The following is a 216,296-nucleotide window of genomic DNA, read 5'->3' as shown; positions in this document are numbered from 1 at the left end:
GAACAAAATAAAAGAACGTAACTACTGAAGAATGTTTATCAATAGATTCAGAAGATTTTACTTCACTTTAGAATTATGTATACATTTTTTTTTTCATATATATTTTCATTCAAAATTCTGGAGGGGGCCTGGAAGACTCTGGGGGAGGGGGCCTGGCCCCCTTGGCCCCCCCTGTTCCTACGTCAATGAGCACAGTATGGTCGAAAGTAAAATGCCAAACTTGTCAAATCAAGAATGTTGCTAGTTATAAATAATGCAACTCTGGTTAAATAAACCGAATATATTTTCTTGTGTAGTGATGTTGACTATGTCTTGGTAGAGTTAACAGATTAATGTAGTCGGTTGAAAATCGTTGGTGCAGTTCTCAATTTTACCATAGATTTAGTAAAATTCATAAAATTGATTTCAGTGTAGTTAACGCTCATGTTCAAAAGTAGTATACGTACTTCATGTTCCAAAGGTTTTTTATTCATACCAAAAGTGTAATCAACTCTGTGGATTTTTTTGAGTAGATACTACAAGTAGTATAGTTAAGCGCTGTTCAACAAGCCTATCTTTAAAAGTAAAGTCACCGAAAGATAAAAAAATGATAAGAAAATTACCATTACTTGAGAAAACTGGAAATCCTCAAAAATAATATAGCAGTCAATCATGACCATTTTGTTTCATTTTTTGAATATTCTTTAACATCTGCATCAGTATACAGTTTTCTCCGTTTGGTGCATCGTATTGGTCACACAATCCGCGGATTCGATCAACTGCATCATCGCACATCAATCAATATCATAAAAGTCGTGGGTAATGCAATGCTCGCGAGAGCCAAGCAAAGCAAAACCATTCCGCGAGACCGCCACGAACAGAGCCCGAACGCCCGATCATGTTTTCGCTTACCCCAACGCGAGGCCCGGCTTCGTCAGTGGATCTCCAACATTCGTGGTGATCAGTTCGGACTCGGTTTTACGTAGAAGTCGTCGTTGTCGTTTTCAGCCGCGTTTTTGAGCGCTTGCATCGCTCCTGGCGATTTGAAACTGGTGTGAGCATATTTGAATACCTGGGGAGTCTTCCTGGTTGAAGAAACGGGTTGACAGTGTATTGGTGTGCGTGACGGAGCATAATCGGGCAGCATAAAAGGGAGGGAGGAGGGCGGACTCTTTGGGCTCTCGGAACATTGTGACCTTCCGTGCTTGTGATGGGATGGTTTGGGGACGGACGGTGGGTCACAGAAACTGGTTTCTAACGAGAGCTGGTTTCGAAGATTATGTTGATGGTTTCGGCTGGAACACCTTAGGAATTCCTTGATGATCAAGCTTTCTCTGAGAGCTTTAGGATTTTGTTTAACATAATTTCATTATAGTCAAATTAGTGAGATAGCTTTTGAATATACTGGTTTAGAAAAAAAAACTTGACTTGAGCAAACAACATTTTCAAAATTGTTGTTATTTTTGAAAATATTGGATCCTGTTTGCCTTCATCCTGTCATCATCTTAAATTTCTAAGTTTTCATTACCTAAAAATTTGAGATGGGTTCTGACTTGTTTGAGAGTGAAAAGCGCGTGGTTCTTCGCCTGAACCATTTTCAAAATCTGTAATTTCTCAACCAATCGGATCCTATTATCGTCCGTTCCTCGGTTGTCGAACGAAGTCAATCCTCGATCGACGCGCTCTCCGTCCCAAGATTGCAAAATGCAGTGATGCGATAAAGGTGGAAAATATGTAACATGTGGAACGGTGGAAAGCTCCCTTGGGCAAATGCAATGAAGAAACGTGGAAAATGATATATGTTTTGTGTGTTATAAATTGTAAATAAAATTGTTGTGCGTTTTACTCTTCGACCATAACTAAAAGAGGAAAAAAAAAACAAGGCAGAAACGCGTAACGAACCGTGCTTGTGTTCGGATTATGCGGTGTGTGGTACAGAAGAGATCGCTCGTTCGTTCGGCTTTGGTGCACGTGGGTGAAATGCAACTTGGAAAAGATTGAAACGCACGTGATTTACGATATTGTGGTAACGATCGATGTGGGCGTGTAGCAATTGTATCGAAGAAAGAAGACGCGCGTGTGTTGTGCCGGAATGTCCATAGGAGATTTCCGTTGCCACAGAGAATTGTCATAAATTTCCATATTTACCTTACACTTATAGGTGGTGAAAGAAGTACTGTGAAGCTGAAAGTTTGTTTTAGGTGCGTGTAGAAGTGAAGAGACGGAAAACGGAGGGTTGGAACTAGTTGATTGGCAGTGCTTGAACAACTACTGAAATTGTTTGCACGGAAAGGAGCTTTGACGCTGAACAACACACGTAAATAAGCCGTAAGCAATAGTAACCGACTGAAGGATTACGGTGAATTGCTAATTAAAAAGGTAAGTTTAAGGGTTTGATTTATAGTTTAATTATGTTAAGATTAAACGGGGCAATATCGTTAACAGGATTCTGCATTGTAAATGTAGTGCCTTTTTTGTATATTACTATTTGTTGCCATTCATTGAGTTAGTCCATGTTTTTCAAAGATTTTATTTTTCTTTCTTAATTAGTATCATTTCAATCATTGCATTCATTTCGTATATTTAGGTGTTCTGATTCAGGCAACACTGTCATGGTGATTTGGTAAAACTAAATTAAGCTTCTATTAACAACATATTACATTTCATTTGCCGTAGCAGTTCAGAATTTTTACAGGTGGGTTGATTTCACCTGCTCATAAGATAATAAAAGAAACAAAAAAACATAAATCGTTGCAAACTAAGATTGCAACGATTTTAGTCTAAAATTTTGTTCGACGTTTGTTCCAATGTATGAACATTGGATATTCTATGTAGCCCATTAGTACCATAACATGGAGGGAGATTCAGTATAATTTTCAAAATTTTATATTGAAACATCTTCAGAGCTTTCTTCCTGGTATCACAACAACCAGTCCATATTAGTACAGCATACAACATAGCCGTCTTGAAAATTTGTTTGAAGGTCAAACGCTTGTTGTTAAGGCAAGGTTTTACTTTCCACAAGTGTCGGATTGTTTCGCGGTCTTCGGCAATATTCTTCATCGTTAAAATACCTATCTATGTTCAGAGATTTTATAGAGGACAATGGGCGACCTCTAGCGATTTTTCGTTGTAAAAGTAAGTTTTCCCATAGTAAATCCCATACAAACTTTGAACGGCTGGCGCTAAAATATAGTTTCTCCGATCGAGCTGAAATTTTGCACAGTTGTTATGGGACCTAAATGCAATCCAAAAAGTGGACTAGAGCGAGAATCTAAATTTTGTACCACACTAGTGCATATATTATGTGATGAATAATAACATACAATTCAAGTGTATAAATATTCCACCGAACTAACCTGTGATCTTATGCGACTTAACTTATGATAACAAATGTCGATTTGACAGCTGCTACGGATTGATTCGAACTTTGTACGAGTGTACGGGACGAAACAAAATGTACAAATGAACTCAGAAGAGAAGTGTTTTATGCGAGGAAGCTCATCAATCTGACGAGTTTATCAACGGTGTTTTGCGAGTTTGATGTAATTAGTATGAATAAACGAGTTGTAACATGAACTTTCATGCAATTTCTGGTTGTCTGGGTACTTAACTTCATCTGATCAATTTATTTCTGTTCCAGTTGCATGGACATGACCAGCATAAATCAGGACTATTGGAAGCTGATATGACTCATTTTACAGATACATTTCTGTACAAGTTTTGAGGTCACCTCCTAAAAACATACAAAAGTTTTGTCCATTTCATTGTGAAAAAATAAACATCTAGTTCCAGTTCTATACAACACATTACAAAAGTAATGAGTTTATTTTATTTTGTATGTTTTTCGATAGTTTTTCAATACTTTTTTAACCAAATTTTCCTTGAAGTCGTGACATTTTTCTATTATTACACTGAATAAGAACATGACATATTTTCAGAGCCGTAGCGTTGTTTCATGGCGCCCTTGGTGAACCTCTATTTCTGCACCCCCGGCAAATTTATGTTAAGTAAGGTACAGTGGGGGAAGTGTATCAGTGGGGTAAGTGGATCATTTGTCAATATAAAACCTAAACACTTGGATATGTTGAATGTTTTCGCACCATTGCTTCGTTTTAGGTTATATTCTTACGCCCACACTGATACTATTGCAAAACTGGTACTACACGTACACTAACACAAGCAAACTTGTTCGCTGTAAAAAGTAATTAATTTGAAAATTGTTTTCCATCAATCAAAAATCCATTGTATCTCTGTCTAAAATCAAATTCTATTATTTCTTTCGACACATGGTGAGCATTTCAGTTCTAATTGAATGAATCACAATGAAAAATATGTCATTTTTATGAATAAATACAAATATATTGGACATGGTACACTTACCCCTACTTTTTAGTGGGGTGGGGTAAGTGGATCAAGCATAATTATCATTTATTGGCAGACTGCTTAGAAGAATTTTAATAAGCTTCAATACCCGCAAATGTTGTTTTCCTTTATTTTGTTCCATTCCCAGCTTGAATTTGTTAAATTGGCCATAGAAAATTTGAATTAACCCACCTAAAAGTTTTTTTAACCTTTCTGGTATAAAAAAAAATATAAAAAGAATAATAATTTCAAAATTCACACGAAACTTTTCGTGGTTTATCTAAGCTGAGTTGTAAAAGAGCAAAATATACTAATTTTCCAATCGAAAGCATAGTCTCATACATGATTTGACCATATAAATTGTTCTAGACAGATGATACACATATATTCATAAATAAAACAGAAGGATTTCAGTTTGTTATTCAAAAGTGTCTGTAACTAATATTTTTAAACCAAGAGTGCTTTTCGAAAATATCGTTAGGAATAATCCTACAATACTTCTGTATAACTTATGCGTATAAATGGATGAGTTTTCTCCAAACTTTTCTTTGTTTTTTTTTTGTTCTAATTAGTATGAACTAGTATATACATACTTTTTATTATATTTTGATTAAATAAAGATACTTTTTAATTTTAAAGTAATAAAATGTAACATTACTAGCACTACTAACAAGTGCGAGGGTAATATCATTCTTAATAAACATAATCATACTACATTTGTTTCGAGAACAGATTTTTTTAATGGTGATCCACTTACCCCACCATGGTGCAGCAAGTGGATCATTTGGCGCAAATTTTTAAGTCTCTCATTCTCAAAACATAACAATCAGAAAAATCAAAATAAATGACGATTTGAAGTATAATAGTCCCTTATTTGTTATCCACAGAAAAAAGTTTGAGTTAAACTATTCACGTTAGCTGTACATAACAATGAAGTTAACTATTGATTTTTCTGTATCCACTTACCCCACGGTACCTTATACCAAAACATTCCAAAGGATTTTATCAATTCTATGACCACCTCATTAAAAAAATCTTCATACAAATCTTCAATAGTGTTACGATAAGCTTAAGAATTATCTTGAAATTGGAAAACATTAAACTATTGTCTACGTTTCTGCACGAGGCTTACGAAAGCTGTCTCAGCATTATTGGATATTGGATTTCGCTAAAGATATTTATGAAAAAAAAATACTATGACAAGGAACAAATCTCCTTGTTTGGAGTACCTATTTCAATCATCCCTAAGGAAACATTTCAAAATATTATTGAATAGTTTAATTTTGCGAAGCTTTTTAAGACTGTTCTTCCAATATAAAAAAAAATAAATTACCGTTTCGCCTCGAATTCCGAACATGACTCATATTCCTAACAGTGGCGATTTCAAAGGTTAGAATTAGTATTTTCACCTTGATTTGCACTGATCGATATCTTGCATCTTCAAAAACTGTATCAAGGATTCCAGAATCATGGTTAAGATTTTTTTAAATATCTGTGCTGTATTATATGCGTATACCAACCATAATTTTCAAAGAATCCTGTTCAATTTTCTGTTACTATAAAACCAGTGATAATCCTGTTCAAGATCCTGTAAATAGGCCAGGGGGAGTGGTTCACCTAGAGTGAATTTATGTCAAAGAAAAAGTAGATTTTGTATGAGAATTGACAGAAAAATGAATGACAAGTTCATCCACTTCTCCTGGCCTAATGTTGCTGAACAGCGATCGGAAACGCGAGGCACGATGAATTTTCGTAGGCATCAAAACAGAATTTGCGAATAAACACGAACAACCGTTCGGGCCCTTCATTCGTTCGTGTTTCATTTTCGGATCGCTGTTTCTCCCGACGCTATCATCGGGTGATTTTCCATCGCTAGGTAATGTGAACAATACGATCCACGCTGCCTGATCTTCGCGAAGAACAGGAAAATATTCACTTAGATCATCTTCATGCAGGCTCGCAACAAGCTGGTGCGCCATAGGCTAGGGGAAGTAGTTCACCTAGCATGAATGAGGGATGAACTTATCGCTGAGGAAAAGTAGATTTTGTATGAAATTTGACAAGTACCGTTTTGATTCATATTACGGACACTTAAGGCCTTAAGACACTTAAGGGAAGTATAACACAGCATAGAGCATACATAATAAATAATTCTGTATAATTCCTCAACGTTATCGAGCGCAGGAAACCTTTATCTTTCGAATGGTGGGTAAAGAATACGCTTCCGCTACTTGAATAATTTAAAATAAATCGAAATGTATGGCCTTTTGATGATTCTTATTCCGGACGCTTCCTCACTTTTGCCTCATATTCCGGACACATTGATTAGAATTCCGGACAGCTCATGAAAATCATGGTTAGAAAGGTCAAATCATCAATTGAAATCGTTAAACCACTAAAGAGACGTCTATGGCAGTTGGGCATTATAATTTTGCATAGATATTTATGGAAATAGCTTATTGAAACGAGCCTCGAAAAAGTGAACTTTTGAACGGCAAAAATTGAAACGTTTCGTGTGAAATGTTTCCCATACAAAGTAGAGTGTCCGGAATAAGAAGCTGTCCGTGATGCATTTGAACGCGTTCAGTTTGCGTTCCAGTTCAGTTTATTGAACGGGGGATCAAGTAGGCTTGCTCATTGTTCAGTTCAAAAATTTGAACCCTCGAGAGCAGAAAAGTGAACGCAGATTGTTTTGACACATTTCACGCCATCTCACCATGCTAATGTTGATTTTAAGGTGCTTAAAGTAAGAAAAAAAACACATTGATTTATGATAAAATTGAATGTATTATCAATTCAAGAAATGTTTCCCAGGTAAAACATTCAATTCATGCTTCAATTATAGTTGTAATGATTTGCGATCTAAACGGGCCGTTCGAGAGCAGCGGCATGCTCTGGCTCGAGAGTTCAAAGTTTACTGCGTTCTCGTGCAAAAATTGAACTTGCTCCGTTCATTTTTGGCTCGCGTTCAGTTCAAAATTCATCATTGCTGTCCGTAATATGAATCAAAACGGTATTTGAATGACAGATTCATCCTTGTTGATCCACTTCTCCTAGCTTATGAAAGGCGTGTTTATCATGCGCGTGGTTTATTGATTTATTAATTCGAAAAAGAAAATTGATTCGCATGTACCTACTTTGGTTTATTTAAACGGTAGAAAACCTGCAATCGAAATCTTCCAGACCTCTCATGTTTTTTCAATAGTGTTTGGGTAAATTTAATTAAACTTAACAACAAAATAACAAAAGCATTTTTTGTTGTAATAGTTATTAAAAGTGTCAAAATCAGTACATTTTGCGATTCGTATACCGTTTTGATTCATATTACGGACAGCTTCAAATTCCGGACACTCTACTTTGTATGGGAAACATTTCACACGAAATGTTTCAATTTTCGCTGTTCAAAAGTTCTCACTTACAAGGCTCGTTTTAACAAGCATTTTCCATAGATATCCATGAAAATTTCTAATACCCAACTTCCTTAGGCGTCTATCTAGTGGATTAACGATTTCATTTGATGATTTGACTTTTCTATCCATGATTTGTTTCACCTGTCCGGAATTGAAATCGTAGTGTCCGGAATATGAGGCAAAAGTAGGGAAGCGTCCGGAATAAGAATCATGTAAGTTCCACACATTTCTATTTGTTTAAAATTATTCATGTTTCGGAATCAAAATCTTCACTCACCATTCGAAAGTTAAGGGGCTTGAAGGTTCGATAACGCGGAGGAATCATACTTAGTGATTTATTTTACATGCTTTTTTGTGAGTTATGCTTCACTGAGGCCTTAAGCGTCCGTAATATGAATCAAAACGGTACATGCCATCGATTTTATGTTGCAATTGTACCTAAACATTACCAGAAAATTGTTGCGCAATTAGCTCAATGGCGGTCGCTCTCCAAGCCATAGCCAGCAGCACCCAGCCACGCTCGTGCTGTGCACTTCGAGCGTGGTTTTGTTGGTCGGCATGTACTCAGTACACCATGCAACCAGCAGAGTGTTTGCTTGACTTTACGAGAAGAAGCAACCTTGCAATGAATCACGAGAATGAACAGCGCGTGGATAAATGAATCCTACGAGTGGGAAGGCTTCGCGAGCCACTTATCGGTGTGTTCATTTTGGTTCTTCGGCGTTGCATCCGTTCGCTTTTTTCGATGCTCTTCGTAACGCAAAAATGAAAAATGAATTTTGGCGAATATTGGATCGCGAAGATGCGTCGATCACCGTTCGCGAAGAAGATCCATCGCAACCCTGCTTGTAATAATACTAGTCAAGGTCTCGAGACAGTCATATTTTTGGTAAGGATTATTTTAGAGTATTGCTAAAGAATTTATAACAACTATACTGTGAATCTGCCCAGTATTATATTTAAACCGTATCCAAGATGGTATTGAATTAACATTCATGAATGCAAGAAAATGTTTATCGGAATTTTGTTGGAACATACTAACACTGGGCCAGGCCAATTACCACACAAAACCTTCAGCGCTCTAGGAGTGCATTTTTTCGGGTTGGTGTCAAAGGAGACCTATCTTGAATTTATGTGTTCTTTAATTTGATGGTAAAAGTTAGTTAGGAATTTCGCCGTATAGGTGGCGCTGTGATGCAAGCTTTTTTATTTCGCATCCTAGAGCTTTTCAGTCTTCGGAAAAGTTTTAGAACGTGTAAAAATACGACAAGTTGTGGAAATCACCAATGTTCTAGGACTTCAAATAACAAAATGATGGTAAAAAAACTGTAAACCACAAAAATTTTACTTTTTTTCATACTTTTCAACTCAAAATCGCAAAATGCTTTTTTTTAAACACCATGCGTCGCTTTAGTTTGATAACATGCATGTACTGTATGAATAAAAATCTTGTTTTTATTAAAATATTTTAACTTTTAGACAAATTATTGCAACAATATCATCAAATGTCAAAGTTTGCCGGATGTACATTTTGATATATTTGAGATATTTGAATTCAAAATAGTGGTCTTTTTTCATATATATATATAAATATTCTATTAGTTCAATCTATTCTATTTAAATCTAAAAGATGATTATTTTGAATTTTCGTATCGTAGATATATGACATAACAAGTATAAAAAATGTGAAATTTAAGTGATTTACACATTTTTTATCATAACTTTGTTATTTGAAGTCCTAGAACTTTGATGTGTTTGACAATTTGTCGTAATTTTACCCGTTCTACAATTTTACCGAAGACGAGAAAGCTCTTAGACACGTAATAAAAAGTTTGTATCGCAGCGTCACCTATGCGGCGAAATTCCCAACTAACTTTTATCGTCAAATTAAGGAACAAATAAATCCAAGATAAGTCTCCTTTGACACCAACCCAAAAAATGCACTCCTTAAGTGCTAGAAGTTTTGTCTGGCTAAATTCTGCTCCTGGCCCAGTGTGCAATGGAACTCAATTATGTTGTGTCACGTCAAACATACAAAGTGAACAAAGTAAACAAAGAAAACAAAGTAAACAGTTATCTATGAAAATCCATTCAAAGACTAAGGTGGTATCTATTTATAACGTAACGCTAAAACTGGCAATTTTTGACCCCTTCCCCCGTTCGTAACGATTTTTGTATAAAAAAAAATAAATTTTTGTATGAGCCGTAACGCTTGAGCCTACTCCCCCCTCCCCCTAAAGCGTTACGTAATTTGTGGATGACGCCTAATGGAAAATATTTCGTCCAAGAATATATCCAAGGATAGCTTATAGAATCCACAGGGAGTTCTTCCAAAGATTATGTGATGTTCCTCTTAAGTGTCTACCAATAACTTTTTGAAGGATTGCTCCAGAACGTCAGTCAGAAAACCTTCCAGGATGTACTGAATCCTCACAAAATTACCGTTGGATTTGTTTTAGGAATTACCCCAATGGGTTAAAACATTCTTAAATAATTATTCCAGAAATGTTTGTACAAAAACCCTCTTTTACGAATACTTTGTAGAAATTTTCAACTGTAAAATAATTCTAATGATTTCTTCAGAAATCAGGTCAAATATTTTACTAAGGACTCGTGCCAATATTCAGATACCTTTTTCACGTGGTTAATCAAATACGCCATGATTTACTCTACACAATTCTTCAAAAATAGTTCTACAAATAACTCGATAAGTTCAAGTGAGAATATCTCTAAGGCTATCCTCGAGTACTACTCTAATAATTTCTAAGTCAATATCCTAAAAACTTCATTAATTCACGTAGAGTATTTTAAAGGGAATTTTCCAAGGTTTACATACACGGTCTTTTCCAAGATGTTTACACGGATTCCTCAGATTCTCGGATTCTTCCAAGTTTCACTTCAGAAAGTCTTACGATTTTTTCAAAACTTAAATCAACTAGAAAAATTCTTGGCCGATGTCTTGGAAAAAATCCTTGAACAACAGACAAGTATCTCGGAAGAAATGTCTATTGGATTGCCTTGTGAAATTATGCAGTAATTTTTAAAGGGTTTCCGAAGGAATCTCTCACAGAATCCCTGGAGTTATTATTAGAAGGATCTGTGAAAAACTCCCAGATATATTCTCATTTTTTTACGGAAACTTTTTCAAGAAATTCAGCAAGTATTAGCTACATAGCGTAGGAATTGTTGATACAATAAGTCCATAACTAAATCCTTTGTACAATTAGTCTTATACCATCGATGGCTGCCTTGTTCTCGTTTGATACCAAATTAAGAGATTTGGGACTAACCCCCTGGCCCTGACTCGTAAACAAGATTGACGCATCCTCCAACAATCAAGAGCTGTTCTGACTACGTCCTTGCGAAAACTGTATGGATTGGGAAAAATGTTTAGTTGGAACCTTTCAGTCATCCTACGGTTTGCCGCTGATGCTGTGTACGTTAAGCAAGGGTTTTCACCACTGTTGTTCAAAACACAACTGCACTACTTCCGAAGTGTTGAGAGAGCTGCAGAGAGGTCTACGTCCTCTTATAGATTGCACTGGAAGATGCATGTTGTTCGGAGAAAGATTATTGTAGTATGATACGTTTGGTCATCGTTCAGGCTATTTAATGAAAACTGGGAACTCATGATCTTTTGCTTACAAATCCTGCAAAAAAAAAATCAAGGAGATTCAATCGAACTTTATTAACGAATCCCTGTTGAATCTTTTCAACTAATCTCTAGACGATTTCCAGAAAAAATCACAGAAATCAGTGGAGGAATTCATAAAGAACCTGCTTGAATATCTTCTGAAGGAAATAATAGTCTAGAATTCATGAAAAAAAAAATCGAAATAAAAACCTGGAAGGAATTCTATCGTTGGGTTAATTTTTGAAGTGAACATCACTGGAGTAAGTTTTGTAGGAATTTCTAAAGAAATCGCTTTAATCTGGAAGAATTATTCTAAGAACTCCTTAACAAATGGCACGAGGCATTCCCAAAGAATTTTCTAGAGTAGTCCATGGAGGATATTTATTGAAGCCCTTGAGAAGTTGGAGTTCCTTGATCCTCCAGTATTATTTTTTTAGATAATTCATCAGGAATCCTTTCACGAACAGCTGAATGGAACTGAGAGCATGCCTGAACAGACGAAGGAAACAAGACTATAGGCTATTCTCTTGTATGATATTTTATTATCACCAGTTGTTATAAAACATGTACTGCTAGTAGTAAATATAACGAAAATTATTACTTAATTTGCACCAAGAATAGAATTCTATTATAATTATAACAAAATGGTTACATGTATTTTAAGGATGTTACAAAATAACTAAATTATTTCAAATTATGCTACTGTTCATAGCTTCGGATGTAGTTTACAACAAACTCAAAAATGTTTTGTCAAAAATGCAACAAATGCTGTTATCAATCTGTTACAAAATATGTAAAAATTTAAGAACAAATCTATCTTGATAACAAAAAAAAAAACATTTTTTTTTTTAAATTATTTTAACTGGTGTTCTTAGAAATGTGTAATCATTTCAGGGGCCGTTCATAAACCACGTGGTCATTCAGGGGAGTACGGGGAAGTCTGGCCAAAGACTACGGTTCGTACAAATTTTAAAATTTTTGAATTGGCGAAAAAAAGAGGAAAGAAGAGGATTTGAAAATAACAAAAAAGACAAAAAATGATCACGTGGGTTTTGGACAACTTCTTATGTGATTTTGGTCAAGTAGGGAGTTAATATTCAAGTTTTGAAATAAATTTAATCTTCTTGTTATTTGGTATGTCGATTTTTTTTTAATTTCAAAATGTTGTGAAAGTCATTGAAAACATTCTTTGTCCAACCTGTTAGCGAAAAATAAAATCATTTCTATCACCAAGCTACGAAAAAATGATAAATATTCCAAAGCGCACCCCGTCTAAACGTACGGTAAGTTGATTCGAGGATTATCAATTGATCTTGAATTAGACAGCCAATAAGGTTAGTATTGGTGTTTAAAGGGTTAATCACTCCTTCACCTCTTTCAAAATCAGTCCAAAGAAGCTTGTTATCGGGACTGCATCAATTGAATGACGGTTCTGTTTGTAGAACGTATTTTTGAATTTCTGCACATATCACAGTCTTTATGAACTTCTTGAACAAAACTAGTCCAGATCGAATAGTGAGAAAATCGAACATGACCAAGATAACTGTTTTGTAATAATCAGAGCACGAGTAATCATGTAGTTTTGCTTCGAATGTGAAAAATTTCAAAACATTAATTTTCCGACTAGAGGCTTGTAACAAAAATAAAATAAAATTTTATCAGAATATGATATGCATATCATATTGTGATATAATTTTATTAGGCTTCGTTATCCACAGAACAAATTTAAACAAAAATATTACATAGTGTGTTTTATTTCCCTTCAAGATATATTTTGTTCATTTTTAACAACTTTCTAACAAAATTAAATAGATACTTACGCATTTCAATAATATACAATATTATCGTATATCGAACAGTATTATAATTTTGATACTTTGTATCAAAGATTATAACTTAGTTTGATATTTTTTTGATATAATTAAAACACATTTTTTTATGCTTATGTTACTATTGAAACACTTTTTGTTATAATTTTAGTTATTTTAACAACATCCTGCATCAAGTTTATAACAATCTATGATCGAAAAAACCTTATAACATAATAACATGTGCTGATATAATTTTGTTATGTACCCTTAGTCGGGTTGCGATCGTCGTAACCACGAATTCCCAAGTTTGAGCCAATGCAACTACTAATCGGTTCTATTTCCCATATTTAGTCACCAATTAGATAATTTAGCGAAGTGCACCAAACCTCTCGCCGTTTCTTAATTAGAAAATTGAGCATTTTTCCTCCCCCTGTGTGCTAACCTAAGCAGCCCCCTGATGGCACGCAACAAATTAGGTCCATACGCCCCATACAATTTTGCCTAAGCATCATCGTCGCCAGAGCCGATGCCTAAGTCGTGTCTTACTGTCCGTCCAACGAGGGGGTTCATAAAAGGAAATCGATTTTTAATTGCGTCGTTTGGTACCATAGTAGACCCTCGCCGGCGCTCTAGCGTGGCATCAAACGGAAAGCGCGCTCGCACGTGGTTCCTAATTAAGACCCTCGCGAGTGCGACTTGTTACATTATTACCTCCCTAGGTCGGAGACTCGGACAATTCAAAACAACAAAACATTGTACAGTTTTCGCTTTCGCTGCGCATTTCGCACATACGCCAACCTTTTTGGAAGTTGTTTTTTTTTTTTCTCGGAAAGTTACGGATTGCAGGTGCGCTGAAAAGGTATAAAGTCCTGTAGAAATGGTTTCAATCATCAGCAACCATCAAAAATTAAAAACACGTTTTTTTTGTTCAAATTTCAATCAATCCTTATGAAAATCTATAATCGTTAATTCATCGTATATCACACAGCAAATTCAATGCAATGATAGATTTTCTTGAGCATTGCTTCGATTTTGAGCAAATATGATATGATGACAATGCAGCCCTAGTAGCACACATGTTATAATTGAGGCAGAATAACTCTTATATAACCTGATCTGGTCATATAAGAGTTATTCTGTCTCTATTATAACATGTGTGCTACTCGGGAGTTCAAGGTGCTCACTATGCCCCACCTAAATTTATGACAATAGGTTGAAAAACAAAAGGTAGAAAACAAAAAGTCGAAAAATCAAAAGTCGAAGAGCAAGAAAATAACGAACATATATTCTTAAATATAAAAAAAATCCCATCTGAGCAATTCTCGCTGAAATCAGGCCGCCATCGGCACCCATCGTTAGAATTCCAATTTTATGTCACTGATCGCAAGTTTTCGATAAAACTTAAGGGTGGTCCTTTCTGTTTTCTCAAATTGGTGGAACCCTCGTACGCCAGCTAGCTGAACAGTTTGCGAAAAAGCCCATTTTTTGATAAATCTTTGGTATTTCTTCACGGGATATGTCTCATATTTCGCTTGGAACACATAGCAAACTTAGTGGCATCGTATAGAGAAAGGATATAGCTTTCATTTAAGGCGCGGTAAATGGCTGGGCATGGCGTACCATTGGTACCTCGCGTACCTGCAGGAATAAAATAGACCCCTTTGTGCGGTCCTTAGCCTCTTGCCCAGCAACTCCTATCCCTACCTCCTCGTGGTACTGGCCGGGGTACGAGTAACCTTGGGGAAGATCGGGTAACCAACCCCCGGTGGGAACTTTGGTCGTATGCTGACAGGGAAGGGGGGGTTTGCTTTTGCAAACCTGGAGCGTCTGTACTCCACGTTAAGAGCGGCTCACAACAGCGTCTGTTCCCCATGTCAGGGGCGGCTGATCATCGTCCGAGTGCCAGAGAAGGACTCTAAGCTAAACTGCGCACTATGGCCCTCCGAACATTTAGGGGGAATGGTCCTCCGGAAATCTAGGGGGTTGGTGTCAGGCCCTGCGAGCCAGCCGTAAAAACACATCAGCACAGGAACGTCAACGAGAGAATACGGACCGGAACAATCGGCAAAGACCACAGCGACGAAAATGGACTAGCGATTGGAAACTCGGTACGTGGAACTGCAAATCTCTCAACTTCATTGGAAGTACTCGCATACTCTCCGATGTACTGAAGACCCGCGGTTTTGACATCGTAGCGCTGCAGGAGGTGTGTTGGACAGGAGCATTGGTGCGAACGTTTAGAGGTAATCATACCATCTACCAGAGCTGCGGCAACACACGCGAGCTGGGAACAGCTTTTATAGTGATGGGTGACATGCAAAGGCGCGTGATCGGGTGGTGGCCGATCAATGAACGAATGTGCAAGTTAAGAATCAAAGGCCGATTCTTTAACTTCAGCATAATCAACGTGCATAGCCCACACTCCGGAAGCACTGATGATGACAAGGACGCATTTTACGCGCAGCTCGAACGCGAGTACGACCGCTGCCCAAGCCACGACGTCAAGATCATCATAGGAGATTTGAATGCTCAGGTTGGCCAGGAGGAGGAGTTCAGACCGACGATTGGAAAGTTCAGCGCCCACCGGCTGACGAACGAGAACGGCCTACGACTGATAGATTTTGCCGCCTCCAAGAACATGGCCATTCGTAGCACCTATTTCCAGCACAGCCTCCCGTATCGGTACACCTGGAGATCACCTCAGCAGACAGAATCGCAAATCGACCACGTTTTGATCGATGGACGGCACTTCTCCGACATAACCGACGTCAGAACCTATCGTGGCGCCAACATTGACTCCGACCACTACCTGGTGATGGTGAAACTGCGCCCAAAACTATCCGTCATCAACAATGTACGGTACCGACGCCCGCCCCGGTACAATCTCGAGCGGCTGAAACAACCGGATGTCGCCAATGCGTACGCGCAGCATCTTGAGGCAGCGTTGCCGGATGAGGGCGAGCTCGATAGGGCCCCTCTTGAGGACTGCTGGAGGACAGTCAAAGCAGCCATTAACGACGCTGCCGAAAGCGTTGTCGGATATGTGGAACGGAGCTCAAGAAACGATTGGTTCGACGAGGAGTGCCAAGAGGTTTTAGAGGAGAAGAATGCAGCGCGGGCTGCAATGCTGCAGCATGGTACGCGGCAAAACGTGGAACGATACAGACTGAAGCGGAAACAGCAAACCCGCCTATTCCGGGACAAAAAGCGCCGCCTGGAAGAGGTGGAATGCCAAGAGATGGAGTTGCTGTACCGTTCTCAAGAAACGCGGAAGTTCTATCAGAAGCTCAACACATCCCGCAAAGGCTTCGTGCCGCGAGCTGAGATGTGCCGGGATAAGGATGGGAGCATCTTGACGGACGGACGCGAGGTGATCGAAAGGTGGAAGCAGCACTACGATGAACACTTGAATGGCGCAGAGAACACAGGCACAGAAGGTCAGGACAGCGAAGGCGATGGCTACGTCAGCACAGCGGACAGCGGAAATCAACCAGCTCCCACGATGGGGGAAGTTAAGGATGCCATTCAACAGCTCAAGAACAACAAAGCCGCTGGCAAGGATGGTATCGGAGCCGAACTCATCAAGATGGGCCCGGACAGGTTGGCCGCTTGTCTGCATCGGCTGATAGTCAGAATCTGGGAAACGGAACAGCTACCGGAGGAGTGGAAGCAAGGCGTTATATGCCCTATCTACAAAAAGGGCGACAAACTGGAGTGTGAAAATTATCGTGCAATCACCATCCTAAACGCCGCCTATAAAGTGCTATCCCAGATTCTCTTCCGTCGTCTATCACCTATAGCAAACGAGTTCGTGGGAAGTTATCAAGCAGGTTTCATCGACGGCCGCTCGACAACGGACCAGATCTTTTCCGTGCGGCAAATCCTCCAGAAATGCCGTGAGTACCAGGTCCCTACGCACCATTTATTCATCGATTTCAAGGCGGCATACGATAGTATCGACCGCATAGAGCTATGGAAAATCATGGACGAGAACAGCTTTCCCGGGAAGCTCACAAGATTGATCAGAGCAACGATGGACGGTGTGCAAAACTGCGTGAAGATCTCGGGCGAACACTCCAGTTCGTTCGAGTCTCGGCGGGGACTACGACAGGGCGACGGACTTTCGTGCCTGTTGTTCAATATTGCGCTTGAAGGTGTCATGCGGAGAGCCGGACTTAACAGTCGAGGCACGATTTTCACGAGATCCGGACAATTTGTTTGCTTCGCGGACGACATGGATATTATTGGGAGAAAATTTGAAACGGTGGCAGATTTGTTCACCCGCCTGAAACGCGAAGCAACAAGAGTCGGGCTAATGGTGAATGCGTCGAAAACAAAGTACATGCTGGTTGGCGGAACTGAGCGCGACAGGACCCGCCTAGGAAGCAGTGTTACGATAGACGGGGATACCTTCGAGGTGGTGGACGAGTTCGTCTACCTCGGATCCTTGTTGACGGCTGACAACAATGTTAGTCGGGAAATACGAAGGCGCATCATCAGCGGAAGTCGTGCCTACTATGGGCTCCAGAAGAAACTGCGGTCAAGAAAGATTCACCCCCGCACCAAATGCACGATGTACAAAACGCTCATAAGACCGGTAGTCCTCTATGGGCATGAGGCGTGGACTATGCTCGAGGAGGACTTGCAAGCTCTTGGGGTTTTCGAACGCCGAGTGCTAAGGACGATCTTCGGCGGCGTGCAGGAGAACGGCGTGTGGCGGCGAAGGATGAACCACGAGCTCGCTCAACTCTACGGCGAACCCAGTATCGTGAAGGTAGCTAAAGCTGGAAGGATACGCTGGGCAGGGCATGTTGCAAGAATGCCGGACAACAACCCTGTAAAGATGGTGTTCGCCACGAATCCGGTCGGAACAAGAAGGCGTGGGGCGCAGCGAGCTAGGTGGATTGATCAGGTACACCAGGACCTGGAGAGCGTGGGTCACAGTCGAGGATGGAGAGAAGCGGCCATGAACCGAGGGAATTGGCGAAATATTGTTGGCGAGGCTTTATCAAGATAATTGATGTAAAGCCAAATAAGTAAGTAAGCTTTCATTTAAACTTGAAAAAAAATTTTTGAGTGCTAACAAGGTGAAAATTAATTCTACTACTTAAAACCAAGATGGCGTCAAAATCCAAGATGGCCGCCAGATTTTTTCACTCAAATTAATCCTCCTATTCTTCATCTGTCTCAAATAATACACCAACGATTGAAAACTTGTTTCTTTGTTGTACAAAATATTATGTTTGCATTGATTGCACTCGCCATATACGTCAAAATAGTAGAACATGATTTAGAAAATCGTTCATATCATAGAGTAAATACCTTTGCTCACCTTGTTTTTGTAGCCTATCTTACGCAATTTTTCCTCAGCTTTCTGATGGTGATATCAGAATTCAAAACTAGCGGTGCGCTAATGGTGAAAAATCGATTTTTCTAACAAAATTCAAGATGGCCAAAAATTTTTCAAGATTAAAAGAAAGCTATATCCTTCCTTTATACAATGCCACTAAGTTTGCTATGTGTTCCAAGCGAAATATGAGACATATCCCGTGAAGAAATACCCAAGATTTATCAAAAAATGGGCTCTTTCGCAAACTGTTCAGCTAGCTGGCGTACGAGGGGTCCACCAATTTGAGAAAATAGAAAGGACCACCCTTAAGTTTTATCGAAAACTAGCGATCAGTGACATAAAATTGGAATTCTAACGATGGGTGCCGATGGCGGCCTGGTTTCAGCGAAAATTGCTCATCTAGCAAATCATTTTCGACCTTATGCCCTTACATCGTCTTGTCTTTCGTCTTTTTGTCCACCGCCTACCCCTAGAGAGCTTAGAGGTCATCAACGGATTCTAACATCCATGTATTTAAATTTTCCCGTAGCATGTATGCCAGCATTTAAAATAGGTACCAATAAGAGGACTAATCTCATTATTAGGTGAATAGATTTCAACTATTTGCGCCAGTTGACTGCGGTTCGTTTGCTTGCCTTACCATGTTTGAACAACGCCATCAGCTCTTTTTGGCAGACGACGACGTTGTCTTTCTGGCAAGGCGTACACAGAGCAAGTACTTTTTATATTTGAGCTTGGCGGCGGTGGTGGTCGGAGTCAGCCACTTACCCGAATAATTGCTTTACTTTGGCAGAGCATTTTGCTTCAATTGTAAACCGAATGTTTGTAAACAGCTGTTGGCAAGCGTAGGCTTGCGGCTTTCGCTAAACGAATCAACGAATTTAATGATCGAGACCTAATAACGCCGTAGTAAAAGACGGGAAGCAGAAAATCGCTTCCGAAAACGGTCTTGAGCTCGTAATGTATGTTTTTGTGTATGGTTGCCGTGGCGCGATCAAATGGGAATCCCTGCGTTTGTTTTTATTCGAAGGTGAATTTAAGTGCGATGTACTGTTGCTTTCATGTGTTAGATCACTTTTGAGTGTAAACGCGCAATACCTGTTGAGTAATTTTAATTGGATATATAGTAATGGATGTTATACATATATGGATTTTTCTTCGTATTTGTCTTTCCTTATTCATATGTTTGAATAGACAGTTTGATATTTGCTGTGCATAGATATTTTTTTAAATACAAGACCAGTATTTGAGCTATGTATTCATAACCGGATGGTTGTATAAATTCTAAGGGAATATTTTGCTCTGGTTCTTTTTTGCATACAGCAGACATATCGTACTCCGATAAGCGCAAAACTCGTCATTAGCTCAAGATATTTTTGTTGTATCAATACGGTTGTGCTACTTTTCCCCGAACGCCAGTTTCCCGAATGTCAGTTCCTCGAATATCCCGTTTCCCCGAATAGCCCACTTCCCCGAAATTTTTTTGGCATTCATAACTGTTTTAACTTTATACATTTCATGGTGGTGAACGAACTGGTCATCTAATATGCACCCTTCTTTATTTGATTGGTGGTTCTTTCGAGTTCAACCGTCCTCATCATTTTTTCCAACATGTGTATAGCCAAGAATAACAAAATACCTCCTTCTTTTGTTTGCTTATCGTTCTTTCTGGTTTACCATCCAGTCTCTGAAGACTTTTATAGCACCTATTTAAACTACACCACTTTTAGGGGAAACGGGTCATTCGGGGAACTGGCATTCGGGGAACCGACATTCGGGAAAAGTAGCACAATCAGATTTTTTGAGTAGACAAGATCTTACAGCCACTGTAAGAGGTCTAAAGTTTCATCATATCTTCAGATATAAATTTGAATTCAAGATTTCTTTTAATATAAATTAAAATTCAACTATTCCCGTTAGAAATTTCTCAAAGAGCTCCTCCAGAGCTCCATTGATTTTTGACGAACTTGAGATAAACCGAATCTGATGAATACTATGCAATAGTTTTTAGAACATGATTCCATACTCATCAGATTAATCCAACAGTGAACAAACTATTTCAAAAGTAAAACTATTGATAAACGCCATTTTCGTTAAAAAATAGTCTATCAAAGTCATGGGAAAGAAAGGGTTAACTAATGAATTTTGGTTTAATGAATTGATGAACACTTTGTTCAATTTTGTATACAAAAAATTCTCTACATGGATTTCTACTTCTACCAGATTTATTCGGTTCACATTTACAAGAACTTTGGAATTACTTAGGATCCTTCATAAATTACGTAGCATTTTAGGGGGAGGGGGAGTATTCAATCCTGAGATGAAACATGCATTAGGTATGGAAAAACATGCTACGATGGAGGAGGGGGTGATAAAAATTGGCTTAAAAATGCTACGTTATTTATGGACAGTCCGTCACCAGACTTTTGGATCGAATTTCTTTCGGTCTTTAAACAGTTTTCCTTTTGAACCTACACTCCGTAGCACAATAATCCTAAAAGATCGACGCCACTAGCCACACGGCTACGAAGTTCAAACTTCTATAAAATTTTAATCCCAGAACTCCAACAGATTATTTTTGAGATTTCTGTGAGATTATTTTCCATCTACTATTGAGATTTTGCCAAACTATTGTGGATTGTTTCTGGAATTTGTCCAAGAGTTCTTTCAAGCATTGAGCATGAGCATGAGCATAAATGACCGTACAATTCGTAGTTGCTACTCCGTGATTGACCAGAACAATCGAAGTTGCACAGGGATTTAGTGAATGGGGCTTGGGATTAGCTTACCATTCATCAATGTGCACAAATCGAGAGCTCAAACTTAAGAAGTCAATAACGGCGCCGGCCACGTCCTTACGGTCATCGGGGAAGGGAAGGAATGTTAGTTAGACAACCATTGGTTTTAGAGACCGAAGAATCTTCTGCATCTCCATAGTTGTCATGGAAAGGATATTGGGTTAGTGGGATAAGGTAAGGATCTGGGAGTCATCTTTAGTTGATGATGCGATCCTTGATATATTCACGCCTGACCGGATTCGCGATATTATTCGATAAATGAATTGTATGCCGAACAAATGTCCATCGTTCGCCCTCGCAAGAGCAAGCACCGCGACCAAAGGATCAAACACTACTAACACTAATCACGTGATCCGCGACTCTTATATACTATCGTGTCGCGCGAGCGACGCGCAACACGATTGATCCTGTCCACATCACCCGCCCCCGCAGGAGCAAGCAACGCGACCAAAGGATCAAACACTACTCTTGTCCAAGAGTTCTTTCAAGCATTTTCTATGAATTCAATATTTCCATACAAATATCTTAAGGAATGTCGTCAAAGATTTTTTCTAGGGATACCTCCAAATGTTTCTTCTTGGAGCTTTCCCAGAGCTTATCCAGAGGTTTTTTCAGGAATTCACATTATTGAACAAAGTAAAAGATGAATTGAACATATATCATACATGGCATGAATCTCGATTATTAACTAACTTCGAATGAGGTCCCCCCCCTCAGCAATAGGTTTTGGTCATAACTTTTATGTTTGCAGAAAATATTAGGAAATATTGAAATCAATCATTATAACCGGAATAATTACAGTGCGGAGCAGTTTTTGTCTCAAGAACCGCTATTTACTTAATTTAGGGTTGCCATAGAACGTTGAGTTTTCGAGATAATGGCTATTAAAAATGCAAAATTTCACGGTTTCAGCTAACAAAGAGGAATTTTCAGGTTTGTTTCTGGATGTTCATACCATTTTTTTGGAATATTTTGTATTTTTTCATATCTTTGAAATCAAAATGATCATTATTCTGGCTATGAATTGGTTTGATAAAAATACGCATATCAGAAAGGATTTTTTTTACCTTCGATGCATTTTTGTATTTTCAAATTTAACCATTTTATATTTTTCCCCAATCAATCCAACGCCCAAGGAAAGCCTGATGGTATAGAATATACTCCAGAACTGCTTTTTCTGTTATTTACACAAAAAAAATGCTTCAGATTTTTTTTTAATCCTACTCATTTTTGGAAGCAGCGTAAAAACTATTTTTTTTATTATCAACATAGCTTCAAGTATATTTAAAAAATGGACACGGATAAACCAAAAGTAAAATAAGAAAAATCATCCAAAATTGAATAATTTTAAACAAAAAATATTGCCCAAAACGTGTCCAGTTCGATAAAAATTGCAGAAAATAGAAATTTGGATATTATAGGGCTAAGTAAATTTTAAATTATTTGCAAGCTGTCATTAAACATTTTATTTGATAAAATTTAATCTATATATTTGTTACAAAATTTCATGACTCTCATACAAGATGTTTAACATTTCTTTATGTCTTCAATAAAGTTGTTAGATGTTTCAAAAACACGTGATTTTGCTGAACATCACAATCCTCTTCTTCTTAAACCAAAAAAGTTATCGACCAATTTCGGTTACAAAAGGCTTACTTGTGTAAAAAGGCATGACAAGACTCTTATAGACAAATGATTTTATCACCTATTGGTAGGGAAGATATGGTGTTTTCATAATGTGTAAGAGTTGTCTGTGGCATTTTGCACCGAAAGCAGGTATTTGGGCCTAATCTACCCCATGAAAAAGAGTAATATTCGAATAACTTTGTTTTTTCAAAAGATAGCGTGATGACATGTTGAGTATGAGAGTGGGCATGAGCATAGATGACCGTATAATTCGTAGTTGCTACTCCGTGATTGACCAGAACAATCGAAGTTGCACAGAGATTTAATGAATGGGGCTTGTGATTAGCATTCTTCAATGTGCACAAATCGAGAGGTTAAATTTTAAAAGTCAATAACGGCGTCGACCACGTCCTTACGGTCATCGGGAAAGGGAAGGAATGTTAGTTAGACAACCGTTGTTATTAGAGACCGAGAATACCTCTGCATCTGCACAGTTGGAGCAAGCGTCAAGGTCTAAGATTCAAAAGATAGCGTGATGCCATGTTCAGCAAAAACAGGAGATTTTTTGTGACAAACAACCCAAAAAAAATGTTAAAAATCTTGGAAAAAAGTTATGATAAAAAATTTGATTTTAGGGGCCACTCACATGCAAAAGGCATATATCTCAAAAAGTATAAGAGATAGAAAAATTGTGTCTTTGAAAAAGTTGTTTCGAATTACCACTTCTACAACTTTCCCGAAGACATCATATAGTCGGCGTTAAGTCAGAGTGGACCAATTGACATTTTTCATATTTTGAGAAAAATGTGATTAAAGTCTAATGCTCTGCAATTTTTGAAGTCGTATAAATTTTGGTTCAATATTTCTACACATCTTTGTGTTACTTTCAACCAATATAATGTGAAGTGATAATCATGAAAAATCATAATCCAAACCTCTGATAGAACGATTTTCTGATGGACTATGTGTACTTGGTTCACTCTTACTGAACTAAAGACCACCGTTCAGTGAGTTGGTTCACTCTAACTGAACAATTTCTAGGAAAATAACAATCATTTAATGCTTGCATGGTCATACTGGGTGCATATCTCTAAGATAAGCAGATTATCAAGACCCTTCGACACCAGTATTGTATTCCATATCGTCAATACCGAAATCAATGTCATTACGATAGCTTGAAAATTAAGGTTTTGCAGGGATATGGTATTGAAGGCCAGAAATATTCAAATATGTGTTCAGGCAGAGTGGACCAAGTGAAAATCTAGAGTATCGACCAAAATATACTGGTCCAATAAGCTGGTTCTAGCACATTCCATTCATACATACACCATAGAACTACCATAGGACTCTGAAATTGAATTAAAAAAAAATGCAATAATCAATTAGGTCAATTCTGTTCAACACTTGGTCCACTCTGTCTGCACAGAAATTATTGCAATTTTCGACCACACATCCAAATATGGTAAATGGTCAAAAATCAAAATCAAATGCATCGAATTAAGTAATATATTTAAATTTCTATTGATGAATAAGTAGAAGAATCATTCGATGTCGAAAAATCTGACAAATCTCTTGAAATTTTTTTCACTTGGTCCACTCTGACTGCTCACCTTTATCGATTTTTATTGATCATCCAAAGTAAATTTGTTACATATCTCTCGCAGTTTACAACTTTCATCAAATCTGATGAAAGTGAAACGGAGGTAAGATAATTTCGCATCTAATGAGAGAATAATCCTATTTTTCCAAGTTTTGTACTTGGTCCCCTCTGACTTAACGCCGACCATATGTCTCTTTTAATGTTATGAAAAAATAGTTTTTATATCTGCTAGGTGGATTGATCACAAAACTTTTTAATCAAAATATACGCTTTCATATACCAAGCAACTTCTTAAAACAAACTATATCGCTAAAATCAACGGTTTGGGTGCTATTCAAAGCACGAAAATCGACAAAATTGAACACAGTGCATTCGATATTCCATTTATGTTTATTTATTTTATTTACTTGTTCAAATCAATATACCTAGCACGACGAAAATTCATTTTAAAGAGGCCCAAGGATTGACCCGACTAGAGGTACATAACAAAAATGAAATATTTTTTTATCAGAATATGGTATGCATATAATATTACGATATAATTTTGTTAGACACCGTTATCCACAGAAAATATTGAAACAAAATAACATCATATTGTGTTATATTTATTTTTAACAATTTTATAATAAACTTAAATACACATCTGTGCATTTTAATCAACTTGAGTTTTTGAATCGAGCGAAATATATACGTTATGAACTTAATTTAATGATTGACTAATTGCAAGTGATTAAAAAGTCGCGACTTTAAATTGCTTGTTTTACATCAAAACATACATTTTTCTGTCTATTGCACCCAATATTAAGTTTTATTAGAATTTTTATATATGTAATTGATAAAAAACTGGTTATAACCATATATGTTTCTGTCTATTGCTCGGAATATCACGTACTGTTATCAAAAAGCTCGTTACTTAATGAGTTACCACGTATATTATACAGTATTACAATTTTTATAATTTGTATCAAACATTATAATTGGACTTGATATGTTTTTGATAGATTAAAAACGCATTTTGTTATATTTATGTTACAATTCATAGAACTGTTTGTTATAAATTTAGTTATTTTAACAACATCCTGCATCAAAATTGTAACAATCTATGTTCGATAAAATCTTCATATCATAATAACATAAGCTGATATAATTGTGTTATGTACCCATAGTCGGGGAGCCTTGTGGTACTCCAGACAAAATAGAATTGGTCTTGAAAAATGCTCCGCCAGCAAAAACTGATTGACTGCGATTTGATAAATAGGACTGCATAAGATATAATGCTGGTCTAGAGAATAAAAAAAAATACTTTTTTCAGAAGCTAGGTATGTGAAACACTATCGAATGCTTGCACATTATGATGCTGCCTACCAGCAAGCAACTAAATTAAATCACAAACTCGCCGATTGGATATCAATGATTCCACAGCTCCATTAAAAAATCAATTTTCACTTTGACCGCAACAACAACCTAAGCCATCGAACGACCGCGCAAAACCAATCAGCTGACGGCGAGCAGCGGTGCATCAGGTAAGGTGGAAGATGACCCAGATTGATTCACCTTGCGGTTGCTCGATAAACTTTGCTTCGGTTCGGAATTGACTAACCAATCGAACGACCACGCGGCCACCCGCTGTACTTCTCCGACCACAGAGACCGAGGTGACGAAACCGACCCCCGGTGCCGTGTGTCGAACTCCAAAGTCGTAATCAAATTGCTTCGATCGAAAATCGATATTTTGCGCTCCGTGCCATCACCGCACAGTTTGAACGAAGATGCTGCTGGCCGTCAAACACCAACGGAGCAGTGCTTTCTTGGGTATCGGTAACAAAACAAAAAGCTAATGCAAAATGCCATTCGATGAGGTCCAGTAGATTTCAGTCAGATGAGAAGCGAACGTTCTCTAAGCTTGGTATTTACATAAACATATCTACTCGGAGGGGGCCTTCCTTAGCCAAGTGGTTAGAGTCCGCGGCTACAAAGCAAAGCCATGCTGAAGGTGTCTGGGTTCAATTCCCGGTCGGTCCATGTTCTTTTCGTAATGGAAATTTCCTTGACTTCCCTGGGCATAGAGTATCATCGTACCTGCCACACGATATATGAATGCGAAAATGGCAACTTTGGCATAGAAAGCTCTTAGTTAATAACTGTGGAAGTGCTCATAAGAACACTAACCTGAGACGCAGGCTCTGTCCCAGTGGGGACGTTAATGCCAAGAAGAAGAAGAATCTACTCGGAGGAAATTGCGTAATCAAGTCTAAAGTCTGATAAACTTTTGATCCGTCTAAAGAACGTGAGTTGAAGGTCATTTCAACGTATCCACTATCCCGCTATGAAAAATGTACGGCAGGATCTGCAAAACGACAAAACAAACCGTTTACCTGAATTCAAAATAAAAAAAAATGAAAAAAAGCATTTTATTATCTAATGTTTAAAATAATACTTATAAAGGAAATCAAAACTTGTCTAAACTTCAATTCAAATATATGACATGAGTTTAACATCTGCGATATACGTGCTCTCAATGGTGCAACTCTGATCAACAAATCACGAAAAAGTACTTCAAGTGGAAAAATTAAAAACATTATGCTAATTGGACGAACATTTTCTTGCGAAAAAATGGTGATCTGTTTCAGCTCTTATTCTCACTCACAATTTGGAATAACACCCCAACCAAATATTGAAAGACTTCAACGTCATGCATGACAGAAACCCGCCAAAGCGTCGAACGGGATAGAAAGGAAAAGTTCATAACCATCCCCATCGAATGCATCATATCTTATTTTCCCCCTGCAAGAAAAAAAATCCTTTTGCTAACCATTTCGCAAGAGAAGCACATATGAGTAGCTTCGTGTCACGGTTGCGCGATTCCATTCCCCATCACTTTCGATCTTAGCCATCTTTCTCCGGTCTGGTCTTTCCATAAGCATCCACATCAAACCTCTAAGAGGCGCCTTATGATTTCGGCGGGAGGACTACGCGGGCGTAACGAAGTTCATTTTCTACTCGCTTTACTTCGCTTTCGCATCAGTCAGTGCAGTGCAGTGCAATGCAAGATTGTTGAAGAAATCATCTGAGGAGAACGTGTGGCAACAACTTTTCTTTAATATTCAAATAACCGAGCCAATTCACGGATTACACGGTCTGCAGCGCGCGGTGGTAACAGTCAATCAAGTGAGGGGGAAGATGAGATTTATCGTTTTAGAGGCTTACACAATCAAATGGAGCATTGGTGGAAGTTTGATTATGAATCAATCGTTCTGGTTTGATTGTTTTATCGCTAGGAATGTTGGGGAGGAGAGGCATGCAAGGCTATCGACCTCTAAACATTTGTACTGATAAGTTGAGTTTTGGAAGCATTAGGAGGAATCATCTATTTTTGCATGTATGGAGATAGACTATCCAAACTTTTTTGCAATCTGCTACACTGAAACAAGCGTTGTATTAATGAGAACCATGAACAAGTTTTTAAATTTACTATTCCAATCACGATTAAGCTATCAAGAACGTTTTTTTTTGCGTTTTGGTCCATCTGAATCCAACCGCATCGATAGCCGAGCGGTAAGCGTTCGCGCTTGACAAGCGCAAGATCCTCGGTTCAATTCTGGCTTGCTGCAAGTTTTTAACCATGAAATAGTAATTTTTACTGTCAAAATGGTACCATGGTCAAATTGAATGCTCGAAATATTTGAAATAACTGCTAATTTAGTCTGCACAAATCAAGTGGCGTTATGTATTTAATTTAACCCTCTAATATAGTATTTTCAACTGCAACGCTGTTCTCAGTGTACAGATGACGCGTAGGCTTCGTCCTTTGTTGGAGAGGCCTGTGTCATTCACAAACAAAGAATTTTGACATTTCTGAGATAACTCAGGTACCGTAACTTCGGGTGAAATTGATCATTTTTCACGGTTTTTCTAATCTGTTTTCTATAATGTTAACAATGCCAAACCACTAAATGCAGGAAAACAAGTACGAAGGTGAGTCTCATCGACTTATGTACCGAAATTTTCTAACAAATGTCATTTTAGTGTTAACAAATATCTCTAAAATAAAAAATCAGAAGAGATCATTTCGGGGTGAAATTGATCACTTGTCAATGCCATTATTGTTAGTTTTCAAAACAAAGCTACATGATAAATTTGAGCTCCCTGAATCCGAATGTGCTTGTCAAATTCTTAACAATGCAATATTTATATAAATAACGAATATTTAAATTTTAAGAATAGCGCGGAAAACGCCTAAATGTATGCAATTTTCTAAGGAATTCAATGATATCTAGCAAATTTCAATTATTTCAACCATATGAGCTAATTGGTACGAGTTTTGGTGATGAAATCTGGTTTAGGGTTATATCTCAAGGATCCTCACAAACTTTCAGGTTTATACCATGTTCAAATCCATGCTTATGAGCAGAAGTTCATAGGTGTTTGTCAATACTGCACCGTGTGTGATTTTGAAATTTTACATTATTTTCATAGTAATAAACATTCTTTAACGCAAAAAACTTCACTACACACAATTCGACAATAGTTACGACAAGCAACGTTCATTTACTGCAGCTTACATTGATATTTGTGCTCCATTGCGAATAAATAAAATCGTGTGATACGATGATCAATTTCACCCTTCTGATCAATTACACCCGATTTTACGGTAATTCAAATGTGAAAATATTGTATAATATTGGTCCCAAATCGCTGCCTTGAGGAATACCAGCTCTTGCAGGAAGTCTTTCAGTCTTGGAGTTCTGATAATTAACCTGAAGTGTACGATTTGACAGATAATTTTGGAAAATTGAAGTTTTTTAATTATAATTTTAAGAGTTGATGAGTGGTCGAATGTCCATGTCGGAATCATTGGCAAAAATTGAATTAATTTTCGTTGATGTGAACCATCGGTTTGTTCAAAATGAACTTTTCAAAAAGTTCACTGATGGAGGTAAGCAAGCTGATTGAGCGGTAGCTGGAAGCTTCAGCAGGATTTTTGTCAGAAAAATATACCAACTGAAACCATTTGTTAAATACATTAACCTAAAATGATAAGTTACTCTCTGGAAGTTTCTTGATGATGATGTAGGGATGTCCATCATCGCCAGGGGCTTTCATATTTTTGAATTGTTTAATAATAGTTCTCACTTCTTCCAAATCAGTCTCCCAGGAATTTTCAAAACAGTCTCTTGATTGAGAATGTTTTCGAAGTCATGAGTTACTTGATTTTCAATTGGACTTGTAAGTCCCAAATTAAAATTGTGCGCATTTTCAAACTGCATAGCAAGTTTTTGAACTTTTTTGCAATTAGTTAGCAATAATTTACTTTCTTCTTTCGAGGCCGGAATTGTCGTCTGAGATATTTTCAAGATTTTTGATAGTTTCCAAAAGGGCTTTGAGCTAGGGTTCAAGTGAGCAGTTTTATACCATTTTTTAATTTCTTTTTGCATATCATTTTTTTTTTAATTTCTTTTTGCAGATCCTGCCATATAATTTACATAGCAGGATCGCGAGTGTGTTGAAATTGCCTTCATTCCATGTTTTTAAGACGGATCAAGAGTTTAAGATCATCGTCTATAATAACGGATTCGAATTTTACTTCACATTCTAGTATTGAAATGCACCTTACTTCAACAATAGAATTAGTCAAAGCTTCGAGATCATTGTCAATATCAAGTTTTGTTTGCAAAAAAATGCTAACATCAAGATTACTAAAGATGTATGTTTCATATGTATTCCAGTCGGCTCAAAAATAATTGAAAGTGAAAATCAGCGTGAGTAACCAATTGGATACAAAGGTGACTAGAACCGGTTAAGACCAAATCATTCGTTGAAGACTTTCTAGAAGAGGAAAAACAAGTAGGACTATCAGGGTATTGCATTGAGAAATATCCTTTGGGATTGCTATGCGAATTATTTCATGAACGATGTTTTGCATCAAAGTCACCAATGACAATTTATTTTGAATAATTACCGCAAGTCGGTTTGAAGCAAATTGGGTAACTTGTTGTCTAATGCATTAAGAAGGCAAACTGGCAAGCTGTGTTTCAACACAAACACAGTTTGAAGCAAATTAACTTGTTGCCCAGTACACTGAAAAGGTAAATATCCTTAGAAATTCATCAAATTTTACGTAAATAATACACAATCCTAAACTTTGAGGAATTCAGCAGGGTTCATTTGAATAGAATCGAATATATTTCAAGTTCTATGTGAACTTTTTAACCTAAGCACATTGTTGCTACTAGCACTGCTCATGCTACTTGATGAATGTGTGCGACAGGGAAATGTGTCAAGCGAAAAAAAAACATAAAATATCAGCTCAAAGCTGTCTTGCACCCAGACCAACGGATTTTGTGATATGGAAAACAGAATTCGACAGCAAGCCGTTAAAAATCCATTTCTTCGCCGTTACACACCAACATATAAGGGAACTATGTTAAAGTTTCAAGGCATCCAGAAGTTTGATAAAAATGTTTACGTTTATTTACATAAATTAGATCATAAGTTGGATGAATCAATTGAGTTTCCTCACCTATAAATCTACTGTCTGAGATTATACTCTATCATTCCGTCTCATACAGTTTCATCTCATATATACATATTCAAAAAATAATTCGATTACGGTAACGTTTTAACAGCACTGGAAAAAGGTCATCGAAATTTCAAGTTTCATTTTAGTTTTGTTTTGTGAAAAACTAATATTCTTTAATTTTGAAATATCCCCTCTTTTGGGTTTTTTTTCTATTAAAATTTAGATTGTATTTTTTTAAGCATCCCTTTATGGCTTATATAAGGTTTTGCTGTCATAAAAATTTTGATATTTTAGCCCCAAACTTGTCCAGAAAGTAATTTTTTATCTTATTATAACTAATTATGGATAAATCATCTGACAGAGGAATGTTTAGCAAAATTTTAGCCATACATTCTTTGAAGGAACCTGAAAAAAAAACCTTGTGGGAGCTCTTGGAGACATTCTACGTAACCTTACGTACCTGTGTAGTATTTTCTGAAGAAGAAGAAGAAATGTAAGAAGCTTCAGAGAATTTTGCTTAGGACACTCGGGATGAATTCCTAAAAACATCCTTGCAAAAATATCCGACGAAATGGTCGATGGAGTTCCCTAAGAAATTCAAGATGAGCTGTAAACAATTATAGCTGGAATAAATTAATTTCTTCTGGACCAGAAGAAACTTGTGAGTATACATTGAAGAACCTTTGGGTAAATTACAGAAAGAAATACATGGAAAACTTTTTGTGGACATTCCTGGAAGTATTACTAAAGGAGTCTTGGGATGGATATTATGTATAAAGGGCTTTGTGGTGAACTGTTGAAGGAATGCATTGAAATGTTTATGAAAAACTCTTGTAAGAATTGCTGGATTGATTTGTTTTTGTCAAATTTCTGTTGAAATTCAGTAGCACTTGTACGATTTCTTATAGAGTCGCTTGGAGAAATCGTTTAAGAAAAACTTAAAAGCATTATTGACGCATTTCGCGCCAGTTCGAACAGATGTTGGCAGCACCCTTTCAAATTTCAATGAAACTTTCGAGATGTGTAGACCTTGACTAAGTCAGCTACTACTTAGTTTTTCCAAAATTTATCTGGACTATCATTTGATAAGGGCCAAACTTTTATAACCAATTTGTTTTAATAACGTAATCGAAAAATGACAACTCATACAAAAAGTGTTGTATGGATGACTTGTAGATAATTGTCCAAATTTTTGAATAACAATACTAAAAAAATCTCTTTTGTGACCTACACTGCAAAAAAAGGATTTTTAAAATATGATGTCGATTAAAAACAAATAGATATTTTTATTTTAATGAAGTTTTGTCTTGAGATAGAGTATTATGTTTACTACCATCAGTTTTTTGAGATTTTTGAGAAAAAAACATTTCTAACAAAAACTTTTTTTTCTATTTTTTTAGCGTGTCATTTTATAACAAAACTAAACAAGTCAAAGTCACAATTATCTCAAAATTCATTGAAGCTCATTAAGTGAGTTAATTTGGCCTATTCAGTTTACTTTGAATAATCGAGAATTCCATATGAAAATGGTATCATATGTGGCCCACACTGAAAAATAAATGATATTTAAAATTTGATTTTAAATTGGGAAGTTTTTTTTTCTTAAAAAAATAATTTATATTTATTGCATTTGGCAGCTCGGAAAACAATTGGGCGTAGTTTGGATCATTGGAAGAATTAATGTGAAGTAATCCGTGAACCCGCTCAAAGAGTGCTTTGTGAAGACTCAAGCAGTCCGATTCATTTTCGCGCGTTCGGAGTGTTTTTCGGTGGCTTCGTTCGTTTGCAAAGTGCTTTGCAAAGACCCAAGCTGTCCGATTCATTTTTTGCGCGCTGGAAGTGTTTTTGTTTTTCAGTTAGCACTTCATTCCTGCTTATACGTGTTGACGCTGCGATTGTAACTGTTCAGTCGAGGATGGATTACCAATTGGTGAGCTCGTTTCATGCTTGTAATAACACATTTGTATCATAACATGTATTTTTTTATGAATTTGTTGAACAAACTATGAATAGTTCGTCACTTTAAGCGTTGACATAAGCGCTTATTTATGTTTTATAAAATTTCGAGATTCAAACCTTTGAATAGTTCGATGTTTAAGATGTCGACGCATTGATAGATAATTTTTTAAACAGAGGTTACATGAATCGCATCACTTACCAAGGTGAATCCTGATCATGTAGCTTTGAAGCCCTACCACTAACAAAACTCCTTCCCGTGGCAACCATGAAGATGCAGAGGTATACTCGGTCTTTAGTAACAATGGATGTCACACTAACATTCCTTCCCTTCCCCGATGACCGTAAGGACGTGGCCGGCGCCGTTATTGACATTACTAATTTCGAGGTCCTCGAAAATGTACATTGAAGATGATATGCTACTCCCAAGCTACATCTGTTGATTCCCTGTACAATTTCGATGATTCTTGTCAATCACGGAGTAGCAACTACGAATTGTACGGTCATCAATGCTCATGCTCATGCTCAGTAATCCATGAACCCGCTCAAACGCTTTGCGGTTATTTTAAGCAAATTTTACCAGGGGTGACAAGGGCGTTTTTTTCAGTTTGGAAAATAAATCACTGCGACCAATGTTTGATCTAATGTAGTATATCTCGTGTCTTTTGTTTAGTGCATGTCGTGTTACATTATGAATATTGAGAAGTGATAAAGTATTAGGTTTTCTTACAGTTGTAAGTTAGGTGGGTATAATAAAAAACTTAATAATATCGGTTTAAAAATCCTTACTTCGCATGAAAAAACTGAGAGACAGCTGGAAAACGATCATAAAAGTAAGTATGATTGGCAATAGATTAGGAGGAACTTTGCAGAAAACGGATGCAGGAACGTTAATTTTGCGACTGGTGACGATGGTAGAAGGGCAGGAGGTACTGCTCTTTCCGGCTACTGTTCGTCTGGTTCAAAAAAGTTTTTGTCACAATTAAAAACGAATGTAACTATTTGTTGGTTCAACGTTCTGTCTTAGTCCAAGCAAATAAACTCTATAAATTTTTGAACGAATTTGAGCGCATTGATCCGTATTACTCGTCATCAAATTAGGTTCCGAACAGTAGTTGCATTTCGAAATTTCAAAACCACATGATTTTCATTCGATTGCAAAACAAATACAAATGTTCAACTGGAATCACTTTTATGCTCGTGGAAAACTATCCAGACCTTATGTTAGAACATGAATACAGTAATGTCCCGATTTTGTCAGCCCCATGCTGCATTAAGAGTTGACAAAATCGGGAAAGAGCTAAAATCGGGAAAAAAATTCGACTGGTTTCAAGTTTTATTTTAACTATAGGACTTAGTATTATGATTTTGTTAATATAAACATTGTTATTTTTACTTCCATTTTCTATGCACAGTAATCCAAGGTAACATTGATAAGTTTCTTGGATAATTATTAAGAATTTAAAATTTCAAAAATTCGGTCTTCAGATGATTGTATAGATGTGCCCAAGGTCATAACTGACTTTATGAACCCAATACAGTAAGAACCCGATTTTGTCAGCCCCTCGGTGAATTTTGGCTACGTCCATGCGTGCATGACATCAACATCATCGTCAATTTGAATGTAAACGTGGTAAAACATGACGATAACAATTTTTTGACAAATTTTAAATAGGCTGACAAAATCGGGTCAAAAAGCTGACAAAATCGGGGGTAGACAAAATCGGGGGCAGACAAAATCGGGGGCTGACAAAATCGGGTCAGTACTGTATTGCCAGTATATACGTGTTTAGTATAATTAAAATAAATATAAATTTTAGGGTGACAGAATCGGGCAAAAAGGATGCTAAAATTGGGGGTAGACTAAATCGGGTCAAAAAGAGTGCTTAAAAAGGGGGTAGATAAAATCGGAGGTAGACAAAATCGGGGGGCTGACAAAATCGGGTCATAACTGTATTTCGTTTGAAATATTTCTCCACACATTTCTTGACTTCAGATCGTATAATATAACAATCTTTCAAAAACCAAACTTCTGTTGATTGTTTTCTGGTCTAAATGATTCATTATTACAAATCCACATTTTCGAAATGCTTGGTGGATTGAAGAAAGTTAAAAAGCACAAAATATAGTGCAAATCTAGTGAATTTCTCCCACGCATCGTACAACCGGCCGTCGTTGTATTATGTACATCGCAGTTTGTATTAGCCTGTCAGTCAAAAAGGTGTCGCAACGCAAGTACACCGTGTCTCAAATCCAACCTTTGTACTCAATATCCAGTCACAATATATAGGGTTACTTGTTGTATTTCAACAATTTCATTTTTTTCTTAGCTTTTAGAAAAACTATCACTTTTCTACAAGCTAAGATTATTAACTCATTGCACGTGTTGTAAAGCGGGTCAAATTGTAAGTGAAATTATGGAAAAAAATGTACTCATGTGGGATTCAAATCCACTATGGTTATATGGAAGACAAGTGCTTTACTAATTAAGATACTGAGTCATTGAGCAATTGTTAAAAAATAGCAGTTATATCCTTTTACTAATTTCTGGTGAATCGACCAACAAAAACCCTCTGTGCGAGGAGACCAGAACTGCCGAAAATAGTACAAGTACCCCCATAATTCGATCACAACGCTTTTTTGTTCTCTCGTGACTGATCAACCAATTTTTCGAGTGCTTGGAACTCTTTTAATAAGCAAAAAGCGGTTCACCTACCTTTCTGTTTTGGACCTGTCAGCCGTTTCCTTCGGCTTGACTTGACAGCCATCCACTTCACACGATCCGGTGCAGCGCTGCACGAGACCGAGCTGGATTGGATATGTTAAAAAATAAACTTGTCCTACCGCAGGGCAAGAGGAAAAGGTCGACTGCTTGTCTGCTGCACGACGAGTCCCACCAAAATCTAACGCACAATCGCGCAATTGATCCGGCTCATTGCGGCATTCTTTGATTGAGAAGCTTATTTGAGAAATAAGTTTCTCACAATTGAAGGACACCCAGTCAATGTGTGTGCTGTGTAGTCTTCTCGATCGATCAATGCCTGGTCGTCGTTGTGGTGTATTTAAGAAGATTTTCGTTGTGTTTTGGTTGGTTGGTTTGCGTACACAGCAATGCACGTTTTGCGTTCATCAAAACGGACAGCATTGGTGGAATTCGGTGAAATCGGCCGGAGAATTCTCATCACTTTAAATTGTTTGTGAAAGTAGGCAGACTGTGTAGTCACTGGAGCCGTAAAATTGACACTGTTGACATCCTTTTCAACTGTTTTGGAGATCTTCAGTAATATTTGAATCGAAACAAACGTAATTATCGCCAAAAATACCAAATAGTTCCATAAATATAGGCAGGACTGTATTTGACATACATATAACAGTTACTACTGAAACTTATTTTAAATTTTTGTTAATGGTAATGATCGACTGGATGCGGCATGTGGTGGAGTTACTATCATCATTCATAGGCGTACAAAACATCAACTTTTTTCATCATTTGAAACCAAAGTTTTCAAATAATACACCAGTCTTCAGCTTTGTCAAAATAGTTTAAGAAAGTAATGGTGCATACACCACAAATCGATCACAAACACTTCCAAACCCATACCCTTGTTTCCCTGTTAGTTCAACACGTCCCACTAATAAAATGTCGAATTTTAGAAAACAATGTCCCCCAAACGACTTTGTCACTTTCCGTTTGTCTGAATTCAAATTTCCCAGGTAAGACGTGACCGCAAACATCAGCGCACAAGCGCAAATCGCGCAACTCAAGGCGTAGCGCACAACCAATTTGCATATGTAGGATGATGACAAGACTGCACCGGGGGCGAAATGATCTTTTACAGCCTGCTGCGCGGTTCAAATCTGGCACAAACCGAATGTGCTAAAACAAACAATCCCATCATCCACCGACGGCTGTTGACTTTAAACTAGGGTGGGTCAAAGAACAAAAGAGCTCGATAATCTCAGCTCCTATATCTTTCTTTCAATATCATTGATGAAAATAGTTTTCTGTGTAATTATCAACCGTTTTGATGATGATTTAGGGACAATGATGATATGCATAAGAAAAAAAAACTGACAAAACATGTCTACAATTTTCACATAAAACTTTCCTTAGTCCCTAACAAAAAGTTACAAATTGTGACGAAAATTCAAACAGCTCGCAAAAATCAGTTTGTTGACCGAATTCAGTTCTGTTAGGCTTAAATGAAAGGCACACATGTCTAGTTTCAAAAACCCTCTAGGAAAACCGGATTTGGTCACTGTGACCACCGTGAACCTGTTACATTTAAAAAAAGTCCCTTTAGAGACCCTTACTTTGCCAACCCGTAGTTTCGTAACTAAACAAGTAATCTGAAGCGTCCTCATATTGTTGAATAGGTATTCTCGTGGAATATGTTACAGATTCTCAAATCACTTAGTTATTCATACCCGGTTCCAGAAACCCGGAACATCCGATAAGTAAGTTTCCATCGCAGTTTTGTATATATGATTCACATCGGTACTATTTAGTTGATGAATATTTTTACATAAAATTTCACTATAATGAGGAACCAGTTACCAACACACATCCCTGAAAATTACGGTCCAGTATGGTCCATGCGGAATCGGTTCTAGGAGTCCCGGAAGGTGGCCAATCTGGACAATTCGATGAAATTACTCGTATTTATGCCCCAAAACCAAATGAATTGTGTCCAATTCTTTACGATTTTTTTTTATGTTTGGATGTATTTTGCCACAAGGATGAATGGATGGCTATCCTGGTCGTTTTGAAGCACCGGAATGGCCACCGGGCAACCTGTAATATGGGACCACTATGTTTTAGCAACAAAAATAGGCATGCGGCGGCTCAATCTTCATGGCTTTGAATCCCTGTAAGTCTTCTAGTTCCATTACAGATAAATTACCATTTTGATTCTTCTTTACTACCAAAATAACCCAGGAAAGGCCTTCGGAGATACCCGTATTGTACGGTATTTTAGTTTTTGTACCAAAACTAGGCTTTGTTTTTCAGAAAAAAAAGTCCTTCGCATTTCCCTGGAGACGTTCTTGGAAGAATTTCTGAAAAAAAAATCAAGGGTCACTTGAGAAAAAATTTTGGAGCAACTGCTGAAGTTATATTTTGAAAAAATACCTGAATGTTATCTTATATACGTCCTGATTGACAATTTTAAAGGTAATTCCTAGAAATTTCTGGAGAATTTACTAATTAAATTTTAGAAAACGTTTAGACCGGGAATCTTGGAAGATGTTCCAGGGAAATCAATGCATGACTCACTGCATAAAATATTAGAGAAGTTAAGATTTTCTTGAAAAAATTCTCAAATAATTTTTGAAGGAATTCAGATAATTTCTGAAATAATATTTGAAGAAATTCCATTTCTCTGGTTATCCTTGGGAGGATCGTGAAGTATCCTAATCAAAATTTTTGGAGAGTACCCCTAGGAAAATTGATGGAGAAAAAAATCCTTGGGAAATAATCACTAAATGAACCCCTTTAGAGATTTCCGGAGTAATATCTGATCATTCGGAAAAATATCTAAATGAATTTCTGATGAAATTCTTAGAGAAGATCATGGAAACCCCCATACAGTAATAATTATCGTAATGTTACCAAGAATTCTAAAAAAGTCTTAGATTTTAGAGGAATGTCTGCTCTGATGCTATTAAAAATCAAACTCTTATATCTCCTATTGAGTTTCGTTTCAGTTGGTTCGTGTTTAATCCCTTTTCGGCCTGTTGTTGGTTCCTTCCTGGTCTCTGTTTGCTGGCAAGATGTCTTCAATTTTATTATTGAATGGAATAACGAGCTACACAGTTAAAATATGTTGTAAATTTCAGTTTATTTTCATGTACATATATGTAGCATCAAAATAAACTGAAATGTCAACGGCAAATAGCTTATTTTTCAATCGAATACCCTTTAATTTTCACGATCATTTAACATTCAAGCATATTTTGTTGAAAATTAAACATGATGCTGTAAAATAGATGAATTTGGTGTTTACTTTTACTATCTTTTTCTGTTTACGCTACATTGAAATTTAAGTATTTTTGTGTCTAGCCTTCAAAGAATTATGTTATTTTTTCTGTTCTGAAAGTATCGCTTCGAAACAGTAGAATTTCCACATCTCAACTCAACTCATAACCTACCAGAATTTTACTTAAACAACTTTGCGTTTGAGCCCCTCAAATATAGTAACTTTAAATTCCAGTCCAAGGTTAAGTTTCTATGTTTCACTGTACACAAAATATTTCAAACGGCCTCTAAAACATCTTTTCCATCCATCCATTCCATCCAAGAGACTACAGAGAAACATTCATAGACTTTTAGGCGGCTACTCCTAACGTTCTTCAGAATTTTCTTTCTCGAATTCAAAGGTTGCATTTCCACTGGACTTACTCTGTTTTTTTGTTTTCCCAGGAAATAATCCAGGATTTTCTCTAGTGGTTTTCCTACAGATTTTTACACCGATTTCTCCAATTTTACTCTTGGAAATTCCTCTGAATTATTCCAGAGTTCTTGACAATTTTTATTTAGAGAGCTCTCCAGGAAACCCTAGAATACTTTTCTAGGAGCTCCAACGCCGAACTTTCCGCCAATTCTTCCAACCATTTGAACTGATTGAGGTATCTATAGACAAATTTCATATCAAAATCTCAAAGAAAATCTAATCTTCAGTTTTTTTATAGATATTTCTGATATTATCTTCGGAGGAAATCCTATTGGCATCTCTGGAGTAATTTTGGGGTTATCCTTAGAAAAATTACAGGATGAATTACTGAAGGCATAATGAACAGAATTTTTGAAGAAATTTCCTAAGAAGTCCGAAACAGTATCACTATATGAAATCCTTAAATTATTTTCGGAGTTATATCCGAAGAATATTTTGACAAAAACCTAATATAATTTCTAAGAATTTTTTTTTTGAAGATTATGATAAAAATGCATACAGTAATAAGAGCAGTAATACTAGTCGTAACGCCATGAGAAATTCTCATAAAGCCTTGGAAATATCTTTGGAGAAGGATCGACCGTGATTGTTTTTATATTATTTGTTATGGCTCTATCGGTCATGCGACTCAAAGGTGAAGGGAGTCTGTAGAAGATGTTTACAAATAATGAAATGAATCAATTTTCACCACCTAATTTAATGCAATTTTGTCGCTTACTTGTGACGCCTATCCACCTATTCATTGAATAATTGGTAAAAAATCTTCTACAGACTTCCTTCACCCTGGTGACGCATGACCGATATAGCCATAACAAATAGAACTTTGAAATATATTTATTGGCTTATTTCAGGGATTCTTATCAAATGGAAGATCATTATTAGCATGTCAAATATTTTTCTCACGATTTTGAAAGTTATAAGTGTTATTTTTTGTATCATGAAAATATAATTCATATATTTTTGAACTCAAAGACCTGGTCTTAGGATAACTTCAGTGATTTTTTGTTCTGAAAAATCATAAGAGTCATAATTTTAAGTGTTGATCTTTTTAGATTTTCCATTACATCGTTTATATCTGTTTGTACATAACTCTATCCGGGACAAATTCAGGAATATAATTACTAAGATCAAATGGACACCCTACAACTCTCTTCAGGAACATTCTTCTCTACGATTTGAAGAAAGAACTTAGGCAAAGAGATGATAATTTTTACTTACATTAAAGTACTACCTGTTTTGAACACTTTTCAAAATTTCTTTATATTGATTTCTATATAGGCCGTTATTGGACCATCTCTAAATCATTACTGAAATGACAAAAAAATTTACAGAAATTTATTTTCGTCAATAAGATTGTAGAAAAATTTTGGAAGATGGCATTTTCAACTTTTTTTTTAAATTTCTTCATTAGTATCATTTCAAACATTACATTCATTTCTTATATCTAGGTGTTCTGTGTTAGACAACACTTTAAGATTTGATTAACATTTTGTTAACAACATATTGCATTTCATTTGCCGTAGCAGTTACGAATTTTTACAGCTGAGTTGATTCCACCTGCTTATAAAAGGAGAAAAAAAAACGCTTTCAATTTACTTAACCTAACTTAACCTAAATATATAACACATAAATCGTGGCAATAGACGATTTTTGCCTGAAATTATTAATTATTTTATTTGACTTTTTTCGAATGTTTCAACATTGGATATTCTATGTAACTCATTGGTACTATACCAGGGAGGAAGCCTCAAAATCATTTTCAAAATTGTATTTTGAATTTTCTGCAGAGCTTTCTTCCTAGTTTTACAACAGCTAGTCCATATTGGTACAGCATACAACATGGCTGGCCTGAAAATTTGTTTGAATATCAAAAGCTTGTTCTTAAGACAAAGTTTCGATTTTCTGTTAAAAACTGGATACAAACATTTTATATTTTTTATATAGTTTTTGAAAGTTAAATTCTTATCTAGCATGAGCCCTTGATACTTAACTTCATCTGACCAATTTATAGGAACCCCGCTCATCGTGAAACCATGTCTACTTGAAGGTTTCAAATAAAGAGCTATTGGTTTATGTAGGAATATTATTAGTTGACTTTTAGAAGAATTAGGAGAAATCTTCCATTTTTGCAAGTATGAAGAAAAAATATCCAAACTTTTTTGCAATCTAGTACAGATGACACGCACACTTCGAAAAAATCATGTAATTTTGTGTCATAGAAGACCGACATATTAAAGCGAGCAAAGTGACACAAAATTACGTTCGATTTTATTTTTCACTCGTGGTTTTGTGAGCCTTAATAGTAATTTTACAGCTGTCAATGTTATGTGCTGTAAATTCTAAATATGACGTAATTAGTAATTGCATATCAACATAACCTCCAAGGAATTCCTCACATGTTTCTTTAGGACACTGGTTATAAGTAATAGAAACACTGTTGTTATGCTTACATTTTACATCTTATTTTATTCTTGGCAACAATATTTTACAATTCATAATAACTCATATTCACTGGTTGGTTGCTGTTCCGCTGGGTGCAACAGGAACGTTTTTCATGATACTGATGCTAACAGTTTTTCTACGCAAACACGGCCGCAATAATATATAAACAGACGTCATTTAACACTATTGCTTTAGAACTTTGAAAAAGAGTTTACTTGCACTGAATTGTACACCATGTCGAGGATTTTACACCAAAAATTACTTTGCCTCCTTTATTTTGTTTGGTTTCGTTGGCCTTTGACGTTTCACCAACTTGCTACGATGGATTGTGTCATCGTTAGAGTAATTTTAAGTCATTATGTTGTAAAATCAAGCCAAGTGACAAAATACTGCAGATCATGTCTCAAAACGAAACTGAATTTACATGTTTTTATGTTTACGTCATCTTTGATTTAATAATGATTCGAATTTCAATTTGATTCATGATCAATTACGTCAATATCGACGATTGCGTCATCTTCAAAATTAATATTTTGTTAGTGTGGGTGCTTTGGCGGAGAGGCCTGTGTCATCCGCAAACAAAGATTTTTGACATTCTTGAGGTAACTCAGGTAAGTCAGATGTGAAAATATTGTATAATATTGGTCCCAAATTGCTGCCTTGAGGAACATCAGCTCTTACAGGAAGTCTTTCAGATTTGGAGTTCTGATAGTTAACCTGAAGTGTACGATTTGACAGATAACTTTGAATTATTCTAACAATGTAGGTCGGAAACTTAAAGTTTTTTAATTTTGCTATCAAGCCTTCATGCCAAACACTGTCGAATTCTTTAATTATGTCTAGAAGAGCAAGACCAGTAGAATATCCTTCAGATTTATTGGAACGGATCAAATTTGTTACACGTAAAAGTTGATGAGTGGTCGAATGTCCATGGCGGAATCCAAACTGTTCATTGCCAAAAATTGAATTCTGTTCAAAATAACCTTTTCAAAAAGTTTACTGATGGAGGAAAGCAAACTAATTGGATGATAGCTAGAAGCTTCTGCAGGATTTTTGTCTGGTTTAAAAATTGGTACAGCCTTAGAATTTTTCCATTTGTCAGGAAAGTATGCCAACTGAAAACATTCGTTAAATATCTGGAGGGGTTCGACTGTAACACTATCTCGTTCGGATTTAACGGCTACGCAGTCTATTCGGAAAAAAAAAACGAGGTTTATTACTTGCCCAACGTTTCGACACGGGGTTGGTGTCTTCTTCAGGGAGAAACGTGTCGAAACGTTGGGCAAGTAATAAACCTCGTTTGATTCCCGAAAAGACTGCGTAGCCGTTAAATCCGAATTTGTTAAATATATCAACTAAGACTGATAAGCTGCTTTCTGGAAGTTTCTTGTTGAGGATGTAGAAAATTTCATCATCGCCAGGAGCTTTCATATTTTTGGTATTTTTTTAATAATAGTTCTCACTTCTTCCAAATCATTCTCCCAGGCATTTTCGAAAACGTTCTTTCGATTGTGAATATTTTCGAAGTCCTGAGTAACTTGATTTTCCATTGAACTAGTTCGTCCTAAATGTGAAGCTCAGAATCGATGTTGGCAAGCGGGAGCTCCACTAAAAACCTTTCATTCCATTCTGACGTTACTATAGGAGTGAGGCGTCAAAGTTGTGCCATGCCTACTAGATCGTTTGATGTTCAATCCGCTGCTACATTCTCGGATATCTTTCAACAGGCTTTTGATTGTCAGCCATCATAACAGGGTTGGAAGACAAGATCTATGACAATGTTCATTCAGTACCACACATCCTCCCTCTTCTCAAGAAAAAAAAAAAGTTTTAAGTGATGAGTTTTCACATCGTTTTCGTCATCACGAAAGCTTTTAGGAATTCAGGATATATCTTTCACATCGCTAAGAACTTCCCCGATGTATACTGTCTCATATCTCAACTGTTCACTTGTACATGCGACTTGGAAACATTATTCCGCTGTAGGATACGGTGTTGAACTTATTGATCGGTTGAATGTCGTTCCATTCATTAGAAACGGCAAGCTAATTCTATGCAATGACATCTCTAAGACGAACTAATTTTGGACAAAATATTGCTATTAATAAACTGACATATACATGTTGAACAGAGTAGCATCAGCGTTTGACTCTCATCTTGTTGTACATTCAAACCACCGTACTTTCACGGAAATACTCACTCGAAGACTTGTTTGGCTGTTGTTACTTGTTTTGATATAACATACCTTGATCTACTAAGTTACTAGACATCATTGGGCTTACATTCTATAGATATATTTTCGACCGCCAGTCGCGCATGCATGTGAGCATCACTTTTATTAGGAACCAATTTGTGACCACTAGTCGCGATAGCAAGTGTACACCACCATTGCTTAGAACAAATATACGACCACCAGTCGAGCTTACAACATCAATAATACTTGCTAAGAACAAGCATACGACCACCAGTCGAGTTAACAACATTAATAGCAGTTACTAAGAACAAGTATGCGACCACCAGTCGAGGTAGCAAGTGTACACCACCATTGCTTAGAACAAATATACGACCACCAGTCGAGCTTACAACATCAATAATACTTGCTAAGAACAAACATACGACCACCAGTCGAGTTAACAACATTAATAACAGTTCCTAAGAACAAGTATGCGACCACCAGTCGAGGTAGCAAGTGTACACCACCATTGCTTAGAACAAATATACGACCACTAGTCGAGCTAACAACATCAATTATAATAATTGCTAGGAACAAGTATACGACCACCAGTCGCGGTAGCAAGTACACACCACTATTGCTAGGAACAAGTATGCGACCACCAGTCGAGTTAACAACATTAATAGCAGTTACTAAGAACAAGCATGCGACCACCAGTCGCGGTAGCAAGTGTACACCACAATTGCTTAGAACAAATATACGACCACCAGTCGAGCTTACAACATCAATAATACTTGCTAAGAACCTAAGAACAAGTATACGACCACCAGTCGAGTTAACAACATTAATAGCAGTTACTAAGAACAAGCATGCGACCACCAGTCGCGGTAGCAAGTGTACACCACAATTGCTTAGAACAAATATACGACCACCGGTCGAGTTAACAACATCAATAGCAGTTATAAAGAACAAATACGCGACCACCAGTCGCGGTAGCAAGTGTACACCACAATGGAACAAGTATGCGACCACCAGTCGAGTTAACAACATCAATAGCACTTCATAGAAACAACCATGTGACCACCAGTCGCGGAGGCAAGTGTACACCACCATTGCTTAGCACAAATATGCGACCACCAGTCGCGCTAGCAATATCAATAACATTGATTGATAGGAACAAGTTTGCGACCAACAGTCGCGTTAAGGACATATTTTGCAACCATTTGTCGCGTTAGACATTACTTTTATATTTCAACCACCAGTCGCTTTTAGGGACATTTTTTTTTTATTGCAAACTCCAATCGCGGCAAGAATGTTTATTTTTATTGCAACCACCTGTCACGTTAAGGACATTTATTTTTTTGCATTGCAAACACCAGTTGTGTTAAGGACATTTTTACCATTGCAACTAACAGTCGCGTTAAGGACATTTTTTTGCATTCATACATGTTTTTAACATGGCATTTATTTAGAAATAATAATGAATTGAGCAAATATGAATAGTTTGGATCTCACCGATTATCGACACAAAATTCACAAAAAATTACCGATTCAGTATGCTTCACACTTAACTCGTAAACATTACTGGATACACAATGTACTGAAGCAAATAGGAAAGAAAACAATCATGTGCACTATTGGGCAAATTTGACCAAAACATCGATAATACTGAATCGATTCAAATTCGATACGTCGAATCGTTTCGTTTATTCAATCGAATCCTTTGTATCCATTTTTTTAAAATCGATTCAATTTTTCCAATCGTAAGCAAATTTACAAAAACAACGGCTCAAATTAAGACCAAATCCCTTGAATTAGGATCTCATGTAGTGCCAACATAAAAAAATCGATTAATTGGAACGAAAAATCTACTTTTGGAACATCAATTCAAAATCGCCCATGGCTAGGAAAATTTGCACACACTAACATTCATTTTTCACTCTATCTTACTTGATTAAAACTATTTTATTTTCATTTGAAAGCAGGAGAGATAAAATATAGAAATGTGCGTATTATCACAGAAGAAACGATAAAATGATCACATACAAACAAAGCAAAATTTTATTATTGTTTATATAGAAATTTGCAGAGTTGATAAATGTTACGGGCGTTTTTTTTGTACGATTGATATAACTAAATGATAAGTTATACAATTTGATTAACATTCAAGAAAACCACTAATAGAACTTTAACACTTCACTTCTCTTTTGCATTATTATACAAATTATTCTTATTATACATATTATTATACATTTTGCACGGATATGTTCAACTGACTTCTGCAAAAAAATAGTTCAGTTCCTAACGTTATTCTTCTTCCGTTCAACTTATGCAGAAAATAGGTCCTTGATAAAAGCAGAATGCGCACTTCATAACTTAGATGAATCAGCTCGAAATAACATAATCTTTGAATCGGATAAAACATATGAAACACTTTCTCCATTTTTTTTACATTCAAATATTTTCATCGAAGTAATCTTTTTGAATTCAAAAGCAAAACAAAATATTCACTTCAAAGCCTGCATCGCGCAACTCAAATAGTTGAGATGATGCTGGTGTTCAATAAGAACAACAACAAGCACAGAGAGAAACATTGCTGTTTCAACGAGTAGTGAAGCGGCTAATACATATTCATGTCATATTTCCTCTTCAATCAGTTTTCTCTTGTTCATAGAAAAATACCACATTGCTGTTTACTTACAGATATATGTCTTTTTTTTATCAGATTCAAACTTCACTCCACAATCACTCTCATATTTTCACACGCGGTTTAAGAAGCACTCGACACAAACACATTTTCTAGTGGACACTCCCGCTTGTTAACGAATCCAGGCACTCCAGGAACACGAAATATTATTTAAAACTCCTGGCAGGATCGCCAAATGTGAAGCTCAGAATCGATGTTGGCAAGCGGGAGCTCCACTAAAAACCTTTCATTCCATTCTGACGTTACTATTCGTGATCAAACGTCAACATCCCACCGCAAAATCGCTAGTGTTTGGAGGTGATTTTAACCTCCAACTTGCCAAATAACCTCCAAATCATCACCTCCAAGTTAGTTCTAATAGCCTCCGTTATATGAAATATGGTGGCGCGTCGATCGTCGCAAGTTTATCGTTAAACAGTCAATAGGAGTGAGGCGTCAAAGTTGTGCCATGCCTACTAGATCGTTTGATGTTCAATCCGCTGCTACATTCTCGGATATCTTTCAACAGGCTTTTGATTGTCAGCCATCATAACAGGGTTGGAAGACAAGATCTATGACAATGTTCATTCAGTACCACACACTAAATTAAAATTGTGCGCACTTTCAAACTGCATAGCGAGTTTTTGAGCTTTTTCGCGAATTTTCAACCTGTTTTTCTTATTTTAACCGCCCTAATGATGTACTCAGAAGGGAATCCTACCTGCCTGCCGCCACGAGTAGCTTTCTCGCTGATTCCCGATCAACCACACCGACGCGACCGCCAATGGATACCGGAGACAAGATCGCTGAACGGTAGAACAAGCACTTGCGGACATTTCGGATCCAACAAACAAGTGCGGTAGTTAGCACATGATGACTTCAGAGGAAACGTAGTTGGTTCGAGGAGAGGCATGCCTTTGAATGTGTGTCACCACCGCCACGAATGAATGATCTTTGTCACTATCGACTACCAACGCAATACAGTAAGGTGGGGCAAATTCTTTTTTATGGCTGTTTAGGTACTATATTACAATCAACCCTGTTATGGGCAAATTTTTGATCATTAGCAAAATAAAACTAATATATTCAAGGTTCACTGTAAAGTATTTATTTCCATTCAACTGTTATAGTTTTCGAGAAATATTAATTATTCCACTAGGGTCGAACGTTTGCCCCACCTCACTCTATAGTTTCCCGCGCGAAGGCAATCGAGGATCGGTTGTCAGATTTGATCGGGTGCGAAAGAGAGTTAATGTCGTTGTCTCTGAAAAGGGAAACTATGTCAATGGCCTCTGCGCGGTAGTAGGTTGGTATTCCGAGTGGAATTGTGGTAAGTTGCGAACTACCTACAGACGATTGCCAACTTGGACATGGGCGGTTTGTTTGATGTAGATCGGCAATCATTCGCAAGATGCAATTGTTGTTCATTGCATTTTCAAGTCAGGTTAGATCTAGGTTTTGACATCAGGTGTAGACTTGAGTGTAAAAATGGACGGAGTCAGAGGTTATTGAAGATTTTTTTTGTAGCTTTTCAACCATCCCACTAACGAGATTCCTTATGAAAACTATGTAGATGCAGAAGTGATCTCGGTCTACTAAGTAGCAACGGACGTCACACTAACATTCCTTCCCTTCCTCGATGACCGTAAGGACGTGGTCGGCGCTGTGATTGACAATACTAACTATGGTATGTATGTATGTATGTATGTAGCCACCATCCTTGCTTGAGTCTTGCTCTGCTTGTGGTTCCACTCAACAGTAAGGTCAAATTTCATTACCGATCTGAATTCAACATACCATTGTATGAAGGGCCAAAAGGGGGGTGGCGGACCCGTAAGCAGAGACACTTACGCGAAACCCGCGGGAAGCAGAGAATCTCCTTCCAACAGTATGATCCAACAGATTGAATATTGAAATATGCAGTACTTGTCGAGCTTTCCACGGGATGGTTTGTTAGAAGAAGGGCGCGTCAAATCTTTTACAACTGTTGGAGAGAAAAGTATTAGCCGCGAACGATTAACATTTTTCCTCCTGACTCCGATTGGCACTCCACTTCATTGTCCAGTTGTAATTTCAATGATGCCCTGATGCTCCCTCCCTTCCCAATATTTGTTTCATATAAAACAATATGATATAAAATAATGAAGAATATAGAATAATAAATTATATAAAATAATATAATAAAATGTAATACAATACAGTCAGCTCTCCTTTAACCTATAATTACTGAACTTAGGAAGGTATCGATTTATTAGGAGTTGCAAGCATTGATTGCAGCAAGATTGATTCGCCAATTTCATTAAGTTTAGGGATATCGATAAAGGAGAGTTGATTGTACTATAATATGATATAACACAGCACAATATACTCTAACACAATATAATATGGTATATCACAATAAATTGTAGCATTAATCAATGTGTTAAATTGTAGAAAATCCAGTATCATGGGTGTCCATCCAGCTAGCGTCCTGCGGTTGAATGTTTATTATAGATTATTTTTTCAAATTTAACATGGTGCATTTTGTACATACCGTAAAACGGGATGAATAGAAAAAGTGAGGCGAATAGAAACAAAGCGGCTTACAGTGAGAGATGCGACTATTATATAATGATAAACTTATTTAATAGTTTTATTTTTTTTCTTCACAAAATAAAAACTTTTTTATATTTCATTAAGATGCACTTTACTGAACAGTGTTTCTATTCGCCCCATTATGGGGTGAATAGAAACATACACCATTTTCATAAATCTTTGCATGATATAATTTTTATTATTTTAACAGCAATTGCGATCTCAGCCAAGGAAGATGCGACCAATATTTGAGATTAATAAAATTGGGTTTTATCCACACGGTTTAACTTGTTCATATTCGAACATGTCGGAGAGTGTTTCTATTTCGCCCCATTTTACGGTACTTTCAAAAAAGAAGCTATGGTCTTCGTTTGGTATCCTATTCGTCCATGTTCCACCTATCCTGAAGAAAGATTTATTATAAGTGATAAATTATTCATTATAAATGTATAATTTCAATAAAGTCACGAACGATAAACATTTTTACCCCTAACCCCGATTGGCACTCCACTCCTTTGTGCGGTGGTAACGGATGCTTCCTCCTTTCCCATTACATGGTTCATATACATAATATAATATAGTATAATATAAAACAATGTAATATAATAAAGAATAATATAATATAAAGCAACATAATATAATGTAATATAACACAATACAGTCAACTCTCCCTTGACGGACATCAAGAGTTTCATAGAGCTATGAGGTATTAAGATTTTGACCCTAGGCTAGTTTAGTCTTATATCCATACCTTCGAAAGAAAAGTTTAGGTTGGCTATCATGTTCATCGTTGTTTCACCTATCCTGAAGCGAAATATATTATAAGTTATATAATTAATCATTATTTATGCGTCATCCAATGAAGTAAATAGAATTTCAATCATCATCTCTGAACAATATCCTCGATGTAAGAGGTCCTATTCACCAATATCAGGGGTGGGTGGGTTTCCTTCAGATGTTACAGCTCATACAAAATTCATAGAACACTGAAACAAAAAACATTACAAGGGAATGGGTTGTGCCGAAAGTGGTGGACTTCTGGAATTAAATTGTTTATTTCAATTTCATCATACTGCCCATAAAGGAATAACTGTCCCACATACAAAAGAAGGCTTTGAGAAAATCGCACAGTTTGTCTTTTCATACAAATGTTCATTTAACACAACCAGGTTTTGCAGTTCCTATTTGGGTTGCTAAGTTCATCTATAGACTATTTTTTAAATGGGCTACAACAACTTAGTAAATTCCCACAACATTTTAAAAGAAAGTATGTAAATTATTATATGCATAGTAAATTATATAGTAAAACATGATGTTACGATGAAAAAAGGTGTTGGTTCTAAAATCCATATGGGACAATTATGCCTTTAAGGGTAAATATCTTATTAAATTGTTTGCGAATGTTGGTTCAGTGATTTTAGATCTGCGTATTAGCGCATCGCATAGTTGCTCATGCATTCTATTGGAGATCTACTATCTGGAATTTAAAAACAAAATGTTTTTATGGTATATAATAAGTATTCAACAACAGATTTTAATTTCTAAGTGCTACCAATTTTGAAATGTGTCTAAATTTGCAAGCGTGTCAAAATTGAGAAAGCCATCTAGTGGTGATTAGCTAAATAGAACGTTACCATTATGAAGAGCTTTTCTACTCTGAAATATCTCCACTTAGAGCTTGAGCTGTGAAATGATGCTTTTAGCTCATCACATACTAGTATTGGTATGGCTAAAAAAATATATATTGGAAATCAAATCTACATGAATCACTAACACAAACGACATGTAACGATCTCACCATTCACTGCCAAATCCAAACTACATGGGCATCATGGTCATGTATTCAGTTCCGACTGTGAAGAAGTAGTTGAAATTCCAGCAAAGCACTGCACCATATGCACACAAACACACACCCATCGCCGCATCTCACTTTTTCTCAACATTTTGCTTTTCATTTATGTTTGATTTAACTTATTACTTCTCGGTTTCACACTTAGATCTTCTTCAAAATAATTAGAGTGTCCATTTCCCGGCCATTTTGCTTGTCCCGGGATTCGGGACAAAAATCTATGCTTGTCCCGGGAAATCCCGGGATCCCGGGATTTATCAAATTTTCAATAAAACTAGCATTTCGGTTGAAATGGGAGTACAAATTTAGCAATACAATTTATTTTCAACAAAACAAACACATAATGAAACTTCTCAAAATAATATGATGATTATAGAAAATCACATTTCAGATAAGTCTTTCTTATTCTGATGAATTACGGGTTTGTACGGGTTTGCAATGGATTATTTTTTAAATTCTCTATAACACTTATGAATGGAATTATGATAAAAACTTAACTCATAGTTTTAAAGCAATTTGCTTCAAACATTTGAAAAGTCTTAAAAACTTTAGAATAAAAGAAACGAGTTAAGATCATTGAAGGTATTGTTGGTTATGCTAAAAGTAAATTACTGAAAATTATTGACTGAAGTTTACTGCCGTGAATCGCAAGTAAGTCCCATCTGCTTTTTTTTTGAATATTTGTATTAAAAACGAGATTGAAAACTTCTCAGTCAATTTTCTCAATGCCTACTTTCAACATATGGTACTGACTTGCGATTTGCGGCAGTTTAGGTGTACTTTCAAATTTGTTATCTCAGCATAAGCTTATAATAACGGCTTATGTTGATAAGAAAAGCATTAAAACTTTGCACGTAGACAAATAAAAACATGTGTTTCTCACTTGGTAAATTGTTCTTTTCGTGAAAAATAATTACTCGTCTATTCTCTTTTTCATTATGCTTTTCTGCTGTAACCCCTCTACCGGCAGCTTCAATTTTTACCGCTCAACAAATATTCAAATCGCTATAACTTTTTTGTTTCTCGATATTTTTGCATCATTTTTTCACAAGATCTCAAAAAACAATTCTAGTTTAAGACTCTGTGTCGATATTACTCATTGGTTACCTAGTTTTGAAAATATTCAGATATTCCTTGGGGGACCGACATTCTCCATATAAAATGTCTTTGGCGGCCATTTTATTTTTGGTCAATCTATCAAAAAAAATAAAATGTGTACTATACAAAGCCAAGTAATAAGGAACTACTCTGAAAAAATCATATAAATCGGTTCAGTATTCTTAAAGAAATTTGAAAATTACGATATGAGGTTTTTTGAAGTTTTCAAGGGGTTCATTTGTCCATCGTGGTATCCGAAACATAAACGCTCATTACTCAAAGACGGCTGCACCAAATTGCGTCATTTTTTTCACAACATACTCGCATTAATGTATCATTCCGTGGAGTGAATATCCGAATACGATAAAAATTCTGTAGCCTGAGATATTTACGTGGGTTATGGCTACGCGTCGTTCCCTTCAAGGAATTTTGGAATATCTACGGATCCATATGACCAATTATCAATACCGACACATATTCTTAAACTAGAAGAGTTTTTTGAGGGCTTGCGAAAAAATGGAGCAAAAATATCAAGAAACAAAAAAGTTATCGCGATTTGAATATGTTTTCAGCGGTGAAAAATAAAGCTGCCGGTAGAGGGGTTAAGCCTGATTTGCTACTGAAAAGGAATCGCAAAAGAAATATCTTGCTGATTCCTTGCAGAAATTTTCTACAGCGACTCCCATTTGAACTGACATTTCTTTTCAACTGCGTTCTGCAATTAGAAAAAGCGCATTCTTGATCGATTCCTTGCGGAAATTTCACATGCATCAAGATAGGCCGAGAAATTACTTGTCAGCAGCGAATCAAGCTTTATCAAATATAGTTAATAGGGTAAAAGCACCGGTTTTGGCCAGCCTAAGAAAAAATGTCAATACAAATTAAATGGGAAGCCGTATTTATACTACAAATATGTCAAATGCAAGATTTCAATCCATATTATGGGTGTAAAATATCAAAACTGAGCTAAAATCATTTTTTCGCTTTGAAAATCCCGTTGGTCAATATAAGCCAACGGAACCAGTTTCGGCCAGAGATTTAACTTCGGTTCCTAATTTGGCCAATCGCATTGATTTCTCATGAGAGTGGCCAAATTAGGAGTGCCCTGGCTAAATTAGGTGTATGGGAGTTAAAATTACAAGGAAAATGAATTGTTTTTCTTATGTTTTGAATTGATTTGGACGAGTAAATGAATGTAGCTCTATCATGTGAATGTGATCTACTGAAAACAAAAGGTTTCATGCTGTTTGGCTATGTAAAACGGTGGATAATCCACTATGGCTACAACTGGCGTATGGCCAAAACCGGTGCTTCTACCCTAGTGAGGAAAAATGTCATTGTTTTTTTTTTAAATTAGTGGTTTTCATCAAATTCTTCGTACATTTCGGGAATCCCGGGATTCCCGGGATGTCAGAAATAAAATCCCGGGAAACAGGAAATCCCGAGATTTGTCAAATCCCGGGATTTTTTGTCCCGGGATGTCCCGGGATGGACACTCTAAAAATAATTTTGAACTATTTACGGCATTGCTATATATTAAACTAAGCATATAAATATTCGGTCCACGACCGATTGACAATACTAACTATGGTGTCCTCAAAATTGTCATACAAGCTACTTCTGTTGATTCCCTGTGCATCACGTCCAGTCAATTACGGAGTAGCAACTACGATTTATACGATCATCAATGCTTATGCTTATGCCTATACGATAGACTACAGTGAATTGATCACGTACATTGCATATCGTAAGAAGGAATTCATCATATATCGCCTAAAAAAAGAAACAAGTAGATATTGGGTAACTTCATATAAGATACACATTGATCAATGATCATATGCATTTGAACAGGATCATAGAGCGTGAAAATGTGAGAAACATTCTCAAATAAAGCCCTCGAGTCCTACAAAGATCATGCTCTAGTCTACACACTCCGAAAAAATCATGTGATTTTACGTCTTTTGGATGCACATAAAAGAAGCGAACCAAATGACGTGAATTTGTGTCTCATTTTAAATAAGATGGTGTCTGATTCGGCAAATGTCGATCATAGCGGCATCGTTTTCATGTCCTTCATCATGTAAATTTATAATTTTCTTTCAATACATCTTTCAGAGCCCATTTTTACGTCATTTTATCATTTACATTAAGTGTCATTCAGTCATAATCTGAATTACGTCTGGAGTGATTTTCATTATTTTTAAGGGTGTACACAATGCTTGATTTCAGTGTTAAGCAGTATAAATTATGAGGTAAAACCTATTCAATTTTGAACTTTAACTGTCTGGACAGACACAAACTTCATGAGACACTGAGGATAACTCACACTGGTAATAACATTTTCATAAGTATCCCTTCACATACATTGCCCCCATTGCACAAGTCGAATGAATCACACTATACTGCACAAAGGAATGTCATACTGTCACGGTTCGAGCTTTCAAATGCATCATTCCTTCTATGGCCAAGATCTACCATGCACATCAAAGTTGCTGAGGGAGAAAGAGCTATGACACACTGAAATGCAAGCAAAGTCCCTTACAAGTCGATGGCATGCATTATTCAATTCGTCATCAAACGTCAACATCCCACCGCAAAATCGCTAGTGTTTGGAGGGGATTTTAACCTCCAAATTGCCAAATAACCTCCGAAGCATCACCTCCAAGTTAGTTCTAATACCCTCCGTTATATGAAATATGCTGGCGCGTCGATCGTCGCAAGTTTATCGTTAAACAGTCAATAGCCCATAGAAAAAAAAATAACCACCAACAACAAATGCATTCGTCCCAAATGGCAAAACCGCTTGTGTGGCGTTTGGCGACGGTTAGTGACTGATGCTTTCTCGAAGCCAGCCAGGTATCAAACTGCCCATAAAAGCTTAAGTGTCCCATATGGATTTTCGAACATACACCTTTTTTCATTGCAACCTTCATGGTTTAATTTATGCTTTACAATACATAAATCATTACCACATTTTATTTGAAAATGTTGTGCAAAAATATAAAGTCTATATGAATTTTCAACCCAAATAGCAACTGCTGGACAATCTGTGCAGCAGGGGGGTAAATCAACATGGTTTGCATTGCAGAAATATTCAAGAAAATTATGAGAATTTGTATGAGAATACAAAATTCAAACTTTGAGCGCTGTTTTCCCAATGCCTTCTTTTTCCATATGAGACAGTTATGCTTTTATGGGCAGCCAAGACCAAGCACGGTGCACTGCACTTCAGTTGTCACGAAGTGTTTGCCTTTGTTGCTGAACCTTCGGACCCACGATTGGCACCACAAAGACGTCGAACTGTTGCAACATGATCTAGATCTGGGCTAGCGCGGGTGCACCAATAATGGTTTTGCTGTAGATCTAATTGATACCTGTGTTTTTATTTGCCCCTTGTGGACGTTGTTCGCGTAATTGTGCCGGAATGCTTTGTCGATTTACGTTACGCTGATCGAGTATAAATCTGCAAGATCATGTATAGAGCGATTCTAGCTCAAAACGTAAAATCCAATATTTTGTACAATTATCAGAAGTAATCCGATATGTCATTGTGAATTAAACATTTGTTTAAAGCAGAGAATGTCGCTTCCTTTTAAATTTCTTTATTAGTATCATTTCAAATATTACATTCATTTCTTATATCTAGCCGTTGTGTATTAGACAACACTATGATCCTAATTTGGTAAAACCAAATTAACCTTTCATTAACATTTTGTTAACAGCATATTATATTTCATTTGCTTTAATTTAATGCAACCTAATATATTATCTGCAAGTTACGGTTAGAGGTAGGATACAAATTATTATAACAAAATTGAAAAGAAATATTTCGTAGAATGTTATATTAATATTAGATATTTCAACATTTTTTATGTTGGCCAGTGCCCCAGACAACCAAAATGTACGCATAACGAAATCACCTGGAGGCTTTGTATGTGCAAAATTTCACTTATAAGATGTCGCGAAAAGGCCTTCTACGTACAAAAGTGGAGGCGATATGCGTGCATATATTATAAAAGAGTGTTTAAATTTTCTCCCGAACTAACCTGTTATCTTATGAGACATAACTTATGATAACAAATGTTGATTTGACAGCTGCTACGGATTGATGCGACTTACTTTGTACGAGTGTACGGGACGAAACAAAGTGTACAAACGAACTCAGAAAAAAAGTGTTTTATGCGAGGAAACTCATCACTTTGACGAGTTTATCCACGGTGTTTTGCGGGTTTGATGTAATAAGTATGAATAAACGAGTTATAACGTGAACATTCATGCAATTTCTGGTTGCCTGGGGCGGGATATTACTTGAAATTTTAAAATCTTAAATAGCATAAAACGGCTATGGTAAACTAAAGGTTAGATTTCAGCTTTCCCAAGAAAACATATAGAAAATTGAAAGGTTTGGTTCTGAGAAAATTAGCTTTATATTTTACTTTTATACTATGTTTTCTTAGTTTTTTTTCTCATAGCCCATGTTATTTCCTGAAACTTCATAGAAATTTTCATTTCAATGAAATTCACTGATTTTGAGTTATAAATTTTCACATTATACAAAAACACATTATTTGACAACCAAGTCTAAGAATATATGCAGAATTTTGATGGGAAATTTCACATTGGCTACTAATACATGCACAAACTTCAATTTGGATTGGAAAAAATATGATCCGAAATGTTAATATTTGCGTTTTGAGTTGGAAAAGCCCTTATATGTAATCAATTTACCCGGGGCCTGGCCACTGCAAGATCCCTTCATCTTTGCAACATGACCAACGAGAATGCGCTCCATGGGAAATATGATCTCCCATTTGTTCCACGCCACCATGTGGATGGATAAATTTCCACTCGATTTGCGCAAGCTCAAATCCATGAGAACCGCACCACGGCATAGGTTTGATGGCAATTAACCAACAACGGTAATGGACATCCACACGTCCCCTTGAGTTCATCGCAAAATGCCAAAAGTTGTGCTCATGTGCTGCTACATCTGACGATCTTCGAGGCTTAGACGAAGATGCGCGGAATCTCCAGTACAAATGAAAAACTAAAAAGCCAACCAAGTGATGCGCAGCTGCAATGACCGCACGGGCAAAAATGTCGTCAAACAGGTTTCCCAATATCATCATCTGAATGGCGTTTTGGATGCCACAGATGAGCGGAGCGGAGAAGGTAGTCAAGTTGTTGTGGAGCCGACAGATTGCTTGGCAGTGCCTGTGTTTGATGGAGACTCGGTGCTATCCACTACTGGAACTAGGCATTTGTACGGTTGAATGAACATTAAAATTCACCAGCAAATATCTTGCAAAGCTTGACCAATTTGAATTGTAAATTTGGGCACACGAAGATTATTTTGATCTTATTTTTTTCAAAGTTTAGGAGTTGAAAATAGTCATTTGATATATAGCCTTGAATTTCGATGTTAGGTATCTTCATACGTGTTTTTGATTTGCTTAAATGCGATTGTTCTGAATTAGGATAATTTATTTACATTCATTCATACACATCTGGGTAAATGCATATAAACAGAAAGAAGCTTTGAAGCCAAAGTAGGATGATGTGCTAGTACCCATCGTATTAAGCATTGATCAGTGAGAACTGCAATTTCCCCAGTATTGCAGTGAATGATGCTGATACAAACCGATGCCAAACGATTCTTCCACAACACGGCTTTAACATTTTTGATAAATCTTGATCTCTGTTTGGAAATAATGCAAAGATAATACATCTTGCCGTATTCTCGATCAGCCGTATCGTTTTCATTTCTGTCGCAATCAGTTTCCAGATTCGTCTCACAAATTACGGCTCACTGTGATATAGTGAGTGATCAAAACACAACATCATATCAACGCTGATCAATGAGCATCTCCTTCCATTCTTTCATCATGATGGGATATACTAATTTCCTTTAAAATTCATTGTTCGTCATCAAAATTCAGCCCAAACTTTTTTTTTTCCAAGGCACTCCGTGCTCGTGGCCACCACTGTGCCGGACTCAGTTGATCTTGTAGCTTCTTTACCGATACAGATCTATTTTCAACTTATCTATATTTACATCTAGTTTCACTCTCTCCTACTCTTTTACTCTCACACCGAGCAGGTAGGAGAGAGCTCTGCTGTTAGTGAGGCTAGTTGCCTGTGAAGAGGGTCAGTTTGTCTCAGTCACCATCTGATACTGGACGGAGGATGGATGTGCTCCCTAAAGCACGGTCCTCCGTGAGGCGTCTTCTGGTGGCTGGACGGGTTTTCTGTGGAGGGGCTGGGAATCGAACCCATGACCTTCCGCTTATGAAGCGAAAGCGTAACCTCAAGGCTACAGACCCCCCTCAGCCCAAACTTATAAACACAATTCCTTTCGACCGAACAATGATGGCATTTGCTCACAGTGAAGCGAAAACAAAACAATCAAAGGAACCGTATTTTTACGTCGAGCATCTCGCACACATTGATGCGCAGAAGCTTTTTTTTGCTCAGTACGACGGATTGAACTTTGTTTACATTCTCAATTTTACGCAGTTGTTGAAGAAATTTCATGAAATTTCGTGAATTATAGAACTTTTACGGCGAGTGATTGGAATGAAATCCTTCAGTGAAGAAGTACACTTATTGCATTTTGGTGTACAAGTGTACAAACCATAACAGTTTTCACAAAGTTACACTTAGAAAATGAACCTATGTTGCAGGTAAGTTGGAATATTCACCGTAGTGGAACATTTTAAGTTTAATACGACGAATAATAGCGCATACGACGAAGTAGAACTAAACCCTATGCACCCTCTTTAAGAATCGATAAAATTCCAAAAAAATGATAATAAGTGAAATCTTATAATTGATAAACACACTTACAATAAACTTTGATTTACACGTTACGAAAACTTAGGTTCAGCAATGTAAATCCATTTCTAATGTATTATTCAATTATGAAATCCACAAACAAATCTATTATATCCAACATTTCTAGTAAAATGCTTGATATTGAACGCGAAATGTCTTCTCTTAAGAATGTTTCAAGCGAAACGGCTCGGTGAAGAGAGAATCGATGAAGAGAAATTAATCATGCGACTTACACCCTTATTCTAGCACACGCTTGAAAAATGCACATAAAATGACTGAGCCGTGTGCATTATTTTTAACAGAATATTCAGCGTTTATTCATGTAAACCGAGCATTTTCGTTTGAAATTTCACTTTCAAGATGCAAGTAAGCATGCAATGTTGGCGAATGTTGGATGCAAGATCATAGATTCGCTGAGCAGAATCGCAATAGAGAATCAAAAGAGGAGATTGGAGTACTTTCAACCCTTAAAAGCCCGAAGCGAACCTTTAATTTTTAAATGGCCACAGTTCGGCGACTAGTAGATCAATAAATTTGAAATAAATTTTGTACCTAAATGCGGTTAGTTTGTCTTACAGTACATTGGTGAGACATCCCGCCTGACACCACCACTTTTTCTAGATTACGGGAAATTGTGGACATCAGGGGTCCAAAATTGGCCTTGAACGGATATCTCAACATCCAAATGAGCTAGAACCAACCTTCTTCGGAAAAGTTATTCAGCAGATCAAGAACTATCTAGCGATAAAATATCGGATTGAGAATTCATCCGCTTGGTGACGCTTGTGACAAATTTTATTCAGACACCTGTATCTCAAGATCCTTATCAGCTAGAAGATTGGTGTCTTCGACAAAGGTGTTCAGCAGATCAAGAGCTATCTGGTGGTGAAGAGTTTGGTTAGAAATTCATCTGCTAGGCGTCGCTTGTATAAAAATGTTCAATATTTTCTATCTTAAAATCTTTATAAGCTAGGAGAATGGTGTCAAATCTGGTGGGCAATGTTAAGATTTTTATGGAAATTGTAGTGACTTCTGTAGTAATCAAGGGACCAAGGAGAAGGTAGAGTCTAATATCCCAAAGATATCCATTAGAATCCACTAGATTTCTACCGATATTCAAATGGTAGACTCTTGAATATTCCCTCTGATTCTCAAAGGAGAGGAATATCAACGTAGTTCTGAATATTTTTACAATAATTTACAGGAATCTGGAACCCCACCGAAATCTCATAGAATCCTAAATAAATATCAACAACTCTGAACGAAGTTCCAAAGATTCCTACAGGATTCCAAGAGAATTAGAAATTCCAAGGATTCCCACTTAAATTCCAGAATAGCTATCGAAATACACGAAGTCCTTGAAACAAAACCCTCAAAATGTGTATCAGTAGAGTAAGGTGGGGCAAAAGTTCGACCTTAGTGGTGTAATCGAAGTTTTCAGAAAAACAGTAGCTGTTGAAACAAAAGAAATACCATACAGTGAACCTTCAACATATTGGCTATAATTTTGCTGAACAAACTTGTGTCAAAATATTTACCCATTTCTGGTTATAACAATTTCAAAATTGATTGTCTTAAACGAACTTTTGCCCCACCGGTGGGGCAAGAGTTCGAATCTAGTGTGGGGCAAAAGTTACCTGGCCAAATCACAAAATATCGATACTTTTATGACAGGCATACTTTATATTAGCCATAAACTTGTGTTTGCTGAAAAATACACACTAAATTTTCATCAATAAATTGCCCAAAACCGGGTTAATTATAATATACCCAAAAATAGCAGTTTTTCACTAAACTAAGTGAAAATGTAAAATTTTTGTGACATTTATCGCACGATAAGGCAAATTCAGAAAAATTTGAAGATAATATGTGGATTTTAAGCAATTTGCACTTATTTCCATTAGTTTTTACATGGGTCGAACTTTTGCCCCACTATGGGCTAAAAATTGTTTCCAAGCATTTATGCGAAAACTAATACACCTCAAAGCATCCTTATGATGGGCCTAGAAACGCCCGTATATAAAATATTGAAAAAGATTTCATCTACAATTGGTTTCATGCAACGAAAGTTTGACCAAATATTACAATATTCACGTCGAAAAACAACAAATAGTCATAACTTTTTCAAATCTCAATCGATATTTATGATATTTGGAGTGAAAGTCTCTTACTTGAATAGTATTCGAACCACCATGACATTTATAAGTTTTGTTTTGAATTGAGCTAGAAATCTTAAAAAGAAACTCTTACCCCACTCGAACTTTTGCCCCACTTTACTCTATCATAGAATTCCTACTGGAATTCTTGAATACCAAAGGCAATCTCATAATCTAAAATGTCAGAATTCTCATGTTAAATTCAAAATTCTCACTTTATAGACCTAAGCAAATTCTTCATTGTAGTCCGTCAATTTTCCTAAATTAAAAATACTTTGAAAACGGAATCGGTATTGGCGATTAGTCATTTTTAGTAAACACCGCATTTTATTTGCTTACCGTATGCAGAGCTCATGTGAGACATAAATCTTGGTTGTGTCATCCATATTCAAGAGGATCTATCTTTCGAAAAGTTGAAAAATTTATTTATGAACAAAACTCATGTTTTACACGAATAAACTTTATTTCAAATTATTATAGATTTACAATCACTTGTTGATATGGATATCTTTATTGAAGAAAGTAGTGCATTTCAGGACAGGAAAGCTCAGAAAAATGTATGACTATTTTATAGGTATCATGAACCTGAATAAAATTACATGAAATATAATCTGAAAGTTGCAAAATTATCATAACAATTGTATATGAAGTGAAGTAAACGGGCATGAAAGGCATATTTCGTAGAAAATTAGTTTGTTTGATACCTTTATTGAATCCTATAGATTTCATAGCTTTGAAGCCGTTTTTGTCACTTCCAGCCATTTCCTTCTAAACCTAACCCCGCCCCCATTACATTGTAGTGTTCAAAACGGTCATCCCTTGATTTTCGATCTTCGGGAAAATGTTGGTTGAGTTTACTTAAAAATACTTTAATAAACGAGATTTGTACAATAGTTTAAGGATTCATTTGAAACAACCTCCAATGAATTCCATGTGGCTTTGAGACATATATATTAATAACTTTACTTTTGATAATGCTACGTCCTTCAATTCATGACCTTCGCGACAATGTTACGTCAACAAACTCGGTCTGCCAGCTCCAGCCTCCAGTTTGTCTATCAGGAAGTATGGGACCTTCCAAGATACTGCCCAAGCAGCACAGTTTGTTTCAACTCAAGAATAAAATTATCTCTTGAAACTAATCAGAGTTGTCAACTGTTGAAATGCCTTACAATTGCACTGAATAGCAATGCAAAAAGCGCAAGAGGCGGAGTCTGTTTGCAACGATTGTGCTACTTTTCCCCGAATGTCGTTTCCCCGAATGTCGGTTCCCCGAACGCCAGTTCCCCGAATAACCCTTTTCCCCGAATGCCATTTCCCCGAATGACCCAGTTCCCCGAAAAGTGGTACTGTTCGAATAGGAGCTCTAATAGTTTTTAGTAGCAAGATGGTGAACTAGAAAGAACGATAGGCAATCGAAAGAAGGAGGTATTTGGTCTTTCTCGACTATACACATGTTGCCAAAAATGCTGAGGACGGTAAAACTCCTAAGAACCGCCAATCAAATAAAGAAGGGTGCATATCAGATGACCAGTACGTTCACTTGCCTGAAATGTAAAAAGTTATGACAATTATGATTGCCAAAAACTGATCGGGGAAGTGGGTTATTCGGGGAAACGGGATATTCGGGGAACTGGCATTCGGGGAACTGGCGTTCGGGGAAACGACATTCGGGGAACCGACATTCGGGGAAAAGTAGCACAACCGTTTGCAACATATTTAAGTTATATCGAAATTGCTTATTTGTTGCAAAATTATTAAAGGAAAAAAATGAAAACAAAAATATGGACGAGAATCGAACTTCCGACCTCAAGATCACCACCAGCTCTTAAAACAATTACTTCGCCAATGCACTATTAAAGCGACCAAATTGCCCATCAATCAAAGTTTGAAGCATATAACTTTACTGCATCCTTCGAAATTCAAGTCCATTACTGGCAAAATTAGGCCACCCCTGAAACAATCTAAACTTTTCGCAAAAACTTCCGCGCAACACATGAGAAACACGCTTCAAACAAACAAACTGTTGTTAGACCATGTTTTCGTTGTTAGATGACTCGTTAGGTGCAACTCAACCATATTGCAACTGGATTGAAACAATCAAACTTCTAGCTGTCATACACGTAGTTTAGTGCAATTTTCTCGCAACTGCGATAAAACTTCTTGAGTTGTGGGTATGGGAACGAAAATTGAATGCAAGTTGCGGATGCTTTAAATGAAGGTAATTTGAAACAACATCTAAACCGGCATTTTAGGAGAAGTTTTAAGAGTTTGTTTGGAAGTTACTGAAAACATTTTGATAAACTTGACTTCATTGTTATTTGCAAAGCACATTTGCAGCAAATCTTGTCGGCAGCGGCAATGAAACTTTATGAGCCTTGATAATGACATGCAACCGATCTAGAACCAGGTAAGTTACTGATGCTTTTATTGATACACGATTGCGACCATTTTTGAAAAGCATCTCCCTTGAAGATGTTTCGCGTGTTACTTGGGTGCTCCATTTGGTCAAACCACCTGGCTCGTTGCGCTCCTCTTCGTCTTGTACCGGCCGGATTCAAGGTGAATACCATTTTTGCGGGATTGTTGTCCGGCTACCCATCGTACCCTTCCAGCTTTGGTGACTTTCTGGAGGTGAAGTTTACCAGACCGCAAGGTCTTGTGGAGTCCGTAGTAAGCACGACCTCCGGCAATGATACGTCTTCGAATTTCTCTGCTACAGTTGTTATCCGACGTTATCAATGATCCGAGGTAGACAAATTCGTCCACCACCTCGAACTCATCTCCGTCGATCATCACAAGTCTGTCAATGCGCGCTCTGTCGCGCTGGGTTCCTCCAGCCAGCAGATATGTCATCTTCGACGTATTTACCTTCAATCCAACCCGCTCGTCTTATCAGCACCTTCTAGCGCAATATTGAACAGGAGGCAGGAAAGACCATCGCCTTGTCGAAATCCTTTGCGTGTTTCAAATGGGTCCGATAAAGCACCTGTTCTGGCAGCACGGACGATGACAACCGGAGCGGTGTGCAGAATCCGACAGCACAATAGATCGAGAACTATCTAGAGAATCAGAATTATATGAAGTGGGTGAAACGTGCACCACATTGTTGAGCCCTATGAATTTACGATTTATTTCTATGCATATTATCGAGTGAAGCGATTCTTATTATCAAAATACTTCATTTTTGGTATGAATTAGGTCGATTATGTGATTCAATGCACAATTAAATTATCATTATTCTACTAGCGCAGGTATATCTACCATTAGAATCTTGGCTTTATTTGGTAGGGTTCTGAACCGATAAGCGAGACCAAATGTATGGATTATGGTACAATTTTCTGAAAAGAAGTCTAATAAACAATTATCTTTTTCAGTTTTGAGCTGCGCAAATTGAAACGCTGCTGCGAGATTTCTTTTACCTATCATCCAACAGCACCCGTTATCTTCACACGGCACTGTACACTATCCATCGTTGCCTTGATCAGTCTGATTTCCCGACAAAACCATTCTCGTCCATAACTTTCCATAGCACTTCGCGATCGATGGTAACATAGGCCACTTTGAAATCGATGATTAGGTGGTGCGTAGGGAATTGATATTCGCGACACTTTTGGAGGATCTGCTATAACATAAAGATTTGGTCTGTTGTCGATCGCCCGTCCTCAAAACCGGCTTGATGACTTTCCACAAATCTGCTTGCTAGCGACGATAGACGGCGGAAGATGATCTTGGAAAGCACTTTATAGGTTGTGTTAAGAATGGTGATCGCAAGATAGTTCTCACTTTCTAACTTGTCATCCTTTTTATATATTGGGTACATAACCCCCTCCTTCAAACTCCTCCGGTAGCTGCTCTGTATCCCAGATCTTGGCTATCAATCTGTACAGACAAGTGGCCAACCTGTCCGAGCCCATTATAATAAGTTCCGCTCCGATACCATCCTTCCTAGCTGCTTTGTTGTTTTGAGCTGTTTGATAGCATCCTTAACTCCACCTATTGTAGGAGTTGGCACGTCTCCCTCATCCGCCGTATTGTTGAAGCCATTCCTCCTGCTGCACTGATCTTCCTCCTCCGCGCCATTCAGGTGTTAATCGTAGTGCTGCTTCCACTTTTCAATTACTTCACGTTCGTTCGTCAAGATACCCCAATCCATATCCCGTCACATTTCGACTCGCGGCACAAAGCTTTTGCGGGATGTAATGAGTTTTTTGTAGAAATTTAGGAGTGGCAGGGGCATGGCAGTGAGGATCAATTCAACGGTAGAAATGTCTACGACAGTTCAATAGAAAATGAGAGCCAAACGATTCCCATTTTCGGGAATCGCTAGAGTAGCTCCTATACTTGTATAACAAAACCCAAAAACTCGAAGGTTCAACGATTTGATTTTAAACCATCTGAAGCTATGAAACACACTAATTGAACTTTAATACTGCTTCACTTTTGCAAACGAAAAAAAACATACTAAAAACCACAAGTAAGGCGAGCAAATACCATTAAACTTCAATTGCTTTTCTCGACAGATAGACCTATTTCTTCTGCGACTTATAATCTTCTTCAGTGTGATTCTTTACTTGGTATTGAGTTTTACCTAGCGATCCTGTATCTTATAAAGAATCACTAGCTTTATACTAACACAGGTAGCAATTATTCCTTCCATCTACTGTGGACGAAAAAGTCTGATAGTTTGCCATACATCAAACTTGAACACAGCCCTTTTTCATTTTCCTCGTTTGTGAAACAAAGAGCAACCTTCGGCCTCTAAAATCGACGTCCATGGAGAATTACATGGCAACATTTTCCCTACCCCAACAATCTGTCATATTGTATCCAATCATCAGCAAACCTTGCCTCCACAAGGCAATCAATAATGGGCAAAGGGTTTCCATATCTCGAAACCCTGCATCCATTACCGGTCCGGTCCATTGAGCGATTTCTGCACCGTGAAGCAATTGAAGCGCAACATGATCTTGGATCCGATCGACTCGACTTTGTAATGAGTTTCTGGGCAGATCTCCAGCTCCTCCGAGACGGCGAATTGGTCTGGCTTTATTAAATTTTCAAAGACCATTCGTCGAACAGGAAATCCTCGTTTCAATGGTGGTCAGGTGAAAACTTACTTTTTGCCGCAGCTTAACATCGAACGTATCAATTAAATGCTGTGGCAAATGAATGGAGAAGTACGAACTGAATCATTGCTATGCGGTTTGTCCATAGGTATCCATCACCCAGTCAGACGGCACTCGGTTTGAGCAGCGAAATGTGTAGCGTCAAAAAGGAAATCCGTTCCACACAGGTGCCCATCTAACCGGGGGCGTGCGTGAGCTTTCTCGTCGTCGTCGTAGGTAGTTCATGTCTAACCATTTGCCCGTTCGGTTTGTAATTACAATTCACAACTCTGTTTACTGAATGTTACTACAGATACCGTTGGGAGTTGTTTCAAGCTTTTGCTAGGAAGGCTGTAGTGGAGCTCCCTTGAATCTGGTAAACACCTTGAGGCGATGGTCAAGATGCACGGGTTGAGAATTTTCTCCATTTTCCATATATTTTGTTAACATCTAAACAGATAACAATGAAACAACAATTGCACGCCACAATGCCCAGTTCGTAGTCGCATCTATTCAACCTCGGTTTCAATCCACGATCCCCAAATCATTCTGTTTTTTAATTCCATATTAGTATAATTCCAAACATTACATTAATTTCTTATATCTAAGTGTTCCGTGTTAGAAAACATTTTGTTAACAACATATTACATTTAATTTGCCGTAACTGTTCAGAATTTGTACAGGTGAGTTGATTTCACCTGTTTATAAGAAAGAAAAAAACGCTTGCAATCAGCTTAACCTAAATATATAACGCATTAATCGTGGCAATAGAAGATTGAACGATTATTGTCTAGAATTATTAATAATTTTATTCGACATTTGTTCCAATGTTTCAACATTGGATATTCTATATAACTAATTAGTACTATACCAGTGGATACAAATAACAGACACTGAAGAAGACTTCAAGTGGTAGCCAAATACGCGTATCTGTCAAAGATAAGCATTTAGGGCGGAGTTAAAAGGTACAAGGTACTTCAATCTACTTTCAAGAGATATTTAAAATTATGCCTTAAGTCCATTGTCACCCCCAAAGTCGGTAGCTAATATTTCAAGGTTGTAAATCCTTTGTTCAAAACATTAAACCAACTTCAAAAACCTTTCTTTCCCCTTTCTACGACCACTGCCATCGATTAAGAAAATTAATTCAACCGTAGAAATTTAATCTCGTAAAACACTTTCATTAGAGAAATTGGGCCGATCATGCTCTCTCTCTCGACTCAAAAGAAAACATGTTCTGTTCTCCATCCGGCTACTAATTAACCACTTTGTAGAGATCGATACAGAAAGAGCGCAGTCAGCTGAATCCCTTGGCACCGCCCCAAACACGTGGTTAACAAATCTGTTTCCGATCAATGCTCAACGCTGAACAACGAGCTCTTCGAAATGACGGGTTTGGATTTCTACATACACACGTTCGGTGTCTATGCTATTGGTTAGTCAGTGTCTATAATTATCATTCCGTAGCATTCGTTTGCTTTCCAACTTGTTTGCACGAGGATTGCCCATCCCAGCGGACAAATGGGCAGTCGTATGGGGGATATAATCAAGTATTTACGACTTTCGTGATGATGCACACCGGCAAGTGACAGTTGCGATACTATTGTGTGTAGTGGAGGCACATTTTCGGACAAATATTTTCACGCAAGCTTGCAGCAACGATTACCCGGGCGACTGCCTGAAAAGAGGGCGTTTCGTGACTTGGTCGTTTCCGGCAAGGTCTTATTATGGTGTTTCTTGAAGGTTCGTGATCGTGACGACCACTTGTTTGAAGTGCACTTAACGAGGCACTATTTTTAGGTGATTATTAAATTTGATAATAGGTTATTTCACTGTGAAATTCTCTTTCTTTCATTTTTGGAGTAAATATAAAAATAACTGCACCAATAGCTACTTAATTCGCTAGGTTTTAGTTCTGTTATACTCTTGATTAAAAACGCCAGTTTCAAGATAATTTGCACGTATACAAAAAATCATGTCCGCGAACCTATTTCATTAATCAATTTTCTCTTTTTAATTACAGGTAAAAATGGTGTAAAATAATACTAAGGACGTACCCCAAACAAAGTAAGAGTACCATTTTGAAACACTTTAAAAATACTTATCCGCTTTTTTAAAAAGCCTGACATGTGCTTTTACATAATCCAATTGTCACACTGTTCACTCACTGGTCTTTCTTATTCTTGGCATTGCGTCCCCACTATGACGGAGCCTGCATCTCAGCTTAGTGTTCTCATGAACACATCCACCATGGATTTACGTCCAAGGAGGCAAGTACTTTTATGAGTTTATGCAAAAACGATCATTATACACAACATCTGCAAGCTTTTTGGATGAAACGTTAAATTATACAGGACACTCATCCTTCTTTTTCATTCACCGTTAGAAAAATGTAGTTAAACACATATCCGGGTTCAATTTGTTTTCTAACCCGACCAGTGGATAACAACAGAGTTGTAATAGATTTTGTTACTCAGTTATTTTTTCTAACAAAATATGTTATAATTTTGGCTGGTCAGTAGTTAAAATAACAAAAATGATACCACAATTTCCTCTACACTAAACAAATTGAAAACAAAATTGGTTATAATTTAAACAAAAATGTAACTCATCATGGTTGGACCCAAACAAAAATAGAACTCATTTTGTTATTCCCATAACTAAATTATAACAAAATTTGTTATAAGCAATTGATTTCAAACATTTTATAACAAATTCTGTTATAATTATGTTTTTAACAGGGCAGGCAATCGTCAGATTCGGGAAAAAGTGCCGCGATCGGTTAGTTCTGTTTGATCTTTCGACCTTGACACTTGCTTTTCCCGGGGCAAGCGACGAGAGCAGGATCAAACATGTCGCGCGTCGGTCTCGTAAGTGAAAAAGTGGCGTGATCGGTGAGTTCGGTTGAAGAAAGTGAAAAAGTGCCGCGATCGGTTAGTTCTGTTTGATCTTTCGACCTTGACACTTGCTTTTGCCGGGGCAAGCGACGAGGGCAAGATCAAACATGTCGCGCGTCGGTCTCGTAAGTGAAAAAGTGGCGTGATCGGTGAGTTCGGTTGAAGAAAGTGAAAAAGTGCTGCGATCGGTTAGTTCTGTTTGATCTTTCGACCTTGACACTTGCTTTTGCCGGGGCGAGCGACGAGGGCAGGATCAAACATGTCGCGCGTCGGTCTCGTAAGTGAAAAAGTGGCGTGATCGGTGAGTTCGGTTGAAGAAAGTGAAAAAGTGCCGCGATCGGTTAGTTCTGTTTGATCTTTCGACCTTGACACTTGCTTTTCCCGGGGCAAGCGACGAGGGCAGGATCAAACATGTCGCGCGTCGGTCTCGTAAGTGAAAAAGTGGCGTGATCGGTGAGTTCGGTTGAAGAAAGTGAAAAAGTGCCGCGATCGGTTAGTTCTGTTTGATCTTTCGACCTTGACACTTGCTTTTGCCGGGGCGAGCGACGAGGGCAGGATCAAACATGTCGCGCGTCGGTCTCGTAAGTGAAAAAGTGCCGCGATCGGTTAGTTCTGTTTGATCTTTCGACCTTGACACTTGCTTTTCCCGGGGCAAGCGACGAGGGCAGGATCAAACATGTCGCGCGTCGGTCTCGTAAGTGAAAAAGTGGCGTGATCGGTGAGTTCGGTTGGAGTAACTGAAAAAGTGCCGCGATCGGTTAGTTCTGTTTGATCCTTCGACCTTGACGCTTGCTCCTGGGCAGTGCGTCAAGAAAGCCCGAACAGTTTTTTTTTTATTCTTTTTGGGTCGCGCGCTTATTTTTTTTCCTGAGTGCTTTTTTATAGCCGAGCAAACGAGTGAAGCCGAAAGTGGATTGTGGCTGCTCAGTCAAGGATAACGGATCAATTGGTGAGCTCGTTTCATGCTACTATTTCTAATCTATAAAATATATGATTTATCAACAAACTATGGATGGTTCGTCACTGTGAGTGTCGACACAAACTCTGATTCATGATTTATTTATGTTTAACATTTTTTTTTTCAGAACACCTTTTATATACCTTTATTTTTGTAATTAAAAAAAACTTTGAATGGTTCGACACTACAAGTGTAGACTTGCGAAAGGTTCACTTTATTCAACAAACTTTGGATGGTTCGCCACTGTAAGTGTCGGCATAATAATAAGAGTGTTCTATGATGTCCCAACCAATCGAGTTTTTTGTTTCTTTTCAAATGAGTAAAATATAATAACACATGCTTTCGTCCTGACAGCTGTAGGAATGTTACATTTAGGTATTTGTTCAACAAACTTTGAATGGTTCGTCACCTCAAGTGTCGGCATTATTTTCCTCTACATAGAAATTGTTCATATCAAATGAAAATATTATATTTACGTATAAGTATGTATATATCTCACAAATCATTGTTTATCATGGTCTAATCGCTTATCAAAGTGAATCCTATGACCCAACGATCCTCCCCATTAACAAACATCCCTCCCAGTAGCCTTTGTGGAGATGCAGAGGCAAACACGGTCTCCAAAAAGCAAAGGTTACACACTAACATTCCTTCCCCCAATCCCACCTGACTGCAAGGACGTGGCCGGCGCCGTTATTGACCCTGTATAAATAGAGGCACTGAATTATGCACACTGAAGAAGATTATGGCCAATCCCAGCCGAACTTCTAGTTGATTCTTTGTGCATTTTCACTGACTTCGGTCAATCACGGAATAGCAACCATTGATATGTGTAGTCAGTCTAAGCTAAGCTAAGCTAAGGGCAGGCAATCGTCAGATTCGTCACAGTGCGATGACGAAATAAAAAAAGACATCGTCATCCAGTATAATAACTCTGGCAAGCCGTCGTCTCTTCATCGACGAAAGAATGCACGACTAACTTCAATCCAAAATCGTCAGCGAGCAAATTTTTCTTCATCCCGCTTGTCACCCTTACTCACAAGAAGAAGGCGTTTACTGTATATTCGCTTGCTTCGCACCAACCAACGAATGCCATCACATAATTGCTTGTATTGGCCAATGAACCCGCTTCCCTCATGATTCCAAAACAGCTCTGTTGGTTGGCGCGTGGTGTTGACGATTCAGAGATCGTTTGTTCGATTCGAGTCGTGTTTTGGTATTTTGTTTTTTGTTTTATTTTTTCCAAAAACGCTCTCAATCTGTCGAAGACACGATTCATAATTTTAGTCGGCTCAGTGCTCCCGAACGAAGATTCGCCCGTAACGAAGGAATCGTATTTGTTCGTCATGACGCCGAGCCTCTGCGCCGGATCTTTGTGGCAAATCGTCATCCGACGCTGGTTGAGTGACGATGACTATGCATCTTTTAGTTTCGTCGTCGACTTTTTCCATTTGACGGTGACGATTGTCTAGCCTGGTTTTTAATTTAAACAAGTTTGAAACAGCCTCTGTTATTAAAACTGATTTTGTTTTAATTATGGTATAAACTCTACCATCAACTAAAAGTGCTTCTAACAAAATTGAAATTTGAAATTTGTAATTTGTAACTAATATTGATATAACTGTGCTACAATTAGTTGTAATCCACTGATCGGGAGGTGACATATTCATTAACGGTTTCGAAAATCCAATTTCTACAATATTAAGATAAATTCTACCAACATTTCTTCCAAAACTATCTCCCGAACTTTTGCAGACATTACCACATTAGTTTTTTGAAGTTTCTCTGAGCAATCCGTCAGCAATTTTCCAAGAAAATTTCTCAGCATTTGATTTCAATTTTCCTCTGAATAAATTCATAATAATTATTCTAACATTCATTTCGAAGATTCCTCCGTAGACTACTACAATTCTCAAGATTTCTCAAGTAGTTGTTTCAGGATTCCTCTTAGTATTTTTAAAAGAGTTCAATTTCTCAACAGATTCCTTCAAATATTTTCACTCTTTGTTGTCCAGGAATAACACTCAGAATGCCTCGTTAGAGAAACAACAAAGTAGACTGGAGTACCTTGTACCTTTTAATTCCACACTGATCCACTATTTTGTACGTTCCAATCTACTTTTTTGTTTCTTTATTGAGATTCTGCTCAGACGATATAAAAAAAAAAAAAATTTCGTTTCTTGGAATGTCGCTAAGATATTTCTTTCTACATAATTTTTCCCAAAAATTCCTGAAAATTCTATTCAGATGTTTATTTTTAGGATTTTCACAAATTCTCTAAAGAAGTCCTCCTAGGAATTATCCCGAATATCTCTTTAGAGATTTATGACATCCAGGAAATAATGTCTTGATTAGTATTCTTTGGTTTCTGCAGATTATATTTGTTAGTGTCCTTAGAAATATTGATAAATGGATTTTAAATATAAAATAAGACCCAAAGGAAGTATTGAATGAAGTTCTGACAAACCTTTTATCCTATGATTTGTTCCTTATGTATACTTGACTATTCCTAAACAATTTCATAACATCTGAAGAATTTTGCAAATTTCGTTGTTGAAACCCAATTAACATTCCTTAAGATATTGCTAGAATAATATCTTAAAACTACTCAAGACAAATTACTAGAACAATCATTGGAGTATTTTTTCGAAGAACCCCTGCTTAAGACAATGATTGAAAATGTTCTTGGTGGAATTCCTGGTTTGGTATAATTTCTGTAATAATCGCAAAAAAAAAAGAATTTTTCAAAGGATTTCCACAAGTACTCTTGAAGGAGCTCTCACAGGTTATTCAGAACAACTTTTCTGATTAGTCGCAGGCTACATTTCATGAAGTATTTCCAGAGAAAAACGATTTTGAAGGGCCTTATGGAGTCATTTAAGTCAAAATCCTGGGGAGTTATGAGGATCAATTTTAAAGTTAAAGTTAAAGTAGTTTGAGGGATTTAGCAATGCCAACATTTTTTTCAAAAACAAAAAATTCTTGAAGTGTTCTTTAAAAAAACACATGATTATAAATGCGTAATTTGTGTGATTTCCAACAAAGTTTGAGAAGGAATGCATGAAGAAGTTTCCTAAAAAATATTTAGAAAAATTCCCGATAATGGAATCTTACATTATTATTTGGAGGAATCTCTACTTCCAAGTATGTTCTTAGGTACAATTACTTAAACAACTCATGATGTAATTCCTGTATTTGAAAAATAAAACTTTTTTTCTCAGGATTCCATGTATGAAATCTTTGAAGTGTCTATATCTTTTAGAAAACAATGTGAGTGGTAGAAAAGTATCTTGAAATATTATTGATGGAGAAAATCGAGCTACTGCCAAGAACTATTTCTGGAATAAATCATTGGAATGCTTATTGAAGAAAATCCTGGAACAATCTAAGGAAAATTATACACTGGAAACAAAAAAGAATCACAGAGAAAAATCCTTGCGAGTATGGTATTTTTTTTAAGAAGTAATGGATGAATTCATTTCAAGATAACTTAAAGATGCTCGTCAAAAACATCTGAAAGATGCATTGTGTACTGTTGATGAATCGTTCAACTGATGATTGATAAGATCTTCAGCAGAAGTCTGATTTTTATCAAATTCCTAGAGTCATGCACGTATATCGCCTCCACTTTTGTACGTGGAAGGTCTTTTTGCGACACCTTATACGTAAAATTTTGCACATGTAAGCCTCGCATAACGCAAAATGTGATTTGGTTATATGTACATTTTGATTGTCTGGGATACCTTTTGAGATTTTTGTATTTTTATGTAGCTGAAAAATCATACTAATTTGAAATTTTATTATTAGGCGGGACAATACACGCATTTAAGGAGAGCTTCAAATAGCTTCTAAAACTGGTTTCTTTTTGAAAAGAAAATGATCATCAATTAATTAATTAACTCATTATGCGTGGATTGAGTTAAATTTTGAAAAAAAAACTACGTGCTCAGGTGGGATTCGAACCCACGACTCTTGTATGCTAGACGAGTGCTTTATCAACTAAGCTACCGGCTCGGTGACCCAATAACTCAAAAGGTTACAATTTTCAAATTGAAATCCCAATTTAAAATTTAATTGGGATTTCCTCGAAATGTTTATGTGCGATTTCTTCAAAAATTATTTTCGGGATTTTCGAATATTTCTAAAGAGTTCTCTGTGGAAACTTTTCCAGGACTATATTAAAAATATCCATGGATACTCCGAAGAACTCCACGTGTATTTCTGTACACCCGATTCTGTTTTTGCACGGGGGATGCGTACCGTGCAAAAAAAGTTTTCAGTTCAAAATTTCAAAAACCGTGCAAAAAAAGTAACAGCAGTTCTCGACGTTTCATGCAAAAATAAGGTTTTGGTGAAAAATTTTGTATGGAAACTTTTTTTGCACGGCCGTGTAAAAAAAATCCGTGCAAAAACAGAATCGGGTGTACTTCATTTTTAGCTAGAAAAATCCCAAATGCAGCTAGAGCAACTAGCATTCTTCCATACATAAATTTAAGCTGGTATATCAGAAAAAAACTACATCTGTGATTTTCTCACAAAATTCAAAAAAATCCTGTTTATTTTCCAAATTTCTCCCTGGAATCTAAGTTCTTCTAAGTTTACTATATCAAGTAGGTCGACTAAGTTCCTCTTAATCTATGTTCTACTAAGCATTTTTACAGATTTTTTTCTTATAAATAATTAAAAAGGATTACGCCCATGCATTTTTAAATTTTGTTACACACTAAAAAGGTTTTTGTGACTAATTGATGATGAAACCGATGGCTCATTAGAAACCACTTGACGTACAGTTTCATGGCCAAAAGACCTACTTTAGAAAAGCTCTCTAATTCCGTTTTACCATCATCAAAATTCTATCAATATAGAGTAGGGTGCGTTTTATTTTTTAGAAGTTTTCAAAATCAAAAATTCTTGTGCTCTTCTGAACTCATAGAGAAACTTCTAAGTTTGAGCTAAAAATATAACTATTTAGAGCTGGATCAAGCGATTTGAAGGTGAATTTTCAAATGATAAAATATGACCTTTAGTTAAGTCTACATAACTTTGTTATTTCCCAACCAACCAACTCTTATTACCTCATTAGGGGTCGTCCATAAACTACGTGGTCCTTTTAGGGGAAGGGAGGGTTCTGGCCAATGATCAAAGTCCATACAAATTTCAAATTTTTAGTATGGATAAAATATCACGATGAGGGAGGGGGTGCTTGTAGATCTGAAAAAAAAATGATAACGTGGTTTCTAGATTAACCTGAACCTCATTCTCTTCAAAATTAAATTTAACACTTCAGTCGTCGCGCTGTTGTATTTTGTACAACATTGTTTTAACCAGTGCAGGGAATGGTAATAGTAGTAGGCTTGAATTTCGAGATACTCACGTCGCTCTCCCAGTACAGTAGTTCAAAAACGTGAATCTCATCAAGTAGCCTATGTTGGGTGCATGAATTTTCTAAATCAGTAGTGTCATTGAAGGCTCTAAATGCGGGAAATGCAGCGGGAAATAGAACATGTTTCTACAGTAATTTTGGGTTGCCCTTAGCAACGGGAGTTTTGCTATTTTCAAGGCATTTTGCCTACAGCAGCATTGGGCGTGAGTTTCACTGGCATCGCTGACTGTGATTTGCTTTGATTGGCTACTGTAGAGTGAATTTCAGATTTTTTCCCAGCTCTGGTTTTAACCCTCTAATACCCAACCCCACCTTTAGACGGGGTACACTTTGGAATTTTGTGTATTTTTTCGTAGCTCGGAAATCAAAATGATTTTATTTTTGGCTTAAACATTGACTCATAACACGCATATAAGGAAAGTTATTTATGACTTTTGATTTTTTTTTGTATTTTTGAAAATTGTTTGATTGTATTCTTATGCCTGGGGTTTAATCAACGTGTAATATAAAAAATCGTACCTTTTATATTTTTCTACTATTAACCTATAACAGAAGAAGGGCTTGGTGGTATTAAAATAATTCCAAACCTGTGCTTCCTTTAATTACACGGAAAATGAAAATATTTTCAGAAAAATATTTGAAATTTATTATTTTTAAAAGTACCGAGAAAACTTGAATTTTTATTGTTGCCAAAAATCAGTAACTAGAAGAGGCTTCAAGAAAAAATGAAAAAGGATAGGGATGTTCAAAAATAAAAACTATAAAAATCAAAAACCAAAATTCATAGATTTGCGAATAAAAATAAATCATTGCCCAAAACGTGTTTAGAACGATCGAAAATAAAAATTTGGGTATTAGAGGGTTAAAAACCTCGCTATTCGCTCACAACAGCAGCGTGGTGGTTCTGGCGGTGGCAAACCGCGCGACGATTAAAAGATTAAGAAAAGCTTGATGAACAATTTGTTAGAAATCAAAACTAGTCTTAGTCAGAAGTAAATAATTGTTTATCATGGTCTTATCACTCATCAAAGTGAATCCTGTGACCCTTGATCCTCCCCATTAACAAACATCCCTCCCAATAACCTTTGTGGAGATGCAGAGGCAAACACGGTCTCCAAATAGCAAAGGTTACACACTAACATTCCTTCCCTCATTCCCACTTGACTGCAAGGACGTGGCCGGCGCCGTTATATACCCTGTATAAATAGAGGCACTGAATTATGCACAATGAAGAACATTATGGCCAATCCCAGCCAAACTTCTAGTTGATACTTTGTGCATCTTCACTGACTTCGGTCAGCAACCATTGATATGTGTAGTCAGTCAGCTAAACTAAGAAATATTTTTGAAAATCTATTATTGCATTACTGATAGCAAGTGCAATACAATAATAGATTATTGTGTACATTGTTTCAATTTTGAACAATAAAAAATAGGGTTTGAACATTTTTAAAACGATCATGGTATGTTTGCTCTTTTAAGACTTAAGTCTCAAAAGACGCAGGCTCTGTCCCAATAGGAACGTTAATGCCAAGAATAAGAAGAGGATGATTGCAACCACGAACAATCATTCAAGGATGAATCTCTGAAAAACTTGTTCATACAAAAGTGGGCCTTAAATTATTGCTAAACTGTTGATAAAAATGGCTCTTTGGATTACGTACTTTCCTTCTGTTTGGACAAATTTTCAGGCTGTAAATCAAAGCACTCTCAAGCCTAGGTCCTGCGATTCATAGCATAGCATAGCATAGCATAGACCGACTGTACATGTCAATGGTTGCTACTCCGTGATTTATCGGAACTGGTAAGAATTGCACTACGATCCAAATGAATAAGGGATGGGAGTTTCCGCTTACTCTCGAAGTGCAATTTTAGCAGATCTAATATTATTGATCAGTAACGGCGCCGGCCAAGTCCTTACAGTCAGTTGGGATGGGGAAAGAATGTCAGAGTGTAATGATTGTTGCTTCTAGAGACCAAGAATACCTCTGCATCTCCACAATCACCACGGGAAGGGTTTTTATTAGTGAGGGAGGAAAAGATCTGGGAGTCACCTCTGGTCGATGATGCGATCCATGGACAAGGGGGAAATATAAGACTTATATATAAAGCTAGTTTTGTATTTTTGCCTCGAGAAGTTTTTGGTAGAAGCTTTAAAAAATACGTCAACATCTATAATGTCGAACAATTCAAAAGATGTTTTTATTGATGACGAAAACTGAAAATTAAATGTATTTATTTTAAATTATATGAAACAGGAATAATGCCGACACTTGTAGTGACGAACTATACATAGTTTGTTTGAAAATTACATATGAGTATTACTGTGCATTTTGTCTCGATATTGTAGAAGTTTTAAAAAATACGTCAACATTCACAATGTTGAACAATTCAAAAGATAATTTTTAATAATGTCAAAAAGAGAAAAATATATGTATATTGAAATAATATAAGAAAAAAGCATAATGCCGACACTTATAGTGACGAACCATACAAAGTTTGTTTCAATATTACTTAAAAGTTACGCTTTCAAGAAAAAATGTGTTATCACAAGCATGAAACGAACTCACCAGTTGGTAATCCATCCTCGACTGAAAACAAAACTGACACTGACAGCAAAACTTCTTGGCGTCCCGAAAACAAACCGTCTTGCTTGTGCCTTCCCAAATACCTACCCAGCAAGACGCTCCAAAACAGAAAAAAAATAAATTCTTCGGCGACGAAACCACGCGTGAAACCGTGAGCAAAATCTATCGGACGACGCAAAATCGAACTGTCCTGCTTGGGCTTCACGAAGCACTCTCTCAATCCTAGGTCCTGCGATTAAAGTGAGAAAGTAAAGTGTTGTATGATGTTGCTGTATTTTACAATTTAGTGGACTCAGGAAGGAGATTTGGAACTCCATCACGGGTTTCTTCATAATCTCGAATAAAGGAGGTTCAAAGTCATGTAGATTGGTCTCTCTAGTGACGAATAATCATTTGAAAATAATAAAAGGGATACACACCGTTTTGATTAATATTACGGACAGCTTTAAATTCCGGACACTCCACTTTGTATGGGGAACATTTCACACGAAATGTTTCAGTTTTTTGCCGTTCTCACTATCAAAGCTCGTTTTAATAATAATTTTCCATAGATACCCATGCAAACTTATAATCCTCAACTGCTTAAGACGTCTCTTTAGTGGTTTAATGATTTCAATTGATGATTTAACTTTTATATTAATGATTTTCATGCGCTGTCAGGAAATCAAATCATAGTGTCCGAAATATAATGCAAAATTAAGGATGTGTCCGGAATAAGAGTTATGAAAAGTCTGCACATTTCTGTTTATTTAAAATTTATTCATGTTGCGAAATCAAACTGTTAACCCACCATTCGTAAGCTAAGGGTTTTGAAGGCTTAATAACGTGGAGGAATAAAACAGAATGAATTATTTCACATGCTTTCGATGCGTTATTCAAATTCCGGACACTGTACTTTGTATGGGAAACATGTCACACGAAATATTTCAATTTTAGCAAACATTTTCCATAGATATCTATGAACATTTATAATGATAAGCTGCCTTAGACGCCTCTTTAGTGTTTTGCCGATCTCAATTGATGATTTGACTTTACTATCTATGATTTTCATGAGCTGTCCGGTATTCGAATCAAAGTGTCCGGAATATGAGACAAAAGTAAGGAAGCGTCCGGAATAGGAATCATGAAAAATCCACACATTTCTATTTATTTGAAATTATTCATGTTGCGGAATCAAAATCTTCATCCAACATTCGAAAGCTAATTGTTTTGATGGCTCGATAACGCGGAGGAATCATACAGAATTGATAATTTCTTTTTGATTTCTGATAAGTAATACTTCACTGAAGCCTTAAGTGTCCTTAATATGAATCAAAACGGTAACAGATTGGCGGTGGAAACACCATATTTGACAAATGTTTTGGTTTGGAATATATTCAATTGAATGTTTATGGTTGTTGTTGATGCCATCCCAGAGTATTTTCAATGATTTTTTTTTGTTTTCTATTTGACTTATTAAACCTTAAAAATTCACTAGATCAATAGTTTAACCTATGGTTAACCTATTTTGCGATAGAATAACGTCTAGTCATGAATGTTCAACGAAAATTACGTTACACTGAGTTCCTATTTCACACAGGTTAAATGGGCCAATAAAGCTGTAATGCCTATTTACGGCGTCAAAGTGTTTATTCTCACGTGCATGGCATTGAAGTTGATATCAAATTGCTTGACCAACGAGAAAGAATCATTTGAGCTTTGTATCAAAACCTCAACAACCTACCGCTGCAAAGACCGGACAAACTTGTTAACTCAAAATGGCTTAATTTGCTCAAATTGGTACCTCGAGTTGCTTAAGGATAATTGTTTGATTCGAATTCTCATACCTACTTTGTGAACCTCATTGACCGTTCTCCGCATGCCGATCAACAATTGGGTCCTAAAATGTTTAATGAATTCTTGTTTTTATTTAATAATACGAAAGAGCATGTTATTGCAACTACTTTAGCAAGTTTTCCAGCTCAAATAACGGCTATAACATTTTTAAACTTCAATTTTAAAAATGGTTCCAAATATGAACCTTGACACTTGTGCTCTTGTTTGACATTCACTTTTTCGACAAAAATGCCACAGGACATATAGTTTTAACACTGGGGTTGTTCCTATCTGACATTTCGGAAGGGAAACGGAAAACAAAATATACCCAACATTTGAGTTTAAACCAAAGGGTGTGACAAAATCTCAAAAATCTTAAAAAAATGTTTTTTTTTTGTACTTAAACCAATGAAAATTGAGTAAACATGTGTTTCTGCCCTAAACTTAAGCGTTTGGTACTAAAATTGAGACAGGGCTTTAGGACCCTATTTGCCGGCGTTAGATGTAGGAAACAATCATTTTCATACCACACTCGTACAGGAGCTAGTTTGAAACTCGCAATGAAACAGAGACTTCCCCGTTGTGCGTTGACCTCTGTGGCAACTTGAGATTACATCACACTCTTGGTCAAATATAAATTATCCAGCACACCGTTGGTTGCTCTCATGGGTGGAACGTTGGCCGTGTGCAGTAAATGACGAACGACTAAGTTGAATCGATCGAACCGGTCTTGTGGAACATGAACGCACCGACCGTCACGTCCTGTCCTCATGCTGTACACAGTAAAAAATAAAATGTAATGTCACGTCGATTTAGCTGCACATCAGTCCTGTCGTAAGCATTGTGTAGATTTACATCTTTTAAACGTATAAAACTAGCCGGCGATTGTTGAAAGTAGAGACTCGGCAATCGATAGAACCGTTTGAAAAATAAAAAAAAAAAAATGAGTGGGTTTTGAACCCTAAACTGGCGTCCTATACTTCTCGGTCATCTCACCACACCAAAGAACCCAGACAACTAGATGTCGCATACCAATTTACGTGAAAAATTATTTACTTGTTCGAATTCAATCATACTCGCTTAATACGACGAACTGTTTCGCGTGATTAGCGAATTTCCTGGTTTTGAGCGCAATATTGTTTTTAAGAGTAATCGAATTATTTTACGTCCGGACATATTCTATTTTTACAGTGTACGTATGAAGTTGTTGTGTGCTTGAAAAAAGTTCAACAAATGACAAAACAAGTGCCCCGCACTTCGTCTTGTAGTTGCTATCAGGTTAGAGCTTGAAGATGAACACAATGATAGATCGGGAAGTGCCTAAGCTCGTTACGCTTGGAAAAGTGGATAGCCACGACGATAATTGTAATAACTCTATTGGCTACCGTGGTGCAAACATGTATAACATTAACAAACGCCGGTGTGATGAACGGAGATCGAAATGGATGTTGACCGTTTTTGTATACTTTGCAACACTTTTTGTTTAAACTTATTACATTTATGCCTATTATTCTTTGATGACTTAATCTCAGCCGTTGGAACGTTATGAATGGCATTGGAAAGGCAATAGAAAAATGAGCACCTCCTGTCAGATGCTGCCCTATTTTAGGTAATTATAATTATAATCTTCACCTCTATTAATCTCTCGATTGTGTTGTAAAAAAAAGTGATCGATTTGGAGTCTGTTTAAATGGGTGAATTAGAAGTAATTTTATATTAAACCGTAAGTTCCAAAATTATTAGGGTCATTCATAATTAATTTCATGTTCGAAGTTCATATTCTCCTAAAAATGCCTTAATTTGTAAGACCAAGACTTGACTCGAAAGTTCCTCAAATAATTCTTTTAAACTCTCTCAATGTGTTTTAAGATACTTTTGCAGAAATCTGCTTCAGCATCCCTTCCAGAAATTTCTTTTGACGTTTCTGTAGGAATTAAGTTTTAAATTTCTCCAGACATCATTAACAGATTCATTCCAGAAATTCATGCAGTGATGCCTTCAAGAATTTCTATAGATGTTTTTGCTGAGTTTATTCCAAGGGTTGTTTCAGGGATTCATGCAAAACATATACAGGGAATTCTCCAGAATTTTCTCATGATGCCAGCAGTTCGTGATACTGAATTTATGATGAACTGTTACAGCTATAATCAGACTGGAGAATGAACGCTCTTTCATATATTTTTTCTACACATATTAGTACATAAGAAATCTTGCCTTAATGGTAGAGCAAGTCAAACAACGGTTTTATTCATCGCTCGCTTTGAGATTGCCTCTAGGCTCTCACTGTAGTACACCTTGTACTTTGTTAAGCTCGTTACATGTAGTAAAATTTGACGTTCATTACTCGATGGACCAATGCACGAGTTCACTAATGCGACGTTTGGGCGGTGCTGAATACACTCGTTGCCATGGTCAGGTAAATAACACGGTACCGCTTAAACGTCAAATTGAAGAACACGCGCAAAAGTCCATACAGATTTTTTTTAGTGAACGAGTGCAAAGGTCCATGCAGAACTAATGCCATTGACCAATATGAGGTTTTGGCGACTTCCGGATACCCCGGAATCAGTCCGGCAGGGCCTAATTGGGATACTTTTGTAATCCTACCCACTCATATAGTGCAAAGGCTCTTGAACATCATGGCTATAATGCCAAAGACCTATATGAGATTCTGTTCATATCCGGATACCCCGAAATCGGTTCCGATAGGGCTTCAGTCGGACACTTTTGTAATCTTGTTTACTCATATCGTGAGATGGCTCAAAATTTATGTTTTTTTTAACCCGAACACTTCAGCTATAATGCTATGGACCAATATGAGATTCTGGTCACATGCGGAGCTCACGGAAGAGCTTGGTAACTAATTTCAATACTGTCATCAGCAGCTATAATAAGGGAAACAAGATGTAAAGAAATGCCTCAATTTTAAGGACGAATATGAATTTTTCCAAGTTTATCCATATTAATATTCATACTAACCGTAAAATATAAACCACATAAATTCTCGCATAACTTATGATCTCGCCCTTAAAGCCATTGGTGTGTAGCTCGTTGTTTTCATACACATGAAAGGACAAAGCTAAAAATTATAACCACTGTGGGACAGAGGAGGATCTTCTCTTAATCGTAGCATTGTTGAATAATGTTAAACCTAATTAGATTTCTCTGTTAAAACAAGCCACACATTTGATTATCAATGGCAAACAAAGTGAGATTATATGCAAAAATTTTTGGCATTTTTTGAAAAAAAAACACTTGTAGAAATTGATAATGTTTCTACCAGTGTCTGCATATTTCAATATACAGTCAACAACGCCGACCCTCAGTAGGATTCGTCATCGTTGATTTCTTCTTTGTGTGAATGTTTTTTTTTTTGACAATACATGCACGAATCTGGTAGAGCGTACATTCAGTTTTTCAATTACTTTTTCTACACTGATTCTCATCCACCTATTGAAATTCGGTGGCAGCAAATTCAATTTCGCTTATGAAAAAAAAATCATTTCCATCAGAATACCCCACAATAACACCCGAAAATTGCAAAAGTTGTACTTTTTTCCTAAAAGACAATCATGATTCATCAACTGGAGCCATCACATTGCCCTTTTCTCACACGAGTAATATAACACTCATTTGTATTTTTTTATATTCATTTCTCAATTTCAATGCCTCTAGATGAAATTAAATATTGAAATGACACCAACAGTGGGTGAAACTAAATGTGTGCGTGTGTTGCACCCACTCTTTTTCACATTCGCTCTCGAAGTCAGATCTGCTTCGTGCTAGCGGAGTTTGTTTTTTGTTCGTTTCCGCACTGATCGGGAATCATTTGGCTGAATTTTTACGACACGGGCTCCTACAAATTCAAGATACAATAATTTCGCGCAAATCCCTCTGCCATCATTGATGATTACTTTCATTCAAGGGTACAACTGTTTTACTTCAGATATTGTTTTGAAGTTGTTAACTTAAAATCCTTCATTAAAAATTTCGTTTGATATTTTCAAAAAGTATGATGTTTTTAATTGCTTTGTTTTTTAGTTTATAAACCAGCATCAAAGGTTTACAAATGATATGGAAGTTCAACATATGACTTTGAAAGACATTTTCAAATTTTGTTATTATTATCAAATTTTAAGAACTTCTGCCACCAAATTAAATGATATACTTAAATTAAAAATATACTTAGCTCTGGACAATTGCATCAAGGTAAACAAAAAATTGTAAAAGAATATATTTGGCATGGTGAACGAGTTCTTGAAAACTTCACAAAGTCATTGAACCGTGACAAAATGGAACAATTGTTTTTATTTATATTTTTATCAGCGTATCAATAACCACGGATTAAGTTTACCTATTTTGAACATGGTAAGCCTCAAAAAGACACTAAGAAACATTGATGTTACCAAGATTGGGGACTAGCACATGATTTTTTTTGTGAATACATTTCAGTAGTAGTAAAAGATAATTTAGTTATATTGAGTAATTAATAACGAACTAAACTAATCATAATATGTCTGTAGATTCATATACAAAAAAAATTAAAAGTTTTCGGCTCTTTCAGACTAGTGAAGCAGCTAAAACGCCTTTTTTATCTACTTTCCAAAGTTTCGGTGTATGTTTCACCTTCGCCTGTAATTTATTTAATTTGTTCTAATCATGTTCAAATATTTAGACGTGTTTTGTGTCACTTACATAGGTTGCGTTTTGTTGTTTTGTATATGCGTGTCTTGTCCGACATGTTGTCTATAGATTTTGACGATGCCGTCTCGTTCATTAACAACAACAAATTTGTAACAATAAGAAGTTTTGTTTCCAAAATCAAATGGGTACTGTACTGTCCATAAAGGCATAATTGTCCCATATGGAAAAACTGGGCATTGAGAAAACAATGCTCAAAATTTTAAGTTTGCTCTTCCATACAAATATTTATAATTTTCTAGTTCATTCCCGCATGCACATTTCAATAAGCACCATCGCAAAGATTATTCGTTTATAAAAAAATATAAACTTGAACTGAATCTAATTTTTGCAGTTGCTATCGGGGTTCAAAGATCGTATAGAGACTGTCATGCCTTTATATTTCAATATGGGATGTTTGAGACCAAAATCGGTCCATAACTGTCTAAGCTACGTTTTTTTGAAGTTCATTTTTAATGAACATTCAGACGTTAATTCAGTTCAGTTAATGAAAACAAGTGGATCAAACTTCCACGAATATTTTGTAACATGGTTTATTAAAATGTGCAGAAACAAATATGACTAATTTCTCAAATAATATTTGTTAAAACTAATAAAATATGCACACAGAACGGTTGAAGATATTCCAGAATGACTGAACTTTCCAATCTTTTTGTAAGAATCTTAGGTTGCTTCTGAAAATTTTATGGTTTGATCGGATTTTTTTCTGCTAACTTCGGTGATATCCAGCTTTCGCTGGGAATTATAATAGCTCTGCTTAGCTTTCCTTACAAATTACCCATTTCAGGAATCTTTGTTTCAAAACTAATCAAAAGCCTCAAGGTCACTGCAGAATTTCCCATTAATATTCAAGGTCACTTCTTCTTCTTCTTCTTGGTATTAACGTCCCCAATGGGACAGAGCCGGCTACTCAGCTTAGTGTTCTTATGGGCACTTTCACAGTTATTAACTGAGAAGAGCTTTCTTTGCCTAAGTTGCCATTTCCGCATTCGTATATCTTGTGGCGATGATGCTCTATGCCCAGGGAAGTCAAGGAAATTTCCATTACGAAAAGATCGTGAACCGACCGGGAATCGAACCCAGACACATTCATTTACAGAGCGATTTTGTTCAAACAATGGTCGACATAAATAGTTTTGCTTATAATTTATGTTCTCTTGCACCTATAGTAGACCTAGTATTCCTAGACTATTACAAATAAAAGAAAATAGTTTCATTTAAACAAAATAATTGAAGAATTAAGAACATTTTGACATCAATCGAAATTTTTGATTCATATTTTAAAAGAAAAATATAGCAGTTTTGTAAAACCCCGATTTTGATTTGTGTTTTTCCTACGCCGTGAAGCTAGTGCTACTATAAGAACCGAAATTAGAAATAGTGCTACTATAGGCACATGTGTTCCTATAGTGGCACCAGCGATATTAAATACAAACATATGAATTTCCATGGTTATCATATTTTTTCCACAAAACCCTTTATATTGGTTTCAGGTGACGTAAAATTGAATGGCGCTAGCTTTGCTTTTCGATTTTATACGAATATTTGTTCTTAGCTATATTTATGCGACTCTCGCTTAGCATGCCTACGAATTGGGCATCTCAGAGAGCCGAAGGAGATGTAGGGTTGTTGTGAAGGAGAAAATGGGGTTGTGACGGACTTTGGTTTCAGGTTGGCCGATTGCGCTGCAGAATCGTTTCCCGTTCTGTGGCGTAGTTGGTTGACGCACCCAGTCTAGCGTATTGGGAGTCTTGGGATCGAAGCCCACCAGAACGAGTCTATTATTTTTCACAATCTTACATCTCAATATGTCCAAATTGACTTTTGTGTCTACGGCTTTCAGGTATTTTCCTTTCAGGATGTTTATCAGAAAACTTACAGTATTCATATTAGAAACTTTCCAGAGATTCGCAGAAGCGCTCTAGGATTCTCAACAGAATCTTTTCAGATGTCTTATCAGTTTCCTTAAGGTAACTTATCAGTTTGCATCAGGAATTCATTTCGAAATCAAAAGTGCGATTTTGTTATTAAACCAAATTTTGTTACTACTTCAATTTAAGGTGAAGATGAATCGAAGCCAAACTTCAAATTTTCAAGAGCACAAATCAGGAGAACCGAACACCCGTTTGAGCTGAAAACTTTATCGATCGGTCACCACCAGCTAGTGGCACATTCACGTCCAGAATGTCCTCTAATAGTTACAATTTTCTGAAATAGTGTTGTTTGGTGTTTCTCATAATTGGTGTTTTCAAATATGATACATTGTATTTTCAAGCTAGAACCGGCGTTTAGAAAATGGATCTAAATTGGTCATATGTATTGAAAACAACCAGATTAGCATCCGTTGGTCTTCTTTTGTCGAGTAAATGGAAATCAACATTGGAATAAAGTTGGATCTCATGACTCGCATACTGAGAGTTCCGGCGTCCTTTATTTGAACACTTCAAGCGGTCAAGTGATTATTGTGGTTCAAAAATATGCCACATGGAATCGGAAAATTTAACACATACTATATTCATACTATATTTTCCAAGAACATGGTGGAATATGAGGTATAAACTACATTTCCGGCTGTGCGTCCAGATTGGCCATCGGTATCCAAATCTTTGTGGTTGCATTTGGAGCTACAACTAATCCCCTTCACAAAGTTGTTATTTTTTTGGCAATTGGTCTGTTTAGTCAAAAGATACGAGCAAACTACTACAACAAAGTCGTCTACGCCATTTTAGGGTTAATCTATTCAAGTCACTTAAGCCCACTATGAATTGATTAATTGTTTCAAACATTCAAAATATGAAAGACCACCAAACCCCCCGATTTGCATAGGATGACTATGTCAATTTGAATAATCTCATCTTGAAATCCACATTCCCATAATCACCGATTGTTCAGAACGTGCCTTGCATGAACAACCAAATGTTTGACCATCATTGACTTGAAACGCGATTGGAGGTTCGCCTTGATGACGAGACGTGACTTCCCTCCCATCTTCAATGCAATGTGCATCGTATTTTCAGTACATCCAAATTCGTAGAGGGTTAAAAACCATGACCAATATGAGGGCATTTGCGGCAAGCGCGTTCATATCAATCAAATCACGTTACAATGGATTCAAATAGGGTAGTAGTATCAGTTATATTTGTAGTGCCAACTATTGCATTAGACGAATTATTTAGAATAAGTCGAAATTATTAGAAACAATATCGATAATCTTAGATTTGGGTTAAACTTGACACATGTTTTCGGTATGGTAGAATAGTAAGTGCCTTCCATGCATTATCGATAATTTGGACACAAGAAAAACTTATGAAAATACCCTATGAGCTTTTGTATGATGTTTATTTGAAAATTCTAGCTGTCGAATTTAGAGAAAAACGGTCTACGGGGAAGATGTAGTGAACCATACGGGTTACAATGAAAATGTACGCGTTGCAAAAATATTTTATTTATTATCATGAAAAATTTAAAATTTAAACTAACATTTTTATATTGAAGGAGGTTATATTTGGTCATTAATACCGTTTTGTACCATAATTGGAGTTTGCACAACATATCATTTTTTATGTATTTAGACACCTACCCTAGTAGCAAACACTTAAAGATGACCCTTTCACTTTCCTCTCCACATCGTTATCGGATTAAGTCGGTGGTTTTCCTTCGAATCGACGTGCGGATTTTCACCGGCCGGTGTCGATAACACCAAATCCGAATTCACTAAACCACCCATTTGATGGGGTTGGTCGTCCAATTACTGCTCATGCCATTACACTAACTAGCTGTGGCATTCCAATGTATAAATGCGAATTGCGAACGGCAGACCATAAACGGGTTTGCATTCCGAGTTTCAGTTGCACTTGTTGCAATGATGTTGCTGTGTATTAAAACTGATGTTAAATGTGACCAAAGCGACATTCGTGTCGCTGGACAACGCTCCAGTGGATAGCATGTGTCGTACATAATATATCATGTTAAGTGTATCAAACTAGCAAATTGGTAAACCCTCACAATCGAATCGCTTTGGTACCATCTCCATTTAGAGGACTGTGAGGTTTGGTCAGTTTTAGGAGTGCATGAAAGCATTCTTTACACCAATCAGAGAGTGCCTAATTTACCATAATTATAGTTCAAGCTAATGCTACTTTGTTCGATTAAAACTTTCAAAAAGCAAATACCTACTTGATCATAGATGTTCTTTTTCTTTATCGTGAAAGAAAAGGGCGTGCCTATAAACGGTAGGCAGCATGCAAAGCCTTTTTTTTAATACAAACCCACTCTTTGGGGCTACAAAATGGCCTAATTGAATTAGTGACTAGTTTAGCTCGCAAGCTTATTAGGGCTGGAATATTGAACAAAATTTGTTTTTGTCCTGATCAGAGTTTAGATTAGCATTTACACAAAAATGTTTACTGCATTATATTTTTCTCACGAACAGAATTAAATGAAAGATGCCGAAGTTCGAAGCAATTTACACTCCCACAATGAGCAAATTGTCAACCATTTCGGTTGAGTTTTCAAACTGTCACTTAAGGTAAATTTTTCATAAACTGTTTTTCAAAAATATTGCAGAACTATGGAGCCTTAATGTGGAAGACTAGTCTACGATTGACGAAGATTGTTGGCAGATTATTGCGTAGCAAAATTTTTAGATGGAGAAGAAAGCTGCATATTGTAAAACGTGTTGCGAAAAAGAGATTTGAAAAAATACAGTGTATAGTTCAATACTGTGTTAGAAAATTTTATGAGGTGTTTCAAGTACGATCCACCAAACGATTATTTTCAACCGATACCGTCAATTTCTTTGTTTCGTGAATTATAAGAATAAACAATTTGGAACGAATATTTGAAAAGGTGGCAAACCGGTTTATCAACTCGAGTAGGACTAGTGATGAATAATGATAATAAAGTATAATCTATGACCTTGGTATATACAAATTGTTTAAACCGGGATAACTTTAACCGGGCCGGGATTCATGCGCACTACTCTGCATGGTCTAGATCATTGATTACCAAAGTGGTCGAATTCGTCCCTCTGGGGGCGATTTTCTCATCCAACGGAGCGACAACTTCTAAATTGAAGTTAGGGGGAGGGGGTGGTTAGCGAAAAATCGAAAATGGGGTAGTTAAAACTCTAACTCATCTGTAAAATATTTTTTATCCCGCCTAACAATTTCACTATACATATTGTTCTAAACTTTATAATTGTTCATGATACACAAAATTTAATGATGTTGTTTCTTGTATATGCCAAAAATAGGAAACGTCAACTAAAGTTTTCGTAACAAAAATAGCTTAGATTTGAATAAATTGAGGTCATAGATTGCATAGGAAGTTTTTCCACAGAAAAATTATGTTGGAATCAATAGAATTTTTTGAAATAGATTTCAAAATCTGAAATAAATATTTTATTACTTTACGACGACTAGTCTTGGAATTCGATTATTTATTGACATATTGTTCAAGCTTATTCCAAAATCTTGGTTCAACTTTTTCGAATTAGTTCTTATATAAGGCTGATGTTTTTTTTTACTTTTGAGGATAATAGAATATGAGGTTTTGGATTATTTGAACCCATAGGGTATGGTAAGACGTTTTTGGATAACGTCAGAATTGCATTCACATTTTTTTGACCACCTCCCTCAAAATTCCAAATTTGGATCCAAATTTTTAAGGAGGGGATACAAAAAGTAAAAATATTTTTTTTATCAGCTTTATACCTTTTTTAAAAATAGATTTTAGAGAATTTGACTGATAAAAACTGACGCATACAATAATACCAATAATTGCCGAAGACGTTAATCACCTTAAATAAAAATAATCTATTTTAGAAATATCTGATTATCATCGGATTGAAATTTACTAAAATTCACAAAAAAAATAATAATATGAAAGTTTGAAGGTAGAATTTGGACTAAAAATGTATCGGATGTTAAGTGAAATTTGCCACAATAGCCTGTAATATACGCATGGGCGTAACCAGGCTTTCTCCCAGGGAGGGGCGAACGACCTTGAGAGTTCATTCACGAATTTTTCGCATTACACACACGGTTGTTGTAAGCATGAAATGTTAAACTATGCAGGTCACCCATCCTCCTTCTCCATTCACAGTTGGAAAAGTGGAGCTATAAACACGTCTTGGTTGAATTTGTTTCTTGAATAACATGTGCATTAACGGTTTGGACAATTCAATATTGGAAAATTGTCTATGATAGATTTTACCAACATTTTTTTTCCAAAACTAGCTCATGAATGTCTTCAGACATCCAAAATTAGTTTTTCGAATCTAAGCAAAACGTCTGAAAATTAGTTAAGGAAAGGTTTCGGGACTCCTAAAGAGATTTCTTCAGGATTTGATTTCATTTTTTCCTCTGATTATATTGTCTTTTAAATTAATAAATTGAACACATATTTATGATATTTATATAAATATGTATGCAGAGATTGCTCCGTAGACTACTTCAAAGGTTTCTTAAGTATTTTTTATGGGATTCCTCTAAGTATTTTTCTTCCACGAAAATACATGAGTTCCACAAATAATACATAAAATGTCTCTCCGTATTTCTCTAAAGTTTTTTTCAGGGATGCTGTCAATGTTTGGTTTAGGCATAAGTTCAATGTTGTTTAAAACATATCTTTGAAATTTTACCAATTTTTGTTTCTTGGAATTTCATTAAGATATTTCTTAAGACATTACTTCTAGGGTCCGAGTTAAATGACTCTGTAGTATATGTCCCACAATTCTATCTAGGGTTCTTCTTTCAGATTCAGAAAACTAATCAGAATGTCTCCAAAAGTTTTTTTTGGGACATCTTTGAAAATAACTGTTAAATTCCTTGGTGTTTTATTATAATTTTTTTTAGAGTCAATCATTCCAAGAATAAAAAAATATTTCTAGAACACCTAAATTTCTACATACAATCATATAAAAGCTACACTGTTGATATTTTTGAGAAATCCCTAACAGTTATTTTCTTGGGAGCTCTTCTTGACACTTCTTTGAGGATAATATAAAAGATTCGTCCAGAATTTTAAACGCAGATTTCAACATTATTTTCCCAAGAATTCCTGAAAAACTAACCTTTAAGTGTGGAGTTTCTTCTAAAAATACTTCAGAAATTCTTTCAGTAAGTCCAAGGATTTATGCATGATTTTTCCGTAAAATGACCTTTGCAGAAATTTATGGAATTCAGGAAGTAATATCTTGAGAAATAATCCTTCTGCAGATTAAATTTGGGTAGTTAAGCTCTAATTATAGAAATTAAACCAGAAGGAAGCATTCATTTATGTCCTGTAAAAAATCTATTTTCCTAAGAATTTCTGAATAATCCACTCAGAAGTTTCTTCAGGATTTTTTTCTATAAATACCATAGAAATTATTTCAGAAAGTCATAGCAATAAATCCAGGATTTTTCTGTGTTAAGAAATTTTCTTTGAATTCTGTAGAATAATTTTTGGTAGATTCAAGACTCTTATTCAGATATTCAGATATTCATTGATAAATTATAATTACAAAAATAAAACCCAAATGAAGCACTGAATGAATTCTTGAAAAATATTTTTCTATGATTTGTATTCAAATGTGTACTTGGAAGTATTTCTGTGACAATATTTGGACGAATTCAGAGAAAAAATATTCTAGGGAAATAATAGGATCAATTGCTGGAGAAACTAATGGAAGATATTTTAGATTAACTTTTTTATATCATCTGGAGGATATCAAAACATGAGTTTTTCAAATTCTTGGAAATTTCCTAATTTTGGAAATTTATACATAAATGTTTACTAGACCTGTTCACTTTTTCCAAGGTACCCTTGCCACAACAAAATCCGAACTTATTTATCAAAACAAGTTATCTGTCCAAAAATGAGTCAATTTGGTAAAGTTTTAGAGGTGTATCAAGTAGATTTTGTGGTTTTTTGAACCTTTTCACCGAAATGCTTTCATGAAACCAAAAAATATCATTGAAAATTATTAGAAAATACCACTAGCCTTTTGCTAACACAATAGCCTATCACTTTGCCGAAGACGCTAGAGTGTTTTGACCGCTTCTTCATTATGCTTTTAACGTAATTAGTCTAAAAATTTTGAAAAAAAAGCAATATATTTTTCCAGTTTGTCATATAAATTTCGATAAAATTTAAATATAAATTTAAATGGAGATATTCTTGCAGGAATCATTAAGATTATTCAAAGTGATCTAGAGAAATTCCCAGAATAATGCATGAACAGTCTACTCATGAACCAAACCGATGTGCAACTTTGGTTTGAACCTCGCAACTTGTGTTGAACCGCAATCGCGCTTCGTCTCTGTACCAGTGTATCAAACCGAACCTGGTACTTGTGTACTACGGTTCAAACATGGCTTAAACTTGAGTTAAAATAATGGCACAAAGCAGGCAGACAGGGAACGCTTGAAATAAACGCGAATAAATTTCTCCGATCATAAATGGAACTTCTACGTTCAAGTCACAAGACCCTTGAGTCTTAAATAAATGTTTCATTTATGCAAACCAACTAAAATCAATACTTTAAATAACATTAAGCGATAACTTTATGAAAAAACCAAGGATTTCACTACATCAAACAACAAGACACGATAAGTAGAAATTGATAAGCGTTGATATCAACAATTTTCTGTCTGTCCGTTTGTGTCATCGTTCTGAACCTCAGATGCAACCGAAGATTTACACCAAAATTTGAACCGCGGTTGCAATCGAGGTACAAATGAACCGGCGTTTGCACCGATGTTCACACATGTTTGGGTTTAGGTTCAGATTCGAGTGTTTCGGTTTGCACACGAAAACAGAGTACAAGGAGAGTACGAAACCGCCTGAACTAATGTGTTCGGTGTTCGTTTGAGAAGACTGTGCATGCAGGATAACTTGGAAAAATATACAGGGAAAATTCGTAAATCATTTCCAATTATTTGAATAATTTTGCAACTATCGTTGAACAAGCCCAATTAGCATTCTTCTGAGTATTTTCAAGGATCCCTGCTTAAGATGTTGATAGGAAATGTTCTGAGTGGAATTCCTTGTTTGGTGTAAATTCTGTATTATATCCAGTAACAAAATGGAATTACTGGAAGTGTTTCCAAAAAAGTACCTAAAAGAGTTCTTAGAGGTTAATCCAACCGAACTTTTTTCATAAACCAGAGCGACTTATCAGGATCAATTTCAAAAACAATATCTGTAAGGATTACTACAGATATTTAACTAAAAAAACTTGAAATGATTTTATTAAAAATATAATCCCTAAAGAGTAATTATGGGTCTGATATCCAATCAAGTTCGAGAAGAAAAGCATGATGCAATTTCCTAGAAATATGAAAGGTGATCCTAGATTTATACTTGAAAGAATTCCTACAAACTTCGGTGTATGTTCATTATTAGAATTACTGAAGCAATTCATGATGTTATTCGTCGTATTTTGGAAAAAAAAATCAGGATTCCAGAGATGAGTTCTTTAACGTGTCTTGAGATTCACGGATGAAATTGAACAAAAATTAAGAGGCAGAAAAATATCTTATATTGATGAGGACTCGATTGAGAAATTCGAGTTACTCCAAAGAACGACTATTGGAATACGTTATTAGAACGGAATTTCTTCCCTTGAACAATCTAAAGAAAAATATAGCTGAAACAAAGGAATCCCATGAGGAAATCCTGGCGAATATATGGATTTTTTTCCCATCGGATTCCTTGCCAAATCCTTGGAGTAGTTCCTATATTAATTTATTTCAAAATAACGTAACAGATGCTTGGCAAAAACCTTCACAATATCCATTGCGACGTATTGATAAAATGTTCAAATGATGTTGGGTAAAATCTTCAGCAGAAGATTGATTTTAACCGAATTTATTGAACAAGTTATTGTTTACGTATAATTACGTCATGATAAGCTTCATGACACAATTTTACGTTAATATGAATTCCAAAGAGCTTTTAGAAATTCTAAAACATATCTATGTTCACCTATGTACCAAGCCAGTTGATATTTCTTTTTCTCCGTCAGCCATGGAACATGATTCAAATTTCGAACAGTGTCGATTTAAAAGGTAAGAATTCATATTTTACAACTTTAAAGTGCAATAATGAATCATACAATAATTGATCATCATGTGAATAAATTTGGGTGATTTTCTTGACAAATCGATTTAAAAAGTCGAGTGTTCGACATATGAACCGCTTCGGAATTTGAGACAAAACAAAATTATAAACGGAAATGATAACTATTGCATAGTATTTTCCTGTTGAATTAATTGAACTTCGATTCCTAAACTGACATAGTTTTAAGATAAATACAAATTATTTTCTTCAAAGTTAGAAAAACAATGATAAGTGTTATGTCCCATGGCGCCCGAGCCTGATAAATAAACGAGATAAGAAAAAAAAGCTAAAGCATGAGTTTTGTATAAATATGCGAGTTGAGGACAATTTTCAGTGCATTTTTAAGATTAAAATTGGTCAAAGTTTCAGCTATCTATAACGATTAAAAAAATATATATATCAGGGGGGCGATTCAAAAAAAAAAATTGGCCTCAAGAGGGCTAAAGTGAAAACAGTGTGGGAAATATTGGTCTAGATGAATACGGCCTCGGCCTCCATGGCACACCATTTTTATTTTATCATTTTTTGTAATTGTTAAGTTTCAAATTGTTTAAATTTAATTTCAGTTTTCCAACAATATTTTAGTAATACAAATTATAACGATTATATTTATTCCTCTTTTCAGGTTCGCATCACACAAATAGTATTTGTAAGTCATGTTTTTAGAAGCTTTTCAGTATGTGTTCAATCTGGGCTACCGCAAGCTGTTATGTGCAAAAAGTTCAATACTCTATTCTGGCAAACTATAAAATTTAATGCATAATGGTTACAAAACTTGTTTTAACATATCACGATGAAGCTATGATATTCCCACTGTTGTCTTACATTAGTCCTACCACCTTAATTATAAACCAAAACAAGAAACGCGTTTCACTTTTGATTATGCACATACTGACGGACTGCTTCGCTACCAGTTCAGTGGTGGCATGGCATGAGGAGCTTTGCTATTTCCTTCACCAATGGAAACATGTGGCTCCGATTGATGCCGTAGTGTCAAGTAGCCCTCGCATCGTGAGCAATATACAGTTCGCATCGGTCAGCAATCAGAGGCACCGTCGTCGTCGTTGTTGAACTATGGACAATTTCCATATAGTTTGGTGGCCAAATATATTTGAGTAATCTTATGTCACATTTTTAAGTTGACCATGCCATGGTGTCTAGTAATAAAAATTTGCTGTTTTGTTTTAGGAAAAGTTTTCGAGACAAAGTTTTGAATAGGGCCTATATTGAAATAAAGAGTTTTGCTATTAATCATGCATTTAGGCCACTTGTGTGTTTAACGTCGCAAAAGCCATTATAAATATTAGAGCTTACAAAGTTGGAGCCTTCCTCAGCCGAGTGGTCAAAGTCCGCGGCTACGAAGCTTTTCGTCAGGCCAGTCCAGGATCTTTTCGTAATTAAAATTACCTTGGCTTCCCATTGTACCTGCCACACGATATACGACTGAGAAAAATGGCAAAGAAAGCTCTCAATTAATAACTGTGGAAGTAATTATTAAACACTAAGCTGAGAAGCAGCTTAATGCTAAGAAGAAGAAGCTCCTGAAGCAATCTTTAGAATCTTTATTATGGATGATAAACAAGAAAAACTTACCGAAACAAGTGGTTTTTTTCAGTTTTGACCGCTTGGACCTGATTGGGGACCCAAAGTGCGTTGCCGGAATATTATCGTCAGCACAAGTTATGGTGGTCAAGTTTCGTAATCATTAATATGAAGCGACGTCGAACCCTTCGCCAAGCCTGCCCCATGAATGCGATTGTCGTTGTCTCCGAAGGTGTGTAGCAGAGCTCCACGAACCTTCAAACGATCGTATAAAAAAATAAAACTGAAAGGCTTAAAACATATGGCATTCATATAAATGAAGCCATGAAGTGGAAGGAGGTGCGCTAATAGCTCGGAACAGTGTGCGGTGTGGTGGCGCATTCATCCGAAATCATTAACATTAAATTGTTCGCTCGGGTAGGTTGGCAGTATGGAGCACCCAGAGAGGATCGGTTTGCTTAGGAATTCAGTTCCTTCAGCGGCTCTAGTGAATGCTTGGTGTGCGCGTGAGGACGTGCATTTGAAGTAGATTATGATTGATGCGTCGACAGGAAGATCCTCGATGATTGTGTTGGTGGAGCTAATGGGTGGTATGAATAAAAAGTAGTAAAGTTGAGTTTACTACATTCTCGGTAGTAAATGCCACATGTGACACTCGTGTGTCACATGTTTGTATCACTTTACTAGAAGAATTTGGTGCAAATTTGCCATCTTCAGAAATTTGACAAGAATTCTAAATATATTTTCAAGTGATTTTTTCCGCTCAAAAGAAAAACATGGCATTACGACAAGTATTACTGTATTTGTTTTTTCATTGTTTTCTCTAGAAATATCATCAGAAATTTATTCAGGTGTTTGCCGGAAAGTTCAGATATTACTCCGGAAATTTCTAAAGGAGTTCATTTAGTGATTATTTTCCAAGGAATTTCTCCACGAATATTCCTAGGAAATTTCTACAAGAATTTTGTTTGGGATACTTCAAGAATCCAACTTGGATTTTTTCCAAGGAGAACCACAGTAATGGCATTTCTCCAAAGATTATTTCAGAAATCATCTGAAGAGTGTGGATTAAAGGCTTCAGAAATTATTTCTCCAAAAATTAGTTGAGAAATTTTTCCAGAAAGTCCTAATGATCCAAATGGTTTAATGATTCATGCATCGATTTCTCTGGGACATCCTCCAAGATTGCTAGTCAAAACGTCTTCTCAATTTCAATCAATAACTTATCCAGAAATTTATATCGATTTCCTTTGAAGTTGTCTTTCAGGAATTATATCAAATTTCAAATAGGGATTTCTCTAAAAATACCGTCAGCAATTGTGCCAGAGATTCTTTCAAAGATTTATACAGAAATTCCTCCAGTTATTCTTTTAGTTTTTTTCCTAGTAAGTCTTGAAAGTTTTTTGTCGCGAATTCCTCTACCAATGTCTCCAGTGCAATGCCAGGGAAATTTTTCAAAAATATAAATCCGTAATATATTTTTAAAGAAAATCCCACAGTAACCTCTGATAAAGCTTGGGTAAGTTTCAAAGTCACCCTTAATAAACGAAGATCTCTTAAATAATTTTTGGGCTTTTAAGGAAGTTTAAGACGATTTCCTATATAGTTTGCTACGATAATTGAAAAATCGAAAAAAAAGATCAATCGAATCTGGAGATATTCCGCCAGATTTTTTAAAGAAATTTTTCGAAAAACATTAGACAGAATCATATACAAATATGTGTAGGAAATATCAAAGAAGTTATTTGAAAAATATATTTAGTATGAACTGGTGTGAAAACGTAAATAAACTTTTGCATTAGAACGTTTTGAGAAATTTTTAAAAAATGTTTGGTAAAACTGCAGGACTACTTGTTTGAAATGCTGGAAAATTCCTACAAAAAAAATGTTCTAAAACTCTTCAAGGAATTATGTATTTCTGGGAGGAGACGTAGATGGTTTTTTTAAAAAGATAAAGGATTTCTTGCAGGATATCTTAAAAAAAAAACAACTCTCAACCCTCTTTCCCGGAAGGAATTCTGTAGAAATCTTTGGAAGTTCTCCTAGAGTAACAACTGGACTCATGAGGAAGTTTTAGATGATTTCCTAGAAAGTTTGCTAAGACGATCGAAAACAAAAATCAATCGAATCCCGTGGTAGTATTCCGTAGGATTTTCTGGAGACATTTCTCGAAAAACATCGGACATAATCTCTTAGAAATTTGTGAATGAATGATCGAAGGAATTCTTTGAAAAATTTCTGTAGTATCAACTGGTTCTACTTCTTCTTGGCATTAACGTCCCCACTGGGACAGAGCCGGCTACTCAGCTTAGTGTTCTTATGAGAACTTCCACAGTTATTAACTTCTTTGCCTAAGTTGCCATTTTCGCATTCGTATATCGTATGGCATGTACGATGATACTCTTTGCCCAGGGAAGTCAAGGAAATTTCCATTACGAAAAGATTTTGGACCGACCGGGAATCGAACCCAGATACCTTCAGCATGGCTTTGCTTTGTAGCCGCGGACTCTAACCACTTGGCTAAGGAAGGCCCCCGACTGGTGTGAAAACTTAAATAAACTTTTGAAGATTGCATAAGAATTTATTGAAAAACTTTTTAAGAAACTTTTGGTATTATTTGGATGAAATGCAGGAAAAAAAGTTTTGTTCGAAGAACCTCTTAAGGAATTATGGATTTTTAGGAAGAAACGTAGATGAATTTTTGAAGGAATCCACATGAACAAACAGAGGAATTCTTGCAGGGTTTCTTGAAAAAAAAGCTCAATCCTCCTTCTTGGAAGAAATTCTGTAGAAATCTTTGGAAAATCTCCAAGAGTAACAACTGGAGCATTCGGTAGAAGGATTAGCGCCAAAGTATCTGGAGGAAGTTCTAGGATAATTTTGGAAAAAAAAAATTAAGTGTTACCTGAGGACATTACTGGAAGTAGTGGCTTTGGAGTTCTCAAGAATTTCCTGGAGCAAGCAGAAATTCTTCTAAGCATCCTTTGAAAAATCGCTGGAAAAATTTCTGGTAAAATTGGTAGAGAAATCTCTACCACCTCTTCTACCGGGATCTCCCTGTAAGAGACCCTGAAAGTATTCTGAAGTTAATCATTATGATAATTCATGAAGCTTTCCTCGGGGAATCTGACAAGGGAAGGTCACGATGGTGTTACACGGGGGTTTCAACCGGACTATTTTTGTTAGATTCTACATGTCGAAATATGAAAAACCCCAAAGCCTTTCAGGTGATGGGCCAGTGGTGTAGCCAGGAGGGGCTCTGAAAGGGACAATTTTGTACGTATATTATATTATTAAGTTCATTGGAAATTTGACAAAAAAAAATTTTAATATGTATTGTGATGGTATTGAACAGAATTTACATTAATGTATGTTTAAAATGTATTTTCCATGCTACAGGCGCAATCGGGATGGGTTTAGTATTGGTATACTATTCTTATAAAACCAATTTTGTTTTGGTATTAATATTCCATGTTAGTTAAGCCAATGGCATGGAAAATACATTTTTAACATACATTAATGTCAATTCTGTTCTCTACCATCACAATAGATACTAAAAAAATATTTTTGTCAAATTTCCAATTAGTAATATATATACAAAATTGCCCCTTTCAGAGCCCCTCCTGGCTACATCATTGGCCCATCACCTGAAAGGCTTTGTGGTTTTTCATATTTCGACATGTAGAATCTAACAAATATAGTCCGGTTGAAAACCCCGTGTAACACCATCGTGACCTTTCCTTGTGAGACGAAATTCTTCAAAAGGCTGTTGAAACCATTATTGTTTCTGAAGGATTTTTTGGAGTCTATACAATTTTGCATCGGTATTCAATGCAAGCAGGATAAGTAAATAAAAGACTTTAGAGACCATTTTATTTGAAATATATACTTCAGAGACCTTCCATTAAAATAGAGACTTGCATTGAAATAAAGACAAAGTCTCTGTTTAAAAAAACACTACCAGACCTGTGGATCAATTTTACTTATTCACATTACAAAAAATTATATCGTTTTTCTTCAACAAATTTAATAAAAATAGACTGCCTTTGTTTTACAACCAGAGTTCTAATTCATACATTGGATCAATTTTACTTATTCACATTAAAAAAAATTATATCGTTTTTCTTCAACAAATTTGATAAAAATAGACTGCCTTTGTTTTACAACCAGAGTTCTAATTTCCTTATCTATTCCTAACATGAACGAACAGCAAACAATGTGAATATGTATAGTTTTTTTTTTCTTTGTACCGAAAAGACCCGACGAATCGCAAAAGTTTTTAGGAGAAACTGAAGACGTTTGAAAAACGTTTCATTGAGAAGAAACTCCGTCAAATATATCGCTGGAATCTTCTTCAACAATTCTCAAAATAAAAATCTTTCAAAAAATTGTCATGATCTGCTCAAGCTGTTTTAATGAATGATGCCACAAGATGTCAGTAGGAATTTAGCGAAATCTTTTTTCAGGAATTTACTAAGAACTACTTCCTGAAATTTCTACGGAATCAGCCAAAACTTGTAGAGAGAGTGCTGTGGGAGTTCTATAGGTATTTTTTCACACTGAGTTCTAAAGTTGAAGTTCACTTCAGATTTAGCAATGCTTTGATAGGTTATATCAAGAGTTATCACACGTTCAGAAATTGCTAGCACCATCACATCGTGTATAGCAAGATGAGACTGGTAATAGATTAATTCATTGATTCATTCAAAGATTCTTCAATAATCTTCTGATAATTCTTTATGGATGTTCCAGTAACTTCTCAAGAATTACTTCCAAGAATGCTGATAACAATTTGCCCTAGAACATGTAAGAGTTGGACGTAGATATTTTTAAAATACCGTCCATAGATTTATTCAGATATGCAAGAAGATTGCTCAATTTTACAAGAAGTTTCTTCTAACAATTATTACAGTTAGTTTCCCAGGATTTTCAGAACAGATATTCTCAATCGTTCTGCTTACGATCCAGAACTTTTGGGGGTTAGCGTTAGCGTAGTTACGGTATACTTCGTAGATTGGATACTAGCATGATACATTCATGTTTCTGTTTTAATAATCTCGTCCAGATTGCTTTCAGGAACAAGGCAGAGGAGTGAACCTTGATCCAATCTTGAAAAAATATTAAAAGCATGAGTATCACTATGCCCGGCCACGCCCATCTTTACCGTAACTTGGGATAGGGGAAACATATGTTGATGCAACACTTACTCAATGAGAGGCCACCGACTCAGCGACACCCTCGTACGGAGTTGGATGTTGGGAGAGGTATAACGTCAGGATTCGCCTTTAAAGCTGGCGATAGACAAAGAGTGTTGTTGTTTAAGTGTTTTACATTTAATCTTTTGAATGCCGATAATCAAAAGAGAAAACAGTGATTTATTAATTGTATGAAAAGTATTTCGCGTCAATTGTACGGTAATATTTTTTTTGCTAAATAACCATTACAAAGCAAAACCGATCCCTCCAGGGTTATCGGATTAAAAAACTGTCTGTAAAAAAATTGTCGGATTTAGAACTTTTTTAAATTTTGAACATCAATCCCAATCCCTTCAAGAAAAACAAAAAAGTCAAACAAAAAAAAAACTGTAAAACACGACTAATTTCAGTTGTCCGTAAAAAAAAAGAAATAGACGGTACTTTAGAATAGTTGAAAAAAAGGAGAGCGCGTTTGAACTAAACACCAGATTACGACCCGTAAGTGGATAAAGGCACCGATCGTTTCGGATGATATCGAATGTATCCCAAGCTACACCCTGATGAAGCTGCAAAGACAATCACTCTTCGTATGCGTGCTGAATTCGCTTATGTAAGCATTTGTGTGAATCTTATGTGCCGTTACTGGCTCTCTGAAAAGAAAAGTAAAATGTAGGGTTTCAATGCTAGCAATGGACCCCTTAGTAGCTGAAATTCATTCTAGACGCTTTCCCGCAATGATATCTCAGACGCATATACGTTTTGTGGAGTCTAACAACAACAATTCAATGTCTTTACTTCATAGTACGTCTATGAAACATACAAAATCATTCGATTTTTTCAGCGAAATATGCATTTGAAAAACTGTTGTCCGAATGCCTATTATGGACCCTCCCGGGGTCCATAATAGGATTGTTTACAAATTTGACGTTGCGTATTATGAACCCTCCATTTGATACCCATGTAATCCGGCTCGCTGCCGACGAGCCTATTATGGACCCACCTGGAAATGCGTATTATGGACCCTCTTGTGTGGTTTCATTTACAAAACTGTTCAAATATCTGTATTTATGCGTCTCAAACCAAATATTTTACCTGAAACTGCTGACTAACAATGTAATCGAAGTTCCCCCGGTGGATTTTCATAGGAATAAAGTTATTTTGAGTGTTAATTTTATGTTTTTTTCTGTAGGGGGTCCATAATACGCAAAGGGTCCATAACCGGCATCGACTCCCTATCTCTCCCATTATGTTGAAATTTTCTGGAGTTGCAGGATAAACAAAGTTCAAGCATTTAAAAATTAAAAAAACGGCTGCGTTTACAAGGTATAAACCCATAAAGCCAAATCCTGGTTGCGCTACTGTCTATTATAAAATGCAATTGAGTGGAAAAAATAATAATATTTAAATGTGAAATGCATGAAACTTACAATAATATCTCTCTCAAATATCTTAGTTGGCATTTCAAATTCAGAACAATTCACCTGAAGACTGCACAGTGTCATACATCCAATAGAAACCCAGAATATCCTATTTTATGCCATTTAGTGTTAAAACAAAAGTGTTCTATCAGAAGTTGAGTACATTTTGAACGTTCTTCTGAACAAATACCATTTTTTGTATGAAAATTACCCCCAATGTATTTTTTTCTTGTACTACCAATGGGAAAGGACAGGATTACATTTAGTGGGCTTTTTGAAAATTACTGATTCCCGTTACCATTCTATGGGTGTAATTAATCACATGTAAACTCAAACTACAGGATGGTAAATGGAAAGTTCTCACCGAGTACTCTGATATGCATGGAAAGCTTTGATGTTAGGGATTCACTTCACTCAAGTCAGCAGTCCTAGTAGCTGTCCTGCTTTTACCTGGATCCAAGATTTCTTTTGGCACCATTTCAATTTGAACACCATTCCAATAATCACAGCTTTCACTTAATCTCATTCTTTAGATCTCAGTGTGGAAAAATCTTCAGTCGAATGTCAGCCTAATTGCCAAACTTTTCAGTTTACGCTCGCGTGAAAATTTGCGACAGCGAAAAAAATGTGACCTTTCGCAAACGAAACTTACTGCGATCTATCCACGATACAGAATATTTGGGGGTCATGTACACACTATGTCATGCTTTACTGGGCATGAGAATACTATAAAAAACCTTATCGTGTCTTCCATCCTAAGTACGAAGAAGTATAATTACGACGCTCATCGAGTTTGTATGTATATTGAACAGATGGTAAATTATTTAATTTATTTTACAAGCTCTCTGCTGATCTTGATTTTTTTTGTCTAATCGTGGGACAATGGCTGTCCTACCCAGGTATTTTTGTGCGTAGTACATTTCCTTCCTGTCCTTCCCACTGCCCGCGCTACAGGTGTCTAATGAGCACTTCCACAGTTATTAACTGAGAGCTTTCTTTAATGATATATCTTTTTTTTTAATTTCTTCATTAGTATCATTCCAAACATTACATTCATTTCTTATATACAGGTGTTCTGTATTATTAGACAACACTATCATCTTAATTTGGTAAAACAAATTTAAGATTTAATTAACATTTTGTTAACAACATATTACATTTTGCCGTAGCAGTTCAGTTTTTTTTACAGGTGAGTTGATTTCTCCTGCTTATAAGAGAAAAAAAAGTTTTTAATATACTTAACCTAACTTAACCTAAACATATAACTCATTGATCGTGGCAATAGAAGATTGTAACGATTTTTGCCTGAAATTATTAATGATTGTACCCAGACAACCAGAAGTCGCATAAGAATTAACGCAAAAACTCGTTTACTTGTACAAACAACATCACACTCGCACAAAACGATGACACAAATCGTTTGAATGACAAGTTTCCTCGCATAAAACGCTATTTTCTGAGTTCATCTGTGCATTTTGTTTCGTCCCGTATACTCGTACAAAGTAAGTCGGGTCAATCCGTAGTAGCTGTCAAATCAACTTTGTTGTCACAAATTAAGTCGCACAAGAGTCCAGATTAGTTCGCAATAAAATCTACACACTCGCATCGCATGCTATTTTTCATCATATAAAATATGCACATATAGTTACCGTGGACACTCCACCAGTACCGGCAGCTAACCCCATTGCACAACATGCGACCGGATGCATTGTAAGCACCTTACGCACCTAGCAACAACGACGAGTGACGACGACAACGACGACGCATCATCGGTTGGTCAACATTTTAGGCTACATGCAGAATCAGCAGATTATGCTATTAAATAGGGCCGATAGGATTCCGATCAGGCAGTCATCAGCGGTTATTATGTGAAGATAGTCGAATTGTGTTAATTAATTGTGTAAAAGTGAATAATTGTCGATAAAGTAAATGTAACAGTGATTAAATCTGTGATTATTATATATCGCCTCCACTTTTATACGTATAAGGCCTTTTCGCGACATCTTTTACGTGAAACTTTGCACATATAAGCATCGCATAACGTAAAAGGTGATTTCATTATATGTACATTCTGGTTGTCTGGGTATTTGACATTTTGTTCCAATGTTTCAACATTGGATATTCTATGTAACTCATTGGTACTATACCAGGGAGGAGGTCTCAGAGTCATTTTCAAAATTTTATTTTGAATTCTCTGCAGAGCTTTCTTCCTGGTATTACAACAGCTAGTCCATATTGGTACAGCATACAACATGGCTGGCCTGATAATTTGTTTGAATATCAAACTCTTACAGGAAGTCTTTCAGATCTGGAGTTCTGATAATTAACCTGGAGTGTACGATTTGACAGATAACTTTGAATGGGTGCACGACGTTAGGCATAAATACGTTAGGCATAAGGACGTTAGGCATAAGTACGATAGGCATAATGGACGTTTGGCATAATGGATGTTTGGCATAATAGACATTAGGCATAATTCTCAAAATAAAAAATGAGATTATTTGTGTGAAAAGTGAGCTGACTTCTTTGGTAATTGTGGAGGGCTTCAAAGATCAAAATTGTGTCCTTTGAAATACGATTGCCTTGCAGCCGTCCCATAGTGGTGAATTCTTTGAGGTCAATTTCTAGGACAAAACTTGATAAAATGATTAGCATGGAAATGCTGTTAATTGCCTTCATTAGCTTTGTGGTAACTTCTGTGACCATAGAGTAAAGCCATGCTGAAGGTATTTTAGTTCGGTTTCAAGTTGATCCAGGATCCTTGGCCATGAAGTGCAAACGTGTTCATGTGTCGTGTACAAATAAGAATGCAAAATGGCTACCTTGGCAAAGCAAACATTTGGTTAATAACTGTAGAAGTGCTTCTAGAACACTAAGCTGAGAGCTTGGGTTGGAGAGTAATGTCAAGAATATGAATGACGCTGTAACTGCTGCTCATCTTTTGAGTTAGGTCGTACACATTTTATTGACAAATTTTTCATCAGAGATTATCCCTTCTTTAAATTGGAGGCCGTTCTTTATAGTTAAACTGTCGACAAAACTATTGGAGTTAGTGCTGCTAATGTTTAAATCAGAAAATTTGTCTTCTTTTATAATTAAACTGTTCTTTCGAGACGTACTTATTCAAAAATTAATATCACTATTGCTCTTAATACTTCCATCATACATTTTCCCTTTTTTGGATCATGGGCTGTTCTTTATACTTGCGATAATCGATTCATTGTCAAATTTCATAACACCGGAAATTGCAATTTATAACCAATCAATTAACCCACCCCTTCGTAACGCTTTTTGTGTGAATTTTCCACTATTTTATTGAGCTGTTACATCTAAACGACAGCCACCCACCCCCATCAACGTAATGAAATTTGTAAATGGACCCGAACAATTTTCGGTATGAGAAGAGTTTTTGAATGACACACACGCAAGTTATTTTATGCCTAACGTCCATTATGCCTAATGTCTTTATGCCTAACGTCCATTATGCCTAACATACTTATGCCTAACGTCCTTATGCCTAACGTCTTTATGCCTAATGGGGTATACTCGTCGAATGCTTTTTCTATGTCTAGAAGAGCAAGACCAGTAGAGTAGCCTTCAGATTTGTTGGAACGGATCAAATTTGTTACACGTAAAAGTTGATGAGTGGTCGAATGTCCATGGCGGAATCCGAACTGTTCATTGGCAAAAATTGAATTTTCGTTGATGTGGGCCATCATTCTGTTCAAAATAACCTTTTCAAAAAGTTTACTGATGGAGGAAAGCAAACTGATTGGACGATAGCTAGAAGCTTCTGCAGGATTGTTGTCTGGTTTTAAAATTGGAACAACCTTAGCATTTTTCCATTTGTCAGGAAAATATGCTAATTGAAAACATTTGTTAAATATATCAACTAAAAATGATAAGCTACTTTCTGGAAGTTTCTTGATGAGGATGTAGAAAATTCCATCATCGCCAGGAGCTTTCATGTTTTTGGATTTTTTAATAATAGTTCTCACTTCTTCCAAATCAGTCTCCCAGGCATTTTCGAAAACGTTCTCTTGATTGAGAATATTTTCAAACTCCTGAGTAACTTCATTTTCAATTGGACTAGTAAGTCCTAAATTAAAATTGTGCGCACTTTCAAACTGCATAGCAAGTTTTTGAGCTTTTCCGCAATTAGTTAGTAATAATTAGTTTTCCTCTTTCAATGCCGGTATTGGCTTCTGAGGTTTTTTCAAGATTTTAGATAATTTCCAAAAGGGCTTAGAGCCAGGGTCCAACTGAGAAATTTTATTTTCAAAATTTTTGTTTCTTAATTGAGCAAAACGTTTCTTGATTTCTTTCTGCAAATCCTGCCATATAATTTTCATAGCAGGATCGCGAGTGCGTTGAAATTGCCTTCTCCTCACGTTTTTAAGACGGATCAAGAGTTTAAGATCATCGTCTATAATCACGGATTCAAATTTTACTTCACATTTTGGAATTGCAATGCTCCGGGCTTCAACAATGGAATTTGTTAAAGTTTCAAGAGCATTGTCAATATCAAGTTTAGTTTCTAAGGAAATGTTAACATCAAGATTAGAGTCAACATACGTTTTATATATATTCCAGTCGGCTCGTAAATAATTGAAAGTGGAGCTGATAGGTTTGAGAATCGCTTCTTGGGATATTTGAAATGTAACAGGGACATGATCAGAATTTTAATGATATATCCTTTTTTCCATGTGTATAGTGACCCAAACTCATGTTCGTACAGGGCGCTGCTTTCACATCAAGTTGTTAAAACACTATTTAATGATATATAGACTTCGATGCACTTTATCAATAACAAGTGGTCCTGGCAAACTTTGTATTGCCATCAAGTAGGCTGTTGAAATAAAAAAAAACGGTACAAAATGACAGTTCCGTTCACTCACGTTTTTTTTTCGACTTTCCCGTTCGATATCCTGAGCTTTTTATACACACAAACACGTCGGAACTCTTTAGGAACATAACAATGATTTTTTTAAATCTAATAGCCCTTGCTCAAGCTATTTCGTGACATACAAACACCATTCCATTCTCGACGTTGGCGAGAGAGTCCGCTTTCTTATTGCCCTGAATCGAGCAATGTGAAGGGACCCATACCAAGGTGATAGTATATGAAATCTTCAAAATTTCCAATTACCAATGGGTTTAACACCTCACAACGGATGAGGAACCTTAGCGACAGTTCCACGAATCGATCTGATAAGGGTGGTTTTCCTGCTAATTCTACTAAACTCATTGTATGAGTCGAGTTCATGCAGCCTAACGCGATACGAAGACAGCGATATTGAATACCGTTTTGATTCAAATTCCGGACACTCTACTTTGTATGGGAAAGGTTTCAATTGAAATGTTTCAAAATTTCCTGTTTGTAAGTTCCCAACTTTCAGGCGCGTTTTAATATGAATTTCAAATAGCAATCCATGAAAATTTATAATGCGCAACTTGTTTTGACGTTGCTTTTACGAATGCGAGAGTTTATTTATAATTTAACTATTAAAGTTCTTCTTTTCGTGAGTTGTCCGGAATCTGAAACAAGGTGTCCGTAAAATGAAGTAAAAGTGAGGTTGTGTCCGGAATAAGAATCATGGAAAGATCATTAATTTCTATTTATTTTAGGTAATTCAAGCTTTGGAATCCGAATCTTCGCCCACCGTTCGGAAGTTGAGTGTTTCAAAAGTCTGATAACGTACAGGTATCATACAATATGTTTCAATTTATATGCTTTTCAATCGGTTATACCTAACAGGGGCCTTAAGTGTCCGTAATATGAATCAAAACGGTACGGAATACGGAAGCTTCAGGATGTGAGTTTTCGCGGCGGATTGGAAACAAAAACTACCGTACTCTATGACCGACCCACTATGTTCCGGTGAGTGCACGCATGAAATCGATTCGCTTTTGGCACTTCTAATGCAGATACTTAAGGTGAAGATGCATCGAAGCCAAACCTCAAATTTTCAAGAGCTAATGTGCTTTCCCCAGGTGCATTTAGAGTCGAACCAGACCCATAGAAAAACCCTGAGTAAATTCCTTCCCCATGAATTGAAGCTCTAGTTTTGCCGGTTTTCGCTTCCTAGAAAAGACAACTAACTCGGTTTTCTCCGGAGAGAATTCGATGCCCAGCTTTAAGGCCCAAGTAGACAAATTGTCCAGAGTATCCTGCAATGGTCCTTGCTGATCGTCCGCCTTTAGTCCTGTAACAGAAATAACGGCGTCATCCGCAAGCTGTCTTTGCAAGCAATTTTGCATTAGACAGTCATCAATGTCTCTAACGTAAAAGTTAAAAAGAAGGGGGCTAAGCATGAGCCCGGGGGGAGACCTACGTAACTAATTCTTGAAGTTGTTGAGGAACCCTGAGCGAATTTCATATGTTTTTCAGACAACAAATTATACAATTGAGTTTGTCTGAAAGGATATCAACGCGAGCCGCATCAAAACCCCCCTCATATTTAGGAAGACTGAACCCATTTGTTCCTTTTGAGCATAGGCCAGAAATCCATGTAGAAAGCAGTGCAAGACAGTCGCTCGTTCCTTTGTCTCTGCAGAAACCAAATTGCGTATCTGAGAGAAGCCGATGGAGAATAATTTTCTCTAACAGCTTTCGAACACATGACAACATCGCGATAAGACGATACGAATTATGATCCAACGCAGGTTTTCCAGGTTTCTGGATGGCAATAACCCTCACTTGTCTTCAATCATCCGGAATAATGTTGCCTTCCTAGAATATGTTGAACATGTTCAATATCCTTTGGAACAGTGTTTCCCAAACTTTTTTGACTTTCGCCCCCTTGAGGCCAATATATTATTGGAATCGCCGCCCTGATATGTTTTTGAAGTATTTGTATCAAACGCTTTATTTTGCTAAAGTTGTGATCGATATATTACCATAAATGTGTCGAAGATTGGTCAAATTTTAAAAATTATTGGTGCGAAAAAGTCAAACATGTGGTTTTGAATCATTTTATACACCAAAAATCACCTCAACTCGTATTCATTGATTTTCTTGAATCAACAAATCTATCCGATATATTTTCTTAAATTTCAATAGACAGTATTTTTTTAAATTATGAACTTGTCAGTAATTCATAATAGCTAATATATACATTGCAGGCTACTGGCTCAGATTTCACTGAACTAAATAGATTTGGCAAACTTTCTCTATTTCGAATCTAATAAATATGATTGGTGTCAATGATTGTCAATTTTCTGTTGAGTTATTGATTATCTTTACAATTTCTATAAAAAGTTGCATGAATCATATGCAATAAATGTTTGACAGTTTCAAAATGCTAATATTTAGTAAAAAACATCATTATCTTTCATCCCCGAGATAGTCACTAAAAATTTCAGTGACGTCTTCCTTCGGAAGGGAAGTAAAGCCGTTGGTCCCGAGATGAACTAGCCCAGGGCTAAAAATCTCGTGAATAAAGATAAAAAAAAAAAAAAAAAAAAATCATTATCTTTTTCACTGCAATGTTGCGTAAGAAGATTTTTTTATTTAAAAAAATCCAGATTTTTTCTGTAGCTTTGGAGATGTCAATACTGATTTTTACTGGCCAAGTTTTCGGAATTTAGTTCATAAAAAAATGTAATAAAAGTAATTATTGAAATTATCGTAACAATAAATAAAAACAAATTGTGTTAAAAACTTTGCCTGTGATGACCCGAATGTCAATAATCGTAACATTAGCTGTCGAATTCAAAGGTTCCTGTTGGGAGGGGGAGAGTCACCTTTGGCAGAAACACACAAAAATTGACAGCAGCCTTAATGCTCGCAGCTGCAATGCTGAAATTAAAACATAAAATTATTTCGTTTCGTTATTCGAAACAATTTCTAAGAATTTTTACATTAAGCTCACTTTAATGAAACTTTGACTACAAATAGGTTGCTCTGATCTGAATACAATGTATTTTGAGAAAATTTTAGTTTAAAATTCATAATTCTTTAAGAACAAAAAAGCTTTAAAAAATTGAATGCTTATAAAACCTAGTTGATCATTGACATTGTTTGTCCAAGAGATGTCTATCGTGATTATAAAATGAGCATGTTAAGACAAATAAATAGAGGGAAAAAGTTTTGTATGTAATCTACTTATCTTCAGTTTATTAGAGTTTAATCCTCTATTAAATTGAGAGTCTTCTCTAAACGTTATGAATCGTTCCTCAGTTTCTCACACTTTCGCCCCCTTTTCAGATTTTTCGCCCCCCAAAATCCATTTTACAAATTTTTGCCCCCCTTGACCTGAAAATCGCCCCCAGGGGGGCGAATTCGCCCACTTTGGGAATCACTGCTTTGGAGTCTTGGAAATTACAAGATTCCCACAAGAACTGGAGCCCCAAGAAATTACATCCATTTTCTAAAGATTTTACTGAAATCCCTGGTGCCGTGCCATTTGAATTACCGTTTTGATTCATATTACGGACAGCTTCATATTCCGGACACTCTCGTTTGTATGGGAAACATTTCACACGAAATGTTTCAATTTTCGCCGTCCAAAAGTTCTTATTTTCGAGGCTCGTTTCATTAAGTTTTTTTTCCATAAATATCATTGCAAATTTATAATTCCCAACTACCTTAGACGTCTCTGAAGTGGTTAAACGATTTCAATTGATGATTTGACTGTTCCATCAATGATTATCATGAGCTGTCCGTAATTCGAATCAAAGCGTCCGGAATATGAAGCAGAAGTGAGGGAGCGTCCGGAATAAGAATCATGAAAAGGCCACACGTTTTGATTTATTTAAAATTATTTAAGTTGCGAACGCGTATTCTTTACCAACCATCCGAAAGTTAAGGGCTTCCGACGCTCGATAACGCTAAAAATTCATGCAGAATGATTTATTTTGTATGGTCCAAGCTGGGTTATACTTCACTGAGGCCTTAAGTGTCCGTAATATGAATCAAAACGGTACTAATTGATTGCTGTAATCCCTGAAGGATCCATATTTCAAGCTAAAATCTCAAAATTCGTGGATTAAAAACATTTGCAAAGACGAAAAACTAACATCACATAGATCTTGTTTTTGGAAAGATGCTACAAGTAGTAAAATTAATTGCTTTTTGTTCATACTACCCAATATTGGATGGAACTGGATGGATTGAATTGAGTCAGTGATTATATGATACGGCATTAGGGCTGTTCAAAATTTAAAAGTTCTCAAACTCATTCTTCAAACTGCAATAAAAAAAAATTGCTGAAGAGATTCAATTCATCTAATTCCATTATCGATAGGCCACTCTATGTCATGTAGCTTCCGATATAAGTTCTGAAAGTAAATCTGCATGCTCCGTTCAAAAATAAATGTTATATTGAAATTCTTGGCACGTTTCGTAGCCAAATCAAGAAAGGTCGTCTGCATAAAACTCACATTATCCAAAAGTTGTTGCTATTCATTTAACCAACTGCTCCATCGAAGAAATGAACAGCCAGCACCATCAAATCGGTGGCAGTGTAGATGCGATGGTCGTATGTAAATTCACTGTCCAGTCGACCATGTACGGGTGAAACGATCAGATTACTTTTCTACAAATTTAGCTTCATTAATTTTTGGTCGCTCCGAATTTTCTGGGGACCTTGTCGGACGTGATTCAAAAGTAAAAAAAATCTGCCATAATTGAAAGTGCTGCTTCAGGTTGATACATCGTACACAGTTCGTTACGGTTCAACATTTTTTTGTTTTGATATTGTTGCTTGGCGATAAACTCCGTGCACCTTGTTGTGACCACCACACTTCGCTACATTGGAAGGCATTGCGTTTTTATTTCACCGAGCGTCCGAATTCGGATATCGGTGCGTGGAGTCGCAATATGCAAATCAAGGTAATAGCTTGGCCACATGAAAGCGAAAGTCACTTACGGTGCTGTTTGTCAGAATTGACGTAGAGCAGATTACAAGACAGTCTGTAGTTAATCATCATTGTTAAGAATGTGCTTAAGGATGCATTGTTAAAAAAGATATTATAAACGAACATTCGCCAACAAACAGTTCGGATCCCAACATGGACAATCGACGACTCATCAACTTTTAAAGTAGCAAATTTGTTTCGTTCTAACAAATCTGAAGGCTTTTCTACTGGTCTTACTCTTCTAGACATAGAAAAAGCATTTCATAGTGTTGTGAATGAAGGCTTGATTGTGAAATTAATAACTTTATTTTTCCAACATACATTGTTAGATTAATTCAAAGTTATCTGTCAAATCATACACTTCATTTTGATTATCAGAACTCCAGGTCAGAAAAGCTTCCTGTAAGAGCTGGTGTTCTTCAAGGCAGCATTTTGGGACCAATATTATACAATACTTTCACATCTGATCAACCTGAGTTACCACAGGGATAAAAAAAAGTTTAAAAAAGCTTAATTTTATTTTACCAAATTAGGATGATTGTTCTGTCTAACACAGATTACATAGATATAAAAAATTATCGTAATGTTTGGAATGAAACTAATAAAGAAATAAAAAATTACTCCCAACAACTTGTTCAAATAAACAATATTCCGCTACAGTCCTATCAAAAAGCATATCCAGTAACAGCAGATGTTCTGTTAAAGGAAGGTGATATTTGAAAAATACACCGCATAATACATATCTCCGAACACCAAATACCATGTATCACAACTAGCTAAAACATAACCTTACCGACCATATCGTGCTCTCCAACAATTCCACCGAGGCACGACTCAGCAGAAGCGTGCCAATGTCGAATGCCGGTCGTTCAGTCGGTCGACCATCGTCAGGTACGCGCTCTACTTGTCTGTTTACATTACTGGTCGGTCGACTAGACTAGATATGGCCAGTGTATGACTACCACTATTAAATACTAAACCTGATTGCATATTGTTCAGTTTTTACGATGTTCCTACTTACCACTTGAATTCAAAGTGGTTTCAAACTTTAGTTCATAGCGCACGTTCACGACTCCGTTGACGGGTGGTAAAATGGACCAGCCGGACAGAACCATGCCATATGGTCTGATTGACGGCTACTTAGCGAGAAACAGTTTATTTCGTTGAAATAGTTGAGTAGTTATTAGTTTGTTTGTCTACATCATTGAAACATTCTCTTATGTAATTAGAGAAACAAACTTATAAACGATTGATTCGTTTATCCAACTGAATCATCATTTGAAAACACACAAATTATAATCCAGCCCCCAGTTCTGATTCAGATCTAACCATTCGATGAGCTAAGCCTCAGTTCGCATTCCACAGCAACCTCGATCGTGATCTTCAACTTGAAGCATCAACCGGGGATGAAGCGACCACACCCATTCATTCCACGCTCCAAACCTAGGTGATCTTTTTCCCCATCACTCTCAACACCTCAGCGGTAAAAATACCTTCTTCAATTATGAAGCAGTTGGTTGTTGTCGTGAGTGGTGCTACATGGTGTGAGGTTCAAGAACGCGTTTAGGCATTGTTTGCCGTTTTAGAAGACGGTGGCGGTCGATTGGCTTGGATTATCATGTGAATCGCTCGGCTTGGATGCTGCGACGCACTAAGGGTTGTTAGCCGAATCATGCTGACCAAAAGTTATTTTGAAAAATCCTTCGTATTTTGAAATAATGTTCTACATGTGACACATGAAAAGTTGTGAAAAATGCTTCATACTCAGTTCTCTCTTTCTTATGCCCTTGTTGGCGCTGTAACAGCTGCTGCTGTGCGTACACAAATTCTTCCTACTCTCGAAAGTTTTTAAAACTACCAAAAGCAATAAAACAGAACTTCTTAGTGCTACCAATACAGTTCTTTTCAGTGCTTTTGATCCTTTTGCGATCCTTGTTTGCACTCGTGCTTTCGATTATTGTTGGACCCGTTAGCTAAAGCTAGCGGTGGTAATCCTGCTTGGACATCGTCTTTGGAAAAAAAACCTTCTAGAAGATCACAACTCTTTCGTTTATTCACTAAACATCAGGCTTTGTAAAATTTAACGATCATTGACACATGAGCCATAATTCCATCTCATTTATCCGCCTGCATTCATACAGCACGCATGACATTTGTCGTTCGTGGAAGATAACAAGCCATGAAAGAAAACAAAACAGACACACACCACCCACAGTTTGGTGCCGATTACTGTGTGTCGCCATTTGTAACACTCGCTGACCCACTCTCATACTGATCAAGAAACAGAGGCGAATATTTTTTTTCTGTGCTATGTTTGCAACCATAAGGGTGTTCAAAGGTCCATTAGAATATGATTAGGTTGTTAAAGGCTGCACTACCACAAAATATGAAAGTTATTACCAATTTCATGCAAAACATAAATCATTCGAATAGCTCGATATCTACTGTTGCAGTCTGTGAGAGTTGGACGCTCTTGTGCCACATACCAAACGAGAGAGTGAATGTTTACATCCATAGGGCTCTCCAAATGCGATGTGCCACGAACTGTTATGGTTACACTCTCCGAATATGGTTCGATCGGCTTATTCGGATCAAAATACAAACACTGCTAAACATGGTTGCAACCACGAACACAATGAAGGGTGAATCTCTAAATTCACAACCTCCTTCAAATAAAAAAGGTTTGAAAACTACCACCGCTTTCTTTCAGGGGTGAAATGGTTAATGTTGATAATAACATTAAAATGAACAATCAGTTCAATGTTTTAGACAAATTTTCGAACATCAAATCGAAGCAGCATCTAGCCCAGGCTGTGTTATTCATGTGAGAAAACCAGGGGTGCCACCTATCGTAGTCAGTTGTTTCGAATTTGGAAGTCTTCTGGAGAGACTGGAGAGATCTTGCCTGGTGAATCAAGGTCTCCTCCTTCCAAATCGCAAAGCAAGGAGACTGCCGCGTTTTTTCGGAAACCCTTGAAGATCGCGAACTTCTTCTTAAACATCTTGAAGAAAAGATGCATTTTTTTTAATTATAACGATTAATTTGAACATTTGTTCAAGGTCGCCTTGAAAGGTCTTTCAAGTGAGTATAAATTACCTGAAGAGATCAAAAGTGGAATGAGCTTGAGCTTGAGCTTGATTGGCCGCCCGTGGATGCACTCCAGTATCGCCAGATCAGCTGCACTTACACAAGGAACCAACCGAATGACTGCTTGGGACTAACAGGCATCCTCAGTGTATAAGTGCTGGTGATCTTCTATTTTTAGGCAACAATGGCACCTGCCACGTCAGAATGCAGACCAATGAGGGGAAGGGGGAGGACTTGATGATGCATTGAACTGACTCCCACGTAGACCGTATATTCCACTGCATCCACGTCAGTTCATGCGGGAGTGTATGGATTGGGGGAAAGGCATGGCAGAGAGGTTTGCTTTTGTGGTTAGCAGACTGCCTATGTATCAGGCGTAAGAAAGGCGTGCGCGTGGAAGTAGGAAGCGTTAGGGAAACGGTTTCTTGTCCGTCTCTGGTTCTAGCGTTTGCTATGAACGAATAGTTTGAGTGTGATATATTTAGAATGGAAGATAGAAGCAAGTGAGAGATATACAACTACAAAGTACGAGGAAACGGACGGGCCTGGGATTGAACCCATGACCTTCTGCATATGAAGCAGAAGCGGTAGCCATCAGACCACCAACCCCTGAAGAGATCAAAAGTGGAATAAATGATTTACTTGGATTTTACCCAGTCCAAGTAATCATTATGTAGAAGAGAACACAATCTGGTATTCGTTGGAAAGGGCTTTCTCAAGAATATTATTTAGTCCACTTTAACAAAAGTGATCTGAATAACAATAGGCTTTAGAAAAAGCAAGACTGATGTCCGATATTTTTCCGAAATTTCTCAGAAACCAGGAGAAAATTTCCAGAACCCCAATCGGTGCCTTCGCGCAAACGAATTGTTGAAGCTCGTACTAGGCAGATGATCGGAAATGTTTTTCGTAGCTGGAATTCCCCAGGCAGAATCTCCAACAATGCGAATTTTTCAGTTACCGATCGCTTGCTTCATACCCATCAGGTAAATTAAAATCATGCTCATTCACAAGCTAATTTACTTCCTTCGGGTAGCCGTTCGAATCTTTTAATTTCGAATTGATTCAACCAAGGAAACTCAAATAAAAGCTCAAATCAGAATAAAAATATTCAAACCTCGATAACTGTTTTGTTTCTCGATATCAGAGTTGCTTAATATCAATCATATCAGCTGATGGCTGATGGTCTAAAACTATCAATATCACTTGCGAGCTATCAATATCACTTTGATTTGACAACCAACAGCAGTAATGCGACATCGCACTCTAGATCAAAATCACTGCAGAATGAGTGATCACGGTCACGGTCATTATCCATGCTATTAATGTTTTTCAGTGATCAACACATAGTTTCAATCTAGGGTAAGTGTTCCCTTAGTTGTAGATACTCCTATAGTTGCGGTAGTGTCCTTTTCACTGATTTTATTACATTAGTCACAGCACCGACACTGCTAATCGATGTATTGGCTTGTTGATATACGGAATAGTTGAAAAGAGCGAAATTGCTGATGAAATATCACTAAAATTGCTAAACTTTCCCTTACTTGTACCAATAGTTGCGGTAAAGTGTTCCTATAGTGGAGGATCCCATAAGAAAACAACGGATACCGCAACTATAGGATCACAAATTAAAAATATATTGAGCATTTTGCACCTTATTAGACTACTGTGCAGAAAATTTTTGCACAGTGAACATTTGCACACCTCACACATCCACTTACTTTCGAGTTTGGCAGCATGCTTTGATATTAATTTTTTCGTCTTTGTTTTGGTTTGGAGGAAGGATTAGTATTACTTATTAACCGATGAACTAAATTTACTCGGTCCAGGAATGCAATCAGAACAAAGCCATAAATGCCACCGAAAGAAAGATGCAATGACTAGTGCAGAATTTATACCCGGTATAGCTCTAGATAAAGAGCTGAGTTCGATCCTCAACGTGGAATACTTGAGTGAGACGTTGGACAGCGACGAGGATCAAGTTACTAAAAGTTCTTCCGCTAGGAGGAATGCTGAATTGCTAATCGATTATATCTTGTATATGCGGAAACGGCACTGATTTCGAAGACGATTTAGATGATGTTATCATTGTAGATCCATCAGACACTATCTTCACAAAGAAAAAAAAATCTGCCCATCCCCATTACACCTGCTGGATATTGACTGCCGTTCGCGATTTCAAGAACCCAGGAAAATGAACAAGGGAAAAGAAGTCTGTTAGTGGGGTGTAGCTGGCAATACGGTAGAGACTTTTATTCATACCAATGCTGGTTACTTTCAAATAAACATAACTATAAAGAAGTTTTCATGCAATCTATTTGACTGCTTGGAATTATTTTGAAACGTCATCAATAGCTTTCGAGGCATACGCCTGCTGATGTTGGTGAGTGTGCAAATTGTATCTAGCACGTGAACAATTTCATTAGAATCTAAAAATTCGTGCAATGGTCAATACCGCAACTAAAGGAACAGTGAACCAATAGTGGAGGTATTATTTTTTACTGACATGCCGTGGATTACTGCGATGAAATCATTTTTCTCATCAAGTCAATGACCGTCACTTCCCGTTACAACATTAACATGTACGTTAATTGCACTTCTTGAATTTTGGCGATTAAATGAAGTTCAATCGTGCTCAGTACCTTCACTATTGGTACATCTACCCTATCTACAACACTGTCGAAAATATCGTACTGATAAATTGCCATTTCAACTGCTTAATTTAAAGCTAAACTTAAGGGGACACGGGAGACCGTGTTATTTTCCCTATCTTTTGTCTCACTCTAACCATTATCATCAAAACTTTGCCGAAGCAAATCTCGAGTTTTAGTGAACCGATGAAGCTGAAAATTTAATCGATTGTGCACCACATATAAAGAATATAGTGATAAATTTTTCGCATCCATATATGGAGTGGTACTTGAGATCTGCTTCTTCAAATGGATAGGATGATTATAATGACGTCCCGTGCGGCCTTAACTCATCAGTGATATCCATAGTCTATCGCCATCAATGCACTGGTGATGGAGTAAACAGCATGATGTTGATGTGATATGGAATGATTCGATTTGTATCGCAGTCGGCCTGTACAAATCAGCAAATTTTGAGCATTTATGGTGACATCAAGCAACTCTGCTCGATATTTTTGCATCATTTTTTCACTAGTTCTAAAAAAAACTCTTCTAGTTTGAGAATCCATGTGAATATCTGTCATTGGTGATCTAGTTTTAAAGTTACTCCGACGTTCCTTGGGGGACCGACATTCTCCATATAAAATATCTTTGGCAGCCATTTTGTTTTACGTCAATTTATCAACAAAATAAAATGTGAACTATACAAAGCTAGGTGAGAAAGAGCTACTCTGAAAAAAATCATAAAAATCGGTTAAGTATTTTAGGAGATATCTAAAAATTACGATATGATGTTTTTTTGAAGTTTTCAAGATCTTTATTTGGCCAGCGTGGTAGCAGCAACAAAGACTCAAAGACGGCTGCACCAAATTGCATTATTTTTTCACAACAGGCTCTCATCAATGTATTGTTCCGAAGAGTGAATATCCGAATACGATAAAAAAATTTTAACCTGCGATATGTACGGGGGTTATGGTTACGCGTCGGTCCCCCAAGGAATTTCGGAATATCTCTGGATCTAGATGACCAATGATCAATGTTAACACAGATTCTAAAACTAGAAGAGTTTTTTTTTGCGAATTTGTGAAAAAATGGTTCAAAGATACCGAGAAACAAAAAAGTTATTGCGATTTGATGCCGCACGCTATGTTTAAACCAGCGGATTATGCAAATCGAATGTACCTCGGATTTTTTTCCGCTAGAGTTCAGTATTTGGGTTATAGTTTCATAATCGGAAGGTTTCAATATATTCCATCGGTAAAATTTTTCCCATACATTTTGTATGGGCTGAAATGTGTAGGAAAACATGATTTTCATTGATTTTCATAGTCTTAATGTGAAAAAATACCGTAAAATGGGGTGTTAAAGACTCGTGGGGTTTTAAGGGATTGAACTTCTTCATCAAGTTTGACAAGTCACAAAAACGTCGAAAGTCGATATATCAGTCATCTGAAATGCTTGATTTGTTCGGAAGATTGTGAACTGCATTATGTGATAAGGAATGTCTAATAAAATAATGTATTGTGGAGTCTAGATTGAAAACGATTCAAAAAATTTTCGTTCAAATATTATAGGCTAAATACATTTAACTACAAAACTATGAAACAATATTAAGAAAAATGTGTGAGTAACTTAAAAGGTAAGTATATTTAATTGAGATCACAATGCAGGTAAAATTTTGAAATTTTTATCTAGATTTCGACTTTTAATATATTTCATGGAAAAAGTTTTTGAAAATACGTGGGGTGTTAAGGGATTATCTTTTCTACTTTTTCCAAGTTACTAAACTCATTCGATTTATACTGTAATATATTCCAATATACTATTGCCTAACTCCGTGAGGTAGCACTGCATTGTAAAAGTTAGGGTCCCTGTTTTGTTTGTTACTGAATTTCTCCAAAAATGTCTAATCTCAAAAATTGGTTAAACTGGTTGAAAAATCTTGTTAAGAACGTATCAAAGTAAATATAGGATTTTTCTAGATATTATTTCCATAACTTGTTCGAACATGCTGGTAAAATGTTTGGGAAGTTAGAATGATTCTTTTATTTAGAGATGTAAAATGGTTTTGCAGCCGTTGTTTTTTAGTTATTATTATTATTATCTTTATAAACGAGATTTGCAGCCCGAGGCTGGCTCATCTCGGAAAAATGTTTTTTTAGTGGTAATCCTATGAAGTGGTAAACAATAATAATATTTTTTCATTTCTTAGAGTCTATAAATGAAAAGTTGCGCGAAGAGTTAAACCAAATCAAATCGTCCAGCTATCAAGCAGATCAGCAAAGCAAATAGGGGATTTTTTCGAAGACGAAGGAAAACAATTATTCAAAGAAGCCTCTTCGCGTAACTCTCTGTACATAGACTCTGTCATTTTTGAACTCTTTTTGAGAAACTTCGCGGCCTCGTCGGGCACTAAACGTGTTATATAGTGAGCGTTAGATTCCCGCTCCATATTGAAACATTTTCTTCAGTGTTTTTTCGACCTTGCCACTCGGTGTTGCATGTAAATACTTTGTTTAGTGTAGTGTTTTATTTACTGAAAAAATTGACCATTTCCCCTATTTAAACTAAAAGCTTGATTAAATTATCCTAATATTATAGATTATTTACGAAGTTGCTCTGCATAGCTTACAGCAGTGATTCCCAAAGTGGGCGAATTCGCCCTCCTGGGGGCGATTTTCAGGTCCAGGGGGGCGAGAATTTGTCAAACTGAATTTGGGGGGCAAAAATGATAGAAAGGGGGCGAAAATGGGATCAACTGAAAAACAAAAATAGATTCAAAGTTTATAATAGACATTCATGTTTTTAATGATAGCATTTTTTTTAAGACACCGACACGTTAATGCTTCCAGAGGGCGATTTGCCCTTTGAAGGAAGTACCACACTAGACAAAGGACTAGCATGCAACGCCCAGTGGCACAGTCGAAATACATTCCTGACGAAAAGATTTCCGGGCTGAAGTGGGAATGAAACCCACACTCTTTGGATCGATGCGGCTAAATGCTTGATAACACTAACCGCACGGCCACGAAGCCCACATCTGCGGAAGACTATATATGACAGCTAACTATTTCACCGCATCTTTGCTCCAAAGGCAATCGTTTTTAAATTATAATAGACAAATTTGATGATTGTCATTAAGATCTTATTGTTTATTGCTAAGAATTAATGCATTTTGAAAGCAGAAACTATTGGCGATGTTTGAAATTTATTTCCAAGTCTGAAGTATAGTTTGGTAACTTTTTGATGGGTGATCTTTACAATAATACAGATTAAGTTTCTATTCTTTCTAATGCATTTATTTAACTATTCATTTTGATATTTTGTCGACACGCACACTAACCAGTATTTATAGCACAAATCATTCTATAAATAAGTTTATGTGACTTTGGTGGACAAAAATCGGGTTCCAATGATAAAACCACTGAATGCCATTTACGTAAATCACCCTGCTTAAAAAAGGTTTGAGCGACATAAAATTGCATGGATCATAGCTTAAAAAAATCTGAATTGAATGTTATATTTTAGTGAATGAAAAGTTCAAAAAAAGTCTGGGTTTACTGACCCAGACTGATATTACCCAAAATTTAGTAAATTTATTTCAACAACTTAAGAAACATTAAAAAAACAGAAAAGCAGAAAGTGAGCCGAGCTTTTTTTGATGATCGCACATTAACCAGAATATTAGATTTGTTGATACAAAAATAATTGAAGCACATGATAGATATTGCATGACTCTATTATGGATATACAGGACACTCTTATTGTTTTTTTTATTGAAGCATTATGGTTGACTGCTACACGCTTTAAATTTGACCAATTTTTTAGATATTGATATTAATCAATACTTCAACGCTTAATTCAAATGTTTCAATTTCATATCAGGGGGGCGATTTAAAAAAAATATTGGTCTCAAGGGGGCGAGAGTCAAAAAAGTTTGGGAAACACTGGCTTACAGGATTCGTAAACTGCAAATATTTAGGTTATGATCCTGTTTCAGACAAGTTTAAAAATCATAGAGGGGTCTGTAGCCTTGAGGTTACGCTTTCGCTTCATAAGCGGAAGGTCATGGGTTCGATTCCCAGCCCCTCCACAAAAAACCCGTCCAGCCACCAGAAGACGCCTCACGGAGGATCGTGCTTTGGGGAGCACATCCATTCTCCGTCAGTATCAGATGGTGACTGAGACAAACTGACCCTCTTCACAGGCAGCTAGCCTCACTAACAGCAGAGCTCTCTCCTACCTGCTCGGTGTGAGAGTAAAAGAGTAGGAGAGAGTGAAAGCAAAATGTAAATATAGATAAGCTGAAAAAAGATCTGTATCGGTAAAGAAGCTACAGATCAACTGATTCCGGCACAGTAGTGGCCACGAGCACAGAGTGCCCTTAAAAAAAAGTCTAAGCCTTAATAAAAAAAAGTATAAAAATCATTTCAAGACAATTTTATAATGTTTTGATAATTCTCAAATAGGATTAAAAACTATGAAAAATTAAGCAGTTAAAATGAAACAGTTTGCGTTTGCAGGAGTTCCAAGTTCAATAATATTGATGTATTATCTGATTAAGGTTGAACATAACTTATGAAATTGGATGAAAGCAGCATAGTTGATGCCCAAAAAAATTATGATTAGGTGTTTCAAAAATATGGTTTTATTTACGAAAGTCAAATTCCTTAACACCCCATTTTGCATTTCCGTCAAAAATTACACATTTTCATTATTATCTCAGAAATCAGCCATGGCATCCTCATAATTGTATTTGGCTTTTGATGTACAAGACGAGAGAATGGTAGGGTTGTAATTGGTTCAATTATTGACACACTAGAAGTTGCTTGAAATTCGAGTTGAATTTTTTTTTCATCCCTTAACCCCCCCCCCCCCCCCCCCCATTCTACGGTAGCTAAAAAGTGTAAAAAATCAAAATTTCACCGATGGAATATTTTAAAAGCTTCCGATTATGAAAATATAACCAAAATACTGAACTCTAGCGGAGAAAAATCCGAGGTACTAACGATTTTCATAATCTGCTGGTTTAGACATAGCGTGTTAACGGGTTATCCCAACCTAAAATCATCATAAAATGGACCTACTTCCAGTAAAATGTCTCCTTCTGATTTTGATTTTTAAACTGAACAATTGAATCAAATGATTGGTGCAATGTTTATGACCACCACAATGACTGAAGCAGTCTCACGGTGCTCCCCTGACTGTTATTATCAGAAAAAATCTCCATCAAAACTGTGCTCGTTTTCTATAGCTTAGCTGTCTGGGCAAAATTTTATAAAAATCGTAAGACCCGTTTTGAAGTTACATCCTTTTGATTATACAAATGATTCCAAAAAAGGAATTCTGAGATATTTAAACGGCTTTTTATTGGCCGTGATTATCAGAAAAAATAAAAAAAAAGGTTTGAAATTGTTTTGTTATAGTTTTTATAACTTCTGGGAGGAGTTTTAAGGCGAAGTAGGCCGTCATTGAAATTTGTACGCGTCGTTGATGATTGTTACTAATTCATCTCACGATTTTGAATCAAAGAAAATCAGTTGGTTTCGAACTGACACAGCTGAAAAAGTATCAGCATACTTTATGCATGTAAGCGCGTACAGTGATATTTTTTCAAGTCAATATAAACTATCAAGACTGAGTTTTATCACTTTGAAATGCAAGCTGAAAAGTCATCATTATTGCCAAAACGAATGACAGGCTTAAATGAGAAGATCATCGAAATTTTGAGTTACGCCCTGTTCGAAGTGTAACCATTAACATCACTCATATTCTTTAGGTTAATTAGGCATTCTAATACCGTTATGCATGTTCAAATACTTTCAATGACACATTGCAGTTATTTGCTGTCTAAGTCTTTCACATTTAGCTGATTCTTCGTAGACTCAAGTGACATAATGCATTAGGGAGCCAATTTTGTATTGTTATTATTATTCATAAATTATTGTTATAGCCCTACTAGCTGCCCCGGTTGTGTTGGCTAACTTTGTACTACTCTGGAATTTAAACTTCAATCGTTGAGTAATGCACTATGTGACAACTTTCCTATTGGGCTAAGGAAACTGTCTAAATAGAAATTCTGAACGCTAACAATGGCTATGTTCTAAATCTACGATTGAATAACCGAAATAGCTAGAGTGATCAATAGGGCGATATTCAAAACTGAAAAGGCAATAGATGGCTCTTTTTCAATGGTAGTAAAAACGAAATCCTGAAGCAAAGAAAGCACCACGGATGATGAACTAAACACAAAAAGTTATGTATTCACTTTACACTTGATTTCTAATCACTACTTTTTTGATCCTGTTTCCTAATTGCAAGTATTTTATGATTTTCATTATTTTCCATACGTTTTGACAGTTCTCCGACTACTATTCTTCCATGTGCCTGTGTTGAAAGTTTGAGAAATTTGAGAATCCAGCGAGGCGCGATCAGTGAGTGGAAGAGAAACATCAGTGTCGCCGCTTGGCGGCCGGTAAGAGAAACTGAATGTTCGAAAGGTTGTTGTCTGTAATTTTTGCCGCTGACGCCAACTGTTAGCGTTAAAAACAAAATAAACAGTCGTTACCCTATTGAACCAATTCGTAATGACGAACTAAATCGTACGCACCATCAACACAGAGAACAGACGTTCATCTTTATTCGTCAGCGTGCGTAAAGCTTTGTACTGGTCATTTCAAAGTATGTCGTTAGGCTCCTGTTACGTGGCGCTGTCAACAGAATATAGGAGTTTCAATTTTGCCACTTTTTACACTTTGGCGCTAGTGTCACCATAAAAAATTGGCACTTGTCGCTAGCGTTGCTTTGTATGCCAATGTATATTGACGTTCACTAGTGCCATCGTGTGGTCGAAACGAGTTTATATGTCGCGCTGTCTGCGTTGTCGGCGCTGATGATTGAATCTAACCTTTACACATGATTTGGTTGGAATTTTGTTCGAGCCTCCATGTCTGTTCTCTGTGCCATCAACATCATATCGTAATTTTCAGGTTTTTCCAAGAATACTGAACCGATTTGTATGTCAGAGTAACCCCTTATTACCTGGAATTGTATAGTGCACATTTTTTTTTTTTTTTTTTGATAAATTGACCAAAAACAAAATGGCTGTTAAAAACATTTTATATGGAGAATGTCGGTCCCCTAAGAAACATCGGAATAGCTTCAAAACTAGGTCACCAATGATTAATATCGACGCGGATTCCTAAACTAGAAGAATTTTTTAAGCTCTTGTGATAAAATGGTGCAAAAATATCGAGGAACAAAAAAGTTATCGTGATTTGAATACTTTTTAGCGGTAAAAAATGAAGCTGCCGGTAGAGGGGTTAATTTCATTTCATTCCATATCCTGCTATCCATAACCGAAAACTCAAGTCCGAAAGCATTATTTGACGTCTACTTGCGTTTTGATATACAACATGAATTGCATGTAAAATAATTTGAATCGTGAGTACATCGGTTTACCAAACTATCCACAATATTGTCTATAAACTAGTTTGGCTACCTAACAAAATTGGCTCCGTAATGCCTTATAGCACTTGAGCCTTCAAAAAATCAGTTTATTCTGAAAGACTTTTTATATGCCATTGAAAACATTTGAACATGCTTAACGGTATTAGAACCCCTAATTTGTAATTTAAAATTTATGTTTTTAATGGTTACACCTCCAAATTGGCGTAACTCCATATTTTGTTGATCTTCTCATTAAAAACTCCGCCTAGAATTTACAGATAACTAAATGAATTACCTTTGAATCAAATTTTAATATTTTATTACTTCTGATCACAGTCAATGAAAGCGCAATTCAATATCTCAGATTTCCTTTGAATTTGAGAACTTAACTTCAAAACAGGCCCTATGTTTTTTTTTTAATTTTCCCCGACATAGAAAACGACTGGTGAGCACAGATTTGATGCAGATTTTTTTCTGATAATAACGGTTAGGGGAGCACCGTGTGTCCATTTGGTGTAAAATTTACTAATTAAATTGTTATCGGATAACAAGGATTACTTTAACCACAGAACCGACACTGCCAATCGACGTATTGGCTTGTTAATACACGGAATAGTTGAGAAAAGCGTTCAAATTGCTTTCAAACTGATGAAATATTACTTGCTTGTACCAATAGTTGCGGTAAAGTGTTCCTATAGTGGAGGATCCCATAAGAAAACCACGGATACCGCAACTATAGGAACACAAATTAAAAATATACCGCAACTAAAGGAACAGTGTATCAATAGTGGAGGTATTATTTTTCGCTGACATGCCGTGGGTTACTGCGATGAAAACATTTTTCTTATTATGTCAGTGGTTGGTACTTCCCGTTACAACATAAACATCTACATTAATTGTGCTTCTTGAATTTAGGCGGTTAAATGAAGTTCAAACGTGCTTAGTACCTCCACTATTGGTACATCTACCCTATAGCAGTTATTACCGAAACTTATTTCAAACTTGGATCCAAACTCAAAAGAGATCCACACATATCGTAATGATCTACTTGATGAGGCATGTGGGGGAGTTGCAGTTATCATTCATAGGCGTATAAAACATCAAATTTTACCTTCATTTCAAACCAAAGTTTTAGAAACTTTGGATTTTTCTGTTGAAACACAGCTTGGTAAATACACTTTCATAGCTGCTTGTTTGCCTTTTCAATGCACTGGGCAGCAAGTTAATTTGCGTCGAATAACTTGCGGAAATTGATCCGCAATAAGTCAACATTTTTGGTCATTGGTGGCTTTAATGCAAAACATCGCTCATGGAATAATTCGCAAAGTAATTCCAACGGAAGAATTTTATTTGATGATTGCTTTTCAGGATATTTCTAAATTCAATACCCTGATAGCCCTCTTCTTCCTCTTCTAGAAACCCCTCTACGATTGATTTGGTCTTTACGGACTCTAGTTACCTTTGTACCCAACTGGTTACTCACGCTGATTTTGATTCTGATACTGTCTTTGTTACAATTAATATACATATCCCTTTAAACGATTCTCAATCCTATCAGCTCCACTTTCAATTATTTTTGAGCCAATTGTAATATACATGAAACATACATGAATAAAATTCGAATCCTTGATTATAGACGATGATCTTCAACCCTTGATCCGCATTAAAAACGTGAGGAGAAGGCAATTTCAACGCACTCGCGATCCTGCTATGAAAATGCTTTTGGCCACCTAGATTGCATAAAAACCGCATAGTGCGTCGCCGTCGGCTTTGGACCGGCTTCAAAAAGGTGCGTCCCAGTCGTGAGCAATTCAACGGGTTCGTCTTCTCGACAATGTTTTTCAACTTTTTGAACCGCTATTCGCGTGATGCTTAGATTTGGCACTAATGGGTAGGTGGCAGCTCATGACGGAAAAGAAGCCACAATTTTGAAGGAATGATCTGCAGCTGCCACTGTCGGTCTCCAATCGGCGAGATGAAAACATTTTGGATGCTCTCGTGCGGAAGAAGATCTTTTGTTCGGTGTGAGATTTGCCCAAGCAATGAAGAGTATCTACAAAATGAGTCGGAAAAGATGTTAAATGCGTGCTAAACGGTTTCTTCCATTGGATGATTTATTTTTTCGGAACAGTAAGAGACGCGAATTTCCTAGGTAAAACAGGGAGTCAATGATGGAAGCATATTTCAACGCTCTCTCACCGTTAGATGGCCGCATTCACGAGCTTCTAAGGTAGTAATTGAAATGATGCGCAGAATTGAATGAGGAATAATCGCTTACACTTTTAGCTATCTTCTTAGCAACAATATGGTACTGTTACAAAATTCTGTGTGATTTTTGTTTGGGAACAAAATGCCGAAAGACAAAACGTCAAAAAGATAAAACGACGATTTATTTATTTTTTTCGGAAAAAAGATATTCTTTCGGGAAATTTTCGTTCCCTCACAATTTGCTCTTCTAGAAGTTTTGTACCTTCGACAGGCATTGCAGAATTCGTTCTCTATTAATTTTGAAGCACGATAAAGCAAGCGAAGAAAAACATCGCATATGTATTGATCCATAATCAGCAATGCACTATGGGCGGTTTCCATACCGACTGGCGGCCAAAAATATTTTTTCCATCTCATGTCGTATTTATGAGTTTTATGATACAAATTTGATGTTTTATTTTCAAAAACAAGTTTTCGAGACTAACTTTTGAATAGGGCCTATAGCGAAATATTGAACTTTGTTACTTATATTGTATATAAGAAATTTATGCGATTAACGTTGTGCAAACCATTATAAATATTAAAACTTACATAGAAATGATGATTTGAATGATTTAGCGAAATTCAGTTATTTTCTGAATTAATTTTTAGCTGTTTTTAAAAGAAAATGGTTAAAAATATTGGAAAAATTCAAAAAGCCTTAAATAAAAAAAGTGCAAATTTGTGCAGCTAAATTCTTCAAGATCCTTTAGTTTACATCTCAAAGTACCCTTGGAACTGAATTTAAGCCTGGGACAACTTGGGTCAAAAAAGTACTCGATGTGTTAACTATAAGCTTATTCGATTTTTTTAACCGCTTTATAAAAAAAAACATAAAAAAGCCACTATTTTGAAGCTTTTTTTTATTTTTTTTATTGTTTCTAGGAAGCCTTTTTTGTAAGCTTTCAAATGGTGTAAAAACATTTTACGTAAGAATCATAGAAAAAAAGTTATATTAATTTGAGTAAACCATAGTTTTTGTTAATAAAAACAAGTTTTTCTCCATAGGCTCAACTTTGGCACCTCATATCTGAGTGTGCAATGCAAATCATGTCCTAATATTTTGGGGAATTCTTAGCAGACATGTTTACAATGATATGGCGAACAAGAATTGAAATTTGGGGCACATCACTTTTTTTGATTATTGGCCACCTGATAAGCCATAGTGCAATGGTTTGTAATTTAAAAAAGCAGCAGCAAAGGAGCACGATATGCAATCCACGGACATCCTATAGCATTAGTATCCCCAGGTACTCTTAGCATACTTTGCATATTTTTTGTATTCTCTGAAAGAATACATTCAAGCATCTTTGAAAGGAATTTCAAAACAAATTTACACACGTGTACTTTTCACGCAATATAGGGGCGATCCATTAATTCCGTAAGACAATTTTCGGGGTTTTTCAACCCAGCCCCCTCCCCCCCATGGTAAGATTTTTTGTATGGAAATTAAAAATAAATTGTATGGCGCGTAAGAAATCTCAAACCCCCCCTCCCCCCATAAACCCTTAGATAATTAATGGACAGCCCCATATGACCCTTCTTGATAAGCACATCATGTGTGCTTTTTACTGGCAGATTTGGTTGTGAAATCTACATTTTATTGATCCTTCGATGTCAACTGTTTTACTATTCTAGACTTTTGATTATATTTTGCATATCAAGCTCCAATAATCGACTTAACGATTAAGTAGTCAGCTCGTTGCAACCAGTTTGACAACATTGCGACCTTTCGATTTTGTTATTCGTGTCTTTATCTACCCAGTCTCCCCATAATAAAAAAAAACACTCGAATCGATTAAATACCTTCTCGTTATGTGTTTGTATGGTGATCACACATCTGCAGAAAACATTCCTCGCGCTTCAGTCCACCCATTTATTTCCGCATTTGCCTTGCTGACCAAATTTGCCATTTCCTGATGATCTCTCTGTCTATTCGTGTCGGGTTGGTGTTTGTTTTTCGTGTGCTTACATTCACACCTTTCTCTTTTTGCTGTGCAAACCAACAGTTTCCACGCCTGCCTGGTCGCTTGCATTGCATCGCCAAGAGATTCTTCGTCAATTCGATACGCGCGCGTTGAATTGGTCTCCTGTTACAGGTCCATATAAAATCCGATTGCATAATAAGCATGCGTCTTTTCAGGGCTGGTAGCGTTTGAGTGACTGGAAAATGAAAAAAGTTTAACCAAGTAACAATTGTAATGCAATTATGTAGGTTACATTTGATTCTTAAAATCGTTTAATTGCAGCATTAGATTAAATTCACACTTTAGAATCTGTGTCAACATTGATCATTGGTCATCTGGAACCAGAGATATTCCGAAATTCCTTGGTGGACCCACGCATAACCATAACCCACATATATATCGCAGGCTACAGATTTTTTATTGTATTCGGATATTCATTCTTCGGATCAATACATTAATGTGAGTATGCTGTGAAAAAATTAAACAATTTGTTGCAGCCGTCTTTGAGTAATGACCATTTAGGTTGCTGGTACCACGCTGTCCAAATAATAATCTCGAAAACTTCAAAAAATCATATATCGTAATTTTCAGATATCTCTAAGATTACTTAACCAATTTGTATGATTTTTTCAGCGTAGCACCTTATTACATGGAATTGTATAGCCCACTTTTTATTTTGACGTAGAATTACGTCTTTCTTCTCTATACAGGAGTGAAATTAGAATTCCAAAATCAAGAGCGTTACGTTGGCATGAAATATTTTAAACGTTAATAACTTTTTGCTGGTTTAACGAAATTTCATGATTAGCACCTCAATCGAAAGACAAGACATCAAAGGTTCATGTCGTTTACTAACTGAATCTCACATACCTGTCCAAATAGTTTAATAACTGTTTTAAAAGAGAACGTTGATTTCAAGCATATCTATAAATAGGGGTGCTAGAGAAAAAATGACGTCGTTTGCTTTTCACTCTCCGATTGGATCGCATCTCAGCAGGCAACACATCGGCTTGCTCTGATCAGGCGTACTTCTCAGGCATAGACATCGATAGCGAAGGACCTCCCCGTTTGTCTTGCTTCGCTCAAATCAAACTGTCGAGCGAGCGAGAGAAGATGCCGTCCGAAGCCAAAGCCATCACCGCTGCCGCCGCCAAGAAGAAGGAGAAGAAGAAGAAGCAGTGCACCGGAGAATTTGCGGTTGAACTGTGAACACGGTCGGGTGAGGCACTCTCGGTTCACCGCTTGTTTGCGTTCACCCAGCCATCGCCATCGCTGCCGCCAATTTCATCGGCCGAGGAGCTGTTCTCCCACGCTTCAAGATTTCGACTCGTGATAAAATTAGCATTGGTGGTCAAGAAGCAATCCCGTTAGGAACAAATACCAGAAGCCCCCTGAGTTGCTGGTCCGAGAAGCAGCTAATCGAGCGTTGGAATAGTGAAATCGCTCAAGATTTCAAGAGAGAGCAACGTTTCCAGATTTCGACTTAAGCCCGGTGATCCACTACCCGTCGCTGTTGTGCACCATCAACGCCACGAAACATTCAGCTGGTTCGTCGTATAAGCAAATAACTTGCTCAAATTTATTCATTTGAGTTGAGGATTTCCCGTTTGACCATGACAATCAACTGATAACATCCCGCAGTGTTATTTATCTGTAAGAGAATCGAAGTTAACAAGGCCATCGGCCCTTTTCAGGGCCATCAAATTAGTGGAAAAGAGTTAAAAGAGAAATATTTACGACTTTATTTATGACTTCTTATATTCCTAAATCAATTTCACAGCTTCATACAAAATTTCATTTGTCATGAATAATTTATGACTCAACAATTTGTGACTGTATTCGAGGGCGCTGCTGCAGTGCCGTCGGGGTGCGTGCTCAACATTTTACAACGATTGTAAAATAGAGTGGCATTTCCAACAGCGTCTTTGATGTCAGCGTCATATTTTATAGAAACACGTTGATTAGAAAAATTATCACATGTAACAAAATTGCGACATATTTAGAATGCTTTTGAAAAGAAATTCTCATTGAACAAGTGTAGTAATTTTGGCACCCATGGATCAGAAATTTACCTTCATAATGAAGAAAACTATTTATTATCAATAGCTCGTATTGAATATTTAGTTAATTTCAACCCTTCCAACAGTTCATTTTCAACCAATTTCACACGCATTAGCATTCTCCGCAATTTTCAAGTAATTCTAAGCCCAACGTATTATTGGCACATACCCATTTCCTAGATTGGTCGATCAGAAAGCGAAGAGCATAAAAGGGAGGAGCATCATCTGCTAATCTATGGTTATAAAACATACTTTCTTCGTCGGATTCAGTTTCATTCCATTTCCGCTTTCGAGCTGGTAAGAGCTCCTCCGAACTTGCTTAGCGAGAAGTACCTCGCTGCTAGAAACCTGCTGAGCTATTAACCTTCAAGCTGTCAATACAGCATCTGATTTGTGGAACTCAAGATTAAAAGATTGAGCTATGTTTCCAGATTTTAACTTAATCCCTGTGATTCGCTACCCTGTTGCTGTTGTGCACCCATGAAATATTCAGCTGGTTTGTCGTATAAACAGAGAACTTATTCACATATACATTTTCGTTGGGGTTTCCCTGTTTAACCATGGCCATCAACTGATAACATCCCGTAGTGCTATTCATCTGTGACAGCATCCATGCTCAATCGGCTTTTCAGGGCCAACAAGCGTTGTTAAAAGGGTTTATTGAATAATATTTCCTAATTTATCTATCATGATCTAAATCTAGCGGTATTGTACAAAACTTGATTTGGTTCACATAATTTATCCCACATAATCTCATAAAATTTGAGAATTTACTCGTGAACGCCGCTGCAGCGCCGTCAGACCGTAATAACGTCATAGTACTCAGCATTGTATGGCATTTCAAAATTCTTGAGTACGGAAATTGGGAAATGTATTAAAATTGCAACAGATTTTTAATACTGTTCACTAAACTGATTCTTGACCAGTTGTAATAAGCATCTTTTGATCTGATATTTTTCTACATATTAGTTTCAATGAAAAATGCATTGCAAATGTGAAATTATATTAAGCAGAGCATTCATATTAACGCTTGTATTGGGTTTTGAATTCCGATTTCAATAACTTTTACGAATCAGGATATTTATCAGAAATATTTAAAATTTGCTAGAATGCAAAACATTCGTGTTTTTGCATTCATTGTAAACTATTGAAATAATGTTTTATTGTTCATCCGAACGCGTCCATGAATTTTCAAAGATATGTGAATCCCTAACCAAGACATCAACTTTATATACCTTATGTCCCAGATTGGTCGATCAGAAGAAGGCGAAGAATAAGGAAGGGAGGAACATCGTCTGCTATTCAAATTGTGTAAAACATACTACTTTCGACTGATTCGGTTCATTTCATTTAAACTTTCGAGCTAGTAAGAGCTTCTCGTGAAAGTTGCAGCATCGGTACAGTTAAGATACAATCCCGTTAGGTACCACTACAAGAAGCCTCATGATCGGCTGATCTGAAAAGCTGCCAATCTTCGGGTATGTGCAATTGTTCAAGACTGAGCTACGTTTCCAGATTTCGACTTAATCCCTGTGGTTGTCATATAGTCTATTCCCCTGAGAAGAAAGCGAAGAAATAGGCTAAGGCACCGTCCACAAATTACGAAACGCTCTTGAGGGAAGGGGGAGTAGGCTCAAGCGTTACGGCTCATACAAAAATTTAAAAATTTTCGCACGAAAAGCGTTACGGAGGGAAGAGAGGGGGTTAAAAATTTTCAATTTTACCGTTACGTAATAAATGGATGCCGCCTCAATAGGAAATAAGCTATATGAAAATCATGTATTGGCAAGGGATCTACAAGATAGCATCATGTTGTTATTGCATCCCGACGGCACTGCAGCAGCGTCCTCGGAAACATCCTCAAATTATCGTATTGTCGATTATTCGTAATGAATCAGATATTGTATTTGGTAAATATATTAGGAAATATTGCACAATTAACTCTTCAGAACACATTTATTGGCTCTGGGGTCGATTAAATTGTTGAAATCGAGTCACACGGACACATTGATTGATTGGCGCACTGGTTGAAATCCTCCTCGCCCGATAAGGTTTGCGGTGGCGGCTTTTTCGGAGTCTTCTTCATCACGGCGATCTTTGAAACTTGAAGCGATTTTGCTCAGGAATTGCCTTCTTTTTCTCCTACTTCTTCTCGGATGTCAGCCACAATCACAGTTTAGGACTGCGATGGCGGCCACAACCATCTAATTCTCCTGTGGACTGCTTCCTCTTCTTCTTCTTGGCGGCGGCAGCGGTGATGGCTTTGGCTTCGGACGGCATCTTCTCTCTCTCTCGTACGACAGTTTGATTTGAGCGAAGCACGGCACACGGGGGATCCTTTGCTATCGATGTCTGTGGCTGAGAAGCACGCCTGGTCAGAGCAAGCCGATCTGTCCATCGGAGAGTGAAAAGCAAATGACGACAATGACGGTCCCCAAGATGGTTGACTTGAGGAACGAGCTGCAGCGCTTGGGCAATCATCGATTACGGACGCATGGAGACGAACTGCGTGGCATACTGGATCATAGTGACCCTGCCTGCACATTGTTGAGTATCAATGTACAGAGCCTAAATGCTCATGCAATGGATATTGATACAGACCAAATTATGACCAGTGTAGAATTCCTTGCACTGAGTGAGATTTGGCTAGACGATCACTTCTCCGTCGACATTGCTGGCTCCAGCTGCATAACCAGTTCAAACGCTCCAGCGTGAGAGCTGGAGGTGTGGCGATTTACCAGAAGGATACGGCCTTCAACATACTGTGCAAGATACGAAAATGTTCATGACCCGTAATTTATTCAATTATGTAAAACAAGATACTCCTATTGTAGTCACCGGTTACTTTAATATTGACGTTTCCAAACAAGAAAATATTAAATTTGTCTATTTCATAAATTTGAAGTTGGAAAATCGTCCAAATGAAGAGACCACATTAGGTGGTTCTTGTACGATTTAATGTTTATTAAAAATATAAGTGTAGATTGCAGTCGATATTGTTCGTACTTTTCGTACCATAGACCGATTATCACGATCAAAGCACCCGAGCTATCAAACATCTAATCTACTGGAGGAGTTTGGCGAACTATAGCTGGAGCCAGAACTGAAACCGGTCACCCAACCAAACAACACAAGGAAGCGACGACCAAACAAACAAACTCAATCATCTGGCACATCACTGGATTATACCTGGAACACTAAACACTGGTTCTCGGAACCACCGAACGACAAATGGTCCTTTTCAGGACCACCAAAATGAGTCCAAAAAGAGTTAATTTCTGAAAACTTCTTCCGATCAATAACAACACAAAACTAGTATACTTACAAATTCATACACACGACAAATTATTAATAATCTCTCATTACACTCATACTCAAACTTCACTGTTATTCAAACATCATAATCAAATCAAATCCTTTTTAAAGTATTTACTTTGAAATTGGAAATCCGAAACTCTGAAAAAGCTTCCAAGCCAAATGACAGATCTCCCTTATTGAATATTCACAATCACAGCACCTATCATCTATCATCAAACATCCTATCACCTGCAAAAAGCTACCGCACTGTTGTAAGAGTCTGACCCAGAATTGATCGAAGTTGTGTCCATAGTAGTTCTACGTCAACCCCGCGGTAATGTAACAGACATTACCCACCCCAATTTTTTTTTCGATAAGTTTGCATGAATCAAAATGGTCACCTAAGACACTTTATATGGAAAATGTCGGCCCCCAACATTGGAATATCTTTGAAACCAGTGAACTGGAGCAAAAACTGAAGCTGCCGGTAGAAGGGTTAACAAATATAAAAACTGTTTAAAATCCACTGGTTTGAATTGATTCAGATTCTTTTGGGAGCAACACTTCCCATATTTCTTTGACCGCCATTTTGTTAGCAGCCAATTTATCAAAAAAAATGAACCTGAGCCAGGTATTATGGAAATTTTCTGATAGTATCATATGAATCGGCAGAGCTGTCTCCAGGATATCTTAAAATGACAATGAAAACTCTCATCAAAGTAATGCTTTTGAAAAACGAATAACCAAACATTAGAACACTCGGCTAGGCGTTGATCTTCAAGAAATTTTGGAATATCAAAGGAAAAATATGACCAATGATTAAAATCACTACAGTTTTTTTTATATAAAGTTGTTTTAGAACTTGCGATCTAAATAACACAGCGAAACAAATATAACATTTTTGCATGCTTCAAGCATCCAATTCTGTAGTACATGCTGAATCTGATGCCGTTCTCAGAAACGTTCCAGCGTGTCATAATTTTGAACAATAGGTTGCCAATGTTTTATAAACACTGGATTTATTGATGTTTACATGAAACCTAAACTGTGATGATACTTTTTAATGATCTAATTTATCAAAAATGCAATATAGGACTTCAACTTTCATTTAAGATATAATTTGGCTTCAACTACATGATAAAATTTTGATTTAATCTTCTTTTTCATCATTCATGCAGTCTTCATACAAAGTTACTCCTTTGTCTTATACAGTAATTTCTCGATTATATCACGGATCCAAAAATTTTTGGCGTGATATACCGAAACGTGATATAATGAAAATGTTTTTTTCTACCATACCATTTTCATCGAAATTTGACCTTTAAGTTACAGAAATAGAGCAAATGAGATGAAAAGCACGTAAGAGATGGTTCAAATAGATATTTGTTGGATGTTTGGAGTTATTTATCAATGTAAAATGTATGAAATTCATTTCATCATTGTGGCGTGATAAAATCGAACAGAAAACCGTGTTAAAATCGAGAGTGATATAATGAAGCGATATTAAAACAAGCAGTGATAAAATCGAGAAACTACTGTATTTAGAATACAATACTTTTCTAATTCAACAGACATAACTTTTGAGCATCGAAAATGTATTATGAACTTTGTTGACAATTATTGTTTAACATCTTCTTCTTCTTCTTCTTCTTCTTCTTGGCATTAACGTCCTCACTGAGACAGAGCCTGCTTCTCAGCTTAGTGTTCTTATGAGCACTTCCACAGTTATTAACTGGGGATTTTTTTTATTTCCGTACAAAGTGGGCCGAAGGGTCTCAGATTTTCATGAAACTTTTTCCACAGGCAGGGCTCATCAATGTATGAATAAAACAAAATTGAGAAAAATTCAAGGTCGCTTATTTTCCCGAAAAACTCAGTTGGAATTTTTTTTGTTTTCCTCTGACACTACTTACTTTGAAAAATCATAACTCAAGAACGAAGCATCGTAGAAACAAAGTTTTTTTTTAATGAAAATCAAAGCAAATTTCTTCAATAATAAAAAAAATAACTGGAAAAAGTTTTCCACAAAATTTTTCACCGTTGAGAAAATTCGTAAAGAAAAGCAGGAAAAACTATGCTCCAACTCGTGGAAAATTTTCAAAAAAAAAAAATATTTTTGAGAAGATAATTTCATAAGCTTTAATCGCTGAAATTTTTGAAATGTAGTTTTCTTTTCGTTTTTGGGTTATGGTCAATTTTGTAAAAAAAATGTGCAAATGTGTCATTTTGAGCCTTTCCTTTGAAAAATCATAATTCAAGAACGAATCATCGCAGAAACAAAGTTTTTTTTTATGAAAATGAAAGCAAATTTTCTCAGGAATAAAAAAAAATATTAACTGGAAACAGTTTTCCACAAAGTTTTCCACCGTTGAGAAAATTCGTAAAGAAAAGCCGGAAAAACTATGTTCCAATTAGTGGAAAACTTTTCAAAAATATATAATATATTATAAGCTTTAATCGCTGAAATTTTTGAAATGTACTTTTTTTTTCGTTTTTGAGTTATGGCCAATTTTGTGGAAAATGACCATTTAAGCCTTTTCTTTGAAAACCCATATTTCAATCGAAGCATCGGAAAAACAAAGATTTTTTATCAAAGCAATTACAAATTTTCTAAAACACCTGAAAAAAAGATATGGGATTGGTTTTAATGAAGTATAAGTCGGAATGGATGATATTTTTCATGAAAAATTACACCGCTAAGAAAAATCGAAAAAACTGTTTCTGCCTCAATTTTTCATTACACTGAAAAGGGATTCTTTCTTTTCTATGGAACAAATAAGATTATTATTTATTTATTTTTTAATTTTATTTATTCAATTATTCAGTATATAACTAACATTTTCATCTTAATACTATCTATTTTTTCAACCGGGAAGACTGTCTTTGGTTGCTAACACCAGAAGATTTTCGTTTCTTTGTATTATTAAGAACAAAGCATGCTGTATTTTCTTGGTTTTCATGTGCATCTGAGAATTCACTAGCAAAAATGCTTCGTTCGTCTTTTGGTATAAATGAATGATATTTTTTTGTTCCAGGAATTGGAACAAGGTTAGAAAATCTTTCCTGAAGAAATTTTTCAGCCTCTGAATAGTCATTTTCAGTTTAATAGATAAATTCCCAATCTTTTTTAAATTGGTCCTTCACCTTTTGCGACACAGCCTAGTCGAAAAATTGTTTGGCGTTATTAATTTCGGCTGACTTTCTAATACGAGCATCTCTAGCCATTCGCTTAATGTCAAATTTCAAAATTGTATGCAACCATGAAAATGATTTTAAAATTAAAGCAGAATGGCACTTTTTCCCAACCTCACATGGAAAAGGTCTTTGTGATGGTATCGGTGGCAACATTACGATGCTTCTTTCTTGAGTTATGATTTTTCAAAGAAAAGGCTCAAAATGGCACATTTGCACATTTTTTACAAAATTGGCCATAACTTCAAAACGAAAAACAGTACATTTCAAAAATTTCAGCGATTGAAGCTTATGAAATTATCTTCTCAAAAAAATTTTTTTTGAAAATTTTCCACGAGTTGAAGCATAGTTTTTCCGGCTTTTCTTTACGAATTTTCTCAACGGTGGAAAATTTTGTGGAAAACTTTTCCCAGTTAATATATTTTTCCTATTCCTGAGAAAATTTGCTTTCATTTTCATTAAAAAAAACTTTGTTTCTACGATACTTCGTTCTTGAGTTATGATTTTTCAAAGTAAGTAGTGTCAGAGGAAAACAAAAAAATTCCAACTGAGTTTTCCGGGAAAATCAGCGACCCTGAATTTTTCTCAATTTTTTTTATTGATGAGCCCTGCCTGTGGAAAAAGTTTCATGAAAATCTAGGACCCTTCGGCCCACCTTGTACAGAAATAAAAACAAATCCCCAACTGAGAGCTTTCTTTGCCAATGATGCCATTTTCGCATTCGTATATCGTGTGGCAGGTACGATTATACTCTATGCAGAGGGAAGTCAAGGAAATTTCCATTACGAAAAGATCCTGGACCGATTGTTTAACATATGAAGTTTGAATTCTATGGCAAATCAAGCAAGAAAATTCCAATTGGCATGCAAGTTGACTTAAATTTTTCATTTTAAACAGTCAACATCTCGAAAACTATATTAATAGGAGTTTAAACTGTGACCATCGCTTTAAACAGAAAACTGCTACCAGCCCTGTCTTTCGGCTGCTCTGAGTTTCGCCGATCGCCGTGTATCTGGTGTATCGACTTGGCGTCGAACGATTGGCAAGTTTTAGTTTTGATTCGTAAATTAATTGCGATTACTCGATGATGTGCGGCTTTAACGAAGAGAGGATATTTGACGAAACACCGCGAAAAAGAAACACAGGCGGCAATAAAACAACAACCACTTGATCAATTCCACAGTGGTTACCGTCAGTGTTGGACAAAACATGGTCCATGTCCATACTCAAGTCAAAAGTCATGGTCTGAAATGAGTTTTTTGTGGATCGATTCGTATGAAATTTACGCAGAACTTCGGAATTTGAATTTCAACATACCTTTATGTGTACTATTATTTCTTTCTTTCGCGGGTTCATTAGCAACTCCGGTTTAATAAGAATGGTGTTTTGAACAAATATCAATAATTGGCATAATATGGAAAATTGAATGAGTAGCTCCATAAGCAAAAATGCAGTTAGCGGAGAAGAACAAGTCAGCTGATTTTTTTATGTACATCTTTCATATTTTAAAATAAATCGTTTGAAATTTTTCCTTAAATATTTAACTTTAGTCAAGTCCTTATTACGTTTTAAAACATGCATTAAACAAAATTGTAATTTTTTTTAAATTAAGTGATAAGTGGTAAGTGCTGTGAAAAATTCATACAAATTGGGTCAAAGATAAGATATTAAGATATAGCCTACATAAGACAGTTATTGTGCATGGAGAATCGAAAATGTTGCAAATGTGTTGTTCAACACTGTATATCGCTTTGAACAGTTGAAGTAAGATGAAACACGAAGAAGATCAATGGCCTGATTGCCGATACGAATGATCGAATTTATTGATAGATCTCTAATACGACTAATGGGTAGGTAGGTCCAGTAAGTTCAACGTTCATGTAATGCAAGTATTTACTGTTCCATTTATTTCGTTTCTGAACGCATATTACCGATTGTTGATTTTTACCAAAAACACCGGTTTCTTGCTTACTAATCGATCGAATATTTTTGTGCACTCCGGAGGGTTATGCACGCTTTTGGGTGGTTATTTTTGGCACAATTACAGCGCTCAATGGTGCAATCGCGATGCACCGCTCATTACTGGAGACCGGATGATGTATACGATACACATGTGCAAAGGGAAATAAGAAAATCATGTTTTGGCAAAAAATCGTAATCAAAACAAAAAGAGAAAAAAATGTTACGAAACATTCGGAGAGGAAATTGATTCATTAAAGATGAAAACATAACCGTTGCAGTGTAGGTCCGAATGGAATGTCCGATGAAGAAGAAGTTGTAAATTCAACAAAGCTTCCTAAATGCTGTGGTATGTATAGATAAATTGATGCAATAATAAAGTATAACAATAACCGAAAATTATATGTGCAAAACACGAACGCTATTATTATAATTCGGCGATTTTGAGCCGATGGTCAAGAATTGATGATTATGGGGTTAATTATAAATGCTGGAAGTGTGTCAGATCAGATGATATGGATGGTTACAATTGCTATAATGAATAATAAAATATCTAAACATTAGCTTTTGAAAAGCATCATTAATGCTTCCCAGACAACCAAAATGTACGTATAACGAAATCACCTGGAGGCTTTGTATGTGCCAAATTTCACCACTTATAAGATGTCACGAAAAGGCCTTCTACGTACAAAAGTGGAGGCGATATACGTGCATATATTATTTGATGAATAATAGCATACAATGCGAGTGCATAAATTTTCTACCGAACTAACCTGTGATCTAATGCGACTTAACTTATGATAACAAATGTTGATTTGACAGCTGCCACGGATTGATGCGACTTACTTTGTACGAGTGTACGGAACGAAACAAAATGTATAAATGAACTTAGAAAAAAAGCGTTTTATACGAGGAAAATCAACAATCTGACAATTTGATCCACCGTGTTTTGCGGGTTTGATGTAATTTGTATGAATTAACGAGTTGTTACGTGAACTTTTATGCAACTTCTGATTGTCTGTGTTATAAGCCTGATGCATGATCTTCAGTTGTTTGTGTTGCTGCGTTTATAGAATTGTCGCCTGTTCAGGTTAGCTTACTATAAGAACCAAGTAAAGACTCAGCGATCTCAGCATTGCAAATGAGCTTTTGTACCGCTTTGTCATCATACTGATATTAATTATCCGTTTGAACACAACGGAAGCAACTCGACGACGATGATCAATTCCACCTTGGTCACAGTATTGCGCAGTTTCCCTTAGAACAATAGTCTACCGATCTCCATATAGTGGAACGCGTGAGATCATCTCTAAATAAATAAGTTCATAAAAAGGAGAACGTTACAACCTGATAAACGATCGATCGTCACTGAATCGAATACAAACGTAGTTCATTCGATTTCCAATAACTTAAAGTGAACCCACCAAACGATGTTTGCAGAAAGTTAAGCTCAAGCTAGCGTGAACAGCGAACAAACCTTCAAAAATTGACGATCGCTGAAGCGTGACACCAAAAGTGAAAAACGGCGAAGACACTCCTCCCTCGATGACGGCAGACTGCGCGATAATAATTACATATCGAATTATGAACATAACCTTGAAAACTGGCAGGTTCAGAGACGACGGCGACGAGACGACGAATGCGGCATTCTACCAAATAATGGCTCGTAAAAATTGGTCAACCAGAACAAATAAGCGAAGGAATCCATCGACTTCGAAAACATCGTTATCACGAATGGTTCAAGACTGGAAGGTGACCGCGTGCTTCCTTACCCCCTCTAACGAACAAGGTGCCGGATGAAGGCAATGTGATCTCCGTGCAATCAACGTAATGAGCAATTATCCAACGGTGGCGTGCTGACCGTCGTATCTAGTTGAAGGAGCTGTCCGAGCAGTAGCAAAACTGGACGACTGGAAGGTGCTTCTAACAGCTAATCACTTTGCTGTACATAGTCACTTTACCACATTCCATAGCACGCTAACAACTTCAAGAGCAGATCGCTGTTGTTAGCTCTGGACATGAACAGGCAAAGATCGTGATGTGTTTGTTAGCATATCAGGTTGCACAGAATTAGGTGTGATTAGAGCTGTGCGACGCTGGCAAAAGAGGTTATAGAGCGGTTCAAATTAAAAATAAGCAAAATGTACTTCTATCACCGGTAGAATTATATGAAACTTGATGCTAGTTAAAATGCCAGAATCTTATTCCTCGAGGTTTAATGGGGAATGTTGTTTAAAAACCATTCCATTTTGAACTACTTTTATTTGGGGTGTTGTTGAAAATTACAGGACTGTAATCCCATTCGAGAAACGAGACGCAAAACTGTAGTAGTATGCGCAGCTAAATAACAGTAATCTAATTGACAAGTTCGTACTTAGATACCTTGAAGTATTATCGTGCTTTGAACATTTATCTAATTTTCTCTAGAGTAAGGTGGGGCAAAAGTTCGACCTTAGTGGTATAATCAAAGTTTCCAAGAAAAAAATAGCAGATTAAACAAAACAAATACTGTACAGTGAACCTTCAACATATGGGCTTTAATATAATAATAATTTTGCTGAACATACTTGTGTCAGAATATTTACCCATTTTTAGTTATAACAGTTTCAAAACTGATTGTCTTAAACGAACTTTTGTCCCACCGGTGGGGCAAGTGTTCGAATCAAGTGTGGGGCAAAAGTTCGCTGGCTAAAACACTTAATATTGATACTTTTATGACAGACATACTTTATACCAGCCGTAAACTTATGTTTGCCGGAAAATACACACTAAATTTTCATCAAAAAATTGCCCAAAACAGGGTTAATTTTAATATACCCAAAAGAAGCAGTTTTTCGCAAAACTAAGTGAAAATGTAAAATTTTGGTAAGATTTTCCGCACGGTCAGGTAAATTTCGCTTAATTTGAAGATACTGTGTAGATTTTGGGTAATTTGAATTTTCAACTGTAAGACCGTCTTCAGTGTCATGTACTAGTTAAAAAACTTTAACAGCATAAAACAGTATAATTGAACAGGTTTTGAACAACAATACCCTAAAACTATCACAAATTGCTTCAAAATGTCTCCCAAAAGTCTTGATTATCTAAAACAATATGGTTTTGACAAAAAACTTTGGTCAAAGTAAAAAATTGCTAAGCGAAGGAAACACCAAGGCACTTAATTTTGACATAACTTTTCTGGACACATTTTCTTTGCCTTTTAAAAATCAAATAGTATTCAAAAACAAGATTTGTTGCTATGTTTCACAAAAAATATATGTTAATTTTGAAGTACAAACATTTTAACGAAAGAATTTGATGTTATAGCATACAATTTCCGCCAACTTACGTGATTATAAGCAAGTGAGCACTTTATTTTGGCGATGATTGTAGAGTAAGTTGGGGCAAAAGTTCGGCCCTTGTGAAATAGTCATTAAAACTATATCAGTTCAAAATAAATAAATTCCACACAGTTTCACAGTTTCAACATATTAGCTACAATTTTTCTGTTCTTGTGTTGAAAATTTTACCCATTTTTAGTTTTAATTGTGATAAAGTTGATTAACTTGAACGAATAGCCAGCCAGGAACTTATGTTTGCAGAAACACCTTGATTTTTTTTTTATTTTCCATAACTGGATTTTTTCAGCATTCACTTTGCAAAACTAAGTACAAACATGAAATTTTGGTGTCTATTCTGGAACGCTTAGTAATATTTCGCTAAATTTAGAGGTAATATGTGGATATTGAGCAATTTGAAAGTTGTTCTCCAAGATAATATATAGCATGATCATTGCCCCGCTGCAGCGCGCTGATTCGAATTTTTGCCCCACTTCGTCGAAAAATGGTTTCAAAGCATTTATGCAAACACTAATTTACTTCAAAGCATCCTTATGATAGGCCTGTCAACGGAGTACGCTCTTACATAAAAAATCGAAGAAGATTTTTTTATTTTGTTCAATGCAATGACATTTCGACATAAAATTACAATTTTTACACTTCAAACAACAAATAACCAGAACTTTTCCAAATCTCTATCGATTTCCATAACATTTAGAGAGAAAGTCTTTAAATTGAATGGCATTCGAACCACTATGACATGTATAACGTTTGTTTTTAATTTAGCTAAAAATCATAAAAAATAACTTTTATTCCACTTGAGCTTTTGCCCCACTTCAGTGCTGGGAATGATAATAATAGTAGACTTGAATTTCGCGAAAATCACGTGGCTCTCTCACTACAGTAGTTTAAAATCGTGAATCTCATCAAGTAGCCTATATTGGGTACATGAATTTCTCTAAATCAGTAGTGTCATTGGAGGCTCTAAATGCGGGAAATGCAGCGGGACATAGAACATTTTTATACAGTATTTTTGGGTTGCCCTTAGCAACGGGTGTTTTGCAATTTTCAATGCTTTTTGCCTACAGCAGCGATGGGCGTGAGTTTCACTGGCTTCGCTGACTGTGATTGGCTTTGTTTGACTACTGTAGAGTGAATTTCAGATTTTTTCCCAACCCTGCCCCACTTTACTCTATGTTGATTCGCATCGTGTCGTTTCGATTCACCAAAAAAAAAAAAAAAACTTGAAATATGTTTTGAATATATAAGAATCATCATAGGAATTCGTATAGTAATTTCCATGAAAAATACGTCAAAGAATTTCTCTCTATGAAATTTTTCTGCATATTCCAACGAGTATTCTTCAAGAAACTCTTCCGACGATGTATCTCGGTATTTTTCCTAGGTCTCATCCAATAATTTTCACAGTTCACTGTGGAACATGTTCTAGGATTCCTTTTTCAATTCCTATGAAAATTTTTCCATGAGTTCTGGGATTCTTTGAGTGTTTGAACCATTTTGCCTGAGATTTATCGAACTATTTCTATGGGTGTTGCTCTTGGAATTTCTCCCTTGATCACTCTACACGGGTAAAAATCAGAATCCAAAAACAAGATTATGACTCATGATATCATGATTCCAGCGTGTTTTCGTCTTATGAAAATACACCATGATTTGGACTCATGATATCATGAGTCAGATTGCCGTAACGTAACACACGCGTTAGGTTTTTGTAGCTGATTGCTCAGAATCATGATTCAAATGCCAAAAATGCTGAGTCGCGCATCCGTTTATGATCGACAAAATAAAAAAAAGTTAAAAATAGCATGCATTGAGATTCGAGCCAAGAAGCTTCCGATTGTGAGCCACGTACTCTACCACTCAACCGCTTTGTCATCTGGAATCAAGAGTGATCGAAACGAATATGATGAAGCAAAGTGCACCGCTTAGTGTTTTCACACTGGATGTTACGCTTATGAGGAATCATGATTATGACTCCAGGAACCATGATTTGTGATCCTGATATTATGACCTAACCAATTTATGAATTTCATGATTTGTAAATCATGGTGTGGGGATCAGATTTTTATCCGTGTAGGAAGATATGCCTCGAAAAATTGCATACATTCCTTCAAGTTATCCTTCAGGGATTCATCCATGATATACTAGTTCCAACATAGATTATTTCAAGATTATACCAGGTTTATGTTAAGGAAGATTTTCAGTGGAATTCCCTTTAAAATGTTTTAAGGGTTTCCACCAGCGATTTCTTCACTAATTACCGTTTTGTTTCAAATTCCGGACAGACTCATTTTCCGAACACTCGATTTTTGTATGACAACTAGGTTGAAATGTTTCGCTGAAATATGTCATCAAATTACCAGGACATGACAGTCAATTGAAATTTATTTTCAACGTCTTTAAATCTGTTTTATACTTCGAAAGTACTGATGATTCTCTAGTTCGAGGTCAGTAAAACTAGCTCAGATAATTTTATTTGCGAAATCATTCATTTGAGTACGATTTATTCATGCTGTTTGGAATTTGAGTCAAATTGTTCGGAATATGAGACAGAATAAACACAGTTTTCGGCATTTGAATCAAAATGTTATTTCATACCTTCACGTAAAAACAATACAAAACAAGTTTTAATAAACCTTTTTAACGGCACACCCAACAGCTAACGGTTAGACTTTCTGAAGAATTCGAAATTTTCACAAATAACTGCTATATTATGCCTATATATGATATATCAGATGTCACTGTTGGCCTTAAGTGTTCGGAATATGAGTCAAAACGGTATCGCATAGTAGGGTGCGGATTATTTCTCAAAAGTTCTCAAACCCAAAATTGTGTTTGCTTTTCTTAATTTAGTTTACATAAAAAGAAAAACCTTTAAGTTTGAGCAAAATAAATAGAGACTTAGAGGTGGCATAAACGGATTGAAGGTGAACTTTGAAGTTATAAAATATGACCTTCAGTGAAGTCTACATAACTTTGTTATTCTCGAATCAAATTTTAAAACTTATTGCCCTGTTCTCTTCCAAATAAAATTCAATAGAAATTCATAGAGCATCAAACTTTCTAAAATCAAAATTCTCAGTTTACAATAGTTTTATCCAATGCTTCCCTTATTTGGCCGAGAATTTCAAATTCGTTTGTCCATAACCGATTTCAAATATTTTTAAATGGTTTTGAAGATATTTTGATTGCTTTTTTAAAGTGTGAGAATTGATTTCGTTATTTGATAAAATCTACCCAAAACATAAAATTTAACGAAAAATATAAAATTTAGATTTTATTTTTTCATTTAAACCTAAGTACGTTTTTTCATGTTTGAAACCATGTTTGAAATGGTTTTGTTTAAAAATTTAAATAGATTTTATCATAAAATATTTTTGCGTTTATTAATAAATATAAACTCTGTTCAAATCACAGTTAAAACAAGATGCTTTTTAAATTTCAACTGAATGGTAAATATGTAATTTCCGGCAAAACAAACTTGAACAATACGATGAAAATTGATTGATTTTATATACATTCGCCTCTCCACATCTCGATATCGAAGGGACCATCGAGATAGGGAGAGATCGAGACAAAGAACAAAATTTTGAAGAATACTAGATTGAAAAACACTCCGTTGCCAAGAAAGTAATACACAAACAAACGTCATTTTGCGCTCCTAATTTGTTTTGAATCCCAAAACTTTGGTCAAGTAACCTTCGATATTGCTCTTATCGACGTACGGAGAGAAAATTGAGAACAAAAAATGAACAGAAACACATCGAGATATGGAGATATCGAGATAAGGAGGATATCGAGATATGGAGAGTGAAAATGTATGCAGACTGAAGGGACTTATGAAATCATCGACATAGGGAGAGATATCGAGATGTAGAACATCGAGATGTGGAGAGTCGACTGTATCATGTTTTTGGCCAGTTTAGGTTGAATAAATAAATCAAATCAAATCAAATATTAGATGTGTTGCATGCATAGTTTAAAAACAACTAAAATGGCTTCAACAGCATTTTTTAAAAATCGGTTGAATATTCATGAAGTTTTCAGAAAATAAAGATGATTTTTAAGTAAAATAACGAAAGAATTAGAGAAATCTACTTTTAGCTAACGATAAGTCTTAGTTTGAGAAAAATTTGACATTCTACAAATATTTTATAAATTTAATTTGGAAAAGAACTATTCTAGAAATGTGATTGAAAAATAACAAAGTTATGTGGGCTTAACTGAGTTCAGCTTCAAGCCGCTTGCGCCACGTTTAGATTTTTCTATTTTTGGCTCATTTTTTAAGTGATTTAAGTTAAAAAGAACATACGAATCATTGGTTTTGAGAACTTCCGAAGAAAAAATTGCATTCTTTCGAATTTACTATTAGTTATTCCAGTGATCTCATTAGAATAAATTGTTTTCTAATGGGATCACTGGAAAAACTAATAGTAAATTCCCCTTAATTTCTCGACTGATTCCTACCCCAAAATCTTCCAAGGATTGTTTCAAAACTAAAAGAAAACGGTAATATTCCTAAAAAATTCAGCATAGACAAGTTAAAAAATCACTTCAAGAGTTGCCCTAGGAATTGTTACATGCGTTCCTCTAATTATTCTTCTCTAGTGGTTTCTCTAACCTAATCTAGTAGTAATTCACTAGTCCCTGTAGTAATTAGGCCGAATTTCAATGGATTTATTTTTTTTTGAATTTATCAAAAAACAAACCCTCCAGGCCTCCAGAAATTATCTATAGATTTTATCAAAACAAGCACTTTATAAGCCCTACTTTCGCATAAAGGATATGTTTCCATGATATTCCGTGTTTTGGCAGAACACCCACTGGTTAGTATTTACATGGTAATAAAGAGAAAAATATAGAAATTTACACTACCCCATTCGCATATTTTATGACGATAAATTAAGAAAAAAAATCAAAATGTTTATAGTAATTTAACTAAAAATTGAGTAAGTGTTTGTAATTGAGAACTTTTTTCAGAAATTTTCTCAAGGACTTCAAGAATTCGAACAATCATGCACGCCTAAAAATTTCATGCAACAGGAATTCCACTAGAGTTTTCACCTAGATTCATATCCTGATTCACCTCCTGATCCTGGAAAAATACTTTAAGTTTGTTTTAGGAATTGATCATTTTTTTCAGTAATTTACCAGTGATTATAGTTTGCATTTACCTGTGAGATTTCCATGCTTATTTAAAGACGTTTCACCATGAATTCTTACATGGAATACCCCCTAGGTCGTACTCACGATTGTCACCAGGATTCCTATAGAATTTTTTTTTCAGAGGACCTTTTAACCTTACGAATGCATTCAAAACGTACTGCCTATGACACCTTTTGTAGAGTTGACCGCAACGCACCCGGGTTCATAAGCTATAGCACATTAATTCTCTCAAAGATTCATAAACGTACAGCATCAGGTACTTTTCAAAACATTTCATCATTCAATCAAGAATTTCTCCAAGTTATTTCGTAACAGATCTTGACATAACCAATCCCTTTCGCTTTTTTTTTTGGAATTTCGTTCAACATAGAAAAAAATGTGTAACTTTTTACTGCCTATAAAAGCGTCATAGTCCCATTGTTTAAGTCTATATATTACTGTGCAATCACAAATGAATAAACTTTGTTTGATAACGTTGCGAAAGAATATAAAGTAAGTGCTGTCCCATATTGAAAATATAGGCATCTATATGAACCATTAAACATGGATTATGATGAAGTTTATGTTTTTGCTGATCAATAGTGCCAAAAATGAGTAATGCTGAAAAATTATGACATGCAGAAATGTGCTAGAATATCTTGAATTGAGAAAGCAAACTTCGAACTTTGAGCAACATTTTCTCAATCCCTAATCTCTGCCAACTTTTTTTCCAAATGGATAGCTTATGCTGCTATATGCAGTTGAGAGATTACTCCAAGAATACTTTTTTTAAGGTTTAATCTTAGAACTCCTTTATATACTTTCAGTAATTCTTACAAGTATTAACCACGGCTGACTTATATGAAATTACTCGAAAAATTTCTTCAGATGCTCTTCCAGAGAGTCTTAAGTCGGATTTCTCCATATATTCTTCATATCCAATAAAAGAAATTGTTTTACACGATTATTTGCTGAAAATCCGTCAAAGATAATGCACCTTATAAAATAAGCGACTTATTTTTTTTAAATTTTCATCGTAAAAACATGTAAAGAGAATCATTTTGCTTGCAACCTCCATTGACATTTTTGGCTCAATGTTAGGAATTTTGTTAGTAATGTTGGATATAATTAATGTATGTTTAGATTTGATCATTAAATTACACTGCGGAACACGTTTTTGTCTCAAGCACCAAAATACCGCTATTTACTAAATTAAGGGTTGCTGAATACATTACCGTTTTCATAAATATCATGGCACGTCTAGTTTTCGAGATATTATTGACTGTTGAAAATGCAAAATTTGACTGTTTCAGCCAACTTGCATGCAAGTTTGCCAGCTTGTACGGCAATGTAGTTGCTTTATTTGTCACAGAATTCAAACTTCATCTATACAACAATAATTATCAACAAAGTTCACAATATTTTCGATGGTAAAATGATATTTTTGGGTGGTTCAGAAAAGTATTGTAGTGTGCCATATAAGAGAAACGAAGAATTTTATATGAAGACTAGTGATTGAAGCATGTTGAAAAAAATCGATTTAAACTAAATTTTATCGTGAAATTTCAACTAAATTGTATCTAAATTGAAAGTTCAAGTCCTTTTTAGCATGTTTGGTAGATTATGTCACAAAAAATTTGATAAATCATACTTTAAATTTCATGTAAACATCAATGAAACCAGTGTTTTATACAACTTTGGCGACCTGTAGCTAAAAATTGTGACGTGCTGGAACATTTCTGAGAACGGCAACAGATTCAGCGACCCAAAATCTACTAGAGACACATAATTTGATCCTTGAGACACGCAAACATGTCATTTTTGTTGCGCTGTGTAATCAATTGACTTCAAATTATTTTAGCTAAGCTTTTTATATGTTGAAACGATTGACAATCATAGAATATTTTGGAATCACCTAATTTCACGCAAGTGTTCATTTTGCCACGACATTTTTTACCAGCCTTGTTTTCTATAGAATTTTCTATTTCAATTTTTTTCACATTTGATATGCGTTTTATTAGGTACCATGAATGAATGTAGCACATCGTACTAATATTAACCATGAAACTACTACTCGGAGGTAAATTAAACCATTGTCATTTCATGGTCTTAAAAAAATTGCCTGATGTGTCCATAATGTCCCTTATTCCCCTAAAATTAGTATTTTTAGTAAAGATTTTTTTTTCATTAAAATGTCCAGAGATTTCAGGAAGAATGCCTCCAAATATTCCAACTAGGGTCTCTTCAGATTCTTCAATTGTTTTTAAAATATTCTCCTAGGAAGTATTTATATACTTTGTCCAAATAAGAAATTTAAAATTCTTCATTCATGTTTTAAAAAAATTTTTGTTCAGTTTTCTTCCGCCGATGTACATTGCCCTCGATAAAAAAAATACTTAGGCACTCAGGGTTAGTGTGATGTAAGTCCCATGTTTCGTAATCTGTGATTATTTTTTTTCAATTGTTGGCATATTTAAAGTATTTTTTATCTTAAACATTAGATTATTAGAATATCACATTATTCACAATCAAGGTTTCAGCTCCTGTGACATTGACCGCTACCGAAAAGATTCTCTTTGTTCCACTGCTGCCCAGAGCTATGTGATCGTATTTAATAAACTTCGAGTCAGTCAGCTATCAATCATAAATTACAGATGATCGCTTCGCTTCGCCCGTTGGCGATCCATATTTTTCTACGGAACTCAAACACACAAAAGTCACCGATCGTCCCATTATGGGAATCAGAAAAATCGAATACAATAGCCTCATTACCAATGCGATCAGTGCATACGAATACGAACCGACTGTCATTAAATCATTTGGAGAACGATTGTCTTAAATTTTCTGCGACAGTTCTCGATCAACGTGTATTGCATCATAAAATCCGTGGCCTCGAAACAATTATCACACTCGCAGCATGCATTCTGTGCTCTGGATAATTAATCCCCATTCCGACCGGATACCGGTTCACGCCATCGATCGCGATTCTACGGGCATTGTTTCCCATCGTCTTCGCTGCAGTCGGCATGCTTTGTAGGAGGGTAGATCGCGGATGGTGAATCGTACTCTCACGATTGTTCGCGCGCACTCGCTTTTGTGGTGTTTCCGCTCATGCTAAACGATCATAAACGGAGTCGTCATCAGTGTGCAAAACTAGCAAAATTAATGTAAAGGGTGCCGGTTAACATCAAGGTGATTGCTTATGAGAAGTATTTGATTAACGACAAAAAGAGCGATTAGGCTCCTCCTTGCCCATTAAGTAGCTAAATGGAAACTGTTGGTGACTATTTCTTCTTCCTGGCGTTACTTTTCAACTGACACAGAGCCTGCTTATCAGTTTACTGTTCTCTTATTGTTTAGATAACTATTTTTTCATTTCTGATTTCCTCGATTCTCTTATTTTAAACAAATTAAAACCAAGCCCAATTCCGCTCTATTAAAATTGTCATTAGATATCTTTGTTCATCAGAAATAAAGTCAAATATACATACTAAAGTGAATCTTCTTCTCCCAAACTTTCCAGGTTCACCCGCTGGAGGCCCAGCATGGAGGCCCAGACGGCACTGGTGCTGACGATCCAGCTGATAGCGCTGTTCTCGATTGCCGGCGCACTGCTCCTGTACCTGCTGTGTAAGGTTCGTGCAACCCGCGATGATGGCCATGGTCCGCAGAGGGGTTCGATTCTGGTGACATGCGCCGACACCGCACTCGGACTGCAGGTTCGTTATAAATAGTTATCTACCATTAACCTGAATCACGAAGTATCGTTGAACATTTCTAGATCTGCACCTTCTTCGCCAGCAAGGGCCACCGGGTGTTTGCAGGCATGAAAGACCCCGTGGAGTCCTTACCGGCTAAACTGCTGAAAGGCTGGATGAAAATGCGTGAAAACTCGGACACTCCCGTTGCCGGATCGGTCGTTCCGTTGCGTATGGACGTAACCCGAGAGGACATTCTTCGGGAAGCTGCCGAAGCCATGGGAATCCACCTGAATGCCGGCGAACGAGGTATCCTGGCCGTAATCAACACCGCAGGTTCGGTGTACCGTGGACGCATCGATTCGCAGGATTCGCTCCAGTGGGAAAACATGTTCAAGAACAACGTGATGGGATGTCTGAGGACGGCTCGAGCATTTATTGGACTGTTGCGCCCTACCCGTGGTCGATTGATTCTTCTGGGCTCGGGTAACGAAGATGACGGATTGACCGTTTTCACCGCAACACGAAATGCCGTTCAGGGCTGCGCCGATGCACTACGAAAGGAACTGAGACCGTACGGAGTCAACGTGGTGACGCTGGACTCGCGTGGAGTCCCTGCCGAAGCTCTGTTCAAGGCACCGATACCATACAGTAAGTCTGGCTATAAAATTGTCCTTCTCATGTCACAGTTACTAATTCTAACTCCCTCTTGTTTTAGCAATCTCCGACGAGGAAGGCGTCCCCACTCAGTACAGTGCCGAAGTGCTGACCAGTTCCGCCCTAGGGGTCATCGAGCGGGCCCTCTACGATACCCGACCAAGCGAAACCTACTGCCTGTCTGTGCCAAACCCGAAATTCCAAGTGAAGCTTCCCTGTCGATCGTCGTTCAAGATAACCGGAGTGGGCAGCGGCAACAGTTGCAAGCAGGAACCGAAGCAGATACAGAACGTTTGAGTCGCTTCGCATCGCCCGAATCCTCCGTACGCCAATAACCTTTAAGTTGCTCACGTTCTGTAACGCTGCTTGTTGGGCGTCGCTTCTGCCTGTTTCAGACGCAGTGTCGAATGTGTCGAAAGCCAGAGTCAGAGATTTCAAATTGTGCCTTTTTTATATATTTCCCGTTGTTTTCCTAAGCGATGAATCAGAATACCGGAACCGGACGCTTATTTTTCGAGTGAAAGGTTTTTCTGAATATGTATTTACAAAAAAAATCGAAACAGAAGAAAATGTGGAATACAACGAACAACTTCAACACTCGTTTTTCGTCCAGTGTGTGTCTGTACGCTCTTTTAGTGAGTGGTAACGCAAAGTTGGAGGGACGGCTTCTTGTAAAGTTTTGTTTTTAGTCTTACTGATTATCTTTTATGTATAATAAAAATGTCGGAAATAAAACGAATACGATTTCTACTTAATAATTCTATGGCGAAAACAATCTGTTCATCCGAAACGCAATGGAAGTGTAAAATGTTGGCAAACAGACGGATTAAAACCTTAAATATAAAAAATTGATCTGGAACGCTTTGAGAAACTATGCTTTTCTAGAGTATATAGTCAGTGACAAAATTTAAGAACCTAATTCTGTTTTTTTCATACAAAATGCCCAAATTTAGGGCTTTGTATCTCACCTTCTGGTAGTCTGATTCGGTTAAAATTTGAATGACAGACTTCAATTAACCAGAAGTTCTGTATGTAGTGAATTCAATAAATTTCAGTCATTTTGCAGAAAGTTCTATAGGGTTGTGAAGAAAGTTTTATAGGGTATAAGGTGAAAAACACAAATCTGGAGAACCGAACATCGGTTTGAGCTGCAAGCTTAATCCACAGACTCAATCTATTGATCACCACCAGCTACTGACAATCGATTTAGGTTTCAGCTTGAAGGAATGTTTGGTTTTCCAGATTGGTGCTCTTTGAGCTTTGGCTTCTATTCGTGATCAAACGTCAATATCCCACCGCAAAATCTCTAGTGTTTGGAGGTGATTTTAACCTCCAAATTGCCAAATAACCTCCAAATCATCACCTCCAAGTTAGTTCTAATAACCTCCGTTATATGAAATATGGTGGCGCGTCGATTGCCGATCGTCGCAATTTTATCGTTAAACAGTCAATAAGAAGCTCTCTGTATTTTGTACTTCAATTCAGAAGTGGGATCATGATTCTACGCGATATCCCAAGACAAAGAGCTGATGCTGGAAATTTGTCAAATAACGAAGGCGAATCGAATGAAAACACAGAATTTAGAAACCAAGCCAGAAACATGAACGTTAGTGGAGCAGGAGATGGAACGCGACCTGAAACCAGTTCAATGGTTGTTGGAGAACGCGGAGATGTAACGGTTGGTGTTAGAAGCGACATGGATCAGAATGAAGCTAGAAACAACACTCACGGCGTGTATATGGGAAAGGTTTGTCACAACAAAAATAGGCATCGCTAAATCTTTTGCCATTCGAAAATATAGGTTTTTAGCTTTCATTTGACGTGTTCTCCGAAAAAATCCACCGAGGGATCCCGATTTTTTTTTATTTTAAATTTTTGTTGCATTATTTTTAAAAGTAATCATTGTGAAAGACAGTTCCATTGACTTGATGAAAGTTTCAATTCTCAATAAAAGTCCATAAAATAAACCGACACATATATATTAGCTTTCATTTTGTAAAAAAAACAAACTGTCCTATGTGATTTTGAGGATTTAATGAGCTACCGTGTACCCCCGCTAATTTGAACGGTACCTCATGCAAACCATCGGGGTTTATTTTTTATTTGAACATCTAGTCACCCTAGAAAGGTGTTTCTGGTTACCTCTTTCACTGTTTTGTTTTGATTCTGCATTCCGTTCCACAGCGTTCCATCTCACTTCACTACGTTTCATGAGCTAAATGACGTTTGAACCATTTTTAATCTGAACGATGTTCAAATTAGCGGGGTACAGATTAAAAAGTGTTCAGATTAAATGTGGTCAAACCAACGCACACTGGTTCAGAGCCCGAAAAACATGCGTTTTTTAGTTTTCGATGTCGAAACCTGATTTAAGAAGGACGGTGTGTTCTGAAGAGTTGGAGGATATTGCCTAAGCTTTATTTTGATATAAAAATAATTGTGATCTATCCACCTAGCAGTCCAGTGTGAATTTTTTTTTCAATATTTGCTCAAATCGAGTAGCAGTCTTCAGCAAAGTTGTAGATAATGATAATTGAAAATTTTTCTTCTTAGACACCAATTTTGTACAAACGTTTGTTCAAGAGTTTCAGAGCATTTTGTATAACATACTCCTAAAACCAGATTTTTTAAATAACTTTTTACGTAACGATTTTAGCAAAAATGTTTATTCTAGAAGTTGTCCACAATCAAAAAATCATTCTTTCTCTCAAGACACCAACTTTCTATCTCATCTTATTTCCGAGTTATTATCAATTTTAGTTAAAAAAATAGTCACTTTTTGACTCAAAATATCATGGAAAGCGGCAAAAAGCGGCAAACCAAACAACTTCCATCTGAAAGATATTCTTTTAGGCTAAACGATCAGGCATTGTTTCGTTTTGTTCCATCGTGTTCCAATACTCTCAGGAACTATGGACCCATTTATAGCATTACACCTCTGCTTGGAAACCTCTGGCACCATTACACCTCTGCTGGGCAAGCAATTTACGATTTTCATTATTTCCATACGTTTTGACAGTTCTCCCGACTACCATTCTTCCATGCGCTTGTGTTGAAAGTTTGAGAAATTTGAGAATCCAGCGTAGCGCGATCAGTGAGGGGAATACAAACATCAGTGTCGTCGCTCGGCGCCGGTAAGAGAAACTGAATGTTCGAAAGGTTGTTGTCTGTAATTTTTGCCGCTGGCGCCAATTGTTAGCGTTTGAGAACAAAATAAACAGTCGTTACCGTATTAGGAAACTGGTCAAAAAGTAGTGATTAGAAATCAAGTGTAATGTGAATACACTTTGTGTTTAGTTCATCTTCCGTGGTGCTTTCTTCGCTTCAGGATTTCGTTTTTACTACCACTGAAATAGAGCAATCTATTGACTGTTTAACGATAAACTTGGTGACTCCCAGATCTTTTTCCTCCCTCACCAACCACACCTGTCCTGTGATGATTGTGGAGATGCGGAGGTATTCTCGGTATTTAGAAGCAACGATCATTACACAATAACGTTCCTTCCCCTTCCTAGTTGACTGTAAGGACTTGGCCGGCGCCGTTATTGATCAATAAAATTAGAGCTGCTAAAATTGTACTTCGAGAATATGCGGAAAATTCCATCCCTTATTCATTTGGATCGAAGTGCAATTCTTACCGGTTCGGATCAATCACGGAGTAGCAACCATTGACATGTACAGTCAGTCCAGGTCGGTCCCACTCGGGCTCAGATTGGGTACCACTTCTAGTACTGCATTTGGTCCCACGGTGGTGCAAAAGGTACCCAAGTTTGACAGATCGCAGTACACTTTGAGCGGCATTCTAGATTACCTTATGAGCCATAAAATTTTGGGCAACTGCAAGGGACATGGGGTCTTTATATTGTCTTTGGTCAGTCTATGCTTTGCTATGCTATGCTAATACAACACACAAAATCTTTCAAAATGTGAAAACATTCAAGTAATCCCGTATGGGTTCATTCACATATTTCATAATGCTGAAAATGGCAATTTTTGACACCCACCCACCCCCTCGTAACGCTTTTTGTATGAATATTCTACAAATTTTGTATGAGCCGTATCACCAGCAGAACACCTACCCACCCCCTTCAGCGTTATGAAATTTGTGAACAAGCCCTATGACGAAATAGGGAACCACTATGTCCATAACTGGTACACCTACCCTACTTCCACAGAAACATGAAAGAGTGATTTTTGTGATGAGTCTGATGACGATGTAAAATCTACAAGAATAGGGATGATTATTTTCACTCTCGTCTTGCAGCAAACACACCGTGTGCAACAGTCAATTCAAATGAACTTTTGATACTGACCACTTCAAAGCGTACTGGCGCTGACTGTTTGCGATGTAGTTTCAGCTTCCCACCGCATGTTTGTCCAATGGCGTCGTTGTGCAATATCTGTCACATCGTGCGAGACAGTTCGTCGAATTTAATGTTAAAGAATGTTTTGATTAGAATGCTGGAAATATAAATTCTAAATGCACAGTGAACGAAAAGTTACAAAAATGAGTAGCGATGAAAAGGATAGCAGCGACGAAATATGGGAGCAAATTCTGGTTCGTTCGTTATGCATTTGAGTAATTTTAGTTAATGTACTACACGCAAATTCCAGGAGCAACGATCCATCCAGAAGGCGGAAGCCGAACAGGAAACCGATCCCAGCCGTAAGATGCTCGAATCCTGGCTGAACAACACCTTCCGAATAAAAATGACCGACGGCCGGATACTGATAGGAATGTTTGTCTGTACGGATGCCGATGCAAACGTTATTCTCGGGATGACGAGCGAATTCACGGAAAACGGCGGAGAAGAACGGGTTCTGGGACTAGTCATGATTCCCGGGAGGTACATCGTGTCGATTGAGATCGATGAGGCCAATCCGGTCGGTGCAAATTAGCTTAAGATTTTGTATTTTATCTATTTATTCAAACAAACTGTACACTCTCGGTTAGAACTCAAAACCATGATTAATAAATCACTCGCTAACTGTATCTTAAACACGATTAATGACTAAGCAGCGCTATTTGGGAGTTTTGTCGTCCAGCGGTTCGTACCCTTTGGCCATTTTCTGCTTGAACTGTTCGAAGGTTCGTTTCCGATCGAAATGCTTCACCCACTGGCCAGGACATCGTTTCTCGTACAGCTTCCGCAAGGCCACACACTGTTGGGGTTCCGGTTCTCCCGAAGTGGAACTGTGACTGGGGGCATGCTTTTCCAGGCAGGACCAGTATTCGTCTCGCGCCGCCCAGCAAACGGCTCTAGCTTCCTTGTCGGGAAAGGACATCGTTCACAGCTCTTAGACTTTCTGTCAGAATTCGGTAAGAAATTATTCGGCTAAATCTTATTTTCGTCACAAAATCGGCCAATTTGCGACGGTACAAACTTATGTCATCACATTCGGTTCTGCTTGCGGTACGAGCTGCCGTTTGTTTACTTCTGAATTTTTCGCAACCCAACTGTCAAATCGCATACGGTGGATGAGGGTTGGCTCGTCGAGAAAATGTTGTCGTGACAAGGGCGCTAAGTTTTCAAAACCAACCACAGCATGATGTAATGGCGCAGTAAAAAAAAACTGCAACGCTTCCATGAACAACGGTCCATAATATTTAATGGATATGTCATCAAACGTCAACATCCCACCGCAAACTTGCTAGTGTTTGGAGGGGATTTTAACCTCCAAACTGCCAAATAACCTCCAAGTTAGTTCTAATAACCTCCGTTATATGAAATGTGGTGGCGCGTCGATCGTCGCAAGTTTATCGTTAAACCACAGACAAACAGACGTAACACTTAGAACAAATCTCGAGCAAAATCATAGTCACGAGGACATGTACGCCCAATGCTAAAACCGCTGTGGCGGTAGTGTGTATACGTCAAACACGAACACAAACGATGCAAGCGTGCTGGTGGTGGATTGACCACCCACCATATTTTTGAATCGATCGTTAAAAAGGTGGTCGATGGACAATGATGAGAGTGTGACGTCTGTTTGTCTGTGGTTAAACAGTCAATAGTATCGTTGATAGATCGACTGTAGTTCGTTGTTTGTGATATATTGGCTTTTCAGTCTTGACAAAATTAAAAACTGTTATTTCATTTTGTCCAACGTTTCGGTCCGTTTGGGACCTTCCTCAGGGACTCAATTATTACGAAAGAACTGTAACAATTGAGTCCCTGAGGAAGGTCCCAAACGGACCGAAACGTTGGACAAAATAAAATAACAGTTTTTTAATTTTGTCTAGACTGAAAAGCCAATATATCACAGTCAATAGTATCCACTTCGTAAGTACCGTGCAAAAAGATAGGACAAGTACTGGCCAGGGAATCCTTCAGCTGTCCAATTTACTTGAACTTTATCCAGTTGGCAAGTAGAGCGAATATCCGTAACGTTTTATAACGCCTGCCGTGCTAATCAAATGGAGCTATCATTTTGCCGCACGGGAAAATGGTCTGCTCGATTATTCCGCAAGAAAAATAGTGACAGTTCGCTCATACTGGATCAGCTGTCGAAATTACTTTGGTAATTAGCAGCAAACTGTACTTGGCCGCTCTACTTGGGATGTCGATACTCAGCCTAAAGCCTGATTCGCTGCTGACAAGTAATTTCTCGGCCTATCTTGATGCATGTGAAATTCCTGCAAGGAATTTGTGATCAAACGTCAACATCCCACCGCAAAATCGCTAGTGTTTGGAGGTGATTTTAACCTCAAAACTTCCAAATAACCTCCAAAGCATCACCTCCAAGTTAGTTCTAATAACCTCCGTTATATGATATATGGTGGCGCGTCGATCGTCGCAAGTTTATCGTTAAACAGTCAATAAAAAAGAAATGTCGAGGCAACTGTGCACACAAGTTGATTTTCATTCACCCGTTTATTTTTAACCAGAACAGACGTTTATTAAACGTTTATTTCGTTTCATTCACACAAGTGTATCATTCTGAGTCCGGTTCCTTTTCTTCGATGTTTCGCTTCCGTTGTGCCGTGTCCACCTCCGCCCAACATCTTTCTCCTTTTTTAGAGTGTCAAATTTTTACCCGTGTGTTCAGTAGCTCTGTACCCTTCTACCCACTTTTTATTTTTTTTTAATTTCTGGAAAAGATAGAAGGAATTAGTAGAAGAGTTCTTTAACAAATCTCCGACGAAATTTCTGATTCTATGAGGAATTCACGATTATTCCTAACAGTATCTAAAAGTTATCCTAAAATTGTAACTGGATACTTGTCTGAAAAAGTCTCTTGAAGAATATCTAAGAAAATCGTAAAACATTCCGGCAAAGTTATCCTGAGCAACTTGTGTGATTTTCAGCAATAATCAATGAGTATTTTTGTCTTTCCTGTACAAACTCACAAACTATTTACGGTTAAGGTGAAGATGAATCGAAGCCAAAGTTCAAATTTTCAAGAGCACGGATCTGGAGAACCAAACATCCGAATGAGCTGAAAACTTAATCGATTGGTCACTAGCTGGTGGTGACCAATCGATTAGGTTTTCAGCTCAAATGGATGTTTGGTTCTCCAGATCCGTGCTCTTGAAAATTTGAAGTTTGGCTTCGTTTCATCTTCACCTTAAGGTGATTATAGAACGAAGCCACACCTCAAATTTTCAAGAGCACAAGACTTGAGGACCAAACAGCGTTCCTCGTTGAAAATTTATCCCATAGGTCACCACCAGCAAACAAGCAATTTGATTGATTTTCAACGCGAACTGTTGTCAGATTATCCAGTCTTGTGCTCTTGAAAATTCAAAGTTTGGCTTTGTTTTATAACCACCTTAACCTTTTTCTAACCTTTTTCTAATTTCTTAGATGTCAAACTTAGTACGAGATGGAGCCAGGCAACTCGAGGTTAATACGCCTCCAAACGCGAAACGCAACATACTGTTAGCCATCTATAGGGTAACCAATATATTTTGGACCCCTGTATATTTTGGACCCCGTGGGCCATTTTTCTGCAAATTATCCAGTTTAAATCGAAAGACCTACTCAATAGACCATTTCCGTCAGATCTAATCCCCAGTTTTTGTATTTTTCTTCGAAAGACAATCATTTTTAATGAATATTAACGTTTTCAGATTTTGTTTATATGAACTCCTGATTTTCTTACAAATTTTTGAAAACATGGATACTCACCACATTTTGAAAAATAATTCGAGATGCGGCACAGTCTGTTCAACCCTATGGGAATCAGCGTGGTGATTTTGCAAGAGTTTTTCGATTTCACCCCTGCATTGGGATGCTTGTATACATTTGGAAACGTCAAATCAGGTGCGCGCTCAAACTGATCGTGATCCCGGTCAGGGCGCCCCAAACAGGAGCGCCAACGAAACTAACCTGAAATTACTCAAACAAACGATTTTGGACCAGGTTACAGCTTGCGCAACCCGTTCTGAATCACAGTTTCAACCCCAAACCGATTGACTGTTTAACGATAAACTTGCGACGATCGACGCGCCATCATATTTCACATAACGGATGGTATTAGAACTAACTTGGAGGTGATGATTTGGAGGTTATTTAGCAATTTGGAGGTTAAAATCCCCTCCAAACACTAGCGATTTTGCGGTGGGATGTTGACGTTTGATGTCGAATTCAGTTCTTCCTCCACATATTCAAAATTCAAAACCACACCCTAACAACAAATCTCTCATCCACCCAACAGTTACGGTACCGCTAGTTCTATTAGAGGCTTTTTTTTACTATTCATGCCGACAAATGCCTAAATCTATCTGTTGGCTGTTGATCCGGACGATTTCCGCCTTGAGGCAGCAACAGCCACGCAAGGAAATTTGAGCGGCTGTTGCTGCCTCTAGGTGGGAATCTTTCGGCTTATTCAATCCTCGTCGGCACAAAACAGAGAGATCAGGCATCTGTCGACTAAAATCCTAGCGTTACAGAACCGTGTAGTGTTCGCCGGGTGCGGTCATAACCGGCCGAAGCGGTCAAGGTGGTTTCCGCGGTGATTACGGAGACTTCAGGAATCGTGAAGGAAAGAGGTAGCGAAACCAGTGGAGCTCATTATGATGAATGAAAACATAAACAAAAATCATCACCACAACGTGGTGCAAAACTATAGGGGAAAAGGGGTCTGCATTTTTTCGAGGTGAAACAAATTGTAGGGGACCGAGGGGTGAACTAACGTGCCGCAAGTTTTTCATTGTTTTCTAATAATTAAAGGCTCCAAAACATATCGGTTCCTTAGGAAAGTTTGTTCAGTAAATTTACAGAAAGCATATAAGCCAATAAAAAAAATTCACGGAAATGGTCTATTCGCATGACATTTGGAAAGATATGACTATTCCGCACTTGCATCAACCGTTTGTACACAGAAAATGTGTTTATTTTATCTGAAATTAATTTAATTTAATCGATTCATCCATGCAACCGTTACAACGCGTTACACACAAAAATTGAAGTCGTCAGACTTTCAAATGTAAACAAAAACTTGTTTCAAATTTCTGAACTAAAACCGTAGTTTTTTCGGAAAATTTTGTTTGTAAATACAGTACGTTTCCGGTAAGAAAAACTAAGTGTGTAGCCGCGGACTGTAACCACTCGGTTTAGGAAGACCCCTAACATTCATGAATCTGAACTTATGAACCGAACACCCTGCACAAAAAGTTATCAAGAGAAACACAAGTATTCTGTAACCACCCCGCATTTGAAAACATCATAACTCATGAACCATAAGAGACCTTATCTTTTGTTCTTTTTGTTGTAGGTAGATGTAGAACTACCCTACTGTTTTGATCTTTTGACTGTAAATTACTTGTAGGAAAACAATAAAAAATGATGTCAACTAGACTAGCATTCGAAGCAAAATCGTTTTTATTATCTATTATTTAGCTAGTAACGATGATGCGAACAGACTCGCGATTACTAGCAGTATGCTCCATCCCAGCGTAGCGCTACCACTGTTGCATCTATCTGTGTTGCACGACTGACAGTTGAGCATCCCGAAATTCGGTGGACTGGCATCCAGACGGCACAAACCTTCCATGGTTTCGAATAAACATCCCTTGAACATGATCGATGGGTTTTCCTCTCCTGAAATATTTAAACGATTTAGTTGATATTCATTTTTTCAGATCGGTTGTGCTACTATATCCCGACTGTCGCTCTCCCATGTCGTTCCAGCGAATGCAAGTGTTTAACACTTAAATTCTGTCACTGAAGACTACTCTCACATTTTTTTTATTTCTTCATTAGTATCATTCCAAACGTTACATTAATTTCTTATATTATGGTGTTATGTATTAGACAACACTATCTTCCTTATTTGGTTAAACAAAATTAAGTTTTTATTAACATTTTGTTAATAGCATATTACATTTCATTTGCCGTAGCACTTAAGAATTTTCACAGGTGAGTTAATTTCACCTGCTTATAAGAGAAAAAAAAAACACTTTCAATTTACCTCACCTAAATACATAATGCATTAATCGTGGCAAAATAGAAGATTGTAACGATTTTTGCCTGAAATTATTATTTTTTTTACATTTGTTCCAATGTTTCAACATTGGATATTCTATGTAGCTCATTGGTACTATACCAGGGAGGAAGCTTCAGAACCATTTTCAAAATTTTATTTTGAATTCACTGCAGAGCTTTCTTTCTGGTATTACAACAGCTAGTCCATATTGGTACAGCATACAACATGGCTGGCCGGAAAATTTGTTTGAAGATCAAAAGCTTGTTTTTAAGACAAAGTTCCGATTCATGATTTTTGAGTTCTTACATATTCTTAATTTTACCTTTTTTCGGGCATATAACATTCGGGGAAAAGAGTCATTCAAGGGAATGGATCATTCGCGAAAAAGTAGCACAATCTTTCAGATCACTTCTACTTCTTTGATTTTAAGGTATACCTTGACGAGTGAACCTTAGCGATACACACTGGTAGTTTCCATTCCGTAGCACCGATTCGTGAAGCTTGGGATAGAACTGGCTTGAGAGCTTCTCATACATTGGTTGAGAGTTGGCATCGTTGCACCGGACAACATTATTCTGCTGTGGACCAAGACAGTTCTCGACATCGGGACACTCGTAGCAGTCCAAGGCCGAGGCTTGAATCGAAGAACGAGATTAGCACGTGTTAGTGGTATGTTTGTAGTTGGATCATTCCATACCAAGTGTACACGTTTTCAACCAAATTTTGGTCAGATGTTATACACTTCAAAATCCAATATTTATGCCTATCGAGCCACCCCTGTGGTTGTAAATTAAACAAAACCCATGATTTTGCTTACCTTACAAAGTAAATCTTCAAAATTGTTAGACATATAGAAAAAAATTCTGTACTTTTTAAGAAAATCGTTTAAGAAGTTCAGAAAAATTGTGGTTTCAGATACAGTGTTTTCAAATATACTCATTTCATTTTCAATTCTAAAATTGAATCAATTTTTTGTCGAATTAGTATTTTTGATTTCATAAATACTGATTCCATCAACATGGTCAGACATTTTCCAATCGAAAACACTAAAATCCTCGAGGTGATTTAAGTTTTAAAGTTAGATAGTCGGAAAGTTCCCTATAAAATCACAAGCAATCTTTGCATGTCTCAAATAGAATTTCTGTGAATATTCCTGGAAGCATTTTAGAAATCAATAAAATTTCTAGATGAATAGCTGAAAGAACCTATGATTTAATAGACCATTTCCGTCAGAACTTACCCCCAATTTTTATATTTTTCTTCGAAAGACGGTAATTTTTAATGATTATTGACGCTTTTCGATTTTATTTATATGCAGTCCTGATTTTCTTACAATTTTTTAAAAACTTGAGAATTCATCACATTTTGAGCTGAAAATCGTCGCGCGGCACAGTTGTTTCAACCCTATGGGTATACAAAGTGGAGATTTTTCCACAATGTCCAATAACACCCCTGCATTGAATGTTTGTAGACATAATGAAATGTCAAATCCCAGCTCACAACAAAACTGGCTCGCTCGCACATTTAAAAAAATGATCAACAATTTTCGTTTGTTTTATAAAACTGCTAGGTATTTATAGCCTCAAACTCCGTGCTCAAACAGTCACCGGAATCATCAAATCAAAGGCTTCTCGCCCTGGCCAGGTTGTATCTCGGAGCCCCAGGCAGAGCTCCGCCGTATTACCGTCAAGAAAAACATTCCCGTTCGATGCATTTTCTTCTTTGGTTCCAACAACTATGCATGGATCGAGGAATCAAAGCCATACCAGGAGTTCAAAGAGAAGCTGCTCTCGTCGTGCAAGTCGGCCGGCTTCAAGGATGTCGTCCAGCAAATCGAAGAGTTCTTCGCCTCGCCGGAAAACTTCCAGCATCTGTTCGCCTTGGAGTAAGACAACCGCCCCGATCCGGACGTCGAGTTCAACAAACTGCGCGAAGGTGGCACCGAAAGCGGCGAGGAAACGACCGTCAACAACACGTCCACCCCGGCAGCGCTGGAATCGGTCGAAACGAAACCCGTAACGGCCAAGAAATCCTCCGCCAAAAAGAAAGCTGCTTCCACAACCAAAGCCCGCGCGATAGGCAACAAAGCGAAAGCTGCAGCGGCCCTGAACGACTTCATCGCCCAAGCTCAAACGGAAAATCCTCAACGATACCCCTGGCGATGTGTCCTCACTTGATCTCGACACTTTCTCCCCGGTGCGTCGCAATGTACCTGTATCACATCTGTTGAACCGACCAACGGTAGCCCGCCCGGCCACGCCGGAAATCGATATGACCAGCGCACAGTGGCCCAAAGCTGGCCAAAAGTCAAAAAAATGAAGTTTGAAAATTTCTTCTCGAATATTATTTCTTGATTTCTTCAGTATTGAATGACAATTCCCCAAAATTTCAGATCAATCGGTGTATATTTCGATTTTTTACAGCATGTAACTTGGAGAGATGTCAGCTAAAAATGACCCTTTTGAATTTTTCAAATTTCGTGGAGGTTGTTCTATAGAAATTTCAGTTTCGGTACTAAATCATGACCAAATCTTTCTCAACCGGTCTCATTCGAAAGAATATACCTTGGGCTTTGTTTTGAAGATATTTTGAATCATATTTGACATTTTTACCATTTGAGAATGTCAAGAAGTGTATAACATAGAGCTCCTTCAAATATAAGACATTTTTTCAAAGGTAGTGCAAGATATCTGGGAAACGCTCTAAAATGATCATTTACCACTCAATGTGTGGCAAATATTCCATAGTATTCGATGTACTATGGCTTCACTTGCGTTTTTTTGTGCCAAGATAAGAAAAAAATATTTTTAGTTACACTGCGAATCAGTCTATAAGACCATCATACTTGTTATAAATATCGCATTTTTCTACCATTTTAAGCTCCCGAATAGATTCAAAAACCGCCTCGAGCTTGCCCACGATATTGAACTTTAAATTGGCATCGGAATAATGACGTTTCATTCGATTTTGATCTGGATACGGATTTAATTGATTGAATTAAAAATATGTGCTATTTTGAACTAATTCTGTCAAATGTACCGGAAATACAGATTTCTTGTTTCAACGACTATTTCTATCAAATAACCTCTAAAAATCATGTTTTGTTAAATAATTAGCTTTTTTGAACATTTTGAGTGAAAATTGTACTTTTGGCCAGCATTTGTATTGAATGCGGCATCATGGGCTGCGACATGGTCAAGAATTTACTCAATTCCGGCCACTCGGTTGTTGTTTGGAACCGGACGGCCACCAAGTGTCGGAAGTTCCAGGAAGCGGGCGACGAAGTCGCCGACACCCCGTCGGACGTGATCGAAATGACCGATGTGACGTTCTCGTGCGTTGCCGATCCCCAGGTTGCTAAGGAGTTGGTATTCGGAAATTGTGGCGTCATGTCGGCCAATCTGGTCGGCAAAGGCTACGTTGAGATGACCGACGTCGATCCCGAAACGTCACATGACATTGCAGAGCAAATTATCGCCAAAGGAGGACATAATCTGAAGCACAAATTCAGGGATCCAAGAACCAAGCGGAGGAAGGAATTCTTCTGGCCGCCGGCAAACGGTTGCTGTTCGAGGAATGCCAGACCTGCTTCGAGGCCATCTCGCGCAACTCGTTCTACATGGGCGACGTGGGCAATCCCACCAAGATGAATCTGGTCCTGCAGATGATCTCCGGCGTGATGCTGGCCGGTATTGCCGAGGGGCTGGCGCTGGCCGATCGAGAGGGTCTTCAACAGAAGGATGTCCTAGAAGTGCTGGAACTGACAAGCATGTCGTCAGAGCTGGTCATGCAGAAGGGAAATGCAATCATCAAGGGCGAATTCCCGCCCCAGCAGGAACTGAAGCACATGCAGAAGGACCTCAAGCTGGAACTGAACATGACCGAAGGTCTGGAGCATCCCCTGCCCATCACGGCCGCCTCCAACGAGGTGTACAAGCACGCGAAACGCCTCAGCTACGGTTCCCACGATTCCAGCGCAGTTAACGTGCGGGCAAGGTTTTAACAGCGACTCGGTCTATCGCTGAAAGGAGGAGATGTGAGCTTGAAGAATTGAACGGCGACTACGAAGAAGGAATGCATATAAGAGCGCGGGGATGGACCAAGATGGACTGAATAACGCATCCCTGCTAGGCACCCCCGAAATGTTGGGGTGGGCAGGGACGGCGTGGACGTTTGGAAAAAGGTTGAAGGATTATTTTTAGTAGCTATTTTTTGTTTTCTTTTAGTAGCAAAATACAAATAAATGTCAACGAGTCCTGCAGTGAAGGTCAACTCCATATAAAAATGAAAACAATTCCTGCACGAAATGTCAAAGAGCAGGACCGTCAATTGAATATGATGAGAGAGCAACAGAGATAGCAAAATCTCCGTCACCAGGCAACAAAGTGGAGACGGCGGAGGAACAGCTGATCAATATTCACCACAACGTGGAGATAAATTCATAGGAGAAAAAGGGGTTCCCAAAACCTTCGGAGAGATATAAATTGTAGGGGACCGTGGGGTGAACTGGTGTGCCGCCAGTTTTTCGTTGTTTTTCAATAGTTAGAGGCTTGAAAACATATGGGTTCCTTGGGAAAGTTTGTTCAGTAAATTAAAAGAAAGCTTATGAGCAATTAACAAAATTTCACGGAAATGGTCTATTCAAGGAAAATTATACAGAGTCACATAAATTCCATGAAGAAAATCGAAAAATTGATTTGATCACTTCTAAAGATGTGGTGTGTACTAATCGAAATAGACCGATATTCAAAACGGAAAAGGCAATAGAGTCTCTTTTTTAGTGGAAGTAAAAACGAAATCCTGAAGCAAAGAAACAAAAAAGAAGATGAACTAGATACAAAAAAATATTTATTTACATTACATATTCACATTACGCTTGATTTATAATCACTACGTTCTGGATCTAGTTTCCTAACTGCAAGTAATTTAATGGGGTTTCTATCCTTCAATAGACTACCTAAATAATTTCGTCACACAAAACCAACACGTAACGTGAGTGTTTTCCTCTGGAAAATGTCTGATAAACAATGGAAACAATATTTTTGAAATAAAAACATATACTCATTCGATGATAAATCTTAAGGTTGATTAAAATTGAAAATAAATACATTTAGTTACACTGAACCAAAAACTCCCTTAAACGATTCCCTGTAGGTCTTTTTTCTCTATTTCTAATAGTTTCAAAGATTCAGATTGAAAAATGCTCTCAAAATCATGGGTTCACAGGAGGTTTTAAGAATAGGCGTAGTCAGCTAAAATGGTTATTTTTACTACAGAATTTTTTCCCGTGAAGGCATAAAAATTTGACTTCTTACACATATCAAGTGAATGACCATTTGACCAAATTTTGAATGAAATCGGTTGTCACCTAATATGGAATGACCCATATATGTGATTAAATTGTTCGACAACGCAAATTGCATGAAGTAATATGAAACTTACCAGTTGTGAAGACTGCCACAATCAGAAAGATACCAATAATTTTAATTGTCAACATGATTCGTATCTCAACGCCAGTATTCGACAGGGGACTAATCCAATCACACAAGGTATATCACACTCAATGCCAACACGTGCACTCAAACAAGAGCTAACGTTTTGTAATCTATTGAAGCCGTACCAATTCAAACGTATAATCACTTCACTCTTAATTTTAGTTAGGCAAAAATGAGATTGAGAACAGATCTGTTGAAGAAAAAAAAACGCAGTTGTAGACAAAAGCTTGGGTTTAACTCGAAAGTGCGAAACGTGACTGTTCGTAGCAATATTTTTCAAACAGATGGTAACTACAAACGATTATTGGCCCGGGGCGAAAGCATATGATAATCAGTAAGCGTATAGATACGAAAACCATGCTTGTTTGTATTTCTTTATCAAAAAACCGGTGGTGATTCCTCGGCTGATTCACCTATTTCCTGAACTAGCTCCGCTGGGCTCCAATATGTGTCATACACTCCCCAACTCAAAACAGATAAAACATAATGATTGATTTTCAAGGCAAATAGAATCAAATGACTTAAAAGCTATGAAGATATCAAATACTGAGCCCATGCGTAATTTGCTAAAAAACACTTCTTACTTCTTTCAACAAAGAAAAATTATTTTGCTCGGATAAAGCTCAAAATGGGGAACTTCTTGCAAATGACCCTATTCGATTCCATTTTAACAATTTTTGCAATTTCCTCTATGTTGGAGTTTTTTTTTTAGTACGAAGGAATGAAAATTGGTGATGTGCCCTAATTTCAACATTCTATCGCCTAATCAACTTCCGAGCCTATTTAGATAAGATTGGTAGTAATGCGTGATCGATTGGTAGTTGATGCTATCGGTGGGTGATTACACTTTCATGGAATTTCTGCATGAATGTTGCCTAACAATCGAATCGGTTTAACATGCTCTAAACAGTTATCTATGAGAAGAGGAGATTACCCCGAATTCCGTTACACCAAATGGCATTGCCCTGAATCCAATTACCCCGATTGACCGTGTGACTATCTCTGATTGAAAACTAAACTTAAAACTTTTTCATTTTTGCATATAACTGTTACCATGGCCATTGTCATTGGAGCTGACAGTATTTTACTAAGAAATAAACATTATTTTGAACATTGGTTGTTTTTTAAATTTAAAGTATGATTTATCCAAATTTTTCGTGATCTAAACCATCAAGCATGCAAAATAGGCCTTTAACTTTCATTTAAGATATAATTTGATTGAAATCACACGGTTAAATTTTGATTAAATCGATTTTTTCAACATACAAACAGTCTCCATACAAAACTCTTTGTTTCTTTTACATGGCAAAATACAATACTTTTATAAATCATCAAAAAATGACTTTTGAGATTTAAAAATATTATGAACTTTGTTGATAAGTATTGTTATATACATGAAGTATGAGTTCGGAGGCAAATTAAGCATATGAATTACCTTACAAGCTGGCAAACTTGCATGCAAGTTGGCTGAAATAGTCAAATTTAGTATTTTCAACATCCAATATCTCAAAATCTAGACGTGCTATGATATATCTGAAAACGGCAATGTTTTCAGCATCCCTCAATTAAGTAAATAGTGTTATTTTGGTACTCGAGACAAAAACGTGTTCCGCAGTGCTATTTTTTAGGATTCTACCCCCTCACTCCGAATGCCATATCCCCGAACGACCCATAACCCCGAATGCCGAATACCAATATCATTGAAAAAAAAGAACGAAGTTTAAGACAAGCCAGCTACTGCCCATGGATCCCCCATTAGTTCCCGCTGGTGCAACTTACATCAACGACAGCAACGAGGTCGATGTTGGCAAGAATAACACCGATGAGCGTGACGAACGAGCCACTGAAACAGCGGAGACTGCGGAGAGCAGGTTTCAACTGAAACGGTTAATGGAACGATGGACGAAAACATAGCAAAACGGAATTGCAATTCGTCATCAAACGTCAACTTCCCACCGCAAAATCGCTAGTGTTTGGAGGGGATTTTAACCTCCAAATTGCCAAATAACCTCCAAATCATCACCTCCAAGTTAGTTCTAATACACTCCGTTGTATGGAATATGGTGGCGCGTCGACTTTGAATGAAAAGTACCGTAATCCGGGGGCAAATTGATCACTGGGGCGAATTTGATAAGGTTGATACCAAGAAACATTTCCTTCCAAGGATGCTGAAGGTTTCGTTGGCACCACAGATATTCCATGTTTTCTAGTTTATAGATGCCTAATGATGATTTTGAACTATTAGGGCCAGTTTTGCATAAAAATATTCTCACTTTTTGAAGGTGTAAACAATACAGTTGGAAATATCGGTGATAAGCAATCCACTGGTGCTATGCCCGCATATCAACTTTGAGTGTATAAAAAGGTGTTTAAGCTTAAGTATGAACTCATTTTTGATATCATAAAGTATTGACTGTTTAACGATAAACTTGCGACGATCGACGCGCCACCATATTTCATACAACGGATGTTATTAGAACTAACTTGGAGGTGATGATTTGGAGGTTATTTGGCAATTTGGAGGTTAAAATCACCTCCAAACACTAGCGATTTTGCGCTTATTTCAAGGGAAATTGCCTACATTTAGGCGTATGTGGCAGATTTTCAAAGTTTAATTTTGCAATAAAATTACCAAACACTCGAGTTATAAGAATTTTGCCATCATTATCAGATTCAGGAGACCCAGTAGATAGGGATTTTTTTTATTCTTAAATTTTCTTTGTTATATGATGATCAATTTCGCCCCAGTATATCATTTTTAATTTTGGTACTGAAACTATTTTTATGATAGGGGAACCTGGTCCAATTCGGACCCTGTTCTAATTCGGACCATCAAGCATTTCTCAATACTGGCGCTTATGTAAAGATCGTGGGTACCGTTTTTCTACCCACCTTCCGGCTTGGATTTAACACAATCAATTTGACGCCTTTCAGTAATTTCGTTTGATTTTTATATTAGTTACACTGTCTGTGTCATTGTTCCATACAAGATCACCTGTCAAACCCAATATTTTCTTGCAAAGTTTCAATGTGTTGAAATTTTACTACAGTCAAAGTTAAAATGACCTGTTCGAATGAATTTTATAAAAATAACAAAAACACTATGGTCTGTTCAAAATCGAGTTAGAGAGAGTTGACTGTGCCTAGTTTCGATCATCCACATTCACCAGCGGATTGCAGTTGTTTTTTTTTTTAAATGAAACTCACATTTTGCTCGAACTCGAATTAAAATGCATTGTTTTGAGTTTATTTTTATGCTTGCGCTTGCAGAAGAAGATCAATAAGCTTTGATAATAAACAAATCGTAGTTATATTTTATTACTACCATAGTAAAAAACGATAATTTATAGGTGGTCCGAATTAGAACATGGGGAGTCCGAATTGGAACAGGGTCGGTCCAATTCGGACCTTCTGAAGATTTTTGTTCAAACATGTCTATTCATGTCCTGGTAGGAGATATCACAAAACTCTCTGAGCAAAAAGTGTGCGCACTGAATGAGGATTGAGGCTTTCACGAAAGCATAAAATTTTGCATATAGTTCATCTTGCTGGAGAAATATGGCCAAAAAATTGTTACTAGGTCCGAATTGGAGTATTTGATCATTTTATTGCAAAATTAAACTATAAAAATCTTACTAATACGCCTAAATGTAAGCAATTTCCCTTGAAATAAGCAACCTTATTCGAGAATAAACGGTTTTATGAGCAAAAATCTATACTTGCCATCAACTACCGAAAAGCTAAACATTACATATACTTTGCAATTGAATTAAATGGACAAATGGACAAATAGACAAACAAAACTTTATCGCTGTAACATTTGAGAAAAAAAATGCGAAAAAACGAAATCCTGTCGAGCAAAGAAAGTTTATATGAACAATACGTTGAGATCTTTTCACAACAACTATGCAATACGGAAATGGTTGTTAATTACTATTGACAACAGAACTTCTCAACCTCTACCCTTTCATTCACTCTTCCATCACCTGGAAGATGAATGGACCCGATCGTTTACGTTCTAGACAGCTTATTACTGGTAGGGTGCTAACCTATTTGATTCAGCTTTCCCAAGTTGAATCATCACCAGCTGATGAGCTGGGTATTTCCCTCGAGCTGTTGTCGGGCGGTGCCACATTGAACATTGATTCGACCGTCGTCGCGCTGCGATTGTGATCAGAACGTGGGATAGTTTATTTCATTCATACTAAATAGAGCTTAAAGTCTAACCAGTAGCAGGGAAATCTAGAAGCACACTTTCCTTCCGCCTTGTTAGGTTAATTTTTTTCTACAGTCACAAAACAAAACTTTAGAACTCAACACAGCATAAGCATTGCAAAAAGAAGCAACAGAAATGCTTCCCCGATTGATTTGCATAATTAGTAGGAATATTCGCTGTAGCTGCTGTTGTTTCTGCCGAGGAGGAAAAACCGAAGCAAATTGAGGGCAAATAGTTTACATTTCAAAGCTGAAGTTTAAATCTAATTTGCCTCTTCCGGTCGGTCCGGGGCTGGTCTGGGAGGGTGAGTCGGTATAGTACAGCCTAGTAGAGCTTTTCTCTCAGAGCCCCGATAGTCACAGCCTATAGCAACTAGGGTAGAAGTACCAATTATGGAAATAGTGGGAACAAAAAAAGATTGATCTTATTGTTTGAAATTTGATCTAATCAATGGCTAAAATCATGTTTTACGAAATGTATTTTAGAAACAGAATACGGAAAACTGTTTTCACGTTTAAGAAACGCAATTTATCTATACCGTTGACTCATTGCATCCATAATTGATACACCTACCCTACCTGTCGATGTTGTCTGTGCGCCCAACCGATACTCCAGAGACGATACGACGGATGCATCGGAGTGTCGGAGACGGACATGATTGTTCGTTCAACCATGTGCAAATGAACTCATTGTTTTTCTGTGACATTGACTTATCGGATGGTAATTGAGAAGTGGTTCAACATTGTTGTCGCTTGCTTGTTAGTCAGTCAAGCCAAATGTAATCGAATGAGAAAGTAGACGCAAGAATGTTTGGTATATGTTACATATCATTGATTGAGAATTGATCGAATTGATGCAAACAATATGAATTGTAAGCACTACATTGCATAACACAAGATTTGCACCAAATTGAAGTAATATGAATTGGATTTAATTAAAAATATTCTTTATATCATTACATTAATCTTTCTAGAGTTCATTACCTAAATTCATATAGGCATTGTTGAAGAAATTGTTCAAGAGATTTCAAGATTTTCTTTGGAAATTCCACCGGAAATTATTCTAGGGTTTTGCAAGGTGTTATTCCAATATTTAAAGACACTTTCAAGCATTGCTCCAAATATTACCAACAAAAATCTGAAATAAGTTTGGCCACATTTTTCTTCTTAAGAGAGTAGCCCAAGAGTTTTTCTATTAAATTACCTAGAGTTGTATCCAGGATTCTTTTTAAGTTTATCTGAAAATTCGACCGTACATCTCATGTCTATTTTCAACAACTTTTTCGAGGTTCTTATTCTTCTTCTTCTTGGCATAACGTTCTCATTGGGACCGAGCCTTTCAAAGTTATTAACTGAGAGCTTTCTTTGCCAAAAATGCCATTTTCGCATTTGTATATCGTGTGGCAGGTACGATCATGCTCTATACCCAGAGAAGACAAGGAAATTTACACAATGAAAAGATCCCGGACCTACCGGGAATCGAACCCAGACACCTTTAGCATGACTTTGCTTTGTAGCCACGAACTCTAACCACTCGGATAAGGAAGGCCCGAGGTATTACTACGTGGAAGACCACGAATACGCAGTGGAAGATGACCTTAAACGTTTGAGGCAACTAGAGAAGTATCGCTCAAGACCGACAAAGATGGAATTCTACAATACGTTCGGGCAATTGCGTGACGCTACCCTGTAGCCATCAAGGTTCAAGATAGGTAAAATACGACGGACTTTATTGGGCTGGTCACTCAGTGCGAATATAGGAAGAAAGAATAGCGAAAATAGTTTTTTTTCATTAGGAAACAAAGTAAATTTGCTGATGGCTGTACGTTGAAAAAGTTCGGGGCCAGCGGGTTGAAGCATCGAATCAATTTGACTCTAACATGACTTCAGAATGTGGCGCTTCAAACGAGCCCAAACGGGAATTTACGCGACGGCATCCACCGGAAAATGCCGAAAGAGATTTACGAAAGAACATCGTCATCAACCGCTACTGCTGCGCCCGTCTGTCAATTTCAATTCGGAACAACCCGTGTCCCCGAGCGGACCCATGTCTACATACAGCGCTCCTCCACCTGGGACGATGTAAGTCAGTTGCAATTACACATTTACCGTGTCGCTACATCCGGATGGGCTTACTACTGAAGTGAGCTGAAAACCGTAGCCAAAAGTCGATTACCCTCCCATAGCTACTTACTGCGGTGCGGTGTTGCATCAAGGTAAACAAAATCGTGAATTGTGTCCGCCTCGCGGTTAGTGTGGCAATAACTGCTACCATTCCACTAGGATAGGACTAGGCCAAAAGAACAGTCACCCATCTGGACGTGTCTCCCTAAATTGCTAAGTCCATTTCCTGCGGTAAAAGCGAAACACTGCTGGCGTTTGGCATTAGCATCCGCAACTAGCCACAAAACCAGAACAGATCTAAATTAGATGGACAGCAGCACACCCGTGCTTAGCGTCTAGGCCGATCTAGAATGATACTGGTCCCGATCTGAACGTTTCCGTTAGGTCACTCCATGAGTGTAGTCACGACGTGGGGGCTTTGTGGCCCCCCCTCTCCTGGTTGACGAAAAAAATCAACTGATTCTCTCAAAATGTTGATAGGGTACGTGTACCAGTTATGGACATAGTGGTTCCCTATTTCGCCATACGTGATTACTTGAGCGTCTTCAAATTTTGAAAGATTTTGTGTGTTGTAGTAGCGAGATTTAAGATATATATTGATGTCAAAACATTCAAAAAGTTTAAATATTTGAAAGTTATCAAAATTTTACATATGTCCAAATAGGGAACCACTATGGCCATAACTGGTACACTTTCCCTATTTCATTTCAATTTTCCATTAATTGTCTTCAACATTCCGGTTTTGGGTGATGTGGTAAACTCACTGAAAGAATCTAACCCATCATAGCCATGAATTAAAGAACTTCCTAAAGTTCATAAACCTGGTAATAAAATGTGTGAGATTGTTCCAGCTATTGGATCACCTACCGACAAGATTGACAGTAATTGACCGAAACATTTGACAGTAGTTGAAAATCTTAGAATTAGGCATTGCACGGCGAAATTCTTTCTCTTTCGCTCTTCAACAAAACTTGAAAACAATGGTGCCATTACCTGTCAACTTTGACAGATAGTGGTACCGTTGTTTTCAGATTTCCCGAAGGAGGGAAAGAGAACGATTTTCTGATGACGTCATCGTACAATGGGCAATAGCCGATAATGAAGTTTTGGTTTCTTTTGGTGTTATATCTTTGTTCCCTAGGATATAGGGGAACCTACGTATTGTCGGCAGCCTAAGCAGCTGAACTTTTGAGAGGGCAATTTACGCAACAATAGAGCAAAACAATTAGCAGGAGGCACCTGAACTACACTTGAGCACTGTTCATCTATTAATTATTATACACAAAACACTATTTTTTTCTCTTAATCTTCTATCTTTCCTCACCAAAGTAACGAGGCACTTGTTCTTTTATCGGCAATGCAATTACTATTTTCGGCAATAAAAATGTTCACTTCGGCAATCCAAAACTGCGCAAAAGCTAGTTTATGTATTGGTAACATTTCGTATTTGTTGACAAATCCTGAAATTAAACGTCACTCATTATGTTCTTCTCGTTGAAAGGGCCAATGTGGAAAAATACAGACTACACTGAAAACAGAATTGCAGTTATAAATAGAATTGTCAAATTGAAAACACAACGCCACTAAATTTATGCAGACTAAGGCGTCGTCCACGAATTACGTAACGAACAAATTACGTAACATTACAAATTACGATGGATAGAAGATAGACTTAGGGACGTTCCGATATTGCCAAGTATCGATATATGATTCGATACGATTATCGAATCGAAGTATCGATACCACCGATATATTGAATCAAAATATCGATATATCGCAATATCATTTGATATATTTGAAGGCCGCAAAATTCTTGAATCGCTTAGTAACCTGATGTTAAATTTTCAATGATTCGCAAACAATTATTTAAACCCTCAATATTACCGGAATATTGATCGATATGGACATGAATATCTTTTTTTCATAATACATCATATAACAATTGGTATGTGAACATTTTTCAAATATTAAAAAGTCAATTGTTTCATGAAAAAACCAAAATATCGAATATCGAAAGCAAAATATCGATATTCCGATATATCGGAAGTATTGGAACGTCTCTAGATAGACTATATTATTTCTATCAATTGATAGGCGGATAGAGATACTATCAGCATTTTTTTGATAAGTCCGAGAAAAGAGAAAGATTTCACGTTTTAACTACAACTGACTTGAACCGAGGCTAAAGATAAAGCGCGAGAACTGTGATGGAATGAAATAAAAAGGCGATCTGTACTCAGCTAGGTTTCAGAATCTACTGACTCGTAGGTTTATTATTATGATCGATCAGACCTTCGTCTGCATTCGTATAAGTGAATCAGTTAGTCATTACACTTGATAGTGTTGGTTTCCGTTAAGCGGAATTACACTATTAATTAAAACAACTATTGAATGCGTAATATGTTCACGCTAATATTAAACACTTCAGTCCTTCCCCCTTTGAAGAAGTTTCGAATTCATATTACAATATCAATCAACATTTAGAGCTATGTTAATTCATGTTCAGATAGAATTACAATTTCAAATACAAATAAAAAAAATATTCAGATCGAACTTAAGAATCATTATGACTACATCACGACTATCACTACTTCGCATACACAAAATCATCATTGCGCTTGTCCGTTCGTTGTCGTTTAGAACGTCGGGGAGCAAGTTCTGGCGTATGCTCTACCTTCTCGGTGCACTTCCTTTTTCTGACGTATCGCTTCTCCTTCTGAACCTCATCCTCGGGAAATCCGAAAAATTCTTGGCTCGAATCCTTGTCCTTGTCTGCCCCCGGCTGTCGCCGGACCACCCTTATGTTAGGTTTTTCGTGGGAATCGCCACCTCTATACACGCGAAGCTGTTCTCGATGAGCCATTGTTACCACGCTTCCAATTTGAATCTGAAAGGTATTGCGAGAGTGCTTTTTAATGAAATTTGCCTTTAACCATTTAGCTGTATGATGTGGGTTATGATTCTTATACCATAATTCCTCACCAGGCATCAGATTTTCGAAAGGATCTATCGAGTTTTTCGGGACATTCCCGCAGTCCTTCGTATTAATGTCATCATGCCCAGGAAATAGTTTTATACTAGTAGTTAAATCTTCATGAACAGTTCCTCCTTGTAAAAACTTTTTATAATGAGTTTTAGGATTTATTAAATCCAAAATAGTTTTAGGCTTGTATGAGAAAATCAATCGTGATGGATAATTTCCCTCACTAGTCAGGCAGCTATTTCTGTAATTGATCAAAAACAGGTTGATTTGATCCTCGACATCCAAATGAGAGAACTCCGGGTCATTCAAAAACTTTTTGAGCACATCTTTTACGGTTCTCACCAACTTTTCAGCCTGTCCATTGCTGGATGGATTATAAGGCGGACTTTTTAGAACATTGATTCCCTGTCGCTTTAGAAAATTAACAAAGGAGTGTGCATTGAATGGAGGACCACCGTCTGATACCAAAACATCTGGTAATCCGTATCTAGCAAATAACGCCACTAATTTCTTTAAAACCTTATCACAATTTGTGCCATTCCTCATTAGCTCTACTTCAACCCATTTCGAGTAACTATCAACTACTAGCAAATATGTACGGTGTCCAAAGTAAAAGAAATCAATGTGAATTCTGCTAAATGGTCTCGTCGTAGGTATCCATTTGGAAACTGTTTTTGTTTTTGGAACTATCATCATGCTATTACAAGTATCACAAGCAGTAACATAATCCTCAATGTCGGAATTAATTCCAAACCAGTACACGCATTGCCTAGCAAGTCGTTTCATTTTAACGATTCCCGCATGATTGGCATGCAAAAGTTTTAAAATTTTAATTTTCATTGATACAGGTATTACCACTCTATTTTGATATAACAGACATTCATCTACCAATTCCAAATCTTGCTGATTAGCATACACGTCTTTGTACTGCTTGTTTACTTTTGTTGGCCAACCCTTTGTCATGAATGATATAACATTTTGTAAAAACATATCTTCCTTCGTTTTACTGGCTATCACCGAAAAGTCGAGAGGGAGTTCCCTACCAAAATTGATACCGTTGACCAATTCTACATCGCATTCGACAGGAACTGCCTGATCTAGAGGGAAACGCGAGCAAAAGTCAGCATTTCCCATGCGACTTGATTGTCTATATTGAATCTCAAAATCATAAATTGATAGTTCTAGCACAAATCTTTGTAGTCTGGTGGCATAAATCGAGTTTCTTCCTTCTTTACCGAAAATTCCGACTAATGGCTTATGGTCTGTGTAAATAAAAAACTTTTTACCAAACAAAAACTTATGAAACTTTTTCACTGTACAAACCAAAGCTAGTGCTTCCAAATGAAGGATTGGATATTTTTGTTGAGCTGCATTCAATGAAAACGATGTAAAATAGATTGGTTTTTCAATTCCTTCAACTAAATGTGCCATTACACCACCTAAACCATATCCTGAGGCATCTGACACTATAACTATTGGTTTATTTGGGTCATAAAATTCCAAAAATTTTGCTTCCACCAATTCATGTTTACTCTCTTCAAAAGCTTTATTGCAATTGGCATCCCAACAAAATTTTACATCATTTTTCAATAATCTATACAAATAATAGAGCTTGGATGACAAATTTGGGATGAACTTATGGTAATAATTGATCAACCCTAGAAAAGACTTAAGTTCTGTTACATTTTGAGGCACTTTTGCTTTTTCAATTGTTTCAATTTTGTCTAAGCATGGCATTAAACCCTTCTCACTAATCACATGCCCCAAATGAGTCAGTTCTGTTACAAAAAACTTGCATTTGTTCCAATTTACTTTAATATTGGCATTTTGAAGTCTACCAAGTACTAAGAATAGCTTTTCCTTGCAATCATCGAAGTCCTTTCCAGCGATCAAAACGTCATCTAAATATACCGAAATTTGTTCAATTCCATTTAAAACCTGGTCCATCACCTGCTGAAAAATCGAAGCACTGGATGATGCACCTTGTGGCAAGCGGTTGTAAGTGTAAAGTCCTTTTACAGTGTTTATTACCATAAACTTCTTGGACATTTCCGACAAAGACAATTGAGTATAGGCACCCTCAAGGTCTAATGAGCAAAAAACCTTGCAACCAGCCAAACCAGCAAAAACATCCTGAGCAGTGGGTAATGGATAAGTGTTTGGAATGATGAACTTATTAATCGAAACTTTACAATCTATCACCAATCTTATTTCATTATTCTTCTTCATTACCACAATTACTGGAGAAGCCCATTGACTGGTTTTAATTGGTGTTATTACTTTTTCATTTTCCAATTTCGTCAAATGTTCCAAAACTTTATCACGTAATCTATACGGCACATCGTAAGCTTTCTTGTAAATCGGTACTTCAGATTTCAAAACCAAATCCGCCTCAAAACCCTGAATTGGGGACGAAAAATTTTTAACGAAAACATCTTTGTACTTAACTTTAATTTCATCAACTATTGGTTGATTTGTCTGTGGACTAGAACCCACTGAATTTACAAAAAATGTCCTCCAATCTGGGAAAAACACATCCAGCCATGGCCTACCTAATAAAGGCGTAAAATTGTTCTCACAGTTTAGTATCAAAAGCTTCAATTTTGTCGAAATTCCCTTAAAATGTACTAAAACTTCTACTTCTCCCTCTATCACAAGACTCGTGCCATTTACAACAACTAGCTTTCTTTGACTATGCGTCAATTTTTTTGAAAATTTTTCAAAATATTGTTGTTTGCTCATAACAGTTACAGACGAACCACAATCCACTTCCATTTCCACAAAAACATTTTCAATTTTCAAACTTAAAAGACAAGGATCACTTATTTTGCCAATAGACAACACATGCATACATTTAAAAACATTTTTCTCACCCTCCGCATCATTCTCACTGTCTGAATCCGCTCGCATTCTGCTGACCATATTACTCAAAAAATCGTCCGGGTTGGAACCAGAAGTATCAGGGTCAATCATATTCACGGCATCCCTTTGCATATTTTTCAGCTTGAAGCACCTTCGTTTAATGTGCCCCTTGACACCGCAAAAATCGCACACCATCTGTGAGTAATCAGGACGGTTTCTTTCCTCCTTGCCATTTCCACGACTTCTGGTCTGCCACTGCTTGTGTTGCCACCTATCTTTTTTGTAAGGGGAATATCCTAATCGGCTTTTGACCGGTCCACGAAATTGATCAACTTTCGCACTGGAATTGGCCCTCGCCGCTGCTTCCATTGTCGTCGCTAATTTGTGCAATCTGGCCCCAGGAAACCCAGAAGCCTTCAAAGATGCAATCTGTTCCGTACTGTTGCTGTAGTCCATATTCTTAGCATTATTTCTGGCGATTTCCCAAGTGGCAATCAGTTTTTCTGCCGTTTCTAATGTTAGCTTCTCCTCATTTAACAATCTTTGTTGCAGAGATTTGTCCCGGACGCCAGCAACAATACGGTCGCGTATGGCCATCTGTTTGAAGTTCTCAAAATTGCAGAATTCTGCTTGGAGTTTGACAGACAGCACGAAATCCTCTAAAGATTCATCCGGCTGCTGCACTCTTACATTAAATTTTAATCTTTGTACAAGATCGGACTCGGTCTTATCAAGACGTGCTTTCAATCTGTCAACCATTTCCTTATAAGGAACTTCAGCTAAATTGCTATTAGGGTATAGCAATTTGAGTTCCCTAAAAATTGTAGGGCCACTTAAGGTAATGAAATGATCCCGCTTTTCTTCGTCGGGAACTTTATTCATGTTAAAAAAGAACCCTAAACGTTCAATCCAATCCCCAAACGAATTGCCCTTACGAAAAGGTTCTATTGTACTGTTGATGTTGGTTTGGGCCATTTTAATTTACCAAAAAAATCTAAGGAAAATGGTTGCAACTACCGAAAATTGTTCTGTTTCTAAAAGAAAACAGTGTCTACTGTAATGAAATGCACTTTTGATTCCCCAATAGATAAAAGGATTAAAAACTCACCCGGAATGTCCTTCAGCCTTTGCCGACAAGGGTAGAGATAAGGGTTTGCTGTTAGCGGTCTTCGCCCTTCGGCAACCACGCAAGCCGTCAGTTGACGTGAAGGTTTACAAACCAGAAATGGCCAAGGCGGATAAACGAAGAATCGGTCGATCCAGAGGTCGATCAAACTGGTTCAATACGACAGCCTTGATGGTTTTATTGGAATGCCAGAAGCACGGAAGGGTGCACAGCGATGGCCGATCCCGGTGAACAATTATCACTGTCTAGTAAAATAAAAAGAAAAAACTCTCTTAATAAAAGAATATAATGACACCTTTGTTTCATACAATTTCTTTTCAATTCGTCAATTTATTATTTCTTTTATGAAAAAGAAAATAAGAAACCATAAGCAGCAGATGCTCGTTGTTCAAAATGGTGTCGAACTCACGCCACCGATGACTAAATCACGCCTAATTCACCAAATTCTTAACTTTTCGGCGAAAACAAAACTTACCACACCGGAATGAAGTGTCACCACTGCACGGTGCGAGGAAGCGGACAATCAATTACCAATCGCAGCGATGGTGGCCGTCGGAAAATCACGCTCACAAGGGGACTCCACGAAATTTTCTGCTGCTGCTGCTACTGCTGCGTAATGACGTCCGTCACTCCGTCGGTGTTGAAGAAATTCACTATTTCCCCAGCACTTTCACTATACACTTTTACCCTCGTCGCCAACTGATAAGTCCGAGAAAAGAGAAAGATTTCACGTTTTAACTACAACTGACTTGAACCGAGGCTAAAGATAAAGCGCGAGAACTGTGATGGAATGAAATAAAAAGGCGATCTGTACTCAGCTAGGTTTCAGAATCTACTGACTCGTAGGTTTATTATTATGATCGATCAGACCTTCGTCTGCATTCGTATAAGTGAATCAGTTAGTCATTACACTTGATAGTGTTGGTTTCCGTTAAGCGGAATTACACTATTAATTAAAACAACTATTGAATGCGTAATATGTTCACGCTAATATTAAACACTTCATTTTTCATCCCTGATGGATGAAGCACAGACAAACAGACGTAACACTTAGAACAAATCCCGATCAAAATCATAGTCACGATGACATGTACGCCCAATGCTAAAATCGGTGTGTTTGGCCGATGGGCCAACAGAGGGCGGTAGTGTGTAAACGTCAAACGCGAACAAAAACGATGCGAGCGCTGCGGGTGGTGGATTGGCCACCTACCATATATTTGAATCGGCCGTTAAAAAGGTGGTCGATGGACATCGGTGAGAGTGTGACGTCTGTTTGTCTGTGGATGAAGCATATCTTTACTATCTATCTTTGGGGAAAATACACTATCAGCAAAATTCTATAGCTATCCCTATCTATTCTATCATTGATATAAAGAAGAACATACAACATAGGAATTTTCGGAACGGGCACGACGAGAGAATCCCGGAAATCGATGTCTGACGCCATTTTGAAATCCAAGATGGCGGCCTCCGGATAAGTAGCGTTTGGTACTAAAATTGGGAATTGGATACTAAAAAGAAATTGGGGCCTTATAACCCTATTCTCCTTTTTTCTTCATATTTTATGCCCTGAACTGATCCGAATAAAACATAAAATATTATAGATGACAATTCGAATACATATCGCAAGTGCTCTTTTTGTTGTCGTTCGAGAACATGTTGGGTACATATCTGTCAAACAGCATGCTCAACTACTTTCCGCCAACACACGATGCTGCGACACAAATAAAGAAATTATTATCTCTATTGACTGTTTAACGATAAACTTGCGACGCTCGACGCACCACCATTTTGCATATAACGGAGGTAATTAGAACTAACTTGGAGGTGATGATTTGGAGGTTATTTGGCAATTTGAAGGTTAAAATCACCTCCAAACACTAGCGATTTTGCGGTGGGATGTTGACGTTTGATCATGAATTGAAGCGGCTGTCACACTTCAAAATTGCGTAGGATATCGATTCTTTCCATCCCCTCGTCGTGCCCGTTCCGAAAATACCCAAATTGCATGGGTTTTCAAAGATTTTTTCACACCAGAGCAGGGACGAGAAAACTCAATCTACCCTCGCCTATATGGACACTTGCTGGGTAGAATCTTCGTTTATCTTTATTTGTTTTTATCTTCACCTTGACAACACAACACAGATTGGAGAAGCGCTTAACGCAAGATTTTCAGTTCCCTTTTAGCCTGCTGATACTCAACCGCTTTGTGATTAGCGGAAACAAAAAATGATATTCATACTAACTAGCTTGACTTTTTTTTTACATTCCGCTTCGGGAAAATGTAATTTTTGCACGAAAGACACTAAAGACGCGTCAATATAATCGATTCCATGCATCGGATCGTTCATTAGGGCTCATTTACAAATTTCATAACGCTAAAGGGGGTGGGTGGGTGTCTTCATTATGTTACGACTCATACAAATTTAAGAAACAGTTCAAGGTGATAATAAACTAATTCAGTTTTGTGAGAACAGTGCCATTAGCGTTCTACTATTAATATTTCTATTAGCGTAACATGAGCTTGTGATCAGCTTGCCATGAGCACAAAAAAACATTTGCGTGCTGGAGCATATGCTATGATGAAACGCATTTCTTTAGGTCTCAAGCACGGTGTACTATATTAAGAAGGTGATATTTTTCGAAAACTGACAGCTACTTGACGACGTCATCCCTATCCACCACGAGCAAATTTGCGAAAAAAAATGATCTAGTGGTCCGGAAGGTATATAGTTCGATAGGAGTGACGTCACATGTTTACAATCAAAATTGATATTTACATCAGTAAAGAGCCTGTCTTGTTAATTTTTATGCCGTGGGTCTCAAGTAACATTGTGCTGTCGCAAACCATAACATCTTCACTGGCTCATGTACCTACCTTCTGATGAGACGATCTCAATGAGACAGTTGTACTTGAGAGTTGCAGACGTGAAGGTTCGTTTTAACTAAAGCTCTCAAAATGACCCAGAAATGTGTAGTACTGGACGAAGAGCTATTTGCAATAAATCCAGATGCTAAGGAAGCCATTTGCATAATATGCAACAAGAAAATAACGGACCTTAGAAAATTTTCGTACTACCGGCATGGACCGATGCACGAGTTCACTATTTTGACGTTTGAGCAGTGCTGAGTTCACTCGTTGCCATGATCACGTAAATAACACGGCACCGCTCAAACGTCAACGGGTGAACTCGTGCATTGGTCCATTACAAGAGCCAAAATAGGGCGATCGCAATCGAATCAGGAATTTTGGAAGAAGATTAGGCGAAAGATGAACCGTCGAAAAAGATTGTCAGGTTGGAGATCCGGATGAACACACCAACATACGTTTCTTCTTTGGTTGAATTGACTACCGTCAACGGAATGCCGCTGCGTATGTTGCAGTATCCAGCTTTTCAACACATTTGCCGTCCTATAGAAGAAGGACTGCGACCGGCACTTAAATCCAGATTCAATGCGCGTTGTAAGTATATTTTAATTTTTAAGATTTGATTCATCCGTCCTGGAGCTTGAAGAATATGAATATGTTATTTGGGTCAAGGAACGAAATGTGTATTTATCATAATCAATCTGGTACTGGCATGTTTTCATTATTCGCTTTCCATAGGTATTGAGAAACGTTGCAAGCCAGATTCGTCAAATAATTCGCCAAGAAGTTCATGTTGTGTCTCAAAGCGGACTCTGCTTCCCGACTGGACCGTGAATTCCTCGAAGTGACCTTGCAGTATGCAGATAAAAGGACGATCAAAATTAGAATCTCTAATATAGAGCTATATGACAGACACACAGCTGAAAATCTATCCGCGGAAATTTGTAAGATTCTCGAACCATACGAAATAGATATCAAGAGAATTTTGACCGTTACAACCGATAATGCTAGCAACAGAAGATGTCACAAGAAGCAGCGATGAATGGATTCGATGAACAGGACGACGAGGATGACAGCGATAACGAAGCAGACGATCCCGAAGCTCATGACCGTAAATCAACAACTTCAAAATTTGAGGAAATTGAGTTTGTAGAACCTATTTTGAATGATATAAAATGTGCGGAGCATACATTGCAGTGAGCGGTAAATGGTACTTTGAAGGCTGCAAAATTCAAACTAATATTGGATAAGATTCGAGCCGCAGTGAAAGTATTACGAAAACTGCCCTACAAACGTGTGTTCAAAATAAGTAACAAACGAAGACCGAAACTGGATTGCCCAACACGTTGGAACAGTACATACTTGATGCTAGAATCGCTGTGGAACGAGAAAGCTTTCATTGAAGCCTTATTGGATGGGACCGGTCAGCCAATAATAGAGAATACCTTGTGGGACTTCATCGAACAGTAAAGAAGTGAACAGTGGCAGAAGCTACAGTTCAGCTTCAGGGCTCACAGATTACCTTTGGAGACTTCTTTTTGATTTGGGAAAAATGTTATTTTCAAATCAGCAAAAAGAATGATGATTTGTCCGTTACGCTTTCTGCAAAAATGACTGAACGCCGAAAACAATTGATGAACAATGAAGCATTTCTAGGTGCTATATTTATGGATCCTAGAATAAATTTCCGAAACAGCCCTTTTATGTCAAATGAGGAACGTAGTGTCGCATTGGTAAATAATTCAAAATTAATCATTTTTTCTTGAAATATATTTTTTAACAATTTTACAGGATTACATCAGAAAAACATGGACTACGATCAAGTCTGTTTCGGGTCAAAAAGTGGCATCCCAATCTGAAGCTCAATCAAATCATACAGATGTTGAAGATTCGTTCCAAGCGTACCTTGCCTCAATAGATGATTCCAATAATGTTTCAGAAGACAATGAACTAATTGATGATTTGAATAATTTATCGAGAACGCCAAGATTAAAACTTGAGAAAGGCGAAACAATTTTAGACTGGTGGTATAAAATGAAAAATACCAAACCAGATTTGTACGCCATTGCAATAACATTGCTTCCAATTCCGTGTACACAAGTTTCTGTAGAAAGATGCTTCAGTGGATTGGCCCTAGTTCTGACAAAGCATCGTACACAGTTGCACGACGAAACACTTCGGAATATTCTTTTGATTAGATTAAATAGCGATCTTTTACAAAGAGTAGATTATGTGATATCAGCCAATTTATGCCAATCAGATGCATTTGAAGTCACTGTTGGCCTTAAGTGTTCGGAATATGAGTCAAAACGGTATATATGAGAAATACGACACTCTGTTTAAGAGTTATTATGTATTTACAAGCCTTACTAGTGATTTTTAGTATTTTATTTTTTCTTTTGCAAAAGTGAAGTGTTGACATATGAACAAAAATGGAATGTTGTTTGCATGACACGAGTAGGCATAATGTAAGCGTAAACAACCGACACTTTTGCTTTTTCAATTTTTGAGTGGATTTTCATGCAGTTTTTGTCACAACTTATTAAAAATATATAAAAATATTCCCTTAATTTTATATCTAGAATCATAACCAAATTTACACAAAACTAAAACCTTTCATATCTTACCTAGTAATTCTATCACAGGGTTTCTATAGGAATTAATCCAGATTTTTTACTAGGATTCGACCAAGAATTTCACTAAGAATATATTCAAGTACACCGAAGTTTTTTTTTACACAGCGGACTCGACTGGAGAAGTCGTTTGTTTGGTGAACAATCATAAAGGAATCTGTGTAGGTGATTCTGAAGGAATTATTGTAATTATATTTGATGGTACTCCAAGAAGAGTTTCTGAGGAGTTTAGTGTACCATTTTGAAGGAACTTCTAAGAAATCCATACATAAATTGTTATATCCTTAATCCCACGGCAAATTTGGTAAAATTCAAAGGAAATTTCTGTCGGTTTCCCAATAGGGAACACTATGAAAAACTATTTGCGGTATGCCTGGAGCACGTGTAGTTCTTTGTTGTTCTTAGAAGAATTATTGTGAGTATCTGTTTTTAGGTGATTCTTGGAGGAATTATGTGAGAGAAAATAGACCATTTCCGTGAAAATTTTTTATTGACTTATATGCTTTCTGTCAATTTACTGAACAAACTTTCCTGAGGAACCAATATGTTTTGAAGCCTTTAACTATTAGAAAACAATGAAAAACTTGCGGCACGTTAGTTCACCCCTCGGTCCCCTGCAATTTGTTTCAACTCGAAAAAATGCAGACCCCTTTTTCCTCTATGGTTTTGCCATCACGTTGTGGTGAATTTAAGACATGAGGCATGACCAGATGATTTTTGTTTATGTTTTCATTCATCATAATGGACTCCGCTGGTTTCGCCCCCTCCTTCCTTCACGGTTCCTGAAGTCTCCGTAATCACCGCGGAAACCACCTTCACCGCTTCGGCCGGTTATGACCGCACCCGACGAACACTACACGGTTCTGTAACGCAAGGATTGCAGTCGACAGATGCTTGATCTCTCTGTTTTGTGCCGACGAGGATTGCGCGGCTCAAGGAGGAAATGTTCCGGATCAACATCCAACAGACAGATTTAAGCATTTGTCGTTATGAACAGTAAAAACAGCCTATAATAAACTAGCGGTATCGTAACTGTTGGGTGGATGAGAGATTTGTTGTTACGGGGTGGATTTGAATTTTGAATCTGTGGAGGAAAATATATTTTCCCAAACCTGAATCGGGTTGGAGTTTAAACTGTGGTGATTCAGAACGGGTTGCGCCAGTTTCAACCTGGTTCAAAAACGTTTGTTTGAGTAATTTCAGGTTAGTTCGCTGGCGCTCCTGTTTGGGGCGCCCTGACCGGGATCACGGTCAGTTTGAGCGCGCACCTGATTTGACGTTTCCAAATGTAAACAAGCATCCCAATGCAGGGGTGGAATCGAAAAACTGTTGCAAAATCACCACGCTGATACCCATAGGGTTGAACCAACTGTGCCGCATCTCGAATTATTTTTCAAAATGTGGTGAGTATCCATGTTTTCAAAAATTTGTAAGGAAATCAGGAGTGCATATAAACAAAATCTGAAAGCATTAACATTCATTAAAATTATTGTCTTTCGAAGAAAAATACGAAACCTGGGGGTTAGATCTAACGGAAATGGTCTATTCTTATATTCCGTGTCAATGCACATTCTGTAATTGACAATGAATGGGACCTCTACCAATCGAATCTTCAAACTTTTACCAATCTAGAATTTTTCAAGCCGATCTAGAGTAATGTGTGGTCCTTTGATTCCGTTACATCTAAAATCAGGTCTACAAACATATTGCGGATCTCTGAAATTATATGATCTTGAAATCAAAGCATGAAAACGAAGAATTTGCCTAACGCTCATATTCACAAGATTAATAGTAAACTACCTAAGATCTCAGAGTAAAACATCACAAATAATTTGCCGTCAAACCAAAAAAATGCATATGTAATCCACCACAGATGATGACAGAATTCTGCTTTTATTTTTTGGGAAACTTCCGTGAAAAATTAGCTAGGAGTCTACCAAGTACAGTTCTGCACAGAAAAAAAATATTGGTAGTTATGCTAACAAAATATTCAACTCGATCTCCGTATAAGAAGTTTTAAGTAATCATAAACCTCTCATTTTGACATTTTTGTATAAAAATCAAGCTTCAAAAACGTATCTCGCCTAAGTAAAAAAAAATCGAATACTTGGGAAACTACAACAAAAATCATGCCACAGTTTAAAAAATGGCTTCACGGACCCCCTGGAAAGTCGTCATGCCCCCCTGGGGGTCCGCGAACCACTGGTTGGGAAACTCTGCGTTACATGCTCCATTGAGGTGATCGACGGACCAATCGTGTTCGGTTCGCGTTGTGCGAGTGTGAAAAGATATTTGCGTCCAGTTGAGGATGAATTGCCCACTGGTGAGCTCGTTCCATGCTTATGATAACACAATTTTATAGTGGCAACGTTTCGCTTATGTTATTTCCAAAGAAACGTTAAATGGTTCGTCACTACAAGTGTCAACATGAACCCTTATTGCTGCTGCATATCATTTTAAATCTTTTTTCATCATTATTCAAAAAATCTTTGAATAGATCAACATTATAATTGTCGACGTCTTTTTTTAATCTCCTTGTAAAATGAAAAACTAGTTTTAAGTAGGAGTAGTATTTTTCCTCCTTATCCATGGACAGCATCACCGACCAAAGGTGACTCCCTCACTAATCAAGACTTTTCCCGTGGTGATTGTGGAGATGCAGAGGTATTTTCGGTCTCTAGCAGCAACTATCATTACAAACTAACATTCCTTGTCCATCCCAGCCGACCGTAAGAACTTGGCCGGAGCCGTTATTGATCAATAATATGCGAGCTTCTAAAAAGCGACCTTCGATAGTAAGCGTTAAATCCCATTCCTTATTTATTTGGATCGAAGTGCAATTTTTACCAGTTCTGTTTTGTCACGGAGTAGCAACCACTGACATGTACAGTCAGTATATGCTATGCTCTTGCAAAATGGGTCAGGGGTTTTGCATTATGATCGTTTTAGCATGAAATTCATTAATAAACTTCTGAGACCTCTCGATAGAAATCCTGGCTACGCCCATGGGGCTCTCACAATGGATGGTTTGCATTTTCTCCTATAGGCCCAATCCGAGAGGTGTGCACCTGATGAGGTTAACTGATTTGGACAGCTCATCGTGCCATTGCGAATCCAAGCTAATGGCGCCTACCTGCTTGACATTGTGCCCTCTGGTCCAGCTAGAAATCATTTCGACAAAATGCACACTATGCCCTCCGTTTTCCATAGGATGCTCGAAACAGTGAACCTAAACCACTGACTGGTGAGCATAATCTGACCCGATTGTATCCAATTGCGCTGTGGAGGACCCGTATCAAGCGGCACTTGACAGATTTAGTGAATTTGACATTCTTAGCGAAAACATTTATATACCTAAGGGTGTGGAAGGCTTATGTGAGAGAAAAGTTTCAATTATAGTGCACATCGTACTTTTCGTGATGATGTTTTGGAATTCGCAGACACTTAAGCCATTGATGCGTTTTGATTCACATTGCAGACACTTAAGCCATCAGTGAAGTATAACTCATCGAAAAAAAGCTTATGAAACGACTTCTTTATTTATTGCAATGCTCGCCTAGATGAAGCATTTGGTGGAATTGCTATCATCATTCAGTGGCTTATAAAACATAAACTTTTTTCGTCATTTAAAACCAAAGTTTTTGAAACTTTGAGTGTTTCTGTTAGAACACAGATGATAGATTCCATAGTTGCCTGTTTGCCTTTTCAATTCATAGTTTATTTCCAATATATTGGTCAGACGAAGCTAAGTATCTAGGGCTCATGCTAGATAAAAGTTTAACCTTCAAAAATCACATCGAGGGTGTTGAAGCCAAATGTAACACATTTATAAATATCTTTATCTACATATTAGCAGAAAATAAAAACTTTGTCATAAGAACAAGCTTTTGCGCTTAGAAAAAGAAAAAAAAATCAGGACGGTCATTTTGTAAAGCCTTATTTAGTTTTACCAAATTAGGATGATAGTGTATCTTAACACAAAACACTTAGATACAAGAAATTAATCTAATGTTTGAAATGATACTAATAAAGGAATTATAAAAAGATGTTTCAATTACACATAGCGGTCAAATCACTATCCTTCTCAAGTTTACTAAAACTGTCGATTTCACGGGTACCGGTCATCGAATTTTCATCGTTTCATCTTCCCGCAAACCAACTGAATGCTCGTTTCATCGTTTGCAAAGTTTCTAAACTTATAATCTGATTGAATCAATTACCGCTCATATTACGTCAATCTCTTGATGGAGAACGATTTGAAAGAGTTAACTTTCCAGTTTTTAGCCTCCAGGCATCAACTTGGAGCAACTCTGAACCAAACTTCGTCCAGAATGGATGGACAGCTGTTGCTTTCTGCTGTCGACGAGACGATGATGCCCAGTTATTCTATAGCCTAGCCTGTTGGGGCGTGACTACTATGGTGATGGAGCTGGGTTCAATTAATTACTTCGAAGAGCTAAGATTTGTAGCTAAGTAAAGACAGACGATTTTCAAGCTGAATCGTCAATTGCGGACCACGCCACACCGTTTCGTGGTCCAGGTCATAATAAGCTGTATCTTCATATGTAAACGATACCAGGACGGTTCGGTTCAACAAACCATAAAATCTTGCGGTTTTGATTTGAGATGGATAATGTAGGTGAATAGGGCTAGCGGTAAACGCGCAGCTGTTCAGCTAGACTATGTTGTGGGTTGTGGGTTCTAATCCTGCCGGTAGAGGTTCAGTCCGTAATAGATAAGCCACACGATACTCATTCAAAACTATCTGGTCAAAAACAAGTTCCTAATTTACAAGCTGAGAATCATGCTCTGTTCCAGTTGAAACGTGAAACCAGAAAGGAAAATAAAGAAGAAGAAAATGTTGGTGACAAGCAACGAAGGTAAACAATGTGTCAAATGAATGTTTGCTAAAACACAAATCGTTAAGCCGTCAAAATTGATAAGTGATTAGCTTGAATTGAGCGGTTAGACAACACAACCAGAAGCGCCATGGAAAGCAGCAAACTGTCATGAGCTTGTTGAAAATGTTACGAGGAAACTTCCATCATTTTGCTGGAAAACTGATGAACGCTTGGGATTAATTAAAAAATAGAAGACTCTAGAGAAACTGGTTTAGGAAGTTTTATGAAAAAAAAAACATTTATATATAGTATGGCGTGATCACGAATATATTATTTATCCAGAGAATCCCATAATATATCTTACTTGAGTTTTTTTATATGAGTGAGATGCTAAGATTGATTACCGAGCGGAAACAAACTTATCTCTTATAATGCAAAAACCGGTTCCTTATTGAATGTCAAAGCGATTTCCACCGCATCATTTTCTACAACAATGCATCCTACAAACGAGACCTACTTCAATAGAACCCTAGTTTCAATTACTGCTTTCAATCAAAAGACCGCAATTTTGCACAATCGTTATTAATTTGAATACCACAGTTGTACCAGAACAGAAGTAACAAAAAACCCTCTCACCAGATAAGCCCGGTCCCGATTGAATCCCGTTATGGCTAAATTGAATCCATCAATCGGTTGCATTTGCCATCGTTTGCTCCGGGAAAACTCTGCTCCGAAACCGCATTCCGCCAAAGACAATGGCGCGCTCCATACACGACCACAACGGCGACGACGACGAATGACGCTTTGTCAGTTTAGTGCCAGCGGCAGGAAAATATAAAACCACTCGGAAAACGCAATCTAATGAACGAATGATTGCACCAGTTTTCATCGCTATCTGCATGCACTATGGGGCAGAAACCTAGTTTGGTTGGAAAAAATGTCTAGCGACATGTCTACGGTTAATTTAGTATGCTTCGAAATTTCAGTATAATTATGTTATTGAAATTTTCCTCTTCAAAAACATTGAGACTCACATAGCTTCAGGTTTCTCGAGTTGCTGGAGTGTTTTTATTATGTGTGTATTGAACATGTTGAACGTCGCTTATGGCTGCTCAATTAAGGGTTGATGATTTGGTGAGTTCGTGTCATCCTTTAATTTAAATTTATAAATTATTATGAAGCACATTTTTCGTCACTAAAAATTGTAACGAGACTCTTTTACGGCAATGACGAAAGACCGTCTTATACTTACAACACTAAACCTCAGGGCAAATCAGGGGAAACAGATCATAAATTGACACTTACCCGCACATACAAAGTCTCACAATTCTTGAAGGTTTTCTTCTTCAAAATCAGGAAAATCAAAATAAAGTTCATGCTAGTTTATTATTATTAAACTTCTACTTCACTCATTAAAGTTTATGTTCATTTATTCTTTAAATCGAATTCATGTCACTTATTACGCTTCAAAATTAAGGCTAAGTAGCCCGTCATTCGTTTTGGCAACAATGACGACTTTTCAGCTTGCATTTCAAAGTGATGAAACTCAGTCTTGATAGTGTATATTGACTCGAAAAAGTATCGCTGTACGCGCTAACATCTATGCATGTATGCTGATACTTTTTCAGGTGTGTCAGTGCAAAACCAACTGATTTTCTTTGATTCGAAATCGTGAGATGTATTAGCAACAATCATCAACGACGCGTACAAATTTCTATGACGGCCTACTTCGCCTTAAATATTCTACGAAAACACATGCGCATTAGTAAAACGTTGGCTAGCTTTGTTGCGACCGGTCGGTTGGGCGCCTTTGCAGGTTCCGGGACGACTGTCGGCCCGTCATCAGACGAGCAGGGATTTGGGCATTTGGCAAGAGAACATACCTATGTGCGATACGACGATCGCAACCGATGAGATAAAGAGCGGCTCGGTTTCGACGAAAAACGGGGAGCGAAATGGCGACTCTCTCGCAGAGCACGCTACCCCTGGGATGCTGCTGTAGTGGTTGGAACCCCCAAGTTGCTGATCGCCTTCGGGGTGAGGGTGGAAAGGAAAGCGATGCGCCGATCGCTTAGATAGTAGTGAGCAAGCTGATAGTCACCACTACCTCAAAATCACGTGGTCGTGGAAATATTCTCGCCGCCTGGATTTTACCTCTCGTCGGGTAGCTTGTGACGAGGCAAACGCTTCCACTGTGGAGCGGGTTTGAAGCACGGGAAGGCGGGACCGTATGGTAACGGACGGTCTGGACGTACTCGAGTGGAACACCAGATTTTTACGTATCACTACGCGCACTGAGTGGGTTTTACCGAGGGATATTCTGTAACTTAGTTTTATAACGGGCATGCGACTCCTAATTGACCTCTAGCGAAACCAGACGAGATATCCGGTCAATTCGGAACGCTTTTAATCCTTAAGGACACCACTCAGAAAAGAAATATCCCTCACTTTCACACGTTGTGAATACAAGGTGACACTAATCACTGCGCACTATTTCACGCCCGTTAGTAGCTTTCTACTTAAGTAGACTTCACTTCGAGTTTTTAACCGCGAAGGTGTTATATATATTCCGTATTACAACGAATAAGACCTCCTCCACCTGTTCCTAGGCCTTTTATATCAATCTCCCTTCCATTCCAGCAGAACTCACTCTCTCTCCCATATATTGCCAATAGCCCATTTCCGGATATTTTGTTCTACTCAGACGCCAAGTTTCGTAACTCTCGATGCGGATTGATTTGTTTTGACGGTTGGTTTTAGTAAAAGCTATATGGGTGTGTTAATGTTGTTCTCTGAGAGTGGCTTTGGCGCTTTGATAAGAAGACCTGACTAGAACAGAAATTAATAGAAAATTAAGTGTGACTTACATAGTCATCTTTTGGATTGAGGAAAACTATTAATTTCTGTTAAATAGTTAGTAATATTCATCCAGCGGCATGCTATGCCTTACAACTTAATTTATTAAAGATACGATTTGCCCAGTATTGCAGGATTCTTAATAGAACTGAACCACTCTCACCACCATGTACGGTAACTTAACCAACGCTCGAGAATGAGATCCAAAAGATCCACAACCGTGTACACGAAATCGCAAAGAGATCAGAAACGTATCTCACCCCGAGGCGGCAACAACGCTCACCTGTGTTAGGTTACCGTACATAGGTAGAATTGGAAATGTATTGGATATAGAAATTTTAGTTGTCTTATTTTTATTTTGGACTTTGCATGTACAGATTGTGACCCGTTGGTTACAAAATGTTGATATAAACTTTTGTTCATGTTGTTACATAACATATAACACAAAAACTATGTCAACCTTTGAATGGTTCAACACTGAAAGTTTTGTCTTTCTATGGTCACGTTCAAGTCTTTGGAGATTGATAGGTGACTTTTTGAATTAAGCCGAAGTAGGCCGTCATTGAAATTTGTACGCGTCGTTGATGATTGTTGCTAATACATCTCACGATTTCGAATCAAAGAAAATCAGTTGGTTTTGCACTGACACACCTGAAAAAGTATCAGCATACATGCATAGATGTTAGCGCGTACAGTGATACTTTTTCGAGTCAATATACACTATCAAGACTGAGTTTCATCACTTTGAAATGCAAGCTGAAAAGTCATCATTGTTGCCAAAACGAATGACGGGCTACTTAGCCATAAAGCTGCATAAATCGCATCACAGGTAAATCATGATAATGTAGCTTCTTTTCATTCCTGTGACAACCACGGAGTGGCATAGTAGATTTCGGTTTCTTCTCTATTTTCCTCCTTTTTTCCTCGATTGCCGTTAGGACGTGGCCGGCGACGTTAGTAACTTTACTATATTTGTATTTCTCGAAGGTAATGTCCAACATGTTGCGCGTCGGTCGAATAGTGAAATGAAAATGCGCCGCGGATCGTTTGTAGTGTTTGATCTATTGATCGCGTGACTTGCTTTCGGCGTACAACGCGATTATCGAATTATATCGTGAATCCGATTAGGCGTGATTATAACATGGATCGCATCACCAACCACTGGTGACTCCCAGATCCCAACCTTATCCCACTAACCCAATATCCTTTCCATAACAACTGTGGAGATGCAGAGGTATACTCGGTCTCTAGTAATAACGGTTGTCTAACTAACGTTATTGACTTTTAAAAGTTGAGCACTCGGTTTGTGCACATTGAGAATGGTAAGCTAATCCCAAGCCCCATTCATTAAATCTCTGTGCAACTTCGATTGTTCTGGTCAATCACGGATTAGCAACTACGAATTGTAAGATTTGTAAGTACACTGAGAATAGCGTTGCAGTTGAAAATACTGTATCAGAGGGTTGAATTAAATGCATAACGCCACTTGATTTGTGCAGACTAAATTCTATTTTATTTCAAATATGTTGTGCATTGTTAATAAAAATTATCATGTCAGGACTTTGCGATTGTGAAGCGCGAACGCTTACCGCTCGGCTATCGATGCGGTTGAATTGTGAGTGAACAAACTGCCCATAAAAAGCGTTCATGGTTAGACAATGATCATGGAGAGAATAAATTTAAAAAACATGTTCGTAGTTCTTATTACTTCAACGTTTCTTTCAGTGTATACATTATTATATGGCATATAAAATAAGATTTTTTAGTACTCGTTGAAAAGAAATGTGCCTGTTTTAACTCGTGAATTAATACATGAGGATGTATTCAATCCGTGTTCCAGAAGCAATGAGTGGAAGATATATCTGCGACTTTTTGATTCATTACAATTTCAGAATAGCATAATTTCGAAACATTTTTGATTTTTGATCATCGATACAAAAATAAAACAATTCTGAAATTTCGAAGAAAACAGATTGAGTATGAAGAATTTTTAAAATAGGACGATTAATTCTTATTATTTTCTCATTTTCCCGTATAAATAGATTTTTTTTTCGATAACTAATATTGCACAAAGATTTTGTAGACTAGGTTCCTTTGGAACGTTATTCAGAATCATTACAATGAACAACTTTGTATAAGAAAGTTTTTGCTAAAACAGTTCCATTAAAATTGATCTAGATAAGTTGTAAAGATTTTATACAAAGTACTCAAAAGCCGTTCACCCGAATGCGACACTCATCTGAATACCATTTACTCTACAACCCAGGCATTGAAAATGCTAAGCTCATGAGTAGAGATCAGTTGATTTTGGGGTAACTTGATGCTCAGCTAAGGAGTAGATCATGAGTTATCAAGTTCGTTGAGCATTGACGATCATCAACATCTTTCTGCTTGATCAGCGCAGATCAGCAATAAAACCCAACTGAGCATAAAAGTCGATTGATCAAATTGAAGATATTTATGGAGTTTTTTTTTATGGATCCAGGCACTTTCAGTGCTATAAGGGATTGAGGAAACAAGTTAACGAGTTCGTTTTTCTCCATATGGCAGTTTTTCTTGATAATTCGAAAGATTCGTTGTATTGATTTTAAGTAGAAATGTTTAATAGCACACGAATTCCTTTTCTATATTTACCCAACATTAATGTATGGAAGTTAAAAAAAGGATGTAGGCTTCATCGTCATTGGTCAAACAAAAATTTAAAGAATTTCATACAAATCATATTATGGGGAACAGAGAAGGAATTTGAAATTGTCGATTTCGGCGTAAATTAATAAGTGGAAGCTGCCTTAAAATATAATTATTACAACTTGCAGCTTATTATGATGTAGGAATATACTCGCCCGTGCGCTAGAGTACGGATGGAATTCAACTGCATTGATGTCTTGCATGCATATAATGGTCAGGACTCATTAGTAGAGTAGAATTAAATACTATACTTAATCAGTGACTAGATTGGAAGGTTTGTGATCTAGTTTGGTATAGTTTTGTGACTCGTTAGATTTAATTCAATTGAAATCATTGCAAATCTTCAAAACTTTGCAAATCCTTGTACGTTCAGAAATCATTTTGGTTTGCTTTGATTTTGACTTCCTACACAGTAGTTGTGATAGTCATGCACTTTGAGGTTGCCTAGTGAAATTCCAAGCTCATTGTTTATCCGTACAGTGAGCGCTCATGATCGCTAACTACCTTTTTATTGGTCGATCAGAGCATAAGGTCGCTTTGATTGTTCAATGTTCATGCTCATCAAGCTCGCTCACGGCTTCAATGCCTGCTCCAACCTCTTTTTACGACGATTCTGGTTAAGAACACGATGTTCAGATGTTTTATAAATGATCAATACCTTAAAAAGTTACCAAGTAGAGGGTCATAATCTTCTGCAAAATTGTTCAGTTGATAAAGGGTTAATATGCGGTGTTCATTGAGATGCGGGACTCTGCAACTAGGCAGCGCTAGTGGGCAACAAAATGTTTTAGGATCCTATTCTTTTAGAAAGATGGCGTGCATCTTCGGCAAAATTATTCAGCAGCTCAAGCGCTATCATCATAAAAGCCATGAGATTCATGAGCATAAAAACTTGTTTTGTGGATAACTCAGAAACCTGAATATATACTTTGGAAAATGGCGTATTCAGCAAACTTGTTTAGTTAGTCAAGCACTATCGTCACAGAGAACAGACATGGAGGCTCGAACAAAATTTCATCAAAACCACGTGTAAAGGTTCAAATCAACCATCAGCGCCGCCAACGCAGACAGCCCGCTTAGCTTAGCTTAGACTGACTACACATATCAATGGTTGCTATTCCGTGATTGACCGAAATCAGTGAAAATGCACAAAGAATCAACTAGAAGTTCAGCTGGGATTGACCAAAATCTTCTTCAGTGTGCATAATTCAGTGCCTCTATTTATACAGGGTCAATAACGGCGCCGGCCACGTCCATGCAGTCAGGTGGGATTGGGAGAAGGAATGTTAGTGTGTAACCTTTGCTATTTGGAGACCGTGTTTGGCTCTGCATATCCACAAAGGATTCACTTTGATAAGCGATTAGACCATGATAAATAATTATTTGTGAGATATAAACATGCTTATATGTATATAATATTTTCATTTGATATGAGCAATTTCTATGTAGAAGAAAATTATGCCGACACTTGAGGTGACGAACCATTCAACGTTTGTTGAACAAATACCCAAATGTAACATTCCAACAGCTGTCAGGACGAAAGCATGTGTTATTATATTTTACTTATTTGAAAAGAAACAAACAACTCGATTGGCTGGAACATCAAATAGACCCTCTTATTCTTATGCCGACACTTACAGTGGCGAACCATCCAAAGTTTGTTGAATAAAGTGAACCTTTCGCAAGTCTACACTTGTGGTGTCAAACCATTCAGTTTTTGAATTACAAAATTAAAGGTAAAATACAGGAGTGTTAAAATAAGAAAAAAAAACGTAAATAATTCATGAATCAGAGTTTATGTCGACACTCAAAGTGATGAACCATTCATAGTTTGTTGAAAAATCATATTTACGTCCCACCGATTAAATGTGCAGTCATACATATTTTATAGATTAGAAATAGTAGCATGAAACGAGCTCACCAATTGATCCGTATTTCTTGACTGAGCAGCAACAATCAACTTTCAGCTTCACTCGTTTGCTCGGCTATATAAAAGCACTCAGAGAAAATAGGCGCGCGACCTGAGAGGGAAAACAACTGACGACTGCTCGGGCTTTCTTGACGCACTGCCCAGGAGCAAGCGTCAAGGTCGAAGGATCAAACAGAACTCTACTAACAGACCGCGCACTTTTTCACTTCTAACTAACGACGCGTGACATGTTCGATCCTGCCCTCATCGCCCGCCCCCGCTGGAGCAAGCGTCAAGGTCGAAAGATCAAACACTACTAACCTCGCCGCCAACGCAGACAGCCTGACATACAAACTCGTTTCGACAACACGATGTGACTAGTGAACGTTAAAATGACAAGTAGCAACTTTTTATATCGACACCAGCGCCAAAGCGTAAAAAGCGACAAATTTGTAGCGTTCTCAATCTGACGATAGCGCCGCGTAACAGGAGCATAACGACATACTTTGAAATGACCAGTACAATGCTTTAAACACGCTGATGATAAAAGATGAACGTCTGTTCTCTGAGTTATCGTTGTTCGAATCATGAGATTCAGGATTTCGCCACCGGATGGCGGTAGGGAACATAAAGTTTTTTTTTGCAAATATCTCAGGATCTCGATTAATTAGAAAGATGGCGTCTTCGGCAAAGCTCAAGGGCTATCATTATTCTAGCCGAGAGATTCGAAATTTTCCACCAGATTGGGTAAGTATTAAACTTTTGTGTTGTAAATATCTCCGGATCTTGACTACTGTGACAGAGCTGTTCAGTAAATCAATTGATATCATTAATTGAGCAATGAAATTCCAGATTTCACCACCATGTACTTGAACATAAAACTTTTGTTTTGTGGATATCACAGGAGCTAGATCACTTGGAAAGATGTCGCCTTCGGCAGAATTGTTCAAAACCTCAAGGAGTATCATTATTTGAGCGAAGTGATTCGAAGTTTTATATGGCCATTCGAAGAATATGGCCATTTGTAGCATCTACTTCCAGCACAGCTTTCCATACCGATATACTTGGAGATCACCACAGCAGACGGAATCCCAAATCGATCACGTTCTGATTGATGGATGGCAATTCTCCAACATTATCGACGTCAGGACCTATCGTGGCGCTAACATCGACTCTGACCATTGTCTGGTGATGGTTAAACTGCGCCCAAAACTCTCCGTCGTTAGCAACGTACGAACGTGGAACGTCATAGACCGAAGCGGCAACAGCAGACCCGCCTCTTCCGGGAGAATAAAATGCCGCCTGATGTGCAAGGAGTAGGAACACCTATGCCGGTCTCAAAAAACACGTAAGTTCTATCAGAAGCTCAACGCATCCCGCAACGGCTTCGTTCCGCGAGCCGAGAGGAGCAGGGATAAGGATGGGAGCATTTTGACGGACGAGCGTGAGGTGATCGAAAGGTGGAAGCAGCACTTCGACGAACACCTGAATGGCGCTGAGAGCACAGGCAATGAAGGACGGGATAACGGAGGAAATGCCTTCGTCGGTACTGCGGGCGATGGAAACCAACCAGCTCCCATTTTGTTGGAGGTTAAGGATGCCATTCAACAGCTCAAGAGTAATAAAGCTGCTGGAAAGGATGGTATCGGAGCTGAACTCATAAAGATGGGCCCGAAGAGGTTGGCCATTTGTCTGCAAGAGTGGAAGGAACAGGTAATATGCCCCATATACAAGAAAGGCGACAAGCTGGATTGTGAGAACTTCCGAGCGATAAATGCGGCCTACAAAGTATTATCTCAGATCATCTTCAGCCGTCTGTCACCTGTAGTAAATAAGTTCGTGGGAAGTTATAAAGCTGGCTTTACTGTATGGCAAATCCTCCAAAAATGTTGTGAATACCAGGTCCCAACACATCGCCTATTCATCGACTTCAAGGCGGTATCGACCGCGTAGAGCTTTGGAAAATCATGGACGAGAACAGCTTTCCCGGGAAGCTCACAAGACTGATAAGAGCGACGATGGAAGGTGTGCAAAATTGTGTGAAGGTTTCAGGCGAACATCCCAGTTTCTTTTGGATCCCACCGGAGACTACGACAAGGTGATGGACTTTCGTGCCTGTTGTTCAATATTGAGCTAGAAGGTGTTATGCGGAGAGCCGGGCTCAACAGCCGGGGTACGATTTTTACGAGATACAGTCAATTTGTTTGCTTCGCGGATGATACGGACTGGTGGTGAATGCGTCATGCTAGATGGTGGGACCGAGCGCGACAGGACTCGGCAAGGTAGCAGTGTTACGATACGTTCGAGGTGATCGACGAGTTTGTCTACCTTGGATCCTTGCTGACGGCTGACAATAACGTTAGCCGTGAAATACGGAAGCATATCATCAGTGGAAGTCTGGCCTACTATGACCTCCACAAGAAGCTGCGGTCAAAAAAGATTCACACCCGCACCAAATGTACCATTTACAAAACGTCCGGCCTTATAAACTCCTCTACGGACATGAAACGTGGACGATGCTCGAGGAGGACCTGCAAGCACTTGGAGTTTTCGAACATCGGGTGCTTTGGACGATCTTTGGCGGTGTGCAGAAAAAACGGTGTGTGGCGGTGAAGCTCGCCCAATTCTACCCAGTATCCAGAAGGTGGCCAAAGCTGGAAGAATACGATGGGCAGGGTATGCTGCAAAAATGCCGGACTGCAATCCTGCAAAGATGGTGTTCGCTTCGGATCCCGTTGGTACAAGAAGACGTGGAGCGCAGAGAGCTAGGTGGACGGATCAAGTGCGCATCGATTTGGCGAGCGTGGGGCAGAACCGAGGATGGAGAGATGCGGCCAAGAACCGAATATTGTGGCGTGAAATTATTGATTCAGTGTTATCTGTTTAGATGTTGACTAAATAAATGAATGAATGTGTCTTTAGAACATTAGTCAGAAACATTTCAATGGACAACTTTCTACAAGAAAGTTTTTTGTTAGGAAATAGAGCTGATCTAATTCAATACCGTCAAAATAAATCTTTTATTCTCCCGACAGAATTTGTCGAAGACATCAAACGCATCCCCAGAGCGTTAGAATTTTTGGCCTACCAAAGTAGTTTTCCGCCCATAGTGCGCCGTTCGCCTGCAGGGAAAGCGATCTGCGAAATTTGTCTCCGCTCTCAAAGCGCCCGAGAGCCAATAAATCATTGGCTGCAAAGCAAGAGCTAGCTCGCTGCCTGCAGAAGGACCCACGACCGACGTAGACGACGAATGCGCTATCATCGAACGATTCCATCTTGGCAATCTGGCATTGGTTCTGGGAATGCCCGGAAGACGGAGATATGCCAAACCAAACTTTAATCTAATTGCATGAAATTAACAACCCCGCGCTGATTGGATTCTATCAATTAAAATATACGAGTCAACGTAATTCGAGCTTTCGGCAGTCAGCTTTTATCAGACAAGTACGTGCTCCTTCGGAGGGATTTCGCGCTTTTGAAGAGATTCATTGGATGGTGATTGGTTAAATTGATAAATTAGAGTAAGGAATGCGATCTAATTGAACTGGCGATAATTTGCAATACTTCAGCCAATCAAATCATGTTTTCCTGTTCTGTACAAAGGCACCTCAGGGCACACCACGATAAGTAAGCTATATTTTAGGTGATTCTGGTTTAATAAAAACCTTTTTTCATCTTTTAAGCAGGTGAATTTAATTCACCGATTAAAGTTCTGAATCGCTACTACAAATGAAATGTAATATGTTTTTAACAAAATATTCATAGCTTAATATAGTTTCACCAAATTAGGATGATAGTGTTGTTTAACACAGTATGGGGCTCTGCACTGTTTTGATTTTGCATGGGATTTTGACGTTTACTGGCCTTGTTGTTTACTAATTTCATGAAGGAGTGAAGGATAGAGATTGATTTTTGTGCAGAGCCCTATACCCATATATAAAAGTAGAAGCTAATGAGCAGGCTCTTTCTCAGTTAGAACGTAATACGAGAAAACAGAAGGAGAAGCTACTCTCTTACATATTGTGCGTGTTGCTCAGACCACCATAATTATGTATAGTGTGTGACAACATGTTACTAATCAATTTCATCGACATACCATTTGGTTCACCGCTTTCAGAACAGCTTGTATCCACAGACTAGCATTTGAACCCAGACAATTAATTGGATTTGATGAAACCATTTCACCGTGTATGGCCTTTATATCATGTTCCAATAGTTAGCACAATGAGCCAGGCTAATCACATACTCGACCAAGTTTATACCACAACCAACAATAACAGAACACCATAGTTCATGTTCGACTCTCTTCGTGCTCTACCAATGAGTTACAACAACGGCATGAGTTCCATTGTTTCCATCTCGTCAATCAATGCGTCCAGGTGGCAGATGGACCGATGTTCGTGCGTGTATCTTCCATAAGCCGTAGTCAATCCGATTAGCTCGGTTATAGAAACCGCGATTCATTAGCCGTAGATCTTCTCAAGCGGTCCTCTCGATGGTAAATCGAGCGCTTTCCAACACGTCACACTAGAATCATGTTGAAGGTGGTTGGCAATGAGGCTTACCGTTACAACGTGGTGAACATAATTATTCTATGGTTTTATCGAAGCCAAGCTCTATGACCTCTGCAGGTGTGTATGTTTAGAAATTGGTGAAGACAATGACGATACCTTCCATGATTGTTGTGATATATTGTTAATTAATTTTGATTACCATCTGATTTGACCTGTTTGATCTGATACCACAAGGTACAACAATACATGGGCCGGGGCTGTGTGTGTAAGTTATTTGTTTGTTATGTGGTAAAATATGAATCTGATCAGCTTTTGTCTGTTCTGTCGAATACAGATTATCTTAAATAAAAACTCTATATTTATAAAATCGTTTTTAATCTTCAGCCATCTGATTCAAAATAGTTCTAGGGTACTTTTTCGAATGACATACTTGAATGAATGAAACTTCTTGAGAAATTCCGCAAAACAACTGCAGGAAGCTCTTGAGAATCATCCTGCTAGAATTCTTGGGTGGAAGTTCTGCATTTTTGAGGAACTCTTTGAAGAATTGTAGGAAGAGCTATTAGAGTTAAGTATTTCTGGAATACTCCGGAGGGAATCTCTAGTTGCTTTCTTCAAGAAGAGCATTACTGCAAAGATTTAGAAGAAAACTCTTATCTATGAAAATTAGAGGATTCTTATTAGAAAAAAATCTGGAATAATCTCTGAAAAAATCACTGAAAAACTATTGGAGGCATTATCGAAGGGACCCCTTGTAAGGAATAAATGAAACTCTCTCTGGATGAATATCTGAAAAGAACAATAAAGTAAAGGGCCTTCCTTAGCCAAGTGGTTAGAGTCCGCGGTTACAAAACAAAGCCATGCTGAAGGTATCTGGATTCGATTCCCGGTCGGTCCAGGATCTTTTCGTAATGGAAATTTCCTTGACTTCCCTGGGCATAGAGTATCATCGTAGGTACCTGCCACACGATATACGAATGCGAAAATGACAACTTTGGCAAAGAAAGTTCTCAGTCAATAACTATGGAAGTGCACATAAGAACACTAAGCTGAGAAGAAGAGTCTGTCCCAATGAGGACGTTAATACCAAGAAGAAGAAGAATCCAGCGCAAGGATGTAATAAGCCTAGTATGATATACTTGATAAATAATTGAAACAATTTTCACAGAAAATCTGAAAGCTTTTTGGAACAAGCACTTTTTTAGTATTTCTGGAAAACTCCGGATGGTAGTTGCTCTCTTCAAGAAGAGAATTTCTACAAAGATCTTCAAAAAAAACTCTAAACACTGAATAAGGTAGGATTCCCTTTATAAAAAATCTGGAATAGTCTCTGAAAGAACCATTGAAAAATAATTGGAGGAATTGCTAAATTATTCCAGGGATAACTACTGGAGAGTTCAGTGGAAGTATATCTAAAAAAGTCCTTGTAGAAATTCCCTAAACACGCTAGAGAAATTTCTAAAGAAAATCTTTAATATCCTTTAACATTATTCAAATATTTTGGATGCGATCTCTGGGTACATTTCTTAGGGAATCAGAATACAAACTTCAGAATATGCTCTTGTATGACTTTTCCAAGAAAATTCTAGATGCTTCTTAAAAACTCATTGAGAAACTGCATTAGGGATTTCTTGAAGAATCCCTATGAAGAGTTGCTAGAGGAATTTCTAGAGGAGTAATTGTAAGAGTTTCTGAAGGAATTCATGAAAAAAATGGGTTAAAAATCTGAATTGACGATTGTCAAATAAATTGTTTCTCTTACAAAGTTTTCCCATTCATCGTTGTGCCAACAAACCAAATGTTAAATGCATGATTAAATTGCTAATTCATCTCATATCAACAACGCCCGAGTGGAATTTCCCAACCGACTCGCAGCGCTGCTAAATAGTGCCTAAATTATTTTGATTCACTAATTGTACTGTCATTGAGCACTTTAAACTTATGATTCATCTCCTTATAGTGATGGAATCACGCAAGCACCTGAACCGAGCAGATATCTAGCATACTTCACCACCAGTCTAGTTGCACCAGCATCGACGCTAGAACCCATAGGTAATCTCGCCATGTTTATCTCGATCTGAACAAGCAGCCAAGTGGCTCCACGGTGTGTCTGAAACTGTTTTTAATGAAAAAAAAAAAAATAATAATATCATCAATTATGGTATCCTAGCATTCTTTTCGTGATTTGGAAAATGTTTCATCAAGGGAAATGTACGTTATAGTAATTTGAGGATGCAATATTTTAATGTTTAAAAAAAGTAAGCTTTACAATTCGAAAACAAATTTAATTACCATCACGTTCGCATTCAACATTTAAAAGATATGATATTCAAACAATTTTCCTGTAAATTTGAAGATATTCCGTTGTCAAAATCCCAAGTTGCAGTGATTTGTGTATTTAACAAGAATTCCATATGGTTTATTCTAGAGCTCATTCATGCGCATGTTGAAACATAGGAATCTATCAGTAAAAATAAAATGTCAAAGATTTTCATTCGGCATTCACAAGATATTGTAAGCCCGTTCTCTAAAAATACAAAAAATATCATCAGAGGAAAGTTAAATCATAGTGATTTGAAGCGTAGGACCAGGGTAGACAATCGTCACCGTCAAATGGAATAAGTAGGCGACGAAACTAAAAGAAGCATCGTCATCGTCACTCAACCAGCGTCGCATGACGATTTGCCACAGAGATCCGATCACATAGGTTCGGCGTCATGACGAACAAATACGATTCTTTCGTTACAGGCGAATCTTCGTTCGGGAGCACAGAGCCGACATAAAATATGAATCGTGTCTTCGACAGATTAAGAACATTTTTTTTGCAGGTGTTACTCTAAGGATTCCTCCTTATGTTCCGTAAGGTTTTTTTATAAACAACAAAACAAGATTTAATTGAAAAAATGCTCTTGGCGATTTTTTTAGAGAAGTTGACCGCAGATCCCTCTGCAGTTTTTGATAGAATTTGTTTTCTTTGGATTTCCTTTAAAATTATTTTTATGTTGCGTCCCGCATTCCGTCAAAAGTCAACCATTTCTATAAAGGATTCTTCCAAAAAACTTATCAGAGATGTCTTTTTCTTCTTTTCGATGCTTTCGCAGATAAAAAAAATATCAGCAGATTTACTATCGGATTTTGCAGTGTGTTCTCGAAATTCTTGAAAAATTTCTAAAGAAATTCGATATATTACAAAGTCAATACATATATGACGATATATTACACAGAAAGGGTAGTTTTTGTAAGATATACTACAAAAAATCTTGTTCTTCTTTCTTCTTCTCTAGTCAAAATAAGCAATGAATGGCGTTGAAAAGGTTGAAATTTTTACTGATGGTATTTGTATCAAACATCTCTGAAAATGTTTTACGTGAACTCCGAAGTTACATGATACTAGGTGAACAAATTGGTGTAGAAACCAATTTTTCTTACTCACAGAAATTCCAAGCATCTTTTTTGGAGGAACTTTTTAAACTGTTGTGGTAGAGCTCCAGAAGTTAAACACGAAAATATTGGCGGTAGTTTTTACGAACGTTGTCAAAGATGTCTTAAGGTCAATTCAAATTGTAAGATTTTACTGAGTTTAAAGCTTGGAGGATTTTTACATTACTTTGAAATTTTTTTAAGGCATTCCTGTTGGACTTTCAGAAATCAGGTACCATACGTATAAGAATTGCACGGCTTTTCTAAAACTCCCATTAATTATTTTTTATTCTCTAGATTCTTTTTGGATCGCCTTTGTGTATGAAGAGAGAGGCGAAAAAAGAGGAACCATTTGTTGAACCAGGTAGTAACAATAGATGAATAACGGGATTACGAAAGATAAGTGATAATTCATTATCTTTTTTATAATTAAAACATTTCTGCAATTCTGCTAACAATTTATAAAACTTTTAAATTATTTTGCTAAATGTTTCTGCACAGATTCATTTACTACTATGCTTATTTCGAAAACAAAAGTTATCCAGAGGATTTCAACTATTTTTTCTGAAGGTTCGAGGGCAACGGACATTTGAAAAACACTTTTCGAAGACAATTCTTGCATAATCCATTGAAGCAGAATTTTCCGACAAAAAACCGTACAAAAATTTCTGAGGCAAATTTGCGATGCGTTTTGGAAATATTTCTGGAGGGCTTTTGATGAACATCACGAAAGAAATTTTTTATATTTTTTGGAAAGGCGTTTTGTAAAAATTCACAGAGAAATGCCATAAGTCGATATCTTAGGGGTCCATCGACTAATGGAAATATCGAGTCATAGAACAGAAATGCTTTAGAAAGTGGTTTTAGGGGACCATCATAGTAATCATGAAATATCGTTTCTAGTATGGTCTTATGAGTCGATTTTGAGTAATAGAACAACTACTCATGGTGGTTTAACTGTAGTAATTTCAGCGCAATACCTCGGTATAGGTCGGACTCGATTTTTCGCAGTATCGATTTAAAGTTTTCACTCCAGATAATCGAATCCTCCGGATAATTGAATCACTAGAAGAAAAATTGAAATCAGCGATAAAAGAACTTAGAAATTTTCTTTTTTGTTGTCTTATTTATATGATGCAGTGGCGTAGCCAGAAATTATTTCTAGGAACATTAAGGGTCATTAAGAGAAAGAAAAATTAACCAGCATACACGTAAAACCCCGTTTTCAAATCCCCCTTCTCTTACCTACGTCCAAAACTGCTGAATTATTCATATTGTATATTGCAATACTAAATTATCTCAAATTTATGCATAAAAACTGCAAAACAAGAATATCAGAAAACATACTCCGGATAATCGAGTCTAAAATTCAGGATAATCGAATCCCAGATAAATGAGTCCGACCTGTGTAAGATCTGACAGAACCAAGTATATTTTTGAAGGAATTGCAAGGGAAAACTTCGAAGTTTTGAAAGGTTTTTTTTAGATGAATCTGGGTACATACACCGTATCATTTTGTGGATAAAAATGGACATAGAAGGAATGGTTCATCAAACCACACAATATTATTAATTCAAGAATTTCAAACATTAAAGAATCAATAACGGTGCTGGCCACCTCCTTGCGGTCATCGGGGAAAGAAAGAAATGTTAGTGTGACATCTAGAGATGGGCAAAACGGCTCGTTTTAGTGAATGAATCCGATCCGAATCACTCATTTCAATGAACCGGATCTTTTAAACGGTTCTGTGGCTCAGCGGCTCGCAAAGGAAGAATCGAGCGAACGGAAAACGAGCGATTCACTCTCTGTTGCTTGACATGCGTCGTACCATTCGTATCTTTTGCTGAAAATTGAAATTTTCAGAACTTACCGAAAAACTCTTCTAGTTTATGGTTCAGGAAACTTGAGAATATGGTCCACGTGGTTCCGGAGTTATTCCGGATTGTCTTGGGGTACCAAAATTGGCCACATTGTCCATTCAACGGATATCTCAAAACCCAGATGAGCTAGAAGGTTGGTGTCTTCAGCAAATTTGTTCAGCAGACTAAGGGCTATTCGTCAGTAACAATCTTAATTGGGAATTTATCCGCTAGGTGGCGCTAATTACAGTTTTCTTCAATTTTCTATATCTCAAGATCCTAATGAGCTAGAAGGTTGGTGTCATCGGCGAAGTTGTTAAGCAGACCCAGATCTATCTGGCAGTAACAATCTTAATTGAGAATTTATCTGCTAGGTGACGCTAGTTACAAATTTTCTTCAGTCTTTCTATCTCAAGATCCTGATGAGCTAGAAGGTTAGTGTCTTGGGAAAAGTTGTTTAGCAGACTAAAAGCTATCCGGCAGTAATAATCTTAATTGGAAATTTATTCGCTAGGTGGCACCAGTTATAAATTTTCTTCGATTTTTTATATCTCAAGATTCTGATGAGCTAGAAGGTTGATATCTTCGGCAAAGATGTTCAGCAGACTAAGGGTTATCTGGCATCAACAAAATTAGTTGCGAATTTCTCCGCAAGGTGGCGCTAGTTACAAATTTTCTTCAATCTTCTATATCTCAAGATCCTGATGAGCTAGAAGGTTGGTATCTTTGGCAAATTTGTTCAGCAGATCGAGGGCTATTTGGCAGCAATAAATCTAATTGGGAATTTATTCGCTAAGTGACGTTAGTAATAAATTATCTTCAATTTTATGTATTAAAAGTTAACAAGCAGATCAATGTTGGGTAGCTCCAGTTTGTCTTCGGCAAAGTTGTTCACATCGTGACGAAAATTTTAAATTCTCATATTTTATGTTCGAGATTTTTCACGTTTGATTTGTAACTTACGCAGCTCAACAATAGTAGCTAGTAACCTCTCCAATATTCTGAATTGGGTGATCCTAAATAGCTAAAAAATAATTTACTAAACAGTTCAGAGCCCCAGAGTCTGATAGTGATAAAATTGATTCAAATTTTGTTCCCTAGATGTCACTAGTTATATTTTCATAAAACTTATCTAATTCAACAACATGATAAGCAGGAAGGTTAGTTTTTCGGCAAATAATATTGGATGGCTAAAATCTACCTAATAGGGATCAAGTGGGTTTGAGTTTTAGTGGCGCTGCCGTATATTTTTTAAGAAGAATTTTATTCCAAGATCCTCGTACGCTAAAATATCGGGCTTTTAGCATTTTTTTCAAGCAACAAAAATTTTCCTTAAATGCTTTAAATTCTCAACTTGCTGCTCAACAGTAAGATTTGAAGTTAGAGCAATCTGAGTTCAAGTAAATGCTAAAGTAATAACAAATAATGTCACTGATAATTTGTTATCAGTTGTATCAGTACTTGTTGATTTTTTTTTTTCAGTTTTGAGTTATTAAAAACTTTCATCAGTTATCGATATCGAAAACAATTAATTTACTGGGATTGTGTGAAAAGTTATTTCCATGAATAATCAAAATGCAAGGTGATTCCTGTACCGAAAAAATCGATACTTAACACCTAATGCTTATATATGTAGGTCTTCGGAACTTTCAACCAATAGAACTGGATTACGCGATCGAAACGAACCCACTTTATGCCAGCAGCTGACTCGCACCTAGGCAAATCAACAACTACTGCTCTAGTCCAAATTATATTTTCTATACAGAACCAATCGATGCACACTTCATTAGCCATGTCAATTTTTATTCCCACATATATATGCAAAAAAATCACGAAAGTATTTTTAGTACCGGTTGTTTATATTGAAGTAAAACATAATTCCTCACGAACGTCTATTTCAAACAAACGTTTTGATATTCGTGGATTGTTGGGAAGCTAGGAGATGAATTTTTAATAAGATTTGCAACTGCCGAAAAATCCTTGATCTGTTTAACAACTATGTCGAAGACACTAACCCTCTAGCTTATCAATATCTCGTGATATAGGAGATTCAAGAAAATTTGTTACTAGCGCAAGCTAGCGAATAATTTCCTAATCACTACCAGATAGCTCTTGGTCTACTAAATGACTTTGCCGAAGACACCAACCTTCATCGGGATCTTGAGATATAGAAGATTAAAGAAAATTTATAACTAGCGCCACCTAGCGGATAAATTCCCAATTATGATTGCTACTGACGGATAGCTCTTGGTCTGCTGAACAACTTTGCCGAAGACACCAACCTTTTAGCTCATCGGGATCTTGAGATATAGAAAATTGAAGAAAAATTGTAACTGGCGCCACCTAGCGGAGAAATTCTCAACTAATTTCGTTATTGCCAGGTAGCCCTTATTCTTCTGAACAACTTTGCTGTAGACACCAACCTTCTAGCTCATCAGGATCTTGAAATATAGAAGATTGAAGAACAATTGTAACTGGTGCCACCTAGCGGAGAAATTCTCAACTAATTTCGTTATTGCCAGGTAGCCCTTATTCTTCTGAACAACTTTGCTGAAGACACCAACCTTCTAGCTCATCAGGATCTTGAGATATAGAAAATTTAAGAAAAATGTAACTAGCGCCACCTAGCGGATAAATTCCCAATTAAGATTGTTACTGACGAATAGCTCTTAGTCTACTGAACAAATTTGCTGAAGACACCAACCTTCTAGCTCATCTGGGTTTTGAGATATCCGTTGAATGAACGATGTGGCCAATTTTGGTACCCCAAGACAATCCGGAATAACTCCGTAACCACGTGGACCATATTCCTAAGTTTCCTGGACCATAAATTACTGTTTGTTTGATCTTTGCTGATCAAAAGAGGCAATTCTCACCACAAAAGAGCCACGGATTGGCTAAATGATTTGCTCGATTTTGTTGGGCTTTTGGGTTAAATTTCTCCCAAAAAACTTTGCCAGGTTGAAATTCCGGACACCTCGAGCAGGGCATCTTCCTAAAAGATTGGAAATAAAAAAAACCCTGAACTGAAGTTGAAAGTTACTACAGTCGACTCTCCACATCTCGATGTTCTACATCTCGATATCTCTCCTGTCGATGTTTTCATAAGTCCCTTCAGTTTGCATTCGTTTTCACTCTCCATATCTCGATATCCTCCTTATCTCGATATCTCCATATCTCGATGTGTTTCTGTTGATTTTTTCGTTCTCAATTTTCTCTCTGTATGTCGATATGACCAATATCGAAGGTTACTAGACCAAAATGTTGGGATTCAAAACAAAATAAGGAGCGCAAAATGACATCTGTTTGTGTATTACTTTCTTGGCAACGGAGTGTTTTTCAATCTAGTATTCATCAAAAATTTGTTCTCTGTCTCGATCTCTCCCTATCTCGATGGTCCCTTCGATATCGAGATGTGGAGAGGCGACTGTATATTTGAGGGGCTGAAACGCAAAGGGGTGTGAGTGACATTTGGGTAGGTTTGAGTTGAGTTGAGTTAAGGAAATTCTACTGTTTCTAAACGTCTAACCACATTTTTAGGCGATATTTCCGCTCAACAGAATAAAAAAAAACATTTTTCTAAGAAGCCTGGCTTGTTTATTTGACTTCCATACAATTTCAATAGAATGAAAAAATGCTAAAAATAACTTCAAAGTATTTTTCTTAAAACTTTATTTTTTGTCACTGACACCTCTTTGCTTCTCACCCCCTTATTTTAATGCCAGTCGTTACCACAAGACTAAGAAATATTCTTGTCCTTAGAGGCCTAAAGGATTTGAAAGAGGCTGAAATGAGACCAACCAAGAATCAAGAAAACAAAACGAAACCCAATAGAGCGGTTCCACAGAAAATGACGACTTTCTTCCCAAATTTCATTTTTATATTTTTTGATTTGGATGAAATTTTGCACATGCTTTCTTTATGCCCAAAAATGCCTTTTTGCATCATCGGCTCGCTATTTTGACTCTAGCCTTACTTTTGAGAAGGGCCTAAGAAAAAAAATCCTTAATAATTTTCAAAAAATTATAACTTAGAAATGGTTTGTCCGATCAGTTTGGTGCCTTCCGCAAAGTTTTAGGTTATTGTTGGGACTATCTGGAAAAAAATATACACTGTAAAAAAAATGTTGTAATTTTTTATATATCGAAAATAAAGCTTAAAAATCAATTTTCTCAAAAATCGTATTATTGATTTTTTTTTATTTTTTTATATGTTAAAGTAGACAAAAAATGAAGTCTTTTGCACAGTGGGTCAAGATGGAGAAATCATGGACAAAAAAGTTATGATTTTTTGAAAATAGGTGAATTTTTCAATATGGTCCAAATAAACTTTTTGAATGCTTTTCGACCCGATTTTGAAAGTACGCAAAATTTTCAACAAAAAAGGTATATGAGAAAATTTTGCTAATTGCTACCGAAACATTTGAAAAGTTTATTATGACCATTTTCAACAAATTCACCTTTTTTTAAAAATCATAACTTTTTTGTCCATGATTTCTCCATCTTGACCCACTGTGCAAAAGACTTCATTTTTTGTCTACTTTAACATATAAAAAAAAAAAAAAACAAAAATACGATTTTTGAGAAAATAGATTTTTAAGCTTTATTTTCGATATATAAAAAATTACAACATTTTTTTTACAGTGTATATTTTTTTCCAGATAGTCTCAACAATAACCTAAAACTTTGCGGAAGGCACCAAACTGATCGGACAAACCGTTTCTAAGTTATTATTTTTTGAAAATTATTAAGGATTTTTTTCTTAGGCCCTTCTCAAAAGTAAGGCTAGAGTCAAAATGGCAAGCCGATGATGCAAAAAGGCATTTTTGGGCATAAAGAAAGCATGTGCAAAATTTCAACCAAATCAAAAAATACAAAAGTAAACCGACATTCGAATTCAAATGGAACCGCTCAATAGGAGCTAAGAGTTTGATTCTTCATATCATTAAAGCAGACATTTTTTAAGATCTAAGATTTTATTTTTGAAAATGATTTGTGACATTACGACAAATATTATTGTATGTGTTTGTTTATGGTTGCTAGGAATTTCATTAAAGAGTTCATTAAGTGATTATTTCCCAAGAAATTTCTCCACGAATTATTCTGGAAAATATGTTTAAATTTACCAAGGAAAACCATAGGAATATAATTTATCCAAAGGTTATTTAAGAAATTGTCTGAATTCCTCCTACCACTCTATGAGAATTTTTTCAAGAAAGTCCTAACTCTTCCAAGATTTTATCCAATGATTCAGCCATCAATTTTCTAGGGACTTCTTTAAATATTTCCGGTCATAACGTCTTCCAAAATTCAATCAATAATTAATAATATAAGTTTCTAGGGATTTCCTTTGAAATTATCTTTCAACATTTATGTAAGATTTCAACTAGAGATATCCCTAGAGAAACCTTCAGCAATTGCTTCAGAGTTTATTTCTAAAATTTCTACAGAAATTCATCCAGTAATATTTTGATGTTTTTTTTTTCCAGTAACTCTTAAAAGTTTTTTCTCAGGAATCCTTTCAGGAATGTATCCAGAGAATTGACAAGGATTTTTTTCTGAAAAATAAATCCGTGGGGTATTTTCAAACGAAACCCTATAGTAACCTCTGATAAAACTTGGGTAAGTTTCAAAGTTACTCTTAATGAACATGCATCACTGAAATAACTCCTGGACTCTTGAGAAAATTTTAGAAGATTTCCAAAAAAGTTTGCTAAGGTAATCGAAAAAAAAAAAATCAATCGAATCTCGGGATAGTGTTTCGCTGGATTTTTTAAAGAAATTTCTCAAAAAAACATTGAATAGAATCTCTATTGAAATTGATGTATGAACTATTATGAACTAGTGTGGAAACATAAAT

The 216,296-nt window shown here is 37.0% G+C and overlaps 3 protein-coding genes and 1 pseudogene across 4 annotated transcripts; 3 read left to right on the top strand and 1 right to left on the bottom strand.

Moving 5' to 3' along the window:
• The first annotated feature begins 906 nt into the window (after nucleotides 1–906).
• Nucleotides 907–154,370, top strand: LOC5570299 (NADPH-dependent 1-acyldihydroxyacetone phosphate reductase). Of its 2 annotated transcripts, none has more exons than XM_001659010.2 (5): nucleotides 907–1,031; nucleotides 2,141–2,358; nucleotides 152,781–152,976; nucleotides 153,039–153,606; nucleotides 153,674–154,370. In XM_001659010.2, exons 3-5 carry the CDS (start codon nucleotides 152,803–152,805, stop codon nucleotides 153,907–153,909), a joined length of 978 nt encoding a protein of 325 aa, XP_001659060.1. In that variant the 5' UTR covers nucleotides 907–1,031; nucleotides 2,141–2,358; nucleotides 152,781–152,802; the 3' UTR covers nucleotides 153,910–154,370. The 2 variants fall into 2 exon arrangements, with proteins under 2 accessions (XP_001659060.1, XP_021705511.1); XM_021849819.1 differs by having other exon boundaries at nucleotides 908–1,031; nucleotides 2,181–2,358.
• A 3,632-nt stretch (nucleotides 154,371–158,002) lies between these two features.
• On the top strand, nucleotides 158,003–158,612 carry LOC5570289 (N-alpha-acetyltransferase 38, NatC auxiliary subunit). Its single transcript, XM_001659009.2, has 2 exons — nucleotides 158,003–158,170; nucleotides 158,227–158,612. Exons 1-2 carry the CDS (start codon nucleotides 158,093–158,095, stop codon nucleotides 158,509–158,511), a joined length of 363 nt encoding a protein of 120 aa, XP_001659059.1. The 5' UTR covers nucleotides 158,003–158,092; the 3' UTR covers nucleotides 158,512–158,612.
• Nucleotides 158,508–159,222, bottom strand: LOC110678610 (cytochrome c oxidase assembly factor 6 homolog). Its single transcript, XM_021851721.1, has one exon. It carries the CDS (start codon nucleotides 158,896–158,898, stop codon nucleotides 158,635–158,637), a length of 264 nt encoding a protein of 87 aa, XP_021707413.1. The 5' UTR covers nucleotides 158,899–159,222; the 3' UTR covers nucleotides 158,508–158,634.
• Nucleotides 159,223–165,479: 6,257 nt separating this feature from the next.
• LOC5573034 lies at nucleotides 165,480–168,317 on the top strand (annotated as a pseudogene).
• Nucleotides 168,318–216,296: the final 47,979 nt, after the last annotated feature.

The sequence above is a fragment of the Aedes aegypti genome, chromosome 3 (assembly GCF_002204515.2).
Source record: "Aedes aegypti strain LVP_AGWG chromosome 3, AaegL5.0 Primary Assembly, whole genome shotgun sequence".
Lineage (NCBI taxonomy): Eukaryota > Metazoa > Arthropoda > Insecta > Diptera > Culicidae > Aedes > Aedes aegypti.
This window is presented reverse-complemented; position numbering and strand designations above follow the sequence as displayed.

Excerpts from the sequence above, each read along its gene's own strand:
- LOC5570299 (XM_001659010.2), top strand. The coding sequence starts at position 152,803 with ATGGAGGCCCAGACGGCACTGGTGCTGACGATCCAGCTGATAGCGCTG. Across the intron at positions 152,977-153,038 it reads ACACCGCACTCGGACTGCAG|ATCTGCACCTTCTTCGCCAG; the intron begins GTTCGTTATAAA and ends GAACATTTCTAG. Across the intron at positions 153,607-153,673 it reads CAAGGCACCGATACCATACA|CAATCTCCGACGAGGAAGGC; the intron begins GTAAGTCTGGCT and ends CTCTTGTTTTAG.
- LOC5570289 (XM_001659009.2), top strand. The coding sequence starts at position 158,093 with ATGCACAGTGAACGAAAAGTTACAAAAATGAGTAGCGATGAAAAGGAT. Across the intron at positions 158,171-158,226 it reads AAATATGGGAGCAAATTCTG|GAGCAACGATCCATCCAGAA; the intron begins GTTCGTTCGTTA and ends CGCAAATTCCAG.
- LOC110678610 (XM_021851721.1), bottom strand. The coding sequence starts at position 158,898 with ATGTCCTTTCCCGACAAGGAAGCTAGAGCCGTTTGCTGGGCGGCGCGA.